Source organism: Monodon monoceros, unplaced genomic scaffold (genome assembly GCF_005190385.1).
Source record: "Monodon monoceros isolate NGI ecotype Baffin Bay Population unplaced genomic scaffold, NGI_Narwhal_1 Super_Scaffold_12, whole genome shotgun sequence".
Taxonomy (NCBI): Eukaryota; Metazoa; Chordata; class Mammalia; order Artiodactyla; family Monodontidae; genus Monodon; species Monodon monoceros.
Genome location: NW_021703768.1, coordinates 59,622,179 through 59,883,966, shown reverse-complemented (window position 1 = coordinate 59,883,966; position 261,788 = coordinate 59,622,179). Strand labels below are relative to the sequence as shown.

Sequence of the window (261,788 nt, the reverse complement as noted above, 5' to 3'; positions counted from 1 at the left end):
TAAAGATCTGAGAACTTGAATGTTAGCATGCCCAAAGGCTCACAGTTAATAAATGGCAAAACCATGATTCAAAACCATGTCTGTCTATTCTTAAAACCCTGGGTTTTTTCATTTACCATAATGTTCCCACCATCATAATTTTTTAAAACATGATATACAAAATCCTAGGTTATTCTATCACTAGATATGTTATCACATGTTGCATCAAATGACAGAAATGGGAAAAATCATATACAACCTGCCTTAAGCAAAACCAAAAAAAATTGACTTTTCAGTGGTTGGAAAGTGTAATACCATTTTTTCATCTGTTAGAGAATCCTGTCACTGCCATCTTCACGGTTGAAAAGAAAATCAATACTACTGCTGGAAGAACTTTACACCATTTGAAGAACTGAATTTAAGAGGGCTGAATACTGAATGGAAAATCATTTAAATACAATTTCTTTAGGCATTTATGAAACTGCACATTTCTTGGGCCTTGAGTCAGTTTCACTTTTAAATTGACCAATCTTTTCTGGAAAAAATGATAAGATTAATAGCTAATATTTATTAAGCACTTGGCTACATGTCAGGCACTATTAATCCCACAACAGCCCTTTGACACAGACACTTTTCTAGTTAAAAACTGAGAATGCCGGCAGAGTGAGTTCTGTACAGAACTTGCTCAAAATCATAGCCCATTATTTGTTGGAGTTCAGCTATAAGCTCACACAGTCTCGCTCCGGAGTACATGCCCTCACCCACTGCAGTGGGCTGCCTCTCAGTCTTCCCTGGGAGTTCTTGTGGACACTCTTTCATAGAAGTGAATAAGTTCAAAATTGAGGGAACAAACCCAGAGCTAGGAGGATAATGTCATGGAAGGTAGGCATAATCCATGCACACTATTCCTCGTACCTACCACTGCTTGAAACTGAATATCGGATCTGTGATGTGATGTGCATTTATGTTCTCAGTTTCAGGTAAAACTGCACCAGCGAAAATAATGGTGATAAGTTTTCGAAGCATCTTCCCTGACAGTATGGTCTTTGGCAGAGTGATTTTTAGCAGTAATCCCAGCTGGCAAAATAATTGCCTGTCTGCTCTTTTCTCTCAGCGTAGAAGTAACTTTTTCAAACGTACTAACTCGCAGAGTTCCCAAGAGGAAGAGGCATGTTGAGCAAGACAATTCTTAGTTGTAGAGCACTGTCCTGTAAGATGGTTCAGCACTCCTTCTGCCCTCCTCCCACCCACACCCCTCCCACACATGCACACACACAAAAGTACTCCTGCACTTTTCAAATGCCCAGCAGGGGAATGACACTGAGAGCCACCAGGCTAACGGGACCAGTGCTGATTAAGTCACCAAAGGAGAAGCTGCATGTTCTGACACCAAGCTGGGACTGCTGTGGCTCAGGGAAGTACTTGTGCCGACCGTCCCCTACCATTTTAAGAGAGCGGGAGTTCCTATCTGTTGAAAACTGTAACTCACGAGCTAGTTCTGAAAACTGCAACTCACCGGCGGGAGTTCCTATCTGTTGAAAACTGTAACTCACCCGCGCACACCAGCTCTTCGTACAGGTGCTTGACCGGCGTGGCCTGTGTCACCAGGGCCCCGTGGCCGCGTTCACGGAAGCTCTCCTCTCCCGTGGCAAGCACGAAGGGCAGATGCTGACAACTCCTTACTGTGAACTCAGTTCTAACACAAGTTCCATATGACTGTGGTTGCATGTTCATTCCTCCTCTGGCAGCTGTGAGATAAGAAGCCCAGTGGATGAAAGCCCTTCCAGTCGCCTCACTGGTACTTCTAGGGGGACCAGAGTTTGGAGTCTCTCAGCACTTGCCACGCACCTCTGTGCTTAACACAGACGAAAGCTGAGGATGAGAGAGGGGAGGGACAATCTTAAAGAGATGTGGAGCTTTTCTTCAACGTTCAGGTGGCACTGCTAGAGGCTAGCACTTCTCAAACTTAAGGTGCACAATTCACCTGAGGGTCTTGTTAGAGTGAAGGTGCTGGTCCAGTCAGTCTGGGGTGAGGATCTGCAGGTGAGTAAGCTCCCAGGTCCTGCTGCTGCTGCCGCCCATGAACCACACCCTAAGCAGCCAGCATGCACCCACCTGCCGGTCCAGCTTCCAGGAAACTCCTCTGGTAGAAGTCTGCAACCCCCGGCCAGGCCAGGGCTCTTCACTGGGCAGATCTCACTAGACGCCTAACCCCTGAGAGGTGTTCGGGGAAGTGCTGGGATACGGAGGTGGGAACCGTGGTCACTCGCGGCTGGAGGTCACAGTTACAAACCCGTGCCAGGTTCCTAGCTCTGCCAGATGCCGAGATGAGGAGGGCCTGAGCTCTGGGGAGGAAATCCGCTGCACAGACTGTTAGAGGGGCAGGCGTTTCAGGGAGAACAAGCTATATGCATGAAGAATGTACTCCTAGGGACTTCCCTCGTGGTCCAGTGGTTAAGACTCTGCGCTCCCAGTGCAGGGGGCCTAGGTTCGACCCCTGGTCAGGGAACTAGATCCCACAAGCTGCGACTAAAGAGCCCACATGCCACAACTAAACAGCCTGCACTTGGACACAGAGATCCCGCATGCAGCAACAAAGACCCGGCGCAGCCGAATATATAAATAAATAAAAATTTAAAAAGTGCTCCTAGGTGAATCCAGTTCCTTTCCTAAATCTTGCCGCTGCCAGACTAATTTTTCTTAAATACCATCATCAACGTGTCATTCCTTTGCTCAAAAGCCCACCAACTCCATTGTGCCAGTAGCATAACCCAGGGTTACAATGTAATTGGATTGTGAATGTTACTATTATCATGCCAACTAGATTATCAATTCCATTAAACATGCACCATGGCTTACAGAGCTGATGTATGCTTCCTCTGGCACAGCTAAACACACTCTAGGCACTCAGTAATGTGTGAATGAAACACATCAAAACTCCCCTTATCCTGATGGCAAGTACTCTGAAAGCACACTACATTTCCAAATCAACTTTTTAGGTCAAGAGAAATTTCCAGAAGGCAACTCCATTTTCCTGAAGACTTCACAGAACACTATGTGCCTAATTAGCAACAAGGAGAAATCTTAACAATACAAAAGAAATCTTCTTAGAAACTGTAGTCAATATTCAACATTTTCAATGCATTATCTTCCATTTTTTTCACGTGAAAATGTATCCTTAGAATTAGCAATAAAAGTGTCATAATTTACTTGTGTGCCCATGTGCCCATGGGCTGTGGTTCTGCTATCCCCAATCCCCAGCAATCAATAATGCGATCACCCCCTGCGCATGGGACTCGTTCACATCTCACGACAGCCATGTAAGGACAGTGCTCTGAATAAAAAGTTTTGCCAAGAAAAGTCTTTGCTTCTTTGTTTTTAAAGCTAATTAGTTGATAATGCAAACAAGTTTTCTGTATTTCCTAGGTTTGGGTCAAATCATAAAAAAGCAAAGCTAAGGACTCCGACCTCACTAATTCTGATATCTGGAGTCTGGCTGAAATGATTCCATGGCTTGGAATCCTCTAACCAAGAGAGCCATGGGTCTCTATCCCACACATCTCTCATGGGACACCTGGTCTCACCAAGGCCATGACCTACAAGAACCCCTTGCCCCAGGCCTGGTTTAAGGGATTCCTTCCTGGTGTGGAAGCCCTAAATAGTTAGCCTGTTGTTAGGGAATGAATCCATTTACCCCAGGATGATCTCAAGGAACTCCAGAAATCAGGTGGCTTTCCAGTGACAAGCCAACTGTTAAATCCTTGCTTCCTTCGTGCCCAATTCAGTTGGGAACCTTAACTTCCTTCTAGGCTAAATGCCACCTTTTCAATATGGCTCGATAAAAGTAATCATCCTTTGCGAACTTCAATCTACTGCAGATTCCCATGAGTACTAGCAGTCTGCAAGATTCCCAATCACCTCTGTGGTCCTCAGCTAACTGTCCCCACTCCTGGGCCCCTGCAGTCTGTTGCTTATCAAGAGCACTGGACACCCACTTGGAAGATGGGCATCAGTAAGGATGGCTCTTCCTAATACCGAATGCCTCCTGCCCACATCTCCTGGGCCATGCTGACCTGACCACTGCTCCTCGGTGGCTCTGATCCGGGCGTCTGTAAAGTTCCACAAACGGGCTAGCCTCTGCCACTCGTTGGTCTTCAGCTGACCGTAAGCCAGGTGCCAGAGGAGTCTGCGAATGTGCCTGGTCTCCTGACTGTGATCTTGCTTGAACGTCAGAGTAAAGCTGGTTGATGGGTCCTTGATGTTCTCACCATGCTCCTAGATTGAAGGTAATTGTATCAGATGAATTCAGACATTTTCTGCTGATTGCCTTATTTCAGAGTACATGCGTATATATTTTTTCAGATGTAACCCATAGAGTGGTAACTGAGACTATGTTTTCAATATTAACCATAACTGGATCATTTTTTTGCCATCCAAGATAGAGACAAATGTCTGAAATAGAAAGCTGGAGTCTGGAGTTCCCTGGTGGTGCAGTGGTTAAGAATCCACCTGCCAATGCAGGGGACACGGGCTCGAGCCCTGGTCTGGGAAGATCCCACACGCCGCGGAACAACTAAGCCCGTGGGCCACAACTACTGAGCCTGTGCTCTAGAGCCCATGAGCCACAACTATTGAGCCCACGTGCCTAGAGCTTGTGCTCCGCAACAAGAGAAGCCACCACAATGAGAAGCCCGTGCACCACAACAAAGAGTAGCCCCCGCTCGCCGCAACTAGAGAAAGCCCCTGCACAGCAATGAAGATCCAATGCAGCCAATAAATAAATTAATTAAAAAAAAAAAAAAGCTGGAGTCTGTCTGACACAGGAAGTGTGAGGGATTTTGCCATGCTGTATCGCATGCCTCTATCCCAGCCTGCTTACCACCCCAAAAGAAAACAGAGGGGGTATGCTGACTACAGAAATGTCACAAAAACAAATGTATCTTTAAAGGCGTTACTTTGAACCATATCCCTTTTTCTTCTTTGGGGTGTTTGATTTTCTCACATCAAAGTTTCAGTGGGGCCCAGATTGGATATATTCTTGATAAGACCCCATAGCTGATCCCTCCATTCATCCTGCTCTCTGGTGACTGGGAGGAAAGCAAATGAGCATCCTAACTCTGGGGGCCGAGGAGTGGAGGACACAAGGCTCCATTATCATTTTGTATTACAGCCCTGCAGCCAGGCTCAGCCCAGTAGCACCGTGCCTGGGTTGATTCTTGCTTTCTGATTTGTCAAAGATTCCTTTTGTCCCTTTTTAAGAATCCACCAAAAAACCCCACAAAAAACAAAAAAGAATCCACCAGAGTCCTATAGAATCCAACCAAAACAACTGGAGAAAATCTCAAAGTGAAAGCAGGGGTCATGGTTTCCTATGGCTGCCCCTGTCATACACATGCCAGCAGGGCTCCAGACAAGCCTTCCTCTGGAGAGTGGGAATAAGGGACACGCAGGACACAGAGCCCACCAAGAGGTTTGGGACTTCCTATCTATTCTCATTTCCTCTTTTACATATAGTGAATTTTGTCTTTATCTTTCATTTAAATAAAAGTGAGTCAGTGAAAGATACTCTGAACAGCCATACAGGAGTCAATGCTGGGGCAGGAAGTGGACTAAAGGGATATGGGGACCTGGTTTTTGAACCCTATGAGAAGAACGTGGTGAGGCTGGTGCCCCAGCCACCAGCATGGACCAGCCTGCACCCTCACAGCATCAGTGACCTCCTCTGGAAGGCCTACAGACTCCTGGGAAACTTGGCCAAGGAGAACAGCAAGACCGTTCTCTGATATCTGGACTTTGTGAACAGAAGTTGGAATAGGAATGGGAGGAGTTAATTTCCCATAATTTTTTCAGGGTCTTTTTTTTTTTTAACACTTTTTTTTAAATTAATTAATTTATTTTTTGGCTGCGTTGGGTCTTCGTTGCTGTGCACGAGCTTACTCTAGTTGCGACGAGCGGGGGCTACTCTTTGTTGCGGAGCACAGGCTGCAGGCACACGGGCTTCAGTAGTTGTGGCACACGGGCTCAGTAGTTGTGGCTCACGGGCTCTAGAGCACAGGCTCAGTAGTTGTGGCACATGGGCTTAGCTGCTCCGCGACATGTGGGATCTTCCCGGACCAGGACTCGAACCCGTGTCCCCTGCACTAGCAGGCAGATTCTTAACCACTGCACCACCAGGGAAGTCCCTTGCAGGGTCTTCTTCACCCCAGCCTTGCTCTACTCCCACAGTGCCTGGCTCCCAGGAGATCCTAAAAGAGGTAAGGCTGAGGGTGGGAGATCCAGAAACTTAGGAGCTGTGGGCACTGCCCTTTTTCCTTTTCTCCTCGTTCCATCTCCAGAAAATGTTAAATCCAAGAAGATCAAAACCCCAAGCACCACCAATTAAAGGGAAGAATACAAAATGCCTCTGCTTTCAACTCCGCATTACTGCATTTTTATTTCTTTGAGAAACATGCCTGCTTTGTGCGTTCCAGGATTGGGCTGGGCAGTCCTTCAGGCTTCCACAGAAAGGGCCAGGGATTTGGAAAGCCCAGGTCTTTTTCAACAGTCAGTGGAAGCATTAATAACTTGTCTGCAAAGCACTGAACTATTTGCAGGAGTAACATAAGCCAGAACTGGAGGAAATTGAAATAGCATAAGCCACGATTTTAGGAAGCCCCCATCTACCTCTGAACCATTGAATTTATTTTTTTAATATAAATTTACTTATTATTTATTTATCTGTTTATTTATTTATTTTGGCTGCCTTGGGTCTTTTGTTGCTGTGCGCCGGCTTTCTCTAGTTGCGTCGAGCAGGGGCTACTCTTCGTTGCGGTGCGTGGGCTTCTCATTGCAGTGGCTTCTCTTGTTGCGGAGCACGGGCTCTAGGCACATGGGTTTCAGTAGTTGTGGCTCGCTGGCTCTAGAGCACAGGCTCAGTAGTTGTGGTGCACGGGCTTAGTTGCTCCGCAGCATGTGGGATCTTCCCGGACCAGGGCTGGAACCCGTGTCCCCTGCATTGGCAGGCGGATTCTTTACCACTGCGCTACCAAGGAAGCAAGCCCTGAACCACTGAATTTAATGATAGATGATTAGGTGGTTAGGTAAATGGGTAAATGGATATGAGAGAGGAAATTCCAATCATCTTTTTAATCTTTTCATTAGGAACCATTTTATATTAGGCCAAGATTTAAACTTGTTTAATAACAAAGGGAATTTTAAATAATAAATAACAATAAATATATTTGGTTAAAAAAAATTTTTAAGGCTCTATATGAAAAAAACAAGTCTTCTTCCCACTCCAGACCTCAGGGTCCCAGTTGTCACCAGGGTTAACAAGTCTTAGCATTTCTGGGGGTCTACTTCAGCTATATGTATGCATTATTTATGATTTTCAAAGTTCATCCAACTCTCACACCTTAAGACTTGTTAGGAAAGAGGGCTTATTCATCTGGTGGAAAAGATAATTTATTCTCATCTAGGAAAAAGAATCTAAAAATGCTAAGAGGAATTAAAAATAGAACCAATGAATATTCCTATTTTTAAAGAAAATGTGGAAACAAAGACGGAACTTGGGAAAGTCATCCTCAATAAAATACAGTGATGATCTAAGAAAATGAGAATGAGGCTAGGACAAAGAGGAAGAGGAAAAAGAAGAGAGACTAGAAATCAGAGGAGGAAGGAGAGCGATTAAACAGAATTCTAATTGTCAAATGTTATTTTGTTTTGTTTTGTCCTACAGGCAAATAAGAAAAGTCAGGGGAGGATAGTGTAGCCTTTAAACTGATCCCCATATACCAGGACTACTGAGCCAATTAGACAGTACTGCGGGGGCTTCCCTGGTGGCGCAGTGGTTGAGAGTCCGCCTGCCAATGCAGGGGACACGGGTTCATGCCCCGGTCCGGGAGGATCCCACATGCCGCGGAGCGGCTGGGCCCGTGAGCCATGGCCGCTGAGCCTGCGCGTCCGGAGCCTGTGCTCCGCAACGGGAGAGGCCACAACAGTGAGAGGCCCGCGTACCGCAAAAAAACAAACAATAAAAACCAAAATAAACAGTACTGCGTTGCGAGCAAGGAGGCAAATCAATGCCCCTTAAGGATTTAAGGGACATTTCTCAGGATTGGCAAATTAGACATCAGTCTGGGCTTAAGGCTCCTCAGGGGTAGACATGTGAGGGACTAGGACCTAAATTCTGGCTCCAGCCTGTGACCAGAGTGGACACTCAGCCTAGGACGGCAGCAGAGGGTGGTGTCTGGTGAGGAAATTCCTGCCCAAGGACATAGACTTGAATCTTGGAGGGGAGGGCCTTCTACTGAGAAGCTGCGTCAGTGGCAGCTATCAGAGGCAGTACTGATGAAAGAAGATGGAAGGAATGTCTTGGAAACAAGCTTTTGTTTTCTGAAGATGAATAAGGTTTTCGTGACCATCAGAGAATACTTGAGTGCTGAGTAGCCGGCACAGCGGTATGTGGAAAACTGCAAAACCCTAAATATGAACTTCCTTACCACTCAGTAGAATGCGAGTGTGGGAGCTTCCAGAAGGGACCATAGCCAGAGACTCCGTGACAGCAGGCACAGCCAGCAGCCAACCACCCGGAGCACGCATGCCAGGCTCCTTAGAGCCAACGTGGACTGGCCTGCTTGGCCCAATGGAGCTCTACACACTTCAGTTCCAACCACTGGTGCTGACAAAGGATGGAGAGGAAGAGAGGCGGCTGTTCATGCCGCAAATTGGACAGCACAGGACAGAAGGGACAGCTATAACACACTAACTAGGGCCCTCCCCACTAGAGCGGAAAAAAGAATTACACAGACCCCAACCTGCCCTGTAAGAAGAGGGGGCTGCAGAAGAGGCCCTCACCGAGCTGAATTTGGCCTTCCTTACCTCTCTCCAGGCGTAGCACCTCTCGGCTTCAATGAGTGTGTCCACGATGAGGCTGCAGTTGCTCCTGGCGGCCACGGCCAGGGCAGTCTTCCCTTGCTAAAATGTCAAAAATCAAAGAGTCAGGCAATGCGGCCTACTGGTTAGGAGCTCTCGCTTTGGAGCAAGGGGGCCTGGATTCAAATCCTGATCCTACTGCTTCCTTGCAGGGCAAATTTGGGCCAGTCCTCAGCTTCCCTAGGTCTCAATAACTACCCCTCTGAGTAGTGGTGAGGGGCAAGTGCGATAACTCGTATAGGGTCCTTAGGACTGTGTGTGGCACAGTCTAGGGCTGTGTGTGGTAATCGTCTAAGAGATGCTAGATATTGATAGTGTCAGGTGCTGTGTCAATGGGGCAGGGGGAAGGATTTGGGCTTAGGGGCCCAACACCAACAGGTAACGTTCTACACTTGCCCTATCAATGAGAACCCAAGCATTTCTCCAAGACCGGCAGTGGTCTCCCTGGCTCACTGCACTGTGAAGTCCTCAGCAAATAACGTAATCATACGTTTTTCTCCTCCAGAGTCTGACTCCGCCTGTGGCAGAGGCTTTAGTCAGTGTCCCATGCCCCACCCACCACAAATAACATTTTTCTTCTAAAAGAGACCTCTTGACTTTAGCTGGGCACTTGGCCACCCCGAACATTTCCTAGTCTCCCTTACCCTTGGGTATGTGAACTAAGTTCTGGCCAATGGTATGTAAATGGAAGCAGCACATGCAACTTCTGGGAAGTTTCTTTAAAAGAGATTTCAAAGTTTCCTCCTCCCCCAGGGGAATGCTGGCATGACGGTAGGAGCCTGAACAGCCACTTTAGATCAGGAAGCGAAAGCCATGTGTTGAGGAGGGCAGAGTAATAAAACAGAAAAGGGATGGATCTCATGCAGAATACAATCAATAATAGTAACACTACATAATACAGAATTCAGCTCACGGGCCTCCTATCCATAATTTTTTCCTATTATATCATACCACCTCTAACCAAAGATGAGGGGTTGGGGTTGGAATCTTAACCAAATGGAATGAGCAATAAAGGCTGTTCTAGACATAATCTGGAGCATGAATGGCCTGGCGCCCATATGGTACCTTATACAAGTTACAAATGACGTAACTTGGTCAAGATGGATATAGTTCAAAGCTACAGCATACAGCTTTGCAAGCAGTGTCCCCCAGATTTTGTGCAGAACACAAGCTATACATCTACACATTTTTCCCAAGCAAAAGATGGTGGTCCCTCATTTGTTTTCCAAATGACCCATGAAAAATCTGCTCAGGGATCCTGAAGATAATTTAAATGAATGGTCAGAAGTAACCTCGGAAGAAGTTCCAACCTCAGAAACCCATGTTTCTATGCTTAGAGATCCAGAAAATTATCCTGATAATTCTCTCACAACACTGAGTATTTGTGAAATGCAACTGCCACCAAGTCAAATGATTTGTCTGCTAGTCCCGGAACTGAGACCCAGGTGAGCCTGAAAATTAGAGCTGAAAGTAATCAGCGTCCAACCAAAAGAGACAGTAATGAAATTAGGAAGAACTGCATTTTGCAGGCATTTAGCAAGCCTCTAATTGTATGCTATACAAATTCTGGCTTCTAAAGCCATCTCAATCACCATAATTAGCCTATTTTGGGAAGGCAGCATTCTGGGAGCCAGAGGTTTCAAGCTCATAGGAAAACCTTCGCAGGGAGTATAGCTGGAGTAGAAATCCAAATACTTGTGCTGCTGAGGGCGGGTGGCCCTCGGAGAGCTTTGTGATGCCACAGGCTGAGAGGACAGGGAAAGTCAACTTTATACCAAAACTTGGCTCCTTTTTTTCCATCCAGAGCAGACCTTAATTCAGTCCTAGAAACAGTCACTTATCTTTGGTAAAAATTGTGGGAACAGGCAGAAAAGATAGTTTTTATTCATTAATTACATATGTCCTGGGTGCCAGAGAGGCACCAGACGCGATGAGAAAAGAGGGAGGAGGAGAAAGGAAATCTGGGAAATCAGACTGTGAGGCCCAGGAAACTGTGGCTTTTGTTCTGAAAACAGAATCAAGCTGTAGCACAGACGTGTTCACTGGAATATCCAGTCCACTTGCAGTGGGGGCCCAACATAAGTTCCCTGCCCAATGCTTTAGATTCTCCACTCACCAGACTGCCCTGGAGGTGTTAAGTGTTATTGACAAAGTAGAATAAAAGAAAGCACAGGAAGCTATTAACATTTAGCTACAAATGCTAAATGTTAATACTAAGGCCAAATGTTAACAGAAGTTAATGAGCCACTACTGGTGGAATTCCACCTAAGTGATGGAGATATGGGTGATGGTGTTTTCCTCCCCTATGCTTTTCTATGTTTTCCAAATTGTATTACTTTCATGATCAGAAAAAGAAAACTGATGGAGACAAGTAAAATAACATATCACTAATTCAGATCCCACAAACATGCAATGTGTGATTCTGAAATAGACTAGGGAGGACACAGGCTTGCCCTGGGAATGAGGGATGCACTGAGCTGATGACTAGTGAGGGCAAAGACCAGGAAGGAAAAACTGCAACTTCTGGAAGTGCTGGGCAGCCAAGTATCCAGTAGCCTTAGCTTTGAAGCTCAGCTCTGCTTCTTACAATGGACCCGATGTCATCAAATCTTCTCTTATAAACTGGGATAATTTCGTCTGCCTCACAAAGGAGATGGGAGGATTAAGCTAAGATGTGAATGAGTACCTAGCCAGGGGGGCCACACAGTGTCTTCTTCTACACCTTTCAGTAAAGCTGGAACCCCAACCCTGCCATGGCTGAGCCTGCGGAACTGCGTCACGTGAAAGAAACAAAGCTGTCTGTCTTTAAAAACACACCTACACAATGGCTTAAGGGTGCAAGCAACCCAAATGTCTATCCATGGATGATCAGATAAACAAAATGTGGCATATACATACAAGGGAGTAGTATTCAGCCTTAAAAAGGAAGAAAATTCTAACACATGCTGCAACTTGGTTGAGCCTTGAGGACACAGTCCCAAAAGGGAAAATACTGTACCATTCCACCTAGATGACATACCCAGAGTAGTCAAATTCATAGAGACAGGAAGTGGAATGGGGCTGAGGGAGGAGGAAATGAACGTTGCTGTTCATAGAGTTTCAGTTTTGCAAGATGAATGAGTTCTGGAGATTGGTTGTATAACAAAGTGAATATTCTTAACACTACAGAAATGGACATTTAAAAATGGTTATGGGAATTCCCTGGCAGTTCAGTGGTTAGGACTCCGAGCTTTCACTGACAAGGGTGCGGGTTCAATCCCTGGTTGGGGAACTAAGATCCCGCAAGCCACGCAGCACAGCCAAAAAAATTTTTTAAAAGTACGAAATGAATAAATTAAAGAAAAAAAATGGTCAAGATGGTACATTTTATATTGTGTGTATTTTACAACAATTAAAATTTTTTAAATAAATTTAAAAAACAAGTTTAGACGCATATAAATTTATTTATTGCAGTTCTGTTTATAATAGCAAAAGCTTAAGGACAACTTATATGCCCATCAGTTGAGAACTAAACAAATTATGATATATCCACACCACAGTCTATTATGTAGCTGTATAAAATAGAAGAAACTTTCCATGTACTTACACGGAATGATCTTTGCTTTATACTGATAAGGGAAAAAAGCTAAATGTAGGACAATATGTATAGGTATCCACAGTTGTGTATAAAGGATGGAGGAGTGGAATAAGAGTATAATATATTTATGTTTGCTGTTATATGCATAAAGAAATTCTGGCAAGAACAGGAGAAACTTACAATAATGGGTATGTATGGCAAGGATAGTATGAGAGCCAGACAAATAGGGACGTGGTAGATGGGAAATTTTTACTGTAAAACCTTTACTAAGTTTTAAATTCTTGAACCATGTAAATCTATCATCTTTTCAAAAAATAAATAATTTGAATTTTTTAAATGTATATTTTACTGTTGAGAGTAAAAATTCTTACCAACTTATCTCAATTAAAATTGGGATGTTACTATCAAGATACAAGGTCTCTCCAATTTGTGTCCATCTCACAATGGATGTGGTAATACTACCCCTCAAGGCTTACAGCCGGCAGGGAGGACTCAGCAAGCAGCTCAGCTAAACAGAGTGAAGCCCATGAACTCACTCTGTCAACAACCTTAGGTCACCGCCCACCTTCCGCAGGGTTTCCACCAGTTCCACACTTCCAAGATCAGCAGCTACATGCAAAGGAGCTTGTGACCTCTGACATGAGAAAGTTCAAAAATGTAATCCAAGCATGTTAAGGAGAGAAAAAACTTGCATAGTAAAAAGATAAAGAGAAAGCAAAGGTGTCCTACACAGGCGTAAGGGAAAATAGATAAGGTCACATATTTTTAAACAGGTACAGCAGACATTCATTGCAGTGTTATTTATAACAATGAAAAATTGAAAGGAAGTTACATGTTTAGTAAGGAAACTCATGAGATAAATTACGGTATATCCACATATTGGAATAGTAGGCAACCATCACAAATGATTTTTTAAAATGATTTCAATATGGGATACCTAGAGTAGTCAAGTTCATAGAGACAAAGTGAAATGGTGGTCTCCAGGAGAAGGGGGAGGAGGGAATGAGGAGTTATTGTTCAATGAGTATGGAGTTTCAGTCTGGGAAGATAAAGTTCTGGAGATCGATGGTGTGAGAGTTATGTACATTGTCAGTGTACTTAATGCCACTGAATTGTACACTTATATGGTTACAATGGTAAATTTTATGTTATGTTTATTTTGCCACAATAAAAAATAATTTCAGAGATTTTTAAAAATGAAAAATGCTTATGATACAACATTAAAAACCTTAGCAAAATAACACTATCTAGCTGAGCTCAATTTATAGAAAAAAATAGAGGGAAAGAAGGAAATGCATTGGTGATGTTAAGAATAATAATGTCTAGACAGAGGGATTAGAGCTTATTTTTATTGGCTTCTCAATGCTTTTCTCTATTTTGTAAGTTTCCTACATTATAGTGTATAAAGGAGTGCAAGACTTCTAATTTCTTTCTTGAATAACCACTTTCCCATGAAGAGGATAAGAATGCTTCAGAGAAATATATGAAATCACAAGAAAATCGCCCATCTTAACCTCCCACTGAAAGGAATGCTGATGTGAAGACAATTCTAAAATTTTAGCACAGAAAGGAACATTGGTTATAATCTAGCCCAACTCCTAAACCAGAGAGAGGAAGCAACTTCCCAAGGGTCACACAGCTGGGCAGTAGCATCTAGCCCAGGACTCTTGCTACTAGAGCATATGGCCAACCTGCTTGGGATGTTAACATAATTAATATCAACAAGCATTTACTGAAGACCCACTTTTAGGTGGCAATGTGCCCCTCTGGGGGCTCGTTATCCATGACATCAAACTTACACTGACAGACCTATCAAAAGTCTACACCAACATGGAACAGAGACACAAGTGTCATACATCAAATACCCATAAAATCTCCCTGTGGCAAAAATGCTAGAAGTCTAGAAGGCAGGAAATGCACCAAAATGTTAACAGAGTTCTCTTTCTTTGGGGGGATTATAAACAAATTGTAAGTTTTTAGCTTATTTATGTTTTCTTACTTTTATACGTTGTGTGTATTCCTGGTCTAACAAAAACCATAAATGATAAAGTCTACTTCTATAATTGGGTGGCAGCCTAGCAAGCCTCCTTCACTGGAGTGGATCTAGCCAATTCTGGTGAAGCCAGAATCACTCAGGTGCTCTGTCCATCTGTAGAGCAAAGACTCTGCCCATGAGGAAAGATGTGGGGCATTAACATAGCTGAATACATATGTATGTTCAATAATAAGAGAGATTTTCTTCCCCCAAACTTTTGGGATAGTAAAAGACCAGGGAGGAGGACGGTCTCTGCGGAAGGAAGGGACAGAAGGGGAGTTAAGTCCCAATTCAGCTCAGGGCACCAGGGACCTCACAGGCTGGAGTTGGAGACGACTGCAAAGATCTGAGTCAGTGCTCTGGTTTCACAGATGAGGAAACCGAGGATGACACAGTGGGTTAGGACACGCATGCCCACCGCACGTGGCTGCTCCCTCACCTGGGAAGGGGCAGCCAGGAAGGAGGGAGCAGTCCAGACGCTCATCTGTCCTCAGGACTCTGGCAAGGGCCCTCTCCCGAGAGTTTTCCTTCCCACTCCTGACCTCTGGAAGAGGGTAGCCCTTCCCAGAGCAGGCCCTGGCTCAGACAGCACCCACCCCCCATCCTTTTAATTCTTCCACCTCAGCATTTCCATTTCCTGCCAGTGATGGATGCCTTTTATGCGGCATTTGATTCTGCTCCAGTGGTCTGAATTCATGGTGATTTTTAAAAAAATTCCAGGAGGTCTCTTTTGCCTTTGGGCAAAAAGAAGATACATTTACTGTCTATAATATAGAAACAAAGCTTCCTTTCTTGTGGAGAAGGGCTCCCTGCCAATTACAACATTTCACACTGGGGGAGTAGCTGTTGATTTAAATTGCCACCGGCAATTTACCTCTGGGCTACTGTTTATCTATCAGAAGTACTGGGCCTGTTAAATGTGAACAGTTTAATAACGCATTGGCTGAATCCCAGTTGTGCGTTTGAAAAAGACAAAATATGTGTGTGCAAGTGGGAGTGGGGGTTTACAGAGGCAAAAGGATAAAAATATGAATGTGCATATTCTTCCCAGGAATCTTTAGAGCACCTTGGACTTGATCAAAACTACCCCTAAACACATGCTGAGTTGAAACAAGAAAATAGATTCTCTAGGTTCTGATTTGCCTGGCTTACCTGATTTAAGATGTCAATATCATGCTGTGCACTTAATAAGCTGTTTACCACTGTGATATGGTTGTTGATTAACAGCTAAATGAAGAGGGGACTCCTTAGGCTGCAGAAAGAAATGACATTTCAAATTCAAAAGATTCTGGCTTCATCAAACAGATCAAAAAGCGACTCATTTCATCAGACATTTCCTGATAATCTCCTGAATACTGGTACTGCCCAACATGGCTGCAGGCCCTTAATAAGTCTTCAGCAATCACTTCCACGCCAAGGCTGTATAGAAATCCCGCTCACCAGCAACCCACTTTCCCACTTCATTCATTCTAGAACTTGACACTGAAAACCTATTATGGGCCAGGCTCTTTTCAGGGTGTTAGGGGTTCAGTGGTGAACATGGCCCATCCTCAGGAATCTTTCATCTAGTAGGGAAAGCAGATACTGATTTTTTTTTAAGTCACAAAATAAATGTACAGCTACACGTTGTGATAATAAGTGCCTTGAAGGAAAAGTGCACAGCGGTAAGAGAGCACATGTGGGTGTGGGCCAAGGGCCAAACTTTCTGGAAGTCAGAAAAGGTTTCCCTGAAGAATTGACATTTGAGCTCAAATATGAAGGCTAAGAAAATATTAAATAGCTTAACTGCAGGACTTTCCAGAGGCTTCAAAGAGCTAAAGTGCAGTGGGAACAGCCACAAGGAAGCAACAGCATTCCCCTTCAGCATTCCCCGAGTTGCTTTGATCTTGGATTCTTTCTCCCTAGAGCATGTTGTGGGACTAATGCCCCACTCACCCAGGGGCACCGTCCGTGCTCAGCCCTCCCACCTATGTAGAGCCCAGCCATCGCATATTCACCAGGCCCTTGCAGCCTGCTCCCCTTTCCTCCTCCTTTGTGGCTAAGCCGCCTGTCTTCCAGCCATGCGCTCAGCCACCTCTACTACGGGCTTCTTACCAGCCCTGTCAGTCTCAGTGCCCACCTCCAGGGTCACACACACAACCTCCTGCTGCCTTTGCTCCCACCCAGCTGCCACTGGCCCAGGAGGCTCGAGAGAAAACACATCTCCGGGGGTAGAAAAGGCAGATGCAAGGAGGAAAAAAGGCGAGGAGAACACAGGTAAGGTGTGAGAGAGTGAGGTGAGGGGCATTTAGTGGGGAGGAGAGGGGCAGGGGTACAGGTGTGAGAGAGCAGGGGCAGAAGATGCAGTGAGACTGTGTGGACAACAGTAGTTGAGCTGAGAGGCAAAATGCGTGGAAAGAGGGAACACAGATGCTACAAGGTGGGTGGTGAGGACAGGGTGCACTGCTGCTCCAGCGGAGCAGATGGTGTTAATCAGCATCGCTGATGCACCTACAACACATTCTCCTAATGGTGCCCACTACTCACTTGCTCCCCCTACAGTTTATACTCGGAAACACCGGGCTAACAGCTTTTCATTCACCACCACCCTAGCAGTTAGGGCTTCTCTTCCCCACTTTATATATGAGGTGAAATCACTTCCGCGAGGCATCGGAGCTAGGAAGGAGCAGAGACAGGATTTGAACCCAGATCTTCCTGACTCCAGCAGCAGCACCAGGCTCCTTCCCAGGAAACAGGGGTAGACGGATGGAAGAGAGATGTAGTGAGTTAGCAAGGGATTCACCAGCACACAGAGGAGAAGGAAAGCAGGGGCAGGTGGAATGCTATGTCTGCGTATGTCAGACTGTCCAAGGGTGAGCAAGGGAAGTGGGAGACAGATGGGGCAGAGGGGCAGCAGGAGGGGAAAGCTTTCTGTGCAGACCTCTTCTGCTCAGGGAGGACCTTCTTTCTAGGGGCGCTAAGGATGAAAAAAGAGAACGTATCCCTCGTCCCAGGGACGTAAGCAGTGCCCTTCCTGCTGGGACCATTGGCCTTGCTGGGGCCCAATTCCTCCTGAGAAACAGGAAGCATCCTTGGATGGACCAGGCAAGGTCAGAACCAGTTCCCCTAATGCCATTCTCCAAAAGCTACCAGTCATGGGTTAAATCACGTCCCTCCTCTCCAGTTAATACAATAAATAGTAATGGCTAAGCAATATTAGAGAAAAGAATATTCTCACAGGAGAAATGAAAGTAGAGTGAAAAATAGGGGAATGTTTCCCCATCTAATTCCAGCGCAGAGGGCCTTTGTTAATTCTACCAAAGCCAATTCGAACTTCAGAAAACCTAAATCAATATAAATGACTGACTTTCAAAAGAAAAACAAGATCGGTCAGTGAAGCAGGAAAAATCATCATTCTCCTTCCTATTAACAGCAGTTTCATTATTTTCCCAGACTGATAAATTTAATACAAGACTGGCATCTCTAGATACATAAAAAAAATTAACTGCAGCAAATGTAAATATTTAAAACACAAAGATTTCATTTTGTTCCGGAACTTCAATGACTTTCTAAAATTCATCCCTTGGATTGTATTTCTTAAGATTAAGACTCCGTCTCCAGAAGAAGCCAGTCGGCCCTCCCAGAAAGAATTCCTCCTTTGTGATCACTCGTCTCCCCGCTCCAGCCCTCCATGCATCTGCAAGGAGCATCTCCCAGCACAGCCAGCCTCACAGAGCTGGGATCAAAGCCCATGTTATCATAACAGACTGACTCACTTCCACCTTCTGGTGCAGATCAACGTTCTCACTGAAAAGAAAGCTGACAAAGGATGCGTGGCTGTTCCGGGTTGCTCTCTGCAAAGCACTGATATCGAGCTGCACGAGACAGGTGGAGAGAGAAGGCACGGAGGGATTCCCATTAGAATCTAGCATGGTTTCTGGTGTTCATTCCATGGTAATCAATTAATACAATAAAATAGTATGCCTAGTTAAAAAAGAAAATTCAACGTGTTTCTGATCATTTGGGGGCGGGGGCTTTTGGTTGCTTCTAGGTATCTCCCATTTAAAAGAGACAAGAATCCTAGACAACACATGCCTCAGGCAAATATGAGCTAAAATCCTTCCCTTCTCCAGGAAGTACGTAGTGGACTAGGGCCAAGCCTTCTCTCTATACAACCTGCAAACCCCCTCCTTGAGCCAAAAGGGCTGAACTTGGTATTGGCCCCAGAAGTGCATCCACCCTCTCCCGCCCTGACCATTTACTAGCAACTCTCCCCTTTACAGGTACCACCTCAGCACTCAGCATGATTGCTGCCTATGTGCAGGTTCCCTCACAGCCCTTTCACTCAACTTCTTTAGCATCTCTCCTTCACTTAGTGCCCGTGCTAGAGGGCAAACTACTTAGGTCAGGGCCTCCTCCAAAAGGCCTTGCAATAAGACAAGGTCAGTGGATAGTTACTGACTGATCACAGTTGGTCCCCCAAATTCACGGGTTCTGCAACTGCAAATTCAACCAACTATGCATCAAAAATATTCAAAACAAAAAACATTCCAGAAAGTTCCAAAAAGCAAAACTTGAATTCGCTCATGTGCTGGCAACTATTTACATAACATTTACATTCTATTTACATAGAATTTACATTGTATTAGGTATTATAAGTAACCTAGAGATATGTAAAGTACATGGGAGGGGACTTCCCTGGTAGCTCAGGGGTTAAGAATCCACCTGCCAGTGCAGGGGCACGGGTTCGAGCCCTGGTCCGGGAAGACCCCACATGCCACGGAGCAACTAAGCTCATGCACCACAACTACTGAGCCTGAGCTCTAGAGCCTGAAAGCCACAACTACTGAGCCCGTGAGCCACAACTACTGAAGCCCGCACACCTAGAGCCCATGCTCCACAACAAGAGAAGCCACTGCAATGAGAGGCCTGCGAACCACAACAAAGAGTAGGCCCCGCTCGCCGCAACTAGAGATAGCCCGCGCCCAGCAATGAAGCCAAAAATAATAAGTAAAAAAAATTTTAAAATAAAGTACATGGGAGGCTGTGCATAGCTTACATGCTAATACTATGCATTTTATTTAAGAGACTTGAGCATCCTCGGATTTTGGTATCCCAGGGAGGGGGTGTCCTGTAATTGCAGGATTGCTGCAAAGTATTTTCAGGTCCTCAGAGTAAAGAGGCTGTAGGTTAGTATGTTTTCCTAAAATGGCGGCATAAGTATGTCCCATCCAATCTGCTCTTCTGCAATGTGACCCTGCCACTCCCCACCAAGGAGTGGGGTTTATTTCTTCACCTCCTTGAATCTGGGTAGACCCTGTCACTGCTTTGGCCAACAGAATATGGCAGAGGTGACAGTGTGCTAGTTCCAGGTGTGACCCTTAACTGGCCTGGCAGCTTCTGCTCCCTACATCATGGAAGCCAGCTGCCATGCTATGAGAAGGCAATACAGATGCCGCACGTTGGTGCTCTTGTCAAGAGGCCCAGCTGATAGCCAACCTCAACTGCCAGGCATGTGAGTGAGCCACTGTGGACATCCTCCTCAGGTAAGTCTGCAAACGACTGAAGCCCTGGCCAAAACTGACTGCAACCACATACCCGACCCAATGTAAGAATCTCCCAGCTGAGCTCAGTCAACCCTCAGAGCCAGGAAAGATAACAGTGCATTGTTCTAAGCCACTGTGCTCTAGGTTGGTTTGTTATGAAGTAATAGATAAGTGGTATAAATACTCACAGGAATGATACACGCTCTGACCAACTGGAGTCTAGCTTGAGCTGATACTAAATGCCTATATGACCTTGAATAAATGGCCTCTCAAGGATGGGCCTCTATGTCTTCCTCTGTAAAAATGACATAACCACCTATATTATTAGTTTTCTATTGCTGCTAATAACAAATTACCACAAACTTAGTGCCTTAAACAATACAAATGTATTATCTTAGAGCTCTGGAGGTCAGAAGTCTAAAATGAGTCTCACTGGGTGAAAATAAAGGCCTTTCTGGAGGCTTTCAGGAGAATCCATTTCTTTACCTTTTTCAGTTTGTAGCAACCACCCACATTCCTTGGCTTGCAGCCCCCTTCCTCCACCTTCAAAGTCAGCAGTGGTGTGCTGAGTCCTTCTCACAGTTGCATCCCTCTGACCTCCCTGCCGGCCTCCTCCTTCCTTTTTAAAGGACCCTGGTGATTACATTAGGCTCACCTGGATAATCTCATTGTAAGGTCAGATGATGAGCAACCTTAATTCCATCTGCAAAGCAACCTTAATTCCCCTTTGTCATGTAACCTCACATACTCACAGGTTCCAAGGGTCATAATGTGGACATCTTTGGGGGCCATTATTCTGCCTGCCACACCATCCTACCTCTTTCTCTCAAACCAAAGCAACACTTGGAAAATAAATGAGCTAGTAAATGTGTACAATAATCACAAGTATCATCTTATTCATTCCACAAAAAATTATTGAGCACTTATTACGTGTCAGCCCCCATGTTAGACCGCAGGGGCTATGACTAAACCGACAAGATCTCTGACGTTATGTTCAGTAGGGGTGGACAGTTGATTGGTAGATCAGTAGATCAGTAGATTTAGAACCCATTTATTAGGTTCTAGACATTATTAGAAGAATAACATCAGCTAGTGACAATGAGAATGCTACAATGAGAAGTAAAACAGCATGAGTGGATGGTTTCTTTCCAGTGAGTGATCAAGAAAAGCTTCTTGGATAGGGTGACGTCTAGACTGAGATCAGAATGGAAAGATCTGATGCAGAAACAGGCTTGTGAAGAGCCCAAAGCCAGGAGCCCCATAGTGGGAAGAGCTATAGGAGTCTGTGGCATTTTATCCATGAGGCACAACAGGCACAGTGTGTAGGGCCTACAGACTTTTTAAGAGCTAAAGAAATATTTGAAATCTTAAAAAAAAAGGTTGGAATTCCCTGCTGGCGCAGTGGGTAAGAATCCGCCTGCCAATGCAGGGGACACGGGTTCGAGCCCTGGTCTGGGAAGATCCCACATGCCAGGGAGCAACTAAGCCCGTGCGCCACTACTACTGAACCTGCTGCGCTCAAGAGCCCGCGAGCCACAACTACTGAGCCCATGCACCACAACTACTGAAGCCCACACGCCTAGAGCCCGTGCTCCGCAACAAGAGAATCCACCGCAATGAGAAGCCCGTGCACCACAATGAAGAGCAGCCCCGGCTCGCGGCAACTAGAGAAAGCCCTCGCGCAGCAACGAAGACCCAACGCGGCCAAAAATAAATAAATAAAGTAAAATAATTTTTTTTTAAAGTCATGCCATTCTTTATTTAAAAAAAAAAAGTTGGTCCCAAGATACCAAAAGAAAAGCACAAAACTGAAGTGAATATTTAATTGACATGTTCATACTTCATTGATTGCTAAATGTAATCTTCATAAGGTATTCATTACACTGTAAACAATTTGTAGGTTAAATTTTTTCACCTCCCTCGAATTCTCAGGTCTGCACAGAGTTCTAAGAAATCAGAGTCAATCATAAATTAAGGCAGTTTATCGTATCCAAATGATTCTAAATGCACAAATAAAAAAGCCTTTAAAAAATAATTTACAGCAAAAGAAAAGATATTTAATGTGGAATGCAGGGGCATTTAAAGTTATTTGATAAGATGTGAGGATAGGGCCTCCAGAAATATGGAATTCTTAGGGTCTACAGAAAGTCTTCACTGGACCCAGGGTAGCTAGGCAGCCTCTCCACCCAGTCCCAATGGAGGCGGTCTCCATAGGCAGCTAAATCCACAATCTCTCCCCACTACCCTCCTCAGAAATGACTCGACCTTTACCCCCTCCCCTTAGCTGGGTGGGTGCAAAGCAAGCTCCTGGAGAACAAGACTAACTAATGTCAGCGGGTGAAGCATTTCCAAGATCAAACACAGTAATCACCTACAGATGTGAAAGCAAAATGAGCCTCACACAATCCTGGTGTGTATCCTTGCTTCTGGCTTCTGGCTTCCTGCTTCCTGCTGCTTGTTTCCCCTGGGGCCTTTACTGGACTGGGCGGAGACAGGTGTGGACAGCAGCGGGGGGGGGGGGGGGGGGGGGGGGGGGCGGGGCGCTGAGGCTATTGATCCAGGAAGTGTGCTAATGAACTCCGGGGAAAACCCAAGATAATGTAAAAGATGTAAAACTGACTTAGGACAATTTCCAGGCTGTCTGGATGAGGCCAAGGCCATAAGGATATGGACAACGTGGAGCCTACAGTCCTGGCAGGGTGGGGAGAATGCGAGCATGTGAAAGCCATTACAAAGCAAAACCTTCAGAGCGCCAAAGAATTAAGTACAGAAGGGAGGGAGGCACAGAGCAGCGAGGCGAGCCAAAAGGAGTGATCCCAGGAGGATCTTGCTAATAAGGGAGGCCTTTCCAGGGAGGCTGCAGACTGGGGGCAGAGGGGCACCTGGGCATGACAGAAAAACAGCACCACTCTCCATATTCTGAATGTTTCCTGGGCCCCGTGAATTCTTAACTCTGGGCTCATTTATCGCATGAAAAACCTTGCAACGTCAGTGGGAATCACCTCACCCTACATATTCCACTCTCCCTTGCAATCTTGTCTATGTATATATAATTTTATATAGTGAGGGACTTCCCTGGCAGTCCAGTGGTTAGGGCTCGGTGCTTTCACTGCCATGGGCCTCGGTTCCATCCCTGGTCAGGGAGCTAAGATCCCACAAGCTGCTCAGTGTGGCCAAAAAAAATTTTAAATAAAAAAAAATTAAAAATAAATGAAGATCAGTGTCAAAGGATCTCAGCACCAAAGTGTTTTGTATTTTGTACCTAGAAGAAGGCATCATCCTGTCTTCTTCAGGCTCCAGAGTGAGCACACGATTTTCTTTTTCAGCACCTACTGTGTATAAGCCAGGTACTACTTGTTTCTATGAAGAAAACAAAGTAGAATAAAAGTGCCTGTTTGAGAAGCAACAACTATGTGCTACTTTTGCCCTGTTTTCAATTATTCTCCAAATAAATTATTCCCCAAATAAACAGGAAGAATGGTATTGTTTTTGAGGAAACGTTAATAGGGGAATGTCAGAGGTAAGTCATTAATTCTTACCACAAAGTAAGCAAAGTATTAATACAATCGGCCTTCCAAATCCCCCTGCCCCCCACAGTTGGATGGATAACCACGGATAAGGACTGTATTATACCATTTTACATAAGGAACTGGAGCATCCATAGATTTTGGTACCCCTAGGCAGGTCTTAGAACCAGTCCCCCGCGGATACGAGGGACAACTGTATTAATTCTACAAAAGCCCAGTGAATGGGTCAGTGCAGGGCCAGATTACCCAAAGAACATTCTGAGTCTCCCTCCCTGTGTGAGTAAGTAGACATGGAGCACATACTTTACTTGGAATGTTGATATCACTTCCTGATGCCAGTAGCACTTTGCTGCATTCTTCATGACCTCCTTCAACAGCTAAGAAGAATGGCGTTTTGCCATTCTAACAAACCGAAAAAAAGTTAAAATGAATTGCCCCTTGGCATGGAATGAAATTACTTGAGAAACAGCATGCTTTCTCTATCTCTTGTGCATTACTCTTAATAGATAGCGTTTATTGAGCATCTATGTGCCAACTTATACTGCCAAGACTATATGCTTTGGCACAGTTCAACTGCACAACGAGGTCAGGGTTATTATCCCCACTTTACACATAAGGAAACTAAGCCTCAGTTGAAAAGTGGCAAAGCTAGGATGCAAGTCTAGCTCTTTGGCTCCAAAGCCTGCATTCTTCACTACTCTGTTATGCTGCCTCCTTTTCTCACCTTCCCTCCATCATTCATACTCTCGATCTTCATTAATCTAACAAACAGTTATTAGACACCTGCTGTTTGTCAGACAGTAGTAGGCACTGGGATTGGGAAGACAACTAGAATCCAGACCCTGTCTACAAGAAGGTAACAGCTTGTTAAGAAAGATAATCATGGAAATGAGGAACTAAAATGCAGTATGAAATACAAAAATAGAAGCACATTTGTACCAAGTACAGTTTTAACCTTTAAAACTGATTTAAAATATTGCATGTCATTTAAAAAAATGTAATACCCTACCTTAGTAATTAAGGTTCCTGAAACTCATTATGATAAACACTAGTAGGACAAAGTGAGTTTAGCTTAGGCCACAACATAGAAAAGAAGGAACTGGTCTCACACAATAGCTACTTGGATACTTCCCCCTCCTCATGCAGATTCTTTCCTAAAAATATTGGGAAGAAATGCAGAATTCCTTCCCCATGTCCTAACCATTCTCCACCTTGGACATTATTCTGCCTAACAGCTAGGATAAGTTCAGACAATTTTACTTGTAGCTAATTAGGTACAAACAATCATGTTAACAGGGACAAAAGAGCATGGAACCAATGTTCCTATCCCACCGAGATGGAAAAACTGTATCCCAGCAGCTTCCCCTGAGAGCCTGGGACAGCCATCTGTTAGAGAGGAATTTCTTTTCATAATCTGCCTTCTCCTTTTCCAGGAAAAGAGATGCCAAAAGGCAAACCCCAGTGGAAAAATATTTGCAAAAATTGTGAAGGAAAGAATTCATGTCTTTAATATATCAAGAGCCTAATAAACATTTATATCTTTGACCCAGGTATCCTACCTCTAAGAATATACCCAAAGGAAATAATGAGGAATACAGACTAAAGTTTGTATACAAAGAGGTTCATGACAGCATTACTTTAATAGTAAAGAAAAACTGAACAAAACCTAAATGTCAGGGGCTTCCCTGGTGGCACAGTGGTTGAGAGTCTGCCTGCCAATGCAGGGGACACGGGTTCGAGCCCTGGTCTGGGAAGATCCCACATGCCACGGAGCAACTGGGCCCGTGAGCCACAACTACTGAGCCTGCGCGTCTGGAGCCTGTGCTCCACAACAAGAGAGGCCGAGGTAGTGAGAGGCCCATGCACCGCGATGAAGAGTGGCCCCCGCTCGCCGCAACTAGAGAAAGCCCTCGCACAGAAACAAAGACCCAACACAGCCAAAATTAAATAAATAAATAAATAAATTTATTAAAAAAAAAAAAAAGATAAAAAAACACCTAAATGTCCAAGAGCTAAAGAACAGTTAAATGAATTTTGGGCAGGCACTAAAAATATACATGCATAGGAACACAAAGAAAACTGGAAGGAAATTACATCAGATATTTACAAGATAATCCTTTCAGTGTAGAGAAAAATATGAAAATTGCTATTTATGTTTATTTTTATCTCAATCTTTAAAATTTATATTTCTGGCATATGTTTTATAATATATTAATTTAATTATAAATGTACATGTGATTAGGTGCATGCTCAAACTTTCTTTACTGGTATGAGTTTGCTACCCAGAATGTTTGGAGACCACTGTTCTAGAGCCTAGTCCCATGAGCCTAGTCCAACTGGTCAGGCAACAGCCTATGTCAGGAAACAGAGGCAGCCCAAGACTGTATGTACCTTATGGGCTTCATCCAAAAGGCTAATATTATCACTAGATACTTCACTTTGTGCAAATAAAACCCATCACAATCTACAATTACAGTTTGTTGGACTTTATGACTTTTCCTCAATGTGCCCCAACGCGAAAATAACTAAAAGGTAGATGAAATCCAAGTGCACACATTCCAGTGGTAAAGTATTAAAGCAAAACAGGGCAAGCACAACTAAGACTTTAAATTAAATCCTATGACTATAGGACTGGATCTCTATATTGACTTGTGAAGGCCAATCATGGCTAAGATGTATCCTAGGTGAATCATGTTCTTTTTGAGTTTCTCACATTCATAACTCTTATTCAAGAAGACCAAATTCCTAGGATCTTCTTTAAGTTAAACTAGTTCAACCTGATCATCACTCCGTCAGATGGCCACACACATAAAAGTAAACAAATCAAGGCTCTACTTTTGTCCATGATCCTCAGCTGAAAGCCTGGCTTACATTCTCCTAGGAACTGGAAGAGAGAAAAAGGAGGATAATAACAATATGTACCACTGATACCGATGATAACCAAGATCCCACTTACTGCACCCAGATAACACCGGTGATGACACCGGATACCACTTGTTGCACACTTACCATGTGCCAGGCACCATTCCTTGAACTAAGTGTGTGACACAGCCTTTCATTTGAAACCTCACTAAGGCCTTATGAGGCTATTTGACAGATGAGGAAGCTAAGGCTGAGAGGGGCCAAGTAACGTGCCCAAAATCATCTAGCTGGGGTGATGGAGCCAGGATCAGACCCAGGCAGTCAGAGCCCTGCTTTTAATCACAGTCCAGGGATGCATGTGACCAGGCTGATTATGCTTCTCTGGTCCAAGGGGAATACTGACTTTTCCCAGGCCTCACACACGTCCACTTTCACAGCCTTCAGTTTTCACTTTGTTGCCCACAGTTGCTATTTTTATGACCATACACCACCAACTCTAAGTCACATCCTGTTTCTCATGTTAACATATCTGAGATCAGGATGCACCTCACAATCTCAGTGAACCGGGCAGCAGACATGATATAGCTGTCATGGCTTGTGATTTGCATTAAATCAGAATGGGTGTCAGTGGCTTAGAAGAAAATCTCAGAATCTATAGCAGGGCACCTTTTGAAGAAACACTGCATCACAAACGTCTTTGAAGGCACAAAAGACAATATTTTGTCTGGAAAAGCAAGGACATCAAGACTCTGAGTGAGAAAGTGATTTAGAAGAATTCGACTCAATGTATGAAGTATAGGAACACTTAACCAAGCTCCCTTGCTTATTTCGTCCTTTGTATGTATATGATTTTTAAAAATCTAAGATAAAAGTCTAAAAACTCAATAATACAAAATATTCTAAATGACAAGAGAGTTTTTTGTGTCACAGTTCAATTGGCAGCATTATTTTTTCTTAATGTTACATGAAATAATGACGTGCCTTACAATCAATGGTGTCTTAAAGTAAATGATTATATCACTTCTTAAAGTAGCTCTCAGGGGAGCTGCCAAGTTAGAATTCGTCAGAATATTAAACTATGAAGTCCAACAGGACTCCACTCACGTGAGTCTCCAAACAGCCAGCCTCAAAGGCATTGAGCCAGAGGTTAAAAAGTGACCACCCAGAGCAGATGACTCACAAGGGGTTTACAAGAACCCCAGGCCCAGTTTCTAACTCCCTGCTGCCCTCCACCTGAATATACCCCCTCCCCACTCCGGTGCCTCAGAGTGAACCCTCCGAAACCCTTACTACTCACCATGCATCACCCCCTCCCCCCCTGTACCCCACAGCTCAGGGATGGGCACCCCACCCTCCTGGAAGTCCAAGCCAGACAGCTAGGGGCCAGAAAGTCTGCCCTCTCCGTATCCCCTGGTAACAAATCCTGTGGCCTCTGTCTCCTCCTACCACCTCGTCCTGCTTGCTGCCAGTGAGAGCCTCGGTGAGAGGCTTTCTGTAGCTCTTGCTTCAGCCACTTCTGCAGTCACCTGACAGGGACTCCCCACCTCCTGCCTCTCCAGGAACCAACACCCCCTTCAAACCACGGTGACGGTTACCCGCCTACACCCAGGATGGATCCCATCCCTTGTCTGCTGCTTAAAACCTTCCAAGGTCTCTGCTGCCAATAGGTCAGAATCACCCCTCCTCCTGTTGAGCACAGCCTTTCATGGTCTCTCTGCCTTGGCCCACTTGGCATCCACCTTTCCCAGCCCACCCATCCTCAATTTCTGCTACCCTGAACTTGTCATTCCCAGGACACACCATGCTCTTTCATGCCTTGGTTCCTTTACAAACGGGCTCTTCCCTCTGTCTGAAATACTCTACCCTTGTGCCCTCCTCCAATCTCCTCGTACCACTGTCCATTCAAATGCTCAGACCCACATAACATACCACCTCCTCTGTGAAGCCTGTGATATTTCTGAAACAGATTTTCCTTTGTGCTCCCACAGCACACTGTATATACATCTATTACCGCATTTAGCCCGATATATTATTTTTTGTATGCTCTTCTTGCCCTGTAGGCTTCTAGAATAAGAAAACATACTCTACCTAGCATAGAGCACATATTAAAATTTTTTTTTTTTTTTTTTTGGTGAATAAGTGAATGGTTTAACAAATGAACCTCCATGAGTTACTTTAGCCTGTTAAAGCTGTGGATAGAGTAGTGGCCATGTTTTCCACAGTTTTAAGTGAAATTCATACTTTCAAAGTGTTAAATGAAAATAAATAGCTGTTTGAACGAGAAGGGAAAAAATCCATCCATGTTCCTTGCTCTACCTTTGCTGCTAATTTGCTAGCAAAAGTGGGACAATAAAAGTAATTTTATATAACCTTGAGAAGGCAAACTGGTGAAAGATTTCTGGGAGGTAGTTTTAAAATGTGCAGAACTGTCTGACCCACAATTTCACATCTAGGAATTTCTCCTAAGGAAAGTATCAAAGATATGCACACAGACATGGATGCCCTCCCAGTGTTTCCCTCCCTGGTCAGGTGGGGCTGAGCCTCCCGCAGACCTCAGTGGAAGAAAAGAGCAACTGGAGTTGACAGTAGAAAATTCCATGTAGTCCATTGATTTCACAGACATTTATGGAGCAAAACTGGCAATCTGGATGGTCCACTGAAAAAGTGGGTTGATTTCACCTGGATATTCGATGATTCTCTCTGACTGTAGTAACAACTGAACAACTCTACTGCTCACCAAAATGCCATCACCAAATCTACACCTCAACTGTCACTCCCCTTTCTCTGGTACTCAGCAAAGAAATAAAAGTCCATCTCACCTTGTCCTTTTCTGAAGTATGCAGATTAAGGAAGATAAGTTTTTCTATCATTTCAATGTGGCCCCGCTCTGCCGCCAAAAGAAATGGTTTTCTTCCTTTCTGAAAGTCAATCATGAACTTCAGTGTTCATCATACACTTACTGAGCCGGCAAGGCAACCAACAAAGTGGGCAGCAGCTTGAGGGGAGGGGATGGCGAGGAGGCCAAGGTGGTGATTCTGGTCACAGCATTCTGGGGCCTTCCTAGGGGAGGGTGATAACAATCCCTCTCACTTCAAACCAGATCCATTTCTGAGTTGTTGCCCCAAACTGTGGGAACTCCGCATTAGCACAGAATCATTTTTATGGGGGTAGAGAAGTACTGTTTGGAAACGGTCTTCCCAAGCACCTGGGGAGATGCCACCCCACAATCAGACAATGAGATTCCCTTTCAAATGTAACAATTTCACCAACTTTCTGCATTTATTGAATAGTTCTTTCACTCGACTATTTATTGAGAAGCTGATTTTGTGCCAGACCCCATCTGAGTCACCTGCGTATTGCTCAGTAAGCCTTGCCTTACTGATAAAAATGTTCCAAGCAGAAATTGTCCAGGGTTTAATATTTACGTGACTCATTCAGACATGACATGTGTCAACTGCTTCTCTTTAGGCTCTCCTTGCTTGCTCATACATTTACCTCTAACGTTCACCAAGAATCAACGGGAAAACTCTTGAGAATAGGTCAATATGAAATGGGATGGAGAAATTAGGAATTATCCAGAGAATATAGCTTAAGAGGGATGTTTAGGTGTGATTTGTTGGGGAGGAAGGTTCAAGTGCAGAATCTTCTGATTATGGCAATTTCTCCAATTTTTCACATTGCAAAGGGAGACTGCATTTTCAACCGCCAAAATGTCATCGAGAACAATGAAATACCCATAAAAAACTCAGTTTTCTAACCTGAGATATTTAAAAGCAGGAAAAGAAGTTGGGGTGGCAAAATAGCAGAAGTATTTTCTTCGACTAAAGAAAACATTCACAGATTGGCTTGATACGTTATTAACTAAAAGCTTAGCAAGATGTTTGAAATGTGAAAAGCAAGATACAAGACTCTTTATCAAAAGGTTCCTGAATCTAGACTGTTATCTGATCTCCTGCTAATGCAAGATAATAAAAAGATAATGGAGTCTGTCATACAGAGTGAAGTAAGTCAGAAAGAGAAAGACAAATACCGTATGCTAACACATATATATGGAATTTAAGAAAAAAAATGGCATGAAGAACCTAGGGGTAAGACAGGAATAAAGACACAAACCTACTGGAGAATGGACTTGAGGATACGGGGAGGGGGAAGGGTAAGCTGTGACAAAGCGCGAGAGAGGCGTGGACATATATACACTACCAAGCGTAAGGTAGATAGCTAGTGGGAAGCAGCCGCATAGCACAGGGAGATCAGCTCAGTGCTTTGTGACCACCTAGAGGCGTGGGATAGGGAGGGTGGGAGGGAGGGAGACACAAGAGGGAAGAGTTATGGGGACATATGTATATGTATAACTGATTCACTTTGTTATAAAGCAGAAACTGACACACCATTGTAAAGCAATTATACTCTAATAAACATGTAAAAAAAAAAAAAAGATAATGGTCACTGTTAACTTGAGATAGCAGCTCATGATTCTCCGACAACTTAAAGAGAAAGGAAGGAAAAGTGCTAAAATAATCAACGGCCAAAAAAAAAGTGTGTATAGATCAGCCCTCCAGGGCTCTGCCCTCATGCATGTAGGGAGGCCGGAGAAACAAACTGGCACCAAAAATTCACCTCATTTACATTCTTGAGCCAGATATGTGGTCAATTAGACCTACATCCTCAGCCCTTCAGAGTTTGAAATCCTGACTCATCATCAATGGTTCTCATCGAATCACTAAGGAAGGGCAAAGGGAAGAGGCAAACTGCTTGGGGCCTCCGTTTGCTGCTTGTGAGATTAAACCCCTAACTGCAGATCAAGATCTAGTCTTGAGCCATGAACAGCTCTTGGGAAATGACAGAGACAAAATTACTGTGTCTGGCTTATACAAATATCTGCTAATACTGACAACAGATAAAGGTCCATATAAACAAATCACAAAAAGGAGGATGGGAAACACTGATGATATACTAGATGAAAACATTCAGTCACACATCCTTATAAATCAGTCACTTGTTTACTGAACAATTATTAAGCACCTATGTATATGTCAGATACTGTGCTAAGCAAGAGTGGCCAAGATAAAAAATATGGCACCCCGACGTTAAGAAGCTCAGAGTCTGTTAGGGAAGACGAACACACATACGAGTGACCATAATGAAATGCAGGACCTGAGCTGGCGATCTGTGGGAGTACAGAACTCAGTGTGAGTGTGTGTTTGTGGCTGGGGAGCAGGTGACATGAAACGGGGGGAGACGGCCTTTAAAGGTTGCTAATGCCCTGGAACGGCAGGAAAGAGCACTGGTGACCTGTTTCCTGTCCCCATCTTTTCCACTGGAGAACAGCCCCTGTGCCCCACCTTTGTGGAGCTGTTCATTATAGCTCCTGCCTCTTCTACCATTTACCCCTTGGTCAGAGTGTTTGGTTCAGGATGGTCACGTGCCAAGCCACAGGCCAATCAGAGTCACCTGTGAGCTTTCATATATAAAACTTGAGGCTGCTAGTAGCCATCTTTCCCACCATGTGGAGAGTAAACCTATCAATAATGCCAACAGAGACAGCCAAGAGTTGGGAGGAAAAAAAAGAGCTGGATCCAGCCATGCCTGAAGCCAGCCAGATACACCCTCAAACTCTTTAGTTAGGAGTTAATAAACTACCTTTAATGTTTATTCTAGATTAAACTGGATTTCTGTCACTCATAACAAAAAGAATTCTAACTAATACATATTTAGCCGTCTGGGGACACACACTACTGGAAGTATCAGGAGTCTGTTCAACTTTAAAATGGCCTTACTCTTTTATCCTTGGTTGCTACAAAGTCTTGCATTTCTGCATGCCTATACAGAGTGACAAAGGACCCATCCACAAAGAAAGCCTAGTCTGGTAAGAAATGGGAGGTTATCAAAAACAAAACATTTTTCCTCACCAAGAAAACAGCTATTACTTTAAACTTTGTATGCCCTTTAAAAAATGTTACCATCAAGAAAAAAAGTGAAAGCCAAATTACACAAAATAAGAACATTTAAAGTAGTCTCTATCTTATAAATATATCAAAAGGTAGCATGAAGAAAGATGAGGTGACAGTAAAATGAGATACAAATCTTTTCTCCCATCTCTAGTATAAGTTATTAGGCAAAATAACAAGAATTTCAAAAATGTGGGTTTTAAAAAAATATATAGTTTCTTATGTCTTATTTCATTTTTTAACCACCCAACCCTTTTAAATTACACTCAAGTGGGCCTCTATCCAGTGCAGCCTCGGAGAACTGAGACTGCCCTCACTTGGAAGGCAGGGAGATTTTCCAGCCTGGAGGACTATGGAGCCTGGTGTCAGGGCCTCAAGCTTCAAGCCCCACACAAACCACAACAACTTCCCAGCTCAGGAAGGGATCCTGAATCCCTTTCTTAATTAACAAAAATAAGGAGGGTCCAGAATTCCTGTTCCTTTTTCCCTTATAACTTAATGTGCATTTAACCTAATACGTCTTAATTCAATGCATTTAAATTGTTTGCACGTGAATAAGCCTGAGGAGTTGCAATTATTCATTAGAAATTATTTTTCATTTTTAAGTTTACTGCCAGGGTTATTTGACAAGGTACCAAGTTCGGTAAATGTTTCACAAACAGCCATTAAATGTGCACCTTAAGTCCAACCTGGCCATCCCTTCCCACAGGGATCCCAGAGAGGGTGCCCTGGAGAGCCTCTGAGGAGAGGAGGCCAGTGGAATCCAGCATGAAGCCCCCCGGTGCCTCCTGGGCATGTCTACACACCCAAGACATTTCCCTTCACCCTGCGATCAGGAATCCACAGCAGAACCCTAGTTGAAGGGGAAAAGCAGCAGGGCCTTGAATAACTAGAGATTTGAGAGAGGACGAGAACATTGCCATGGGTAAAAAGTGCTGAAAGAGCAGTGTGTTGCATATGAAGGCATGGAACTGGTGTGAAGGGGAGCTGCTAGGTCAGTTCTCCCCAGATGGGAGTCAATAGGTTGGATGAAATCCAAGGCTGTTAGATGTGGGCCTCAGGTCCACATAGGAAACTGTCTTCTCAAATCCCTTCATGACTATTATCCCCAGTCCTCCAAAAAAAGGATGCTTCTTTGCATTTGGACCTCTAGAGACTGCATATAGAGGTTCCTTTAAACCAGTGGAAGTTCCCCGATGTATGCAGCTGAAACCAACCTAATGTCGTACCACCAAACTTTATAAACATTCAACAGATACATGAGTGGCCTCTGAGGCCATTCCCTTCTGTGTCCCTTCCTCTCCAAACATTTTAGTCTGAGTATTTATTTTTGATCACTAGGTGGGAGTTTACATGTAGATTCTAAATATCTAGACTGCTTCACCTATGACTTCTCCTGGCTGCTCTAATCTCTCTCCCCTGGAGAGGCCACATGATTTCTAGAGCTACGGAGTTGGGAGAAACTTCAGTATACTCCAGTGTCCTCCATCTCTCCCATCTCACCCAATCTCTTCCAGGCCTAGTTAAATCCATTTTGTTAATAAAGACCTCCTCCCTATAAGGCTTTCCTTGTTAGCTTTTGGAGTTCCCTTTAGGCTAATGAGAAAGATTACTAACACTGGGCAGGTATAAAGGCTCTCCATCACCTTCTGTGGATAAGAAACTAAGGAAGAAGGCCCACTGTGAAGGCGGAGCAGTCTTTTCTATACAGTGCATTTCATGAGCTCCACAGTATCTTTAAGCAAATACAGATGGAAAACCCAACGCTGAATTAATTGACCCTGAGCTCCTGATCCTACTGGCTTTTGCCAGTATCCTTGACCTCACTCACAGATCTCAGAAAAAGGACAGACTTCTGTGTTTTTATTGGATTAATCCAGGTTTCTTTAGGACTAAAATTGGACTCAGAGATTCTTCTCTCCCTAGATGACCCAGTGAACTCATTATTTGCTCATTCCTCATATGTCTCTCCACCAATCTTAATTTTAGGTCCTCTTAGCTTCACATCTACCTGGCTCTGCACAGTCCGCTACCAGGACTCTTCAGCCTTTTCCCCAACAAATAGTCAGAGTTGGAGGAAGAGGAGTGGAAGAGGACAAGCCCAGAGCCTGCTGAAGAGATAATGGCCAGCAGAAGCTCCAGAAGTGGGGAAGGTTCCCCACAAACTGCTTTGGTCTTTGAGCCCCTTCAGCTTGCCTGATCCTCCCCACACACAGCCGTCTCCCGTGAAAGCATCCAGAGCCGAATGAAACAGAAGACAGTCCTGTTCTCACACAAAACAGGCCCTAAGGGACTTCCCTGGTGGCGCAGTGGTTAGGAGTCCGCCTGCCGATGCAGGGGACACGGGTTCGTGCCCCAGTCCAGGAGGATCCCACGTGCCACGGAGCAGCTGGGCCCGTGAGCCACGGCCGCTGAGCCTGCGCCTCCGGAGCCTGTGCTCCGCAACCGGAGAGGCCACAACAGTGAGAGGCCCGCGTACCGCAAAAACAGGTCCTGATAAACAAAAAGGTCCTACTGTATAGCACAGGGAACTATATTCAATATCCTGAGATAAAAGAATATAAAAAAGAATATATATATTATACAAATGTAATATATATAACTGAACCACTTGGCTGTACAGCAGAAATCGACACATTGTAAATCAACTATACTTCAATAAAAAAATAAAAAGAATGTATATATATGTATAACTGAATCACTTTGCTTCAGAAAGCAAACACAACACTGTAAATCAACTGTACTTCAGTTAAAAATACCTTTTATTAAAACAAACAAACAAACGAAAAATCAGGTCCTGAACATATATCTGCTGAATTGAATTGAATGGAATTCACTCATAGGCCACACTCCTAGTTAGCCTGGATCAAGCTGGAATGTCTGACTTCCTCATCCTGACTTAAATGCTGTTTGATTATGGTTATCAGTTTGAGGAAATTAGATAGCATTTTACCCTATAATAATTGTTATAATAACTAACATTTAGTGAGCACTTACCAAGTACCAGGTTCTCTGCTAAGTGCTTTACAGTCATTAACTCATTTAAGCATTCCAACAGTGGCTACTCTGATATATTACTACATAGGAATGGCTTAGGGGTGGCGTCTGATTGGAAAGGGGTGGTAGAATGGCTTGCCATTTTGCTCACTGGCATAGGTATTTGTATATAAGATTGAGGAAGCATCAAAATCATTTCTATCAAAGAATGGAGGTATTGTTGATAAAAAATGACATGGAGGTCAAGACATCCACCCCCCACCCCATCATGCCTTGGTGCTACCATGAAGTAGGTTTTATTATTCCCATTGCACAGAGGGAGATACTGAGGATTTCAGCAGTTGGAGAACTTGCTAAAGCCACATAGTTAATATATGCCCAGGCCTCAGCCCAAGTCTGTCTGCCTCCAATCTGTAAAGGTATAGTTGCTCAGTCATATTCAGAAGAAGTAAAATAAATTTATAGACTTCACTTCAAGAAATGGCTTTTGTTGTTATTATTTTTAAGATTGAGGTCAGAAAAAAATGTGAAGGTTTTTTAAAAGAGGTGAAACAAAGCGAATATTACTGATTAACTTCTAGAGAGACTTTAATGGAGAGTAAAGTTCTAGAGGCACAGTGAAAAGGAGGTTCCATTCAAACTTCAAATGCCAATCCCACAGAAGATATTATCCTATGAAAAAAGGCTAGAAGGAGATATTCCAGGGAAAAGACAGTCCCTAGCACATGGGCAATGCCCACTGTCCTCTGAGAAGGGAGGCGGTGCAGCACGGTGACTAGAGTCAACCAAACCGGAATTCAAACCCTGGCTCTGTCACTTCTCAGTTTGGAGCCCTCAGACCAGGTACCTAGCCTCTCTGGGCCTCGACTTCCTCAAATATCAGTAAAAATAAGACTTCCTTTGAAAATAAGTAAAATATTTTTTCTTTATAGGATTACTGTGGGGATTAACAGTATAATTCGTTCATCCAGCAATGATTTGTTAAGCATCCATACGTGCCAGGCCCTAGACCTCTCGCTGAAATAATGTGTGGACACAGCATTCCTCTGGGCCAAGCACACTAACGAATACTCCATAAGTGGTAGCTGTTACTATATCACTTCTTATGAAAGGAAAAAAATATAGATGGATATGGTAAAATTGCACTATATTCCACGGCTCATTACAGCACAGCCTTGGGTCAAATACATTCCCAAAAGGCCAGGCATAATCGAGTAAAATGCAGGCACCCAAACAGGGTGGATATTGTCCACCCCTGGCCAGGATGAGGGAGTAGAGGCAGCTTCCTCAATACCTCCTGCCCTCCCCACATGCAGGTGCTAGGGCCACCACTGGCACAACAATTTCCATCTGCTCTGTGGTCTGCCAGGCAGAGACAGGATCCAGCTACAGGGTCAGGTCTGTCTGTGCTGGCTGCTTTGGCAGTTTCTGCAAGGGCAGGAAGAAAGCAGAATTTAGTGGGGGTGTATTTGAGACCCGTCCACCCAACAGCAAACACACATCATCAGGCTGGTCCAAGTCCGTCAGGTGCAGATCTTGAATGAGGTACTCCACAATGCCCATGTTGTTGCTCTGAGCCCCAAAGTGGAGGGCATTCATTCCATCCTAAAGAGAGCCAGGGTAGGGGAGACAATTACACCGCAATCTTCTCCTCCTGCACTGTGAGGAGAGGGCTTCTGTCCAGGTGTGATCCACATACCTACCTGATTCTTGGCTCTCTGGTCTGCTCCAGCTCAAACCAGCATGAGCATGATCTCAAGGCTTCCAGACCAGGATGCAAGGCGAATTACTGTCAAGCCATGCTTCCTCCAGAAAAGGAATCTGTCACTTGGGTGAGCCACCACACTGTCTCAGCCAACAAAAGCTAGGTTAATACCTAACTGTTGAAAATTAAGAAATGACAGTTTAATGTACAGCAAAGGTGATGTTTGAATTCTATGGGGACAATGAATATATTTAGTAAGTGGTATAGGCACAAGTAGTTCTTCATCTGGGAAAAGATAAAATTAAATCCTATATCATATCATACATACAAAAAAAGCACACAATAAATATATTAGAAGAAAATCTAGACTATAATGTATAGTGTTTTAATTCAAAAGTTATAAAAGGAACAAGATGATAAACAAAGACAATAAACAAATGATAGATTTTTTTTAAATGTATCTTAATAAAGATAAATGGTTATTTTCTGTAATACATGAAGTACTCTTACAAATCAACAGAGTAAGGCAATTAAACCCATTGAAAAATGGACCCAAAAATGTGCTCTCTTAAGGTATTAGTAGAAATGAAACCATTATAGTTTAAGCAATCTGGCAATATCTATTAAAATTTTAAATACAACCAGCAATCCCACTCCTGGGACTCTATCCCATGAAAATAAGTTTTAGGACCTAATGTCATATAAATAAGGTTATTAATTGCAACCCTTAAAACTGAGTGCAAGGTAAATGTCCATCAGTATTGGAACAATGAACAAATCAGGGAACAGTCATACCACATGATGTAGGCATTAAAAATAATTAATTAGGGCTATAACAATTGACATGGAGAGACTTCCATTAGGTAGTTGTTAAATGTGGAAAATAAGATGCAGAGAAAATATAATACGATCCCATTTTTTATAAAACAAGCTATGACCAAAAACTCATATGTGTATATGTATGTATCTACATCTATTATAAGTGGGTAAGTGGATAGATAGATAACAATGTGGATATGGGGACTTCTTGGTGGTGCAGTGGTTGGGAATCTGCCTGCCAATGCAGGGGACATGGGTTCAGGCCCTGGTCTGGGAAGATCCCACATGCTGTGGAGCACCTAGGCCTGTGTGCCACAACTACTGGGCCTGCGCTCTGGAGCCCGCGAGCCACAACTACTGAAGCCCGTGAGCCATAACTACTGAAGCCCGCGCGCCTGGAGCCTGTGTTCTGCAATGGAAGAAGCCACTGCAATGAGAAGCCCGTGCACTGCAACGAGGGGTGGGCCCCACTCGTTGCAACTGGAGAAAGCCCGCTCACAGCAACAAAGAGCCAACACAGCCATTAATTAATTAATTAATTAATTTTTAAAAAAACCCAAAAAACCCCAATGTGGATATGAGCATGAGGAAAAGTACAGAAATAAACACACAGATCCTACATCGTTAAATGTAGTTACTGGAGAAGAGGAAACTACACAAAAAAGAAGAAACAAGAGACTGAAGTTATAAAAAGAATTCTATTTATGCATAAATTATTTAAAATATACTCTTTCAGTAAAATCACACATGCATAAAGGAGGCTGAAGGAGAGATTTCGCTCAAGACCTAGTGACCTGCAGTGATGCTGGGGGTACTTAGACTTGTACACCAAATGAACAGGAAGAGAAGTGTGAAAGGAAACAGCCAGCAGTTAACACTTGTCTCAGGGAGGAGGGATTGGAGGGCTGTATCCTGAGGAAAATTGAGACCTGCGCCCTAGGTCCCAAGTTAAAGAAGTATATAGAGCAGACATTATGAGCATGATCTGTAGACTCAAACGAAACTGACCTCAAACTCTGGCTCTACCACTTTCAAATGCTATAATCTTGGTCAACTTAGTTAACTCTTAGCCTCAGGATCCTTAATTGTAAGTTCATGTGTCTGCTTTTCTGTTTCCTTTTATCCTTGTCAAAAAATCATCCATTAACTACAAATAAGGTCTGAGGATCTAATGTATCACATGGTGATTATAGTTAATAACACTTTTATATAATTGAAATTTGCTAAGAGAGTAGAAATTAAATGTTCTCATCAAAAAAAGAAATGAGGTGATGAGTGTGTTAATTAACTAGATGGGAGGAATCCTTTCACAACGTATACACACACTGAATCATCACCAGGTACACTTTAAATGTATCACAGTTTTATTTGAACCATACCTCAATAAAGCTGAAAAAATTTTAAATAAATCTCTTTTAAAATGAAAACAAACAACAACAGCAGCAAAACCCACAGGGTTTATAGGGGAAATGGGGCAGGGGCTCAACACTCAAAAACTCTGTCATTGACACCTTTTTAAAAAGATAGGACCCTGCTATGGACTGAATGTCTGTGTCCCTTGATAATTCATATGTTGAAGCCTAATCCCCAATGTGATGGTATTTGAAAGTCATGCCTTTGGAAGATAATTAGGTCAGGAGGGTGGAACCCTCATGAATGGGATTAGTGCTCTTATAAACAGACACAGAGAGCTTGCTTCCTCTTGCCGCTCTCCACTGAGAGTGGATAAAACCAGAAGCAGCTTTCACAAGATGCTGGCAGTGATGTCATCTTAATCTTGGACTCTCCAGTTTCCAGATCTGTGAGAAATAAACATTTGTTGTGGAAGCCACCCAGCCTATGGTATATTTGTTACAGCAGCCCAAGCTAAGACAGACCCTAATAAAAACAATAGTACAATTGTACATGTTAAATGGTTAGGTATTTAATCACCATAAATATGGTACTGGACCTCCAAAAAAAAAATCATCCATAACCTCTGTATAGATGCCTTCCAAAAAGTAAGCCTTCTCAGCACATCTTATTTGCCTCTCATAATCAACTGTATTTGTAATCCTGGAGACCAATTTGCTAAATGTATAGCATATAAATAAATAAACAAGGAATGAGGGTCTGTGGGGGACTTCCATTTTAAAGTGTATAAGCCTTTTGGCAGTTACTTTGGCTGTCCCCAGAAATTGCATTAATGTTTTCTCTTATTGTCAGTAAAGTTTGGGTATGGAGAAGTAAAAAAGCAAGTCCCAGATTGTGGAGATGTAACTCTAAATCTGTGGTTCTTCACTGGGGGCAATTTTGCCCCCAGGGGTCATTTGGAGATTTCTGGAGACACTTTTGGTTGTTGTGACCTAGGGGAGATATTGGCATTTAGCGGGTAGAGACCAGAGATGCTGCAAACATCCTATAACCCCCCCAACCTCCACCACAACAAAAAATCACCTGACCAACAGGTCAATAGTGCCACTGTGGAGAAACCCTTCTCTAAATGTACATACCCTATAATATTTACCTTTCAGCTGTCACGCTACACAGTGAGGCAGTCTATTAAAGTCTAGAGTGAAGAAAACGCTTACCAATTTCTGCACTTTTTCCCAAGGACAATGATGTACAATAACTAGTTGAGGTTTTTCAAGAAATTTTACCCCTTAATTTAGCCTTCCCTATAAATCAATGTTTCACACCCAGTAACCATAAATCTAGTTTCACATATGGTCAGAAAAGAGGCCAGAAATATTTGGGATAGATGATAAATCATATTTTGATAGCTCTATTTTTCCCTAAGAGGTCATTCCTAATTTTAAAGCAGCCAACACTTAAGGATTTCAAACACCCATCATAAAATCCAAAAGCAAGGAATTCAAGAGGCAAACAACTTGAGTCTCTGAAACCATAAATTCCAAATGGAGCCATTGTTCCTCAGAGGCAAAGAATCACTCCTCACAGATGTAAAGTAAGTCTTCTGATAAGAAACTGACATGCCTGAGAAGTTTATGAGCATGAGTCACAGATTACATTCGTAGTCAGTACCTGATGCTCTATAAAGTGTAAAATGCCCACAGACACCGACAACCTGTTCTCATTACCAGTCTGATGACAGGCAAGAAGGTCAATAACTTCCCCGGGGAACACTTGCACTCAGAGTAAGCAGCTCTGAGAGTAGATGCTTGCATTATCCTCTGGGCACCACCTGCACTCCACCTGGGATCCTTTCTTCACATCTGGAGTAAGAGCCTCCATTTACCTCATCTGCCTCTTCCCCAGATTTGTGGATGCTGCCCACTTTGAACCTGGAGTCCTCAGCCTCTGGGCTATGCATTTGATCCTCAGCACGCAACTTACCTATTACAGTCTCAGTCCTTGCTCCCCAAAAGAGTGTAGGTTCCTCAAAGCAGGGACTGTATCTATGCCAGTGCTTCCTGAAACAACCACCTGGGGATCTTGTTAAATTGCAGATTCTGATTCATGAGGTCTGGGGTGGGGCCCAAGATTCTGCATTTCTAACAAGCTCCCTGGTGATACCAGTGCTCCTGGTCCCAGGACCTACTTTGAGTAGCAAGGACTTATATCTAGTTGAATCCCCAGTAGTTGGCATTGATACTCACCCACAACAGACACTGAATAAATATTGACGGTGAAGGGGTGCCATTGTTGGCTCTTTGCAAATAGGTGTTAAAACTCAAAAGACAGAACTGCTAAGTCAAACTGAGGGCTCATCACTCAGATAAAGAAGCTGCCAGGTCTGGCCAAACATGGCATTGCTTGAATTATAAAAAGCATTTTATTAGTTATGCTGTAATGCCACTGTGAATAATCGATTTAGTTACAGAAATACTTAACTTAATGAAACTTTCAAGGCAGAGTACAGAGGTACATCAGGAATGATGCTATTTCCCACCTGACAGCATTTCAGTGCCCCAAGGCAAAGTTACAAGAGCCTGATGCTAGCCAGAGTCATGCTTCAAATACAGGGTAATACAAATATATGTTCGGAAAAACCTCAGAGAGAACAAAGTGGTAAAACCTCTCTCCAACATTTTGGGTACAACTGACTTACACTCTGACATAAACGAGTAGTGTGTTTAATACATTAGACACATGGCAATCCTCAGACATGCTGTTTAAAAGAAAAGATGCTATTGAACCTGGGCAATGGATACACCAGTGTTTACTGTACAATTCTCTCCACTTTCATAGTATGTCCAAGGTTTAGGGTTATGGTCCTGTTTAAGATGGTATAAGTACACTCCACTCTGTCTCTCCCAACAAATGCTACTAAAATCTCTGGACAGACGTTTGGAACAGCTATTTGAGGACTCTGAGGAGTAAATGACAGCAGGTAGATTGGGGAAGAAAACCAGAACTCAAAATACAAACAATCAGGGTTTCCTGATCTTTCTGTTTTCTCTTCCATACCTTCCAGCTGGGACTCAAAGCAGTACAAATCACTGGCCCGGACAGAAACAGCTCCAAGAGGAGCTTCCCATTCTGGTCTAAGAAGTGGAAGGGGGCCCCTACAGGGCAGAGAAGGTGGGGGAAATCCTAAATTTGTTTTGTTTTCTCTTCTGGTTCCGCCCCAGGCAAGCCTCACTCCCAAAGTTGCAACCCCACAGTAGAAGGGGTAGGAGCAGTGACTGGGCAAGCAGTGACAGAGGGAATCCTTCTCTCTGACCTGAGGAACTGTGGTCAGAAGAGGAGGATGCGGGTGGGGGAGGGGGGAAAAGGGTTTTTTTTTCCTCTCTTAGTCCCAGAGGCAGACATAATTGTGGGAAGTACACAGCAGAGCTGGGATACTACACCCTTGGCAAGAAGACCAGGAAAAGGTGGAGAAGGGCCCTGTAGGTGGAGAATGTAGGGGAGATGATCTTGGAGAGGTGGGAGTTCAAGAAAGCAACCCCATAAAGTTGTGTATGTACTACTGGCCTCCCCCCGGACCTGTACATGCTCCTGACCCTAAACAGTGTGACAAAAGCTTGGGGAACTGAACTATCGGGTAGACCACTGCCCAGGTCTCAGACTGGCTCATGGATAGCGCACAGGTCCAAACAGCACTGCAAAAGTGTTAAAAACTGGTGACATTGGTGTCAAATGGTGTTGAAGAAATCGGTCATCCATATACCAGATTCCTTATAACTTTATACTTAAATTAACTCAAAACGGATGATAAATCTAAATGTAAAACACAAGGCTATAAAAGTTTTTGAAGAAAAATATGAGAAATCTTCATAACCTTAAGTTAGGCAAATCATTCTTAGATATAATACCAATAGCTAGATTCATTTTTTAAATACAAGTGAATGAATTGAATTTCATCAAAATTAAAAACTTCTGCTCTATGAAAAACACTAAAAAGATAAGCTGCAGAGGGTGAAAAAATATTTGCAAATCACATATCTAACAAAGGACTTGGATCCAGAATATATAATGAACTCTCAAAACTCAACAATTAAAACAGGGACTTCCCTGGTGGTCTAGTGGTTAAGAATCTGCCTTCCAATGCAGGGGACACGGGTTCGATCCTTGGTGGGGGAACTAAGATCCCACATGCCACGGGGCAACTAAGCCTGCGCGCTGCAACTACTGAGCCTGCGTGCCACAACGAGGGAGTCTGCGTGCTGCAACTACAGAGCCCACATGCTATGGAACCCGTGTGCCACAACTAGAGAGACCTCACACTCTGGATCCCACGTGCCACAACTAGAGAGAAGCCCGCACGCTGCAACAAAGAGCCCGCGCGCTGCAACTGAGACCCGCCACAGCCAAAAATAAATAAATAACTAAATAAATATTTTTTAAAAAATAGTACCAAGCACACAGGGTTGTTGCAAAGATCAAATAAAATTAATGTAAAAAAACCAACATAATCAATTTTTTTTAATGTTCAAAAGATTTGAACAGACATATCACCAAAGAAGATATACAAATGGTAAATAACACAAGAAAATATGATTTAATAACAATTAGCTATTAAAGAAATACAAATGAAACCACAATGAGATGCCAATACAAACCTATTAGAATGGCTAAAATTAAGGGAGAAAAATAACAATACCAAGTGCTGATGAGGATGTGGAACAAATGGAAACCTAGCACATTGCTGGTGGGAATGAAAATGGTGCAGCCCCTCTAAGAAAGTCTAGTGGCTTCTTGTATATAGCTCACTATATGCCCCAGTAATCTCACTTCTCTGGGTATTTACATTAGAGAAATGAAAACTTATGCTTACACAAATACCTGTACATGAATGTTTACAGCAGCTTTACTTGTTATAGTCAAAAACTGGAAGCAACTCTAATGTCCTTCAACTGGTGAATGGATATAATAAACTGTGGTATATCTATATACTGGAATACTATTCAGCAATAAAAAGGGAGGAATTATTGATACATGCAACACATGAACCTCAGAGAAATTTTGCTGAGTGAAAAAAGCCAGTGTCAAAAGGTTACATACTATATGGTATCATTTATATGGCACTCTCAAAAAGGCAAAATTATAGAGATGGAGAAAAGATCAGTGGTTGCCAGGGTAGGGGAGGGTTTGACTACAAAGAGGTTTTGACTACAAAGAGGCAGCATACGGGATTTTTCTGGATGATGCAACTGTTCTGTATTTTGATTGTGATAGTGGTTACATGAATTTATACATGTGTTAAAATTCATAAAGCTGTATGCCAAGAAGAAAGTTAATGAACAGTATGTTAATTTAAAAATTAAAGTAAAATAAAAAGTTATTGTATCTGGGTTTCAATGTTAAAATAAAACTAGACTCTTGGCAATCATGTCTATTACCAAAACATCTTTTGCAGGCTAAATAACATTAAAAAATAATCAAATGATAATTTTCAGACCTAAACAACATGTTCCTTAAGTATTATAACTGTAATACAACTTATTACACTCATTAAGTTGGAGTGCTTGCAGTGCCAATTTTTTTAAAGTTTTTTTTAAAAATTTATTTATTTATTTATTTATATTTTTGGCTGTGTTGGGTCTTCGTTGCTGTGCGCGGGCTTTCTCTAGTTGCAGTGAGCGGGGGCTACTCTTCATTGCGGTGCGCAGCCTTCTCATTATCATGGCTTCTCTTGTTGCAGAGCACAGGCTCTAGATGCACAGGCTTCAGTACTTGTGGCACGTGGGCTCAGTAGTTGTGGCTTGCGGGCTCTAGCTCTAGAGCTCAGGCTCAGTAGTTGTGGTGCATGGCTTAGTTGCTCTGTGGCATGTGGGATCTTCCCGGCCCAGGGCTCGAACCTGTGTCCCTTGCATTGGCAGGCAGATTCTTAACCACTGAGCCACCAGGGAAGCCCTGCAGTGCCAATTTTTTAAAAGGGGTTTTTCTTCATTCTGATTCTGTTGTTTATCAATCCACTTGCCTACCAATACTAGAGCAATAATTAGACAGAGAGGGATGTGTCCCTCTGGTGAAACAAAGAGAAGCTCTCATCATTATGAAGTCTAGGCCATGTCTATGAGTGCCGACAAAACCAATAAGATAACCAATAAGATGACCAATTGGTTTGAACTGATTTCATTTATTCATCTTCCAATGATTTACCAAGCACATACTAAACCTAACCCTGTGAGACATGAAGGTAAAGCAATGCTGAGTCAGTCCAGGGAAAAAATAGAATAGCTCTTTAAGAATTTTTTGAATAGTTTAACTTTAAAAAACATGGCCCATTGGATTAACTAAGAATCAAGAACTATCATCCATTGGATTAACTAAAAGCCAAGGTTATCACCTACTTTTGCAACTGGAGATGATAAACATGATGTTGGGTCTCTCCAGCCTAACTGGTTTCCTTGTTCCATGGTAAAGTATTAAACGAAGTTGGGAAAAGTACATGGAAAATCTTTAGGGTGGATTTTGATGTCTAGGCAGATAAATCATCAAGGTGATATGTGGCTAAGGCCATGGTCTCTGGAATCAGATAAGCCAGGTTCAAATCCTGCCTCCACTCCTTCTTAGATGTAATTTTGGGGGCAAGAGACTTAACCTCTCTTTGTCTCAGGCCCCTCATCTGTAAATTGGACATTACAGCAATACTTTTCTCACAAGGCTGGGGGCACTAAATATCAAAGTCCTGAGACTGGTGCCTGGTACACAGTACGCGTTTAATACGCCTTATTTATTTATCAGAGTTCACAGGGAAAATTCCAGATTTAATGTCCCTGAGTCCAGTTAGCTTCTGTCTTCTATGCCCCCAGTTACACTCTAGGCAACCATTTTATTCTTACAAATGCATGCTACTGGCCATAAGGTCAATATGGGAAAATAAGTAAAAGCGTAAATCCTATACGTAGTGGGTAAACAATTGGTGACTATCAAATACAAAATGCACATAATATGCGTATTCTCTAAATAGATCTTTCCAAAATGAACACTGCCAATGGAAATATTTTGTGTGTAGGTACAGAAAAGATAACCCAAGCGGCCAGATTTTCCCCTTAGGTTGGTTATGCTCCGATCCATTCTCCCCAACGAAGACGAGGTTTCCTCACCAGCAACACCCCCCTGGCCTTGTGATTCAGCAAGAAATCCACTGCAGACAAATGACCTGTCCCCACTGCAAAAGGCAGGGCTGTGTGGTTCATCTGAGGAACACTATTTAGCCTTCTTAAGATTCCTGGTTCTTTTTTTTTTTTTTTTTTTTGCAGTACGCGGGCCTCTCACTGTTTTGGCCTCTCCCGTTGCAGAGCACAGGCTCCGGACACGCAGGCTCAGCGGCCACGGCTCACGGGCCCAGCCTCTCTGCGGCATGTGGGATCTTCCCGGACCGGGGCACGAACCCGTGTCCCCTGCATTGGCAGGCGGACTCTCAACCACTGCGCCACCAGGGAAGCCCAAGATTCCTGGTTCTTGAACGGCCATAATTTTCTATCAGGTGCTTGTGTTTTGATTATTTATCTACTATTTGCCTAGCCTTTGAAAGTAGTGAGAACTGTATCCAGCATAATCTTGCATTTCTCTACTGTTAGATAATAGAGAATTTAGCAATCAACTGGAGGATATGCCTCAAGCTGAAATCCACTGCGTAACCTATGACTGATTGTATGGATTTCAACTAGAGAGTAAAAGCTGTATTTCTCCGGTATGCAATCATTAATAATGGTAGGACATGTTGATAATACATAACAAAAAATCTTCCTAGAAGTTCAATCCATATATGGTTCTTTCCTCTGTAATTTTTGGACTGTAAATTTTACTGAAGCAAACAAATCAAGAAAGAGACGGAAGGAAGGAAGGAAGGAAGGAAGGAAGGAAGGAAGGAAGGAAGGAAGGAAGGAAGGAAGAGAGAGGGAGAGGGAGGTAGGAGGGGGGTGGGGAGGGAAGGAGGAAGGTGGGAGGAAGAAAAGACACACAGAAAGAAAGCTATAAATATCTTCTGCTTCAAAGAAAAGCCAACTTGGTGCTCCCAGGATGTCTAGAGATAGTCTGACATGCTTCAGACAATGGATGTTTTGCTTGTAACTAAAACACATGTCATATTTCCCACATTCTAGATACTGATCTTGCTTCCAAAGAATTTACTATCCTTTGTTTCTCATAAATAATTTATTGCAAAAATTGAGAACTGTTTAATCTGATTTCCTTGGTAGCTAAATCGGTGATAAACTAAATTTGAGTTACCCTTGCTATTTTCTGCAGTCTAGAGCTATGTCCTAGTATGTCAAATTTGGGCTTATAAACTCCCCTTTAACTTTATTCGTGAATAAGGATGCAAATCAAAATACCATCCAAGATAATTCAATAAAACCACTTCGATGTTTTTTCATTTCTGTCATCACAGATTTTAAGGAACTCTACAAGTAACCATGTCAACAATTTGCTGTAAACAGGACTAAAAGAGATGTCATTAGAAAGCATAATATAATTCATCAGGAGTTTACAATAACTTGCTACACTGACTGTAAGTTTAAGTGTACTATCTCTCTAAGTACTTTAATATAAAAATATGGTTTAAAATATCACAAAGTTATATGGAAAAAATTTTCAAATGGTTATAAAAGTACACTGGAGAATCTATTTCCTGCTGCTTGGAAAAATGATTATTGCTTTACTTATTCAACAATTAATCTAGATATTACCTTAAAAGATCCTTGCTTATTTCTTTAATTTTTGCTCCCTTCCTTTCTTGATTCCTTTCCTTTTTTTTTTTTTTGTTCCTAAAATTGTTATGCTGTAAAAATTTGCTATCTTTCTACTCTCTCTAGGATGTCTGTGGACAATGAATATGGTATACACAGGTAACACATCAGACATACACATGTACACATACACAATATACACAGACACATAAACTCCCACATACACATAAACACAGATCCCCTCACACACACACATGCACAACTGTTAAACACCCTTCCACTGCACATGATGCATGACCTCAGTTTCTATGACCTCATTGCCTGGGATAGATCCAGGTTTTGTGGAACGTCAAGTTTACACTCTTTGGGAGCCCTCTTTAAAGCCAGAGTCAAAAAGCTTAACGGATTACAGTTAAAATTTCTTACTTTTTCAGATTTTACAAAATCATATAACAATGGAACACACTGCTAGAGTCCTCCCAGTGCCTTGGAAGGAGTCTGTGCAAGCAGGTGTCTTAAAGTTTATGCTTCATTTGCATTACATCCAACTCTGCCATCCCCACAAATTGTCCTAAACAATTGACACAGCCCCCCTAGTCTGTTCACTTTGATAAACCCTGCCTGGTGGGGCTGTCAGGAAATCCCCACAGAAGCAAGCAGTAGGAAATCCATGTCTGGCAGTGGGACCTCTCCCCTAAACCCAGGCACCTGAAGAACAAGTGAGAGCCAGGTTTCAGAAGAGGCCTCACTGCCCAACATGCAGATGAACTATATTTCAGAAGCAATAAAATGCAAACCCATACTCTCCATTGGATTTTAAATTTGGAAGGCTCCAACCATAAAGGACATCACTGGCGAGAAAACAATGATGAACCGTGTAGCAAAAGATGTTCTGCCTTTCCAGAATGTTTGAGGCCAAAGTGATCCACAGGCTATGATCCAGGACCAAGTCCAGGCCCATAACCTTGACAGTTGGCTTCACTGTCCACCCACAGACTTAGTACAGCTGCACATAAAGACCCTGGACGCTTCCCCTTGGAATAGATCAGTTAAAACACCCAGAGCCTCTTCCACTGCTTGATTCCACCTTTGGCTTAAACATTACGGAATTGCCAGCAACGGAGCTCTCCCTCATCTCATTTAGCAGAATCACTTTTATTTTTATTTCAGTTGGACTGTGTAAACCCACACCACTGTCACTTGTCACATCTGTGATTTCTACTCACATTGTTCACAGCATTCATGTTAACCTTCTTTTCAAACAGCTTCTCCATAAGCTCCAAATTATTGCTTTTAGCAGCATTCTGGAAGCTTCTCTCATTTGGCAGCACTAAAAGCAAGCAAGCAAGCAAGCAAGCATGACAGGGAATTTAAGAGGGCTGAAGAGAAAGCAAACCTCGTGTGGCAAACCTTGGAACTAAAAACTTGAAACAGCAGGCTTGAGCCTTTCGCATTCTGCTATTCTGGACGTGGGAACTTTGCTTCAGTATTTCATAAAGCTGTATTATCAAGATTCCACTTTCTCCTCATGCTGCAAGTGTTTTCACAGCCTTAAAAATCTTCCTGGTCCCAAGCAAAACATTATTCCAAAGGACCACCCTGAAGTCAGCAATGCAGTATCTAGCTCTAGGAGGTCAGAGGGTGGCCATTGACTTCTCAGGGGGTGTTGTTTATAAGATGTTTGTACAAGATTACTCAGGGAGGAGCCCAAATACTCCATGCAAGCTTATAGAGATAAAACTGTTGTCTGCAGAACCCTTTGCAGATGCCAGACCTGCAGAAACAGAACCTTAAAATGCAGCACATCATATAAATATACATGAACGAAGGCTAAAAGGGATGAACCTGTTTTATTCTCATTTATATGAAAGGAGATAAAAGTGGATTCACACTTTTAACTATAAACATTAACATTACTATACACTATGAACATTATATGTCACACACAAATACATATTCAGATGGCAGGTTTTATTAAATAGCCTAGAGGAGATTCCAGGATTTACTGAGTTGTTTGTTTTTTGTTGGTTTGTTGTTGTTCTTTTGTAATGTAAAGAAGCTGGAAAGCTCTCAGCGGACAATCACAACATTGGGGAATAAACTCAGAATTGGGATGATGTGAAATCAGCAACTGACCATCTCCAAAAAGAAAGGACCTAAGAGAGGTTTTATAGTTTTTTTTTTTTTTTTTTTTGGCTGCATTGGGTCTTTGTTGCTGCGTGCAGGCTTTTCTCTAGTTGTGGCGAGAGGGGGCTACTCTTCGTTGCAGTGTGTGGGCTTCTCATTGCGTTGTCTTCTCTTGTTGCAGAGCACGGGCTCTAGGCATGCAGGCTTCAGTAGTTGTGGCTTGCTGGCTCAGTAGTTGTGGCTTGCTGGCTCTAGAGTGTAGGCTCAGTAGCTGTGGTGCACGGGCTTAGTTGCTCCGCAGCATGTGGGATCTTCCCGCACCAGGGCTCGAACCCGTGTACCCTGCATTGGCAGGCGGATTCTTAACCACTGTGCCACCACGGAAGTCCCTATAGATGTGTTGTTGAGTAGTTTCCCTAGCATCTGCCAAGGACTTTTCAGCATGCTTCCAAGTCCAGTCAAAGAGCAGGGAGTATCTTCCTGGGAAGACATACACATTCATTCTATCGCTTGGCTCTTCCCATTGGGTTGGCCAAAAAGTTCATTTGGGTTTTTCCATGCCATTGTATGGAAAAATCCAAACGAACTTTTTGGCCAGCCCCATACTGCTACTCTTGCTACCACTCTAAGCAACTTCAACATCCAGGTCTCTCAGTTCCCTAACCCCTCACCCCCAGTAATCTTCTCCTCCACCTGACCTCAGCCACCCAATTTCAGAGTCATACTCTTGACATGACTATCATCACTACATCATAATGAGACAGGAAGGGGGCAGGGCACAATCTCTAAAAGAATGACATAGCCTGAGGACAAGACATAAACTGATTAGAACCAAATAGGTCCAAGATGGCAGATGAGTTGACTTCCACTAGACCTTGAGCCTCAGTATATGCTCAGCTCATCGTAACACATCAGCACCCCTAAATGAGACACCCACAGGTGACTTGACAGTTCCAAGGCCGACCATAAAGGTCAAAAAGTGGGTGGTGGCCCAATTCCTGGAAATCCCCACCCCTTCCCCAAAATAGCTGGAATACTCCTCCCACTCATTAGCCTATGAAATTACCCATCCCTATAAAAACGGACAAGCCCATACCCTGGTGCCTCTTGCCTTCCAAGATGCCCCACACTCTGTCTATGGAGTGTGCATCTCCCTGAATAAACCTTCTTTCACTTTACTGTGGCTCACTCTTGAATTCTTTCCTGCGCAAAGCCAAGAACCCACACTTGGCAGCCGTCCCAGGGACTCGGACGTGACCTGGGATGTGAACATCCTCCCGTGCCCTACTCTCCTTCCTGCAACAATAACTACACTACCTCTGACATCTTCAAGAATCCCACTCTCTGACCATGGACTCATCCATTCAGCTCACCTGCTCTAGTCTTCCCAGTCCAGAAATTTTGCGACCTCATCAAGTCCTCCATTCCACTCTTCTCACCGTCTTTTTATATTATCCATCCCTTAGGCCCTTACTTCCCTCCTCACCCAGTTTAGATCCTATGGTTCATCTTTGAACCACTTCCGTGCAAACACATTTACCTCCCTCACCACTCACTTCCTTCATCTGACTAGTTGGCAGAATCCAAATTCTGAGATTAAACCCAACTGCTATCTGCTCCATTTCTATACCTGGACAGCTAAAAGTCAACCAATCTACCTAACTTCATTTATACCCACACTCTCTGTTTTTATTACTGTTACAATCAGTGAAGCATCCCTGTGCCTTCCCAAGGCCAACCTCTCCACTTGGGATCTAGATCCCATCCCTTCTCATCTTTTCAATTATTTCATCTATCTCCTGGAAATTATCCTCTTTCTCCTCTGCATCATTTAATGTCTCTCCAGTGGACTGTTCCCTTCAACATATACAGAGGTGCTATAATACCTCTCGTGTAAAAAAAAAAAAAAAATCCCTTAACTTCACATTCCTTTCCAACTGCCATTCCACTTCTCAATTCCCATTACCCTCAAACTTCTTAGAAGTGTTCTATAATGATGTTCTATAATGATGTCTCCATGTACTCATCTCACCATCTCATCTCAACCTATGCTAATCAGACATCATGCCTATTGCTCCACCAAAACTGCTCTTATCAGGGTCACTCCATCTTGCTAAAATCCAGTCATCACTTCTCTGTCATGTGCACTGAACTCCTGGCAGATCTGACACAGAGGACCACATTCTCCTTCTAACACGTTTTCCTCCAGGCTTCTGTTAGACCACTTGTTGCTTTCCAGTCTCTTTCACTGGTTCTTCCTCCTCTGCTCGATCTCCAAATGTTGGAGTACCCTAGGGTTTTTATAAAACTAACAACCTGATGGAACAGACATTATTACCCCCATCTTACAGATGAGGAAACTGAGCCTTAGAAAAGTTAAACCACTTGCTCATGCCTTAAAGATAATAAATGATAGAATTGTCCTAGGCAGCCTGAATTCAAAGCCCAAGCTTCCAGTCACTGCATGTGTCCAGGGTGTCAGTATGGGAGTGTACTGCTGAAGTAGAGGTCCAAACTGCCCACTGGCCACATGCTTTAGCTAACAGATTCCGCTGGTTAGGCCGGACTCCTCTCAGCTCCTTCTCCTGGTTCGTACACAGCCTGGCCACAGCTCCTTGCCCCAGTGTATTAATCCAATGGGAGGGGGGTTCTATTTCCAGGTCCTTATCCCTCTTTGGTATATCCCTGAAATAGCAAGTCAAGACCTTACTGTGCCCGGAAATATGACACATGGATTCTAGTCTGTTCCTGAAGTTGAGTATCTTGCCCCTTTTCTACCATATCGATAAGGAAAATTAAGGGACTTCCCTGGTGGTCCAGTGGTTAAGAAACTGCCTTGCAATGCAGGGGATGTGGGTTCAATCCCTGGTTGGGGACCTAAGATCCCACACGCTGTGCCGCAACTACCGAGCCCCCATGCACTCTGGAGCTTGCATGCCATAACTACAGAGAAGCCTGTACGCCACAACTAAGACCCAATGCAGCCATAAATAAATAAATAAATAAATATTTTAAAAAATTTAATTTTAAGGAAGTTTCTAAGACAATTAAAAAGCACCATAGGGCTTCCCTGGTGACGCAGTGGTTGAGTCCACCTGCCGATGCAGGGGACACGGGTTCGTGCCCTGGTCCGGAAGGATCCCACATGCCGCGGAGCAGATGGGCCCGTGAGCCATGGCCTCTGAGCCTGCGTGTCCGGAGCCTGTGCTCCACAACGGGAGAGGCCACAACAGTGAGAGGCCCGTACAGCAAAAACAAACAAACAAAAAAAAACACCATAAAAAACTCCTGGTCCAAGCCAATTACATCAGAATATCTAGGGACTTAAAATGTTCACTGACTGGCCCACGGCTTACTAATTGTGTAACCCTGTAACAATTCTGAATTTTAATATCCCAACCTATAAAACAGATTATAAAACCTTCCTTCAGTGGTGTGAAGGAGCCAGCTTGTACAGGCTAATAAGAACCAACTGTGTGTAACTCTTCTCAACTCTGTGTTCAGTGACATCACATTGTAGCTTGAAATCACTCACAGTGGAAGCATTACACAAAGGAAATTGGAAAACACTACAAATCAGAACTTTTTCTCCCAGAGAGTTGGTAGTTAGACCCTTACCAACACACCACCATCTACCTTCTGGGTAATAAGTGACAGAGTCGAGAAAATGGCCCAGACAAAATCATAAACATATCAGTTTACTAAATAATATTTAGAAGAGTACTTTAATATATATGCGTTAAAAATGTAATGGATAAAATCAAGTAAAGGTTAAATGTTCATTCAAAAACAACAGGTTAGGGCTTCCCTGGTGGCGCAGTGGTTGAGAATCTGCCTGCGGTGCAGGGGACATGGGTTCGAGCCCTGGTCTGGGAGGATCCCATATGCTGCGGAGCAACTGGGCCCGTGAGCCACAACTACTGAGCCTGCACGTCTGGAGCCTGTGCTCCGCAACAAGAGAGGACGCGACAGTGAGAGGCGCATGCGCCGCGATGAAGAGTGGCCCCCGCTCGCCGCAACTAGAGAAAGCCCTTGCACAGAAACGAAGACCCAACACTGCCAAAATTAATTAAATAAATTAAAAAAAAAAAAAGATGTAGCAGGGTACTGGTAGCAGTAAAGATCTAGGTTAGTGTAGGAGACATACTTTAAAAAAAAAAAACAAAAACAGGTTACACAGAGCTGTATCATTCACTTAAACTTTTAGGGGTACAACACTCCATGCCTTCAGTAGCAGAGCAAGTTTGAGGAAGGAGGGTCAGAACAGGAGGGGGCCATGCTGAGCTAGAAAAACAAGTCCAGACTTCCTCTTTCATGTCATTCAGGTGGTACCTCAAATGGTACCACCTCTGAAAAACCACGCCTGACCACCCAATCCTCTTTCCCCTGTCATTCTCTACCCCTATGCCCTACTCCTTTCTTTCTTCATATCATTTGATATTATTTGACATTTAATACATATATACTTGTTCACTGTCTGCTTCCTTCACCTGAATACACATCCATGGGGAAGCTGAAGTAATCCCAGTGCCTAGTGCTAGTAGATGTTCAATAAATATTTGTTCAATGGTTGGATGGAAGGGTTGGGTAACCACAATCACTTCCAGAAGAATACTGCCAGGAGGGAATATAGGCTCAGTACTATGAGAACTTCCAATTTTTGAAAAAAAAAAAAAAAAAATATCTGGACCATGGATCAAAGAGGAAATCTCAAGAGAAATTAGAAAATATTTTGAACTGAATGAAAATAAAAATAAAATATATCAAAATGTGTGGGATGCAGCTAAAGCTTATAGGATTAAATTATCAGAAAAGAAGAAAGGCTTCAAGTCAATAATCTAAGCTCCTACCTTGAGAAAGTAAAAAATGAAGAGCAAAATAAACCTAAATCAAGCAGACAGAAGAAAAACAATAAAGGTAAAAGCAGTAATCAATGAAACTGAAAACAGAAAAACAATAGAGAAAAATCAATAAAAACAAAAGCTGGTTCTTTGAAGACGTCAATAAAATCAATAAACCTCTAGCAAGACTAAGAAAAACGAGGGAAGACACATGTTACCAATGTAAGGAATGAAAGAGAGCAGAGCACTACAGTCTCCACAGACATTAAAGGATGAAAAAGAGAATACTATGAACAACTCCATGCACATAAATTCAACAACTTAGATGAAATGAAACAACTCCTCAAAAACCACAAACTACCAATATTCGCTCAAGATTACACAGATAACTGGAATAATCCCATAACTATTAAAGAAATGGGCTTTGTAGTTTTAAAAATTCCAAAAAAGAAATCCTCATACCCAGACAGTTTCACTGGTGAATTCTACCAAATATTTAAAGGATAACATCAAGTCTATACCATCTCTTCTAGAAAACAGAAGAGGAGTAAACACTTCCCAACACATCTTACGAGATCAGCATTTCCTTGATTCTAAAACCAAAGACATTACAAGAACAGAAAACTATAAACAAATATCCCTCAACAACATAGATTCAAAACTCCTCAAACATTATCAAGTCAAATCCAGTCATATATAAAAAGTATAATACACCATAACCATGTGGGGTTTATCCTGACAATGCAAAACTGGTTCCATATTTGAAAATCAATCAATGTAATCTACTATATTAGTGGTCTAAAAAAGAAAAACTACATGATCATTTAAATTGATTTAGAAGAAGCATTTAAAAAAATTCAGCATCGGGCTTCCTGCGTGGCACACTGGTTAAGAACCTGCCTGCCAACGCAGGGGACATGGGTTCGAGCCCTGGTCCGGGAAGATCCCACATGCTGCGGAGCAACTAAGCGCGTGCGCCACAGCTGCTGAGCCTGCGCTCTAGAGCCTGCGACCCACAACTACTGAAGCCCGCGCGCCTCGAGCCCGCAACAAGAGAAGCCACCGCAATGAGAAGCCCGCATTCACCGCAGCGAAGAGTAGCCCCCGCTCTCCGCAACTAGAGAAAGCCTGCGTGCAGCAACAAAGACCCAACGCAGCCAAAAATAAATAAATTTATAAGGGCTTCCCTGGTGGTGCAGTGGTTGAGAGTCCGCCTGCCAATGCAGGGTACACGGGTTCGTGCCCCGGTCTGGGAAGATCCCACATGCCGCGGAGCGGCTGGGCCCGTGAGCCATGGCCGCTAAGCCTGCGCGTCCGGAGCCTGTGCTCCGCAAAGGGCGAGGCCACCAACAGTGAGAGGCCCGCGTACCGCAAAAAAACAAAACAAACAAACAAAAAAACCCTCTTATTTGTAAAAGGGCTTAATCATTTCTTGAAAAATTCTTTTCCTTAATTTGAAAGGGTAACACTTTCCTTCCACCCACAGCGCAGGGTTAACCGGAAAAAAACGTCCTGAGAAATCTGAGCCAAAACTTCGGTGGGGGTGGATCCCGAAGCTGAAAACTAGCCCTCAGAGGGCACAGGGATGAGGATGCGCTCGGGTCCCTTCCCGCCGCGGCCTGAGCGCTGCACCCACACTGCTCAACCAGCTCCCCAAGCCCGCGCGGCGCCGCCAGCGCCGGCGTCTCCAGGCCTTGTTCCCAGACTCACGGAACTCGTGCTCGGCCGCCGCCTCCTCGCGCCGCGGACGCTCTTGCTTCGGGATCCGCGCCAGGCCTCTCCAGGGCCGGGCCGCCGCGCCCCTCAGGTCCTCACGCAACCCCTTGGCGGCCGCAGCCTCGCCAAGCAGCAGCCCCCTTGCCGCTTCCCTGCGCCCCGGGGCGCGCCGACCCGGCTCCATGTCCGACCCCGAGGCCCTCAGGCCCCCGAGGCTGCTCACTCCCGGGGCCTCTCACCCCCGGGGCCGCTCTTGGCTGCGGGCGCTTCTAAGGGCGGCTCGCCCCGGGTCTCCAGCCCTGGCCGGGCGGAGCTGCCTTCTGGTGTGGCGTGATTTGGCTGGGTTCACGCGAGGCAAAACGCTCTGAGAAAACTACCGGCGCACACTTAGGCCGTTCTTCGTACAGTTGGGAGAAGTGTCGAGGTTTGCTTGATAACCAACACTATCGGAACTTAAGTATTGAATCATTTTTAAATGGGCTTCCAGAATTTTCTCTAGAATAAAGTAAGACTCAATAGCCTCTCTGAAGATGGAAAACCTTGGTACCCCATTTTAATGCGGCGGTAACCTACTGGACTCCCCATCTTGGGTTTTATTTCTTTCTTAGTGGTTTATAAAGAATTGATGAAATATAGTAAATTATTCTGGGCAATCGTGTGCCTAGCTAAAATTCTAATATGCAAGAAAAGTAAAATATTGAAGGACAACCAGGATATCTCCATTGAATCCCTAGTACATAAGCACTGTTTGATGGATTACAGATAAAACCATGGCACATCTCATGCCTGTGGATGGGTTCAGAAGTTAAATTAGAAGTTGAGCATATTCTATGAGTGAAAAAAAAATTGAGTCCTAATAAAATAGAACTAGATCTGACCCCAGAACTGACCCACCTTTTTGGTACACACAGATGGATATGAGTGATGTTAGGAAAGCCTTGTCTATAAAAATGCACAAAATGGTTTAGAGAAGGGAAGGAAACTGATGAAAGCTGAGAAATAAGTTGGAAGGCCAGAGATTAGGCAACTGTTGGGGATTTGACAAAAGGAATACAAAGAAGTGGATGTTTTCAACAGGCCCTACAAGGGTAGACAGAATTCAGTAACAGATATGGGTTCAGGTGAGGTTGTGGGTATGTGTGTGTAGTATGTATATACACACATATATATATGGTGTATGCACATCTATGCATATGTATATGTAGGTATATATGGGTTTGAAATCATAACAAACTTAAGAGACCGCGATTACAAGGAAGTGTGAAAACTATTTGCCTCTGAATTATCTTCTGTCTCCCTGAGCCTTTTGTAGACAGGAATAATTAGAAAATAAATTACCTCACACTTGTAAGGGGAGCAGTCCAATATACGATTTAATAAATGGAATCATGTTTTCAATACTCACCATAATATCATTTGAGTTTTTCTTAAACAACTGTTAATCCAATTATGTATTACAAAGCAAAAGTGATTATCCCTTAATGATTCAACAAAAATACAGCTTTTGCTTTAGGGGTATAAACACCACCTCTCTGTGATGTTCACTAGAGCCCTACCAGCACCAGGTATGCTCAAATGTATTACTGCTTTTCAAAATGGGACATTACTGGGACTTCCCTGGTGGTCCAGTGGTTAAGACTCCACCCTTCCACTGCAGGGGACACAGGTTCAATCCCTGGTTGGGGAACTAAGATGTCACGTCCCACAAGGCATGGCCAAAAAACAAAGGGGAGATTACTTATGAAAAAAAAAAGAAAGCAGACAGCAGGCACCAGGTGTGATTTTCAAAATGGAATATTTCCTCAAAAATCATTTTTTTTAGCCCTAGATTAATAGCCATATTTTGAGCCTTTTTCCAAATATTTCCAAGCTACCCCAAAAGAACACAGCAATAAAACATTTATAAAGCAAGCAATTACCCAATAAAGGGAAAGAAGTACAATTCTCTCTTTCCAGAATGCCCATCCTTAGGGCCCAGCTTGAGTGCAGCCATCTATGTCGGCCACCCTGTCTTCACAGAGAAAATTAGTATGACAGTAATAGACACCAGTCTTTGGGCAAACATTATTTATTCATTTATGGGTCAACAAATGATAGTTAACACCTACTGAGTGCTGGGCTTTACACTTCACACTTATAATTCAGAGATCATTGAAAGACAGTCCAGCATCTCTAGCAGCCTACAACCTAGAAGGGAGAGACCACAGCAAAGCCACAAAGAATGTTTCAGTGTCTTCATAGAGAAACAGGAGCACAAAGGAGTGACTAATCAGTTTTCCTACGGGACAGAAAGCCTTTCTTGAAGGTGGTCCTTGGGATGAGTTGAAAGATGAATAGCTGTGTATGGTTACTGTGTATGGAGAGGGCAAAGGGGCATTCAGGAAGCACATTCTGGGCAGAGGGAGCAACTGAGCACGACACCAGAAGGGAGAAATAGCTTGGTTAATTCAGGAAACTGCAAGCTATGCAGTGTGACTTGACCGGGCTCGAATGCCAAGCCAGTATTTGGTGTGCACCATGAACACTGATTTTTGGGAACTAGCTTGTGCTGGCACCCAAGAGCCAACTGTTAAATTTTCAGGAACTTTGTGAACTGGTTGACATCGTGTCAATAGCTTGAAATCTGTCATGGTATTTGCACCATAGAAATCATCATACGCTGAAAATCAGTCCCCTTCTCAGCTCCCACTGATCCTGGACAGAGTTGAGAGCTTTGAAATCTTTTTTTGTTTTGTTTCTAATACGAGTGACGTTATGAAAACATTATAGCTAATGTGCAAAAAATGCACAAAATGGTTTAGAGCAGGAGAAGCTGAGAAATCAGTTGGAAGGTCAGAGTTTAGGCACTATTTATTAAATAGTAAATACTTTTTGTACTGAGCTGTCTAAAATGTCCATACCCAGGCCAATACTACTCTATTAGTGTACGGTATTAATTACTACAGCTTTATAATGAATCTTGCTATGTAATAGGGCCTGTCCTTCTACCTTATTTTTCTTGGGCCTTTGCTCTTCCATATAAAATTTACGATCTACTTAACAACTTCCAAGAAAAACCATGAGAAGTTTTGTTTTGAATTCTATTGAACTTATAGAATAATTAGGGGAGAAGAGTTATCTTTAAGATAGTTATTCTTCCTATTCATAAATAGGATTATTCTTTTAATTTACTCAGACTGCTTGTCTTTCAATAATATTTTGTAGTTCCGAAGTACTTGCACTTTTTTTTTTTTTTTTTTTTGCGGTACGCGGGCCTCTCACTGTTGTGGCCTCTCCCATTGCGGAGCACAGGCTCCGGACACGGAGGCTCAGCGGCCATAGCTCACGGGCCCAGCCGCTCCGCGGCATGTGGGATCTTCCCAGACCGGAGCACGAACCTGTGTACCCTGCATCGGCAGGCGGACTCCCAACCACTGCGCCACCAGGGAAGCCCCTTGCACCTATTTTGATAGATACCCCCCCCCGACAACCCGCTGCCCCTTTAGGTCCCTTATAGATTGTTGTCATGAAAGAGATTTTTATATTTTCTAATTGGTTATTACTGTTGTACAGGAATGCTACTGATTTTGTACATTGATTTTGTAGCCATAACCTTATTGAACTTTTTAATTAAATGTAGATTTTTTTTGGCTGCGCTGCACAGCATGTGGGATCTTCCCTGACCAGGGATTGAACCCATGCTCCCTGCAGTGGGAGCATGACTCTTAACCACTGAACCACCAGGGAAGTCCTAAATGTAGATTTTTAAAAATGTAGACAAACACATCATCTGATAATAAAGTTATATAGTTTTTTTAATAGGTGAGGCACAATTTACTAACAGAACCTGATTTTGTTTGGGTGTAGCAACGTAGCCAGCTAAAAACTACATTTCCAGGTTCCCTTTAATATGGGGAAGCCACATGACACTGTTTGGTCAATGAGATGGAAGTGGAAATTGTTATGTGGGGCTTCCAAGAAAGCTCTTTAAAATAGGACAGACTTGCCCTTTTGTCCTTTTTACTTCCTCATCTTCCTACCTGGAACTCATGTGTAAGGCTGGATACAGAAAAGTCCATCCATCTTGCGGCCAGAAGTTGGCCATGTGAGGCCAAGAAAATCAGACTGTGAACCCATCTTTGAACTATTGAGCTAAAGTTAACCAATGAAATTTGTGTTTTGTGGGAACACTAGAACTGATTTTTTTTTTTAAGACACTGATTGGGTCTCTGTAATTCACAGCTGAAGTAAAATTCTGAAGTGACACAGAAAGCAGGGTGCTGAAAATAACAAAATTTAATATACAGAATTGGCTTAGTGTTTGAGGGAGGGGCTTTGAGGAGTGGCGATATATATCACAGGTTGGGAAGCTGGTGACTTGTCTGGAGTTGATAAAATATTTGGTCAAATTGTCAACTTTGGCAATTTGACTTTGGAGAGCAGATCAAATGCTGATTGAGGCTGTAGCATTAGGGGAAACATTAGGAGAAAAACTCAAAGTGTTGTCATGGGATGACTCCTTCTTGCTGTGTTCAGCAAAGTCCTAGCAAAGAGAAATGTACTTTTTCTCTGTTGAAGCTAGTAGCCTGCAGAGATGAAGGAGAACATCATCTTACTAAGGAAAGCGGTTCCTGCCATTTTTTTTGTGTTACTTTTTATCATGATATAGGCCACATATGAACAAGAATCTATAAAATACATACATACAGTTTAAATAATATTTTTAAAATAAACATCCATGCAGTCACCACCCAAGACAATAGAAGACTGTCAGCATCCCAGCAGCTCCATGTGCCATTTCTCAATCACATTCCCTTTCCTCCCCACAGAGGAAGTCATTATTCTAACTCTGGGGACAATAATATACTTGCTTCTCTTAATAATTTGATCTCATATGAATACATCCTTAAAGCAATATACACTGTTTTGAACTATATAAATGGAATCATGCCGATGGCATCCTTCTATGATTTGCTTCTTTTGCTCCACATTATGTTTGTGATATTCATCCACCTTCTGATTAGCTATTTCCTTCATTTTCACCACTGTGTAGAATTCTACTGTTTGAATCTACATGAATATACAATGGTAGAATCTAACCATTCTACCAGTGCTGAATATTTGGTTTATTTCCATTTTTTGGCTATTACAGTGCTGCTATGTGCATTCTTGCACATGCTTTCTAAAAAACATGTTCAGTAGTTTTCCCAAGACATTGTATCAGTTATGGCTCTGCCAGGAAAAAAACTGTATTTTGAGATGACTTTTAAGAAAGGGACAATTTACAAAGGTGTGGGCAGGGTGTGGGGAAACCACAAAAGATAGGGCAGCACCTCAGGGCTAGTAAGGACAAGGCTCTGTTGCCACCCCTAGGATGAGAGGGTGAGGGCAAGGAAAGGATTATCAGAACCTGGAGAGAGAGCAGAAAATGACATATGAAGAAGTTGTGACCTTTCGTCAAGGGACTTAGCCAGCTTGACATGATTCTTCAAAAAGGTATATGAGGGAATAAATAAACAACTTCATCTTCTTTCCTCCCTGAAACCTACTGCAGTGGCTGCCCGCTGCCATGATGCCTCACTGAACTTAAAGCAGGGTGGAGGGCACAGAGTAAAATCAGGAGGGCAAATGGAAGATAACCAGCAAAGGCGTATATTTGGGAGTGCAGTTGCTGGGGTGTTGAGTGTGCACATCTTCAGAGTTACTGAAGAAGGACAAACCGTTTTCCAAAGAGATTGTTTTCAAATAAGAGTTCATATTGCTCCATATCATCACCAAAACTTAATATCATTGGATCCTTTCATTTTTGTGAATCTGGGAAAGGTATTACAATACCCCTTTGTGGTTTGTTTTTTTTCATTTCCCTATTACTAAAATGGCTGAGGATGTTTTCATGTTTCTTGGCCATTTGGATTTCTTTCTATGTAATGTGCCATCTAAAGACTTGTCCAAATTTCTATTGGCTGTCTGTCTTTTTCTTAGTGATTCATAGGAATCATTTAGATATTCTGGATTATATATATACTGGATACTAGTATTTTGCCAATTATATGTGTTGCAAATATGTTCTCCCAGGTGGTTCCCTATATTCTGACTCTCTAAATAGGTAAGATTATAGGTGCTTATTCTTTGTGGTTTTGTTGTGTTTTCTTTTAATGCCCCCAAACAAAATTATAATAAAAAGAAAATGAGTTGGATTATTAGATAAAACAGAAAAGGATGTGGAGAAAATTCTGGGCAAAGAAAATAAGAGTGAAAGCAACAGAGGTGGGAAAAGAGTGGAAAAGTAAGGAAACCATTTCTACTGGCTAAAGATTAAACATTTAAAATTTCATTTTAAATTTTTATTAAATATTACTAAATGATAACATTCAATTAAATGAATCATCTAAGTGAAAATAATTTAGTATTCACTCTAATGTTGAAAACACAATAAAAATGAACTTGAAACAAGATAGAATAGAAAAGAACAAATATGGTTCTATCTACTTTTCAATACATTAAATCAGTGCTTCATTGAACTTAATTTTGTAGAGAATTAATGTAAGCAAATCACACAATCAAGAAGCGTAGCTCTACAACTAGGTATTAACCATAGCGTATAATAATATGAGGCATGAAATTCGTATGTTAATAAACTTAATTAAGCCTAATTTTAATCAATCTAGTAATTTAAAGTCCAATTACCACTTTGGCCAAAGGTTGTGCGAGATCCTAATTTACGCTACTCCTAAAACACTGTCTTTATACATTTAGGTAATGAGCTATAAAATATGAAAAGAAACAAAAATATGAGAACAAAAGATTCAGTTCCTTAAAGCAGTAATAGAAAATGGGTTCCATCTTCATGTTTCAATTAAATAATTGTTTTTTTGATAAAAACTCCTCTATTGATAGCACAAAAATATTTGGAACAACTACTTAAGCTAACTATTGTTAAGCTGTCTTCTTTCGTGAATATTAATGAAAACATGATAGAAATATAACTAAGATAAATGAGGTGTTTTAACACACATTAATCTTTTGAATTGCACATTCTTCTCCAGAAGGTCATAATAAAAATGAAGTGAGTGTACAATTTATCCTTTTTTACAGATTTGTGTAAAGTACAAATATAACTGCCAAGAAATGAAATATTGCTATTTAAAAGTCCTAGATAAGAAAATAATTACCTTGAATCTTAGACTAAATATCCTTTTTAAAGTGAACCAAGTGCTTATTCATTAGATAAAGAAACTTTAAATTAAAAAAAATCAAATGAATAATCATATTTTACAAAAATTCTTTTAACACAGCAAATAATACTGTGACATTATTTTCCTGAAGGTAACAAAACCACTCATGCTAGTTCTGCTAAGCTAATACTCTTCATAGAACTTAAGATGAGTATTAATTATGAATGTTCATGAGGTATCTGAAGATACTAGGAGCTAAAGTATAATTATACAAAGTTGTAGAAGATACTAAGATCAAACATAGCAGTCCAGTGCCAACAAAGTGGTTAAGTGCTGAAAAATTCTTATGCTAAAATAGGTTTATCTGAACTTCTGAGAGCCCTTATAAATGTAAGTTTTTATATTCACTATAAAACATAATAAAGAAGGAAATCACTTCCTGATCCCACTCCTAACTTCTCATTTTAAAATTATCTCTAACAGGACTGATTTCCAATTGAAGTATAACGGAAGTGGAATTCTCATTGTTATCAAAAAAATATACAGAAGTAAATTAGTATATATTCCAAATTCATATAAAGGAAATGTCATTTGGGGAGGGCTTATTGCACTTGCCTTTCACTCAATGAATCTGTAAGCCTGGAATGAGGAAGAATACATTCATTGATTATAAAATAACAAGTTTCAATCAAAAATTAATGATAAAATGTTCAACGTTCATTTAAAAAATATATCAAGGGTGTGTCTGGGAGTGTTTGGTTTTGTTTTCTTTGATGCCGAGTACTTTGTCATCAGTCCTGGCCTGGAATAAAAAAGAACATGCAATTAAAATGCATGAAGAACTACAAAACAAAAAACAAAAAAATATAAAATAATAAAATGCATGAAGAGATTTAAAAAATTGTTCATGCAAATAATTGATTTTAAAACTTTTACTTAATGATTTCTAAAAGCAAATTTTAACATTTCTTAAAAATCAGACCTCAAAATATAACAATTTCATAGCCAGCTTTATTAAAACTCAAATTAGCCATACCTGTTTGCTTTTGTTCCAATCTTCTGTACTTTGCCTGAGTTATCTTTAGAGGGAAGAAATTCCACAATGAATGACATGAAATAATTAAAAAGCTTTCTAAAAATTTAAAGAGTTAAGGTTGACTGATTAAAGATAATAAAAACCTCCTTAGTACTACATTGTTCGAATTTATATATACCAGAAACTAATGTATAGCATAATTTCTTTGTAATTTACTTGTTTCATTAGTATTACAGCTGATTTTGAAGTTGGGTTAGAGTCGGAACTACCAAAAAACAAGTTAAAGAGGCTTTTTGGCTATATAATTATAGTTACCACTGTGCCTTGGCAAGTGTTCTCTGAAGGAATTTCTGTTTTGATTAGATCACTCAGCTCCCTAAACCATTAAGTTCATTCTGTGCTAAATCAAGCCCAAACCAGAGTTTTCCCAAAATTTAGAATCTAATGTCTTCAGCTAATTCTAACCCACCGTTAAGGTAACTAACATTTTCCTAAATGGCAGCGTTCATGAACTATGTAAACTGTAAACTGTAAACTCACCAGTACTTGTGGTGCTTTCTTTGGGTTGGTTAACTGGATTAACCTTATCCTTTCTCAGTTCCTGGATAATGCCTTTATTTAAGCAAACATCTACATGCACATTGAATAGGGTAAGATCTGAAGTCTTTTGTTCTAGGTTACAAACAGGACAAACGAGGACTTGGTCACTGATCACTTCATATAAATAAGGTTGTAGGGGCTCTTTCCTTCCTAATGACGCAACATCTTCATTTTCCAGTGGCACAGTGCAACAATTCTGAGGACAGTGTTCCATATTAAATGATTTGCTTGGAAGACTAGAACATTCCTCTTCACTGTGCTTATTACTTAGCGCATCTACACCTTCTGTATTAGATGGATTACCAGTAGTCTCTGCCAACTCTACAGAATCTACTGATGTGATCACTGTATTCTTCTGATGAGTTTCACAATCCTGCTTCTCACAGACAGAAACAGAATCATGTACATTTTCTTTCTCATTCACTTCTGTAGAGGAAGCATGTGAACGTGAGGACATTTTAGAGTTTCCACTGATGGAAGGTCCATCAAGACATGCATCTACATGTTTATTAAAGGCTTCCAGACTGATGCTTCCTTGCTCCCTGAAGCAAACAGGACAAGTAAATATATGACAGTTATCTGAATTCTCCAATGTTTCTAAATTCTCACTCATCCTCTTCTTTAAAACTTGGAAGAATTGTGATGTCTGTAAACTTTGTTTATCTACAGTTTCACATTTAAATGTGTCCTGGTAGCTCCAATTCCTTTCAGATCGTTTTTTATCAAAGAAACTCTTCTTATGAGACATTTCTAGAGGTTTTAGAAACTGATCTTTGTCAGTTTTCTCTGGTATACACCTGGTGGCTGACAGGGCTTGGTTTCCAGGCTGTAAGAAGCCAATAATGCTCCTTTGTTGGCATTTCTTCTCCTCTTCATTGGGAAAACCAGATAGTCGCACCCCTAAATTAAACCAACCATAATTAATCCACTTCAAATTCAATAGAGACATTTTGCATAATACTATTATAACATATATGAAAAAGGCTGTTTAGCCAGAAATAATAAGCAACACTGTATTTTCTGAATTAAAGGATGCTTTTTCAAAGTGGTATTATGAGTAGAAATTAACTTTCTTCATAAAGCTGGGTATACTAAATAGTAAGTATCTACTGGAGTTAGCATGATTATATAGGTCTTTCAGTTAATACCTGACACATGATACCATTAAATATCGAGTAACTAATTGGAGTCAATTGCATAGATTCTTTAGCTCCCTTTTTTGCAATAGGCACTATTTTTTAGAGCAATTTTAGGTTCTCAGCAAAGTTGAGTAGCAAATACAGAGAGTTCCCATATACTACCTGCCCCACACATGCACTCCTCCTCCACTATCAACATCCTACACCACAGTGGTACATTTGTTACAATCAATGAATCTACACAATCTATCTATACTGACATGACATTATTACTCAAAGTTCATAGTTTACATTAGGGTTCACTCTTGATGTACATTCTATGGGTTTTGACAAATGTACAATGTACATGTATCCACCATTATAGCATCATACAGAATAGTTTCACTGCCCTAAAAATCCTCTGTGCTCTGCCTATTCCTCCCTCCCCCGACCCCTGACAACCACTGATCTTTTTAGTATCTCCATAGTTTTGCCTTTTCCAGAATGTCATATATTGGAATCATACAGGATGTAGCTTTTTCAGATTGGCTTCTTTCAGTTAATAAACTGTAATAAACTGTATATAAGTTTCCTACATGTCTTTTCATGGCTTGACAGCTCATTTCTTTTCTTCTCCCCCACGCTCTACTCCAATAGCTCATTTCTTTTATGTGCTGAATAATATTCTGTTGTCTAGACGTACCACAATTTCCATTCACCTACTACTGGAGGACATCTTGGTTGCTTCCAAGTTTTGGCAATTATAAATAAAGCTGCTATTAACATCCACTCTTTAGCTCTTTTAGTTAACATACTTTATTCAAATTGACTTCAGTGTGTGCTATTTTTCATATGTGAAAGTATGGCTAATGACCCATTCTTAGCAGTAAAGTTGGCATTTGGAGTGCTTATCCGTAAACATTCTCTCACTCGTTCACTTTGGAAACATGGTTTGTTTATCTTTTTTTACCATGTGATGGCTAGAAATGTGGTTTTATAGTGGCACAATCCCTTATCTGTAATTCTGAAATCCAAAAAGCTCTGAAAATTGTAAGCAACAAACGGTAATTGATGACAAGATTGGTGTGAGACTATTTAGAGTCTTTACAACTCAGTGTGAATATTTTTTTGTTTTCCTACAGAAATAATAATGTGTTTGATCATGAAGTGCTGCTTCAGATCCCAAAGGAGTATTATATAATATACTCAACATGCAGTGAATTTGCTTTCTAAAATCTGAAAAGTTTAAAAATTTGAAAGATACCTAACCCCAAGGATTTCAGTAAGTAGTAAGGAAAAGAACGATTTTAACTGGTTCTTACTGGAATTAAACTAATGATCGTGGCTTCACATGCATCAGGTCCTAAGAATCAAGAAAAATGGCAGTAGCATAAGTACAACTTCCTAAACAGGTTTAAGAAATAAAATAGAGGTGAGAATATTTCCCAAGTTGATTCTATGGAAAAGTCTAGCAGATTTAAGGAAAAACAAGTAAAGAAAAGTCATACCCATAAGTCTTAATCTCAAGGGATGTGGAAAATCAGCATCAATTTCTGTTCTTAGCAATTCTTTAGCAATAGCAAATATTTCTTCTGCAGTAGAAACAACAGATGAAACTGTAGATGCACGAGTTTTTACCTCAAAATTCACATTCTTTAGCTTAATGGTAACAGTTCTACCCTGTAACAAACAGAATGCATTATTATATATGGCTCTTTAACTTCCAGAAAAAAGTTATTTTACAGGATAGAAAAATTCAGAAAGGTCTCTTGTGTACACAGAGTACGGAAGTATAATCAATTATTTACAAAAAAACATGGTAATGTGGAGCTTTTGTAGGAGGAGGAGGAGTTGTTGTCCTACCCGCTGTGCCTAAACAAAACAGTAATGAAAGACAGCAAAAACACAGTTTTGGCTTATGTTATAAAATAATGACTCAATCTATAATGGTCTAGGGGCTGATCATAGAGTTTTCGTATCCACGCTCCCTTCCCTGTGTTTGTCAACTGCATCATATAATAGTTTCTATATAAGAGAAATTTCTAAGAAGGAAGAACTCCAATGACACACTAGTTGACAGGTCTTATAACAACAAAACACTAAACTTACAATTTTAATTCTCTGGGGTTGAGATCATTCAATGTTAAAGATCAACATTCATTAAATAAAGACCCTAAAACAGTGCCTGACGTATATTAAACGGCAATAAATATTAACTATTACAATTACAAAAAAAAAAAAACCATGGTAATGAAAATTGTCATAAAGAATAACTGAAATCCATAAGTAATCTAAAAATCCCATTTTAGTCAGTAATTATTACTTCCCTCCGCAACTGACTTTTTATAAAAGACTTTTATATAAAGGGCAAAGTTAACTGATTACTTTTCTTTTTACTGAATCATTTTTTGAGGTTAATTCAGTACCTAAAAAGATAGGAAAAAAAAATCTTTCTGAAGGGACCTCATTGAAAAGATCTTCTGGACGGCTCACACTTATTGTGTGCCTACTATATGCCAGATATTATGTTAAATTTACGTGTTAGAACTCCTTTACAGTTATTGCTTAATGGATACAGTTTCACTTTGGGATAATGAAAAAGTTCTGGAGATCAAAAGTGTTGATGGTTGTACAATCTGAATGTACTTAATGCCACTAAAATGTATACTTAGAAAGTTAAAACAGTAAATTTTGTTTTGTATATTTTGCTACCTCCTGGAGGTTGTGATTGTAGGTTAGGCTTATTGACTCACTTCCAAAGAACAGAGTATGGAAAGGGAAAAGTAGTAATTTCACAGTGGAGAAGCCTAGCAAACACTACTTTAACCAAGTGAGGATGGTTATTCTCACCTGTGATATCATGTGGCTATCATATACCTTGATGGGATGTGATGAGAAGGATACTTCATTTCTGTGGTATTCTTTCTAAAAACCTATAACACTGGTCTAATCATAAGAAAATCATCAGACAAACCCAGACTGGAAGACATTCTGCAGTATACCTGGCCAGTATCCCTCAAGACTGTCAAGGTCATGAAAAACAAGGAAATACGGAGAAACTGTCACAGACTAGAGGAAACTGGGAAGACATGAAAACTAAATGCAATGTGGTTCCCTGGACTGAACCCTGGAACAAAGAGAAGAAGAACATGAATGGAAAAAAACAGGTAAAACAAAAATACTGTCTGGATTTAGTTAACAGAAATGTGTTAGTGTCAGTTTCTTAGTTTTGCAAATGTACTACGATAATATAAGATGTTAATAATGAGGGAAACTGGAAATCTTGATAATACCCTTATACCTATTCTATAAATCTGAAATGATTCTAAAATTAAAAGTTTATTTAAAAAATTTTAAAAAAAGAACTCTCTATATATTTAAGGTATAAAAGAGAAGGATTATAAGAAAATATTCATCAGATATCCCTTTCTTTGTAATAACTTTTTATTGCTTTTGTATTATACTTTGTAATAACCCTACCTCTGTTTTGAGAATGTTGGAAAAATACTAAACATGGATTGTTGTGAGTGAAGATTATACAATACAAAGTTCAAAGCCTTCCAGGTTTTGTTCTCAATGTGTTAAGCAACCTGGATTAAGGCCTTGAAACAAAATGTCTATTCCAGAAGGTCACTGTCTACCTGACAATGACATTAAAGGATAATTGGAAAGGCATTTATAACAAGCACAGTTCTAGGGAAATTCTTCCCTATCCCTTATTCTTTACTGCCAATATAACTCTGATTTTGAACTTACTCAAATGTACTCCCAAGGTAATATAAACTTCTCTGGAATTATACTGGAATCATTCCAACCTCATAAGTTGCTTCTCATAAAATGACCTCATCATAGGCCTCAGATAAGGGTCAGAATTCAATTTGTCTCTATTGAAGACAAGAATTCTCTTTTCTGACACATCCCAATTTGTATTTAAATGCAAAATCTAACTCTTGGTTTAAGGTAGCTTTTTATTATTAAAAATTTAAGGTAGCTTTTTATCATTAAAAATTTAGAAAACTAAGAACACTGCATAAAAATGAAGTACCTTAAGTCCTTCTTTCTGCAGATCTTGAGCAAGTTCACTGCAAAGTTCTTGGCACAAGCTGTACTGTTCTTCTGCTTTACTTATCTCACTGTATGTCCTAGAAAGGCAAGAATGATTTTGGTGCACAAAGTAAACTACAATTCAGTATACTTTAGAAATGATATAGTACAGGTAAATGGCCTAGCATTAAGTTATATTTTCTACAGTACAAAGTTTTCAGATGAACTAAGATATGATTAAGTAAAAACATCTAAGATCTTCTTAAATAATGGGAGATTGTTTATAGCTAAACTGATTAGCAAAGGTGCATTTGCTCTCTACAATATGTTTTAAAAGATGATTAAAGTCACCAACATATAAGGATAATGCCCTCAAAACTTACAAAACATTAGGATACATATGTATACAGACTCTGCTACAGAGGATTATCTTAAGAAAGTACAAATGAGAACAACATTCCAATTACTGCATGTGTATTTTCTGTAAGCGAATTATCTTCAAGTAGATTTAAGGGGTTGGTTCGTGGCACCTACATAAAGTCATCTAATAGGCAACCGGAAATGAAGGGCTGGTAAGATTAAATGTAGAACTTGTGACTTCATCTGCACAAGGGTATTGAAAGGTCATATTAACATAAAGACACTAAAGAGAGAGTGGGGTAACCAGTAAAAAAGCCCGAGCAAACCCTGAATAGTCATTCAGTGAAAAGTCCCGCTTCTAACTATTCCCAGCTACCCAGTTCTCTTCCCTAGTGGCAACCAATATTGCCAGCTTCCTATTCATTATTTATTCCTCTAGAATACTGTATGTATATAAAAGCAAACAAGCAAACATTTCCCCTATATAAACAGTAGAATATTAGATACATTATTTACCACTTTGCTTTTCTCATTCATCCTGGTGAGAGTTCCCTATAAATAAATAATTTCATTTATATATGGCAGCATAAATTCTAATTTAAAGATGTAAGATCATTTAACCAATCCTCTATTTGTAGAAACTTATTTCCAATCTTTTGCTATCACAAAAAAAAATGCAGTGCATAACCATGTATACATGTAAAATGACATGCGATTACACCAGTGGAATGTATGCCTAGAAAAAGAACTGTGGGATCAAAGTACATGTGTATCTGTGATCTTGATAGATACTGCCAAATTGCTTGCCCCCTGTGGTAGGCAAAATAATGGTCCCCGAAGATGTTCAAATCCTTATCTCTCAGAATCTAGTACTTTACATGGTGAAATGAACTTTACGGATGTGGTTAAATTAAGATGAGGTGATTATCCTGAATTATCCAGGTAGGTCCACTGTAATCTCAAGGGTCCTTGTAAGAAGAAGGCAGGAGGGTAAGAGTCAAAGAAAGACAAAATGTGAGAGTTGAAGATAGAGAATGGGGCCGTGAGCCAAAGAATGCAATAAGCCTCTAGAAGCTTTTAGTAAGGAAATGGATTCTCCTCTGGGGCCTCTAGAAGGAATGCAACCCTGATGACACCTTAATTTTAGGACTTCTGACCTTCAGAATTGTAAGAGAATAAATTTGTGGTAATTAGTTATACCACCAATAAGAAACTAGTACACCCTCCTTTAGAGTTTAATAGCTTTTTCACTCCCATAGTCTTGCCAATAGAGTGTGCATCTTTGCCAACTTAATCAGTGAAAAATGCTATCTCAGAGAATTTTCAATCTGAATTTCTTAAATTATACGGAGACTGAGATTATTTTCACATGTTTATAAAGCCATTTGTACCATCTTTTCTGTTAACTAATTAGATCTTTGTTCACTTTTTTCTATTGGTTTGATGGCCCTTTCTTAAGAAATATTAATATTAGTTAATATTAATATTCTTGTACAGCAAGCAATGTTCTCAATAACAAAAGACAAAAGAGAAGAAAAAATCATTAAATAGGACGATACTATCTCACTTTTGGATGCTTTTTTCCCCTATTTTCCTTTGATTGCTTTTATGTAAATCACAGCCTAAAACAACAATTTTTATCAGTCATTTACTGAGTGTGTTGTCTTGTAAAAGTCATTCATCTTTTCTAGGGAACCCCCTTGCACTGTTGGTGGGAATGTAAATGGATACAGCCACTATGGAGAACCGTATGGAGGTTCCTTAAAAAACTAAAAATAGAATTACCATATGACCCAGCAATCCCACTACTGGGCATATACCCAGAGAAAACCATAATTCAAAAAGACAAATGCACCCCAATGTTCATTGCAGCACTATTTACAATAGCCAGGTCATGGAAGCAACTAAATGCCCATCAACAGACAAATGGATAAAGAAGATGTGGTACATATATACAATGGAATATTACTCAGCCATAAAAAGGAATGAAATTGGGTCATTTGTAGAGATGTGGATGGACCTAGAGACTGTCACACAGAGTGAAGTCAGAAAGAGAAAAACAAATATCGTATGTAAACACAAATATGTGGAATCTAGAAAAATGGTACAGATGAACTGGTTTGCAAGGCAGAAATAGAGAACAAATATGGACACCAAGGGGGGAAAGGGGGGGTGGTGGAGGTGGTGGGATGAACTGGGAGATTGGGATTGACATGTATACACTAATATGTATCAAATAGATAACTAATAAGAACCTGCTGTATAAAACATAAATAAAATGAAAAAAAAAGTCATTCAGCTTTTCAGATCATGAATAATATATGTGCAAAATGAACACAACCTTATACTAGGTCCGCGGTTCTTAAATGTCTTAGTGGAACTTTGGTTCTTTGAGGAGATAAGCGAGGGACTTTTCAAACAATGACATATTTCCCAAAACAATAAGGTTCCATCAAGATTTCATTTGACTTCAAACAAGATTGTAAACCACTGAACTAGATCACCTCTAAGCTCTTGTTCATCAGTATCTTACTATTTGATGTCTATGGTTATTCACCAATATTTGAAGAACTTCAGGAAGAATTTCCATCATCATTTCTTAAATTTCCCAAATAACTACTCAGTATAATTTTTCTTATAAATAAGCCTATAAATTAAGATTTAGAATCCTAAAATGCTCGGTTTTCACTGAATAGGAACAAAACCAACATTTAAAAAAATAACTGCAGTTAAATGTTTTCCCATTGAGAGCACAGCAAGCAAAGATAATAAAGCATTGCACTGGAATATTTACTGTAGGAGTATCAACTGATGAAAATTGTTACTTGGTTTGCAAATAGATTTTTAAATTTCAGTGAAAATTTACTAAAAATTAAAAATTAGTTTAAAATAATACAAATTATGAATAATTAGTAACAAAACATTACCTCTCAACACTCATGCTTTTCCTCTCTCCATCCCTTGAAATTAAAAAAAAAAAGCTTTTATTTGCTTTCTCAAAGAAGACTGAGTTTCTTTTAGTCAACCAAGATGATTTTACATCAGTTACCCTTTAGAGATCTCAATGTTTTAGATTAAAAGTTATACATCATGCAACACAGTGAGTTTTTTAATCTAAAAATAAAACTATCACCAAAGAATGTAGAAAGATATGCTAATATAATTACATGTGTGATGGATCAAGTCTATATCTATCAAAGACAACAAATTTGAAAACAGGATGATATTATAATTTGTTTCTATTAACTTACAAAAACCAACAGAAGGTAGTAGCATAATGGCTTGCAGTTATAAGATATAATTAAATTTTAAATAATTTAATATCCATTATCTAGTTTTGGGCCTAGTACATTAATAATAGCCTATTTATTATTCACTTATACCACTCTATAGAAGCTCAGTCAAAATTTGCCATACAGCAATAGGATGATGGTTGGGAATCTGAACCACCTAGTTTGGTTGGATTCTAGCTGCTCTGGTAGGAGCAGTTAAAACCAAAAAGCTGAAATGACATGTAGATTATTCATTTTCCTAATATTTCACAAACCAATTATGAATCAAGCACTGTTCTAGGCCTTGGAGATAACAGTAATGAACAAAACAGACCAAGTGCCTGCCTTTAGGAAACTTATATTTTAGGGACTTCCCTGGTGGCACAGTGGTTAAGACTCCGTGCTCCCAATGCAGGGGGCCTGGGTTCGATCGCTGTCAGGGAACTAGATCCCACATGCGTGCCACAACTAAGAGTTCGCATGTCACAACTAAGGAGCCTGCAAGCCACAACAAAGGAGCCCGCCTGCCACAACTAAGACTCAGTGCAACCAAATAAGTAAATTAAATAAATGTTAAAAAAATAGTTATAAAGAAACTTATATCTTAGTGGAGGGAGACAAATAAACATAGCAGTAAATATGGAACAGGTTAGAAGGGGAGAAGTACTACAGATTAAAAAATAAAGCAAATTAGGGAAACAGAGAATGTTGATAGAAGGGAAAGTAAATTTGCTATTTTATATGGTTAAAAATTACCTATGAATTTCACTTAAAAGCATTACCTGCATCTCTACCACAGGTTAATATGTGCTATATTATATTAAAAACTGTATTGTTTTCAAGCACTATGGAAATAAAAAGAGGATAATTTTTGGATTAAAGAAGAAAGTTTTATGTCTCATCACCTTCATGTGCTGGATTATTTATAGTACTGTGATGTCTTTCTCTTATCTTTCATTATATCCACTCAAGATCAAAGTCAGCTACCTGGACTTGAAAGAATGAGGAGCATGGAGAGATGAGAAAAATAACAGCACATGCCTTGCAATCTCTGTAATATATAGCAGGTCTAATTGGTTAATCAAACTTATTTTACATGCCTCCTCAGTAATCTTCTTGTTTTCCTTTAGTTTAACTATATGAATATAAAAGAGTTATTTTGAGGGCAGGCTAACAAGATGATAACAAAATCGTAAAAATAGTGCCCAGTGTTAATTTTCATTCTTGTTTCTAGTGCCTTCTTTTCACCCACCCTAAACAGTGTACCCTTCTAGCTCTGGGATCCTTCTTTTTAAGACCTGGATGAAAGAGTGGCAGGGAGGAAACACAGGGCCTCTCCTCTAGCCGTTTCCTCTTCTCTTAGATCTTTGCATGGCTGGCCCCTTCAGGTCTCTGCCTCTGGAGAACCGCTGCCAACCCCATCTCTTACCCCCCAAGTCAACATCTATGCGCCCCCACTCTGCCTTACTTTCTCCATTTGTTTATTTGGTTACTTTTTATTTCCCACATTACTCTGCAAACTCCATGAAGGCAGGACTTTGTCTTGTTTACTGCTATTATCCCCAGTGCCTAGAACAGTGCCTAATGCAAAGTACTCAGTACTGAATGAATGAATCATTTACAAATCTGGAAAAGAGAAGAAATACAGGTAGTTCATGAAGGCTTTCAACGAATCGTTAAGTCTACTTGCTTTAAAGGGTGAGTTCTGCAGTATGAGCCATCTTTCTCACCCCCACAATCTGATCACCAATATTCTTACGTTCTGAACAAAGAACAAAGCAGGTACAGAAAAGAAAGCACCCATCATTCCTCTTATCCCTCTATCCAAATGCTGTAGCCAACAACCTAGGAGTGATTTTTTATTCCTCTTTTCCTTTTCTCTCACATCCAATCTTTTGACTCTAATTCAAAAATTATATTCTGAATTGAGCTAGCCTAAAAAAAATTTAAAACATGTTATCCTTGTAGTCTCTATCTCAATGGTGAAAACTGTTATTTCAGCAAATGCTAAAAAAAAGCAGAATAATTATAAATACAGATACCTTGCCAGCTGTGTTGAACCTAGACCCAGGGAAATATGAAGGAAATAATGCCAAGATGTTTCAGAGAAAAGGAGAGAAAGTAATGCCCTCTGTTGGTATAGTTCTGTACAAGTAATAATTCCAAGGGCCTTCAACATTTTCTCTGTAACTTTTCCTATCCCAGAAACCTAGAAAAGAATCAACTTATCATTAATACATTTTGAAATTAAGATAAGAAGTGATATTATAATCTCATCATATATTTTATAACTAATAAAAGGTATAAATAATGTGCCTAGTTTCAAAAGTCACACAAGAGAACGGCTTTAGTTGCTTTTTGGCTATATTTCCTAAACTAGTGTTCCATGAAAATTAAAAATTTTAAATTTCATGGAATTTTTAAAAAGCATTTAAAAAAGAGTTCTGTGGTCATATAAACTTGGGGAATGGTAGGATAAACAACTTTTTATTCCTTTTTAATTTTTTAAAACTGAAGTATAGTTGACGTACATTATATTAGTTTCAGGTGTACAACACAGTGATTCAACATTTATATACGTTATGAGTCAATTACCACAATAAGTCTAGTAGTCATCTGTCACCATACGAAGTTATTATAATATTACTGACTATAGTCTCTATACTGTACATTACATCCCATGACTTTTTTTTTATAACTCCAAGTTTGTACCTCTTAATCTTCTTTACCTATTTTGCCCAACTCCCCACCCCCTCCCCTCTGGAAACCACCAGTTTGTTCTCTGTAACAATCAGTCTGTTTCTAGGATAAACAAACTTTAAATGAACTTTTTTACGGTAAGAATTATGAATCTTCAATAAATTAATATCTCTTGTGACCCACCAAGGGTGGTACATTCCAAAGTTCTTTGACCCCAGAACGTTTTTTAACAGAACACCCATTCATACCTTAAAAATACATTGGAAAACACTGCTTTATAGCTATATCTTATATATACTAAGCTATTCAGTAGTCATTATACATTATATATTTTGATATAGACTTTCTTCTGAGCGTTGAAAATGTTTATTTAGATTCACTAATATACATTATGCTGAGTCAGGAAAGCAAGCCCTAGAACATCAAATAGTGTATAGTACAATTATTATTTTTTAAAAAGCATATATATACAGAATAATCTAGAAGCTGTAAAAAATAATAAAATATACCCTTTCTATAATCCCTGAGGATTCATTTTACCATTTTAAAGATGGTAAAGTATTTGGGTTTTTTTTTTCTGGTCTAAAACAATTAAAATTCTAAATCTTTTCAACAAACTTTTCAACAGACAAGCTTCCTAAACCTCACTTTTAGGATTTCATAGAAAGATTTCTTCAAGTCCTAATTAAATCATCCATTATCATTCTTGCTTGTTAGCTATCATTTTAAAAAGTTTCTGAAAGAATGATTACTCTCATCCTAAATAGTATTTCTTCAGAACACCGAGTATATATATAGATGACAAATTTTGCATAAAATTTCACCTTTCTAATGGGTAAGTCCTTGATGAAGTCCATCACAGCTTGTCTATTAGGGAGAATTTGGTATTGTCCATTTGGTTTATTCTTATCACTGCATACTTTCGCTAACATTGTATTTGGTGCAATGCCTTAAAAGAAGAACACTCTGATGACTCAAAGAACATGATATGTATGATTTTAAAATATGTGATAACAACATAGAAAAAAAATTAAATGCAAAAATCTGAAATGTGGAATGCTACTTTAAAAATAACATTTGATTACTATCTATTTCCCCAGGGCTTGCTATGGTTTTAGGAAAAGGAATTGTATTAGTTATTGTGGCAGCAGAAATGAGGAATATTTAAATCTCCATGGTATTTTAAAGTCTAAGAGTAATTTCTGAGTTTAAGTGATATTATTAGTTTACTTACTATATTTAGTAGGAATATAGGGCTGCCTTACAGAAAAGATGGAGAATATAATTTAGGATGGATGTTTACTCTTTGAAAAGGTCTTCTGTATAGATTATCCACATAAAGAAAAAAAAAATCAAAGATTCTGTTTGCAGTATATTTAAAACAATGATAATGAAATGCGTGTATCCTTTTTATGCTACTCACAAAGCAAATTACCCCTTTTCAGAGAGGTGTTTTATAATTTCTAGGTGTCTTAATGATTAAGATAACTTGAAATAGGTATATTCAACTATGATCATCAAATAGTTCAATTTTTATACACATTTTTCTAAAATTTATTACTTATTCTCATGCTTTGGCACAGGAAGAAAAGACTAACCCAATCATAATATGGCTTTCTTAAGATAATCTAGGGTCCTCCTGAATATCAGTTTCTATGCTAAGACACAGTGATACCCTCATGAGTTATTGGCATATGTAAAGCTCTTTTTCCCTTCACCAGATGATCCTAGATTGCTATGTTGCTAGTTGGTGTTTTTTCCTGTCTCATCCATATTTTATGTGGACATCTGTGGTCTCTCTTGCACTGTAAGTCTTCAAAGGGAAAACAAAGTATTATGTCCAAAACCAATTAAAATATATTTTGTGTTTCAAAAAAGATAGCTACATGAGATTTATGATAAGTTTTTGCTTTGGACACATGGGTTTTTGTGCTTAATTCCAATTTACCTATAGGTTCACAGTATTCTGAATAGGTATATTGTCAGAAGTTAATAAAAAAACAGCTAAGTAAAATGTTATTCTACACTTTATAGTGAGAAACTACTAATATTACACTATGTTAGCTAGTCTGAAAATTATAACTATTGGAACCATCAATATCCTTTTAAGTACCTGCACTGGCTGTCAGTGTAGTTTTTTGCTCGATTCTGAAACGCATTTCCTTTACCACTTCCTCAGCTGATGTTCCAAAAACAATTGAGTTTTGGAGTATTTGAAGATTATTCAGTTCTTCAAAGTTCACTTGGAAAGGATTTCCTGGGGACTGCAAATCAGGAGGACTATCTTCAAAAAGTAGAGGAGAGATGGATCGTTCTTGCTCATGCAGTTTATTAACTTCCTTTCCTGGTTTATCTAAATTATAAACAGCAACAGTAATTCATCTTCATTTTAAAAAGTACATACTTCATAAATTAGGTTTTCCTACAGTCTTTCTAAAGACAAAACAAATCTAGTTTAGTTTGCTTTCTAAGAACCAAGGTCAGAAATGTTAGCATTTATATTTTTAACTGTTTACCAAAGAAAACACTGATTCTAAGTTTTTCTTAAAAGGAATATTATCCGTTTCCATTGTATACATTTTAAAACGAAATATCTTATGTAAATCTCACTAATTTTTGTACTGAAATTAATTGAAAACCAGAATTGGAATTAGATTCACAGTACTTTTTTCTCAAAAAGATGAAAGGTTTTTTTCCTTTACTCATCTCTAGAGGAAAAAAAGAACCTTCTTAAATTAGAATTTAGGAATAAGGTAAAAGGTGTTAAGCAACACAGAGCAATTATGCCTGAAAGATAAATTTTGCTTTTGGAGGGGGAAAAAAGCCTAAAAAATTTTTTCATTCATGGAAGAACTTTTCAAATGTTAAATAATCTGAATTTTCTTCTCTCAAATGCTGATTTTAATTTTGACTTGTTTATAAAGTATCACTTTTACTAAGAGCACATCTGAAATCAATAGAAATTACTTCTGGAAGTTATATTTCTTTAAATATATAAATTCTTAAGGTCTAATCAGATTAACCATGGTGCAAGTTTAAGAGCGAGAAGCCTTCGTTATTATCAAAAGGCAGTAAACTAATATTAAAAAGTAAAGTAAAAAAACTAATCTGGTTATTATCTCATTTTAGTTGCATTTTTCATAAATGAACTGTGAAATACACTTAAATCTATACAGATACTAAAAATGTCCTTATGAACAAATCCATTGAAGACTTTACTTTCCGGGCTTAATGGAGGAGAAATCAGTTGAAGTGTAAAACTGATAAAAACTAAGATTAACAACAGAGCTTTCTCATCCATTTCATAATTTTATTACATATAAATGTTTTCCAAATTAAGGTAAATACAGATGCAAAAATTAAATTTCTAGTTTCAAGACACATATACTTAAAAAATGAAGATGGCCTTTTCAAGAGATTTTGTAAAGATAATATAAATAAAATGACAGACACCTAATTAGTTTCAAATTTTTAAGTATGCAATATGAATTAAGTTACAGACAGCTATTTTCCAAATCTGAATTCCCAGGCCATATACAAAACAAGCCTTATTTTCAAACTTACACTAGCTGTTATTTATGTAATTTAGTTCCTTTCATTTTCCATTATCTGGTTTTAAAATGCAGAGCAATTCAGGGGGATTAAGACTAAGGCACAGCTGAAATGGTATTTACCTGGACCCTCTTGTTCCCAACTAGATGTGTGAAAGTCAAGGTAAAGAGCTACGGAAAACCTGCAGGCCACGTAAGGCACGTTCACAACCTCCTTCTGCAGTTCCTTATGCCATGTTTTGTACCTCATGCTTCTATCACACTGCCCTCAGGGGAGCCACTGATCGCAGGACACTACAGCAGAAAGCAAAGCATGCTGTTTTCAGGCTCATTGTTTAGAGCCGCTGCTGAATGGTGTAGTTATCGTTTCAATCTGTCTACTTCTCTGCGAGGCCTGGCTATGCAGCCAACCGCTGAAGTGGTTTCTTATTTGCTTTCTGAAAGAAATATCTTTATAAGCCTCATAACTGAGGTGATCAGCATATAAAAGTAAGGTTTCTTATAATTTGAAACAGTAGGATTAAGATCCCATCTGGATGGCAAGTGCTAAAAAGTATACAGTACAGTATTTTAGTTTTTTACGTTGCCTGGCACCATCTAGATTTATGAGAGAATAAACATAAAATAATAATAATTATTATTTTATTTCTTTACAGACTGTGCCTTTTAGAAAAGGGGCAAACAGCAGAAAAATCCCTTGGACTTTACAGGAAGGTATATCAACCACCTGCCACGACTCCAACTCACTGTTGACAGCTTCTCTGGGCATAATGTGAAATCAGACATGCCTGAAAGTCCAGCCGACAGGGACTTATATATGAAAAAAAAAAAGTTAAACTATTTAAATTGCTTAAGAATATGAAATACATGAAGAGGAAAGTACATAAATAAATACGTTAAAAGCAACGATATTAAAAATTCACATCCTCATAATAAGTGTGGACATATAGTAAATGAAAAGAACATTAGTAGAGAATGAAAACATTTACCTTAGTCCCAATATAATTTTTTTATAACATACTGTGAAAGTAGTTATTATAGGACACCCTCAGGGGATGCTCTGACATAACTATTTAATGGCTCCCCTCCTTTCTCCTGTGAAAAGTAAGGAACTAACAAAGTAAGATTTTAAGCAAAGTGACATTAGACTTTGTGTGTCACTTCCTCAAACAATAAACTTATACTAAGAGCAAAAAACCTTTTGCTCCAAGCCTCTGTGTCCAGAAATTATGTTTGTTTATTGTTTAATGTTTCTCTTAAAGAGAGAGACCTACCCCATTAGAGCTCTAAGTAAGGTAATAAAATTATGATTCAATGTCCATACTAAATTTGCTCCAAAGATGTGAGCCCCAAACAATGGTAAAGTTAGAATTTTATGGCATTGAGGAACTACCATTTTTGCTTCAGGGAAAGTTACAAAGAGCTTCCCCACCACAGCCTGTCCCCTCTGAAGCAGTTAATGAGTTGTACACATGAAACATGGCTATGGGTTTTGAGCAAACCCTCTATTTCTATCTTTTCATCCCGGTGAACTTTGCTCAGGGGTCCAGGGCAGTGCTGGCATTTGAAGTAATCACACCTCTGACAGAGGACTGAAAGCAGTACATGTATTATCTGCATGATTTTTGGCATTGTTTTGGGTAGGTAATAAGGCGCTCATTTGAAAAAAACCTTGGGGTCATAAACTTGTTTCATTATATATAAAAAGAATCAAAATAAGATCTAAGGCCAAGAAGGGAGTTGGGGAGTCATTAATTTCGGCAAGGTTAAGAACAGCAATCACTGTATAAACAGATTATAGAAAATTTGGGAAATAAAGAAAAAAAAACCATCCAATATTTTGATATGTTCAAGGCTAATTAAAAAAGAATCTATTTTCTATTAACAGCTACATAAAAAGGCCACTATAAACAAAGAACATCCTCAGATTCAAGGCAATCCAACCCCTGGTTAGTTATATCTTATGGAAAAAACTGCTATGAAATTACTTTGTTTAGGGACTCTGCACACTCTTAAAGTCTAGAGATTTAACAATCTCATTTGATTTAAAAGTGGCATTCCACACATTTATCTCAGAAAACCCACTTGGTTGTGCCGTGCAGCTTGTGGGATCTTAGTTCCCCAACCAGGGATCAAATCCGTGCCCCCTGCAGTGGAAAGCGTGGAGTCCTAACCACTGGACCACCAGGGAATTCCCTGATTTTTAATTTTTAATACTTTTTCATAAAAAAGCTATATTTAGTCCTGCACCTATGCATCCTAATGAGTTAACTGGTTAATTCAAAGGATTTTTTGTTTGTTTTTAGTCTGAGCATTCTAATAAATTGCTTACCATTTTCTAGAGAGTTCCCTGTTTTGATGAAATACTTCCTTTTGTCCTCAGGCCAATTTTGTCTTTCCTCTAAATGCTTTGTTATATTCACGTAGGCTTCATCAAGACTCATGGCCATAAAATTGGGATCATAATCAGCAAGTATTTCCTTAACCTTCAAAAGGAACAAAGTGGTTTAATTTTGCTGCCAAAGTAAAACGTGCCACATACAGCTGATAAGAAACATTAATATTCTTACTTTGCAACTATAGTAAGGATTCTATAATCAATAGCTCATGGATTTAGAGAATAAATAATTTACTGCTAGGGCAAGTTTGTCCAAATTCTCTTTTGTATTAAAGTAGATCACAAAGGCAGAAGACCATGAAATAGCTTCATTTGATTCAATCTCTATTTAGCCACCTATATCTATATATAATAAGTGATTCAAATAAACAACAACATCATTCTGATAGGCCCAGAAAAAATGGTTAAGCAACATAATTTTAGGTGGCAAGTCAAAAGCAGAAGTGGGAACAATAGGATCCTGCTCTCCCATACCTTTTACTATTGTTTTTGTTCTTCTTTTTCTTAGGTAAGAAGTGGATTTATTTATTTAGTTAGTTATTTTTAAATTTTATTTACTTATTTATTTTTGGACTGCGTTGGGTCTTCGTTGCTGGGCGCGGGCTTTCTCCAGTCGTGGTGAGCGGGGGCTACTCTTCGTTGTGGTGTGCAGGCTTCTCATTGCGGTGGCTTCTCTTGTTGCAGAGCACGGGCTCTAGGCTTGCAGGCTTCAGTAGCTGTGGCGCATGGGCTCAGTAGTTGTGGCTCGTGGGCTCTAGAGCACAGGCTCAGTAGTTGTGGCTCATGGGCTTAGTTGCTCCGCAGCATGTGGGATCCTCCCAGACCAGGGATTGAACCCATGTCCCCTGCACTGGCAGGCAGATTCTTAACCACTGCGCCACTAGGGAAGTCCCCAAGTCAACTTGTTTAGAGAGAGACACACTCCACAGCCAGAGCGCGGGCCATTTCAGAAGGTGAGAGCGGCCTTGGGAGAAACACACTCCACAGACAGAGTGTGGGTCATTTCAGAAGGTGAGAAAGGCCCGTTTTTGTTCATTTTAAAAAGGAATAATCTTACATGAAAGTATTATGTTGCTTTAGAAAGTAGTTCTACTCCAATTAATTATAAAATGTCCATAAAACTTCACTCAGTACACACACTAATGCATGTATCCATTCAGAAAACAAAAATCAGGATTTAGAATGGAAAAGATGACAAAATCTGTAGTGTAAGTCTGTGTCTATATTAAATGATGGGGAAAAGTCTGGAGTTGCATCTTGGGATAAAAGAAATATGTAAAGAGATCAGAATCTCTGCATGATTCCAGAAATGCCTTTTATATAAGATAGTTTTATTATATGAAAGTTTTTTTAACCACTTAAGTATTAGCTGAAGTTAGAGGAACTGGTTGCCAAAATAATATGTATATTAGAAAAACATACTTGCTGAATTATGTTATGTTTCACCTAGTGTTTAAAAGCTGTCTGCCTTATCATGAGAAAATTTTTTTGATGCTTTATAAAAAGAAAGCATTTTAGCTTAATATAATTATGAACAGCTGAGTCAAAGGTAATTTTAGAAAATGGTGGCATAAAACTTGGCCAAGCTTTACTCAGAGAGTACCTTAATTAGCTTTGTTCTTGTAGAAGAAACCAATTCTACAATGTGCTCAAATGGAATCTTTCTAGTGAAAATGAAACTCTGGAACGTCTGTAGTTGGCAGCCAACTAAGATTATTCTGAATGAGAAGTACTCTCTGGAGACAATGAACACTCACTAACTTCCTTTACACAGGATACTGCTTTAAGAACAAAAATAGACAGACTCCAGTAAAAATCAAGCACTTAGGCTTGGAGAGCAGTTAAAGCTATTCCATTCTTTTTGGATAAAACGAAAATGGCTTTTTCTTACACGTTTAAACCAAGCCATAAATATTAATGCATTTATAATCAGTGAATTTGCACTGTAGTTCATTTACAGATAAGAATCCATTTGTCATCTGCAAATAAACTAGTTAGATCCTGATTGAATTTGAAGAAAGATTTCTCCATCTTATGTAAATAACTAAAGAGAACTAAAAGCAATTTAGTTCTCATTGTCATACTGTCAGAAGTTTTACTGAGTTAAAGTAGAAGTTAAAAAAATTCTTACAAAGTCTTTGGAGGATTTTCAAACTTATTAAAAGCTCATAATATTTATGGTTGGCATTTTATCTCTACTTAAGAATACAGTAAAACAGATAAGCAGTAACCTGTGTGAACTTGCTTCCCCTTCCCCACCACCTCTGCAGATGTAGGCACAAAAGCACTTGCTCTCACAGGCTGTTTTTCAAAGAATTTTTTAAAACTTTAAAAAAACTGGGGGTGGAGTATCATTTTGATTTGGGGGAGGTTTCACTGCTAGGGGAAATGTGGAATACAAACAAGAAGAGCGAATCTAAAGACAATTTACGAGACTAAATGGTAATAAGTGGGAGGCCAGAGTTTTTAAGTGTTTCAATCCAGACAGTAGGCTTTAACGCACTGCATTTTGCCACAGTAGTCTAAAAATGTTTGAGGTCATATACTAAAATTTCAATTTATGACTGAAGTTTTAGCAGTGCCATGATAGTCCAGTTGTTACCACAATTAGAGAAAAGGGCAGTTTTTCATATATGACAGTTTAGGCAATTTTAGTGAATCATCAAATCTTTACTTTTCAGAGAACCTTTTCAAAGCAATAGATTATTCCCCTTTTTCTTTGATTACACCCTCTGGATATTAAATGCTCATAAGCACCTTCCCTAGATTATGGGGCAAGGAGAGAAGCTAATCAAAATAAGTTAATTTTGATACTGTTTAAAAACATTGATAAAAAATTTATTCAGAAAAGAGCTTGGAATTAATGACTTGGAATTAATTCTGTAGGTTATAAATATAAGGTGATTCTAGAAGAAAATGTACATTGCACATTAACAGAAAAATAGCTAAAGTTAATTTAGGTTATAATTAAGGCAATTCAGAGTTTTCTGGGGAGATAAGAGTTTTCTATGCAGACAGAAAAACACATGGAAAAGCAAAGAACTGGGAAATAGAAGAGTGTATTCTGGACACACATGCAGCTCAGTATTTGACATATAAGGTGAGGAAGTGGTAGAAGGGAGACTTAAAGGGATAAGCTAAGGCTAAATTCTGATGTGCTACAGTATTTGGACTTGACTCTGTAGATGATAGGAAATCAGCAGAAGGCTATAAGTAGGGGTGAGACATCAGACTTACCTCTCTACTCACAGCTCGGTATTTGTCAAAGTTTGGGGGCACTATAATAAGTTGTGGGCAGAGCCTTTTTGCAATGAATCCTGGCATGGCTGCACGAACACCAAATCTCCTTGCGTGGTAATTCGAAGTAGACTGAAAGAAAATGGACCACATGGGGAAAAATATTCAAACCTAAATGGACATATTGATCCATGCTTTCAAAAGAAACATTACTGATGTGCATTTTCAATACAAGGACATTTCTTTTAGAGGCCACTGTCTCAAATCAAGCTTTGATTTTATCCTGTTATGGTATAACACCATGACCCTCTCCCACTGCTGTACCATATTTATAACGTGACGTGAGGCAATAAGCAAGACTGCTAATAAAAAGGTTCTCTTACATTTCCAGTAACTAAACTTCATTGGATTTAATGCATACCTGTAATATAGTATGTATAAAAGTTTAGATGATAGTGGGTGATGTTACATTAAAGTAATAATATAGTAGTAGTCAAGTAATAGTTATAAAGCAATATAGTACAAATAGCATAGAAGTTACAAAAAGTAATAGTATGCAAAGTAATGGTATAGTATAATAGTATGGATTTGGAATTTTGTAAATTTTTGATCTAGAAAAAAAACAAAACAAAGTTCTAATATATGGTCAGTTAAATCAAGTCTCAAACATGAAGTGATTAAAGCATAGAAGAACTTTAAAAATTAAGCTTTATTTCTTAATGCTTGAATATCTTTTTTGGTGAAAACATTTTGACTACGAGATGGTACTAAACAATTATGAGAGTGTTGCAGCAAAAATAGAAATGAGACTTTTGTTTTCTGATAAAAAAGGAAAATAAGGAAACAATGAATAGGCTGGGGAAACAACATAAACAGTACTGAAAGAGTTAAGCAATCTTGGTTATTCTTTAGCTGTTACTACTAACAAACACTTGTAGCTAGACTTGTCCTTCACAAAGCTGATTACTCTCTGACTCCATACAAATTACCCTTTGCACCTGGCACTTCTTCTCCCCCTACACTCCCTTGTAGCACTCTTCATTTCAGAAAGAAGGTCACGGGCCGATAATCACTGTCACCAGACCCAGTTGCTGAGCCTCCTGATGCCAGCTTTGGCCATGAATTTGCAGAAGAAAAGAAATGCAAGACCTTCATTACTCTGAGCCGTATCACCTACCCTAGACCACGAGCCCCAGGCTATACAAACTTCCCCTATTACCCAGGGAAGGGGCACAGCTCTTGAGGTGCTACCCTGCTGTTACCCCCTTTGCCTGGCAAAAGTAATAAAGCTACTCTTTTCTACTTCCTCCAAACCCTGTCTCCGCATTTTTTATTCGGCATTGGTGGACAGGGAGCCAAAATTTTGTCATCGGGAGTAAAAAGAACATTACTTATTAAATCCTGTTGATGAAGATACCTGACAACAATCCAGATTAATGTGGCAGGCCATAGTACCATTTAAAAAAAACTAATCACAAATGGAATTTTTGGAATCTCAACTGAAAATTCAAAGAAAGCAAACAAAATCTACCAAATGAAAGCATTATTTCAGAATGATAATATAAATTTGCCATTAATGGTTTTCAAATGGTGTTTAAGAAATCTTGATAGTATTCAAAACTATGCTAATCCTTGGTCAATATTCTGGACTAGAAAGTGCAGACAGCACTTGAAGGACAAACCAATGCTTTAAATATAAATAAATCTAATGGAACTGATATAAAAGCTAGATCTACAGTAGAGTACAAACACAACTTTAGATGTCACTTCCTTTAACTTTTAGGTTTGTGGGGGATTATGAATCACAGCCACAACCTTTTACAGTTCCTCCTGTCAAAAGGTGGGTTCTGGTTCCTCATACCAAGAGACTTGGTTGTGACTTGTTTTGACCAAAAGAATGTGAGGGAGTGATATTATGCGGGTCCTGAAATCTAGGCATTAAAAAGTCTGCAGCTTCTGGAGAGATTGGTTCAAGATGGTGGAGTAGAAGGACGTGTGCTCACTCCTTATTGCAAGAGCACCGGAATCACAACTAACTGCTGAACAACCATCAACAGGAAGACACTGGAACTCACCAAAAAAGGTACCCCACATCCAAAGACAAAGGAGAAGCTGCAATGAGACAGTAGGAGGGGCGCAATTACAATAAAATCAAATCCCATAACCGCTGGGTGGGTGACTCACAAACTGGAGAACAATTATACCACAGAAGTCCACCCACTGGAGCGAAGCTTCTGAGCCCCACATCAGGCTTCCCAACTGCGGGGGGGGGGGCAGCAACAGAAGGAGGAATTCGAAGGCTATCGGGATTTGACTGCAGGACTTCTACAGGACCAGGGGAAACAGAGACTCCACTCTTGGAGGGTACAAACGAAGTAGTGTGTGCATCAGGACGCAGGGGGAAAGAGCAGTGACCCCACAGGAGACTGAACCAGACCTACCTGCTAGTGTTGGAGGGTCTCCTGCAGAGGCAGGGGGTGGCTGTGGCTCACTGTGGGGACAAGGGCACTGGCAGAAGAAGTTCTGGGAAGTACTCCTTGGCGTGAGCCCTCCCAGAGTCCGCCATTAGCCCCACCAAAGAGCCTGTAGGCTCCAGTCCTGGGTCGCCTCAGGCCAAACAAATTACAGAATCATGAGCATAAATGGGTGTCCAGTAAGTACTGAAGGGGTTCATATACATAATTTCACATAAATATATGGTGATATATATTCTTAATAAAATTAAATATATTTTTTTCAAATATTAGTTGATGATTTGTAGGAGAGGAGAGTATCCTTTCCTACAAACACTACTTTGGAACCAGGATTGTTAGTTGCCTGCATACTTGTGGGAGCAGAGATAATGAACAGATTACAGTTTTATAATAAAATAACTCGGGAATAAGGTTAATAGTTATCTAAGGCATTGAAAGGAGTAGAACAGGAAAGAACCTTCCTTATTTCTTTTGTATTTTTAAATAACAAAACCCATATACTCCAGTTGCTGTTTCTAATTCCCAACACATCTTTAGCTACACAGAGCTATCCTGGTCACCTTTACCTTCTACGGTGAGGGTGGCAATAGGAAAAGCAACATAGTCACAGAAGTGCAAAGGTTTCAACTCATGGAAAAAAACACATAATTACAGTACTTACATTAATGAAACATGTCACTCCAAAACTGGTGTTGGCAAACTTTTTCTGTAAAGGTTCAAATACTTTAGGCTTTGCAGATCATATGGCCTCTGTTGCAATTACTCAACTCTGCTCTTTTAATGAAACAATAATAAATGAATGGGTGTGACAGTATTCCAATAAAATTTTTAAAATTTTTATTGGAGTATAGTTGATTTATAATGTTGTGTTCAATAAAATTTTATTTACAAAGTAAGGCAGCAGGCTGGATTTGGCCTGTAGGCCATTGTTTGCAAACCTCTGCTTTAGAATAACATTTCCTTTTCTTTCTTTTTCAGTTCACTTTAACTAGAACAGTTACTTAAGAAAAATATAATTTGCAACAGAAAGATACAATGCCACTCTACCATTTACCAGGTTTGTAACTTTGGGGACATTATTAAACCCCTCTCTGAGTTTGTTTTCTTATCTGTCAAATGGAAATAAAAATTTGTACCTCAAGTGATGTTGAAAGGATTCAGTAATTGAACACATATAAATACTCTGATAGAACTGGTGGAACTTAATAGTCTTTCCCCTTCGTGAACCAGTAAGGATTACTTGAATATGAATATGTCATGAACTTCCTATTTGTCTTTGATCTTTATCTACTTACCAACATACTCACTGATCCTACAGCAATGGGTTTATCCTTCAGTTCTGGATTGTCCCTCATTTCTACAGCTGCATAGAAAGCATCCATGTCAATGTGTACTATGGTATTGTTCAGATCCCGGCTGTGCTCCAATTCCATTGCAAATCTGTCAACCTTAATTTTTAAAAAGTTAACATACTTTAGACAACACAATATTGAAATACCACTAATCATAACACTAATCTTTTTTTTTTTTTTTGGCCAAGTCACTTGTGGGATCTTAGTTCCCCAACCAGGGATCGAACCTGGCCCCATGGCAGTGAAAGAACCAAGTGCTAACCACTGGACCGCCAGGGAATTCCCAACACTAATCTTACTTTTAGTAGGTGTCAATTTGTCTGTCTGTCCATCCATCCATCTGGCTACCCACTCACCCACCCATCCCCACACCTGTCTATGTATATTCGATTATTGTTTATTAAGGCTTTTATTTTCATGAACATAGGCAGTCTGTTCTCAAATATCATTCCCTACTAACTCTTTCATTTTTCAATACCTATAAGTACGTAACAGGTACTTAATAAATATTTACTGAATGAATAAAGCATTCCAACTGTTTATATATCAAATGATTCTACTGCTTTATAAATTTGGAAAACAACTTACTGTAACTAAAAGCTTCAGTTTAGGTAAAATAAACAACAACTCCCACCTGACCCATAATATTAACATCTTAAAATATTAACAAAGGAAATGTACAATAAAAGATTATACTTCTTTGGCATATGATGTTTATGCTGAATACTACTGTACAATCGATCATCCTAAGGCATACTGTAAACATTTCCTCTGTAGAATTGCTTTTATAAGGCTAAAACTTGATAACTGTTAGTCTATTCAAATCAAAATTGAAAATTTAATCTGTAATTTATCCTTTCATGAAATTTCAACATATATAAATATATCAAATATAACAGTGAAGAATCTTTAAGGAATATTTTTTTACAGAAAATTTTACAGAAATTTTTTTTTTTTTGTAAAATTTTTACAGAAATTTTTTTTACAGGAATTTTCTTTACAGAAAAAGAGTTGGATTGATAAGAAAGAAGAAAGAGAAATGAAAGAAATAACCAAAGTAGGGCAGTAAGAAAAGGGTTCATGTAGCAGACATACCCATTCCCAAGTGTTCCTTTTTTGTGGCCTCTACTACACAGGCCGAAAAAGCTAAATACACAGTTTTCTAGCTTCCCCTGCAGCTGGGGGTGGCTGTGTGACCATTTTGATTTAGTAACATATAAGGAAGTCTGTAAGAGCATTAAGTCAAATCATGAAGAGAAGAGAAAAGAAAGCTATTGAATGAAACAGAATACATAGAGAGCATGGAAGAGTGTCTTGGCACATGGTACAAGTTCAATAAATGCAATCTATTACTAAAAGGATCACTGGAGAACTGCATAACAAAGCAGTAAAAAATTAAGGGAAAAGCAGCCAGAAAGAAATAAGCAACTGAGGTGAGCTCTGGAATGAAAGCAATTTCCATCATGTGGAGATCCCTAGAGTAGGTTTCCTAAAAGGTGGAGAGTTTCAGGGGCATAATTTAGCTTTTTCCCCTCGTTGGACTTCACCCTTGTTTTCATTCTGCAGAATTTTTTTTTTCAAGGTCTTCCTTCTTAACATTATAGTGACGCCTGGCCTACTAGCTACAAGTTAAAACCGCAACTCTTTTTTTTTAAAAAAAATATTTATTTATTTATGGCTGCATTGGGTCTTTGTTGCTGCGCGCGGGCTCTCTCTCATTGTGGTGAGCAGTGGCTACTCTTCATCGCGCTGTGCGGGCTTCTTATTGTGGTGGCTTCTCTTGTGGAGCATGGGCTCTAGGTGCACAGACTTCAGTAGTTGTGGCACATGGGCTTCAGTAGTTGTGGCACACGGGCTTAGTTGCTCTGTGGCATGTGGGATCTTCCCGGACCAGGGCTCGAACCCGTGTCTCCTGCATTGGCAGGTGGATTCTTAACCACTGCACCACCAGGGAAACCCTGCAACTCCTCTTTTAGAAACAATCACCCTGATTCATATTTGTCTCCAGTAGCCACAGTGAGACTTTCTAGAGGATCCATTCCTGTTTAGGCTGCAACTCACTGAATAACCTGGGGTACTCTGTGCCTTCTTCAGGCTGTTCCTCTGTGCAGAATGCCCTTCCTAGTTCTGTCACCAACCCTTAAAGGATCAGCTCAGACGTGTCTCTGTAACTTAATTGGATCTCTGTCCTCTATGCCACAGAATTCAATGTTCCCTTACTTGTTTTCCTGCTCTTACTATGGCACTTACTGTAATATTAGACTCTAAATTGTGAGTTCCATCAGGAGAAAGACCTTATCTGCTTTAAAAAGTTTTCCTCAAAGGGAGATAAAGGGTACAAACTTCCAGTTACAAAATAAATGAGTCACAAGGATGAAGTGTAAAGCATGGGGAATAATACTGTAATAACTTTGTAAGATGACAGATGGTAACTATAGACTTACCCTGGTGATCATTTTGTAACATATAGAAATATTTAAACACTATATTGTGCACCTGAAACTAACACAGTGTTATAGGTCAATTGACCTACTTCAGTTAAAAAAAAAAGATGAGTAAGATTTGGGGTCTAAGGTACAGTATGATAACTATAGCTAACAATACTGTACTGATATGTGAAAGTTACTAGAATGTAAATTTTAAAGGTTCTCACAATGAAAATAAATAATGGTAACTATGTAAACAAGCAAACAAACATAAATTCTTTCCTCATAAAAGAGAAAGGGAGGAGAGACTTGTACACCCATTTATACATATCAGTATAAATTTTATTCTTTTATATATATATTTATTCCATATATATAATATATATATTTCTGATTAAAAAAGAGAAAGTAGTATTTGTAGAAAAAGTTTGGAGAAGGCTGATCTCATGCAGTGAGATACCACACCTAATAAATGGAACGTTTTAACATTACTCCAATTTATCATCCAGATTTAGAATAACTATTTCTTCCAGTACTTCAATTTCAAACTAGAGAATAGCATCCTGACATAAAAAAAGATGTAAACAGGGCTTCCCTGGTGGCGCAGTGGTTGAGAGTCCGCCTGCCGATGCAGGGGATGCGGGTTCGTGCCCCAGTCTAGGACGATCCCACGTGCCGTGGAGCGGCTGGGCCCGTGAGCCATGGCTGCTGAGCCTGCGTGTCCGGAGCCTGTGCTCCACAACGGGAGAGGCCACAACAGTGAGAGGCCCGCGTACCGCAAAAAAAAAAAAAAAGATGTAAACACTTCATGGAGACTAATAAAAACAAGGGTAGATTAAAAACGACTCTATATCAATCCAGAAAATGTGCCTTAGATTTGAGTCAACTGAGAATAAGGGAGCAGCATCTGAAATACCTTAACCCAGAAACGCTGAAAAGGAAAAAGATAATAAATAGAAAACAAACCAAATGGGAAAAAATTCTCCTTAGACTCATACATTAATGCTATGACAGTTTCCTCAGCAATCTATTGTCTTTTCTGTGCTTAAAACAAGTGTACAGGTGCCAAAAGGAAACCTCGCCACTGAATGACTCACATTCCACTTTGCTTTACTATCTCTCATTAGTCACCCTTATCTGAACTCTTTTCTTCTACATCTACCAAATGCACACCACCACTGACTGCTTTTTTTCCAGTTTCTTCTATTGAAATTCTCATTCATGTTTTCCTTTCTTCCATTTTTCCTTCCAAATGACTTACAAGTTCTGATCTGAGTCTCTAATATGTACCTAGTCCCTCTTGCTACAGTTCAGAGCCAGTGTGTATCACAGTGGGTTTTTGTTTGGGTCTCAAGCCTGTCACTTACTAGTTACATGATAGTGGGTAAGTTAATCCCTCTCATCCTTTCTTTATTTGTAAAGAGGGACTAAACCAATTTCAAAAGGTTAAAAGAATTAAGAGATACCCATATGACTCACTTATCTAGGGATATGGTAAGGGCTTAGTGATATTAACTATAATTTTTAAAGTAGAAATGACATTTACTGAGTATATTATATGTAATATGAAGAATGCTTCTTATGTTAACTCACCTAATGGTCAAATTAATTGAGAGAATAATTATTATTCCCATTTTATAGATGAAACTAAAGCTCAGTAAGATTATTAAATTTGCCCTAAGTCATAGAGCTGGTAAATGTTAGAATTAGACCTGGAAAACAGGTTACTCTAAAGCCTGTGCTCTTTCCATTATTTTATGATACTTCCCTAAAATGAATTCTTAAAGTGTTTAACACTGAAATAAGCTCAAATCAAGCTCTAGTGGTATATTTTATATCATATTATGTCTTATTTATGTTTTAAAAATCCCCCTTTTGGATTACATTTAGGAGACTACTTCAGAAATATTGTTTTTCATTTTCTTGACTTAATATTACCCTAAAAATTGTTAAGTAAATCTGGGTTCTCCAAATCAAGTGTTAAAGTGGTCAAAATGCACTGATTTGCTGTGTAGTTGCCATTTAATATAGCATGGATGTTTGTCTATTCAATTCAAGAGCCTATGTTACAATAAGCTGTTTTGACAGCTACAAAAATGACTGTGCTTTTAAGAAGTTTAATGAGGATGGGATGGGGTGGGGAATACTTAGGGAGGTTCTCAAGAAACATCAAGGGAGTTTATGCCTACAGAGCTTTCTTATCTTATCACACATAATAAAATCTACTACTTGGAAATTTCATGACTCTAAAATAGAAACACATTTCCCATGAAAACCTCTCTGTTCTTTCAGACCTTCTAGACTCCTTAGGATTTCCTCAATACCCTCCCACTTATACAACTTCTTTTAAAGGAAGCTCAAAAACTGAAACAATTTTACAATCAACATAAAACACATTTCCTGCCATTTCCCTTGCAAAAGATGCCTCAGAGCCTCCCATGGAATATCAACTAAAACCGTAGCAAAACCTGAAGTACTGCTACACAATGTACGGTATTTTCTGTTTCCTCAGATTATTAGCATATTTAAGGAAATGAGCTTTAAAAGTAGTATAAACAGCAAGAAGTTGTTATATTGTACCACTCCAATGTATTACATTTTTAAAACTTTATTAAAGATATTTGTAGACTATAAATCAATAAAAGTTACCAAAAAGGAAAAGCAAACTGCCTAAGGATTAATATCAACTTAAAAACAGTGTTACTGCGGGCAGAATAGAATTTCTTTTTAACTTGATGAAATAATGCTTAAACTTATGTGAAAGAAACAATGCATGAGAAAAAATATTTTTTTCCTAAAGAGTAGTGAGGGGGAATATTAAACTATATTATTATGATTCAATAAATAAAACTGCATGGTACTGATATGGGGAAAGATTCAATTGATTAAAAGACAGTCCAGGGACTTCCCTGGTGGCACAGTGGTTAAGAATCTGCCTGCCAATGCAGGGGACACGGGTTTGAGCGCTGGTCCAGAAGATGTCACGTGCCATGGAGCAACTAAGCCCATGTGCCACAACTACTGAGCCTGCCCTCTAGAGCCCACGAGCCACAGCTACTGAAGCCCACGCACCACAACAAAGAGTAGCCCCCACTTGCCATAGCTAGAGAAAGCCTGCGTGCAGCAACGAAGACCAGACGCAGCCAAAAATAAATAAATAAATTTAATAAAAAAAAGAGGGCTTCCCTGGTGGCGCAGTGGTTGAGAGTCCGCCTGCCGATGCAGGGGACACGGGTTTGTGCCCCGATCTGGGACGATCCCACATGCTGCAGAACGGCTAGGCCCGTGAGCCATGGCTGCTGGGCCTGCGCATCCGGAGCCTGTGCTCCGCAACGGGAGAGGCCACAACAGTGAAAGGCCTGCATACCACAAAAAAAAAAAAAAAGAAGAGAGAGAGAGAGAGAGAGAGACCAGAAACAAATCCAAGCACAATGAAAATTTAGTATATGGAAGTGCCTCATTTCAATTCAGTGGAGAAAGGACTTATGATTAAATAAATGATGTTGGGACAAGCGGATCACCATTTAGGAAAAATAATACCATTTAAGGAAAATATAATACTATTTAAGAAAAATATACTTCATACCTTACATCAAAACAAATTCCAAATGGACTAAAGATTTGAATATAAGAAAACTATAAAAATACTAAAAGAACATACAGGTTTGGTTGTGAGGAATAAGTTTCTATGCACAATACTAAAGCCAAGAAAAAAAATTTTAACACTGCTGGATTTGATTACATAAACATTTAAAAATGTATAGGGAAAAAAATCCCTGCAAAATTAAAAGACAAACAACATATTAGAAAAATCTTTACAAGTGGCAGAGAAAAAAATTTTTTCATGTATAAGGTCTATAAACGAGGAGAAAACAAACTCCTCTAGAAATGTGGGCAGAGTATTGCTTTAGACTGCTAGTTGAACCCTGAAATCTACTCTCTCTTCCTTCCATAGTAATAGATTTTTAGCTGACACATGGCCACCCAGCTAGAGAATATATTTTACAGCTTCTCTTGCACTTAGGTGTGGCTGTGAAACTTCAATGTGAGCTAAAGTAATGTGCGCAAATTCTTTTTCACTTGTTTAATAGTAAATTACTTTCCTTCGATGATATTTTCCTGGTTCTTTCTTCCTTCCCAGAGGCTGGAATATGGATTGAAGGTAATCCATTTCTGTCAGTCCAGGTAAGGATAACACTAGGGGATGATAGAACAAGACAATGTAGAACCTGGGTCTCTAAATTACTATGGTGATCAGAACCACCAGACCAGCTGGGACTACATACCTATTATGTGGGAAAGAAATAAACTTATTTGAAACCATTATATTTTTGAGTCTCTTGCGCTAGCTACTTAGCCTATATCCTAACAAACAGAATAAAGGAGGATATTCCCACAAGAAGGAAATATTGATGGCTAATTCATATGTGAAAAGACATTCCTTCTCTGTCATAGTCAAAGGAAGGCAAATTAAAGCAACCATGAAATAATATTTTAGACACTGTATCAGCAAAAACTAAAAGACTGATAAAATTGATAAAATCTAGTTTTAAACAAGTATGTGAGGAAACCAGCACTTTTATGTTGAAAATGTAAAATGGTACCATCTTTGGTGAAAATAACAGAACGGGAGAGTACAAAGATACATGAATACAAATGATCATCCCAATGTTGTACATAAAGCAAAAAACTGGAACCAAGGTGGGATGAGGTAAATAAATTATGCACCTCCATACAGTGGACTGCTATGAAGCATTAAAACTGATGATTTGACTGACAAATCATCTTTAGTCATGATAGCAGACCACTTAACACAGAAGATAAAAAACTAGCTTGGGGCTTCCCTGGTGGCACAGTGGTTAAGAATCTGCCTGTCAACGCAGGGGACACGGGTTCGAGCCCTGGTCCAGAAAGATACCACATGCCGCAGAGCAACTAAGCCCATGCGCCACAACTACTGAGCCTGTGCTCTAGAGCCCTTGAGCCACAACTACTGAAGCCCGTGCCCCTGGAGCCTGTGCTCCGCAACAAGAGAGGCCACTGCAATGAGAAGCCTGTGCACCGCAGCGAGGAGTGGCCCCCGCTTGCTGCAACTAGAGGGGGCCAGTGCACAGCAATGAAGACCCAACGCAGCCAAAAATAAATAAATAAAAATTAAAAAAAAACCCCAAAACTAGCTTGTGCTCTAGGGAAGCATATATCAAAAAAGAAAATGACACACTGTAGTTTGATAAAGAAAACAAAATTTATAATCTTTGAACTCTTTCATGAAAATAATTTTGCAGCACAGTAGATTAATATAATTTTATTGTTATGTTATAGCTTAAAGTGCTTTGTAAAACTGAATCAGATTTTGATAGAGGGTAAAGCTTTTTTTTTTAAATTAATTTATTTTTGGCTGTGTTGGGTCTTCTTTGCTGTGTGCGGGCTTTCTCTAGTTGCAGCGAGTGGGGGCTACTCTTCGTTGTGGTGCGCGGGCTTCTCATTGCAGTGGCTTCTGTTGTTGCAGAGCACAGGCTCTAGTTGTGCGGCCTTCAGTAGTTGTGACACATGCGCTCAGTAGTTATGGCTCACGGGCTCTAGAGCTCAGGCTCAGTAGTTGTGGCGCACGGGCTTTGTTGCTCTGCGGCATGTGGGATCTTCCTGGACCAGGGCTCGAACCCGTGTCCCCTGCATTAGCAGGCGGATTCTTAACCACTGCGCCACCAGGGAAGTCCCAGAGGGTAAAACTGTCTTTAAAAGTAAACTTTAATGTTACTGCTTCGAGTTCTCAGTCTACCACATGATGCTTTGCAGCTTGGCTCTTCTCAAACTCTTCTATTGAAATAACTTTTAATACCACAGAAACTGAGTATTTACTCCCCAAAGATGCTGAAGAAGCCAAAGGCCCCACATTTTTAGAAGTCTTGTGTTTTATCTTACAAGTTCACATACATTTGGCACTCTACCATTTACATGATTTTTCGTTTTACTGTAACACAATTACGTTTTAAAGTACTTTCAAATTTAATTGGCTAACATGTTCCCCCAAATCTTTTTTGCAAAATTAGTTTTGCAGAAAACATGTCACATTTATCTTGTGGGCTTTTCTAGCTGCAATGTACATACATAATAAAAAGAACAAAAGCTTTGGATTAAATCCTAGCTTTGCCAACTACCTGTCATATGAAGCTGGGCAAGTCACAACCTAACTAAGGCTCCATTTACTCTTCTGTATAATGCAGGTGACGATGTCTAGGTGTGGGTCTTCATGTAAAAGGGTAGAGCAGTATTTAACAAAGTTGTATGCACATTTGTTAAATTTTATGCTTTACAATGTAATGAACATTTACATTTCACCTTGTTTTCAGTTATGACTTGACCATGATGCATTTTAACTATCAATTATTATTCTACCAGCTTCCACTTTATTTAGCAATTGAATTAATACCTGTAATTGTGCTTTCCTTAGCTGCTGGCTGGTAATTTGAGCTTTTTGTTGCATCATATTTTCAATTCGTTGGTTGACTTGCTTTTCTTTCTTGAGCTCATTTCCATAAAATCTGGACCCCTACATAGGAAAACAAAATAAAGTATAAGGAGAATGTTTGAAGGAAGCATCACTGCGAACCTGATGGCTAAGAGCACAGACTCTAGAAACAGAATGACTGAATTCAAAACTTACCTCCATTACTTACTAGCTGGGTTACCCTAAAATTAATCTTATTATGTTTTAGGTTTCCTTATCTGTAAAATGAATTTATAGTTACCTAAATCATAGGAATCTTGTGAGGCAGGATGTAGCACAGTACAAACTCTAGAGATGAGTACAGATCTGCACTCAGAAAATAACAAAATAACAATGTGTCCTAGGTGGGATCCTCCAGGCATATCCAAGGCCTTAGTCAGCTGGGTCATCAGTTATCTCCTTCACTTTCACTTAAAAATTATTGTAAAAAATTAACTAACAGAAACCTCAATTAAATAGAGTCAGAGATCAGAAGGGGGAGCTCTCATGCCCTTTGATGATAGTAGAAAGCAAGACAAAGAAGACTCCTCTTCTTTTCTGGCAAGAACTCAGCCAATAAAAAGTCATGGACTCTGTTTACTATACCCTTGCCAACTTCCTTTTCCCTTATTGGAAAGAGTTTTCCTCTTCAGTTTTGCTGGGGACTTGCATTTGGCTTGTCATGATTGCAGACCTTGAACTGCAATTTTCCGCTGATCTTCAATAAACACATTTTTTTTAGTGGAGAAATAACTGGCAGTCTAGTTGTTTTAGGTAAACAGTACTTTAACAAATTTAATGTTAGCCATTAAATAAAATGTACAAAGTAACTTTTAGAAAATCATCTGTCATTCCATCACTGAACATACTATCTATTTATAAGGTTGATGGACATTTAATTATTTTCACTTTTTGGCTACTACGAAAAACGCTGCAATGAACAATTGTGTACACATTTTGTGTCGACACATGTTTTCATCTTCCTTGGATATGTACCTAGGAGTGGAATCTCTGCGTTATATGGTAACTCCATGCTAAACCTTCTGAGGAACTGCCAGACTGTTTTCCAAAGTGGCAGAACCATTTTACAAACCTACCAGCAACGTATGAGGGTACCAATTTCTCTATATCCTTGCAACATCTGTTACTGTCTATCTTATTTTTTTAATTAATTAATTAACTTATTTATGGCTGCGTTGGGTCTTCATGTGCGGGCTTTCTATAGTCGCGGCGAGCAGGAGCTACTCTTTGTTGCAGTGTGCAGGCTTCTCATCGTGGTGGCTTCTCTTGTTGCGGAGTGTGGGCTTCAGTAGTTGTGGCATGTGGTCTCAGTAGTTGTGGCGCACGGGCTTAGTTGCTCCATGGCATGTGGGATCTTCCCAGACCAGGGATGGAACCTGTGTCCCCTATATTTAGGCGGACTCTTAACCACTGTGTCACCAGGGAAGTCCTGTCTTATTTATTACAGCCATTCTAGGCTATAATACTATGAATGGCATCTCATTGTGGTTTTAATTTGCCTTTTTCTAATGCCTAATGTTGAACATCTTCTCATGTGCTTATGAGCCATTCTTATACCTTCCTTAGTGAAATGTCTATTTATATCTTTTGCACATTTTTTGATTGGGTTGTCTTCTTATTTTGCAAATATTTTACCCTAGCATGTTGCTTATCTTTGTATTTTTTAATGGTATCTTCTGAAGTACATTTTGAAATTTGATGAGGCCCTATTTGTCAACTTTTTCTTTTACTGACTGTGCTTTCAGTGTTGTATCCAAGAAATGTTTGCCTAACCAAAGATCTCAAAGATTTTCTTCTATCTTCTAAAAGGTTTATTGCTTTAGTTCTTACATTTAAATCAATTGTGAGTTAATTTTCAGCATATGGTGTGAGTTAAGGGTCTAATAAGTTCATCTTTTTTGCATGTGGATATCCAGTTGTCCCAGTATCATGTGCTGAACAGACTATCCTTTTGCCTTGGTACAAATATCAATAAACTATAAACATTTATTTCTAGACTCTCAATTCTGCTCCATTGTTCTATATGTCTAGCCTCATGGCAGTAGCACATTGTCTTGATAACTGTAGCTTTATAGTAAGTTTTGAAATAGCAAAGTCAGACCCCCATGCTTGTTCCTTTTTACAACTGTTTTGACTATTTTAGGTGTTTCTCATTTCCATATAAATTTTAAAATCTGTTTGTCAATTTCTGCAGGAAAAAAAAAAGCCACTGGAATTTTGATGAGGGAAGTACACTGAATCTACAGATCAGTTTGGGGAGAATTGCCTTCTTAACCATATGGAATCTTCTCATCCTTGAATAGGCATATGTCTCCATTTTTTAGGTCATTATCTTCCCTCACCAAGTTTTTGTAATTTTCAGGGTACAATTGTTGCACTCCTGAAATTCCTTAAGACTTTCTATGTATTAGATCATGTCATCTGTGAACAGATAGTTTTAGTTCTTTGTTTCCAATCTTGATGCTTTTTATTTCTTTTAGTTGCCTGACAGCACTGGCTAAAATGTTCAGAACTAGGTTGAAAAGAACAGGTGAGATTGGACATCCTTGCCTTGTTCCTGATTTTCGGGCAAAAGTGTTTAGTCTTTCACCATAAAGTATAATGACAACTATAGGGTTATTTTTTTTGATTTTTTTGTTTTTTAATTTTTATTGGGGTGTATATGTTTTTATAGATGTCCTTTTTAGGTTGCAGAAGTTCCTTTCTATTTCAAATTTATTAAGAGTTTTTAGCATGAATGGGTATAGGATTTTGTCAGATATGATTTTTCTGCATCTATTGACATGACCATGTGTTTTTTGCCCTTAATTCTATTAACATGGTATAGTACATTAATTGATTTTTGGAGGCTAAACCAACCTTGCATTCTTAGGATAAATCCCATTTGGTCATGCTACATAATCTTAATATTTTGTTGGATTCAGTTTGCTAATATTTTGTTGAGGACTTCTACATTTATAAAGATCTATAATCTTCTGCTTGTCTGACTTTAGTATTAAGGGGATACAGGCCTCATAGAAAGAGTTGGGAAGTGTTCCATCCTTCTTTATTTTTTGGAAGAACTTGTGGAGTATTGGTATTATTTCCCCTTTAAATGTCAAATAAAATTCACCAGTGAATACCCAGGAAAAAACCATAATTCAAAAAGACACATGCACCCCAATGTTCATTGCAGCACTATTTACAATAGCCAGGTCATGGAAGCCACCTAAATGCCCACTGACAGATGAATGGATAAAGAAGATGTGGTACATATATACAATGGAATATTACTCAGCCATAAAAAGGAACAAAATTGGGTCATTTGTTGAGACGTGGATGGATCTAGAGACTGTCATGCAGAGTGAGGTAAGTCAGAAAGGGAAAAACATATATTGTATATTAATGCATGTATGTGGAACCTAGAAAAATGGTGCAGATGAACTGGTATGCAGGACAGAAATTGAGGCACAGATGTAGAGAACAAACGTATGGACACCAAGCGGGGAAAGTGGCAGGGTGGTGGTGGTGGTGTGATGAATTGGGCGATTGGGATTGACAGGTATACACTGATGTGTACAAAATGGATGACTAATAAGAACCTGCTGTATAAAAAAAAAAACAAACAAGAAATCACCAGTGAAGACATCTTGACCTGATCTCTTTTTTTTCTTTGGTGGGGGGGGAAGATTTTTAATTACTAATTTAATTTCTTTCCTTTTTATAGGTCTATTTAGATTTTCTGTATCTTCTTAAGTCAGTTTTGGAAAATTGTGAATGTCTAGAAATTTGTCCAATTTATTGGGATTTGTTTTAAAATACTCTAATTTCCACCTCCAAAATTCAGCAGGGAGAGGTAAGTGAGAAAGATGAAACAATATTTGTAAAAATGTTGATAACTGTTGATACTGGGTGATGATTACCTGGGATTCACTATACTATTCTAATTTGGGGTATGTTTAAAATTTTCTGATTAAAGTTTTTAAAAAGTAAATTGCTATGGAGCGGCAAGAATTAGAAAATTTCAATTTAAGAAAGATATTTCAGATAAACTCACCCCTCTTCCCTACTAGAGGAATATATATTATATAAAGTATACAAATATATTAATATATAAAATACATAAGTATCTATTCTATGATTGCTACATATTAATATCATACAAATTTATATGGAAGAGCAAAGATTCAAGAATGCCTAAGATACTCTTGTAAAAGAACAAAGGCCAAAAAAAGAGAACTTGTTCCAACAGATATCAAGACTTTAAAGTATTGTATTTAAGATCATGTTGTACAGTGCAAGAACAGACAAATAATCTATTAGAACAGGAGAAAGCACTGCAGATCAGTAGGAAAGGATGGACTATTTAGTAAATGGTACTGAGACACGGGGAAGAAAGAGGGAATATCTGATAGGGTCATCTAAGATAACTTAAATATTCTATTTCTTAACTTGAAAACTAGGATCATAGGTTTTACTCTTTGTCTTTTAAAAAATTGTTATGATGAAAATTTCAAAGAAGTCTGAAACAGAAAAATATAGAGGTTGCTATAATAAATATATAAAACTATCACTGAGATTTAACAACTGTTAACATTTTGCTTAATTTCCTTCAATGATTTTTTTAAGTGAGCTGTTTTAAAGTAAATTATAGATATAATGACATTTAGCTATTCTATGGAGTATTTTAGCATGCATCTTTAAAAATAAGGCCATTTTCCATAATAATATGTAATCATAATAACATTTCATAACTAATAAAATTAACAATAATTCCTTAATATTATCTAGTATCCTCCCTATATTCAAATTCCTCTAAATGTTCCAAATGTATTTGTTCCAACCAGGATCCAATCCATATGTTATACTTCCTTATTTCATCTCTTAATTATCTTTTATTGATACTTTTAAAATTGTATCTACATTTTATATGCTTAAAAAATTATTTTTCCCTCAACTCTTTATTTTAGAATTTTCAAATATTCAAGAGTTGAAAGAATAGTACAAGGAACACCTATATGTCCTCACCTAGATTGACCAATTGTTGATATCCTGCTACATTCGGTTTCTCTCCCAACTCTTATGTGTGCTTGTGCGCGCACACACACACATACACACACACTCACTCTCTCTTTCTCTCTCCACCCTCTTTTTTTGGCTAAATCATTTGAGAGTAAGTTGGTGCAGTTATCAGCATGCATTTGCTAAGAATAAGGATATTCTCTTAAATTTTACACCTTTCTGCATGGATATTTCATAATACATAAATGAAACCCCCCAAATGGTAGAAAAAAAACCATTAAAGAACTCTTTTATGATCTTGGAGAAAGTCATATGTAGTTAACTAATTCAAGTACGTGAAAAGAAGCAAACGAAAAACTACTGCACAGGACTAAACTACCATAAGCAAAGTCAAAAGGTAAACAATAATCCAATGGAAAATTGTGCAAAGGATAAGAAGAGACAGTGTGCAAAAAACACACATATAAGTGGCTTTTAAACATATGAAAAAGATGTACAATCTCACTTTTCATAAGAGAAATATAAATTAATGTGACCCTATGTTACCATAGACTGGCAAATCCAGAAGTATAGTAACACACTACGTTGGTATGGTTGCAGCATGGTAAAACATACTCTCACATATTGGCAGTGGAAATGTAAATTGATACAACTACTATGGAGGGCAATTGCACAACTAATTAAAAACTGCACATGCATATATTCTTTCATGCTACATGTACTTGGTGGAATAATTCCACTTCTGGGGCTCTCTCCTATAGTTATATTTGCACATATGTAAAGTTATGAAATACAAGCTTATTCACTATAGTATTGTTTGTAAAAATGGAAGACTAGAAATGACTTATTATATGTCCATCCATAAAGATTCTGACTAGTTCAATAAAGTATAGTATATCCACATATATGCAGGCATAAAAAAGAATGAAGATCTCTAGTTTCTTATACAGAAAGACTTCAAAGATATATTAACTGAAATAAAAACAAAAAACCCACAATTGTACTATTCTCCTATTGGGGTGAAAAAAAACGGGTGAAAAAAGAAGATATATGTTATTTTGCTTTAACATGCATACTATGTGCATGTGAAATAGAAAACTGGATGGCAAAAGCAACAGAAGAGAAGGGAAATTATTCTATATGCATTGTAGCTTAATAATTTTATATATTAAAATATTTAAAATTATAATTAAAAGGATATTTAAAATACTAATTTTCTTTTAAACAGAAAGTTAAAAAGTTACTAAAGATATTGAAAGAAAAAAGAAACATACCTTTGTGGCTTCCATTATAATTTTGTTAATTTTCTCTTTATCTAATCCTTCCATTCCGGCTTTATTATCATTAAGTCCCACCCTTAGCAGAAGATCATCTTTGTAATTGTCATTCTTCTTTGTGCTGTCATTCTTCTCCTCTGTGCTATCCATGGTGTAAACTTAAAGTAAAAAAAAAAGTTAAGGTTAAAATGGCTTTTTTGGGAGAGGGCTGGACATTTAAAAGTTAAAATGATATAGAAATCAACAAAATAAAAATGACAGTTAAGATTTTTTGGCTATGGAGAAATAATTATTACTCAGATTTTAAAATTATTATTCCAAGATTACCATACTCTTGGAGGGAAGAAAGGAATCAACATTTCCTGCCAACCTATGCTAGCCACTATGCTTGGTGCTTTACACTTGAATTTCACACAGCAGCCCTGAAAGGTAGATATTATTATTATTATTATTATTTTTTTTTGCAGTACGCGGGCCTCTCACTGTTGTGGCCTCTCCCGTTGCGGAGCACAGGCTCCGGAAGCGCAGGCCCAGCGGCCATGGCTCACGGGCCCAGCTGCTCCTCAGTATGTGAGATCTTCCCGGACCGGGGCACAAACCCGGGTCCCCTGCATCGGCAGGCGGACTCTCAGCCACTGCGCCACCAGGGAAGCCCAAAGCTAGATATTATTATTCCCAATATAAAGAGAAAAGAAACCTAAGTTTTAGAACATGCCTAGCGACACAAATTTGATAATAAGTGACAACATCTGTGTCCGACAGTTCATGTTTTTCCCATATTAATACACTGTATAAGAAATAAATACAAAATAACAGTTTCCATGCCTAACATTAAGATCAAAAACATTTATTACCTACTGTTTGCAGAGTTCTATTCTTAAATCAGTGAAAAAATATAGGAAGAAATATCTATCTACTTCCAGGAAATCATTACATTTTACAATGTTATGTCACTTCTAAGATTAATTTCAAATAATAATTCTTTAGTGTCTTTATATAATTCTTTATAATTTACCTTCACATACATTCACTTTTAAAAACAATTATTACAACCATGCAAAGTAGACTTACTCATTCTCATGTTAGGGAGAAAGAAATTTGAATTTCAGGAAGGTTAAATGAATTGCCCATCACAATGGGTAATTATGATAATAACTGATAATAAGCAATTATGATAATTATCTGATAATATGCAAAAGAACTAGGATTTCAATCCAAGTCTTCTTACTCCAAGTCTAAAGCAGCTACCATGACATCACAGCTACCTCCAGTTTGGGGCTCACTTATACTACAAATAAATGGCCAGGTGAATATCTGCCATGAATCTACAACAAATTATGGCAGTGATTTCTCATTTGCATGATTTACAGAGGGTTCACTTATTCTACTCTGCCTTGAGGACCTTCCCTCCCCACCGCTCCCCTCCTCTTCCCTTCCCTTCTTTTCTTTTCTTTCTATTTAACATCCATCACCATATATAGTTTTTTTTTTTTTCGTGTGATGAGAACTTTTAAGATCTACACTCTTAGCAACTTTCAAGTATACAATACAGTATTAACTATAGTCACCATGCTGTACATCTCCATGACTTATTTTATAATTGAAAGTTTATACCTTTTGATTCCCTTTACCTATTTCCCCCATCCCCCTATCCCTCACCCCTCCCATCCACACCCCATCCCTGCCACTGGCAACCACCAATCTGTTCTCTGTGAGTTGTTTTTTGTTTTTGTTTTTAGATTCCACATATAAGTGAGGTCATACGGTATTTGAATTTCTCTGACTTATTTCACTTAGCATAATGACCTCAAGAGGACCTTTTCTTGATAGCTGCTTCCATTTTTGACACCAGCAAAGAATAAAATAAATTATGGAAGGAAATTTGAATACTGTGATTATTAGTGACAGTTCCATTAGAACAAAAAAAGTGAATAACACAGTAGTTCTCAAACTTTGTGACACATTAGAGGGATGTCTGGTGGGATCTTAAAACTCCGGATGGCCAGGTTGTATCCCATACCAAATAAATCAGAAATTCTGGGAGTAGGAGCCAGATACCAGTATTTTTAAGAGATGCCCAGATAATTCCAGTGTGCCCTAAAGTATTGGAACCACTAGTGATGTTGTTTCTAGGTACCTAAGGGAATATAGGTTGATTTTCTGTTCTTATCATTTGAATTTTTTTCTCTTCAGCTTTCACATTCAGCCTAATATTATCCTGTATTTTGCCTTATGCTTTAGTAATCCAATAATTTATCATTTTCTAGTAAAACAGGTGAATGTAATTCATTCATAATTTCCCCAAACCAACACTACTGAAGAGGGAAGAGGCTAAATACAGACATCCTACATTTAAGCTGCCTTGTCCTTTAAATGTTAAAATGTACAAAAGGAAAAGAAACAATTATTGAATGCCTACTACTTCACATATAGTATATTACTTAGCCCCAAAACTCTGAGAATTGGTTTTGGTCCTTAATTGGCGAGAAGAACTGGGCTACCAGCAATACTGGTGCCAGGCAAAGTTGTGAGATACGTAAAGTTAGTTTTCATTACCTTGCTGCCTTTTTTTTTTTTTGGCCGCACTGAGTGGCTTGTGGGGATATTAGTTCCCCGACCAGGGATCAAACCTGGGCCCTTGGCAGTGACAGCCCGGCGCCCTAACCACTGAACCGCCAGGAAATTCCCACCTTGCTGCCTTGTTGATGCCCCATCACCAGGTAACATATATTCAGTTTCATGGGCACAGACTTACTATCATCTACATGCTAATGACTTGCAAGTTTACAGCTCTAGTCCAAATGCCTGCCTGATATCTCAAATTTAGCAAGTCTGAAATTGACCTTCTCATCTGCCTCCATCCCCAAAACCAGCTCTAATTTCAGCCTTCCTCATCTCAGTTGAGGGCAACTCTAATCCCCTCCAATTGCTCATGCAAAAAACCTTGTAGTGATTCTTGACTCTCCTCTTTATCACACCCCACATCCAAACTGTCAGGAAATCCTATGGGCTCTACTTTCAAAATGCACCCTGAATGTAACCTCCTCTCACTATTTTCACTGCTTTCACACTAGTCTGAACCACCATTATTTCTTGCCTGGATTATTGCAATAGCAATAATCTTAAATAGTCTCTGTTCCTACCCTTGCCCTCCTATAGTCAATTATCAACACAGTAGCCCAACTGATTCTTCTAAATCATGAGTTAGGTCATATCACTCCTCTAATAAAAACTGTACAATGGCACCTCATCTCACTCCAGTATAAAACCCCAAATCTTTACAGAATCTGTATCCCTATTACCTGTCTATCCCTATTACCTGTACCCTATTACCTATCTACCCTCATACCTAATACTCTCCCGCTTGCTCACTGCTTTCCAGCTTTGCTGTTCCTCAAATCAGCGAGGCACACTCTGACCTGGAGGCCTTTTGCACTGGCTGTTCCTTCCTCCTTGAGGGTTCTTTGGCCAGATATCCTCTTGTCTAAACCCCCTTATCTCCTTCAAGTCTTGGCTTAAATGTCACCTTCTTAATAAGGGCATATCCTGACTTCCCTATTTAAAACTGTAGCCTGATTATCCCTCCTACACCCTCTTTCCAATGCCCCATTGCTTTTCATAGTTTACTTACTTATTATGTTTATTGTCTACCTCTCCTGTGAAAATGTAAGTTCCATGAGGGCAGGGAACTTTTTCCCCCACTGATGTATACCAAATGCCTCAAACAGTGCTTGGCACAGAGTAGGTGGTCAATAAACATTTGTTAAATGATCAAACTCAGTTTATATCATTTTCTCATTCTTTTATTCACATAGCAAGTTCACATAATCACATTAAAAGATTGGGAGAAAAACTGCTTTTCTGAAGTTAATTTAAAAATACTTTGTTTTCCCTTATTTCAATATTACATATGTAAGGACAAGTATATGAGCTTAACCACTTTTGATTTTATAAGTCTTATTTTCCTATGATATTTCATGGTTAAATTGGTTTATTAAAGCTTTCAGGACTTCTCTTATAAGAATATTTTGAATTTACATATTAGAATGCTTGCTAGGCTCCATTAATATTAAAAAATTCTAGCTGGTACTTCTACTTTGGGAAATTAAGTTACTTTGTTAAATTTAATTTGTTTGATTAATATTTTTCAATTATATCTAAATCTAAGAAAAATCAATGGACAAAGGTAATAAACAACATACTAAGTTTTAGTATACTTGGATCTCTATGAGTTCCTTTTGGTACTATCATTTGTGTTACTACGGTGAGTCTGCTTTTGTTGTTATTGGTTAGTATTTCTGTTATTTTCAAATTTCTAAAATTTCTCATTAGCACTGGTTATCTGTATTCTTCCCATTAGCTCTGAGTTTCTTTATCTAGAAGTCCACAAATTGAAAGGGGGAGCTTCTAGCAGAGATGATCACATAATATAACAAAGTATGATAAATTCCATATTTTTCTGGGAAGTGAGATTTAGTACTACTTCAAATGGCTTTGTATGGACAGCATATAATGGAAGTGCCTAGTATGATGTCTGGTACATGATAAACTCACAATCAATACTTATTATTTATTATTGTTATTAAAGTTAAGCCAAATTTCCAGAGCTGTGAAAATCACTAGTCCTACTTTTCTTACTTCGCTCTTTAAGATAAAGAGACTCTAAAAGGGAACAGGGTACACTGTGAGCATCCTTGAGAAAAAGCTAATGTTCACAGATCATACAGATGAATTTTGTTTTGCTTCCAAAGAAGTATTTGTCCTACGATTACTATGCACTCACATATAGTCACATATATAGTCCCAAGGTCTATGAATGGATATAACTGTGACTTACAAACAAAAAATTTTTTTGAGAAAGAGAATAGTCAAACATTTTTATAGTTCAATATTACAGAATACAGTCTGTTAACTTCAATTCAGAAGCTGCACAAACAGTAATGCACAGCTCAAAGGAAAGAACTCTGGGTTCCTGTGGTTTAGCATATTGGTTTAAAAGCACATTTTCTCTGAAAATATTCAAATTCTTCCAGTCTGATTCTACCACTGACTATTCTGGTTACCAGTTTAAAAATGTAAGGGCAACCTCTGTTTTGGTGATAGTAAGAAAGGAAAATTAGAATTTTTCAGAAGGAATTCTAAGAAAGAAGTTTTCTGTGGTAGGGTTCCTCCTCCGTATAAAAACCACACAAAACTATGTAAACAGTATCAAAAGTGCTTAGCATATTGTCCAAAGTCACCTGGAATTAATCTACCAGGAAACAGGTAAAATATACTAAGGGTAACAGAGAGAGAGAAGGAGAGGATCAAGCAGGAGGGGAAGGACGAGGGGAAAGAGGAGGAGGGAAAACTGAACTATAGTAGGCTCCCAGACAGAGCTTGCTTCCTATTTCTAACATACTGTAAATAACCAAACTCAATAACCACCACCCTCCCCGAAAACCTTTATATGTCTTAAGAACAAATATTATTTTTAAATCCCTCAAATGTTCAAATATTTAATGTCTGAACAGATTAAGCACCCAGTATAAAACTTCAGACTGTGGTTAAATGTTCTTTTTACAATCTACACTTAAATACAGTGAATTAAATGTATCAAATTAAGAATATTACTCTAATTTTAATGTAGTAATTTCCAAATTAATGCCTGACTTAAAGTTTCTTTATCATTTTCATTTCTTTATTATTATTATTGTTATTTTTTTTTGCGGTACGCGGGCATCTTACTGTTGTGGCCTCTCCCGTTGCGGAGCACAGGCTCCGGACGCGCAGGCTCAGCGGCCATGGCTCACGGGCCCAGCCGCTCCGCGGCATGTGGGATCCTCCCGGATCGGGGCACGAATCTGCGTCCCCTGCATCGGCAGGTGGACTCTCAACCACTGCACCACCAGGGAAGACCTCATTTTCATTTCTTATAAAAAAGTTTTTTAAATTTTCAAGAAAATTAAAAAATCACAACCCCAAGACTTTAACAGATTAATTTGTTAACATGTTCCTCTCCAATTATTTTACACACACATATATGAACATATATACTCAAACTGCATGCCTACAATTTTTTTAAGAAATTAACATTTTAAAAATAAATTTATTTATTTAATTTATTTTTGGCTCTGTTGGGTCTTCATTGCTGTGCACGGGCTTTCTCTAGTTGCGGCGAGCGGCGGCTACTCTTCGTTGCATCACACGGGCTTCTCATTGCGGTAGCTTCTCTTGTTGTGGAGCACGGGCTCTAGATGCACAGACTTCAGTAGCCGTGGCACACGGGCTCAGTAGTTGTGGCTCGCGGGCTCTAGAGCCCAGGCTCAGTAGTTGTGGCACACGGGCTTAGTTGGTCCACGTGGGATCTTCCTGGACCAGGGCTTGAACCTGTATCCCCTGCATTGGCAGGCGGATTCTTAGCCACTGTGCCACCAGGGAAGTCTCTACAATTTCTATATGATGGGAATTAAAGCACAGAGGCACCTCTGTATTTTTAGCTTTAGTTTTTTATATCTTTTCAAAATAAGATGTACAAAAATTTCAAAATTACTTGAGATAGGATTATCTGCAATATTTAAAAATTTATGTGTATCACTGAGAGAAATAACAGAAATTATGTAACCCCACAGATCTTAAACCAAGGGGATGTATGCTGAAAGAAAACCTAAGTTGGGAGTTCTCTGGCGGTCCAGTGGTTAGGACTTGGTGCTTTCACTGCTGTCCCCTGGGTTCAATCCCTGGTTCAGGAACTAAGATCCCATAAGCCACATGGCTTGGCCAAAAAAACCCTCAACCTTTTACCAAGGATTTAAGGTCTATTCTTTACGAGAGAACCATGCATATATTCTCTTCAATTGTCTTTTTCCTTCCTGAGTTGCCTATTAATTTATTTCAAAGATGAATGAGACAAAAGGCAGTCAAAAACCCTACACTCTACATAATCCTACAGATGTATAACATTCGCACTTAGAGAATAATAAATTGAAATTATCTGCTTCTTAGTACAGAATGAAATATATCCTGATACAAAACACATTAACTAAACATCAGTTCAGGGACTTCCTTGGCAGTCCAGTGGTTAAGGCTCCACACTTCCAATGCAGGGGGCACAGGTTTGACCCCTGGTTGGGATACTAAGAGCCCACATGCTGCGTGGTGTGGCCAAAAAAAAAAAAAAAAAATCAGTTCAAAGGTAAATTCCCAAAGCTCAGTTTATACATTCCTATTCTGATGATGAGTTGCATATTTTGTAAAAAGTCTTCCACGTTCTTTAACAAGGAAAACTTTGTTTATACTCACACAAAGGAGGTAGGCCAAGAGGTTCTTTCGTTGGGTATTAGATCAAGTCAGCAAAAATATTTACTTTTGTAGACGTGATACCAAACAGATTAATTGTTTTAGTTGAGGTATACAGTAAAGCACACAAACCTTAAGGGATAGTTGAATACATATGGTCTTAGAAAAGGAGGAAAAGGTTCTCTTGTGGTACCATTTGGGTACTGTAATAATTTTTAAAATTCTACAATCTTAAATGTTACCATTTTAATATAGAATTGCATAAGAAGCCAGGATAATAAGGGAAGGTTACACCACTAGTAGGATATTTCAACTATTATATTATCACTATACTATCTCCTATATTATTGGAAGGAAAATATTTAATAAAGTCAGAAAGAGTTGTACAGGATATTATTTTATTTTCCTATCCTGGGAAAATGATCACTTCAATTACCCCCTCTGCCAAATGGCTCCAATTTTTTCTGAGCCCTAATCTTGATCCACTGCTGATTTCTTAAATTTCTCATAGCTCTAACAGTCTACGGCAGGAGTTTAAAATATTTTTAGCAACGTAACCCTTTCACATGAAATCTCAAACTTTTCCTTAAATCTTTGTTCTACAAATGCTGTACAGCTTTCTTATAATTTCTTCATATATATTCTATCACTAAAGTAAAAGAATAGGTAGCCTAAAGAAAAGGAAAAGTTAATAATAACCTTCATTTCTTTGGTTCTCCTGATTCCTTAGAAATACCTGTGTGAACACTGATATATACTGAAATTGTTACCAACTCCAAGACTGAACTAACAGTTTTCAGCTGACAATTGTTTACTACTGATGAATTTTAAAAGATGGTTTCCATAAGAAGTCAGGCTCTAAAAATCATTATTATTATGTTTTCTTCCTGGTCTCATACATGCCTGAAAACCAGAAACAAAAACTTAAATTAAACATCCAGAAAATCTGCCAATCATAGGAAAAGAAAATTAGTAAGAAGTTGTGATTTTGTAGTAGTTAACCCAAAATGATTTAAAATATATCCACATGCCTCCCCCCCACCCTAATAAATAAAAAACTCCATAAGTATCTGACTTTTGTTCAGATTATACTCTGTTAAAAGAACTTTGGTTTTAAAAATTAACAACCTATTTGTAAATTATTACTAACATAGTTATGAAAATACATTTAAATAGACATGACATAGAAGAGCATCTGATAACAATGGATCTGGAATTTATATTAAATTAGCAAAAATAATTATTCTTGATGAGATGATCTCTTTCAGGGTTATATGCTATAAATGGGGGGGTAATAATGATTTGGTTTTAGGGATACTAAATTTGTTCTGAAGCATCAAATAACATTAAAGGAAGGTTTGTGAAAGGAGCATAAATTTAAAAACCCTTGCAAAACACTGAGCTAGAATAATTTATTAAACTATCATCTCTTATACAATAAAAGTCATTTATGTTAACTAATGTTATTAACCCATAAAAGCAAAAGTAGTCCAGACTTACTGATACCTATTTTTTTCATAACTAGATCTAAATATGCTAACTGCTTATTTTAATATTCAGAACACTTAATAAAAAGAGTTCAGTTCTAAGAGGAATTTTGACACAGTGCAAAAAGTATGTGCTTTGGGGACTTCCCTGGTGGCACAGTGGTTAAGAATCTGCCTGCCAGTACAGGGGACGTGGGTTCGAGCCCTGGTCTGGGAAGATCCCACATGCTGTGGAGCAACTAAGCCCGTGTGCCACAACTACTGAGCTTGCGCTCTAGAGCCCATGAGCCACAACTACTGAGCCCATGTGCAACAACTATTGCTGAAGCCCACGTGCCTAGAGCCCATGCTCCGCAACAAGAGAAGCCACTGCAATGAGAAGCCTGCGCACTGCAATGAGTAGCCCCCACTGGCCGCAACTAAAGAAAGCCCGAGCGCAGCAACAAAGACCCAACACAGCCAAATATGAATAAATAAATAAATTTATTTTAAAAAAAAGAGTATGTGCCTTGAAGCCAGAAAGACCTGGACTGAAACTTAAACTGTGAAACTTAACTAAATTGTGTCTTCTTAGGCAATTTATGTGATTTCAAGGTGTATGAATCTTGGTATTCTGCTCTGCAAAACTTACTTTTCAGGGTTTCTGAGGATTAAATGTGTTATATATAAGAGCCCACAGCGCAGTAAACATATAGTATGCATGCAACAAATGTGGAGTCTCTCCTCTCACTTTCATTCTTACTTATTTCTCTAAAATATGATGAAGCCTACAGGCCTGGCTGTACATATGAGCCTGTAATCGATTGAGAAATGATAGAAAAATAAGAAAAATCTTCATTACTCAATAAATGACAGTGAAAAAAATCACACACACACTCTCCCTCATCTCCATACACAAAAATGCCACCTAACTTTAGGGAAGTTGGAAAGAACAAATGGCACCCACCCTTTGGATCCTGTGGAACTCAGTGAACCAAAAGGGAATAGTCTTCATGGCATTTAAGACATGATCCTAAAATTCAAGTCAAGATACCAAGCAATTATATTTTAGTTTACCTTAAGTGTATGAATATAATATTAAGGTAATCAAGTCTAGACATATTTGAAATTTCAATATTAATACCTAATGTTGAATTCAATCTCATAATGATTAACTTGTATGAATGCACTGTCATGTTTGGCATGGCTGATTTAAAAATCATGTATATTACTGTCTAGAATATGTACAGAAATACTTTATATTAATGAAGGTTGACAAATAAATGCATTTTTAATATTAAAAAAATCACATTAATATACTTGTAAGAATAAATCAAGTTTTCAGAGTAAGGTTTTTAATTAAATTCCAGAATATTCCCAAGACAATCTCTGGAACTCTAGTTTAGAACATGTATATTCTAAAAATGTAAATATCTGCTAAATGCTCACATTAACAAATAACTTTCATCCCTTAATCTAAAAATGCACTTGTATTATATAACCTTCACAGGTAAGCAAGATGTATCTCTGCCTCTGTAGGACACCATAATTTTCTTTAAAAAAGGAAAATGAATCCCTTGCTTTGGTTTCCTTATGGAATTTTTCTTTTTGATTTCCAATCTAATAATCATTGGAAATGTTTCTACCTTCCTTACCAGCCTGAAAGTTTGGGAGTCAAGCAGACTCTGAAAACAGCATCCATTTATTTCAACAGAGATTAGAAGCATATAACTTGTTACCTCCTTTACTCAAAGGTTTAGAGCTAAGACTAATAGCAACCTTGTTTTGGGACTTAAAATCTGGCTTCTTGCTATGCGATTATAATTATAAACTGTTAAAATAAAGTATTGGTTTTTACTAAAGGGAGAACTTCAATTTATCAGATTTCAGAATTTTAAACCATAATGGTATTAGCATATTTGTAAAACCTACTAAGTTAATATTTTTGCCAAAAAGCCCCTGCCCAATGCCAGTAAATTATGGTTAACTAACCCTGCTATTAAATCTGCACATGATATAAAATTATGAAAATTGATCAAGTGTTGACAGTAGCTTCCAGCATGTGAAGCACTCATTTCTATACTGCCAAGTACAACAAGAAACAAAATTTCATTTATAAATGAAATACCCATTTCCTAATACTACTAAAATAATTATCTTTAATAATATTTCACAGATGCTAGGAAAAACAAGAAAAAGGCACAACAAAAAAATACTATGTGCTATTCAATGACCCATTTCTTAAAGACAGAATACAGCAGAAGTGATAAGATGTCACGTCCAAGAATGGGTTATAAAACAATGTGACGTCTATCTCGAATATTCTCATTCTCACTTGGATTACTCACTCTGGGGAAGCCAGCTGCCATGTGAAGCAGCCCTGTGAGGAGCTCCATCTGTGTGAGCTTAGAAGTAGATCCTCCTCCAATCAAGTCTTCAGATAAGACTTCAGCCCTGCATAAGAGCTTGACTGCAACCTTATGAGCCACAGGCACTCAGTTAAGCCCCACCAGGATTCTTGATGCATAGAAACGGTGAGATAGTTAACATATATACTTTTAAATATATATATATATTTACAGCTTACTATCAAATTTTGTAATTATCTCAGCATGGAACACCACCAGTCTACAGACCACATTTTGAGTAGCAGTGCTTTAAAACAGCTGTTTTCTTTCTTCCTTCCTTCCTTCTACCCTTCCCTCCTTCCTTCCTTCCTTTCCTTCTTTCTTTCTTCCTTTCTTTCCTTCCTTTTTTTGCTGCCCCATGCAGCTTGTAGCATCTTAGTTCCCAGAGTCCTAACCACTGGACCACCAAGGAACTCCCCAACTGTTTTCATTTGAATAAAGGTGAAAACTGAAAACATACTAATAAACTGATCAACTAAGTAACTTTTATGCCAAATAACTTTTTGTCCTAGAATCTGTGCAAAAAAAATTAGGCAATATTTTTTATACTTAGTACAACTAGAATATAAACTTCCAAGAGGGCAAAAACTGGTACAGTGCTAGGTCACTGAGCCTGTTATTTAATACATGTATGCTGAATGAGTGGCTGATGGGCAGATTAATATACAGGAAGCAATAAAATTAATGGTAACACCTCAGTTAAGTCTTTTTAAATGCAATCAAAAGTTAGTATTTGGATCTTACAGTGTTTTACATGCATTATCCTATTTAATTTTCTGGAGAGATGAGGAAACAGAAGTGCAGATTTAATAAATGTCTTAGATAAGGTCATAGAGATTTGCAACTATTTCAGATCTGGCTTCAAAGCCATCACACTTAACCACCACACTATAAATACAAAGATGAAACAGAAAATTAGTAAAATTAAAAAAAAAAAGAAGAGTAGTTGTTTTGTAGACTGATATGGAAGTAACATCAAAGTGGTGTGAATGATAATAGATAAAATATCATACATTCACTGTAACAGAAAGCACAAGTTAGGGTCTAAATTTATTTTTAAATGACGTCACGGTCTTGAAAACTCTCTAAAAGCCTAGGAAGTCTTCAGATGAAGAATATGAAATAATAACAAGAAAACTAAAATAAAATTATGAAAATATGATGTTCATTCAGACTTTTCTAAAAACCAGGAACTTTTAAAAAAGTATCCTGAAATGTGAGAAACACTATACAAAGAAAAATGCATTTGGGGATCAAATGCAGATCTTCCTAGTGATCCAAAGGGCAATTTCTTCAATAATCACAGCAACTAAAATAAACAGTTCGTTTTTACCAGGCATTGTCTTACCTAATAACTTAAATAAAAATCAATTATCAAAATAAAAGGCCCTAGGGACTTCCCTGGTGGCACAGTGGATAAGACTCTGCACTCCCCAATGCAGGGGGCCCTGGTTCGATCCCTGGTCAGGGAACTAGATCCCACTTGCATGGCACAACTAAGAGTTCACATGTCACAACTAAGGAGGCCTGGAGCTGCAACTAAGGAGCCCGCCTGCCACAACTAAGACCCATTGCAAACAAATAAATATTTTTTTTAAAAAATAAAGTTAATTGTACTTTAATGACACTGAAAACAAAATGGGCACTGATTGTATCTTGAGACCAGAACCATGTCCCCCCACAAATATAAATAAATAAATAAAAGGTCCTATATTTCTCCCTAAAGTGACACATGAAATAAAGGGAAAGCATTATTCATAAAAAGAAAGACTTCCTCTGAAAATGAGAGCTTCTTAGGTATGGTCTTGGTACAAGTCAAAGTAGCAGCAAAAATGATTTCTCTTTTACAGTACTGTCAGCCAAACTCTCTAAAGTCGGGGGAAAAAATAAAACAGATGAAAATAGAAAATATGAAATTCTAGAAGGTTAGCTACATTTGCTGAAAATATGAATAAATGATAACTAACATTTTCTAACAACTTACCATATGCTAGGCAGGTACTAACTGCTTGAGAAGCATTCTCTAATTTATTCTTCATGATTATTCACTAATTTAGATATTATCCCAACAGAGTAAATATTAGTAAAATATATAAGGAAATTGAGGCTTAGAGAATTTATGTAATTCACCCATGATCACAGGAGGTGTCCAGGCTGGAATTCAAATCCAGATTCTGTCTCCAGAGCCCACATTTTAAATCTGTACACTAAATATATAAATACTGCCTAAGATGCCAGTAGGTTTATTTTACCTTCATTCTTTTTTTTGGGGGGGGGGCTGCATTGGGTCTTCGTTGCTGCATGTGGGCTTTCTCTAGTTGTGGTGAGCGGGGGCCACTCTTCATTGCGGTGCGCAGGCTCCTCATTGCAGTGGCTTCTCTTGCTGTGGAGCATGGGCTCTAGGTGTGTGGGCTTCAGTAGTTGTGGCATATGGGCTCTAGGACATGCGGACTTCAGTAGTTGCAGCATGTGGGCTTAGTTGCTCCGCAGCACGTGGGATTTTCACGGACCAGGGACTGAACCTGTGTCCTCCGCATTGGCAAGTGGATTCTCAACCACTGCGCCGCGAGGGAAGTCCCTTACCTTCATTCTTGAAAGATATTTTCATCAGACATAGAATTGAGTTGACAGATTTTTCTTTCAGTAATTTTCAGACGTCTCTTCACTGTTTTCTAGTCTCCATTGTATCTGTTAAGACCACAATCATTCAAACTGTTGTTCCTTATATTTGATGTGTCATTTCTTTCTGACTGCTTTCAAGTTTTTCCTCTTAATCTCTGGTTTCAACAGTTTGGTCATGACGTGCCTAGACACACACCTTCCTTCAAAGGACAGATCTAGACCAGGTTCCTATATTCTCCGTGAACAGTTCCTTCTACTCCTGCTTCCTCTTCATCTGCCCTTTTAAAGATCTGAAGGTTTTCTCTGTCTCTGATATGCAGCAGGGCTGCCTTCCTCATCCCCTCCTACCCTCATATTGCATATATTTAATTTTTTTCTCTTTTTCTAAAATTTCCCCTAATGAGAAAGAGAAAAAATGCTTTCCAAGGCTTCAAAAATTCCCAACATTTCTTTTCCAAGACTATGACCTACAAAATTTATTTGAATTATGTACCTGAAATATCAAGCATTATACTAATCTTACTCACAATATAGTTTGGGTTCTCATTCCATAAAAAACTAGCAATAATCCCTAGAAAGAAGCAAAGGGCTTTGTGGAGAAGGGCTTTGTCTCTGGAATTTACCAGCGTTTCTTTACTTCATACACCTTTTAATATGTCTGCTTGAGGCTAAAGTAAATAATATCCCATGTTAGTCATTGATTCCCTTGAATTCCAGTTGGTTTTTGATAATCCTCTTAGATCATGATGTATAAAGTATGGTTCCACTGTGAAATGCTTGCTACAATGGGATATACATGATAGCCATGCATTTTTTATGTGAAAAAACCGAAAAATTCTGTTAATATTTTAGATATTTCTAACAAAAATGACCTATTGAGATGTCCCTAAGGTCAGATATTTATTATATACTTTATACTTTTTTTTAAATTACTCTAACTAGTTCAGATTTGGTTATGAAATAAGATTAGAAATGTGGTCGTATTAACCCTTGGTATACCACAAAGATCTATTAGGCTCAATTTTAGTTTTCGAGTTTTTTTCTTTGAGCAAGTTTATTGTAAGCATTGATATTTCAAATCTTATTCCTTCTTAGGAATCTTCCAAAGAACAAAAAAAATTTATTCTTTTTTTATCAGAATAAAATTCACCTTATCTTGCAATTTCTGTATGGATCTATTTGAATCCTTTGTAAACTGAAGATACATTATGGTGATCTCTATAAACTGAAGATATTTTATGGTATCTTAGGGGTTTTATTCTTCCTATATCTTGTTATTTTATCATCCTAGGAATTATTTAATCATTACTAATCAATTATTTTTTCAAATAATAAGAAAATGGAATGGAACCATCTAGAAAGATGATCTAGTAGTAAAATAAATCATCACTATTACATTGTTCTTCAGTTTTCTTATTGTGTTGCCCATAGTATCATATCTTTGAAAGAAAGTATAAGAGAAGCATAAAGACACTATTTTTTTTTTTTTTTTTTTTTTTTGTGGTACGCGGGCCTCTCACTGTTGTGGCCTCTTCCGTTGTGGAGCACAGGCTCCAGACGCGCAGGCTCAGTGGCCATGGCTCACGGGCCCAGTCGCTCCACGGCATGTGGGATCCTCCCGGACTGGGGCACGAACCCGCGTCCCCTGCATCGGCAGGCGGACTCCCAAGCACTGCGCTACCAGGGAAGCCCCAAGACACTATTTTTGCAGGGTTTTTTTTGTTTGTTTGTTTTGGGGGGCTTGTTTTTTGGTAGTTTTCATTAAACGTAGTTGAGAGTTCTAAATTTTTCATTTTCTGCCCATACTGGCAAAAAGAGGAAATTTGACAGAAGAGTTTCACAATTATCAGACAAATCAGAAGATAAATGTAAAGAGATTAATAGCATTCTAAACTATAATGATGGTGAAATTAATTTTATAAGCAAAATCTCAGACTGAAATTTCAGATGATTCAAATAGATATATTTTCTGAAACTCAAAAATCAATGAGTAAACAATTCACTTTTAAGAATAAAAAGCAAATATGGCATTCCCACCCAGTTTGTCATTCAACAGGAAGGACTTCATCACAGCATATTTTGCAACAAGAATTTGGAATATCCCATTTTGCTAACAGGATGTATGACAACTGTTCTTTCAGCCTTTATGATGTTTGTGCACTGTTACTTACTATAGTTTGTAAGTGCACAAATGCTTAATGCAGATATTATACAAAAGGGATAGGAAAGAAATAGATGGTGAAGAAGTGAAAACTTTACTGGCCTTCATTCTAACTAGTGTTTATAAATATAAAAATGAAAATGTTTTACAATTATGAAGGAAAGAAAATGTTTTTTTTCTTTAACAAGATTATGAGAGGTCAAAGTTTTTAATGTCATTGTATTTGGATGATCTAAGTGCAAGATAAAGAGCCAGAAGTAATGATAAGCTAGAATCTATTAAAGATGCATATGAAATCTGGGATATTTATTTATTTATTTATGGCTGCGTTGGGTCTTCGTTGCTGCGCGCGGGCTTCCTCTAGTTGCAGCGAGTGGGGGCTACTCTTTGTTGTGGTGCGTGGGCTTCTCATTGCGGTGGCTTCTCTTGTTGCGGAGCATGGCTCTAGGCGTGCGGGCTTCAGTAGTCGTGGCACACAGGCTCAGTAGTTGTGGCTCGTGGGCTCCAGAGCACAGCCTTCAGTAGTTGTGGCGCATGGGCTTAGCTGCTCCGCAGCATGTGGGATCTTCCCAGACCAGGGCTCGAACCTGTCTCCCATGCATTGGCAGGCGGACTCTTAAGCACTGCGCCACCAGGCACAGTGGCATGTGGGATCTTCCCGGACCAGGGCTCGAACCTGTCTCCCCTGCATTGGCAGGCGGACTCTTAACCACTGCACCACCAGGAAAGCCCTGGGATCTTTATTTTTTAAATGGGTAGTTCCAGGATCATGCATAAACGTCGATGAGCAGCTAGAGTTACTTTCAAAGGACATTACCTATTTCAGGAAAATATGAAATAAAAACCTATGTTTACTAAGTTTTGATTTTTATTACAATTTCTAATAACAATGTTGTTCACTATCCCTTTATTGTTACTTTTCAAGATTATTCATAAATTACTCCAAAACATAAAAAATAAAATGATAATAAATGCGAATTACTACTTTTCATTATACAAAAGAGTTAAATCAATACATAACTCCTTTATCAACATTGGACAAAAGGATGATTGCAACAGGCTCTAGAGATCACTTAAATTATTTATGGGTAGGGACTTCCCTGGTAGTGCAGTGGTTAAGAATTCGCCTGACAATGCAGGGGACGTGGGTTGGAGCCCTGGTCCGGGAAGATCTCACGGGAAGATCCCACATGCTGCAGAGCAACTAAGCCCACGAGTCACAACTACTGAAGCCCGTGAGCCGAGCTCTGCAACAAGAGAAGCCACCGCAGTGAGAAGCCCACGCACCGCAATGAAGAGTAGTCTCCACTCGCCACAACTAGAGAAAGCCTGTGTGCAGCAATGAAGCCCAAGGCAGCCAAAAATTTAATTAATTTTAAAAATTATTTATGGGTAATTAGAACATAGTCTTGCTAGCAAACACACTCCTTTAGTTATCAGTCATAGAAAAAAACTGTAGACTGGCTACATAATATGTTATTGCAGCTTGAAAATGTGTGTGGATGAATTTTCTTTTAAGAAAATTGTCAAACTAAATAAAAAGTATGCAACATACCTAGAAAGTAACAGATGCTTAAATGTTTAATAATACGAATCATAGTTGTTGTTTGTCTAAATAAAGTTGGCCCTCCGGTATCTGCAGTTTCCACCTCCGGGGATTCAACCAACCAATGCATCTGCAGTTGGCTGAATCCGCAGATGTGGAACGCAGATATGGCAGGCCAGCTATACTATGCTGCTATTATACGAGGGACTTGAGCATCCTCGGGGTCCTGGAAACAAACCCAACCCCCAGAGGATACTGAGAAAACTGTATATATATTAAAAGTACATAGTATAGGGCTTCCCTGGTGGCGCAGTGGTTGAGAGTTCGCCTGCCGATGCAGGGGACACAGGTTCGTGCCCTGGTCCGGGAAGATCCCACATGCCGCGGAGCGACTGGGCCCGTGAGCCATGGCCGCTGAGCCTGCGCGTCCGGAGCCTGTGCTCCGCAACGGGAGAGGCCAAAACAGTGAGAAGCCCGCGTACCGCAAAAAAAAAAGTACATAGTATAAGTCTCTGAAGTTCAAAAGTCCAGGCTAGACTATTTACTAGCTAGGACCTTGGACAACTTATTTAACTTCTTTGAACTTTAGTTTCTTTACATGTAAAATAAGGATAATGTCTATCTTGCAGAATTTTTGTGAAAAAATGAATACTAAATGTAATAAACCTAAAACAATGTCTGACATTGAGTAGGTCCTTAACAAATGATACTTCTTCCTTAAAAAAACTGTGATAGAATTTGGTTCTTTAGTTTCTCATGAATTTTAACGGTGCTTAGTGATTTTTCTCCTGGGCCTTGTTAATTGCAATTCCTACAACTTCCCTTCAATCATCAACCAACTAAACTTATTCCATTAATCCATATATACTGAACACTCACTATGTGACAGGTAATTTTAAAGCTTTACTTGCTCTTTAATAATAATGTAACTGTTAAAAACATATCAATAGTTTTATTACTTATTTTTGTCTATATTTTGAAACAGTCTAGCATTATTGTCTACATTCTTAGACATACATTTCTGTATGCTAGAAAATAATGAATCTATGAAAGATGTCGTATATATCTCATTTTTACAGCACCTTAATCAGGATAATCATATAGCAAGTTCTTTAATAAATACTTTAAATGAAGATGAAGATAACTGTATATTAATAAACTATATCACCATAACAGCATGCATATTCCATAATAATATTTTTCACCTTACTTGACTAAGAAGAAGAGGACCTGAAATTACAGTAAAAGTGAAACAATGAAAGGGGTGGGGAGAAAAACAGAAAGCAAACACATTTACAAAATAACTATCATGAGGATTCTACCAATACTTAAGAATACCACAATGCTCTATATAGTATGGCTTTAACATATTAACAAAATAATTTTTCAATGTAATTTCTCAATGTAATGAAAAGAGGTTAAAAGTTAGAGACTCAAAACCTTGGGGAGAAAAACAGAAAGAAAATGTATACATGCAGAGAGTGGACACTAATATCCCTGTTCATCTATTACATATGTACACTATGTACTCTTTAGACTAAAGTATTTTTTACTGTTATAGTGAAACCTATTAAATGACAACTACCCCTGACAAGTTTTTAACCCACGAAACCAAATAGATACAAATAAAAGATAATGAAATACAATTTCAATTTTATTCAACAGTAAGAAAGAATAATTCTGCTTAGAACATGCCTGACTTGGCTTTCCTCTGAACAACAGGAAACAGGACAGAAGGATAGCCTACATGCTCTTCGAAATTCTGTTTCTGAAATCAGTCTTAATGCTGAATGTTAGAACTGTCCATGAAATGTGACTTATTCCTAAGTAGCTGTATGCAGTGTATTAAGGTATCAATGAGAACCTCCCCCTCCCCCCTCAAATAAAGTTGTCCTTGGAGAGTTAAATGGTAAAAATCAACACACAAGGAAGTCTAAGATATATATGCAAACTCACCTTAAGGATCAGAGTAACAGGCAAGTCCTAGCAGTATGAACATAATATAATAATAATAATTGATGTCAATAAAACAAAGTCTTCCAATCCAAATGGAGTGTGGGTAGTTAGAAACAGAACAAAGAAAAAGAAAGTAAGCAAGGTAAATATTGGCAATGCCTAGTTAAATATCCATCATCACAACAGGGATAACCTAACTTAGTGCTACTAATCATTTAGAATCATAATTGAGGAAAAAAATATGAGACTGGGATATAGTAAAAGGACATCAAGCCTATATTTGAAACCAAGATATGAGGAGCAGTCACAGGGCTGGGGAAAATGGTGAGAATTTTCGGGGCTCTTGAGCTAGTGAGGTGGGAAAAAGGATCGAAGTAAGAATTAAGAATGGGCATAACATAATTTTCACTATTCCTATAAGTCAATTACAACAGGATGGAAAGCATGTTATGAAGGTTCTATTACAGCTTTTACTTCTTCCAGCTTCTCACTATTTCTCACCTACTCCCTCCTCTGCTTTTCCCATCACTACTGCCAATGACTGCTACAGTAGAGGAAGAACAGAAAAGGAAGAAAAATAGTAACAGACAATAGTAATGCACAACACATATAAACAACAGTAATGCAGGGGAAGGGGAGGAATGAGGGAAAAAAAACAGTACCAGCATATATAGGAAGGAGAGAAATTCTGCAGCTGTCTGGCTGTGGGGACCATTCATACATAAAGAATGCACATAAACTGGTCAGATTAACTACAAGGCTCCTTTTACTCAACTAGATTGTATGATCGGCTTTTGGTATTTTTCTCAGCAACCAGAAAATCTGTTCAACTATTTAAAAAACTTGACAGATCCTTTAATTAAGTTAATTCATAGACTGGTACACTTGGGTTACTTACACTGGATATGAATATACCTGTAAAGATCTAAGTCTAAGAGAAAATCACTAATTTGGGAGATAGGCAGGCCAGATGTTGACTATTGACAGGTAAAATGCAATCATTTTTTTGCACCAACTCAAAAGTTTAAGACACATAGGGGAGCAATGCCCTCAATATTCCTACATTCACTTTACAGGTCTGTATACGACCTCCTTATTTGAATACACTCACAAAGATATCACAAAAGAATTCTGTATAATGTCATAAAAGATGAATACATGCAAGTTTCTTGTAGCCCCTAATATTTCTGAAGCTGGTGCTTACATCATCAGAAATGGACATAGACGCATTCACATTTTACATAAATGAATATCCACTTTGATATACTTATGTAAATATCATTTTACAAATGCATATAACACCACAACAATTGGGATATACATAGTAATAAAAAGACTGGTTATACTAATGCCATTTATTAACTTAGCATTTATTTAATACACAACCAAAGCCATATGGTTATTAAGGATGAAGCCCTAGGATTCACCCAGGGACTGTCTGCTTGCTCACTCTGAACTGAGGGAGAATCACCATAGTGGCAGAAACTACACGATTCTTTAATAGGCCTGACAGGAACACTAAGCCTAACAGGCTAATATGATTGATTAATAGTCAAAACAGGAAAAGGAAAAAAAAAAGCATTCAAAAGGGCAAGTAGTACAGGCTAAACTGGAAAAAGGCTTGCAGAGGAGCTCTTAAATCTTTTAAACTTCTGAACTTCATTTAGGGGACATGCTGAATGTCACACACAGAGTTATAAGCCATAAAAAGATCTACCAATTTATAATATTTCTAATGTGACAAGGCTCATTAAACAGTTTACATGATAACTTGGTGGAAAGAGATCAGCAAATGAGGACAATCCCTTTTTCTTTAAAATTCCAAATAACCATTGTCTTCACTAAAAAGACCTGGAGCAGGTGGCCTACAGAGATCCAGTAGAAGTAGGATTAGATAACACGATTAGAGAACAGGATTTATCACTGTCAGGTGGTAGGAGTAAAAGTTACCTGCTTTTAACTTACAAAATACTATAGTTACATGTATACCTTTCTTATCTTGTTTTCTGTTCTAATCTCCTTGAATGCAGACCCCCACAACCCTCGTTCTTTTTTTTATCTGTCACTATTTTAAAACTACCCACAGGGCTTCCCTGGTGGCACAGTGGTTAAGAATCCACCTGCCAATGCAGGGGACACGCGTTAGAGCCCTGGTCCAGGAAGATCCCACATGCCGCGGAGCAACTAAGCCCGTGCGCCACAGCTACTGAGCCTGCGCTCTAGATCCCGCGAGCCACAACCACTGAAGCCCACGCACCTAGAGCGCGTGCTCCGCAACAAAAGAAGCCACCGCAATGAGAAGCCTGTGCACCGCAACGAAGAGTAGCCCCTGCTCGACGCAACTAGAGAAAGCCCACGTGCAGCAACAAAGACCCAACGCAGCCAAAAATAAATAAAATAAATAAATTTATAACAACAACAACAAAAACTACCCACAGTAGTCAGCATAATATCCTGCATATTAGATGCCTGTTGAATTAAACTATTAACTGAAAGATAAGGTAAAATATATTAATTATATTGACTGCCTTCTATGTGCTGAGCACTACTCTGGGGACTAAAATTAGAAAAAAAGTGGATAAAAAATTTTAAACTCATGTTTTAGTGGAACAAAATAATATATGCAGTCTAATACTGCACATATTAACCATTTATCATGTGCTAGTATGTGCTTATGCCTTTGAAAAGAATTAATATCTGTGTGGTGCTTGACAATGAGATTTTCACATATGTTAAATAATTCTTTCTCCTCAGAATGCCCCTTTTCTTACCACTACAGTTAGAATATAATGCCGATTATATATACTAGATATGCCTATTGTTTCCAGTTGGCCTCCCACTCCCAACAAACCACAGAAGAAGTAGACTTGCATTCCACACTTTTGGGAAGAGCTGAGTAGAGCACTGGCTGGCCAACTGCCTATTTCTTTTAAGAGTCTGAACTAAGAGGCATTGAGAGAGCCCTGAAACTGACAGGTGGTTAAAACAAGTTGGACAACATGCAAGATGAAATTTGAAGAGACAAATAAACTGAGATTGAGAACACAAGAACACAGAGATGAAAGATATCATGAAGCCCCAGAGATGAATAGAAAAACACCAAATCCTCGTTTTCCAAGTATTGAAATACGTGTACGAGGCCCAGCTGAGGATTCAGAGATCTCTACAATAACATTCTCTTATTTGAGCTACCCCAAACATATTTCTGATTCCTTTAGTCAAAGAGCCTTGGTAAGATCAATAATAGTATAATATCCAACTGGTCAACCAAAATAAACACCGATAAAAGTATTCCAATGTGGTTTATTCTGAAATTGTAACCTCCTACCATTATCTCCTTCCAATAACTTGCTCAAATGCTATCCTACCACCATCCTTTGTCTTCAAGTATTGGGGCAGGGCGGGGTGGTGGGAGGGCGGGGAGGAAGGACTCAGACACACTACTGGGCAGCGTAAACTAATGCAAACTTTTTCGAGGACAATTTGATAGTCTCCCACTGTAAAATATTCTCTGTTTGAGCAGCCCACTATTGGGAATTTACCCCCCAAAAAGAGCTAGACAAGTGCACAAAAATAAAGTTAAACTAGTGTTTCTTTATAGCGTTTTTGTAATAGCAAAACATGAAAAATGTTGATTGCCCATCAAAAAAGGAATTCTATGCAGTCATTAAAACAAATGCTACGGGGCTTCCCTGGTGGCGCAGTGGTTGAGAGTCCGCCTGCCGATGCAGGGGACACGGGTTCGTGCCCCGGGTCCGGGAAGATCCCACATGCCGCGGAGCGGCTGGGCCCGTGAGCCATGGCCGCTGAGCCTGCGCGTCCGGAGCCTGTGCTCCGCGACGGGAGAGGCCACAACAGTGAGAGGCCCGCGTACCGCAACAACAACGACAAAAAAAAAAACGCTACGAAATAGATGTTCACAATATACTGTTAAATTAAAAATGCAATTTGTACAATGGTAGAGTGTCCCCCCCATCACACACACACAGACCTTCCTTGACTTATGATGGGGTTATGTCCCAATAAACCCATCATAAGCTGAAAATACCTTTAGGTAGGAAAAGTATTTAATACATCTACTGAACATCATAGCTTAGCCTAGCCCACCTTAAATGTACTCAGAACACTTAAAATAGCCTATAGTTGGGCAAAATTATCCAATACAAACCCTATTTTATAATAAAATGTTAAATAGCTCATGCAATTTACTGAGTACTGTACTGAAAGCGAAAAGCAGAACATGTAATTTACTGAGTACTGTACTGAAAGCGAAAAGTGTATGGGTACAGAATGGTTGTTAAGCCCTCATGATCATGTGGCTTGCTTCCACTGCCCAGCATCACAAGAGACTATCATGTCACATGTTGCTAGCCTGAGAAAAGATCAAATTTCAAAATTCAAAGTATGGTTTCTACTGAATGTGTGTTGCTTTTGCACCATCATAAAGTCGAAAAATACTAAATTGAATCATTTTAAGTAGGGGACTGTCTCTATATGTTTATATTCTAAAAATTACAAATAGTGCTCTTAGGGGGGAAAAAAGAAGGGGGAATGCTTAAAAAACCAAGTACAGTCCTCCCTCAGTATCCACAAGGGATTGGTTACAGGACCCCCTGCGGATACCAAAATCCATGAATACTCAGGACCTCTATGTAAAATAGTGCAGTATTTGCCTATAACTTATGCATAGCCTCCTGTATACTTTAAATCATCTCTAGGCTACTTATAACACCTAATACAATGTAAATGCTGTGTAAATAGTTGCTGGTGGGCAGGAAATTCAACTTTTGCTTTTTGGAGCTTTCTAGAATTTTTTTTTTTTCTGGATATTTTTGACCTAAGGTTGGTTGAATCCGAGTATGTGGAACCCATAGATAGGGAAGGCCGACTGTACCATATTTCACTGCTTCAAGAACACACATTTTTTCATTTAAAAAATCGGGATGCTTCATATAATCCTTGTCAGTGAGACAGCAGTTGTGACATAACTGTCATTACGTATGTATCAAAATGTGAAGGATAGGGGTCAGCAGCTTGGGGAAAATAACTCTGAAGACAATGATGGGGCCTTTTTAAGAAATCCTGTAATCATCAATTCTCTTGATGGTAAAGAGGAAAATGTATGGAAAAACAGGGACATTAACAACTCTAAGTTGAAAATTAATTTAGAACACTGTGTGTAAAGAGATTAATCTTTAATTTATATCATTTATAATTACCATTTCTTCTCACAAAAGTGATACATATACACATGCACAAACATACTCACATGATATATTTTTTTCATACAAAATGGTACAAAGAGAAAAATTCAAGTGGTCCATAATTTCACCACCCAGATTATTATTCAAGACATTAAAATAGGGCAAAAAAAATCAGTTGTTTTATTCATATGCTGTATTTTGTTCACTTGTACTTTAGTTTTTAGACTGTTGCTACTCATAGATCATTACCTCTATTTCATAGATTAGTATCTCTAAGTTTTCAAAATCAAGTTTCTTATGTAAATCCCCAGTTTTTAACTAGTTATGTTTCAGTTGGAAACAGTATTATAAAGATTACAAAGAACAGTTAAATTCCCAGGTTAGCTAAAAAGGACTATTTAACTCCAAATGCATCTTTACCATAATAAATACTGTGAGAATACAGAACCTATAAGCTCTGTTATGGACTAAATTGTGTTCCCCTCAAATTCATATTTTGAGGACCTAACTCCCAATGGGACTATATATGGAGACAGGGCCTATAAGGAGATATTTAAGGTTAAGTGTGGCCATAATGGTAGGGCCCTAATCCAATAGGGCTAGTGTTCTTATTAGAAGAGGAAGAGGGACCACAGCCACCCAGACTGTGGTATTTTGTTATGGCAGGCTAAGATACTAACGAAGGCTTTTTATAGCATCATTTAAAAACATTAGACAATGTCTTCAATTTCAACTTGGGACATCCTCTCCTACTACAGTTCTAGCATCAAGAAGAAATATTCCCGGGAATTCCCTGGTGGTCCAGTGGTTAGGACTCCACGCTTTCACTGCTAAGGACCCAGATTCCATCTCTGGTCAGGGAACTAGGATCCGACAATCCGTGCATCGCAGCCGGGGTGGGAGTGGGGGGAGGCACGACTGGATATTCCCTTCCATGCCTCTACCTGTTGATCAGTAAAATTGCAAGATTCTCACTTCCAGCACCTCTGGGTTTTTGGCTTCTGTGTCATTGCAGTGAGAGAGTGAGGTAGGGATGAAGGCTTTGGGATTGGTGTTTTGTGGAGAAAAAAGGTGGGAGAATGAGGTGAAGTGGAAGATGGGGAGAAAGAAGAGGAACTGAAGAACTCTAGTGGGATGAGAATGAACGCTGCAATCAGGATAGTTGGGCTCAAACCGCAACTATGCTCTTTACTGCTGTATGACCTTTGGAAAGTTACTTAACTTCTCTGGGTTCAGTTTCTTCATGTGAAATATTAGAAATAGAAATAATAATAGAAATAGGATAGCAATAATAAATTCTTCATTGGGGTTAAATAAGACAGCATAGATGTAAGCAGTGGGTAAATGAAATGTGCAAAATCATTAGCTGAATTAAGAGCATAGTTGCTCTGATATACTCATCTACAGGATATGCTATTTATTTACACAATTCTTCCCACTTTTAGAGGTATTCCGAAGCAAAGAAAAGAATATGATCTTTAAAATCAGATCTGTGTTCAAATCCTAAGTCCAACACTTAGTACCTATTTGACACTGGATAAGTTACTTAGCAGCACTGAGCTTCAGTTTCATTATCCTTGAAATGAGCCCAACAATGCTCACCTTATGTGGTTTATAGGGAATAAGTTAGATCAGATATGTAAAGTGCCTGACGGAGGCTAAGAGTTAATACTGTAAAGATGTCATTTTCTTCATAAAATAAGTGCATTCTTAATCCAAATTCCAACAGAGTGTTTCATGTAATTTGACAAGGTGTTCTAAAATTCATCTGGAAGAGAAGATATACAAAAATATCCAAATGAAAAAGAACATCAGGAGAGTTTTGGTATTATATACGAAAATAGTATAAAGTTAAATAATTAAAACAGTATGGTATTAACACAGGTATAGACAAGTAGATCAATGAAAAAGAATGGAGTCCAGAAACAGACCTAGATATATGTAGATTTTGTGATATAAATATAAGCATAAGAATAGGCTGTTAAATAAAATGTTGGGCCAAGTGGCTGTCCTTAAAAAACAATTCCTACCTTATTCCATACGCAAAAATAAATCCCAGGTGGATTCAAGTTTTAAGAGTTAAAAAAAAACTACTAAAAGAGAAAATATGGAATATTTACAGGAAGGTTGGGGAAGGTTCTAAGTTAGCGAGAAAACTGAGAAGCTGTCACTCTCACCATAAAGAGAAAGCTCATGTATTTTACTACTGTATTGCAATTTCTTGCCATTAGCAAAAATGAAGTGAATCCCAACCTCTAATGTGGTATTCTGAACAATATACAAAAATCCTTCTGTACTTAAAAACATTTTTAAATAGTCTTGTAAGTATAGAGAGACAATGTGGCAATAGCTTTTATTTATTTATTTAGGCCATGCCATGGGGCATGCAGGATCTTAGTTCCCCCCCACCCCAGGGATCGAAACCATGCCCCCTTCAGTGGAAGCGCGGAGTCTTAACCGCTGGACTGCCAGGGAAGTCCCACAAAAACATTTTTTAAAAGACAATTTCTCTCATATTAATTTTAAATACAATGAAACAATTTCCTACTGATTAAGTGGGTACTGTAGTCATATTAGTGTTGGTGGTTACAGCCACACAACTTAGAAATGCATAAGGGATTTCCCTGGTGGTCCAGTGGTTAAGAATCCACCTTCCAATGCAGGGGATGTGGGTTCGATCCCTGGTCAGGGAACTAAGATCCCACATGCCACAGGGCAACTAACCCCTTGTGCCGCAACTATTGAGTCCGTGCGCCACAATGAAGAGCCTGTGTGGCGCAACTAAGACCGGATGCAGCCAAAAAATTAAATAAATAAAAAAAGTTTTTTTAAAAAAAGAAATGCATAAAATAGAATAGAAAGTTCCATTTAAAAATAAATATAGGGACTTCCCTGGTGGCTCAGCGGTTAAGAATCCACCTGCCAGTGCAGTAGACACGGGTTCGATCCCTGGTCCGGGAAGATCCCACATGCCGCGGAGCAACTAACCCTGTGCCCCACAACTACTGAAGCCCGCACGCTCGAGGGCCCATGTTCCGCAACAAGAGAAGCCACCACAATAAGCCCGCGCACCATAACGAAGAGTAGCCCCCGCTCACTGCAACTAGAGAAAGCCTGCTCACAGAAACGAAGACCCAACGCAGCCAAAACACTTTTTAAAATAAAACAAAAATAAATATATACTATGCTTCCATGATTCTAAATTGCATTATGAAGTGGAGTTCTCAACAATTCACAATAATTTCCTTGAGATTAATGACATTTTAAAACCTAGAGCTCAAAAGAATCAGAAAAAGGATGTCAACTATATTAGGTAATCGGAAGGCAAAGCAAAATTTAATTGCTACAATATTTGATATTCTAAAGGTATAATTTACTAATTCAATAAAGAGGAAAAATATGCTAAGAGGGTTTTTTTAATGACAAAATTTGGATTATGTTTTAATTAACATGTTGACAAAGTATTTTCAAAAGCTTTATCTCAAGGTTTTATTCATCTGAATGGCTTTCAACTATGCATTGTCACTTGATTTCATAATGGAAAAATGATTTGTAACTGATTTACCACAGATCCAGCATTTTTAAGTGTAAATCTAGGAAAATGAAAGATTCATAGGTACTTCTCAGAGACACTTTCCATCATTCTGTTTTTTTCCTGAAGATCCCAGTTAAGTTGACCTCTTTGGCTACCAGAGCTATTTCCGGCCACTGTGCCTTTTCCCCTAGACTCAAAATTTCACTTCTATTCTCCTGTCACCTGCAGTAAGCAGGTATTCTTTCTAAGGTTTAATAAGTAATTTTACTGTTGGCAATTATTAGGAAATTGACGAGATGGAGAAGTAGCAAACAGGATGAAAGAACTGAAGCTACAAAGTTATAGCTCTCCCCATAAAAGTTATCCTTATAATGTATGCAAAGAGACTAAACAAGATTTGTTAGATCTTCTATTGGTCTTTCCACTAATTCAATTCTAGTCTTAAAGAAAAGCCAGCCTCCTATTGCCTAATCCCTTATTACTTAATAAGATCAGTGCACTTTGGTTTTTGTTATACATGACAGTTTCTATTCCAACTCCTCCTATGTTTCAGAGGTAGGCAGGTCAGTAGAGATTGTTGTTAACTTGGGTGTCAGGAAAACACTCATTTACAACTAAGAGAAAACTCCAGGCTCTCATCTCACATTCTTATTTTACTTTAACAACTCTTCAAAGTCATTTATTCTCTGACATCTTTAAAATTACTTTCCACATAAAAACTCTGTAAATCTAACAACGAAAAGCTCTTGCTCTGGTGAGAAGGGACTAAATGCTTCCTTCTAAACAGGGAAACGTCGTGTGAAGTCTAACTTCTAAAGAGCGAGATGGAAGACCTTCGAAATTCGCAGAGGTGGTTTGACGGAAAGAAACGCCCTTGTTATTAGAGAGGTCGCAAACCCCTGGCCCCCGGTTGAAGCGGAAGCGCCCGGTACACTTCTGTCCGGGCAAGCGGCAAGATGCTCCCGGGCTTTCGGGAAGCCGCCATGGAGGGCAAGCCCGGGCATCCTCAGCAGAGTTATCTCACGTCCGGGCCCACAAGCCCGGCATAAGTTCGTCATAAACACATTAGGCTGAGATAGAAGCGCGGCCGAGGGGACGGGTCACGCAACTGTCAAACGAAGCCCACCCGCCCCTTGCTCGTCCCCAAGGCGACAAAACTTACCAACACGACTGTCTCTCCAGTTGCCTCAGGACCGCGACTACAACTCCCAGGAGGCTGCGCGGCGTACGGAGCAGCGTCCTTCCCAGAATGCAGCACAGTGGCGTCCCCATCCCTCCTTCTCCTTTCTCCGCTCCTCCTACTTTTCTACACGGCGTCACCCGGGAGGGCAGGAGGTAGGTTGCGGGAGGGCACTCCGAGCCTCGGCGTGTCGCGTCAGACGTTGGGAGGAGGACGGGGCGGGGAGCTGGGGGAGAATGGGAGGACGAAGGGGAGGGGAGAGGGGAGGGGAGGGGAGGGTAAATAGTGGGCCAGGCAGGAAGATGGCGGCGGTAGCGGAGGTGTGAGTGGACCTGGGTCTCTGCAGCTAGATTTTCTTTTCCCCTCTTCCTCCCCTTTCCGTTTACCCCGAGGTTGGCATCGAGGGGGCTGAGTTCGGGTCGCAGCGCCGGGCAGAGCGCAGGGGTCACGGCGACGGCGACGACGGCGGCGGCGGCTGACGGCTGGAAGGGCAGGCTTCCTTCGCCACTCGTCCTCCTTCCCCGGTCCGCTCGGTGTCAGGCGCGGCGGCGGCGCGGCGGGCGCACTTCGTCCCGCCTCCACCTCCCTTCTGCTCCCGAGCGGGCACTCCTTCCTTCGCCATCCTCCGACGCTTCACCCCGGGGACTGGGCGCCTCCGCCGGCGCAGCTCAGGGAGCGGGGGCCGGTCTCCTGCTCGGCTGTCGCGTCTCCATGTCGGATAACCAGAGCTGGAACTCGTCGGGCTCGGAGGAGGATCCAGAGACGGAGTCCGGGCCGCCTGTGGAGCGCTGCGGGGTCCTCAGCAAGGTGAGCAACCCGCGGGGCCGAGGACCCCTTGCCCAGACTCACCTGCGGCGAGGCGAGCCGCTGAGGGCATGGGGTGGGGCTGGGCGCGAGGCACAGACTCTGCCGGGGCGGGGGCTGCGGAATGTGCCGGGGTGTGGGCCCGAGTACTGCGGCACGAGTGCCCGGGCCAGGGTTGGGTGGGGGTGGGGGCAGAAGGGGACTGTCTTCCTCGCCTGCTCTGGGGCTCGGCGGCCTGGGACCGGGAAAGACCTGTCTCAACCCCGGATCCTTTTTGGGAGCGGGATGCGCACCGTGACTTGGGACCCCGAGCGGCAGCTGTTCGGGTATAGCAATTTGGGTTGGGCAACAGCGGTACCCGAAGAACTGGGCATGGGAACCGTGCACCTCAGACCTCTCAAACGAGATTAGTCTGGAGATGCCAAGCAGAATAGGGTTGAGGGATTTCTGCAGACCCTGCTTTTGAGACAGAAGCCGGAGCAACTCGGCTTGGTGCTGAAATCTGAGGTGATAAACTATGCCAGGCTAGATGTAGTGAAAGATCTCAATGAGAGGAGGAGTTTTGTACTTTTCCCCTTACTCTTTACCCCAGTTCAGAGAAGAGCTATTGAATAGTCAGGTGATAGGTACAAGAAATATTCACTGTAACTTGAAACCTGTCAGAATGGAGACAGACCTTTAGTCCAGGAAGAAGAGCATTATTTAATAGTAAAATATTCTTACAGTCAGTGGGCCAGAGTAAGGAAAAGACATCTTACTTTTACTAAATTTTTTAAAACCACTTTTCCAAAATTTTTGCAAAGCAGATAGTCATTTGTAGAGTTTGAAAGCTAATTAATTGAAATGGATGAAGCCCTTTTTAAGAGAGAAGGTGGGTGATCTTTTCTTTTGGTAGTACATAGTTTGGGGTTTGTTGGGGTTTTTTTTCTTTTTCTTTTTTTTTTTTTTAACGTTTTTGCTATGAGAAGATCCACATTATCTTTTTTACTTCCTTCTCTCTTCCTGTTAAACTTTTAGAAATGGCTGGAGCTAGCAGTTAACTTGGAGAGGGGGAGCAAGGTCCAGTCTCTCAACAGGCTGGTCATAAGATCCTAGATCATGTGCAGCCACTGGCTATTAAGAAATCACCCCGCTTCCAGTATACATACTTTGGCTAAGCATTGGGACGTTGTTTGTGGAATTGTTTCATACTAGCTTTTATATTGTCTTTAGAAGGCTGAGAAAGGACCTAAGAAAGGCATAAGTATGTCAGAACTAAGGCTTGCGAGTGTTAACTTTAATTTGCATACGGAAAAATTATGGTGTGTGTTGATACTGTGATCATTATTGGAATTTCAGTGAAAAGTTTTCAGTAAAGTGAAGCTCCCTAGGGTTTCTTTGGATTAAATGTATTGTGTAACTTAAGAATCTATATTGAACACGTGCAATAAGTATACATTTCTCTTTGGAACTGTTATGAAATGGGCTCTTTGCTTCTCAGTGATTCAGGTAATTTCACCCCTTTTTTCTCATTAAATGAGAAGCAGACTTCCAAATTAGTATTGTGGAGTGTTAGGTATTTTACAAAACAAGCCGTACTTTTGAACTATTGATCATCACTTTTTGGGGGATAGGAGGATCGTAGTGATTGGTGGAGTCACCAGGGCTCTGAGTATGTACTATATATGAGTATCTGAGTATCACTTACGCAGAGCAGTGTAGTAAGTGTATACTTTATGACAAAAAAATGGAAGACTATCTTCTTGATATCTAAGTGTATAGAAATGTAGTATTTGACCACTTCTTTGGTTCGTAAATAACTTCATTGTTGCTGCATACATAGAATCAAGGTAGTTTTGGTGTTCTTGTTAACAGCTATGAAGGAAATTTCCCTGAAATTTAACAATTTATGGTTACATATGTTTTCTTGGAAGCTTTTTAATCAATAACATTTTTTATTGAATGAATGCTTTTAAATTTAAAGTACATATATATTTTCAGCCTTTGTATTCACCTGGTAATTTTAAACAAAATTAGAACTCAGCCTCTGTTCTTTTCCTTCTGCTTAGTAATGTAGTTAAGTCCAAATACTAATTTGTTTTGTCCCCCCACTCCTCCCCCCACCAAATGGAATGGTGGTGGTGGAGTAAACTTGTACACCAGCCCAAAGGTTTTTTTTTATATAAATATATTTTCTACAGACTTGCTTCTTAGGCACATAAGTTCCAAAAATACTGGATAGACAATAATTCTAGGTGGTTATAACAAATATCAAGATAGATTGTGGATGGGGAAAGATTCATGCCTTAGTAGGACTTGAGAGCAACTAAGCCTTGGTCAGTCTCATCCAATTCCTTCTGAATTCTCTCCATCCTTTTTATCTTATCTTTACCTTAACGTCCTTTCCACATACCTAACTGTTGGCTGAAATTCTGTCCATGTGTAGAGTCCATCTCAACTATTCTTTTCATAAAGACTTTTCTTATTTCACCAACCATCCCAGAGCTCCTTCCCTTGAATTCCTATAGCATTTTATTAGTAACTTGCTTCTAACTCTTATTCTAAATGTATTTTTTTTCCTCTTGAATTTATGCTTGCTGAACTATTGGAGGCAGGAATGTTTGCTTCTCCTGCAGTGTCTGCATATTGCCTTGTCTCTGTTAAATGGGGAAGAGCCAGGGAATGTTATGAGGGTAGAGAAAAGGCAAAAATCTGCCTTTAGCTGTGAATAGGAGTTAACATTTTCTGCGTAAATCCTGAAGCTTATGTAATTACTGGGTCCTCAGTAAGAAAAAAATATGAAAATATGGACACATGATTTCTGGGGCCCCTTCTGTCACTTTGGAAGGTGTCTGTTCTTGTGAGCTTCCCTGAAGGTTTCTAAGCTTCATTAGCTATGCATAGCTCTGCCTCCAACTGAGAAAATACTGTGTGCTTGGCAGTGTTCTAAGTCTATTCTTGCTTAATGTTAAACAACTTTAAGAGGTAGAGTTTGAGAAGCAAACAAACAAACAAACAGGTAAGTAACTTGGCCACAATCACAGTTAGTAGCTTTCTGACGGGCAGTAATTGGAAGCGAGGTAGGATTAAGGTATGCCAGTCTAAACGATTTGTATTACAGGCAGTTGGGAGTTGTTCATATAAGTTTTGGAGCTGGAGGCTCAATGAGGTTAATATGTAAGATAAGTAAGCAAAATATGCCTAATAAATAAGATTATGTAAGTTATGAAATAAAAAGAAGATATCAGAGGTAAGGTTATTAAGCCTTCTCAGGAATCCAGGAACCTGATAATTTGATTGGATTACTTGAAGATAAAGGAGTCAGATTTAAGGGTTTAATAGGAAGGAAAGATGAATAGGAGTTGATAATGGGCTATAAAGATTAAGAAGGAACAGTCAGGTATTGAGTATCTCCTAGGAATATAGTAGGTGTATTCATGATTTTATTCACCCATTCAAATGACTGAGGAAAGAAACTGAAGTTCAGAAAAGTTAAATAATTTGTCAGAACTTTTCACACAGCTAGTAAAAGTAGTTGAGTCTCTCTGATGTTGTATCCACTGCTCTGTCCATACAGTACAGGAACGCTGAGCCAGGTTTGAGTCTGAAGGACTGTGGCAGTAGCAGTATAGCCAAGGAAATAGGAACAGAGGGGGATGTGCATCCTATGGGTGGAGGTAAATTTAGTTTTGTATGTAACCATCATTATTTCAAGTCGCTGTCTTAAGTGGTAGTAAATCGCAAGGAGTTAAAATGAGGAAATAGTGATTAGAGAGCCCTCAGGAAAGAATGAGTTAACTTGACAGCATGGGTCAGCTCTCAGGGAGGGGCTGTAATGATGGAGTTTAGAAGATATAAGAGCTGAACCATCTCAAACCTGTGGAATTAGGAAATAGTAAAGAAAAGATTCCTCTGAGCCAATGCAGTATATTTTTAACAATCCATTTAGAGTTAGTTTTTGGCAGATAGTTTTTGAGTTAGCAGATAGTTTTCGGAATTGTCTGTGCTTAAAACCCCGGAGCATAAAAATATGCAATATCAACAATTCCCATAGAGGTTACATTTCTGCCTTTGCAAGTTTATTGATTGTGATCTTCACTGTGCAGCAGCGAAACTTTAGCAACACAGAAACCATTTGTAGGTACTGGAAACAGATAATCCAAGTATGTTTTTGAAAACCAGTTTTATGTTTGTATTTTACTCTTGAGTTTGAAAAATAGATCTTCAGAGAAACTTAGAAAATGAATTAACTATTCTATAATATTGAGTTCTGTGGAAGTAAAAATAAAGTTGATGTAGACTTTCTAAAGATTAATCTATTTTTACTTTAATGTCGTAAACATCATACATTTTCATGTAGGAATAACTTACAACAAAAATAGAGTTTGGGCCATGATTGACTTCTACTTCTGTTGATTTAGAAGGCTTCATGCAGTACTTGGTGTAGGAGAATGACAGACTGTATAGCCAAACTTACTTTTCTATTGAATGTGTCAATTATGACAGGGACCAAAACAATTTAAGAGTTTTGAAGGTGGTGAGGAGGGGAGGATGAAAGCACACAAAGAGTAAAGCAGAATTTTTAACTGAAATGTGCTTCAGTTTTATTCCTCAAATATTAGAAGAAAATGTTATATTTTATTTATAATTTTGTAGAAATTACTGAAAATTATATACAATCTGGAAAATTTTAACTTTTCACTTTTTTTTTTTTTTACTGTTTATAATTAAGTTAGGACTTCTCACATTTTGGTTTTAAACTTAGATTGACTGCTGTTTCAGAAAGTTTGGATTTCTAAAAATGTAATTTTTTGTCTTTTTCTCCTCCAGTGGACAAACTACATTCATGGGTGGCAGGACCGTTGGGTAGTTTTGAAAAATAATACTCTGAGTTACTACAAATCTGAAGATGAGACAGAGTATGGCTGTAGAGGATCCATCTGTCTTAGCAAGGCTGTCATCACGGTAAGCTCCTATTCTCCTTCATTCAACAAATACTTATTGAGCATAAGTTATACACCACGAACCTATTCTAGGGGCTTGGGATATGTCTATGAACAAAACAGATTAAGATCCTTGCTCTTGTGGAGTGTGCAGTCTAATATTTTTTTCCATAAAATTATTTTAGAGTGTATTACTACATACTGTTATTTTATATAGACATGTAGTATTTATCTAGTTGGTTACAGCAAGCCATTAAACAAGGGCTTCAGAAAAAAAGATGTTAGATGGCTTCATATCTGATAGATGGGGACAGTTACTTGGTGAGTTATTGAAAAAGTTAAAGCAGGAAAATAAAAAGATACATATCTTAACATTTAAAATTTTTGACTTAAAATATATAAATCTAAATTCACTTGCCAACTTTTTGATGTAGAGCTAACAGTATGTCTTTGAATATGGAGTTGAGAGAAGTTGTTCTTATGTAAAGTATTATATCCATAATGCCTGATTTGCAATTTCCAGTTTTCATTCTCTAAAGTGGAATAAAAACTTAAAGATACTTTTGAAAAACCATAAATATAGGTTCCTCTTTTTGACTTTTAATGTTTTTCCCTAATATTTTACAGATGTCTCACCTTTATTTAATTTAATACCTTTTAAAAGAATGACTGACCTTTGTTGAGTCATTCTACTTAGCTTGCATTCGATGTAGTTTACATAGAAACAGCTCTCTTTGCTCTTGTATTCCATAGATTTACATGATGTTTTAAGTTATGTAAGAACTACAGCAAGTAAACTGGCATAAACAGGTTTAGGAACAACCAACTGACTTGTTAAACATGTAACTCAACTAGTGGGCCAGAAGTACCTGAATATACTAAAAATAGCGTACTAGTTGAGAGTGGTCAGCATGTCGAGGCATATTTAATAAAGGGCAAAAAAAAAGGTATTGTCTAAGGCAGGTCAGTTAAATGGAGGTCAGTTAAGGAAGCTATTGTAGTTAAAATCTAAAAATGGATGTGTTAAAACAATCATAGATTTTACTGATACATTCAAAGAGAATTCATGTTACGTTAGAGTTTATATTGCTTATAAAGATAAATGATGTACTTTGGATATGTGTTGATATGTAAATATGACTTACATATGTTTATGTTACACATTTAAGTAAAACCATGTAGTATTTTTCCATCACTTTTTATACATTCTGCCCCTCTTATATATTCAGAGTTTGAAAATAAAAGCTTAGTTGGATATTGAGTTGGAAAAACTTATAGAGGGGTTGTTTGGAAATGTTCAGAATGAAACTACTACTCTCCATTCTTATGGACAATTTTAAAGAAGTAGTTTGAACATAAAGGCTCACTATTTATTTGGACTGGTATGTGGTACGTTATAATGTACTTTTGAAATTGTATCTATTGATAGTTAATATTTTGGGGTTTTATTTCTCTTGAGATAGATCACTATTCATGCTAGAGGAAAGAATCATGGATAGTAGTGTACTTTACAATTTTGAAATGTCTTCCCTTGGTTCTTCCCCTTCTTCCTCCTTTTGCATATTGTTGGATGCTTGTTAGTTACAGTGCTTGTTTGACTCTTTGAAAATAGTTTATATCTTTATTGTTTCCTAACTAGTAGTATTCCTAGAGTACCATGCTAGTTTAAATTTAGTTATCCTGTCTTGAACTATGGACTGTGGTAATAGTGCATGGCTTATTTGGGGAAAAGAAAAACTTTTAATAAATATTTACATTGCATCTGCTCAGGAAAAAACAATGTGTTAGTTCTTCGTAGATTTTTTGTTGTTGTTATTTTGGTATTTTTGTTATCTGTATTTGCTTATAGAACTTTTCATTGTGGTTCATAATCAAAGAAATGAGTAGGAAAGCAAGACAATTTGAAAACATTGAAGGGACCTAGTGGAAGTACTCACTGGGCTAAGTGGTAGTAGAGAAGGTAAAAAAAAAAAAAATGAATGAAGCAGCAGAATCTGAGTGGTAGTCTTCGCTGTAGTTAACCAGGTGGTATGGAGAAACACAAGTATTTATATTCCTGAACTTCTTCAACTCTGTTCCTATTCTGTCGATTCATAAGTTCACTGTTACATATTTCAAGGAAATTACAAAATATAACTGAATCCAGTGAACTCAGAATGAAGTTTACAAATAGAGTATGTATTTGAGTTAAATTTTTAAAATGTAATACTAACCTCTGTTAAATAGGTATATTTTGCTTTTCTTAAATATGGGCTATTATATGTATCAATTCATCTCTGAAGGCAAAGAATAAATATGGTTGAATTTGTGCATGTGACATCCTTATGAAATTGATAGTATTCATATATGAGGAAATCTGGACTTGAAGAGTTGTGACTTTACTGTAACCATTCATTAGCATATTTATTATTTGTTGGTGAACCTAATGTTTGAGCCCACCTTTTCTGATAGAACCTAATTCATTGTTAAATTCACTATTATTTTAGCTTAACAAGTCATTCCTTATTCAAATCATGTTCTTTAGTAATGTGATAATAAATTGAGTGAAATACTTTTAAGGAGCAAAGTATTTCCTGGGAGAATTTGTTACCTGGAAATAATTCTTAACATGAAGGGATTGGGAATAAGTTAATAAGAGGAAAAATAGTACTCTGTCACTTTTTGGGAAGTCACCTATTTGTATGTTTAATAAATGTTTGTAGAAAGTTGAATTTCTCAATTATTACAGTTTAATAGTTATTTGCTTAAGACCCAGTCCCTGCTACAAAACTTGCCATGTAGTAGATGTTCAATATATGTTAGTTGATCAACCAAAAGCAATGTTTATGGAGTATTTAAACTGTTATTTATTTTTTAAGTTCTGTTTTTTTTGTTTTTTTTTTTTTTTGGGCTACGCGGGGCTCTCACTGTAGTGGCCTCTCCCATTGCGGAGCACAGGCTCCGGACGCACAGGCTCAGCGGCCATGGCTCCCGGGCCCAGCTGCTCCGCGGCATGTGGGATCTTCCCAGACCGGGGCACGAACCCGTGTCCCCTGCATTGGCAGGCGGACTCTCAACCACTGCGCCACCAGGGAAGCCCCCTAAGTTCTGTTTTTAAATAAAGTACACGTGGTAAAAAAATATAATCCATGGCATGAAGAGGTTTAAAAAGTAAATGCTTCTCTTTACTCTTAGTCCTGCACTCAAGACATAACGAAAGTCAAATTTTTGGTCTGTCCTTCCAGATACTATGTATGCCTATATAAGCATTTATTTGTTTATATCCTTCATTTTCATTTACACGGACAGCATCATACTAAATCTATCATTCTGCATCTTGTTTTCTTTTAATATGTCTTGGACATTTACTACATTTTGTTGAATATTGTGGATGTACCATGTCTTATTTATTTGCCTCTTCCCTGTTCTTGGAAATTTAGATCATGTTTAAATTTGTTTTACTACAAACACTCTTGAAACAAGCATATGTAGTATTTAAAATTTTTTTTTATAGTTACTGTCAAATGCCCTTTCAGAAGTACCACTTTTCATTCCTACAGATAGTACATGAGTGTCCCTATTTCCCCATACCCTCAAATATATATATTTTTAATTTGGTTGCACTGGGTCTTAGTTGCGGCAGGCGGGCTCCTTAGTTGTGGCTCCAGGGCTTCTTAGTTGCTGCATGCGAACTCTTAGTTGCAGCATGCATGTGGGATCTAGTTCCCTGACCAGGGATCAAACCCAGGCCCACTGCATTGGGAGTGTGGAATCTTATACACTGTGCCACCCGGGAAGTCCCTCCATACTCTCAAGTATTGAGGAAGTCAGGTTTTGGCAAATGTTAAAATATTTGGCAAAGTGCTAGGTAAAAATGGTGTCTCATTATTTTAAGTTGCACTTTTTTATTCAAGAGGGTAACTTCATATGTTTATAATTCTTTTTTTCCTCTTATCGCTTGTTCGTCTCTTTCTTAGTTATTGATTTGTAGCTCTTTATATCATGATATTTGGCAATTTGTCATATTTATTGCAAATGTTTCCCCCCAGGTTGTCATTGTCTATTTTTTCTTTCCTTATTTTATATTCTTTTTAAGCCTTAACAGAAATTTAAAATTTTTATGTGCTCTTATTGACCTTTTCCTTTATGGCTTCTGTATTTAGTTATGTTTAACTAAAACATAACTCAAAGACTATAACTCTATATAAATGTAGTTACATTTTCATCTACAATTTTACATTTGAATTTGATTCCTGTGGGAGTTATTTTAGTATAAGAAGTGATGTGGGGGCTTCCCTGGTAGCGCAGTGGTTGAGAGTCCGCCTGTCGATGCAGGGGACACCAGTTCGTGCCCCGGTCCGGGAAGATCCCATGTGCCGCGGAGCGGCTAGGCCCGTGAGCCATGGCCGCTGAGCCTGCGCGTCCGGAGCCTGTGCTCCGCAACGGGAGAGGCCACAACAGTGAGAGGCCCGCATACCGCAAAAAAAAAAAAAAAAAAAAGTGATGTGGGAATTAAGCTTTTTAATTTTTTCCCAAATGGCTAACCATGTAGTCTAATACCATTAATTGAAAAATTCACCTTCTCCTCACTGATTTTGAAATGTTACCTTTATTGTATATTACATTACCATGTGTATTTGAGGTCGTTTCTGGACTCTCTTCTCTTCAGTTGGTTTGTCTATTCCTTTTTGTACCATACATAAAATTATATTGCTAATACTTCATTAATCAGTTCTTTAAACTGCTAATGATCCTTTTGTGAAAATAAAAGAAGTGGTTTGTTTGTAGCTACTGAGATTAGAAGACATTTCAGGAATTAGGTAGGTAGAGATTTTTGGTAAAATGGAAATAGTAATGTCTTTAGAATCGGTTTGCCTAAGCTCTATCTATAGTCCCAAGTCTTACCTTAGATATCTGACTTTGTATACCTACTATCTTATAAAACTTCTTTAATTACCAAATGAATGGGATTCGTATTATTCTTATTATAGGTTGGATATAGTAAAATTTATTCATCAATTTAGTGTTTCAGTATTCTCAGATGGAAAACTGAAAGGTAATGAAAATGTTTACTGCTACATTGAAAAAAATTTTAAGCCAAGTAGGTCTTAAGTAGGTAGGGGTTAGAAGGGAGGAAATTTAAAGATCCTGGCACAATTAAAGAAGCCAACAGAGATGTAAAAGAAAGGGAAGGGGGTTCCCCTGGTGGCGCAATGGATAAGAGTCTGCCTGCCAATGCAGGGGACACGGGTTTGATCCCTGGTCTGGAAAGATCCCACATGCCGCGGAGCAACTAAGCCCTGTGCACCACAACTACTGAGCCTGTGCTCTAGAGCCCACGAGCCACAACTACTGAAGCCCGCGTGCCTAGAGCCCTTGCTCCGCAACAAGAGAAGCCCGCGCTGAAACGAAGAGTAGACCCCGCTCGCTGCAACTAGAGAAAGCCCACGTGCAGCAACGGAGACCCAACGCAGCCAAAAATAAATAAATAAAATTTAAATTAAAATTAAAAAAGAAAGGGAAGGAAATGTTCAAAATTGAAAAGGATCATTAAACAAAAAATTTTTTAAGTGCCAAATAAAGAGTAGTCAGATCTAAACAGTTTTATTTTTTATTTGCGGTATGCGGGCCTGTCACTGTAGTGGCCTCTCCCATTGCGGAGCACAGGCTCCGGACACGCAGGCTCAGCGGCCATGGCTCACGGGCCTAGCCGCTCCGCGGCACGTGGGATCTTCCCGGACTGGGGCATGAACCCGTGTCCCCTGCATCGGCAGACGGACTCTCAACCACAGCGCCACCAGGGAAGCCCTAAACAGTTTTTGAGTAAACTATTTGTCAGTAAAACTGGAAGAAAAAATTTTTTTAATTTTTAAAGTTTTCAAATGTGGGATTTTAAAGTAAAAAATTGTGATTTAAATTGATGTTCAGCAAATTGGATCTCACCAAAGATGAGTAGGGCCATAACTAATCATCATACGAGGAACTCCAGATTAGTAAGAAGTCCAAGAAGTTCACTTTTTATCAAACGTGCAATTTTGCTCTATTGAACTGTGTTAGTAGGAACCAAAGGAAAGACAGGAAGGTATATCGACCAGTAAAAGCATTAGATACTAGTTGATAATTCTCTTCATTTGAGGAGCATTTGCCAGTGAATTTCTAAAGAAATTAGAACCTTATACTACTAAGATTTATGCCTTTAGAAACTAATATTATCTGTTCAGCAGTTCATTTGGAAATAATTATCTTCCATCTTTAGGTAACTGGAATGTAACTCGAATAATGTAACTCAAATAATTAGATATAGTGGGAAATATTTAAAATATTTGGTGAGAGGTTTTGGAAGAGGAAAAATATAAAGAAAGATACCAGTTGAAATGTAGAGCCAAGAATGTTGAAATATCTTATCCAAAATTATGTAATTACAAAATGTGTTAGTTTGTTAGGGTTGCCATAACAAAGGACCGCAAACTGGCTGTCTTTTTTTTTTTTTAATTGAAGTATAGTTGACTTACAGTGTTTCAGGTGTATGGCAAAGTGATTCAGATATATGTGTGTATGTATATAATATATATATTATATGTATATACGTATAATATATATACGGATTCTTTTCCATTGTAGGTTATTATAAGATACTGAATCTAGTTCCCTGATTTATACAGCAGGTGCTTGTTGTTTATTTTATATACAGTAGTTTGTATCTGCTAATCCCAAACTCCTAATTTATCCCTCCCCCACCCCCTTTCCCGTTTAGTAACCATAAGTTTGCTTTCTGTGTCTGTGAGTTTATTTCTGTTCCGTAAATAAGCTCATTTGTATCATTTTTTAAGATTCCACATATAAGTGGTATCATATATTTGTCTTTATCTGTCTGATTTACTTCACTTAATAATCTCTAGGTCCATCCATGTTGCTGCAAATGGCAGTATTTCATTCTTTTTTATTATGGCTGAGTAATATTCATATTTTATACACACACACACCCCACATCTTCATTATCCATTCATCTGTCAGTGGATATTTAGGTTGCTTCCATGTCTTGGCTGTTGTAGATAGTGCTGCAGTGAACACTGAGGTGCATGTATCTTTTCAAATTATCATTTTCTCTGGATATATGCCCAGGAGTGGGATTGCTGGATCATGTGGCAACTCTATTTTTAATTTTTTAAGGAACCTGCATCCATCCTGTTTTCCATGGTGCCTACAGCAATTTACATTCCCACCAACAGTGTAGGAGGGTTCCCTTTTCTCCATACCCTCTCCAGCATTTGTTATTTGTGGACTTTTTAATGATGGCCATTTTGACTGGTATGAGGTGATATCTCATTGTAGTTTTGATTTGCATTTCTCTAATAATTAACGATGTTGACCATCATTTCATATGCCTCTTGGCCATGTGTATGTCTTCTTTGGAAAAATGTCTATTTAGGTCTTCTGCCCATTTTTAATTGGTTTGTTTGTTTTTTTGATATTGAGCTGTATAAGTTGTTTGCATATTTTGGAAATCAAGCCCTTGTTGGTCGCATCATTTGCAAATATTTTCTCCTGTTCCGTAGGTTGTCTTTTTCTTTTATGATTTCCTCTGCTGTGTAAATGCTTTTAAGTTTAATTAGGGCCCATTTGTTTATTTTAGCTTTTGTTTCCATTACTTTAGGAGAGAGATCCAAAAAGATATTGCTGTGATTTATGTCAAAGAGTGTTCTGCCTATGTTTTCCTCTAGGAGTTTTATAGTATCTGGTCTTACCTTTAGGTCTTTAATCCATTTTGAGTTTATTTTTGTATATGGTGTAGAAAATGTTCTAATTTCATTGTTTTTACATGTAGCTGTCCAGTTTTCCCTGCACCACTTATTGAAGAGACTGTCTTTTCTCCATTGTATATCCGTGCCTCCTTTGTCGTAGGTTAATTGACCATAAGTGCACGGGTTTATTTCTGGACTTTCTGTCCTGTTCCATTGATCTATATGTCTGTTTTTGTGCCAGTACCATGCTGTTTTGATGACTGTGGCTTTGTAGTATAGTCTGAAGTTAGGGAGTCTCGTTCCTCCAGCTCCGTTCTTCTTTTTCAAGATTGTTTTGGCTATTCAGGGTCTCGTGTTTCCATACAAATTTTAAGTTTTTTGTTCTAGTTCTGTGAAAAATGCCATTGGTAATTTGATAGGGGTTGCATCGAATCTGTAGGTTGCCTTGGGTAGTATGGTCATTTTAACAATATTGATTCTTCCAATCCAAGAACATGGTATATCTTTCCATCTGTTTGTGTCATCTTCAGTTTCTTCATCAGTATCTTATAGTTTTTCAGAGTACAGGTCTTTTGCCTCCTTAGGTAAGTTTATTCCTAGGTATTTTATTCTTTTTGACATGATGGTAAATGGGATTATTCCCTTAATTTCTCTTTCTGATAGTTCGTTGTTAGTGTGTAGAAATGCAACAGATTTCTCTGTTAATTTTGTATCCCCCAACTTTACTGAATTAAATAACAGAAATTTATTGTCTCACAGTTCTGGAGGCTGGAAGTCTGGATAAAGATGTTGTCAGGGTTGGTTCCTTCTGTTGCTTTTGATGGTGTGCTGACAATCTTTGGCATTCCTTGGCTTATATATGCGTCATCCCAATCTCTTCATTCATGTTTACATGGCATCCTCCCTGTGCACGTAACTGTGTCCAGATTTCCCCTTTTTATAAGAACACCAAGTTAGATTAGGGGCCTATTCCACTCCAGTGTGACCTCATCCTAACTCATTACATCTCCAGTTCCCCTATTTTCAAATAAATTCACATTCTGACATACTTCAGATTAGGGCTTCAACATACAGATTTAGGGGTATGCAATGTAACCCATAACCCATGAAAGTATCAGCGTTAAGACTAGAACTCAAGTCTCCCAATTCCCACCTGGTGTTATTTTATTTTATTTTTTGTGGTACGCGGGCCTCTCACTGCCGTGGCCTCTCCCGTTGCGGAGCACAGGCTCCAGACGCGCTCATGGGCCCAGCCGCTCCACGGCATGTGGGATCCTCCCGGAACGGGGCACGAACCCGCGTCCCCTGCATCGGCAGGCGGAGTCCCAACCACTGCGCCACCTGGGAAGCCCACCTGGTGTTATTTTATTGTATGTCAATGAGCATAGGAAAAATGCATATACAATGCATTTTATGTTGTGTAAGACTTGCAGGAACATGACTGTTACATATTTATAAAGCAACTCTTTAAAATTTGTTTTGAACAAAGCATCTTATTAAGATAAAAAGGGGTTTTTTTTCCTTTTAATCCTAAGAAGCTCTGTTCGAGATATATGCTTCTTACTTACATGTAAATTTTATCAATTTTTTTCTAAATAAAAAAAGTGAAAAGAAATTTGTGATTTATTATTACTGCCTTCTGTTAAATCTCTAATAAATATAGTTTGCATTTTAGCATTCAAGTTTCCTTAAAGCAAGGAATACACAAAATTTTCTACATTTGCCTGCTTGAAGTAGTTAGCAAGAAGCTTGTTTTCTTAGTTTCTCTGAAGGTCTTTTAAGCTTCACATATACCAGTTTTTACTTAGTATTTTTTTAATTAAAGTACAGTTGATTTACAATATTATATTACTTGCAGGTATACAGCATAGTGATTCAGTAGTTTTACAGTTTATACTCCATTAAAAGTTATTATAAGATAATGGCTATAATTCCTGTGCTATACATATTTAGTATTTTTTATTTAGCATTTTATCTTAATTTCCAAAGTGCTTAAAATATCGTTCATGGGCTCTGAAGTTAAACCTGGATTTAGATCTTGGCTCTGCTTCTTATGGCTAAAGGTACCTTTGAACAGATAACTAAAGTGGTTAAAGATGGGTGCATAAGATCTAAGGGTGGAATGATTATGTGCATTAAACAAAATAACAAAAGCACTTGTACTTTTGTTCTTGGCAACATAAGAGGCACTCAGATTTCTTTAAGTTTATTTTGTGATATGTTTGTATTAGAAATAGAGCCTACAGTTTTAAAAGAACAAAGGAGAAGCTGGCAAAGCTTTTTATTAAAGGGAGAAAAAGATGCAAGTGACTTACTAAAGCCGGAATATGTGACATGTCATATTTGAACAGGTTTTCATGCATTTCCTGTAAGCAATTTCCTTCAGTGGAACCAAGTGGTTCTGTTTCACAACTTAAAAGAAATTATATGTATGTGTGTATAAAATATATAATATATAAATGGTTAACTGTTTATATGCTGTCTGCATGTTCCTGACAGATTGTTTTTTTCCCTTGTTCTACTATTTATTGTGTGTGGGTTTTTTTTTAAGGCATATTGTACCTTTTAAAAAACCAGATTTATTTAGGCATAATTTACACTCAGTAAAATTCACCCTTTTTAAGTGTACAGTTATAGTTTTCACAAATGTATATAGTCATGTGATCACTACCACCATCAGATTATAGACAGTTTTCATCACCCCAGAAAATTCTCGCCTGCCCCTTTGTAATCGGTTACCTCCCTATCCCCAATCTCTGGCAACCACTGTTTTGATAGTTTTATCTTTTCCAGAATGTTATATAAATGGAATCATACAGTATGCAGCTCTTTGTGTCTGGCTTTTCATTTAGTGTAATGCTTTTGAGAGTCATCTGTGTTACATGTATCCTGAACTTACTCCTTTTTATTACCGAGTACTGTTCCACCATATATATGTACCAAAGTTCGTTTATCCATTCACCACCTGATAGATTTATGTTTCCAGTTTTGGGCTACCATAAGTAAGGCTGCTAAACATTCAAGTACAGGTCTTTGTGTAAATGTTTTATTTCTCTTGGGCAGATACCTAGGAATGGGATTGCTGGGTCCTATGGTAGGTGTATGTTTAACTTTATAAGAAACTGCCAGGGACTTCCCTGGTGGTCTAGTGGTTAAGACTTCGCCTTCCAATGCAGGGGGTGTGGGTTTGATCCCTGGTCGGGAAACTAGATCCCACATGCCTTGAGGCCAAAAAACAAAACATAAAACAGAAGCAATATTGTAACAAATTCAATAAAGACTTTAAAAATTGTCCACATCAAAAAAAAAAAAGAAATCTTTTTTTTTAAATTGGGGTATAATTGTTTTACAATGTTGTGTTAGTTTCTACTGTACAGTGAAGTAGAGTTCCCTGTGCTATGCAGCAGGTTCTTTTTTTTTTTAATAACAACTATTTATTTATTTAATTTTTGGCTGCGTTGGGTCTTGGTTGCTGTGTGTGGGTTTTCTCCAGTTGCAGTGAGCGGGGGCTACTCGTCGTTGCAGTGTGTGGGCTTCAGTAGTTGTGGCACGTGGGCTCAGTAGTTGTAGCTTGTGGACTCTAGAGCGCAGGCTCAGTAGTTATGGCACACGGGCTTAGTTGCTCCGTGGCATGTGGGATCTTCCCGGACCAGGGCTCGAACCTGCCCCCCCTGCATTGGCAAATGGATTCTTAACCACTGCACCACGAGGGAAGTCCCTGTGTAGCAGGTTCTTCTTAGTTATCTTTTTTATACATATTAGTGTATACATGTCAATCCCAATCTCCCAATTTATCGCACCCCCCGCCCCCCGCTTTCCCACCTTGGTGTCCATACATTTGTTCTCTACATCTGTGTCTCTATTTCCTTTTTTTTAAAAAAAAAAAAAAGAAAGAAACTGCTAAACGGTTTTCCGAAGTGGCAGTACCATTTTGTACAGTGTATGAGAATTCCAGTTGCTCAACATTTTTGTCAGTACCTGTTTTTGGGGTTTTTTGTTTGTTTGTTTTGTTTTTTATCTTAACTATTCTAGTAGGTGTGTAGTGATATCTCATTGTGGTTTCAATTTGCATTTTTGTAATGATGTTGTACATCTTTTCATCTGCTTTTTATTTATATCTCTTTGATGGTATGTCTGTTCAAATCTTTTGTTTCTTTTCATCTTCTTAATATTGAGTTATGAAAGTTCTTTATATATTCCAGATACCATAATTTCAGACATGTATTTGGCAAATATTTTCTGCCAACCTAACAGACTGATTTTTGTCACTGTAATTAGAAAATAAATTACATTTGAATATATATTTTGCTGAATTTTTGGGAACCTTTGAAGCTTATTTATTTCCCAGAGTAGTTTCCAAAGATACCAGCACTATTATTAGTTCTTTTCTTAGGTTATTTGTATGGAGGCAACATTTCTCACAATTTTTTTAATTTTAATTTTTTAGTTTGGGTCTACAGTGGCACACTGCCATTTAATTAAAGTGACAAAGCTTTAGATTTAAAGTTACAAGCTGACAACTCATCAGGGAGTGATTTCACCAGGGAAGCTGGTATTACTGTTGAGTTTCTTCCTTGGAGTGAGTGCTGTGTAGGCTTGATCTCTGTCCTTTCTTCATCTAAGGAAGGAAACCATAGCTGATAAAAAGAATGAGATACGCTCTTAGTCCCCAAGTAGAGATATATGTTATGCAACAATTACTTCTTTTAAAAATATATGTTCTCACTAGTGAGGATTTATCACTTAAAAAAGAAAAAGATCATTTATAAATTGATTATAAGGAATCAAGAGACCAAGAAGTCATGACCAGTTGAAGCTCATCCAGAAATTAAGGTGGTCTCTAAAGTGATAATGTCTTGAGGGTGGGAGATCGGGTTGGGTAATAATTTTTGAAAACTTATGTATAAACCGAGTTTCATAAAGTGAGGTTTCCTCCTGTTATGAAGGACTTCAAGTGGTTTCATTTGGCTTTTAAAAAATTAGGAAGTTCATCCAGGTAAAGATTCATCTACTCTATCTCCTTGCCCATAAAAAGAATAGTAAGTGGTAGAAAGTTTTTTAATCTGGGTTTCCCTGGTGGCGCAGTGGTTGAGAGTCCGCCTGCCGATGCAGGGGACACGGGTTCGTGCCCCGGTCCGGGAAGATCCCACATGCCATGGAGTGGCTGGGCCCGTGAGCCATGGCCGCTGAGCCTGCGCGTCCGGAGCCTGTGCTCCGCAACGGGAGAGGCCACAACAGTGAGAGGCCCGCGTACCGCCAAAAAAAAAAAAAAAAAAATTTTTTTAATCCCAGAAGGGAGAAAAGTGAGGAAACAATAGAAGACAGAATTTTAGAAGCTGGAAAACAGGGGCCAGTACTAAGTGAGTTTGTAGGTCTGAGAAATCCAACTCCTAAGCTATGAGCTGGGTATGCTGTGAACTAGATTTCCATCACAACTGTATAATACTTCAGCAGTACCAGATACCTCTTGAAATAAGAATTGGGAGTGGAAGTTGTAAATAAGGAAGATGAGTCAAATATCAGTTTAAGAAACAATCACATCCCCAGATTTTTCTCCCCCAACTGTGGGCAGTTGGGTGATTGACCCATCCCTAACCTGACAAAAGATGGTGTATTGTTCTTTTAGGGTGGGTAAAATAGTGATCTCTGGGCTGGAAAGTGGGGAAATAGGCACTAGAAAAAAATTGAAAGCAAGGAATAGAGGGTGATTAAGTATGCTGACTGAATACTGAAACCTCCCTCCATCCCATCCCACTCCTCTTCCCCACTTGGTTCCCAAAACACTAGCTAACAAACTTTCACTCTCAGGGCAGGAGGTTGCTGGAGTCTTTTCTAGAGAATCCAACCAGCTCAAGAGGAAAGACCTAATAATAGCATTAGAGCTTCCCCAACAAAGTAGACCAACTACATTATCCCACAGTGAAGCCCATCTTTGACTAAACTATCCATGGCCTTACAGCTTCCCATCAGTTTTTAGATCCCCCACTTTTAAAAATGAATAGTCAACAACTACCAGGCATGTGAGGAAAGTTTTCAGTATGAAAGAGATCAAGAGAGTAAATGCAATACTAGGCAACAAATTACTCAAATATTCCACAAAAATAAGAAAATTTGTTAGTATTCCCAAAGAGCTAAGAGTATTTGGAATCATTAAATCAAAAAGTATACTATTGGGACTTCCCTGGTGGTGCAGTAGTTAAGAATCTGCCTGCCAATGCAGGGGACATGGGTTCGATCCCTTGTCCAGGAAGATCCCACATGCCGCAGAGCAGCTAAGCCGTGTGCCACAACTACTGAGCCTGCGCTTTAGAGCCCGCGAGCCACAACTACTGAGCCCATGTCCCACAACTACTGAGGCCCACGCACCTAAAGCTCGAGCTCCGCAACAAGAGAAACCACTGCAGTGAGAAGCCCACGCACCGCAACGAAGAGTAGCTCCTGCTCGACGCAACTAGAGAAAGCCCATGTGCAGCAACAAAGACCCAATGCAACCAAAAAAAAAATTTAAAAAGTATACTATAAAAAAGGAAGAAGAGTATATGCATCCTTTTGAATTATGGTTGCACCCTGATATTCATTGCAGCACTATTTACAATAGCCAGGACATGGAAGCAGCCTAAATGTCCTTCACTAGAGGAATGGATAAAGAAGATGTGGTACATATATACAGTGGAATATTACTCAGCCATAAAAAGGAACAAAATAGTGACATTTACAGAGATGTGGATGGACCTAGAGACTGTCATACACAGTGAAGTAAGTCAGAAAGAGAAAAACAAATATCGTATGATATCACCTGTATGTGGAATCTAGAAAAATGGTAGAGATGAGTTTATTTGCAAAGTAGAAATAGAGTCACAGATGTAGAGAACAAACTTATCTTACCGAATGGAAAAGGGGGGATGGGATGAATTGGGAGATTGGGATTGACATATATACACTACTATGTATAAAATAGATAACTAGTGAGAACCTAGTGTATATATCACAGGGAACTCTACTCAATGCTGTGTGGTGACCTAAATGCAAAGGAAATCTAAAAAAGAGTGGATATATGTATACGTATGACTGATTTACTTTGCTGTACAGAAAGAAACTAACACGACGCTGTAAAGCAACTATACTCCAATAAAAATTAATAATTAAAAAAAAAGAGTTAAGGTGTTCTCACAGATGTAGAGAACAGACTTGTGCTTGCCTCCAAGGAGGCGGGTGGTGGAGGCATGGATTGAGAGTTTGGGATTAGCAGATGCAAACTATTATATAGAATGGATTAACAACCAGGTCCTACCATATAGCATTGGTAACTATATTCAGTATCCTGTAATAAACCATAATGGAAAAGAATATGAAAAAGAATATGTATACACACACACACACACCACACACACATACATACATGTATAACTGAATCACTGCTGTACAGCAGGAATTAACAGATTGTAAATCAACTATACTTCAATAGAATAAATTTTTTAAAAGAGAAAGTATAAAAAAGAACTGTTAGAAATTATAAATATGGTCGCAGTGATGGAAAAAAATTGGAAGGGTCAGAAGTTAGAATTATAGACATTTCCCAAAAAAGTAGAAAAAAGAAAAAAAGATAGTGAATAGGAGAAAATACAAAATTAAAGGAATCATCCAAGAGTTTTGAGATTTGAACAATGGGAGCTTCAGGAAGAGAGAACAGAGAAGAAAAGAATCATCAATGCAAGAATGCAGGAAAAATTTATGGAAATAGAGGACATGAGTTTTCATACTGATAGGGCCAAGGAGGGGCCAACATAACAGATGGAAAAAAAAAAACCATAAAAGAAACATTTTGAGGTGAGTCAGACCACTGAGAAGAAAGAAGGTCCTGAATGCTTCAGAGGGAAAAAAAACAGATCACAGCAAAGGATAAGGATTCAAAGTAACTGTGGACTTCTCAAGAACAACCCTGGAAGCTAAAATGCAATAGGCCATGCCTTCCTTCTTCTGAAGAAATATTTTCGACCCTGAATTCTGTATCCAGCCAAACCACTAAGGAAGTATAAGGGCAGATAACAGCATTTTAAAATATGAAGGTCTTAAAAAATTTACTTCTTGTGGTTTTTTTAAAATGTTTTATTTTAGAGATACATAATTAGATCTCTAAAGATGGAGCGATATGTTTTGAATTTGCTTCAGAATAATGCATTTAGTGAAGTGTGAATTTGTGAGGGTATAGTGGAAACAAGAATGACTACGAGTTAATAACTGTTGAAGCTGAATAGTGGTATGTGGGGGTCGTTCTTTATTTTTGCGTATGTTTGAAAATTTTCATAATAAGTAAGAAACACACATTTTACATTCTTCTGGAAAATGTGCCATTTCAAAACAAGGAAGTATTAAATAAGAGGAACACAGGCAGAGGATGTTGTCCTCAAAGTGTGATATCCAGGCCAGTAGCATCAGTATCAGCTGTGGACTTGTTAGAAATACAAATTCTCAGGCCCCACCTCAGACCTAATGAATAAGCTCTGGTTATGAGGTCCAGCATTCTGTCGTAACAGACCCTCCAGATGATTCTGATGCGTGCTAAAGTTTAGAACCACTCTCCTAAAGCAAGAAGACTAGCTGTGCTCAAGAAGAGAATGGACATGACTGGTGGTTTATTCCATCTAATTTTCTTAAGTGCTTCTTCACTGGACTTTGATAGTTGATGTTACATTTAGATCAATCAAGTGTTTATATATAAGGGCAGAGAAATTGCTATTAGTTGTGCTATTATTGCTAGCAATCTGAATGTGTGTAAAAGGTTCAGACTTTGGGAAACTGTTAAGGTTAGCGATTGTCTCAGAAATGGAATAGTTAGTTATAAGGAGAAGAGATGAACATCCTCTACACCAACCTGGCTGTTTGTCTGACTGGCACCTTGACATTCTCTGCTAACATTGCCCATTGAATCCTGTGTTTACCTAGAATAAAATGTCTTTTTCCTCCTCCATTATCAAACACTTGTCTTTCCTCTGGGCTCAGTCTAAACCACAACTTTTCAAAGAACCGCTCCTTGTCTTTTTGTCTTAACTATAAGATTTTTAGAAAAGTAACATAGACTGAGTGGCAGTTATGTGGTAAGCATTGTGCTAGGTATTTTGCACGTCAACTCCTTTGGTAGTCATAATACTCTCCTTATACATAACCAAATAAATATTACCTTATATTGTATATTTAACCTTTTCATATATGTGCTTTTATCTTGTTTTGTGCCTTTGATTCTTATAGGAGAAATAGTAATTGCCCACTCCTGTTTCAAGGTGGACGGATTTCCATTAGCCCAGTGGTTCCCAAACATTAAGTGTTCATCTAGAATCATCTAGAAGGCTTGTTAAAAACAGATTCCTGGGCTTCCCTGGTGGCGCAGTGGTTGAGAGTCTGCCTGCTGATGCAGGGGACACGGGTTCGTGCCCCGGTCCGGGAAGATCCCACAGGCCGCGGAGCGGCTGGGCCCGTGAGCCATGGCCAGTGAGCCTGCGCATCCGGAGCCTGTACTCCGCAACGGGAGAGGCCACAACAGTGAGAGGCCCATGTACCGCAAAAAAACCCAAAAAACCAAAAAAACAGATTCCTGTTGTATTTGCAAGTTCTATGAAAAAGTAAATTTGTTTTGAAGAGACATGAATATTTTCAAGTTATTAAGTTGTTATTACTATTCAGAAGACTTGGAAAGAATCAGTTTTCAGAGCTAAGTTAAGGTCATTAAAATGTACTTTGATCGTGAAGCAGTCACAATCAAATAAATTGTGGTAAAGTTTTGTAACATACCAGTAGTGTTATCATTACAAACATATAGTGTATTTGGGACTCTGCCATCACATTATTTTGAGCAGAAGTTCCTTTACGGGATTATGATTTCTAGTGTCTAGCATAATGCCTTTATAAAAAGCCTGTCAGTTGAATAAGAGCAAATCTTTGTATTTCTGTTATGGATTTGATTTTCATAAACTGTTAGATGTTATTCAGAATTATTGAAGAAGATGACTGGAGCTAAATAAAGTTATTTTTGGCCAAGATATATTTTAGGTAGAGTGCAACATATCAAAAGATGTTTGTTTATATTAATTTACTTACTATGAAATAGTATAGTTTTATCATAATAGGAAATGTGCATGGATGCAAAAGTTTGCTTTTTATGATCCTTGGGACAGGTTCTTTTTTTAGTTGTAGACCATTACCAATAAAATTCCATTACAAGTCCACAAGGGATTTGCAAACATGGTGGGAAAGGATTACAACTTTATTTTCACTAACTTTTAAGTGAAATTTAGCATTTTCTTTAATTATTAATGTAGACAAAAATCACAGTAATATTGCCAGTATCTGTGACTTTTTTACCAACAGAAATTACAGATAGTGTCACATGGCATTACCTGTATTGCAGATATCTCAAAATATCACTATCACTACCTATCACTAGATATTAATTTAAATATAATGTGAGTCACAAGTGCAAGCCACATGTGTAATTAAAAACTTTCTAGTAGCCACATTAAGAATGATTAATTTATTATATTTTATTTAACTTTATATATCCAAAATACTATCATCCTAATTTATAGTCATAAAAATTATTACTGAGATGTTTTGTTTTATGCCAAGTCTTCAAAATCCAGTGTGTATTCTCACTTACAGCACATCTCAGTTCAAATTCGTCACACATGGCTAATGACTACTGTATTGGACAGCACACATGTTAAAGCGTATTAAAAATGAAGAAATTGGGGGCTGCCTGGTTCATGGTGTAGCCTTTATTTGAGGGTAAAAATTGAGAGGGTTTTGTTTATTCAGAAATTCTCAAAATTGTGGTAAAAATAAGAGACAAACTACCCAGAGGGTATATCAAGTCAATATGTTAAATGAAAAAAGTTGAAATGAATACTTATAATTCGCTCTCCTATATATTTTCCTGAAGGTTTACAAATTAGAAATAAAAACAGAAGAAATCTTGGGGAAGATAATATGCAGTTGGGGGCCATGAAGTTAATCAGAGTGACTTTGCCTGGGAATCTTATCAGGGTCTGCTCTTTTAAACTAACATATATTTGTTAAGAAGGTTTTGTTATTTTAGCATCTTTTATTGTAGGGTAATCTGGGAAGGTTTCTCTGGCAAAGTATTACTGTATTTTAGTGAGTTTGATGCCACTAAATTTATGATGCACCATTATTTTATATGCCACGTTGCCAATTCTAGTTGTATCAAGTAAGATTTGTCCTTATTTCAGAGATTTTAAAAGGGGGTAGTTTTTATAATGGGTGAAATGGGGTATTTGAATAGAAGATTCAAGGAGGAAAAGGAATCAGGGGATAGGTAACTGGGAAAGGAGCAGCAGTTGTAAAGGCCCTCCTGGGCCACTTGAAGGAATTCTAAGGAGGCCTGTATGGCTGGAGTGGAGTAGACAAGGGGGAAAGTAGTAGGAAAAGAAGGCAGAGAGGTTGTGGGACCTGACCATGTAGAGCCTTGTAGGTTATTATAAGTACTTTGGCTTTCATGCTGAGTGACATGGGAAGTTATTGGAGGCTTGAGCCAGAGGAGTGATTTGATCCTTGTAACAGGATCACTTTTGGCTGCTGTGTTAAGAATAAATTGTAGGAGGCAGGAATGGAAGCAGGAAAATAAAATCAGGCAGCTGTAGGAGGCTATTGCAAGTAATCCAGTTGAGAGACAATGGTGGCTTGGACCAGAGTAGCATTGGTGAAGATTATGAGAAATGGTTGGATTCCAGATTTATTCTGAAGGTAGAGCAGACAAGATTTGCAGATTTGCTGATGAATTCCTTATGAGGTGTGAGGAAAATGAGGAGTCAGATGACTTCAGGTCTAAGCAACTAGTAGTTACCATTTACAGAAATGTGGAAGGAAGCCTGCAAGAGGAGAAGTTTAGGGAAGCGAATCAGCTGATCAGTTTTGGATATGTTGAGCTGCCTCTTAGGCACTGAAGAGAAGATGGAGGAGGCAATTAACTAAAAGTCAAGATATCAGGGAAGAGGGCCTGTTTGGAATTATAAGTTGTATATGTTTGTGTGTGCATGGATGTGCATGTATGATGTGTGTGTGTGTGTGTAAATTTATCTTTTGGTCCTCACATCATTGATTTCTTCAGAATTCCTTTTTTTCCCCCCTGCCGTGTTTAGTCTTTGATTTTAATGTTAGAAGTTTTCTCAAATATTTGATGACATTGGTTCCCCTTAACAATGAGATGTAAGGAGAGATTAAGCAGCTGGCTGTCCGCATAGGACAGGGAGATCAGCTCAGTGCTATGAGACCACCTAGAGGGGTGGGATAGGGAGGGTGGGAGGGAGACGCAAGAGGGAGGGGATATGGGGATATATGTATATGTATAGCTGATTCACTTTGTTGTAAAGCAGAAACTAACACACCATTGTAAAACAATTAGACTCCAATAAAGATGTTAAAAAAAAAAAAGCAGCTGGCTGTCAGAGGGGACTGTTGTGAGTAGAGAAAGGGTAGAGTTGACTACTGGTATCTTTTTATGTAACCTTTATTTTGAAATAATTTCATACGGAAAGGTTGTAAGAGTAATGTAGATAACTCCCATAAATACCTAGATTCACCAGTATTTTAACATTACAACATTTCTTTCATCATTCTTTCCCTCTACACATATACACATGCACACACACTTTTTTCTGGGTCATTTGAGAATACATTGCATACATCATACTTCTTTTCCCCTTAATACTTTAGTGTGTAATTTCCAAAAGAAAAGATATGCTCTTACTAAGTATGTAATTTGGCTATCAAATTCAGGAAGTTTTATATAATACCTTTTTCTAATTTACAGTATACATTTATCGCTTGTTCCAACAGTTTCCTTTATAGCATATTTTTTCCTTTCAGTACAGAATCCAGTCCAGAGTATATATTGTATTTAGTTGTCATGTCTCTTGGTTTATTTTAATCTGGAGCAGTTCCTTAGCCTTTCTTAGTCTGGCATGACACTCATATTTTTGAAAAATACAGGCCAATTATTTCATAGAATGTTATTCATTTGGGGTTTATCTTATAGTTTTTCATGGTTAGATTCAGGTTGTGCATCCCTGGCAAAATAGTACTAAAATGATGTGATGTCCTTCTCAGGGTATCACATCAGAGGCACATGTTTCTGTTTGCCTCTCATATGTGATGTTAATTTCAATCATCCAGTCAAGGGATTGTCCAGTTTTTCTGTTTATAGTGACTGTTTTTCTCCTTGAAATTAGAATGTAAGCTCCCTGGGAGGACATTTTAAGACCATGTTAAAAATCCTGTTCTTCATCAGAATTTTCCCTTTTTGCTTAGTGACCGTTTATGATGCCTGCCCTACCCAATCGTTTCTATGATTGCAAAATGGAGATCTTCCAGCTCTATAAACCCCTTCCACATTTATCAGTCAGCATTCTACTGTTTCGTTTTTTAAAAACCCTCTCTTTTTGTCCTATTTGTTAATAGAATGGACTCATATATTCCTGAATTATTCAGTGAGCTACTTAATTATTCAATCCACTGCTGTACTTATGTATTTTGATGATCAAATTGCCCTTGATTTGGCTAATTGAAGTCCCTTAGAGTTGGTTCTTTGGTCCTTTCGACATTCCCCCCATGACCACCTCCCCATCTCCAAAAGCACTTCCTTACCTTTAGGCTCAAGATTTTCCAAGTTCATTGTGTACCTTACCTGTTCCAGTCCTGGAATCAGCCATCTCTGGAAGCCTTGATTGCTTTGGGTAGGCAATGGTATCAGATTGGGGTGGCAGTGGGGGTCTTATTATTCAGTATAGACTTTGCCTTAATCTTCCTTCCTGTTTTAAATATTGCACCCTTTTTTTCAGCTTTCCTTGATCGCCGTTAGTTTAAGGGTTCCTTTAGTTCAACATACCCAAATAGAAAACCTCTAATCTTCTGCTAGAGGGATAATTGGGCTATTTTTAGAGATGGTATCTAGGCAGACTAATTGTTTCTTTCTTATAATCAGTCTTTCTGTTTGTAGCTTCAGAGGAACCTGGAGCTCCAAATTACTGATTCTCATTCTTTTATTCTTTCTGTGCTTCTGTGGCACAAATAAGCTTGCTACTTAGCCTGTCCTCCCCCACCGCTGTACACTTAGATGAGGCTGGTTCAGGGAGTTCTAAAAGAATATGGAGACTGGAACTGACTGCCACTGCCAGAGCTAAGGACCTTTGGTGGGCAGATGTTGAGGGGAAGCAGTAGACAAAGAAAAGCACACGTTTTTTCTACCTTCTTCCTGGCTGCCAGACTCCATCTAGCATATTGCCCATATTGGGAGAACCTAACAAAGGAGGCTAGCAGGGGAGAAATGTAGTTTGTAGCATCCCAGTCCAGTAGCACAAAACAGTATAGAAGGGTGGATTTAAAAAAACAATAAGCTAGGGCTTCCCTGGTGGCGCAGTGGTTGAGAGTCTGCCTGCTGATGCAGGGGACACGGGTTCTTGCCCCGGTCCGGGAAGATCCCACATGCCGCGGAGCAGCTGGGCGCGTGAGCCATGGCCGCTGAGCCTGCGCATCTGGAGCCTGTGCTCCGCAGCGGGAGAGGCCACAACAGTGAGAGGCCCACAACAGTGAGAGGCCTGTGTACCGCAAAACAAAAACAAAAAAAACCCAATAGGCTAGTAAGTGGCATGCTCTTTCAAAATCTCCTCTCTGCTTTTGAAGAATGCCCTACCATGAGTCAGAGTAGGTTTCCCACATGAATCTGCAAAAGCCTGATACTCAGTTTTCCCTCCCACCCCAGTATCCCTCCACCCACTGAACTCCCCTTAGTTAATATGAACATATGAATTAGGCTGAACCAATCAGACTGCTGTTACACTACCTTCCCTTACACCTACCCCTCCTTGTCTCCCTTAGCTCTACCTTGATTGTGGAGCAGAATCATATGGAGAAGCAGAGACAAGTTTTTCTTCTGATGATGCTGGCAGCTGCAGCATCCAGTCTGTGGTGGCAGCAGTGCCAGTAGTGGCTCACAAGGTCCTGAAGAGGAAGCAGCCCTGTCTATATAGCTGGCACCCACAGTGCAGTCTCAGCTGGGGTTCTCTTGCCTAATCTCCCCTGGTTCCTTTCCATTTCTGATCTCATTTATTCATATTTCGTAACAATGTAAGTTGCCTGATACCTTCTAAATAAATTCCTTTGCTTCTTGAGTAAGAATCATTTTCTGTTGCTTATAATTTAGAGTACTGATTGATTTATTTTGTTTGAATCTGATAGGATTTGACTATTTCCTTGTTAAAGAAGATTTAACATTTAGTCATTTAGTATTTATTTGTAAAAAAGAGTTAGATGCTCTGCTTGGATAATTTAAAGTCTTTGACTTTAATCTCAGTGTTGGACAGATTATTTGGCAATGAGTAGAATAAGTGTCATCTTCATTATAGTGGTGGCCCTGGGTTGCTAAAACTTCAACAGAAAAACCAGGCAGCGTCTTTCACCAGCAGAACCTGGGAAAGGTACCTGGTACAACCAGGGCTGCTGGAGAATGAGGGAACCCCACAAAAGAGAAGCCAAGAAGGGGAACTCAGAATTGTGTGTATAACCTCTACCCAAGTCTCTGGCTGACTCCTGAACCATGCATGCATGAGGCAGTTGGAAAGCAGTCTGAAGTGTTACCTGAGTCACTGCTACCATGGCAGAGACTCGGGGGAGCTAAAACTCCTTTAAAGAAAACTGCCATTTTTTTAGCTGTAAGGACGAAAAGGGGCCCAGTTAATAAAATAATCTGGAAAAATAGAGCCAAAGAAGGGGAACCCCAGATTCTGAGTATAACACTCTGCCCAAATTTGTACCTGACCCCTCAGCAATGTGTATGCAGGCAGGACTGAAAGCTTTCTGAAATGAGGTCCTAGATGCTGCCCATTAAACATACAACAGAATTGGCCATTTGAGTCTAAGCAAAAAGTTGCCTGCTAAAGCAAAAACATTATTTTTCAGAGTAATATAACAGAATCCAGAATTCACAACCTAACATTCACAATGTCCAAGATCAACTCAAAATTACTCAACATACAAAGAGCCAGGAAATTGCAGCATGTTCTCAAGGGAAAAGACGTGAATGAATGCGAAGTTCAAGATGAATTAGATGTTGGAATTATCTGACAGAGATTTTAAAGTAGCTTTTATATAATTATTTGAGGTAAAAGAAAATATGCTTATAATGAATGAAAAGGTAGGCAGTTTCAGCAGAGACAAAGAAAATATATAAAAGAACTAATGGGACTTTTAGAACTGAAAAGAATGATATCTGAAATGAAAAACATTCACTGTATAGGATTTATAGTACATAAAGATGACAGAAAATCAGGATTTTGAATTTAGAGCAAAAGAAGTCATTCTTATTAGTAGAGGTTTTGAGGTTTTTGTGTTTGTTTTTAAATGAACAGAACCTTAGGGATCTCTAGGGCAATTTCTAATTAAATGGGTTTTATAAGTCTCAAGAGGGAGAAAAGAGGGTAAAAAATTTTTTGAAGAAATTATAGTAAAAAGCTTACCAAATTAGGTGAAAAATATAAATTTACAGATTCAAGAAGCTTAACAAACATGAAACAGGATAATCTTAGTAATCATAGTCAAACTGTAAAAACCAAAGTTAAAAAATTTTGCAAGTAGCCGGAGAGAAATAACACATATATTGGGGGAGAGTGATTCAAATTACCATACACTTCTCATTAGAAACCATAGAGGCTAGAAGATACAACATGTTCAAAGAAAAAACTTTCCACTCACAATTCTGTATTCAATGAAAATATCCTTTAAAAATGAAATGAAATAAAGATGTTTTCAGATAAAGGAAAATTAAGAGAACCTGTTGTGGACGGACCTGCATTACAAGAAATGCTGAAGGAAGTTTTTCATACTGAAGGGAAATACACCAAAGGCAAACTCAGATCTTTAGGAACTAATGAAGGGCATCAGAAAAAATAAATATATGGGTAAATATAGGATTATATTTTTCCCTCTTAATGCTTTTAAGATTCAAAAAATGTGAATAAACCAATGTCTAAAAAATCTGAATTTGTTGATTCCCCCCCACCAAGAAAACACATCCATATAATTTCACCAGTATATTCTTTTCATATATTCAAAGAAATAATCCCAATCTTTACAAACTCTTTACAACATACATTATGTGGGCAGCATAACCATGACACCTAGGCTTGTCAAAGACATCGCAAGAATATAGAATTACAGCTCTGTATCTCTGGTAGACATAAATACTGTATTCCTTTACAAAATATTAGCAAATCAAATCCAATAGTATATAAAAAGGACCAAGTGGGGTTTATTTCAGACATGCAAGGTTAATATAATTATATTAAATCAGTCATTTTAACTCACTGTATTAACAAACTAAAGACAAAAATTCATAACAAATTTCGGTAGAGGGAGACAGACAAGAAAAGAGAACTGTTTGACAAAATTCAATACTCCTTTAGATTGAAAATAAAAATTCTTAGGGAACTAGAAATAGAAATAACATCAACCTAATGAAGGGCATCCACAAAAACCCACAGCTGACATCATGCTTAATGGTGATATATTATGTCTTTCCCCTAAGATTAGAGATAGGGCAAGGATGTCTGCCCTTACCACTTCTGTTTAACATTGTACTGGACATCCTGGTCATTTCAGTAAGGGAAGGAAAAAGATATAAAAGGGCATAAAGGTCAGAAAGGCTGAAGTAAAACTATTTGCAGATGACATCATTGTTCTATAGATCAATGGTCCCCAACCTTTTTTGCACCAGGGACAGGTTTCGTGGGGGACAATTTTTCCATGGATGGGAGGGAGGGGAGGTTTCGAGATGATTCAAGCCTAATACATTTATTATGCACTTTATTTCTGTTGTTATTACATTGTAATATATAATGAAATAATTATACAACTCACCATAATGCAGAATCAGTGTGAGCCCTGAGCTTGTTTTCACTTGCCACTCACTGATGGGGTTTTGATAAGAGTCTGCAAGCAATTGATTTATTATGGTCTCTGTGCAGTCAGACCTCTCTCTGCTAATGATAATCTGTATTTGCAGCCACTTCCCTGTGCCAGCATCACTGCCTCAGCTCCCCCTCAGATCATCAGGCATTAGATTCTCATAAGGAGCGCGCAGCCTAGATCCCTCGCATGTGCAGTTCACGGTAGGGTTTGCTATCCTATGAGAATCTAAGGCCACCACTGATCTGACAGGAGGCGGAGCTCAGGTGGTAATGCAAGTGATGTAGAGTGGCTGTAAATACAGATGAAGCTTTGCTCACTTGCCCGGCCCTCGTCTCCTGCTGTGCAGCCCAGTTTCTAACAGGCCAAGGACCGGTACCATTCCGTGGCCCAGGGGTTGGGGACTCCTGCTGTAGATTCCTTCAGATTTATTAGGTAAACAGCTTTTAGAACTACTATGTGAATTTTGCAAGTTTGTAGAACATAAGGTTAATATACAATTATGAAATGTGTTATCATATGCTGTAAGCAAACTGAATTTTTAAAGCAATTTCACATACAGTAGCATAAAAAAATACTTTAGGAATCAGTCTAACATTGTATACTGTACTTTGTACACTGTAAACTGCAAACTATGTGAGCTTGTCAAGATAAAGAAGACCTAAATAATTGGAGAGATATTATGTCCATAGATTAGAAGGCTCAGCATTAAGATATCACATCTTACCATATTAATCTATAGAAAATCTAAGATATTAATGCAATTGGTACTAAAATTTTTCTGGAAATATATATTATGCAATGCAAACTGCCTAGGCTAGCCAAAGCAATTTTTAAAGAGCATAGTTTGAGGACTTAACACCACATGATTTCAAGACTTGCTATTAAGCAACAATAATCAAAACAGTGTTATTGGAGTAAGAATAGTCATTTAGATCAATGAAACAGAATAGAGAGTCCATAATTAAGCCAAGCAAGGATGTGGAGTAACTAGACTTTGATAGACTGCTGGTGAGAATGTAAAATGGTGCAGCTACTTTTGGCATTTCCTTAAAGTTAACTGTATACCTATTTTATGAGTCAGCCAGCCCATTCCTAGGTCAAAAGAGGAGAAAATTTATGCCCAAATACATGAATTTTCACAAAAAATTTATTCACAATTCCAAAACCTGTAAATAGTTGTCCAAAAACAGGTGTGAATGAATAAGTAGAATATGTTACACCAGCATAATTTACTCAGCAATAAAAAGAATGAGCTATAAGACAACAGCAATATGAATGAATCTCAAAATTGTTATACTGAGTAAAAACAGTATATACTATCTGATTCAATTTATATAAATTTAGAAAAAATGAAAACAAATATACAGTGAAAGAAAGCAGATCTTTGGTTTCTGGAAGCTGGTGACAGAGGAAGAAATGTTCTGCAGACAAGCATGAGCAATCCTTGGGGGGTTATGGAAATGAAAACATTTCCATCTTGACTGTGGCAGTGATTTCATGGTTATATACAAGTGAAAAAAACATTGAATTGTACTATTTTTTAATTAATTAATTTATTTTCTGGCCATGCCGCGCGGCATGTAGCATCTTAGTTCCCCAACCAGGGGTCAGACCCGCGCCCCCTGCATTGGGATCGTGGAGTCTTAACCACCCGACTACCAGGGAAGTCCTGAATTGTACACTTTAAATGGAAAAGTTTATTGTACATTAATTATATACCAACAAAGTTTATTAAAAATTTGGTTGACTTTCTTTGAATTTCTAGCTAAATCTTCCTACACTCTCTCCACTGAGTTTAACTTTTTAGATAATCTTTTCATTCTACTTTTCTCCCACTAGAGAAATCCTTTCTAAAGCATCCTGTTATACTTTTCTAATCTAGACTTTTCTGTCTTCTGCATAATTCTGCTGCTGGCATTTTCCTTAATGTCCTCCTGGGAAGTCCCTTTGCTGCTTCTTTTCCTGGATCTCAATTGCCTCTTACTTCTCTTGGTTACTCCTTCATTTTGGTGAAGCATATCTTCCAGTTCTGAAAGGTAATTATTTCTTCATCTTCACGGTTTAGAATTTTCATACTGATTAAGGGCCTGAGTAGGAAACCCTTAAATATTATTACTATATTATTACTATTTTTTTTATTATTATTACTATTTTCTCTTGGATTACTTAGTTTTCCTATAGAAGGAAATATAGGAATCTTCCTTATAGGCAGAAGGAGGTAGAATGAGCAAGCATGGGTGCAAGCCTTCTGGGAGTCAAGTAAGGGGAGGAATCCTTTAACATGAATACTTTTCCTTAACTGCTTTTTTTCCTTTCCTCCTGCTGTGGAGGAATGTCCCTTCATCTTACACCCAATATCATCTCCCTGAGAGGTGGGGCCTCTAATGTTACTGCACAGAGGGATGGGCAAATGGGGTTCCAGGGGTCTAGTTGCACCTTTTAATGACTTTTGATCAGTTCTGTTTTCAGCTCTCCCCATGCCTTTATCTTTAGGACTACTTGATGCCTCCAATACAAATTGGCTTGTTTTGTCTTCTTTTCCCTTGTAGATGTTTACTTTTCAGCATTTTCAGGCCTGCTAATTCATTTATCACATTCCAACTTTAAATTTTGTTGGTAACTTTTTTTCTTCTTCTTCTTTGTGGATTTATGCCTCTTTTGTTCCTATAAGATTCTTTTGATAGTGGATGTTGTGACATATATTAAAGCCTTAATTCTCACTGTGATGGTAATTTGGAGATGAGGCCTTTGGGACATAATTGGGTTTAGATGAGGTAATGAGAGTAAAGCCCCCATGGTGAAACTGGTGCCTTTATGAGGGAATGAAGAGACCAGAGAGCTCTCTCTCCTCCATATGAGGACACATGTAGAAGGCAGCCATCTGTAAACCAGGAAGAGGGCCCTCACTGAGTGCCCTCCCACGCTGACACCCTGATCTTGGACCAACCTCCAGAACTGTGAGAAATTTCTGTTAAAGCTACCCAGTCTATGGTATTTTTGTTATAGTGGCCCTAAGAACTAACAAGACAGGCAAAGAGTGGATATAAATGCCATTTCACCTTTTGGTTTATTTTTCGTCCTTAACAGTGAATGTTGTCATGATAAAGAATGAGGCCCACCTACATTTTCCTTTATGTAGTTGGCTTTCTTCCATAGCATGCATTCTCATTCTCAGTGGGGGCTGATACTTGGTTCTTGGGAAAGTGAAATAATCTTAGATATTACAATATCTAAGTGGCCCTCCAGGAAGAACCTACTGGACAAAATCTTAATTCTTACTGTTTACTTTCACTAAAGAGAATTTATTTTTCTCAGGGTGCGGGGTGATAATGCAAAAAGCTTGAGAAACATTGCTCCTATAGCATTTTCTTTATTCTTAAATAAACTAATTTCACAGAATAAGTCCTCAGATTGATTTTTCCTGGGCATAGTATGTCTGATCTGTAACTTGAATATTTTATTTAAAGAAAAGATAGTATCCTTGAATTTTTTGTTACACTTGTTAAATTTTCCCCTTTCAAAACACCAGTTAAATCATTTGCTTGACCTCCTTCTTCACTCATTAGTATATTTCTTTCACTTTGTATTTTTCTCAGGTCTGTTCACCATGCCCCTTTTAGCTTTGTTTGCTTTTTATTGCTGCTTCTGATGTGGTTTCAACTCATTTCTTTTTTCTTAGCTCTATTAGCTTATTTCTCATTGCCTGCTGCTTTATCTCTTCCTTAAAGTTTATGGCTTGTTTTTTTTCCTGAAGATAGCTCATGTCATCTCTTACAGTCTACCACCTCTTGTAGTTTTCATCTACTTTTGGCCTTTATACCTTATTTGTTTCCTTCTAATAATCGTCTGTCAGGGCTAGGACTAGGATGAGACCAATGAGGGGCTAACCTCAGTTGTAAAATGTAAGAGAGCATCAAAAAACTCAGTAATCAAGATAAATATTATTTTAATGCATATTTTTGGAGTAATGCGTAATGAACAAAACAATGAAATTCTAAATAAAGACAAGATCAGTTGTGTTTGAATGAAGCAGTCTATCTATAGTAGTTCCCCCACCCCACCCTTTATCAGCAGTTTTGATTTCTGCAGTTTTAGTTACCTTCAAGGTCTGAAAGTATTAAATGGAAGATTCCAGAAATAAACAATTCATAAGTTTTAAATTGTATGTTATTTTAAGTAGCATAATGAAAACTCTTGTGTGCTGCTCTGTCCCTACCAGGGCGTGGCGCATTCCTTTGTCCAGTATATCCATGCTGTATATACTTCCTGCTCATTAATACCTGTATAGGAAAATACATAGTACAGTTGACCCTTGAACAACGAAGGTTTGAACTGCGCAGGTCCACTTATACTCGGAATTTTTTCAGTAGTAAATACTACTTACAGTACTACCCAATCCGAGAGTAGTTGAATCCAAGGTTGGTGAGCCCCAGATGCAGAGGACTGACTGTAAGACACTTGGGCTTTCTACTGTGCAGAGGGTCCATGTCCCTAATCGCAGTATCGTTTATGGGTAAGCTGTATCTATAGGGTTTGGTACTATCTGTGGTTTCAGGTATCCACTGAGGGTCTTGGAATGTATTCCTCTTAGGTAAAGGGAGACTGTTGTATTATGTGTTTAAGGGGGTTGTGTGTGTGTGTTGAGATATGATGTAAGCTTTATTGTCTAGGCTTTGATTTATCCCCCTAAACACACCTCAACAAATCTGTCATTTCTTTTGCCTTGTAGACTTAGCTTCCTACACTTATTCACTTTTTAGGGATTCAAGCCTTCTGTGTTATTCACAAACTCCCTATCACCTGAAAATTGGTACATCTCTTTTCTCTGCCACCTATCTCTCAGATTGTTGATGGTGGAAATGGCTACTTTGTGTACACTTTCTGCCAACTCTGTCTCTTTGAGCAGATATTGAGATATTGCATCTCATAAATGTATGACATTCAAATGAAATTTTCAAATTCTTTAATTCTAGATTTGTAGACTGTCATTTTATTCCATTCCTATGTATAACTTTATCTATTAAAAGCTTAAAGTTCTCCATATATCGAAACTTTGAAACATAGAGAGAAGAAATCATAATTGATATACTTAACAGATTTAGTAATGGCAAAGTTTACTTATGTTGATTTCAGGTTTTATTAAGTCACTCACACCCAGAGAAGGCTTAATAGCAGGTTCCTGTTTTTAGGAATATTTAAAATGTGGCATTGGACTCTCTGGAAGATTGTGAGGAAATTTTGAAGGTATAAAAGCTGGAAAAAGTATTTGCTGGAGAAACTAGTAAATTTCTAACTATAGGCGGCCCTCCATACCCACTGGCTCAGCATCTGCAGATAAGGAGGGCTGACTGTACTGAGCCATTTTATATAAGGGACTTAGGCATCTGAAATTTTGGTATCCGAGGGGAGCCCTTGAAACAGTCCCCTGCAAAAAACAGTCCCCTGCAAAAAACAAAAAAAAATATTACTTCTTTTTATTTTCTAAAGCTTTAATGAGAATATTGAACATAATATAAAATATAAAACGTTTTCAGGAATAGTCACTAGAAATATAATAATCATTATGAAGTAAAAATTTAAAAACCTCTCTGCTTTTTAGAACAGTAGACTGATTAGATAAATTGTTTACTTAGTTCTTCAGATAGTATATATGCTTCCCTTCCTCCAAGAAGCTTTTCTCAATAACTGGATTCCATTCTTAAGATTTACGAATATTTGGCTTTCAGTTAAATTTATAGTCATTATATTTATGAGTGTTAAATGTTGTATTTTATGTATTTCTGTGTTCATAATTATTGAAGCGGGGTATGCATTGTCTTGTTTTTTCCTTTTTTCTCTGTAGCACACTCTATCTCTCACTGTAGTCCTAACTATGATGCCCATCACATAGTGATTCAGAAAGTTTAACTTGTATCCTTCAGCCAGTCAGAATCATGAATTGTTGTCTTAATCTTAAAAGAGAAATTGTTTCATAGGCTAAAGACATTGTGGAATTATCTCATATTGTTTTTGTTAAACTGATAAGGAGATAAAAGATTGATGCTGTCAAAGGGGGAAAGAGTAAACACAGTATGTAGATTGTGTTCAGCAAATAAGTTTATTGTTACATTGACCAGAGAGGATTCTCTGTCCTCTAAGGCTAAGATTGTTCACAGGAGAGGAAATTGACTGTGCTTTATCCAGTAGAAGAAGAGGTGGTATTTGTGAAATAGATCCTGTCATATTTGAACTTATTCATTGGTGGAAAAACAAGTATATAAAATATTTATTTTATATATTCTTATGAAGAATGTGAAACGCTGAACCAAATAGTTGACATTTTTACTAATGTTTACATTTTGATGGAAGCAGTTTCCTCTAGCTATCTAACATAGGTCTGATGTAAAGTTCATTTTATTTTTGCTTTTCACTGGAAGCTCTCCTGGCTGTTGCGATCCAAGATGTGTAAAAACCTAGAAGTTAATTTGAAATACTTGGGAGGAACTGTTAATGTTATAAAAATATCTTGTTTATCAAATGTAATGAAATAAAACTATTGATGATGAGAATTTACTTTTGAATAATGGAGGCAGGAAAAAAATTAGTAAACGTCTTTCATAAAACTTACTTTGGCCCTTTTTAAAATTGTGCTTTCAGTAGTATTCTCACTAGTTAAACTAACTCAAAGTATTTGATGAAAAATATCTTTTTTTTTTTAATATGTTTGTAGTTTATGTGTCAACTCATTTGTGGGAATAGTGAATGAAACTTAGTTTTTGGTAACTATGCCCTTGTTGTGCTCTTTATTTGAAATATCTTCAAAAAAATTATTTGAGTAGAAAAATAAAAGAATAACAAGAATCTCCCACCAGCTAGAATGGTTAAGTTCATGTTTTTGCTGTAGGGTGTAGCACTTCTAAGAATATAATTAACTTTGCTTTTTTTCTCCTTTTTGTCCACAGCCTCATGATTTTGATGAATGTCGCTTTGATATTAGTGTAAATGATAGTGTTTGGTATCTTCGTGCTCAGGATCCAGATCACAGACAGCAGTGGATAGATGCCATTGAACAGCACAAGGTGGGTCTCCAATGTTTACCTGTCCGTAGAGACCTAGGCAAGAGACTGGTGGTAACTCCTTTAAAATAACTTTGAGATGTATATATGTTCCTGAAAAGTTGAACATGATTTGGGTGGTAAAGATTAAAGTGGTACAGATGTAAATTTTTGAAATAATTTTATTTCTAACACTTGAGTTACACTAAGGGAATTTTCTGTGATAAGTATTTTTAATTGTTATTAAAACAAAATATGCCCTTTTATATAAAACAAATTTGGTTTGTATATTTAGGGTTTGCTTCATAGTGATTGCCTTTTATATGATCTGGATAAAAGGATTCTTAAAATAATATCAAATTTTAAAATCCTAATATTTGAAAGCTTCAGTGTTAATTTTTGTTGTCGTTTGTAACCATTTGGGTATATTCTTAGTATAAACATTTGTAAATTGTTAAATTTTTGTAAATATGAAATTTTCTAGTAAACCTTGAGAAAGTCTTCCTTACCTAAATGTATAAGCCATATTCTTGTAATTTAAAGCTAGTTTTTGACTTCTGCTATGAATAATTGGTAAGTAGACTAAAGAAATACATGATATTAATAAGTATGCATTATTAGCTAATTCAGTATATCATGGTAAAACAAGGAATAGGGAGAGTTATAAATTCACCATGCCACTCCTGATTGTGGCTTAAGAAAACTTTGGATTTGTTCATATACTTGTCTGTACTTGTTCATTTGGGTTTCACAGAGTTTAGTTGAAACACCTGTTTTGGTTATTTAACAGGCACAAAACATCACACACAGAAACACAACAAGAAAAACCAGTCTGACCTGGGATACTACAGGCACATTCTTCTTGATATTGATCATGCATTGGCTTTTATTTCTTGATTATGAATTTTTCCCAGCCTAAAGAAATCTGACTGTGTAATGCTTTCTTTTTCTCCTTGTTTTAGCTTTAGAGTTATATTGCTTTAAAACATTTTGTGAATCTTAGTTATCTTGATATTATTACCTCAGAAAACAGTCTAAAAATGAGAAACAGTTTTCTTTTATTTAAAAGTGATGAGCCGATAGCTAAGACATGGAAGCAACATAAATGTCCATCAACAGATGAGTGGATAAAGAAGATGTGGTATATATATACAATGGAATATTACTCAGCCATAAAAAGAATGAAATATTGCCATTCGCAGCAATATGGATGGACCTAGAGATAATCATACTAAGTGAAGGAAGTCAGATAGAGGAAGACAAATATTATATGATATCACTTATATGTGAAATCTAAAAAGAAGATACAAATGAACTTACTTATGAAACACAGACTCACAGACATAGAAAACAACTTATGATGACCAGTGGGGAAAGGAGAGGGGGAGGGATAAATTAGGAGTATGGGATTAACAGATATACACCACTATATATAAAATAAACAACAGAGATTTACTGTATAGCACTGGGAACTATATTCAGTATCTCATAATAACCTATAATGGAAAAGAATCTGAAGCTGTATAGCTGAATTAATACAATATTGTAAATCAACTGTAGTTAAATAAAAATTTAAAATAAAAATAAATAAATAAAAGAGAGATGAGCTAGAATTCCAGAATCTCAGTGCTTTGGAGCTGGGCTTACCTGGATACAAGACACTGCAGCCTCTGCCATGTACGACATATGTGACCTTGCCTGACAATTCACTTCTTCTAAATGTGTTTAAGAACACATGAAATAATATATGTAAGGTTACTTACCAGAGTGGCTGATACATTTTCCCATTTATGACACAGTGGAAAAAGAAAGGGTTTTGGGAGTCACAACTAAATTCACTAAAATTATACCATGTTTTTTATGGATGAAGAGTTCTACATTCAATGAGAGTTGCTAAATGTGCATATAAGGAGAGTGGCCTATTTTGTGTAGTTAATCAGGGCCAGCCCTCTTCCTACTGATTAAAGACATTATTAAGTAGAACTAATTTATATGTTTATATCTGAGATGACCTTTAAAGGCTTAATGCTAGCTTTCTCTGTTTTAATTAAGCATATTTTATTTTGCTCATTCTTCTTAGTAAAGCTGATTCAGGAATCTTTGCAGGTTCTCGTTTTATTTTTTCTCCTTGGATGTAGAATGATGCATAAAGCATATATTTCTTCCATATCATTGATTTCTTTGCACCCTTGAATAATGGATAGAATATAATCTTTGGGTCTCCCTCAGAGTATTGTGACTTAATGCTCGATAACAGATTTTTGGTGAATTTACGTTTAGACAATAGGTTCAACAACAGCGTTCCAGATACATTGTATAAGCTTTCTGATTTCTAAATATGGTTTATTCATAGACAAGGAGAAATCATTGTTAATTGTTATTCTTATTAGTACTTATTTAATTTTAATGTAAAACATGTGATATGTACCAATTAAACAACATATCAGTGAAAATTTTAATTGAATGTGAATTCTAAAAATAAATTGAGTTCTTAAACTAACATAGGAGGGAGAAAATTCAAGAGCTATCACCAAACATAACCAGCAAAGTTTTCTTTTTTTTTTTCTGCCCATAGACCAGGAACAGGGAGGTAGTGAGGAGATGCATCCTGATTCATTCTTCAAAATCACTTAAGACTATTAATGTGGAACCTAAGTTTAGTAATTTTACTATTTAAGCAAGCATTCTTATATTGATATTCAAAATTAAAATCAAATTGTTAAGGCATGATGATGATGGTGATAGGAGCTGCTGTTTATTGAGGGTCACCAAGTACTAATTATTGTATTATGTACTTCATGTGCTTTATTTTCTGTCTACTATCCTGAGAGATGAGGGAAATATTGTTTTACAGACAAGGAAACAGGCTTAGATTAAACTTAAGTAACTTGCCAGAGATTATACTACTTTTTGGCTAGTGGCTACTTAGGATTCAATTTTATGTTGATTCTGCTTTCTATCAGTTACCATTGGCAGAATGTTTGAAAATAATTCCCATAGGCTCACCTCCTGCAGGTTAGAGTGTGTCATCTGAGTTCTGCTACCATATATATACAAGATAAATATGAACACATCTTTCTGCCCATGGATTGCCGTAACAACGTTTTATTGTAGTGTTTAAGCACTGGATACTGGTGCCTGACACATGGGGTTAAATCCTGGCACTATTACATAATAGTTGTGTGACCTTGGTAGATTACTTAAAGGAGAAGAGATGACATAATGCAGTATATACCCCCCCCCCACATCTCCCCACAAAAAACAAACAAGCAAGCAAAATAACCAAATTGTGATAAATCAAGAATATTGTATAATATTGTGTAATATTCCCATCATTCCACCTCACTCACTTCAATTCAGAGTTACTTCCATGGCACCACCTGTCCTTATGATGGCCAGACATTGTAAAACAGGTTTTATGAGGGAAATGTGTAATTTTTGGAGGTTTTTTTTTCACCCTTTTATCTTCATGGTTGGTGTTAGAATGATCACTGACAGAAATGCACTAGGGTTCTATGTTCTTTGTCTAGCTCTGTTGTTTTGTCCTCCTTGGTATTCATTCCAGCATAACTTGCTCAGTACAAGCGAAGTTTTAAAAAGATGATTCTATGATTTAAATTTTCTCAATATATTAGAAATTGTATAGTTCACTGTGACATTAGACAAGTAGCCCCTGTGGAAGAAAGGTATTTCTGAAGTCATTGTTAAATTCAAAGATTCTGTTTTAATTTAAAATACGGAAAAGGGCATATGTATACCAGACCAGTAATTTTATTTACAATAGTGTGCTGGCTTTATTATGTGGAATCCATTCATATTCTGCATTTCTCCTTAGGATTTGAGACAACACTAAATAAATCTTTAAAGACAGGGTGTGCGTTTTTTTTTAATCTCTTAGCCATCTGCCGTGTTGTCTTTGAAGTTGAACGAGATTTTGTTTGTGAAAATTATTTGAAAACAAAGAGCTGTATGAATGTGAAGTTAAGATGGTTATTTTTTATTTGGATAAGTTAATATATTTCTAGTAAAGATGTATCTATGTATTATCTAAGGGCTTCTGTGAGCGTTTTCTGCGTAATTAGTTAATAAAGGAAATATGATAAACCATCTGTTGATGCTACTATTTAAAAGAATTATAGGATTACCCTGGAATCTTCTACAGTTGCAATGTGTGCGATTTTGAGTAAACACGGTTTCTTCTTACCGTGAAAGAAATAGGCTCCTCTACTTCACCACCCCATCCCTCAAAAAAAAAAAAAAAAAAAACTAGCAGGAAGGCTCTCCTTGCACTAGCAGATATAAGAATCTTGTTGGAAAGTTAAGTTTTTTGGCTCTGACAGAGTTTGTGGTAATCATGACATTCCCTTATTTCCATAAGGGAGCAACCTTAGTAGATCCTGAAATTTTGGTGGTCATGGACCACCCATATTCCCCATATTTTGGAAATTATCTGATATAAAAGGAGTCATAGGAAAATACACAATTTAGGGAGGAAGAATCCAGGTAATTTTTACAGATGTTGATTTTCTTTGGTGAGAATCTACAGGCAGTTGTTTTGCAATTTAATGTGTATGCATTTGTTCCTTTGTGAAGGCCCACTAATTCATATGTGAAGCTCCATTTTATTACTTTCAGAAGAAAGGTTTATTCTCAGCCTGAGAAGTTAAGGGATTTCTGTCCAGGAAATTATGTGGAAAAAGATTGGCACAGTTGAGCAACCTAAACAATGCCCAAGACTCACTTTAAAGATCTTTTTAAAATTGTCTTGCTATTTGCCATAATGAGTTTTCTTTTTCCTGTGGTGTGTCAGGGTCAGCTTGATCTTGGTGCTTTTTCTTTACTTTTAGGAGCAGTTTCTGCTTATTTGACACCTTACTTGTTTTTGTCTTAAATTTGACATAAACTTATTAGAAAAGTATTTTTAAATAGGTAGGTGGCAGAATATACCTGTTTCTTCTTAGCGCTTTTTAAATATCAAAGTCATATAAAGTCATCCTATCTCTGTTTGCCTTTTTTTTTTTTTTTGACCGCACGATGTGTGGCATGCAGGATCTTAGTTCCCAACCAGGAATCAAACCTGCACCCTCTGCAGTGGAAGCTTGGAGTCTTAACCACTGGACCACCAGCGAGGTCCCCCGTTTGCCATTTTTAACCAACTATAATACTGGAAAAATTTCTTAACAGATTCTAGAGGTTCTTTCTATACTTGTCTGCTTTATAAATGATTATCATGTAAACTTAGCTTTGCAATTTTGAATCTGATTAATTGGCAAAGGCTTAAAACTACTATTTTTTAGTGTACACTTTATATAAGTAATTTCATGGGGTCAGTGGACTAGAACCAATTTTTCTTTTAAATTATTTTCATCATTACCGCAGTGATGAAGGGATGAAGATGGAATCAAATTTTACTTCTCCTTTACATTCAAGAATTTTAATTTTTGAGGGAAGTGAAAATCCAGTAACTAGCTGCCGGAGTAGTCAGGCCTTTGCCATTTTCTCAAATAAGTTGTAGAAAAACCCAAGTAGGTGGTATCACAACTGAACTTTATTAGCCAGCAAAAAACCTTCATTATGTCTCCGGATGTTTCTCTCAAGATAAGAAATTTGGTTAGTTTCTAACAGTGGGAGTTAATTGCTAAATTGCTTGCAGTAATCCATACATGGTTAGTAAATTTTTTTTAACACCTAAATGTAGATAGTGTCATACTACCATGATTTTAAAGGTTGGTGAAATCAAGAAAGAAAACATGGTATTAACTTATATTCTTAGCGTTCTGGGAATAAAAATAATTCTACTGTCAAGGGCTTTTAAAATAACTTTTTTAGTTTCTGTTGCCTACAATTTTGTTGCATGCAAAAGCTGAATTCACCTGAGCCAACATTTGCATTTGTCCTTCCATACGTCGCCTAAATACTTAATGAAGTATATCATCTTAAAAAGAGGGAATAAATGTCACTAATTTGTAGTTTTCAGCCAGGTTCTTTTATCTGAGGAAGGTGTTTATCTTTTACCAAGATAGTAAAGGAAGAATCAGGATTTTACATGGAACAGTGAATAAAGATATTTAGGTAGCTAATCATGTTAACTGTGTGGTTAGTTGAGGAGAAATAATTTGACAACATTTGATGTCAGAAAGGTAGGGAGAGTCTTACCAGTCAACAAGAAAAGTTTACACAGCACAATTAAAAAAATAAAAGGCCAAAAGTCTTGATCTGGCACTTCATAAAGCGGATATCCAAATGGGTAATGAACATATGAAACGGTAGTCAGTGTCATTAGTCATCACTGCAGATTTAAAGCAGTGATACCAGCATATGCCCATCTGAGCGGCTTAAAAAATAAAAAGATGTAACACCAAGGGTTGGTGAGGCTGTAGTACAACAGGTGTAAACTGGTGAAACAATTTCGTAGAATCTACTAAAGCTGAGCATAGTTGTCTGTCTAGATCAAGTGAGTATTGAAAATTTGAAAACATCTCACAAGTATTGATGTCATAGGTTCATCCATTTTTAGTTAAGCTTTTTAGGGTACAGGGGGTACAGACCAACCCATGTTACCTTGAAAAATGGGAATATTGCCAGGAACCAAGAAAATTTATAATGCCTTACCTGCAAAGAAAGCTGGAACTGTACACTTGTTTCTGAGTGCTTTTATTGTTAACAAAACTCAGTTACTCAATCACCTGCCCGCACCTACAGTTAATGTAGCTTAGTTTCATTCTGTTATTTCTTCTCTCTTTCATGGCTCCTGTTTATCTGTGTTTTGCTCTCCCGTCCTACTTAGTTTGTTTTTCCTTGCTTTGTCATGACCTTTTCCTACTTTCGGCTTCTTTTCGGCTTCAACTCCTGCCACTATCTGCCCTGATCTCTTGGCATTTCCTAAAGTAAATGTCTTGAGAAAACCCGATTGCCTTTTTACTCCAGGTTACTATTGCCCTAGGTCCAATTATAATGAATTGTATATTTACTTGTACTAAAAGGATAGAGTGGGATTGGCAATTACACAAATAAAATGTTCTGAAAAGGTATTCTATAATTTTGTATAGAGTTTACCAAACTTGCAAGTTTTTGTAATGCTTACCACATATTTGCTACTAACAATTTAGGTAAATATTACTAGATGTTCAGCTGATTTCTCTTTTATTAGTCTGTAATTTACTTGCAGAATGTTTCTTTAGATAAGAAATTTAAAAAAAGACAGTTAATCTAGAGTTGAATAACTGTTCCATATTGTTACTATAGAAAATATTAAAGAAAATGAGGCTGTGTGCTATAGAAGTCCTTTTTTTTATTTTTAAACGGTGTTTCAGTATTGTATTTGAATTTTTATTTAATCAGGAGGGAAGATTTCTGACAGTCACCAGGACAGATGGGATTCTGCTTTTTCTATATCTGATGTGGAAAAGTAATGGTGGGTGGCATGGCTTACGCATATTGACAGCAGTGGAAACTATTTTCTAATTTTACTTGCTGAGTATATTGGACATTAGCTGGGAGAAAATGTTTCTTAAAAGTATCAAGGAACACAAAACTGCTCTTTTTCACCAAACACATCTTTTTAGCTAATAGCTTAAAAATGATTTTGCTTCTGTTTTTATTGCCTGGTAAATATTCTGGGCTGGTTTGGTTTTGAGGTATGAAAGACAGCATTGGGTTAAGAATCATAAGAATAGGTAGCAAAGTAAATGAATGTTCTACAGGTTAAAATGTTATACTGAAAAAAATTCTGTCATTTTTTAGTCAAATAGCAAGTTCACATTCTTGACAGACAAGACAGGATCATTGGCAAGAATGCTTGTATCACTGTTCATACCCTAGCCTAGTTCTCTTCAGTAGCACCCCTTTGAACTGTACAGGGATAGATGAGTAATTAGGCACTGTTATCATTTAATTCTCCTGGAAGTCTTTCACTGCAAGTGTTATTCCCATTTTGCATAAAAATGAAATTGAATGGATTATGAGAACATTGATCAGTGAGTGGTAACATTCCAAGAACAGCAACCTCAATTTTTTGTAATACACCCCCCCCTTTCTAGTTAATTTCAGCTTTTTCTCATGGATGCATAGTTGAATACTAAAAAATAAATCATCAGCCTGCCTCCTTAAAAGAAGACTCTTCCCCATACAGTTAGATCTAAAAATTCTTAGCAAGTCTTTTAAAACCATTCCTGCAAGTAGTTTTATTGATTAGATTTCATTGGTTTTTGCACTGGTTTTTAAAAGTAATTTTTTTAATTATAAGGAAAAAAATACAAAACTACCATCAGTCTTATAACCAAGACAATTGTTCTTCATTTTGGTGTATTTCCTTCTTATTCTCTGTACATTTTACCCCTAAAATATTATGGAAATAACAAGTTTATATCCTGTTTTTTAAAAAATCTAACATCATTTTGTCCATATAACACAGCTTTATTAATATTTCATTGTATTATCATTTTGGTACTCATTTGCTTATTATAAGACCCTTAGATTGTTTCAATTTTTTTTTTTTTTGCATTTAGTATTTAATGCCTTCCTACATATTTTCCTGTAGTTTAACTGTGTCCTCATAATAGATTATCAGAAGTAGAATTGCTAGGCTTAAGGATACAAGCATTTTTGATATATGTTGCCAGATTATTTTCTAGAAAGATTGTGCTGATCTACATTCCATCTGCAGAATGTGCAGATCTTCCTTTCACTGCATCTTTACCGGCATTATTAATTTTTTAGCCCTTTCTAAGTGAGATAGATTAAACATGTATTCTGTGACTTTATTTTTTTGTTTTTATTTTTGTAGAGGTGATATATGATTACTGTAATAAAATTCAAACAATATAGACAATACTGAAAACTATAAAAAAGAAAGTGAAAATTTAGGTCACATAGAAATGACCACTGTTCATCCTTGGTAAAGATTCCTTCCAAATATTTCTTTACATGTATGCCTTAGAGTTTTACATAAAAGATACCATACTGCTTTGTAGCTTTTCCTTCACTCAACAGTAAGTTATGGGTATCTTTTCATGTTTGAAATAGATCTCCATTCCTCCCTTACCCCCTAAGAAAGGAATTATAGAAAATTTAAGTTTGGGACCAAAGCCCCAGAATAATTAAGAATGTTCATTTACTGACCATTGTTTTATGTGCATCTCTTTCTTTTAGGATCCTTGCAGGAAAGAATTAATGGTTCAAGTCCCCTAGCCAAATACCATCTTAACGTTTCAGCAGTCCTGCGAGTACCACTTATACATATTAAACCTGTTTTTTCTCTTATTGGGACATTTAAGGGAGCCTCAAAAAGTAATATTAATTGTTTTGCCACTGTCGTCTCTTTGCAATTAGATAAAAAGAATGGGATTATGACCTTTTTATTTTGTGCCTATGAAACTTCCTTCTAAAAAAAAATATATTTACATTGGCCCTTTTCTCTAGGACAAATCATAAATTAAGAAAGTTAATGAGCAGTGTTGGTATTTTGTTACATCTGCTGCTAGCTTCTTTTTACATTTATTTTCCTCTATATAAGTGTTTCTGGAGTAGAGATATAAAGGAATATCCTGCCTTTGTGGGAAGGTGAAGAAGGAATGGTAGCTAACACTTATTAAGCACTTATGATGTACTATAAATATTACAAAATATTATTAAAGATTTCTTCACTATAAAGCACATTTCTTATAACTTTGTCTGTTTCTTCAAGTTCTACTATTTCAAGACAGATATTTCCTTACAACAAACAGATGCTAGAACAAAAGACTTCATTACAACAGCACTGATACAACACATTTTAAATAATGGATAATAAGTGAATATGGAGGCTGATAGTAGTTTAGTTTAATTGTACTTCTACCTCTAACAGGGACCTATAAGCAGTGTATGGACTTGATCCAAGGAGAAATATGGAGCCAAATAGGATTTAAAACAGAAAGTGAAGAATCAGATGTCTGTTTTTAAAGGACCACCCTGGCTACACTAGAAAGGATTTCAAGAGGAACAAGACTAAAAGTAGTTAGAAATCTGGAGGATTTATCCAAATGAGACACTAGGTGACCATAACTAGAAAATGGCAGTGGGAAAATAGAGAAAGGGACAGATTTGAGAGAAGTATAAGCAAAGTCTCTGGATGTTGAAGCAACATAGTAATGATTAACATCATGGGCCCTTGAATCTGGAATTAAATCCTGGCTCCCTTACTTATCATTTGCATGACTCATTATGTAAAATCACCTATAAATGGGTATAGTATTAGTGCCCATTTTACTTAGACTATTGAAAGGATTAAGTGAGATAATGCACTTAAAGCACTAGCATCATGCCTGGCACAAAGTAAGTATCCTAAGTATTAGCTTTTACTATTGGTATTGGTGTTATAATTTATCCAGGGTGGCTCTCTGAAATTTATATATAAAATATCCATGTAAAATTGCTCAACTCTTTCATCAGCCCTCCTCTCAAAGCAAAACAAGAAAGATCTCCCTTATCCTTTAGTTTCACCTTCTAAAGCTAGGGTGGAAAAATTGCTTAGCAGTCTTCCTTTATACAGCCTCATTTGATTTATCTAGTTATTTCTTACCTCCATTTTGTTTTTGTTTGTTTGGTTGGTTGGTTGGTTTTTTTGCGGTACGCAGGGCTCTCACTGCTGTGGCCTCTCCTGTTGCGGAGCACAGGCTCCGGACACGCAGGCTCAGCGGCCATGGCTCACGGGCCCAGCCGCTCCGCGGCATGTGGGATCCTCCCGGACCGGGGCACGAACCTGCGTCCCCTGCATCGGCAGGCGGACTCTCAACCACTGTGCCACCAGGGAAGCCCATTACCTCCATTTTAATGTCATTAAGAAACGACAATTGGACTTACGGGGGAAGGATTAAAAAAAAAGATAAGACTGAGTTTCAGAGTGTCAAAGTTAGTTTATATAACTAACTTTGTATCTTTTGTATCACGGATTGGATTCTTAAAAAGCTTTTGGTGCAGAGGCTGTACTCGTAGCTTCCTGATAAGTCTACTTTAATTTCTCCTATAGATAAAACAATGTGTCATGGAGTTCAAAACCCTAAATTAAAACTGTAAGAAAGAGGAAGCTCTGAAATCAAGGAGAGTAGAGGCAGCTATTGTTAACTCTCTACTTCTACAGTATCATCTTGTATTTGGGCATTTTTTTAGTACTTTGGATTTCCATAGGCAGTGTCTTATTTTCTTTTACCCCCCTAGCATTCTTTTAACACTTAACTAGGGTGTGCAATAAGGCCTTGGTTAACCCTTCCAGCCTCATATCACTACAACACTGCTTATTTAGATATTTCTGTAAAGGAAAGCTTATCTCATGCTTATTAGAAGAAAATGCAAAATGAATAACCAACTAAGGTCCGCAACTAAGGTCCATAAATGACCTTCAAAGGAAGTATTTTATTTGTTACTGGTTTTTAAATTATGATACAAGAATGACTAGGAAACATTCCAGTATGATTTGAGAAAAGTATCTTGAGGGTAAGCAAATGTTCTACTCAGTGAAGTTAACTGTATTGCTGCTGGGTTCTAAGCAGTTAGAAATGGATAAAATCTTTTATAATACCATTTTCTTAAATATATTTAAAAAATTTTTTGATTCATGAGGTACTGCAATTTCTGGAAAACATTTTAGGTTGAACCTTTCCTCATCTGATACATTATTAGTGTTGCTCTTCTGAATAAATAGTGTTTTTTTAAAATAAAAATCTATTTATTTATTTATTTATTTTTTGGCTGCATTGGGTCTTCATTGCTGTGCAGGCTCTTCTCTAGTTGCAGCGAGCAGGGGCTACTCTTCGTTGCAGTGCACGGGCTTCTCGTTGCGGTGGCTTCTCTTGTTGCAGAGCACGGGCTCTAGGCACACGAGCTTTTGTAGTTATGGCACGTGGGCTCAGTAGTTGTGGCTCGCAGGCTCTAGAGTGCAGGCACAGTAGTTGTGGCGCGTGGGCTTAGTTGCTCCGTGGCATGTGGGATCTTCCTGGACTAGGGCTCGAACCTGTGTCCCTTGCATTGGCAGACAGATTCTTAACCACTGTGCCACCAGGGAAGTCCAATTGTGTTACGTTTTAATCTTCCCAGCTGGTTCAACAAATGGCTTTCTTATATTTGGCCTCCACTGGATGTATACATTTTTAGCCTAAGTTTTGGTATTTAGGTTTAGTATAGAGAATTATAATTCTAGACTAGCCATATCATTTTAAAGATAAGAAAATTAAGTCCAGGGGACTTCCCCGGTGGTCCAGTGGTTAAGACTCTGTGCTCCCAATGCAGGGGGCCCGGGTTCGATCCCTGGTCGGGGAACTAAGATCCCACATACCTCAACTAAGCCTGCACACCAGAACTAGAGAAGCCCGGGTGCCGCAACAAAGACCCAGCGTAGCCAAAATAAATTAATTAATTAAAAAAAAATTAAGTCCAGGAAAGTAATGACTGACTTGTCTAGTTGTATAGTGGTGACAGTGACAGTCGAGCAGGTCTTCTCTCTGTTATCATTGTGTTCTTTATATTTCAGAGGCTACCGGGGGATCCATACGTATTTGAAAGGCTAAATAGATGAGATTTTAATATTTATAAGCGTGAAATTGTCATGCCAAATTTTATTATAGCAAATAATATATGTTTACCTACAATCATAAATAAAATTGTTGCCATTGTAACTTATTATGATACTGTAAACCATAATTTTATTGATTAAATTGTTCTCCTGGCTGTAGTGTCTTCTCATGTGGTTTGCTTTACAATATTAATATTGAAAGTAGATGTGTGGGTGCTGGCAACATAGCAAGCGCATTTGGTTTTATTATGGGTTTCAGAGTTTCAGTTTCTGGAAAATGCTCCATTGTTCTAATGTTAAAACGCATATGGTTTTATTATGGGTTTCAGAATTTCAGTTTCTGGAAAATGCTCCATTGTTCTAACGTTAACATTTAATCTTCTATTTTCTCTCTTCCCATAATTAAAATGGGAAGAAACAATAGGGAGACTATGCCACAAAATAGGTAATTTTTGACACCATGAGGAAGTTAATTTCTTTCTCAGTTATTTTGCTGTGCTTCTTGCTGGAGAGTGGTATTAGGAAAATGAATAAGTTTTTCAAAAGGCAGGTGCTATGAAAAAAAAATAATAAGCCAACCTATTTCCTTTATTTTATACCACTGTTTTTTGGAGTATAGATAGGCTGATGAACAGACTGTGCAAAATGAAAATATATGTTTATCTCCTACATGAATAAGCCAAACTATAAAATTTAGCTGTGACTTTCAGGGAGTTTTCTTTTCAAATCAGTTCTTAGGCATTTCTGGTCCTTTATTAAATTCATAACTTTGAACTATATGACTTAATTTATCAAGATTTTAGGTGTTCTCAGAAAATCAAGATACAGAAAGTACAGGTACATACATGCAAGGGATTTAGTCTGAAGGTTACTATTGTACTTTGACCAATAGTAACCTTTGTGTCAGCTTTCCAAGTATACTGCTTGGAAAGTGCTACTGACCCCCTCTAGTGGCCAAAAGATTACACTCCCCACCCCCAAAATAAGGAGGAATGTTATAACAAAGGTGTGGTCTCATTACTGTAATATTTAAAAGAACCCAGCCTTGTTCTATACGGGACATGTTCAGTAAGTGTTTCATTGAACCAAAATGTCATTGTATGTTCATGCAAAACATGTTGAGGAATACTGCTTACAAACACACAAATTTGGGAAAGGGGTTTTTTTTGCAAAGCAATTTATGTGAGGGATCTTAAAGCGTATATGTTGAAAGGAAATATTCCTATAGTAACTGTATTTGAATTCCACATTATTAATTTTAGATGGAAATCGGTATTTTCAAAAATACTGTATTGGTGATTAGAGCTTGTAAGTAAGCTCTACTTTTTTCTTATGGAAGAATAGGGTTAAGAAAAAGCCAGCATGCCTTTAAAGTATTATCCCTAAAATCATACCAATGAGATTTTAAAGGCATGTCAAGACTTTTAGGAACATTTAACAGTGTATATCAGTTGTGACCATAAAGTAATTTCTTCCCATTTCCATCCTTGGAAATTTCCCTCACCCCCACCTTCGAAAAGCAGACCTTGTTAAATTCAGAATGAGTATTGTTGCCTTAAAGTGGACATCTTGGAAAGCCAAATAGATGTCAACAACATTGCTGCTTTTCAGAATAGTTTTATAACTTATCTTTTAGAATCATTTTAGCCCCTGTGACGAAGTGTTTCTAAAATACTGATATCTTAATGATAGATTAGATTTTTGAGAGAAATCCAGTACTAAATCAGAGCCATGTCATATGACTAAGAAAGGCAGTCAAGCTTAATTATACAGTTTATAGCTATTTCTTTGAAGTAGTGAAACAGTTTTAAAAGTTTTATTCTGCAACTCCCTGAAATGATTTTAGATAGCTCCATTTTGTGGCTGTATCATAAAATTACTCTAAATATTGTGGTAGTACCATCAGGAATCTTTTATGCAATGATAGCATCATTGGCACAATTATAGACATTTCCAGAATGACCGGTTTTTAAACAGTGAGGATTCATTTGTATGTGCATGTGTGTATTTGTTAAACACTTAAATTATTTATTTTAAAAGTTATCCCAGTGCAGATACTGACATAGAGTGACAAATGAATCCCCATTGTTTAAACTGAATAAAATGGAATTGGTCTTCATGAGTATACTTTATTTTCTTTTTCCTTGGAATGATGTATATAATTTTTAACGCAGTTTATTTAAGTGAAACTTTATTAAAGGTAGAAATACAATTACTCTAAACTCTTAGCCTCAACATTCATTTACTATCCATTACTTAAAATGTACAGCAACAGTATTGCTATAGTAGAGTGTTTTGTTCTATCATGTCTTTGTTGTAAGGAAATATTACTGTTTTGAAATCGTGGAACCTGAAAAAACAGGCAAGGATGTAAGAAGTATGTTTCATAGTCAAAAAACATTTATTAAAGCTTTGTAGTGTTTATATTTCGTTTCAAGATTTTAAAGTTTTGACTTACTCCGTTTAGGACTCATTGATATAAAGCAAGTAAATGGAGAGGGTAGATTCATTTGGATTTGGATTTGAAATTGTTTGGTTTTAAATATTTTTCAAATAAATATCCAAAATTTGTTTTTAAATAAAATTTTGATTGTAAATTATGGGGTAGTTTTGTACTTAAATGGACGGTTCAGATTAATTTATGCTGAGAAATGAATGACATATAGGTGTCTGAGATAAGTGATTGCTGAAGTACGTACCTTATATTTTTGGTCCATCACAGATAGATTTTTCTTATTTTTATTTATTTATTTTTGCGGTACGCGGGCCTCTCACTGTTGTGGCCTCTCCCACTGCGGAGCACAGGCTCTGGACGCGCAGGCTCAGCGGCCATGGCTCACGGGCCCAGCCGCTCCGCGGCATGTGAGATCTTCCCAGACCGGGGCACGAACCCGTGTCCCCTGCATCGGCAGGCGGACTCTCAACCACTGTGCCACCAGGGAAGCCCAGATTTTTCTTATTTTTAATTCCAATCTTCTATATTTAAATCTAACGAAAAACTTTACCAAACCAGTACAACAATTAAAATGTAGAAACATTATACTTAGAAAGTTAGCATTATTGTCAAACGAGAAAGAGAAACTAGAGCCATTTTAGTTAAGGAACCTAGCTCAGTAACTTTGTTCCAGGACATTATTTGATAAAAAGTCTTATTTTTTTATGAATTGCATGATTTCTGTAATTAGAATTTTCTTTTTGTGGGATTCTGTGATACTGAAACAAGCTTACCTTTTTTTCTTTAGCTAATTTATTGAGGTCCAATTTATTGTACCTTTGATTCCATCTAGTCATGAATTTATATGTAATTTGTTAGTAAATTCAGAGTTAGGAATATATTGCAGCACCGTTTATAGGTAGAGTGTTTTATGAACAGGCATTATTAAAGTATGACAATCTTACTTTGACTCTTTAGCGACCGGTATGTACTGGAAGCTTGAATTTTTAAGAAGCTGCACTAGGTGTGATGCCAAAAATGATTAGATATTATTTTACCTCTTAAGTTTAGTGTCTAGGATTAAAATTATGCACAGTACTTGTAAAAGAATAACAGTAGGAAGAAATCAGAGATCCCAAAATACTTGAGCAGGTTTTAGGTATTTGGAAGTTGTTTTTTTCAAATGTTTAATTCTTTTGTCCATGTTTTTAGTACTGCATTTTCCTAAGGAGGATGGGATGCAAAATTGATACTTTAAAGAGTGCCAACTCCATCAAAATTAGATCACAGTTCTGAGTCTAACTAAACCCCAAAAAGAGTTCAGTTATCTTCTATGATGTGATTACAGAATAGACTGGCAAAATTGGGGATTTTCTTTGTGCCATGAACTGTCAAGGTAGCTACAAAAATGGAAGAAATACAGTCTTCTTACAGAAGGTACAAGTCCACTAGTAGTTACAAAATGTAAACTATTAAAATTGAGTGGCAAATGCCATAATCATGATATGTTAAGAATGGTTGAGAATACAGAGACAGACTATCTGGAATAATAGGAAAGGCTTCATTGAGACAGTGATGTTTGAGCTGTGTCAGGGTAAATAATTCATCTATAAAGAAGTTTTCCTTGTTTTTCTTTTTTTTTTTGGTCCTGTTCTACCAAAATTTTTTATTGTGGTAAAATATGCATGACGATCTGTCATTTCAGATATTTTAAATTGTACAATTCTGTGACATTAAGTATATTCACATTGTTGCTCAACCATCACCACCATCACCATCCATCTCCAGAACTTTTTCATCTTCTCCAACTCCAGCTCTGTACCTAGTAAATTCTAACTCCTCATTCTCCCCTCTTCCTAGCCCCCTGATAACCACTGTTCCACTTTCTGTCTCTATGAATTTACCTTCTCTAGGTAGTTTTCCTATTATTAAACTCTTTTAGCCAACTAGCCCAGCATGTAGTTGGTATTCAGTAAATTTCTAAATGAAGTGGCAGTTAGGAATTGAAAGCATTGCTTATGCCAGCGGATTGCCTATATTTCTTGAGTGAACTCAAACTACTAATTATTGTTACGGTAACCTTAACAAAAAATTTTTTTGCAATAACCTTATTACTTTTTAGGGAAACTTTTGTTTTCTCTTAAGTATTTTTCCAGTTTTATTGAGATATAATTGATATATAACATTGTATTAGTTTAAGGTTTACAACATAATTATTGGATATATGTATATATTGTGAAAGGATTACCATAGTAAGTTTAGTTAACATCCATAACCTCACGTAGTTAAAAAGTTTTTTTCTTGTGATGATTAAGTATTTTTTATTTAATTTTTTTCATGTAGTTTACTTTCCTTTTTAGACTGAGTCTGGATATGGATCTGAATCCAGCTTGCGTCGACATGGCTCCATGGTGTCACTGGTGTCTGGAGCAAGTGGCTATTCTGCAACATCCACGTCTTCATTCAAGGTTTGTGGTTATGAATGCTTTAGTACTGAATGTTGTGAACAGAACTTATTTGATAGAATAAGTTTTTTGAAAGAATTTTCCTACAATGTAAATTATTTGAAGTTGTTACAGAATAGTTTTTTAAGAGGTAAAATCATGACTCATAAAAATAAAATGAACACATGTCAGAGATTTTGTTTCATTCATTAATGAAATAAGATGTTAAAGAAAAAACGTAGTTCAAATAAGAATGTGAAGAATGCTGAAATGATTTTGCTAATATATGCAAAACTAATCAATAGTCATACATTAGTAACCAGTGTACTCCACTGGACAAAGTTCATTTGCTTTTCTATGGACAAGGATCATTTACATTACTCTCAGTTTTCTATGACTTAAAGAGTTGTAAAATAGCTCAAATGCAATGAAATCAAAGACTTCTATATGATCGGACACCCTCTCCATGGATGATACTTACTATTCCTTTCAAAGGACACCCAGTAATATTTTTGCCCATTTTAAAGTCTTTCACAATTTATCATCACAGTGTTTAATTTGAAAATATTAAATGTTGTGGTGGCAAGTTGTCAGGCTTGCTCTCATTTCCTTCAGGCTTATCACTGTCAAGCCATTAATTACTGAGTTTCAAGTCCGTCCCTGGAAATAATACATTGAACTTGACAACTCTCCCTACTCCATGCCCTCAATAGTAAGATACAGACCTTAAAAGGTGGTGAAATACCATGGGACTAAGTATAAACAAATTCTAGTTTTGTTAACTTGGATTACATCCCCCCGTTTTGTGTTTTGCAGAAGGGCCACAGTTTACGTGAGAAATTGGCTGAAATGGAAACCTTTAGAGATATCCTATGCAGACAAGTCGATACTCTACAGAAGTACTTTGATGCCTGTGCTGATGCTGTCTCCAAGGATGAACTTCAAAGGGATAAAGGTTAATTAGGCTATTACCACTATTTAAAGCCTCTTGATCTTAAGGGTAATGTCTTTAAGTGATGAAGGTAATTATAGTCACTTTTGCTGTACACCTCTAATGTAACAGATTTCAGTGTCCACATAACTTGTCTACTTTAATAACATCCTAATTAATCTGATCACCCATACCAGATATCACTGAAGATTTTAAAATGGTTTTTGAGCTCTTTATTCCGTTAAAAAATATAATATCATCTTGATAATATGGGGCATTTCACATGATTATGCCTAATAAATGTACCCTGTGACAAGTCTTCGAGACAAGCACATGTTTATGTTACATCCTCCAGATCTGGAATCAGTCGATCTTTTCATCCCTTGCTCTTCCCTTTCCTCTCCCTCTTTACCTCTCTTTCTCTCCTTCCCTCTGTCACCCTCCCTTCCTCTGGCCTTTTTCTCATAGAAGAAGTCAATAATGGAATTACATACACATGTAAAAGTAATTTTAGTGAGTTTTTTTTTTAAGAGAGATGATCTTTAGTTATAATGTGAATTTTGAAGTTACTTTTCATTCGTTACTGCTAAATATTACTGGTGTTGTCAATATCTGTTCTTTAGTTTTTCTCTTAGTTTGTTACAATGGGCAAAAATGAACTACTCATAACAGTATTACTAAATCATTCTGAGTTCATACCCAGTATAACTAAGTTGCCTAACATGGCTTCGTTTCTTGGTCTTATTAAATGTCTTTGATCTGAATTCATATTCTTTTTGTTGACTCACTGGCAAGATGGTGGAGTAGAAGGACGTGAGCTCACCCCTTCTTACATATTCTTTTTGTCTTCTCTGTTCTTTGTTCCCTTTTTCTGCCTTCTTTTGGATTGAGTATTTTTTATAATTCCGTTTTCTATCTCCTTTGTTGGCTTTTTAGTTATACTCTTTGTTATTATATGGCTACTTTAGGGTTTATAGTATGCACATTTAAGTTATTACAGTCTCCCTTCAAGTAATATACCCACCTCTTGTATTGTTTAAGAACCTTAGAATAATGTATTTCCATTTCTCCCTGAGACTGTGCCAAGGCAGTTTCGCATTCTCTAGCCAATTCCCTGTGAATTATTCCAGGTCTGTGTTATAGGAACAGGTGCTTTTCCCTGCCCCACATAGGCTTTGGGTACTCTTCCCTGGTGGAATCCTCTCAGATGGTTCTTTCTATGACCTCTATAGTTCCTCAACTTGTATGTGCTGTCAGTACTCTGCTAAATACTCAGGGGGACCTTCTGCCCATCTCCAGAGTTCTCTCTCTGTACAGTTCTCTCCTCCCAAGTACTCTGCCTTGTGAACTCTACTGTCCTTTGTCTCTCTGGATTCTCAGCTCCATTTCTTCACCTCAGAGAGTCTACCAGGCTCCTCCTGGGTTCCTCATTACTCTACAGCTTGGAAACTCTCCCATGGCAGTAAGCTGGAGCATTCACAGCGCTCACATCATTTGCTCCCCAGCCCTTAGGGATCATTGTCCTTTGTTGCCTAATATCCAGTATCTTGAAAACCATTGTTTCATATATTTTGTCTGATTTTTTAGTTTCATGCTAGAGTATAAATTCTCTCCCTGTTATTCCATCTTTGCCTGAAGCGGAAGCCCATATTCCTCTTAAAGCACTTAATTTTACCTGAAGTATCCTTGAAGTTCTTTATATTTGATGCACTTTTAAGTTTTTGGTTCTTTAACATTTAATATTTATTTCTCTAAAAATAAAGACAGTTGAACTTCTATTTCTCATTAATTTAAAAAAGTATGTATACTTTTTTTTTTGTCAAATTAGACATTACACATCAGCTTTCATTTGCTTGCAAATAGCCCTTTAAAACAGGATGTATACAGATTTGGATTCCTTGTTTATTTTTAAATGATTCACGTCAATAATATATAGCATTTTGAAGACAAGTGATAGTGGAAGGAGTGGAAGTTGGGATGTAATAATAACCATGTTGTGTAGAAGATTTGAAAAATATTTTTAAACATTATTCATGTTTTATTATATAGCAACAGTCATAGACTAATGTATTAGTTGTTAGGGATGCCATCGCCAAAGTACTCTATAGACTCTGTGGCTTAAACAACGGAAGTGTATTTCCTCACAGTTCTGGAGGCTAAAAATGTGAGATCAGGGTTTTGGCAAGTTTGGTTTCTTCTGAGGGCCATGAGGGAAGGATCTGTTCTAAGCCTCTCCTTGGTTTGTAGATGATCATCTTCTCCCTGTGTCTTCACATCATCTGCCTTCTGTAAGTGTCTGTGTCCAAATTTCCTCCTCTTATAAGGACACTGGTCATATTGAAGTAGGGCCCATCCTCATGACCTCATTTTAATTTGATTACCTCTGTAAAGACCTGTCTCCAAGTCCAGTCACATTTTGGAGTACAGGAAGGTTAGGACTTCAACATATGAATTTGGTTGTGGCACAATTCAGCATATAACAACTGATTTCCCTATAAATGGCTATTTTAAGAAATGTTTTTAAGAGTACATGCTGGGTAAAGGTGAAATAAGAACATGGACCATAGTTTCCTACTTCGACTATAGACTGGAATTGCTGACCTAAGGATCTCTATAGATGTACTTTCACTAAATTATCAAGACTAAATTATCTGTGACTTAAAAATTTTTTAAGAAGAATCACTGTTCTTCATTAAGTGTGTCATTGAAATGATAATAGCAAGCTCTCATTTTAGGTGTTCAGTGTTTTCATTTAAAAAGTTTTATCGTAATTGCTAGTAAGGAGACTTAACCACACACATACACACACACACCCCCCACACTTCAGTAAGATTTAATTAACCATTTAGGTCCAGATACTCTAGGATTACAGAAGTAAAAGACATTATCTCTGACCTAAACATATATTTTAAAACAACACATATATACCATATTAAACATAAAGGTTCTAATCTTGCTTTTCTATTCATTATTAGTTTGATGACTTGAAGTAGATTACTTAACATTTCTGCACATCTCTTTCCTCTGTAACATGGATGTTGTATCCAGCACATATGATTGTGAGATTTAAATCAGAATATGTATATTAGCCCTGTGCTTAATAGCAAAAAATCAATAATAGTTGCTATTATTAATGTGGTTGATTTGGATTATTGCAGGGATAATGAAAGCAGAAATGTGCAAGATCCAGAGATGGAATTTAGCATAATAGATTTGAGGGCTGGTAAGGGAGACCAGTCTGATTGGGATGGGAGATTTGTATTAGGACAGTGGTTTTAAATCATGTCAGGCATCCCTTAAAGGTGCCTCAATGATGGACAAGGAGTGCTTGGTTGGGAAGGAAAGGGGGAGGGCCACTCTTTTAGCCAGAGCAGCTCTTGTTTTCATCAGTCTTATATTTTGAGTATTTACTAGAAAAAGAAGGCTGAAAATCCCTGTTTGGTAGTACTAGGCTATTGGATGGTTAGAGATATGAAAGTGAATCTTTAGGAACCCAAGGTAGATACTGAGGAGACAAGTGAAATGCAGACATTTCAGTATTTAAGAGCAGTTAATCAGATTAGTAATGAGTCAAGGTCAGGATGTTGTCTGATGATTTAAAATCAGTAATGATTTAAAATCAGAGCAGCACTGTAGTAGTTAATTTCTTAGAATTGACCATATTTGCAAATTATTGATGAAAAGACAGAGATCCACAGGATCTGGGAATTTGATTAATCTTGGAACTAAGGTGTTTGCAGAGGCTTCAATATGGATACTGAAGTCTGTAGGAATGATGGATGTGGAAAAGAAAAATGTCAGTTGGATACTGTTAGCAGTTAGCTGGTTATAAAATAGTAGGTGTTAGTAGATAATAGCAGCTTATGATTTGAAAAAGTTGTTATAGATGAGTGCAAAATTTTCAGGTGATGAAAAAAATGAAATAGCCCAGTAATTAGAAAATTGTAGTACAGAATAAAGGTATTTTCCAGGGTAATTACTACCATTTAGTCACGGGAGGGAGTAAGGAATAGTAGTGGGCTTTGCATCCATTGGAGAGAGAGTTAAAAATAGATGAAATGTTCCTCATAGAGCCAAATTACTCCTGATGTAAAGAGAGATAGGCAAGGAGTAAGACATTAGTTTAAAGTGAAGATTTATTCTGTAGAAAGGGAGTTCCTCAAACGATAATAAACTAAAGAAGCCATTCAGAAACAGAGAATAAGGTTGGGGGCTCAGGTTTAGAAATTTGCACTAAGAAGTGGAATACATAGTGCAGAGGATTAAGTATGTTAGGCAGTAGAAGAAGGGATAGTACGTAGAAGAAAGAGGTATGTGGAAGAACACAGGGGATTCTGTATTTTCTGGAATTAGGTAGGTTAAAACGGATGTCCAGGCACAGACACATTGGGATGAATTAAAATTGATATCACATCTATAAGTCATTATATTTTCCCTGCATATCCTAGAGGCAAGATAAAGTATCTTCTGCATGTACCATTACTGTCCTCTTCAGTCTTTGTAGGCCTCTGGTAGAATTATGAAATCTCCCCAAGGTCAGGAGGAAGAGATAGGAAGACTTAAAGGACAGAATAAATCGTATCTCAGTATCATCCCTTACACAAATGAGAATGGGTACAGTTTTTATAAGAGTGTATTTAAAGACATTCCACAGCATATTTATTGGGCATACATTGATAAGCACTGAAAATACAAAGATGAATAAAACCATGTACTCACAGAATCCAGAGTATATTTACTCTGTTGAACATAAGAATAAACTGGTTAATTTCTATATGCTTTCGTCCTGATATCTTTAAATATATTTTACTTAGTGGTAGAAGATGATGAAGATGACTTTCCTACAACACGTTCTGATGGAGACTTCTTGCATAATACCAATGGCAACAAAGAAAAGGGTAAGTAGTAAAATTTTCCCCCTCAATTGGGTAAAATACACTTTCTAAAGTTACATAATAACTAACTATATAACAAGAATAATTAATGGAATAGTTAAGAAAATTTTTTTAAGCTGGAAAGCGAAATTTTTCTTCTAAGAAAAGACATGTAGGTAAAATATACATTCTGACATTAAATAATGTGACAGCTCATCTGACAAAGACTTATTCTAAATTTTAGACATTGGCCTCTTATTTCAGCAGTATTTGGTAGAATCAGTTTCTAGTACTGAAAAAGTATTTCTTGGGGAGGAAACATTGTAATGGAACTTGAATGTTTCTTTAGAGTGTATTTCTCTCTGTTAATGTTCTTTTCTCTCTCCACTTGATAAACTGGTGTTGCAAATTATATAATCAGTGTTATTAAAGGAAAATTACTGAAATCACTGATTTCACAGCACAGTTGTTTATAGACTCAGGAGCAAGGTGGTTTATTACATATATCAGTTTATTTCATATATCAGTTAATTGTTGCTCTGTTTATAAGGGCTCACTCATTAGATGGAATTCTTAATTGTTCATTGGGAACCTGTGTTTTACAACAACATGGGTGAACCTGGAGGGCATTATGCTAAGAGAAATAAACCAAAGACAAATACTGCATGGTATCACTTATGTGTGGAATCTATGTATGGGGCAGGGGTGGGCAGGGAGGTTGTGACAGAAACTTGTGATTCATGGTCAGTGCTTTCTTTTAACATATCCTAAGAAAAAGCTGGCATGGATTCCTAAAACTTTTTTTAAGTTGCAAATAAGCAACTTTCTTTCTTCAGAATCACCGACAGAGAATAGACTGGTGGTTGCCAAGGGCGAGGTGGGGTGGGAGAGGGATGGATTGGGAGTTTGAGATTAGCAGATGCAAACTGGTATATATAGAATGGATAAACAAGGTCCTACTGTATAGCACAGGGAACCATATTCAGTATCCTGTGATTAAACCATAATGGAAAAGAATATGAAAAAGAATGTTGTATATGTATGTATAACTGAATCACTTTGCTGTACAGCAGTAATTAACACAACATTGTAAATCAACTATATTTCAATTAAAGAACAGAATTCCTTTCTTAATGTTGACGGAAATTAACTCTTGAAAATCATCATAGGTGGAAAGTTTCTTTTTATGGCTAAGCTCTAGACATAAGTTAGTCAAAAGCATTGAGTATAATCCGGTAAAGTGAACAGAGCATATAGTCTTTAAATCTGGAACTACTTGATTGTAGTCTGGGATTAGGGTATTTTAGTCATCTCTCAAAAACAGGGTCTTAGTCCTAGATTGATCAACTGTTGGAAGAGGGAAAAATAATACTCTGTTCTTGGGAGTGGTCATTGTAATGTTCTTACCATTAGGGCCATTATTAAAGATTAGGTCTAGATCAAATATTGTGATGTAACTATACTGAAGTTTTTTTAAAATTTAGAACTAGTTTACCAACCTACTAGTAAATATGCCAGGAATAGGAATGGGGGGTATGGAGCGAAAACTAAAACAGGAGTAAAACTTCCAGATATTCTAAGATGAGAAGAAAGGCAATTAAAGTAATTTGAAGATTAGAGCAGAGGAGAAATTTTTGAATTAGAAAACATCTTCCTTAAAGAGTTTTAAGAGTTCTAGATCACAGTGAAAGGAATGTTTCCTCAATCTTTTGTGAACAAACTTCTCATCTACCTCTATATAAGTTTTCTTCTGTTAAATTCTATACCATCTTTTAAAAATTATATTTCTAGAGACAAAAGGAGATATTTTATGACAATAAAATACGTATTTGCATGTAACAACAGAGCCCCAAAATACATGAAGCAAAAACTGACCAAAGAGACAAGTCAATAGTAATAGTTTGAGACTTCAATAACCAACTTTCAATAATGAATAGAACAAGTAGGATAAAGATCAACAAGACAATAAAATATTCGAATAGTCTAAATAAACAGACCTAGTAGACATTCACAGAACACTCCACCTAACAATAGAAAAATGTATATTCTTCTCAATTGTTCATGGAATATTCTTTATTATAGACCTTATGCTTGGCCACAAAACAGGCTTTAATTAGTTTAAAAGGACTGAAATCAAGCAAAGTATGTCCTCCAACCACAGTGGAATGAAATTGGCAATTAATAACAGAAATTTGGGAAATTCAGAAATATGTAGAAATTAACACACTCATAAATAACCAGTGGATCAAAGACAAAAATCACCAAGGACATTAGAAAATACTGTGAGGTGAATGAAAGCAGAAACACAAGATGCCACAACTTACGGGCTGCCACAGTACTTAGAGGGAAATTTGTAGGTGAAACACATTTATAAACAAGAAAGAGAATTGAAAAACAATATAGAGAATCAATGAAACTTTAAGTTGATTCTTTGAAAAACAAAGTTGACAAACTGTTAACTAAACTGATCAAGAAAAAAGGGGAGAAGACTCAACTTACTAAAATCAGGAATGAAAGGGAGGACATTACTGCTGCCCTTACAGGAATAAAAAAGATTATAGGGGGATGCTATGAACAGCTGTATGCCAACAAATTAGATAACTTAGATGAAATGGACAAAAGTCCTACAAAGACACCAACTATTGAAACTATGTCGAGAAGACCTACAAAATCCAAATAGACCAATAATAAGTAAAGAGACACAATTAGTAAAAAAAACTTCCCACAAAGAAAAGCCCAGGCTCCAGTGACTTCACTGGTAAATTTTACCAAATATTTAAAGAAAAATTAATACCAGTTCTTCACAAATTCTTCCAAAAAGTAGATTGGGGGAGCACTTCCTAACTAATCATTCTCTGAGGCCAGTTTTGCCTTGATAACCGGTATCTCTTAATGAAACCCACAGTTAACATCACTTTTAATGGTGGAAGACTGAATGCTTTCCCCCTAAGATCAGGAACAAGATAACCTTGTTCCTAACTATTGTTCAACCTTGCCACTTCCATTCAACAATGTATTAGAGATTCTACCTGGACAGCTGGGCAGGAAAAATAAATAAAAAGCATCCAGATTCAAAAGGGAGAATTAAAACTTTCTCTGTTTGAAGATGCCGTTATCTTACATAGAGAAAATCATAAGGAATCCACTAGAAACCTATTAGGACTAATAAATTAAGACTGCAGGATATAAGATCAGTATACAAAAAGTCAATTGTATTGTATTGTCCAAAAGGTTCATTCAGTTTTTTCTGTAAGATGGCTCTAGTAGCACTTAGTCGGCTTTAACGTCATTCAAAACAATTTTGTTAGATTGTATGTGACAGCTGGCATATCAGCGTGCATTTTAAAAAAGATTTATCAAAATTGGTGAAATTTTGTGTAGTCATTTTAATATTAAAGATGGAAGAAAAACAATGTTTTCAGCATTTTATGCTGTATGTCAAGAAAGGTAAAAATGCAACTGAAACCCAAAAAGTGATTTGTGCAGTGTATGGAGAAGGTGCTGTGACTGATCGAACACATCAGAAGTGGTTTGTGAAGTTTTGTGCTGGAGATTTCTCGCTGGACAATGCTCCATGGTAGGGTAGACCAGTTGAAGTTGATAGCGATCAAACTGAGACATTAATTGAGAACAGTCAACGTTATACCACATGGGTAATAGCCGACATACTGAAAATATCCAAATCAAGTGTTGAAAATCATTTGCACCAGCTTGGTTATGTGAATCGCTTTGATGTTTGGGTTCCACATAAGTTAAGAAAAAAAAGACTTCTTGAACGTATTTCCACATGTGATTCTCTACTTAAATGCAATGAAAACAGTCCGTTTTTAAAACAAATTGTGATGGTGATGAAAAGTGGATACTGTACAATAATATGGAACGGAAGAGATTGTGGGGCAAGTGAAATGAACCACCACCAACCACACCGTGGGGCAAGTGAAATGAACCACCACCAACCACACCAAAGGCTGGTCTTCATCCAAAGAATGTGATGTTGTGTATATGGTGGGATTGGAAGGGAGTCCTCTATTATGATCTCCTTTTGGACAACCAAATGATTAATTCCAACAAGTACTGCTCCCAATTAGACCAGCTGAAAGCAGCACTCGATGAAAAGCATCCGGAATTAGTCAACAGAAAACGCATACTCTTCCATTGGGATAACCCCAAGACTGCACATTTCTTTGATGACCAGGCAACAACTGTTACGGCTTGGGTGAGAAGTTCTGATTCATCCGCCATATTCACCAGACATTGCACCTTCGGATTTCCATTTATTTTGGTCTTTACAAAATTCTCTTAATGGAAAAAATTTCAGTCCCCTGGAAGCTATAAAAGGCACCTGGAACAATTCTTTGCTCGAAAAGATAAAAAGTTTTGGGAAGATGGACTTAAGAAGTTGCTTGAAAAATGGCAGAAGGTAGTGGAACAAAAGGGTGCATATGTTGTTCAGTAAAGTTCATGGTAAAAGTGAAAAATGTGTCTTTTATTTTTACTTAAAAACTGAAGGCACTTTTTGGCCAACCCAGTAGTTTTTATACACTAGAAATGAAGAATATGAAGATAAAGTTAAGGAAACAGTTTTGTTTATAACAGCATCAAAAAGGATTAAATACTAGGAATAAATTTAACAAAAGCACAAACCTTATATTATGAAGACCACAAAACATTATTGAAAAAATTAAAGAAGACCTAAATAGATGGAAAGATTTGCCCTGTTCATGGATCAGATGACTTAATATTGTTAAAAATTCAGTATTCCCCAAATTGACCTGTAGATTCAATCCAGTCTTTACCAAAATCCTAGGTAGGATTTTCGCACAAGTGGACAAGCTAATCCTAAAGTTCATATGGAAATACAAATGACCCAGAGTAGCTTCAACAGTCTTGAAAAAACAAAGTAGGAGGACTCACACTTTCAATTTCATAACTTACTACAAAAGCAACAGTAAAGTATAGTTCTGGCATAAGGAAAGATATATAGAACAGTGGAATAGAATTGAGAGTCTAGAAATAAACCCTCACATTTATAGTAAGATAAATATGACTTTTCACAGGAGTGCCAAGACAACTCAGGAAAAAAGTCTTTTCAACAAATGGTGTTAGGCAGCTGGATATCCATATTTAAGGAATGAAGTTGAACCCCTACTTCACACAAACACAAAAATTAACTCAAAATGGATCAAAAACCTAATTAAAAGAGCTAGCACCATAAAACCTTAGAAGAAATATAGGAGTTAATCACCTTGAGCAAGGCAAAGTTTTCTTGATCTTCAGCAAAATTTTAAACTTTTGTGCTTTAAGGAAACTATCAAAAAGTGAAAAGATAACCTACAAAATGGGAGAAAACATTTGCCAATCATTTATCTGGTAAGGGATTTGTATTTAAAATACATAAAGAACTCTTACAAATCTATAATAGACAAATATCTCAGTTCAAAAATGGGCAAAGCATCTCAATAGACATTTTTCCAAAGAAGATATACAAATGGCCAGTGAGCACCTGAAAAGTTCCTCAACTTATTAGCCGTCAGGAAAATGCAAATCAAAACCACAGTGAGACACCACTTCATACCTATTAGGCTGGCTGTAATCGGAAAGAAATACCATAACAAGGTGTAGCTGCTTTGGAAAACAGTCTGGCAATTCCTCAACATATTATACATGGTGTCACCATTGGACCTAGCAGTTCTACTCCTACGTATATATTCAGGAGAAATGAAAACATACATCCATATAAAAACTTGTACATGGATGTTCATTGCAGTATTATTCATAACAGTCAAAAAGTGGAAATAACCCAAACATCCATCCACTAACGAATAGATAAACAAAATGGAACATTTTTTAGCCATATGAAGGAATAACATACTTGACATGTGCTGTAACATGGATGAACCTTGAAAATATTATGCTAAGTGAAAGAAGCCAGTCACAGAAGACCACTCATTGTTACTTTATATGAAATATTCAGAGGCAAATCGTAGAGCAGAAACTGTATTAGTGGTTTCCTAGGACTGGGCAGTAGGGTTGGGGGAAATGGGAAGTGACTACTAATGTATGTGGGATTTGAGGGGATGGTTCATAAAAATGTCCTAAAGTTTGATTGTGATGATGCTTGTACACTCTGTGAATATACTGAGAATCATTTAATTGTATGTGTTAAATGAGTGAATTTTATGCTGTGAAAATTATATCTCAGTAAAGCTGGTATTTATAAAAAGACTAGGGAATTCCCTGGCAGACCAGTGGTTAGGACTCTTGCTTTCACTGCCAAGGGCCTGGGTTCAATCCCTGGTCAGGGAACTAAGATCCCATAAGCTGTGTGGTGCAGCTAAATAAATAAATAATAAATAAATAAATAAAATGTACACTTTAAATTTTTTAAAAAGTGTAAATAAATTCACTGACTTAGTGCTGTTCAATTTTTTGGCCTCTACTTTTTCTTGGGGGGAGGGGGGCGCACCATGCAGCTTGTAGAATCTTAGTTCCATGACAAGGCATTGAACCTGGGCCCTCAGCAATGGAAGCACAGAGTCCTAACCACTGGACTGCCAGGGAACTCCCTGGCCTCTACTTCAGATTAAATCAGTCTAAAGTCAGAAATTTCCTACCCCTAAACCCTTATTTCTAATGATTAATTGTATTAATTACATGTCAAAGATGGCTACTTGCATGGATTTTTTTATATCTATTATATTTTCCAGTTGTTCCCATTTAACTATATTTTTAACCATATTTTCTAACCAATTTTTTAACTTGTATTCCTGTTTTGTAAATAATATACAAGAGCATATTGTCATCTACTATATAAAATAATGACAGTAAATATTAACTAATCTGTCAAATCAAGGTATACTCTTGATGAAACTCATTGAGAGGCAATTTAGTGTTAATGGAACATGCATTACTCTATGAAACATGATTATCATCTTGTCCTTTTCTCCCACATAGTCTGTGTACAGATGCTCATACATTAATTGTCTAAATGAAGAAGTTGGACCAGCCACAGATCACTTTTCATTGTCTTTCAGCTCACAGATTTTTCATGTGAGAATATTTTAAATTTAGTTTTTTAGCCAACTGTATCTTACTTTGTTAGAATAATCATATCTATAATAGACCAGTAGTCCCAAATCAGTTGATTGTTGACCTTAGTACGATTAATAGCATGGTCATAGTCTTAAGCCATGTTTCTTCTTTATCATAGTAGACAGGTGAGAGATTTAAACAAAGCTGCCATCCTGTATGTCCAGAAGGACACAGTCATTTGGAATATTTCAGGTGGGGAAATGAAAAAATCCTCACCACAGAAACTCAGGATTCCCCCTTAGGTTGCCTACTATTTAAATTAGTGTTTGGGAGTCGTAATGAAATGAAAGGATTACAAATCTCTTGGCTTCTGTCAGTATTTGTTTTTATTTTTGACATGTTGATGTTAGCTTCTGGGTTCCTTGATTTTCTGAATGTTACCACCTTTAAAAGAGTTTTGAACTGTATAATGTCAGTTCAACTAAAAGAACTATAGATTTGAATGATAATTTTAAGAGCTTAAGTACTTAAAAATCTAGATTTATAGATTATTTTATAATATCTTTCATCTCTGCCCTTCATAAGCATGGTTACATTCACATACTTTCAACTTCCTTTTGCTACAGTGTATCATTTTCCCAGAAGAAACTAAGGCATGCCACCTTGTCTCTTTAAGATCTTCTTTCCCTTGTGATCAGCTGAGACATTTAGATGAGTATACTCATCTAAAATTATTGAGTACTTTGGGGTTTTGCTTAAGTTTTTGCATCAAGATTAATGTAGTTCTACAAGATAATGTATAAGAGACTTAGAGCAAAAATCAAAGTAACCAGTACTTAGAGGAGCCCAGTGGATGACAAGATGAGGTTTTGTCTTCATGACCTTCATTTCCTAACAGATGTAACATGAGAGAAATTTATTTCAGAGACCTTACTATGTTTGAGACTCTTACTTTCAACTGTTTGAAAGTTTAAAAATCTGTTACATAACCCTGTATCATTCTGAAAAGGATTTGAGGGTGACAGCTTCTGAAAGTAGTTAAGTGCAGCTGAAGAGGTACATTTCTAAAAGTTTTTTCAAAGACATTTTATGTTGGTCTTTCATCTTGTACTGACTGTATATAAATTAGCAAACAGCATAGAGGACCCATTATTACAATGGCACACATCCTCATATATAGGACACAGATGACTTTAAGTTTCTAAGTTGATTATTTTAAAAAATCATAGTTTGTAATAAAACATCAGTCTTGGTAAGAATGGTAGAAAATAGTGATAGGAAAGATCTTCAGAAAATACCAGAAAAAGAAAATAGGTTTTAAAACAACTTTACTGAGATATAATTAACACGCCATAAACTACATATATTTAAAGTGTACAGTTTGGTAAGTTTTGATATTATCATGAAGCTGTCACCACAATCAAGACCATTATTATGTCCATTGCCCTCAAAAGTTTCTTCCATCCCTTTTGTCTTCCCTTCCTCCCTCCATTCTCAAACAACCACTGATTTTTCTGTCACTATAGATTAGTTTGCATTTTCTAGAATTTAATGTAAATGAACTCAGTGTTTTTGTCTGATCTCTTTCTTAGTTTGAGATTTCTCGTTGTTGTACGTATCAGTATTTAATTTCTTTTCATTGTTGAGTAGTGTTCCCTTGTATAGATAACAACCACAGTTTCTTCAACCCATTTGTCTATTGGTGGACATTTGGGTTGTTTACAGTTTGGGGCTGTTATAAATAATGTTGCTGTGAACATTCACATACAAGTTTTTTTTATGTACATATACTTTATTTCTTTGGGCTAAATACCCAGAGGTGGAATGGTTGAATCATATGGTAGGTATGTATTTAACCTTTTAAAAATCTTCCAAGCTGCATTTCACCAGTCATATTTATGAGAGTTCAAGTTCATCCAAACCCCCACTAACACTTGACGTGGTCAGTCTTTTAAAATTTTAGTCTTCTAATAGATGTGTAGTGGTACTCACTGTAGTTTTAATTTGCTTTTCCCTAGTAACTAATAGTATTGAGCATCTTTTCATCTGCTTATTTGCCATCCTGATCTCTTCTTTAGTGAAATGTGTGTTCAATTCTTTGGTTCAGTTTTTAATTGGGTTATATGTTTCCTTATTGTTGAGTTTGAGATTACTATATTTTGCATATTATAATACAGAATATGCCTATATTAATATATAGATAGATAAAGGATATGTCCTTTATCATACATATTCTGTGCAAAGGTTTTCTCCCAGTCTGTGGCTTGTCTCTTCATTCTTTTTTAAAAAAATTTTAAAATAGATATTACATGTATTTAAGGTGTCCAATATGATGATTTGGTGTACATGATGAAATGATTACTGCAGTCAAGCTAATTAATGTATCTCTTCACAGTTACCATTATTTTATTAACTGTAGGTTAGCTCTCTAGACTGACTTATCCTACATAACTGTAACTCTCCTTTTAACAATGCCTTCAAGAGCAGAAATTTTAAATTTTGATGAAGTTTAGTTTGTCAGCTTTTATGGATTGTGCCTTTGCTGTCATATCTACATATGAGTTTTTAAAGTTTAAAGTATCATTATTTCATTTAAAGAGTTCTATTGAAAAGGTTTCTTATTAACTATAGTATAAGATATTATGCTCTCTTATTTGCATCTTATGAGTTTTAAGATTTTTCATTTAATTCAAAGACTTACTTTGAATTAAAATTATAATATGTAAACACAAGAACTGTTTAATGTGTGCATTGGTCCCCAAATTATATTTGGACATTTATTTAAATTTTAACATATTACTTTATTCATTTTCGCAGTTTCTTTTCAGATATTTTTTAAATTCAGGATTTCTCAAAATGTAAGGTAGTTCTTGCCATAATTAGGTCTCACTCTAGGCTGTCTTGAGTGTTATTATTAAAGTATTATTCCACCTACCAGTTTCTTCACTGGATGCAGCATAGCAAATAGATTTCAGGAAACAGAATGCAGAAAAAAGGACTTGAGAGTACATATGCTGTCACAGGCCTCTTTGCTCATAGAGATGGATGCAAATTTTAAAATGTTGGCCAACAGGAAGGAAATTACAGTTTGAAAGTCTGCTCTGATGTGATAGTTTTCTAAAAATTTTCTAATTTTAAGTTGTGCTGAGGAATGATTTCTTTGTTAAAAAGATTTTTAGTGAATAATTTTTTTTTTCAGTATTTCCACATGTAACACCAAAAGGAATTAATGGTATAGACTTCAAAGGGGAGGCGATAACTTTTAAAGCAACTACTGCTGGAATCCTTGCTACACTTTCTCATTGTATTGAACTAATGGTAAAACGTGAGGACAGCTGGCAAAAGAGACTGGATAAGGTAAGATTTGTTTTTCTTCTTCGTAAAAAATAGTCAGATTTTGTTTGTTTATATACTGATCGAACATTTAAACCAAACTAACTTCTTAGGGAAAAATCTATTGGATTGAGAGAAGTAGCAGGTGGTACTATTCCTCTGAAACTCTGTGAGCATCTTAAACTCATTTTTCTAATGAGATTCACCAGTTATGTATTTAGTTACTGTACAATATGCATTCTTCATTGGATTTTAACATAAAAGTTTTTGTAATGGTAATAGTAATGCTTTGGAATAGAAGTAATGAACCATTTGACATTTCCTAGCTTTATTGTGTAATACATGAAACTGTACTTAAGTTATATGAACTACTAAAACACCAATTTATAAAGTTAAATATTAACTTATTGCATTCATGGCCATGTATGTTTTCCAGGGTCATTGTGATATCCTTTAACACACATTTTGTTATTCCTTGAACATTTGCCTTATGTTCACCTTTCCCACCTTTGTTTAAACTGCAGCACTGATAGTAATTATATGAATCTTTAGTTGCGAGTGTGAAGTAGAATTTGGCTCAGTGAATTTGTTTAGTAGGAAAACGTTTGTTTATAGTTTAACATCAATAAAATCTTAGAACCAAAGCATACCTTAGAGAATTTAGTTCTAGTCCAGTGCCATCATTTTATAGAAGCAGCAGCTGAGGCCCAGAGACTTGTCTAGAGGTGTTAAGTAGCAGAATAAGAAGAATTTTACTCTTCTATATTTCAGCTCTGGATATCAGGGCAGACATCAATCAGAATCTTATCATTCATTAGTGAGTCATATTGCTTGTGGTATTTGGAGGTCTTATCAATGTGAACAGAACACTAAGGAAAGCAATGTCATCATTGATGTAATAGCAGAATGGCTACAGGATTTAAACAGCACGGTATGTTTAAGAAGGTCCCCATGTTTAAAGAAAAGAGAATTGGTCAGAATTCTTACGTGCATGTGAGAGTAAGCCAGGTTGACTAGCAATATGTATTCTTTTAAAACAAGCAATGAAAATGTCCATTTAAGGTACACGCAGATACTTCATTATTATTTTGGAGTAGAACTGTTACATTGTCATAGATTTCAATTTTGGATCAAATTCAATTTTTAGAAGATTCTCTGTTCACACAAAAAAATAACACTGAGAAAACAGGACAATCCCTTAAATCCATTAGACTAATGGTTCAGGAGAATCATTCAACTTATCCAGATTAGCTTATTCAAAACTTTTTGGCAACTTTCTCTTAAGCTCCCCTCTCTTCAGTCTGCTTATCCTTCACTAAAGGATCATCATCTCTAGTCATATGCTCTAACCACACTGCCTTAACAAATTCATTAAAAACAAGACATGGCTTCCCCATCTTTTTGTCAATCAAATTTCTTATTTGAAAGGGATGTGCACTTGCAGTTGTCTTCAATGTTGGTAATCTTATCCATTCTCTTTCTTTATTGGGTAGCAACAAGTAGACTATACCAAAGGATCTGTGAAAAAACAGTTTTGTTAGACCACATTTAACCAAATAACACTCAGAAAAGATGGTAGTATTAATTGAAATCTGCAAATGGCTGTAATTTGTAATCCTTTTACAGGTCTATCTGATGTCAAATCTTATTCACCTTTTCCACCATAATTTTTTTCTCAAGGTTGATATAGGCTTCTAGTTACATTTTACAGGAAATGTAAGTCCGTGTGTGCATACACAGTATATACATATATATTCAATGTGTGTGTATATATACATATGTGTATGTGCATACATACATGTATATATATACACACACTGTAAAGATTAGGAAGTTCTTGAATAGAGAGAGTTGTTTATCAACAAACATGTCTTTTAGGTAATTCACATAATTGAGGAGGAAAATACAGTGTTAACAACATGGTTTACTTGAAATTGTTGTTTTATTCAAGAAGTATTTATATGCTTGTTGTGTGCTAGACTCTAAGCTAGAAATGAGAAAACAGTAGTGTACAGGAAATCATTTTTCAAGGAGCTAAAAATCTAATGAGAGTGATTAAGTAGGTGATAGGTGATATAATAATAGCTATTTAATAGCTGTTTGTGTACCTTTTATGTAGATTTCTAATATATGTTTATGTATACAATAGATATACACATACAATAGATGTGTATAATATACATACAAATCTCTAATAGTTCTCTGATTTTATGTTTAATAGCTCTTATGTACATTTCTAATGTCATTTCCATTGTTCTTACAGCTAAATGATTGAATATTCTTAGTTACCTATAAAAATAATTCCTTCTTTTCTAGAAGAAGTGTACTTAATTTTTAGCCAGTCGTGTCCAGGAAGACCAAAAATTCTAAGATTAAACAAATTTTAGTTGTTAATAATGTTAATAAGAAAAAAATTATTCATTGAAGATGTTTGCTTATATTAGTGGATTTACAAGTGTGTAATTTCACGTTTTTTCGCTTTCCTTGAAATCATTTTAATATTATTGCTGTGTTGTGTGTTTTTGTTTTGTTCATTTTTTTAAATTAAGGTTTAACATATATACAGTGAAGTATACCAATCTTAAGTGTACTGCTTGACGAGTGTTATACACATGTATACTCCCCTGTAACCACCACTCAAATCAAGATGTAGAACTTTTATAGCACCTCAGAAGGTTTCTTCATGCCCCTTCCTAGTCCATGCTGTACGAATACCTCAAGAAGTGACCACAGTTTTAACTTATACAGTCATAGATTAGTTTTGCCTGTTCTTGAACAGCATGTAAATGGAATCATACAAAATATACTCGTGTGTCTGGCTCGCTCCTCCACCCCCTCAACACTGACTGTGAAGTTCATTCATCTTGTAACTTTTAGTGGTAGTTTATTATTTTTTATTGTTGTATAGTATTATTGCTGTATGCTGTTCATTGTGTGATGAGTTTTCATTGTATGACTTCAATTTGTTTTTTCCTTTTTCCTGCTGATGGACATTTAACTTTTTATATTTTGGCTGTTGTGAATAAAGCTGCTGTGAGCATTCTTGTACGTATCTTTTGGTGGATATATGCACTCTTTTCTCTTGGGCACATACCAAGCAGTAAAATTATCGATTCACGAGGTATATGCTTAGCTTTAGTGGGTAGAGGCAAACAATTTTCCAAAGTGGTTATATCAGTTTATATTCCCACCAGCAGTAGATGAGAATTCCAGTTGCTCTTCACCCTTGACAACACTTGGTATTGTCATTTTTTTTGTGGGTGATTTTTTGTGTTTTTAAATTTTAGCCATTCTGATGGGTCTGTATTCCTGTTTTCTCTTCAGTACACAAAAATCAGTTAGTCTTTGGGCCTACTGAACTAATTCATTGATTTGCACTAGCTTAATTCAGGTAGGGTTTTTAGAAGTAGTTAAGCTCTGGGTGAGTTCGGTGTGGACTTTAATTTAGCCCTTTAAATATTTGAGGTGAGGGAATAAAGGCATTAGGTTCTTTATAAGCTTGTAGGGCTTTAATATCACATTTGACTCATTGTAGTCCATTGTTGTAAAAAAAAAGTTTGAGGTTAGTGTCAAGGCCAACCTTTTTACATTTTGTCCTTGGATCTTTGTGCAAACTCTTAGAGCCATAGAACCTGTCTATAAAAGGAGAAGGTTAAAGTAGAAATCTAAGCTCTTTTTCAGCTCTAAAATAATTTTAACCAGCAGTTGGAAAGTATAAGAAAGGTATCTTTCTTTAGAATATCTTTTTGCATTTATTGATTCTACCAATAATTGAGTTATTTTCTTCCTGGCATCCATTACTTGACTTTTTGTCTGTTACAAAATTAATTTAGCTCCTACTGGGGGAAACAAACACGTGAATATATATTGTAGGCATTTCTCTGGTGCTAATTCTTTTTTTTTTTTTTTGAAGTGTAGATACTTTGGTAGTTACTTAATCCATTTAAATATATAACCTACCTATAAGGTGATCTTAGTGGTATTTTAAATGGTAGCTTGTATGTGATATATGGCCCAGAAAAAAGTGTTTTCTTGGGCAGAAGAATACTCATTTTTCACAGAAGTGGAGTTATTTTGGGGCCAAGTTATAAAATTTTGATGAAATGTAGAGAAAATCCCACTTGACATGATAAATTTTTCACTTGCTTTTTTTTTTAAATAGGAAAGTGAGAAGAGAAGAAGAATAGAGGAAGCATACAAAAATGCCATGACAGAACTTAAGAAAAAATCTCACTTTGGAGGACCAGATTATGAGGTATGAAGTTATGTTTTGGGTCTTAGAGAAACACGTAGCAGATATATATATATATATATATATATATATATATATCACAAAAGTGATTAATTTTTACATAATACTTTACTTTTAAATGTTTTGAATATTTCATAATGTATATATGCTAGGCTTACCCTGAAACAGAATTTTTTCTTTTTCACCTACAAAGCTTTAAAGGGCTTTAAAAGACTTATTACTAGGCCTGTCTACTTTATAGGACAAGTTTTTGTCTCCCCTGTTAGGGTGATACTTACTGATATTACATTCTAATTCTTTTTTTCTTTAATTTTATTATTTGAAATCTATAGATGGTTTATTTTATTTTATTCTTTGGCCACTCTATGAGGCATGCGGGATCTTAGTTCCCTGACCAGGCATCGAACCTGTTACCCCTGCATTGGGAATGCGGAGTCTTAACCACTAGACCACCAGGAAAGTCCCTCTTTTTTTTTTTTTTTTAAAAAAAAAGCAACCTACAGAGCAACAACCTGAGAACTTTACAGGTGAAAGATTTTAGGCTGTGCTGTATACTGTGAGGTCTTCTCCATAGCAAGCATGAACTGTTCAAATTGCCGTGCCTTTATGTTTGGAAAATGTCTGAAACCAGCTTCTTTTCCCTGTTGGTTATTTGTTAAGCAGTTAGTAAAATCTGCCTCTCCATATACAAACACATACAGGAGTGGCAAGGGGTATCGTTGACATAGAAGAAGAATGGTAAAAAAGTTAGACTGTATTTAAGAAAGCAGAAGAAAAATTTCCTGCCATTTTTATTCCAGAAGGGAAAAAATAAGACCTGCTATTGACAATATTTTTTTTTTTTTTTTTGCTGTACACGGGCCTCTCACTGTTGTGGCCTCTCCCGTTGCGGAGCACAGGCTCTGGACGCACAGGCTCAGCGGCCATGGCTCACGGGCCCAGCCGCTCTGTGGCATGTGGGATCTTCCCGGACCGGGGCACGAACCCGTGTCCCCTGCATCGGCAGGCGGACTCTCAACCACTGCGCCACCAGGGAAGCCCTATTGACAATATTTTTTACGTTGGAATTGATTTCCAACTGTGAAAATCCATAGTATGAGACTTGAGCGGTAATTTTATTTTATTTATTTTTAAAATGTATTTATTTTTAATAGATCTTTATTGGAGTATAATCGCATCACAATACTGTGTTAGTTTCTGTTGTACAACAAAGTGAATCAGCCATATGCATACATATGTCCCCATATCGCCTCCCTCCCATCCTCCCTATTGCACCCCTCTAGGTCATCGCAAAGCACCGAGCTGATCTCCCTGTGCTATGCTGCTGGTTCCCGCTAGCTAACTATTTTACATTCGGTAGTGTATATATGTCGATGCTACTCTCACTTCTCCCCATCTTCCCCCTCCCACCCCATGTCCTCAAGTCCATTCTCTATGTATACATCTTTATTCCTGCCCTGAAACTAGGTTCATCAGTACCCTTTTTTTTTTTTTACATTCCATATATGTGCGTTAGAATACGGTATTTGTTTTTCTCTTTCTGACTTACTTCACTCTGTATGACAGACTCTAGGTCCATCCACCTAACTACAAATAACTCAATTTCGTTCCTTTTTATGGCTGAGTAATATTCCATTGTATATATGTGCCACATCTTCTTTATCCATTCACCTGTCAGTGGACATTTAGGTTGGTTCCATGTCCTGGCTATTGTAAATAGTGCTGCAGTGAATATTGTGGCACATGTCTCTTTTGGAATTATGGTTTTCTCAGGGTATATGCCCAGTAGTGGGATTGCGGAGTCATATGGTAGTTCTATTTTTAGTTTTTTAAGGAACCTCCATACTGTTTTCAATAGTTGTATCAATTTACATTCCCACCAACAGCGCAGGAGGGTTCCCTTTTCACCACACCCTTTCCAGCATTCTTTGTTTCTAGATTTTTTGATATTAGCCATTCTGACTGGTGTGAGGTGATACCTCATTGTAGTTTTGATTTGCATTTCTCTAATAATTAGTGATGTTGAGCATCTTTTCATATGCCCCTTGGCCATCTGTATGTCTTCCTTGGTGAAATGTCTATTTAGGTCTTCCGCCCAGTTGTTAATTGGGTTGTTTGTTTATTTTCATATTGAGCTCCATGAACTGTTTGTATGTTTTGGAGATTAATCCTTTGTTGTTTCATTTGCAAATATTTTCTCCCATTCTGAGGGTTGTCTTTTTGTCTTGTTTATGGTTTCCTTTGCTGGGCAAAACTTTGACGTTTAATTAAGTCCCATTTGTTTATTTTTATTTTATTTACTCTAGGAGGTGGGTCAAGAAAGATCTTGCTGTGGTTTATGTTAAAGCGTGTTTTTCCTGTGTTTTCCTCTAAGAGTTTTATAGTGTCTGGTTTTACATTTAGGTCTTTAATCCATTTGGAGTTTATTTTTATGTATGGTGTTAGGTAGTGTTTTAATTTCATTCTTTTACATGTAGCTGTCCAGTTTTCCCAGCACCACGTATTGAAGAGGCTATCCTTTCTCCATTGTATGTTCTTACCTCCCTGGTCATAAATTAGGTGACCATATGTGCATGGGTTTATCTCTGGGCATTCTATCCTGTACCATTGATCTATATTTCTGTTTCTGTGCCAGTACCATGCTGTCTTGATTACTGTAGCTTTGTGGTATAGTTTGATGTAGGGGTGCCTGATTCCTCCAGCTCCGTTTTTCTTTCTCAAGATTGCTTTGGATATTTGGGGTCTTTAGTGTTTCCATACGAATTGTAAAATTTTTTGTTCTAATTTTGTGAAGAATGCCATTGGTAGTTTGATAGGGATTGCATTGAATCTGTAGATTGCTTTGGGTCATATAGTCATTTTCACAGTATTGATTCTTCCAATCCAAGAACATGATATATTTCTCTCTGTTTATGTCATCTTTGATTTCTTTCATCAGTGTTTTATAGTTTTCTGAGTACAAGTCTTTCACCTCCTTAGGCAGGTTTATTCCTAGGTATTTTATTCTTTTTGGGGGGATGGTAAATGGGATTCTTTCCCTAATTTCTCTTTCTGATTTTTCATTGTTGGTATATAGGAATGCCAGGAATTTCTGTGCATTAATTTTGTATCCTGCAACGTTACCAAATTCATTGATTAGTTCTAGTAGTTTTCTGGTGGCATCTTTAGGATTATCTATGTATAGTATCATGTCATCCGCAAACAGTGGCAGGTTTACCTCTTCTTTTCCAATTTGTATTCCTTTTCTTTCTTTTTCTTCTCTGATTGCCGTGGTAGGACTTCCAAAACTATGTTGAATAAGAGTGGCGAGAATGGACATCCTTGTCTTATTCCTGATCTTAGAGGAAATGCTTTCAGTTTTTCACCACTGAGTATGATGCTTGCTGTGTGTTTGTCATATATGGCCTTTATTATGTTGAGGTAGGTTCCCTCTGTGCCCATTTTCTGGAGAGTTTTTATCCTAAATGGGTGTTGAATTTTGTCAAAAGCTTTTTCTGCATCTACTGAGATGATCATATGGTTTTTATTCCTTAATTTGTTAATATGGTGTATCACACTGATTGATTTGCATATATTGAAGAATCCTTGCATCCTTGGGATAAATCCCACTTGATCATGGTATATGATCCTTTTAATGTGTTGTTGGATTCTGTTTGCTAGTATTTTGTTGAGGATTTCTGCATCTGTGTTCATCCGTGATATTGGTCTATAATTTTCTTTTTTTGTGATATCTTTTTCTGTTTTTGGTATCATTGTGATGGTGGCTTCGTATATTGGATTTGGGAGTGTTTCTCCCTCTGCAATTTTGGGGAAGAGTTTGAGAAGGTTCAGTCTTAGCTATTCTCTAAATGTTTGATAGAATTCACCTGTGAAGCCATCTGGTCCTGGGCTTTTGTTTGTTGGAAGATTTTTAATTATGGTTTAAATTTCATTACTTGTGATAGGTCTGTTTATATTTTCTGCTTCCTCCTGGTTTAGTCTTGGAAAATTGTACTTTTCCACGAATTTGTCCATTTCTTCGTGGTTGTCTATTTTATTGACATATACTTGTTTATAGTAGTCTCTTATAATCCTCTGTATTTCTGTGGTGTCAGTTGTGATTTCTTCTTTTTAATTTCTAATTTTATTGATTTGTGTCCTCTCCCTTTTTTTCTTGATGAGTCTGGCTAAGGATATGTCAATTTTGTTTATCTTCTCGAAGAACCAGCTTTTAGTTTTATTGATCTTTGCTATTGTTTTCTTCATTTCTATTTCATTTATTTCTGCTCTGATTTTTATGATTTCTTTCCTTCTACTGACTTTGAGTTTTCTTTGTTCTTCTTTCTCTGGTTGTCTTAAGTGTAGGGTTAGATTGTTTATTTGAGATTGTTCTTGTTTCTTGAGGCAAGATTGAATTGCTGTAAACTTCCCTCTTAGAACTGATTTTGCTGCATCCCATAGTTTTTGGGTTGTCGTGTTTTCGTTGTCATTTGTTTCTATGTATTTTTTTATTTCTTCTTTGATTTCTTCAGTTATCTCTTGGTTGTGCAGTAGCACACTGTTTAGCTTCCATGTATTTGTGTTTTTTGCAGGTTTTTTTCCCTGTAATTGATTTCCAGTCTCATAGCGTTGTGGTCAGAAAAGATGCTTGATATGATTTTGGTTTTCTTACATTTTCTGAGGCTTGATTTGTGACCCAAGATGTGTTCTGTCCTGGAAAATGTTCTGTGTGCACTTAAGAAGAAAGTGTATTCTGCCACTTTTGGGTGGAATATTCTATAAATATCAATTAAATCTATCTAGTCTATTGTGTCATTTAAAGCTTGTGCTTCCTTATTTATTTTCTGTTTGGATGATCTGTCCATTGGTGTAAGTGATGTGTTAAAGTCCCCCACTATGATTGTGTTACTGTCGATTTCTCCTTTCATGGTTGTTAGCGTTTGCCTTATGTATTGAGGTGCTCCTATGTTGGGTGCATAAACATTTATAATTGTTATATCTTCTTCTTGGATTGATCCCTTGATCATTATGTAGTGTCCTTCTTTGTCTCTTGTAGTAGTCTTTATTTTAAAGTCTATTTTATTGGATACGAGTATTGCTACTCCATCTTTTTATTTCCATTTTCATGGAATATCATTTTCCATCCCCTCACTTTCAGTCTGTATGTGTCCCTAGGTCTGAAAATGGGTCTCTTGTAGACAGCATATATATGGGGCTTGTTTTTGTATCCATTCAGCAAGTTTGTGTCTTTTGGTTGAGGCATTTAATCTGTTTACATTCAGGGTTGTTACTGATATATATGTTCCTGTTAGCATTTTCTCAATTGTTTTGGGTTTGTTTTTGTGTATCTTTTTCTTCTCTTGTGTTTCCTGCCTAGAGAAGTTTCTTTAGCATTTGTTGTAAAGCCGGTTTGGTGGTGCTGAATTCTCTTAGCTTTTGCTTGTCTGAAAAGCTCTTGATTTCTCCCTTGAATCTGAATGAGATCCTTGCCGGGTAGAGTAATTTTGGCTGTAGGTTTTTCTCTTTCATCACTGTATGTGTATCCTGCCAGTCCCCTCTGGCCTGTGGAGTTTCTGCTGAAAAATCAGCTGTGTTATTTTTTGTTTTCCCCTTTTTGCTTTTAATATTTTTTCTTTGAATTTAATTTTTGTTAGTTTGATTAATATGTGTCCTGGTGTGTTTTTCCTAGAGTTTATCCTGTATGGGACTCTCTGTGCTTCTTGGACTTGGGTGACTATTTCCTTTCCCATATTAGGGACATTTTCGACTATAATCTCTTCAAATGTTTTCTCAGCCTCTTTCTTTTTCTCTTCTTCTTCTGCGACCCCTATAATTTGAATGTTGGTACGTTTAGTGTTATCCCAGAGGTCTCTGAGATTGTCTTCAATTCTTTTCATTCCTGTTTTCTTTATTCTGCTCCTTGGCAGTTATTTCCACCATTTTGTCTTCCAGCTCACTTATTCGTTTCTCTGCCTCCGTTATTCTGTTACTGATGCCTTCTAGTATATTATTCATTTCAGTTATTGTGTTGTTCATCTCTGTTTGTTTGTTTTTTAGTTTTTCTAGTTCTTTGTTAAACATTTTTTGTTTTCTCAATCTGTACCTCCTTTCTATTTCTGAGATTCTATATCATCTTTACTATCATTACCCTGAATTCTTTTCCAGATAGATTGCCTATTTCCTCTTCATTTATTTGGTCTTGTAGTTTTTTACCTTGCTCCTTCACATGTGACATATTTTTTTTGCCGTCTCTTTTTTTGTGTGTGTGTGAGTGGGATTGTGCTCCTGTCTTACTGGTTGTTTGGCCTGAGGCTTCCAACACTGGAGTTTGTAAGCTGTTGGGTGGAGCTGGGTCTTTGTGCTGAGATGAGTACCTCCGTGAGACCTCACTCTGATGAATATTCCCTGTGGTCTGAAGTTCTCTGTTAGTCCAGTGGTTCCAACTCGGAGCTCCCGCCCTAGGACCTTTGGCCTGACCCCCAGCTCGTGAACCAAGATCCCGCAAGGCATGTTGGATGGCAAAAAAATAAGAGAGAGAGAACAATAACAAAGTAAAAAATAAAATTAGGAAACTAACAGATACATTAGAAAGGATATGAAAATAAAAATATAGGGCTTCCCTGGTGGCGCAGTGGTTGAGATGCCTGCCGATGCAGGGGACACGGGTTTGTGCCCCAGTCCGGGAAGATCCCACATGCTGCGGAGCGGCTGGGCCCATGAGCCATGGCCGCTGAGCCTGCGCATCCGGAGCCTGTGCTCCACAACAGGAGAGGCCACAACAGTGAGAGGCCCGCATACTGCAAAAAAAAATAAAAATAAAAATATAGATGAATCAACAACCAGAAGGTACCATAGTACCACAGTAGTAAAAAAAAGGGGGAGGGAAAAGAGAAAACAAAAAAAGAGAAAAAAAAACGGGGAAAAGGCCTTGGCTGTGGAGGGCGGGGCCTAAGCAAGGGTGAGGTTTGGGTGGTGGGCAGGGCCTATGCTCAGGACCCACAGAGTTGGAAAAGGCCCTGGGGGCTGTGGGGGAGGGTGTGTGTGGCTTAGGCTTAAGGAACAGAAGGGACCCAGGCGTGCCCCCCACCCCTGGTCTCAGAGGGCAGGGGACCTCACCTGGGAGTCCAGCAGACTTCCTGGGCTCAAGTCAGCAGGGAAAACACCCTCCTTCTCTCCTGCTCCTCCTGTCCTGGAGGGCCCCTTCCACCTGCCTCTCCTGTTCTACCCTCAGCCTCCTTCCTATGACCCCAGGACCAATGCGGACAGGGGAAGGGGGTGTCCTTGGAGGGCAGGGGACCAGCCTGGGATCTCAGCAGACTCCCCAGGCCCAGGTGGGTGGGACAAACACCCTCTGATGAGCAGTAGTATTTTTAAATTGCTAAGCTGTTATCTCATTCCTTCTGGAATGTACAAAAATTACATAATTAGCTATCGTCTGGGATTTTAGAAGTCTAGATTACTGAAATATTAGCTGTTACAATTTTAACTTTTATTCTGAAGCTGAGCAAAGTCTTTTGCTATTTTAGGTTTATTTTGGGGAGGACTATCAGCTTTTAAAAATTACCCTATTTTTTTCATATTATAAATAAAATAGATGTACATTATAGGAAGATTATAGAAAATACAAATAAGCCTATCTTTTTAATTTAACAATATGTGGTACCCATTTATCTCCTACGAGCAATATGTAAGCACTGTATAATTTTATATTTGTTTATCCCCACTTTGGTCAACACAGATTATATTTCAGGGGAGAGAGCAGGGTGGAGAAAGGAGGGTCCTTGTGCTAGGTTTATGTGTTTATTAGTTTTTTAAAAAATTGCTTGATCGATGTGATTTAGGCTCTCTTTTAAAAATGTTTATTGGTCATTTGTATTTCTTCTTTAATGACTCTCGTACACATCCCTTCACGTTTTTATTATTAGAATTTGGGTGTTTTCCCCCTATTGATTTAGAAGATGGGCAGGATTGACTTTATTTCTCAATTATTTTCTTCTTTTTATAGTTTAAAAAAATCTTTTTAATTGTTCATTTTGTCATATAAAAGTTTTATACTTTCTTGTAATTAACTCACAGTCTTTTGGTACACTTATCTCTACATTTTTTTTCATGTTTTAAAAAGCATTCTCTTGTCAACCTAAAGAGGTAAACTGAGACATGCTCAAATTACCAGAAATTGAGTTTATTTCAGAACAGCAGAGGAATTACAATTCGGGGAATGCATGCAGTACCAAGTTACAGGCAGTTTTGTTGAGGGTTTGGGGCAGGTTGTATTTATGGGCAAGGAGTACAGACAAGGAGAGTCTAGCCAGAGTCCAAGCAGTAAGTTCTTTGGCTTGAAGATGGGGAGAGATACTTGGTAGATGGTCATTGGTCAGGAGATAAGGCTCAGTCTTCTGATTATCTGGCATTTATGGGAAATCCTTCTCTCAGTTCTTAAATTCTGTTCTTCAGAGGGTGCATGCATAAAATTCTCCATTTCAATCTTTTGGCCACACTGTGAAGCATGTGGGATCTTAATTCTCCAACCAGGGATTGAACCCGTGCCCCTTGCATTGGTAGCAATGTGTCTTAACCACTGGACTGACAGGGAAGTCCCATCTGGTTCCATTTTAGATCAAAATCCTTTCACACTCTACTTCAAATAATCTTCTGTATTTTCTGTTCTTTTTTTTTAAATGGTCTCTCCTAAATATATTAATATATCTGAATTTTTAAAAATTATGGTGTAGGGCTTCCCTGGTGGCGCAGTGGTTGAGAGTCTGCCTGCCGATGCAGGGGACACGGGTTCATGCCCTGGTCCAGGAGGATCCCACATGCCGCGGAGTGGCTGGGCCCGTGAGCCATGGCCGCTGAGCCTGTGCGTCCGGAGCCTGTGCTCCGCAATGGGAGAGGCCACAACAGTGAGTGCCACTGCAAAAAAAAAAAAAAAAATTATGGTGTAATGGAGGAATCTATATTTTATTCCAGTGGCATTTGTTGAATAAACCATCTTTTTTCCAGCCATTTGAAATGCATCTCCCTCTTTCTCTTTTAATGAAGAAAATAGTTAAGGGCACTTCAGTTCTTTTTTCACCATCTTCCTGTTGATGAAAAATTAACAAAGAAATGGAAAATATATTCTAGTCTTATTGAGAATTACAAGCTAGGAACAGCATCTCAGAAAGCTCTGAGAACTGTTGCATCCATTAGAAGTGTTTTTTAGACAGGATGTACATCATATCAAATGACGTAATAGTGACAGTTTACACAGTTCACTTCTGTAGGTACAAAGTGGTAGGTAACCTGACTCTTTACAAGATTAACAAAGAAGGTTATCTTTTAAGAAGTTGTCTTTTTTTTTTTTTTTTTTTTGTGGTACGCGGGCCTCTCACTGTTGTGGCCTCTCCCGTTGCGGAGCACAGGCTAAACGGCCATGGCTCATGGGCCTGGCCGCTCTGTGGCACGTGGGATCTTCCTGGACCGGGGCACGAACCCGTGTCCCCTGCATCGGCAGGTGACCTCTCAACCACTGTGCCACCAGGGAAGCCCCAGGAGTTGTCTTAATGCTAGAAGAATGTTGCAGTTTAGGATTGGGCAGGTATTTTTGCCGATGGGGAAAATTTGGTCATGATGCATAATGCAGATATACAGTACACTGTAGAGGGGAAAGAGGGGGCCAAAAGGCAGAGAAAATTTTTATGTTAAAATTTTTCTTTTCTTGCCATAAAATATGAATTTTATTTCACAATTTCCTCTTTCTGATCATTAACGTTTCGATGGAACGCATTAGGTGATCAAATATTTGGTCCCTTGATGCCAGGGTGGTTGCTTGCCTGCCATTGGTCCATCGTGTCCCTCAATATTGGGTCCTAATAGCCCTGTTCTCTTTTTTGGGGGGATGCGGGGTGGGGTGGGGAATTATACTAGCAGAATGTTTAGCAAGGACTGAGAGCCAATTCTAGGCTGTCCAGTAAGACAAGACAATTCCCCTCACATGTGCATTATGTATGCCTATTATTTTATAGAGCACTGTAGACATGATCCAAAGTTTTAAGTTGTTTAGACATCATTATTTTACTACGAATAGGTGATACACAGCATGAAAGGCAAGAAGCTATCACCTTGTAAGTTCCACAAACTAGTTTAAGTTGCCAGTAGAACCAACAACATCATTAACAAAGATTTAAGCCAAGATCCTCCTGAACCAAACCCTTTTCCTAGTATTTCCCCTAAACTGGGAAGAGGATTTTTCAGAGTGGAAATTTGACTCTTTTTTTTTTTTTTTTTTTTTTTTTTTTGTGGTACGTGGGCCTCTCACTGTTGTGGCCTCTCCCGTTGCGGAGCACAGGCTCCGGACGCGCAGGCTCAGCAGCCATGGCTCATGGGCCCAGCCGCTCTGCGGCATGTGGGATCTTCCCAGTCCGGGGCACGAACCCGTGTCCCCTGCATCAGCAGGTGGACTCTCAACCACTGAGCCACCAGGGAAGCCCTTGACTCTTTGTATGTTATAAGATGAGTTAACAAATATCGTGGCCAAATGGTCATACCATTGGAAACCTGATAGAAACCAGTGTGCTCACATTACAGATTGACATCAGAGATTGACAGGAGCTACCCATCAGTGACCTTGAGCCCAAGGGAAACGAATAGCATATCTTCCTAACCAACCTGAGGAAAGCCAAGGTCATAAACTTGTTCCATAAAACCATTGGGTCCTCTTAGGGGCTACCCAGTATTCACCATCTAATGAAAAGTATTGTTTATGACCAGGTTCAGAACAGGTATCATTAATTGGCCAGGTAAGACTTGAAGCTCCTTGATGGGCAAAGCCCAGGCCTTCTACCCCTCAGGTACCTGAGGCCGGGGGTCTACCCCAGTCCTCCCCCCACCCCCTGGCTCCTAGAACAGCCTCCCTGGCCCCAGGGCAACGTACCAGGCTGGCACTGCCCTCTCCACCACCCCCCAGCTGCCCTCAGCAGTCTTCCCTTGTGCACAGCCCTCTGTGCTGTCCACCCCTCCCTCTGGCAGGTAGCAGGGCAATAGGTGGGGAGGAGCTGCGGTCTGTGAGGACCAAGGTGGGGCTCAGGCCCTGTCCTCCTCCCCAGGAGGGGCTCCGTATGCATTCCTTGGTGCTCTCTGAGTGCAGCTGACGTCCTGCCCGTTTGGAGCAGATGCCTGTGTGCATGTGTTTGCGTGCCTGTCCAATGTATACTGTATCTTAGCTTCCATTTTTAAAATTGTTCTGTACAGAGAGATGCAGCAGGGGGGTGGGAGGGCAGAGTGGACAGAGGGAAGCCACCCTGCACCCGCACTGGGTGTCTGGGGTGGGAGCAAGAAGGCTACAAAGGGTCTGGCCTGGCCCAGGCCCCACCTTGGGCTCAGCACGAAAGGGCTTTCAATGAATTAAGTGAAAACTTTTTTACAAAAACGCAAAATAAAAGCTCCAAACGTATTAGAAATAAAATATGAACTTGCAAAAAAAAAAATTAATTGGCCAGGTAATAGCATCTCACTTAGTGATATTGGCAGTGATACTAGCTTGCACAGTGCTAGAGTTTCTTTCTTTTAAAATAAAATTTCTAAGGGCTGTCCAGTTAGAGCCTTGGAGAGGAGAAATCTACCAAGGCAACCTGGGAGTACTGGACATAGGTAATTGGCCACAAACCCAGTAATTAGATTGATTTTTGAAACTTGCAAATGATTGAGCTCAAGCAAAAGTGTGAGGAGAAAAAAAAGTGTGAGCAGTTGTCAAAGTAATCAGTATACAGACCTAGTACAGCATCTTGGATCAGCTGTCTTCTTCAGATGTCTTCTGTTGCTGGTCTGGTAGTGCTGTTCTTAGTCAAAGTCAAGTGTCAGAAACAGGAGTTGCAGTTTATTCAGGAGAGGAGGCCTGATATGCAGTTTATTCAGGAGAGGAGGACTCCTCCAATATGGCTATAAAGAGTCCTTTATCTGATACCTGTTCCAGTATGAATAATCTCTTGGTTGCAGGTCATGGCACATCTGATCTTCATCCAAAGTTAGATTACTGTGATAAGCTTCAGAAACAAACTTGGAGTGTCCTTTTAATAACTAAACTTTATAATAATATAACAACAAGGAAACTATCTGGGAAATGAGTCTTAGGCAGTAGTAAATAAAGACCTCATTTAATAAAACTAAAATTTAATATCCACTGAAACATAATCTATTTCTCTCTAAAATTACCCTAATTTCTACCAAATGTAGCCACATTAAGACTAATTGGTTTGCAAAATGTCTGGTTAATTGACAACCTAGGCTCTTTAAATTGGCTGTGCTGGAACTTTTCACAAGGAATCTCAGGTTGAACTTTAAAAAAAAAAATTCTCAGGGCCAGGAAAGCCACACTAAAGGCATGTCATAGATTCCACCTGTGACAGCTGTAGATTTGGGTGCTAGGTTTGGGTGAATTTCTCTCTTCTCATAGTCTCCTGAATACCTTGAGATTCCTGTACCTGTTAGGAGGTGACCTTCCTTATTACCTGAGACAGTTGCTAGGAACCTAAGAGTTTACAGATTCTGAAGGGATCAGGTAGAGAGAAAAGATAAATGTTTCAGTTCTACATACAGAGTTGTGATTTAAAGGTTTCTTTATATCTGGAAAACAGATTAAAAACAAATAATATTTCAGACAAAAAACAAAAATTATATAACCATACTCATAATTTCACTCAGTCTTATGTGACTAATCCTTGATCTTAATCTTCAGTTAATGGTTTTATGAAGCCATCAGGTTTTCCATCAGAAGTCTTTAATTTCTTACCCAGTTCAGTGGTATGATCTGAAAGTTATCAGAAACCTATACTTGTCCAAAAGTCCTTTCTGTGAATCTTCTTCAAGATGAAGCATTTTTGCAAAAACTTCAGAGTAAAATAATAACTGTCCATAAATGATAAAAGATTCAAAAAGTCAAGGCTAAAGACCTGATTACAATGCCAGTTGACAAATAAACTTGGTTACTGTTGTGACATACAATTTAAGATAATTACTAGAATTATGACTGATAACATTTTACTAGGACATACCAGATTTTTAGGAGTTCTATATAATTTCTAGAATTTCTATATTAATAACATTTACCCATATGATATAACCTGAGAAGTTTTATCACCACTCAAATTTGACAATGCTTCCCATGTAATTTAACATACCAAATAAGACTAATTAGTTTAATATTCCTCTCTCTGGGAGGGAGAGAAAACAAATATTTTGAGGCATACCAGGGACCCTTTGGAAAACCTCAAAGTTAACTAGATGTCCAGTGAACTTCATTTAGAATTTGATCTTTGGGACATTTGTCAAAAATATCAAAAAGTTTCAAAATACCTAGTTAAATAGGATCATAGGTCACTGTGAAACAATACCCATTCATTTAAGCAAAGTGACAATAAAAGATCTCAAAGGTAATAAATCACTTAAAGGTAAAGAAAGTCACACAATCTCTTACCAAAAGCAGCTCAATATTTTAAGAAAACTTTGTGCTCTTAGAAAACTAAATTCTGGTTTTATACACTTTACCTTTAAAAATCATTTTCTTAACTAAACTCAATCTTAGCCAATCCTGACCACGTACAAAACTCTTTTCTCTGTTCCTTTTCCTCGACCCTTTTACAACTTTCTGTATCCATATTATTTTGTCCCTTATTTTCTTTTCCATTCAGAAACAACCAGCTCTAAGACAAAACTACCCTTTTTTTCCTTTAAGAAAATGCATTTCCATTCCTTATACCCTCTTTTAGTGAAAACATACTTCCCATTTTCCTTGGATACTGAAATGTTTCCCTTATTATTTTAGTAGCTTTAGTTACACATATTATAATTCTTAACCTTAAAACATAGTTTCTAGCAAAAACTAAGTAAGCAATTATGAACTGTCTTTTCCATTAGTATTCTTCAGATTGGCAAGCTTATAAATAATATTTATGGTTCTAGAAAACATTCTCTTTCTTACAGAAAATGTCTTAATGTGACATCAAACATATTAATAGTCCTAACTAACCTTAGTTTCTTTGAAAAAGGAAACCTATGCTCAGTAATTAATGTCCCAGTATCTTAGCTGGAAATGACCTGGGTATTCGATGGATTCCCATTATTTAAGTTAATTTAGCACAACTCTAAAGTTTCAAGTTACCAAAATCTGGAAAGAGTATTTTAGATAGACATACCCAAAACACAGTTATTCCTAAAGAGTTAAAAGTTTCATCGTATTGTTATTTTTTCTTGCTGAACAACTTTCTAACAAGAATAATAAGGTTTTATTTGATTTCTAGTATACCTAGGTACAATAAAAATATTATACTTAATGTTGATGACTCTAAAGACATGTCTGTATTAATTAAACCAACAAGCTTAAGCTAACTTTAATACCAGATATTAATTCAGTATTGAATATTTCCTAGATCACATAAGCCTGAAATTCATTCTAGCCAGGTTCTTTTGTATTTCTCAATATTTATATAAGTGTTTAATTTCCTTTAAGCCAATTAAACAGATCTCTTTTACAAATTAATTTTTGCAGTACCACACATCTACAACACACCTATGTAAATATGAAGAAACACACAAACAGACACAGAGACCTCATAGTGCCCATTCCAGAATTTCAGCCAGGAATCAGGTGTAACAATATAAAACCCTCAGTTATAAAAGAGATTGAATTCAAATTGGGTTTCTGGCAGATGGAACAAATCAAGATCACCTATCTAGATTGCTAAAACCTTTTTACTAGTATTTATGAGAAGACACTTAAGATTTCTATTTGTGATTAACAAGTCAAGTATCAAGTTATTTACCCTCCCTCAAGGCCAGAAAAAATTTCTTTTTCTCTGTTTACAAGCCTCTTAAGATAAATAAGGGGACATTTTGGGAGTGGTAAAAAGATTGGTGGGCTTTGGATTATTTCTGGAGCCATACCTCTGGTCCTATAAAGACTAGATTTGTAAAATAAGGACAGTTTTTTGTTTTTGTTTTTTTCTCAAAGAATTGGGTGGCCACCTCAGTGATTTCAAAGGACTGACATACCCCTTCACCTTTGTTGGAATGTCTTACTTTCCCTCATGTAGCTTAGGGAAGAAGCAGCACCACCCCCCTCCAAAAAAAAATTACTATCAGGTTCCAATTACCAGCTATGGTCAATTTAGTCAAACTATTGGCTTCCCACCTCCCAACTTGGTAATTAATTTATTTATTATTTTAATTTTAATTATTTAGTTAGTTGCACCGGGTCTTAGTTGCGGCAGGTGGGCTTCTTAGTTGTGGCAGGTGGGCTCCTTAGCTGCAGCTCAAGGGCTCCTTAGTTGCAGCTCAAGGGCTCCTTAGTTGTGGCTCACCGGCTCCTTTAGTTGTGGCATGCAAACTCTTAGTTGCAGCATGCATGTGGGATCTAGTTCCCTGACCGGGGATTGAACCTGGGCCCCCTGCATTGGGAGTATGGAGTCTTAACCACTGCGCCACCAGGGAAGTCCTGGTAATCTGTTTATAAACACTTTTAAGGATTCTTCCTGGGTTTAAGAAATTATTTAACTGTGGCCCTCAGTTCAGCCTTTGATCTGAAGAGGCTTGCCTACAAGCCTCATGTAGTCCCATTTCTAAAGGTAACCATTTAATAGGATCTTCTGAGTAGAAAGGCAATTCAGACAGGAGATTATTAGTAGATGGGAACAGTAGTTAAAGTTTTAGTTACCTTTTATATCATTAATCTTTTATTAGCTTTTTACAACAAATCTTTCAATGAGGCTATTTTGAAATTTTGAAGCCTTTTGGGGCTTCTGTATACCAATTAAAATAGGTACAATATTTAAGATGAGAGCTCTCTAAAATTTTAACAATTTAGTAGACTTTCCCATTCAAAGGATCTAAGAAGCTAGCCTGACAAATATTTTTCCCTGCTAATATAATTTTAGAAAAGAGAAAAACTCTTACTGCTGTTGAAAAAAATCAGTTTGGGAGTGCCAGAAGAACCTATCTCACCATTTCAGGGCCCAACATCCTTTAGTTCCGATTAAGAACTTGCAAGCATACATAAACCCAGCTGGTATTCCCATAGGTGACTGTCCATCTGGGAGCTGTTTGGCCTTTGAGGCACGATTTCCTATTATTTCGTAGCCTAATTCAGATATGGGATATGAGATATGATCTGCACAGCTTTCTGAGGAGTGTGGTAGATCAAATATGTGCTGCTTCTGAGTCTAGCCCCAAGGAGTTAACCTTGGGTTGGTTTGACTCTTGTACATGGCTCAGTTTCTCCCTGTGACAGTCTAAAACCGCCATGGGGTGCTGAGGGCACTAGGTTATCAGCCTCTGTTGTGCCCCGTTGGATGAGCAGTATTTACCTAATGGTTGTAGTGGATCTCCCTTATTCTTCAGAGCTGAGTAATTCAGTCTCTCATTTCACTAGCAAAAGCTTTGTTCAGAACATATATCAACTCATTTTTTTCAACGTAAGCCAAAGTTAACAAAAACCCAGCCACCTATGTTTCCCTGGGCCCCTTGTCCAGATCCCTGAAGTCCTGCCCAAGAACTGCACCAGTGCCCCTTAAGACTCCAAGCCTTAAGTGAAACAGCTCAAATATAATTTCAGGATCGTTACTCAAACAATGAGATCCAGATATTAGGAGAGCTCACCAGAACACCTGAGGAGTACTGAGAAGTTGGTGGGGCTCAGTGGACCCATGCTTGGTACTGAGCACTAGCTCTGGGTCGACTCCAGGTGTTCACTAGTGGGTATCTCTGATATCCTGCCAGCTAAACCATGCATGTCAACAAAAATGAATCAGTCAATCTGAGAAAGAAATGGAAATTTTATTTGAGCCAAATTGAGCACTGTTCTGCCCATTAGAAGTCAAAGCACAGTAATATAAGTTTTTTGAGACAGAGGGCGGTACATCAAATGATGTAATATTGACAGTTTACACAATCCAGTTTTACAGGAACAAGGTTGTAAGTCATGTGACCCCTTACAAGATCAAGAAAGAAGGTTATCTTTTAAGGAGTTGTCTTGTTGATGCTAGGAAAATGTTGCACCTTAGGATTGGGCTAGTGTTCTTGGGGAAGATTTGGTCAGGATGCATAATGCAGATATACAGTACAGAGTAGGGGGGAAAGAGGAGGCCAAAGGGCAGAGAAAATATTTTTACGTTTAAATTTTCCTTGTCTTGCCATAAAGTATGAATTTTATTTCAAATCCCTGTAGTATCAAGTTATGTAATTCTTAAATAAGCTAGGGCCTGTTTTTACACTTTTTTCCCCTTTTGGAGTTTTGAACCATCTGTATTTACTTGTGTTCATACTACATTTGCATGGATTTTAGACACTAATTCAAAATATGACTTTGTTTTGGTCCTTATCAAACATTCATGATGTTCTAGTTATTGAACAAAGTTTAAATGTTTCTGTCATCTGTGGCCTCAGAAATTATAATCTTAAATCCGTGCCTTAAGATTTTACTAATGTAAGACACTGCTAGGCATGGGTGATATTGCAAGGAACAAGGTAAACAAGGGTCCTGCCTGAGGGCCTTAGCTGCGTACATAATGGGAACACAGAGTAGTTAACAGGCAATTAGAATAATGTATGTTATGGAACACTTTAACACTGTGAACACAGATATTGAGTCAGGGATGGCTTCCAGATGCAACGAAGTCTGAGCTAAAACCTTAAGAATGAGTCAGCTGAGTATTTGTTCACCAGGTGAATAGCCTGTAAAGTGTTTGCTTATAGGGGCTGAGAAGAAAGAAGACACTTGGAGACCAGAAGAAAAAGAGCATTTTGCCGCAGGGTAACGCAAAGCACTTATCTGTGGAGGGTAGAGCCAATCAAAAGTAGGGAGTGGCAAGACTGGCTAGAACCAGTATCCTCAGGCAATGGGTTTAAGTCATTCTTACTTCCTGCAGTGAGGAGAGTGGACTGAAGTTGACTGTTGTGACTAAGGGCTTGGAGACTTTTTCAGTATTACAGGTGAGAATTGAAGATAGCCTACATGGACAAATCAGATATTTGGAAGGTAGAACTGAAGGGTGCGGTGACTGAATGAGGGAAAAAAGAGGGATTCAAGAACAGGCCCAGGTTTCTGCCTTAGATAGATTGGTATGGAGATGAGGGAAGAACAGGTTTTAGACATGGTGCATCTGAGTTGAAACATTCACTTGAACACTCCATCTTATATATTATTAGATGTAAAGATCTAACACTTAGGACAGAGATGGACAGGCTATGAATTTGGGAATCATCAGAAGATGACTGAAGTCACAGAAATGAGTAAGAATGCTGTGGGGAGAGCAAGTGTGGAACCCTAAGGAGCACTCATGTTTAAGGGGTAGACAGAGGAGGCGCCTGCCCTGGAACCCAAAGAACAGTGCTTACTTAGAGAGGAACTGGGAAATTAAGACTCCCAGGGGAAAGATGGCTCCAAAGAGAGTCATTAACATAAGAAATGTTGCTAATAATTAGGGCAAGTAGATAAAGACTATGAAGTGTCCCATAGATTCAGCAATAAATAGCTCTTTTCTTTGGTAAGCGTGACGAGATAAAAGTGTCTCTTTAAGTTTTTTAATAAAGGAAAATCTATTCCAATTACTTTAGTTCTCCCTCAGATTTTTAACGCTGTAGTTCCCAATTGGTAAACTCCTGAGACTCTGATGTAATTGAATAGATTGAATGAGTATTACAATTTTTTAAAGAGTAGATGTGGTTATGATCAATAGAATTTTTAAATCATTAGAAAATATGTTTGAGTTCAGAAGAGATTTGGGGTATTTTATATTTTTCTCATATCAGCAGAGACCAAAGTGATACTGCTGTCATTTAAGTGTCTGAAATGTTTTGGCTTTATAAAGGGAGTCCTTCAGGACTCTTTCATGATCCAGCTGGTCATTAGATGGTTATGTCAGGGAGGAATAAATTTTCCTCTACCCTTCTATGTTCTTCTGGCTCATCTAAGAATTAAATTGACGTGAGGCAGATTAACAGAAAATCAAAGTTTAATAATATGTATATGTGGGAGAGATCCAGGAAAACTGAGTAACTCAATAAAATGACTGAAACCCTCACTTTAAATACCATCTTCAGCTAAAGACAAAAGAAAATATGGGCGTAGTGGTTTGGAACTTAAAAGAGGTGTAAGACAATTCACAGGAAGATGGGAATGCAAATGTTTGGTAAACAAATGTTTGCTGGGCCATGCAGAAACAGTGGGACACACAGTAGGCTCTGGTCTCTAGACCCTGCTGAGTTTTCCCCATAACACCTAGCCAATATTCTTCGCACGTATCTCTAGTGATAGCTCTATTCCAGGAACAGACCCTCTATCTAAAATTTTTTTAGGCAGTGAGAGGGGAAGGTCAAAGTTTCTTCCTGAGTCTTTTGGGCCTTAATTGTTTTTAGCTCAAAATAATCCACATGCCAAAGAGACATTTTGGGGTGGTACGTTTTGCTCCCCTGCAGTTATATTCACTTAATGGTAATTCATCAAGATGTGTACTGTTCTGTATGTGTGTTGTAGTTAAATTAAAAGTTTTGGGGGGGGTGTGGTTTGAAGTGACTTTTGAGGGATCCCCATAACTCTACAAGAACTACTACATTGAATCAAGATTTCTGATATGCCTGTGCGAAATGACAGGAGCATTACAGCATAGTTCTTCCCTCTCTTCTTGTGTGGCCCCAGGTTGTGGCAGCGCAGGGATGATGTTGCTTCATACTTTTTAATGGAGTAGTGACGACTTGGGATTTATTCCAGACAGACCCACAATTGTCCACGTGTCTTATTTTGTATATTTAAAAATTGGGGGAACTTAAACCCAAGCCTGCCTTTTCAGCCTTCAGTTTGATCTCAGGTGGCCTCAGCTTGCAGACGCTTGAAGCAGGGTTTCGGTTCCCAGCCAGAGATTAAGGTCGGGTTACGGTGGTGAGAGCACCAAATCCTAGCCACTAGACCAGTGGTCAGTGACAAGGCCCTGGCCCTTCAGCTTTGCATAAAAGAATTCCCACAAAGACGGAAAGTAGTGAAACAAGTAAAGTGTTTATTAGGAGGAAGAAAAGAGTATACAGTACGTGTGGATAGACACACGGGCAGACTCAGAGAGTCACGCCCTCGTGGTAGTTTGAATCACTTATATGGGGCGTTTCTTCCCGGTTTCCTTTGGCCAATCATTTTGATTTGCCTGGTTCAGAGTCCGTATTTGGTATGTCTCAGGATCCTCCCATGTGTGCATGCACATCTCTTAGCCGAGATAGATTCTACTGAAGAGGCCTATGGGTAGTTAGCATCATTTACTATGGGGTGGCGCCCCCTCCCTTTTTGACCTCCAAGGAGCCTTTCTGTGCATGTGTAGTCAGGGAGGTCTCCTGACTTCAAGAATGAGAAATATGTGTTCTCTTATCTTCTATCTGGGCAGGTCCCAGCCTCCTCCTCCTATTTTCATCATAGAGTATCCACAGAGAACAAACTCCAGCTGTTTGCCCCAGGGGCCCATCTATCTCCTGCCTCAAGTTTAATAGTAATATGAAGCTGCTGTAGAGAGGGATATTTCCCCCTCTGCCCCTCTTGAGTTCTTGTGACTGGACTAATAATAAAATGGACACAAGATAGATTAATAGGAGAAAAACAAATTTTAATTCATGTGTGTGTGGGTCCCACAGAAATGGGACCAAAACAGTGGCCAAAGCAGGCAGGTTTTTTACTCTCAACAAAGAAACAACAAAGTTGTGAGGGCAAAGAAACTTAGGTTTGGGGTGCCCAATTAGTGAAGAATCTAAACAGAGTTTGGACTTGGAGTAGTAAATTTAAAATGTAACAAGATTTGTTTATATAGGTTTCGTGCTTCTCAGACCAGATTCCTTATCTTTGACAATAATGTTGTCCTACCTCCAGATGCAGGGAATACACATTTCACATGAGATTTGTTTCCTGCTTTCAGGGAGACAGGAGTGTCAGAGTGTCCCTCTTGCACTGGCCATTTCTTGAGTAACCTTAATTCAAAATAATCAATGTGCCACTGAGGCACATTTTGGGGTAGTCTACTCTGGGCCCCAACAAAGCTATTGTTCCACTTATAGTCCACTTAAATTTGTTTTAACACAGCAAGATACACACATAGCTTGCTTGTTTCCATTTTGCTATTATTCTTTATATTTTTATCTTCTGATACAGCTGAGGTTCTACTTGCATTAGAACTACTTGGAGGACTTATTAAACACGCATATTCCTGGTTCCACCCAAGACCTACTGAAAAGTAATTTCTGGGAATGGGGGCCTGGGAATTTTCATTTTAACAGGTTCCCCAGGCAGTTCCCCAAGTGATTGAGAACCACTGCTCTACCATTCTAAGCAGGCTTTCAAGCATCAGTTCAACTTTTTTTTCTCTGTGATATTATTGTCTTTGCTTATAGGAAGGTTCCCCTCAGAAGCCCTGTCTGTACTTCTCATTGGCTATAGATCTGCAACTTTGTACTTAAAACCTTCCTGCAATTTTATATGGTTTCCGTCGATAAGTCCTCAAGTCACAGGTACTCAGCTCTGTCACTGTACCATGAAAACAGATATAAACAATACATGAATGAACATGATTATATTCCAATAAAGCTTTATTTAAAATTCATATAATTCCCACATGTCATGAATTTTTTTTTTTTTTTTTACTTTTTCCTTTTGGCCATGCCACTCAGCTTGTGGGATCTTAGTTCCCTGACCAGGGATTGAACCCGGGCCCTCAGCAGTGAAAGCGCAGAGTCCTAACCACTGGACTACCAGGGAATTCCCCATGAAATGTTGTTATTGTTTCCCAGCCATTTAAAAATGAAATTCTGAGCTTAAAGCCCATTCTGAAAGTAGGCAGTAGACTAGAATTGACCCACAGGCCATAGTTCACCAACCCCCTGCTCTAGATTATTGCCCTAACACAGTGTCGGTCAATATACAGTAAGTATTTGAGTACTGAGTGAGTGAATTAATTGTAACACTCTGTGCACTGATTTTGCACAGAGCAATATGTTGTTCATCTTTGTGATAATATTACCTAGTGTACTAACTGATTCAGAAATGTTTGTCAGCTCACTTTTCAACTTTCTCCTAGAGTTAATGCCAGGGTTATCAGTGTTTTCTATTTTCTTGAATCAACAGCTTTTTTTTCCCCTGTATGTCTGAATAGGAAGGCCCAAACAGTTTGATTAATGAGGAAGAGTTCTTTGATGCTGTTGAAGCTGCTCTTGACAGACAAGATAAAATAGAAGAACAGGTATGTATATTATTAAAAATCCTTGATGTATGTTATTCATATAAATAGAATTTGAAATCATGATCCTAATAACCTAAAAATGAACTCTCGTCTACAGTGAGTCACAAACGTAGAAGAATCTTTATAAGTCACTTTATTGACCAATTTCCGAGCAATAGAAAGAAGACTAATGATTGTTTAAAGCAAGCATGCATAATTAACATGAAATTAAATGGAAATATTCTGCCTGTTCCCCTTGAAGTATCCAACCTATTATCATTCTGTTAATACAAAGTATATATTGGCTCTGAGTAAAACAGTCTCTTTGAATTTCTCTTCACCACCAAGTGCCATATGAATTCAAAAGGAAGATGACCAAGAATTTATTTTTCTTCTATGTTAGTACCATTCAGTTTTTATTATTAACTCATTTATTGCTTTCACTACCTTCACCTTAATTACTTCCTCACTTTTAACTTTGCTCAATGTTTTTTCATCATTAAATTCACAGCAGTTATACCCAGCTCCTTCTGTGGAAATTGAAGGAAGGCATTTCTAAAATCCTTTAACTCTAGTTTCAAGATTAATTTGATCCTTTACCTTTAATTCTGCAACAATGCAGTTACCATATATTACCACTAGATGGTACTTAAAGATGAATTTAAGCATCTTGCAAGTAAATCATATGTGTATCAGTTTTATACTACAAATTAACTTGCATAGAAGAATTGGCTTGTTTATTCCCTCTGATTGCTAGGGCAGTCATGGCTATTATGCCCATTTACTGATCTATCTATCTGAGGGTAAGTCATCTGCAATAGTGGCTGTTTGCTTTTCATGCTTATTTTTCCCCTGTTTTTTATCAGTGATGAAAAGTTTGTCACATTAATTTATAAAAGCTTATTGCCCATTTTTTATACCCAAAAGATGCTACACAGCACTCAATAGAACTTTCAGTTCCTAAATAAGGTCTAGTTTTGGATGCCAAAAATATCTGAAATAGCATCATTGTATTTGGTTTTTTAGGGTGTTTTGGGTGGGTTTTTTTTTCCCCCCTTCACTGTGTTTTCGCTTTTGTTTTAATCTAAGATGTGTTATTTCGTGAAGAATAGCAAACTGTGAGGTCAAGACAAGTTAGTCTTAGTTTTGCCAGTAACTGTGTAGCTCTAAACATATCACTTAAATCCTCTGGGCCTTGGTTTTCTAATCTGTGAAACAAGGAGTTGGACAAGATGATTCAGGTCATCCCTTCTGGCTCTAAAATGCTCCCCCACTGAGTATCAATATGGTGGTTGAGTTGGAGTTGAAGAGAATCAATAAAAACTTCTGTATGCTTTAGAAAAAAGAAATATTCACAGGGCGATCAACTTATAAATATCAGTCTATTCCTGACACTCTAGTAGATAAAAACAAGTCATTAAATAGACCATGATTTTCTTTGCCTAAGAGCCAGGCACGTTGATATGACAAAGATAATCACACACACAATACAGCATAGTTTCTGGTACAGTATATTTAGTAAATATTTATTGAACAAGTGAGAAGAAACTAGGCAAGCTGAGAAGGAGGCAAGAGGTTAAGTGGCAGCTTAACAAGAGTGAGGTGATGGGATGAAGGCAGAATACCTTCATGGAAAGGAGACAAAGATATACATGATATGTTCTTTTGAACATAACTGAAGCAAACAATGATTATTGGTTCAAATAATACAGCCCTCCAAGGCCCTGATGATGTGGAATGATTGGAATAATTTGGCCAGAGTTTGGATAAGAAAATTATTTTGGTAGCAGTGTTAAGGTTGATTCATGCATGGTAAATGGTGCGTGCTGGTATTGGAAATTCTGACCGGGAGCAAAAATAAAAGAACTAATCCTTGGTAGTGTCTACGGAATCCAAAAGAAGAAAATTGGGATACATGAAGTGTCAAGATTTGGCAAGGCTTGTATCTTTGTATCTTTAGAGTAACTTCATAATTCAAATATTTATAAGAACTAAAGTGTTCAGTAATTAAATGTTATATTATCCATTCTGAAGCTGCAACATACACTTCGAAACCTTCCCATTTAACATTATATGTTTTCTTAGTCACAGAGTGAAAAGGTCAGGTTACATTGGCCTACTTCAATGCCATCTGGAGATGCCTTTTCTTCTGTGGGGACTCATAGATTTGTCCAAAAGGTAAGCTAATGTCACAGTTTACTAAAAGTGTATGCTATATTTTTCTTCACTGTTGATGAAACTATCCTGTTATATAAAGTCTTTTTCCTTTTCTTGAATTTAAGTAATGAGATTTTTTGGTATTACATGTTTTCTTCCATATGCATCCTCCAGAACTGTTAGAAATCTTCTGAACATAATGTTCTTTCTTTTTTATTTAAGGGGGAAAGAAGGGTGGGGGAATAGGGAGTGGCTTGTCCAAAATAGTTAACCAGAAGCATAGCCAGTGATATTAGATCTCTTTTTCTTTTGGGGTTAAGTGGTATTATTTTGTATTATTGGAAGCACTGCATTCGATTTTGGAGCATAACACATAATAGGTGCATGAAGTCAGCACTTGCTGCTGAGCTTGTTTCATATAGTGCTTTGTTCTCTCTTTCTTTATCTTGTGTTTGGAAGTTGGTACTGAATGCTCTGTTGTGCCTTTGTTCTGATTACTTGGTTTTTTCTTTGTCTGTCTCTGGTAGCCCTATAGTCGCTCTTCCTCCATGTCTTCCATTGATCTAGTCAGTGCCTCTGACGATGTTCACAGATTCAGCTCCCAGGTACTGTATGAATGTATAGAGTGGACTTGAGACTTTCTGTGCTATATTTCAGCCTGCTTTCCCAGTTCCTAGAAATCTTTTGGTTAGGCCACTTGTTTTGGTTTTGAATTTTAAATAGTAACATCAAGCATTAAAGAAAGCCTTCCTTATCTGCTAAATAGTTCCTCTGTCAGGCTTGCATGTGCCCTTTGTATCCTCTATTGTGAATAGCTTGGAATTTCGCCATATAGGAGATACTCCTGAAAGATTTCAAATTGAATTGAAACGAATAGAAGGTACCTGGTTTTTAACTATCCTGTGATATCTGTTTCTTCAGACAGGATTCAGCAACTTTTGTGGACATGGTCTATAGGATATGTTATAGCATTAAAGCAGGTTTCAAGCCTTACTTCTAACCTAATTTAAAATATCTCATAATATTTTCAACAGGGAAATAATTTTTTAAGTAAAATTTGTCTCATTACCATTATACTAAGCTTCATGGAACAGGTTGCGTTTTGCTTTGGCAAATTATCCCTGGAAATGAGTATTCCAGTCCATATGATAAATCTATGGAAATTGATTTTAAATTATTTAGTATCAGCACGGGTTAGGAATGTAGGACAGGAAGCTGGATGCTTGCAGTCTCTGCCCTCATAATAAAATCAAAGTATCAATGGAGGAATATTTTTTTAGCATCAGCATTAGGTTAAAAAATTTTTTTTAATCTTCACATATTTGCCATTCAACTTTGTATTTTTATGGTGTTTGCATTTTCTTGGATTGCAATATGTCATAGTATGTTAAGAACCTGAGCTGTGTAGTCAAAATGACCAAGTTTAAATCCGGTTTCCTGCATGATGTTTGACAACTTTTCTAACTCCTCTGTGCTTTGCTTCTGTCATCTAGCTAGGAATGTGATAGAGCTAGAACCTAGCATGTAGTAAGTGCTCAGTAAGTGAGCTTTTATCATTATAATATTATTTCTTTGAGCTAATCAAAATTATCTACATTATTTTTTCTCTATCAGAGTGTTCCAATAAAAAAATTTTTAAGTCAGTTTAAAACAGGCATACAAATAAAATTTACATTAGTTTTCAACTATGTAATAAATAAGAAAATTAAGTTTAAGACTTAAATTTTTTTCTGACTTTTGTAGTTTTTTTTTCCTTGAACATTTTTGGGAAAGAGATGCATCAGTTCCTCATCAGAAATTACCCTTAGCCAGATTTATTACAGTATTTCTTACCTATTGCTCATTCATTTACGTATGCTTTTAACATAGTGACTTATACTCACAATAAATCATTGACCAAACTAGATTATATTGGGAGACTTTGGTTTATTCTTAATTAAGCTCCACCTTGCATTAAAATAATAAATTAACAGACTAAAAGACATCAGTACTGGTCACCATTTTCCCTTAAAATATAGAAATATACAGGCTATAAATTTTTTAAAATGTAATGAGAGCAAGAAAAGAATTTGAGCCGCTGATAGGTGCCTAAGAATTAGGGCTTCAGAACCCAGACCTGGGCCTTAGCTATAGAGATATATAAAACAGCCAAAAGCCTTTGAATACAGGTGAACTATCACTGAGAAGCAGGTGTCCACATTTTTATAAGACTGTCAAATTGTAGCTTCTTTACCTAATTTTTTGTGTAACTTTTGTGTATAAGTTGAGAAAAATCTTTCTAGTATTTTTTTTCTAATGTATGATGTTTGTTATTGATCCGATTCTGTTTTTAAACTTTTGATTATTCTACTGTTTTATATTCCAGAAGAGGAAATGAAGGAAAACAGCATTGAGGTCTTCAAGTATTTATTTTCCTTGCTAAAGTATTTGTTGTCATTAGCAGACTTGGGCTCTGGCAGTTAACTGTTGATTAATTTGGCTTTGCTATCTACTTATAAGTCTTGGCTCATGATTGTTTTGTTCTTGTTGAAATAATGGTCATAGTCCTGCTTGAGTAAGATACTTAAATGTAGAACTGAGAGATTCCCTGAAAATAACTTCAAATAAAATATGTGACTCTACTAGGAAATTACTAGCAACACGTGAATCTGTATCTGTCTGATGGACAGATGTTGGAAATGAAGTAGCTCTCAATGAAAGTGTATAGAAAGTAGGAAGGACTTAGATTTATAAATGGATCTTCTTGGCCACATTTATTTCTATAACAGTTACCACCTAAAGATGTCATGTCAAAAATCAAAGGGAAATAAAAAGCATCCTTAGTTGGGGGAAAGAAAAAAAGAAAATCAAAGGGTGGGTAGTACATCTGTGGGTTAATATATGATGAGCATCACCATTGCAAAAACAATTCTGCGTAAAGCTTTTTCCCACTTTTGTGCATAGTAACATCATTGTTGTGGTAATTATTTATTTTACCCCTCCCTTTTTTATTGTATCAGTATAAGTAATAGAATGCTAATTTAGCTGAACTAGAAAGTAAATAAAATTACTAGATCACTATTAATATTCTTATGCATATCCTTTTTCCACATATATGTAAATTAAATAAAATCAGTCACATATTGATTACACACACCTTAGTAATTGTTTCTTTCTACCAAAGTAGGTAATTCTATATATACTGTTTTGTAACTAGCTGTTTTGTTTTTTTAAAGCACACATGTAATTAGGCCCATGTTCCCATCAGTAAATATAGGTCTAGATCTCCTTGTATGGATATGAATACTAGATTTACCTACTCACCTAATATTGAACATTTAGTTTATTTTCAGTTAGTCTCTGTTATTTAATAAATAGTGCTACATGGGCGTCCTTGTAAATACAGCATCCTTGTATGTACATCTTTGTACACTTATCCAATTATTTCCTTAGAATATATTTCTAGAAGTAGAATTTTTAGGACAAAGGCCATGCACACACCCAAGTTTTTTATTCTTATTGCCAAACTGTTCATTAGAAAAGTTGAACCAGCTACACTCCCAGGTCAGTTTTCTTTTGCTATACTGACACTGAATATTATTATTCAGTTAATATTTGCCAATCTGATAGAATAAAAGTGTTATTTTTCTTCTCGGCTAATTGCATTTTTCAGTGAATTGGCTATTCATGTCCTTGACCATTTTTCTTTTGGGTTAACAGTACACTGTTAATTTGTTATTAATAAATTATTGTATCCAACAGATCCCTTTATGACCCTGTAACAATAAGCATAGTTGTATTCCTTTCACATGGGTAAGAAAAAGAGATCCAAGCTCTGTTTGAGCCCTTCTGAGACTTTTGTTCAATACAATTTTGTTGTACCATCAAAGGACACTTTTCTATTAAAGTTTCTATATTAATAATATTAGAAAGATCCAATTAGATCTAGCCTCCTAAAATGGCATACTGAGTGATTCAAATGTGAAGTGAAAGAAAAGGTAAGAATTGGAGTGCCATCACCTTCTATTTCAAATCTGTTTTGTCTTCAGTTTTTTCATAGTTCATTTGGTATGAAGATGCTGTATGTAAGGTGCAAAAAAATCAAGGGCATGATTCCTGAAATTATGCTTAGTGTAAAATTCAGCCTTTTTTTTTTAAGTGATAGATGTTTCTAGTAACATTTTCTAGTAATCAAATTTTGAACCTGATAAGGTAGAAAATTTGGCATATGTTTATTCTTGTCATCCAATTAATGGTCCCTAGTTTCCCACTTATTTTTGATGTAGAGTCGTAACTGAAAACAGTAAATGGAGCATCTTTAGGTTTATATCTGAAATGTGAGTGTGGTCACATGTGCCCAGGTCATTGCCCCTATAGAAACATTGGCTACTGCATATTTTAACATAAAATTCATAATAGTGAAATTTTACCAGTATCATCTTTCTTTTTAACCTTAATGTTATTACCTCAGGGAATATACCATAATGGATAAAGATTCCTTGATGAAGGCTTTGCAGACTGGGTTAGTACAGTAATTGGGTACTTCGATAGTTTCATTAATTTCCTAGGAGCACAGTACTGAATACATCTTGTTTGTTTCTCTGTTGGACTTTTTCAAGCCCTCTTAAGGAAATAAATGAGGACAAAAGACTGAAAACTTTTCCATAGATGCAGTGGTAACTATTCTTTCATCTATCTAGAAAGACAATGTTGAATGCATTTACTGTACATTGTTTCAAACTTAAGTTACCTTCTATCAATTTATATTTGTGGAATCTGGTTTCTATTTGCGCTGAAGCATAAATCAAAAACACCTTGTTTTTCAAACACTTGAAATAACTAATTTAGGAATAATCTCCTAAACAGAAACACAATTACCTGCAATATTTTTCAACAAAAGAGCTAAATGGCACTAAAGGTTTTTTATACAGAACTCTCTTTGTTTTTTAGCAGAATAAAATCCTTAACATTCTTCTTTCACAAGTAATCCATTTAAAGTAGGGCCTATTAGGGGGAAACATTTCTTTCTGCCTCTAATCTCATAATAAATATGGGTGTTCTTAACTCCAGTGTCCTACCTAAAAGTACATACGTATTCAGATCTGAAGATTTTTTAAGATCTTGGGATCTAAAAATCATAAAAAACTTTTCCCAATCATGATGTGACACAGACAAATGAATCAAGCCAGCGCTACTGTTGAGGCTTTATTTATGCATACTAACTGGGACTTCCTTTGTTCTTCGTCTTTTGGTAATAAAATACGTTTTGTATGTATTATTTGTAACTTGGAGTCCTACATTAGTCATCCTTACCCTCTCAAAGCAGATTTCAAAATTTTAGATGCACAAAGGTTTTTTCCAGTCAGCCTCTGAAGTTATGTTTTCTAATTAAGCCTTTATAAAATTATAGAGGTACTAGTAGTCATGTTTTAAAATTTTTTTCAAGTCTCTAACCCAGCACCATTCACATTAAAGGTTATGAATAAAGAAATAATATATTATGTAATGTTTATTTAGTACGAAACTAGATTGTAGAATTTCCTCATAATCATTTTATCAAAAACTTCTCTGGTGATCATTGCCAATTAAAGAGATACTTAAAGCCATAACTACTTTCAGTAACCAAAATTGCATTCTGAAATCCAGAAAACTTGGTTTACACATCACAATAACATATTGATAACATCCTTTTGTGTAGAAAAATTATATCCCCAGGGTGAATAATTTTCAGATCTCTGCTCCCAAAGCATTCATGTATTTATTTTAAAACACATGTAAACCTGGTTCTTATGTTTCCCTGACAAATGCAATAGACTTTATGTAAAATAAGTAATTAAACTTAGGAATAAATCTTAAAATTGAAGTATATAATATGCATATTTTTCAACTCTTTTCTGCCTTCTCTTAATAATATTACTAGGTAAAACAAAATTATGAGTAAAAGTTTAGAAAATAGAACTTAGAAACTAAGTGTCTATGTGTAGATGGTAAAGGTGCCAGGTCCTTCAGAGATGATCTTTCTGTCACTTCAGTTCTGTTTAAAAATATGTTTCATAATAGGAAGGTTTCCAAAGAACACTTAAATGAAATCTTACCAATAAATCTGATTGAGGATTGTGGGAGTGTGAACTGTTTGACCTTATTTGCTTATAAAAAATGGGTAGGGGTAATTTGATAGTTAAAAGCAGAGGTTGCAATTTAAATTTAGTAAAAGAAATTTAGTAAGAAATTTAGTTAGAAATTTAGAAAGAATGAACTATTAATAAAAGGTGATAATTTGCAAATCTTTGTGTGTATGATTATTAGCATTGTCCCTAAAAGAGTTTAGACCAATGAAATTGGAATCAAATATGTAGAGGGATTGGTTATTTTTTAAGTTGGCTTATATTCATGATAAAAGAGGAGCTTATCAGTGAAATAACAAAAATCTTCTTACCTTTTTGTAGAGAAGTCTTGACAAATAACGAGCTTTCTAATATCTCTATATAGTCTTAATATAGGAACATTGGACTAGGTCATCTCTTTGTGCCCCTTTTACCCTTAATGTTCCATGATTTTATGCTTTAAGACATTATCTCTGTAAGGATGCATTTTATGATGAAGGAATAATTATTTTTTTGGTCACTTGATGCGCATTAGGCCAATATGTTATTAGAGTGAAGCACCTTCCTTCCCCGCATTTCTCCTTCCTGTCATTAACCTGGATATGATATCTGGAATGTGGACTAAAACTCTTCAACACTATATAAAACCTACTAACCTTTGTGCATTTGGTTGCTTAGCTTTCTAAGAACATCATTTCTGAACTGAAGTAAACTGAATACCATTCTGTTTTAGAGATTATGACATAGCTGTTAATTGGAGGAGGATTCTTATGGCTCTATTTTTCTTTTTAAGGTTGAAGAGATGGTGCAGAACCATATGACTTACTCATTACAGGATGTAGGTGGAGATGCCAATTGGCAGTTGGTTGTAGAAGAAGGAGAAATGAAGGTAATTCCCAGTGTATTGTTGTAGGTTGCTAATTGCAGCCCTGTTGCAATCATACTATATTATTACTATTGATATAAGTAAGATAGCATTTAAAATTTTCTTTTAAATAAATTATTACATGTGATCAAAGAAGCACTAAATATTGAGAAATAAAATGTCCTTTTGCTTCCCTGGTTTAGCTTTTACATAATTTCTTTATGATCATAATATAAATCTGTGCACAGATCATTCTGTTTTACCTAGGCCATGGAGAAAATAGTTTGGGGGTTTCAGTATGAACAGGTCATAATTAGCTGATGTCTCTCTCTTTGGATATTTGTCTCTTTTAATATACTAAATGTTGTGCCCAGGTGTCACTTTTTTCCCTCTTTGGTCTGTACCTCACTTCTTGGTCTTTCTCTCACTGCATCTTTTTTTGATATTTGGACATTGGTTAGCTAATCTTGCTCACATCCCTAAACACAGAAGACAGTAAGCGCAAGGAACAAGAGATTGAGAGCTGGGTTGAAAAGCAGCAGCAGCAGCATTGAACTTTGGATTACTTCATGCCCGAGGTGCTATGCTAACAATAAAGAGATGTTTAATAAGACTCCCTGCAAGCTGAAACTTTGGTTGGAGAAAGAGGACATTGACATTTAAAAGATTACTTAGGGCTTCCCTGGTGGCGTAGTGGTTGAGAGTCTGCCTGCCGATGCAGGGGACACGGGTTTGTGCCCCGGTCTGGGAAGATGAGTCCGCCTGCCGATGCAGGGGACACGGGTTTGTGCCCCGGTCCGGGAAGATCCCACATGCCGCGGAGCAGCTGGGCCTGTGAGCCATGGCCGCTGAGCCTGCGTGTCTGAGCCTGTGCTCCGCAACGGGAGAGGCCACAACAGTGAGAGGCCGCGTACCGCAAAAAAAAAAAAAAAATAGCTCCGTTGGATAACAGTGAGTGAAAAATACAGGTGAATAGTGGAGAAAAATTGGAAAAGAAAGAGATCTCTGATTTGAGACAGATTGTTTTACACTGAGGAGCATTTGAACTATGTCTAGAAATGGAAAGAAGGTTATGACAAAGATGAGGTGAGGGCATTTTAGAAAAGAAATATAACATGAGCTAAAACTTCAAAGCAAATTTTGTATTCAGTTTTGTATAGACTTTTGACCAGAATTATTCTAGCAAATGAGATACAATATTAGATGTTGGGATTTCCTCTCCTCCTGAATATGGAAGAAATTAAGAAATAAGATAGAGGAGATAGGCAAATGAGATACCAAAATGTTAGTTATAATTCTAATAAGCTGATTGGAGAGCATGAAGACCAGCTGCCATGAGGTCTTGCTAATATGTTACCCCAGAATTAAACATAGTACTTCTAAAAACTATTTTATTTATTTTTGTCTGTGTCGGGTCTTAGTTGCGGCATATGGGATCTTTGTTGCAGCACGCGGGATCTTTCATTGCAGTGCGTGGGCTTCTCTCTAGTTGTGGCACACAGGCTCCAGAGCACGTGGGCTCTGTAGTTGTGGCACATGGGCTCTCTGGTTGAAGCTTGGGGGCTCAGTAGTTACAGTGCACGGCATGTGGGATCTTAGTTCCCCACCAGGGATCGAACCTATGTCCCCTGCATTGAAAGGTGGATTCTTAACCACTGGACCACCAGGGAAGTCCCCTAAACATAATATTTCTGACATAGCTGGATAGTCCCAGGCCTTCCCCCACAAGAGCAAGCCCCAAAAGCAGACCAGCATACATCCTGTCCACAGGAGGAGGGGTTGAGCCAGGCCTGCCTAGTCTTCCTTCTGTGCTCACCATTCAGATGTCCCCATTTCCCCCCAAGGAGGAGGAAGTGAAAGGGTGAAGAGAAACCAGGAGTGATAGTCTAGATGATGGTCTTCCACGTGGAATGAGTGGTAGAGAAAAAGTTCTCCTACAACTTTAGAGAGAGAGAAATTGGGGCTGGATTATGGGGAGTATAAAATAACCTACTAAACAGAATTTTCTGTTGTCTGTAGCAGTAGGCTAGCCATTGTACACAAAGTAACATTTTTGGAGGACTAGGCTGATAGGGATGAAACTAAAGACCAAGAAAACCACTTCAGAGAGTCAGGTATGAGGTCATTAAAGCTTACCTAAAAAAAGTATCCAGGGCTTCCTTGGTGGCACAGTGTTTAAGAATCCGCCTGCCAGTGCAGGAGACACATGTTCGAGCTCTGGTCCAGGAAGATCCCACATGCCCCAGAGCAACTAAGCCCATGCACCACAACTGCTGAGCCCACACTCCACAACAAGAGAAGCCACGACAATGAGAAGTCCACACACTGCAACAAAGAGTAGCCCCGTTCGCTGCAGCTAGAGAAAGCCCGCACACAGCAACAAAGACCCAACGCAGCCAAAAATAAAATAAATAAAATAAAAATTTAAAAAAAAAGTATCCAATAGTAGAAAAGTCTACTTTTCTACATCCATCTACTATGGATGTCTTATAGAAGATTAGTAATGAGCTTAATAGCTACATGAAATGTGAGGGAAGGAATCAAAAGTCTAGAGTTCCCAGTTTCCATGACTGGGAAAATATCAGTCCCAATAGCATGAATAAGTATGTAAGGAAAGGTACTTTGGAGAGAGAGATTGTAAAAGAAAAATAATGTGAAATGCCTCACAGTGTTTGGCACCATAGGCACTCCATAAATTGAGAGCTGGTTTATTCATTTTTCAAAAGAACTTACTACAGAGCTGTCTAAAGTAGCAAACCCTCTATAATTTTGAAGTAATTAATTTTGTTCAGCAGTTTATGTATACAGTCTCAATATTTAAAGCAAGATAGACCTTTAGGTTTGCAGCCTCAGTATTTAAAAGCAAGATATGATTGATCTTTAAGCGATTTTAGCTTTCCATCATTGGTTCAACAAATTATTGAGTGCCTACTGTGTTTCAGATACTGTTCTAGATGGTGGGGATACAACATTGATCAGAGCTGCCTTAAGTCATTGTCCCTAAGGAGATTATGTTCCAACTAGCTTTATTTGGCCTTCTTAGCCATGTTGAATGGTCTTTGAGAATGTTCAGTAAATAATGCCTAATTTAAATTGATATATTTACTCCTTCAACGACTCACAGTAATTTAGTCATTCATCATATATGCATTATGTTTCATAGTTGGTGTTTACCTTGGATTTGTAGGGGTTTTTTTGTGCTTTTTTTTTTTGCAGTACGCTGGCCTCTCACTGCTGTGGCCTCTCCCACAACAGAGCACAGGCTCCGGACGCGCAGGCCCAGCGGCCATGGCTCACGGGCCCAGCCGCTCCGCGGCATGCGGGACCCTCCCGGACTGGGGCACGAACCCGTGTCCCCTGCATCGGCAGGCGGACTCCCAACCACTGTGCCACCAGGGAGGCCCGGATTTGTAGTTTTAAATATTTTTATGTGGTAATAATTTGAAATTTTAAACTTTTCGGCAGAATATTTATGTTCCATAAGTATATTTTCATACATAAAATTCTAAAAAGCTGCTAAATGATAAAACATGACTTCAAGTTTGTAGTTTTGGGGTTGGATTTTTTTTTTTAACATGTTTGGGGTTTTTTTTATTGTTTTTTTAACATCTTTATTGAAGTATAATTGCTTTACAATGGTGTGTTAGTTTCTGCTTTATAACAAAGTGAAGCAGCTATACATATACATATATGCCCATATCTCCTCCCTCTTGCATCTCCCTCCCACCCTCCCTATTCCACCCCTCTAGGCGGTCACAGAGGACCAAGCTGATCTCCCTGTGCTATGTGGCTGCTTCCCACTAGCTATCTATTTTACATTTGGTAGTATTTATAAGTCCATGACACTCTCTCACTTCGTCGCAGCTTACCCTTCCCCCTCCCCATGTCCTCAAGTCCATTCTCTATGTCTGCGTCTTTATTCCTGTTCTGCCCCTAGGTTCTTCAGAACCTTTTTTTTTTTTTAGATTCCATATGTATGTGTTAACATATGGTATTTGTTTTTCTCTTTCTGACTTACTTCACTCTGTATGACAGACTCTAGGTCCATCCACCTCGCTACAAATAACTCAATTTCGTTTCTTTTTATGGCTGAGTAATATTCCATTATATGTATATGTGCCACATCTTCTTTATCCATTCATCCGTCAGTGAACAATTAGGTTGCTTCCATGTCCTGGCTATTGTAAATAGAGCTGCAATGAACATTGTGGTACATGACTCTGAATTATGGTTTTCTCGGGGTATATACCCAGTATTGGGATTGCTGGGTCATATGGTAGTTCTATTTGTAGTTTTTTAAGGAACCTCCATACTGTTCTCCATAGTGGCTGTATCAATTTACATTCCCACCAACAGTGTAAGTGGGTTCCCTTCCCTCCACAACCTCTCCAGAATTTATTCTTTGTAGATTTTTTTGATGATGGCCATTCTGACTGGTGTGAGGTGATACCTCATTGTGGTATTGATTTGAATTTCTCTAATGACTAGTGATGTTGAGCATTCTTTCATGTGTTTGTTGGCAATTTGTATATCTTATTTGGAGAAATGTCTATTTAGCTCTGCCCATTTTTGGATTGTGTTGTTTGTTTTTTTGATGTTGAGTTGCATGAGCTGCTTGTAAATTTTGGAGGTTAATCCTTTGTCAGTTGCTTCATTTGCAAATATTTTCTCCCATTGTGAGGGTTGTCTTTTCGTCTTCTTTATGGTTTCCTTTGCTGTGCAAAAGCTTTTAAGTTTCATAAGATCCCATTTGTTTATTTTTGTTTTTATTCCATGTCTCTAGAAGGTGGGTCAAAAAGGATCTTGCTATGATTTATGTCAGAGAGTGTTCTGCCTATGTTTTCCTCTAAGAGTTTGATAGTGTCTGGCCTTACATTTAGGTCTTTAATCGTTTTTGAGTTTATTTTTGTGTATGGTGTTAGGGAGTGTTCTAATTTCATTCTTCCACATGTAGCTGTCCAGTTTTCCCAGCACCACTTATTGAAGAGGCTGTCTCTCTTTTCTCCATTGTGTATTCTTGCCTCCTTTATCAAAAATAAGGTGACCATATGTGCATGGGTTTATCTCTGGGCTTTCTATGCTGTTCCATTGATCTATATTTCTGTTTTTGTGCCAGTACCATACTGTCTTGATTACTGTAGCTAGGTAGTATAGTCTGAAGTCTGGGAGCCTGATTCCAACAGCTCCATTTTTCTTTCTCAAGATTGCTTTGGCTATTTGGGGTCTTTTGTGTTTCCATGCAAATTGTGAAATTTTTTGTTCTAGTTTTGTGAAAAATGCCATTGGTAGCTTGATAGGAATTGCATTGAATCTGTAGTCTTTGGGTAGTAGAGTCATTTTCACAATGTTGATTCTTCCAATCCAAGAACATGGTATATCTCTCCATCTGTTTGTATCATCTTTAATTTCTTTCATCAGTGTCTTATAGTTTTCTGCATACAGGTCTTTTGTCTCCTTCAGTAGGTTTATTCCTAGGTATTTTATTCTTTTTGTTGCAGTGGTAAATGGGAGTGTTTCCGTAATTTCTCTTTCAGATTTTTCATCATTAGTGGATAGGAATGCAAGAGATTTCTGTGCATTAATTTTGTATCCTGCTACTCTACCAAATTCATTGATTAGCTCAAGTAGTTTTCTGGTAGCATCTTCAGGATTCCTCTATGGATAGTATCATGTCATCTGCAAACAGTGACAGCTTTACTTCTTCTTTTCCAATTTGGATTCCTTTTATTTCTTTTTCTTCTCTGATTGCTGTGGCTAAAACTTCCAAAACTATGTTGAATAATAGTGGTGAGAGTGGGCAACCTTGTCTTGTTCCTGATCTTAGTGGAAATGGTTTCGGTTTTTCACCATTGAGAATGATGTTGGCTGTGTGTTTATCATATCTGGCCTTTATTATGTTGAGGTAAGTTCCCTCTATGCCTACTTTCTGGAGGATTTTTATTATAAATGGGTGTTGAATTTTGTCAAAAGCCTTTTCTGCATCTATTGAGATGATCATATGGTTTTTCTTCTTCAATTTGTTAATATGGTGTATCACATTGATTGATTTGTGTTTATTGCAGAATCCTTGCATTCCTGGGATAAACCCCACTTGATCGTCATGGTGTATGATCCTTTTAATGTGCTGTTGGATTCTGTTTGCTTGTATTTTGTTGAGGATTTTTGCATCTGTATTCATAAGTCGTATTGGCCTGTAGTTCTCTTTCTTTGTGACATCTTTGTCTGGTTTTGGTATCAGGGTGATGGTGGCCTCGTAGAATGAGTTTGGGAGTGTCCCTCCCTGTGCTGTATTTTGGAAGAGTTTGAGAAGGATAGGTGTTAGCTCTCCTCCAAATGTTTGATAGAATTCGCCTGTGAGCCTTCTGGTCCTGGACTTTTGTTTGTTGGAAGATTTTTAATCACAGTTTCCATTTCAGTGCTTGTGATTGGTCTGTTTATATTTTCTATTTCTTCCTGGTTCAGTCTCTGAAGGTTGTGCTTTTCAAAGAATTTGTCCATTTCTTCCAGATTGTCCATTTTATTGGCATATAGTTGCTTGTAGTAATCTCTCACGATCCTTTGTATTTCTGCAGTGTCAGTTGTTACTTCTCCTTTTTCATTTCTAATTCTATTGATTTGAGTCTTCTCCCTTTTTTTCTTGATGAGTCTGGCTAATGGATTATCAATTTTGTTTATCTTCTCAAAGAGCCAGCTTTTAGTTTTATTGATTTTTGCTATTGTTTCCTTCATTTCTTTTTCTTTTATTTCTGAGCTGATCTTTATGATTTCTTTCCTTCTGCTAACTTTGGGGGTTTTTTTTTTGTTCTTCTTTCTCTAATTGCTTTAGGTTTAAGGTTAGGTTGTTTATTTGAGATGTTTCTTGTTTCTTCAGGTAGGATTGTATTGCTATAAACTTCCCTCTTAGAACTGCTTTTGCTGCATCCCATAGGTTTTGGGTTGTCATGTTTTCATTGTCCTATGTTTCTAGGTATTTTTGATTTCCTCTTTGATTTCTTCAGTGATCTCTTGGTTATTAAGTAGTGTATTGTGTAGCCTCCATGTGTTTGTATTTTTTACAGATTTTTTCCTGTAATTGGTATCTAGTCTCATAGCATTGTGGTCAGAAAAGGTACTTGATACGATTTCAATTTTCTTAAATTTACCGGGGCTTGATTTGTGACCCAAGATATGATCTGTCCTAGAGAGTGTTCCATGAGCATTTGAGAAGAATGTGTATTCTGTTGTTTTTGGTTGGAATGTCCTATAAATATCAATTAAGTCCATCTTGTTTAATGTATCATTTAAAGCTTGTGTGTCCTTATTTATTTTCATTTTGGATGATCTGTCCATTGGTGAAAGTGGGGTGTTAAAGTCCCCTACTATGATTGTGTTACTGTCAATTTCCCCTTTTATGGCTGTTAGCATTTGCCTTATGTGTTGAGGTGCTCCTATGTTGGGTACATAAATATTTACAATTGTTATATCTTCTTGGATTGATCCCTTGATCATTATGTAGTGTCCTTCTTTGTCTCTTGTAATAGTCTTTATTTTAAAGTCTATTTTATCTGATATGAGAATTGCTACTCCAGCTTTCTTTTGATTTCCATTTACATGGAATATCTTTTCCCATCCCCTCACTTTCAGTCTGTACGTGTCCCTAGGTCTGAAGTGGGTCTCTTGTAGACAGCATATATACAGGTCTTGTTTTTCGTATCCATTCAGCCAGTCTGTGTCTTTTGGTTGAAGCATTTAATCCATTTACATTTAAGGTAATTATCAATATGTATTAACATGTTTTAAAATATATCCTCTAGGTATACAGAAGAGAAGTAGAAGAAAACGGGATTGTTTTGGATCCTTTGAAAGCTACCCACGCAGTTAAAGGTGTTACAGGACATGAGGTCTGCAATTACTTCTGGAATGTTGATGTTCGCAATGATTGGGAAAGTAAGCTGCCATTATTAGTATATTTTGATAAAATTATTAGTTTGAATTTAATACCAAATCTAACCTGGCTTTCTACATCTGATCTATGGTTTACAAAGTCAATATAGAAAATATCTGGAGAATCGTATAGGGAACTGATAATACCTTACATTTAAATAGAGCTTTTCACTGTACAGAATGCTTCTCAGTAAGGTATAGCATTTGATCTGCTACCTCAATGATCCTGTGTGATAGGTAGGTAATAAAGTAAAATTCAGATAGCTCAAGTGACTTGTCATAGATCACAGAACTAATTATTGGAAAAGCCAGGACTAAAATAAAAGGTTTCTGTTTTATCATCTTCTCTTTTCCTAGACTGTTTTGTTTCCATCATAAATTGTAGATGAATCCTGCTGTGGTTTGTTTAGAGTTATTTGATCCCCTCAGGCATCAAATTTCATAAATATGGGTACTTCTGAACAACATGTTTATCAATGGCAGTTTGACACTCTCACAAACATAGTCACCTAAACCTAAATAGAACAGCTTATTCAGCTTCAATAAATTAAGGATTATAGGGAGGGGAGGGGTCATAGTGTTAGGGAATAATTTGTGCCCTAGTGATGAAATGGTGATTAGAATTGCTTTCTTGCGATGGAAGCTAATGAGATTTCCTGGTGATTAGGTCTCACAGCCACCACCTGTAGCCCTAATACTAAACCGCTTTCCATTTGGACTTAGCCTATGTAGGGCAGGATCCTGTTCATTTTACTATAATGTCCATTCGTAATTGACTTTCTCAATAATCACATTCTGGGAAAAGGTAATATATCTTTTTTGACTACTAACATTTTTTCTTCATTGCAGCAACTATAGAAAACTTTCATGTGGTGGAAACATTAGCTGATAATGCAATCATCATTTATCAAACGCACAAGGTAAATATTTTTTCATCCCAAAAGGATTCCAGCGTAGTTCAAACAGAAACATATAAATTCTCTAAAGTAAAATTTGCGAGGAAATTAAGTGCCACAAAAGATTTAAAGACTTTATTAATAATTCATGAATTTCATGTATTTGAAAGGTAATTTCAGTTTATTTAAAGCAGAAATGGGTGAAAATAAGAACCTTAGAAATATCCAGAAACAGTGTGTTTGACAAAGATGTACAGTTAGTTCTGCAAACTTTTAAGTCTGAACAAGAAAGTACGAAAATCCACTTAAATGTTTTTCTAGCATCTAGTCTCTAGAGGAGATAGATGAATTACCAAATATGAAAGTGAATCAGTTTCCTGTGAGAATAATAAGGAAATGCAAAGTATGTTATTAGTCTATGTTAAGACTCAGAAGTAAAGGTGATCTAAGTGGATTATCTGACATCAAGGGAAAATTGCTGAGCATCAGCTATTGAGAGGATGGTCATACACCAGAGCACAAAGAAACATTGTCATTTAAATTGGTTGCCTTTCACTTCATTTCTTCCTCTGTTAATGTAGATATTTAAATTATAGAATATTTATCTTATTCTGCTCTGTTTCCTTTCTGAAAATTGCCAAATATTATATTGAATAAACAATAATAAAATAAATTAAAAATTTGTAGAGATCTGCCAAAAACAATATTGTATGTTATATAAGAAACATGATAATTCAGTAAGTACTTCATTTTTCTTTTTTAAAATAATTTTTAACTGAGCTGAATATTTGAAAATATTTTAGGTTTGCTGTGTATATCTTGAGCTCAGTCTTGTCATCTGAGGCATCTTATATTTAACGACTATGACCTAGGCTTCCTTTTACATAACAGCTACTCAAGAAATGTATAACAATGAAGATTCTGTTTCAACCTACTGATTGAGGGGGGTCAAAAGTGAAGTCTAAAATTTAGTAGACTTTAAAATATTAGTTGTCCTGTAATTTGCAATGAAAATAAATGACCAGTCATTTAGAATCAGAAGACTCTTATTCTGTGAAGATAATTGATCCTGGAAAATGGTCTGCTGAAAGTACTTCACTTGGTAAATAGTAGATGGAGGGGAGGAATATATAGATTATATTAGGATTATTTCTGGAAAAATAAAACTAAAAATTATTAAAATAATGTACTTTATATGTAACAAAATTTAAGTTACAGTTGTAATTATTTGAATAAATGACTTGTCCTGGCATAATTTTTTCAACAAAATCCAATAACTATTCAACATCTTTCTCTTTAAATTTGGCTTCTTTTATAATATGGTCTTAAAAAGGGCTTCTCATCTCTTGATATTTGTCATTCTCACTCTTTAAATTTCTGTCTTATCATCATCCTTGTGGATTTGTATCCATTAGTTCTAATATGGCCACATTTTCATTTATTACTGGTTCACATACATTTGCCCAGCACTGCTTTCATCAACTTAATGAAACTTTGTATCTTTAAAAGATGAACCGTTTCACTTTGCAAATGCTTTGTGTTGTATTGACACTGAGTTGTTGGCGATTTATTAAATTCAGCAGTCGGGAAAGACCCTGTGCATATTTTCTCTCATTTAAAAGTACATAGTCCCAGTTTACAGAGACCTAGGTTCCATGTCATTCCAACAGGATGAAGTTGGAAGATTAAATTACTGGTTTGGAATTCTTTAAATATGATTATGATATCAAAGGAGCATGCTCTTTCCCTAATATACTTGCTTTTAAAATCTTCGCTCTGAACAGTTGAAACAGAGGTTTAATACTATACTTAAAAGTGGGGCTTCCCTGGTGGCACAGTGGTTGAGAATCTGCCAGCTAATGCAGGGGACACGGGTTCGAGCCCTGGTCTGGGAGGATCCCACGTGCCGCGGAGCAGCTAGGTCCGTGAGCCACAACTACTGAGCCTGCGCGTCTGGAGCCTGTGCTCCGCAACAAGAGAGGCCGTGATAGTGAGAGGCCCGCGCACCGCGATGAAGAGTGGCCCCCGCTTGCCACAACTAGAGAAAGCCCTCGCACAGAAACAATGACCCAACACAGCAAAAATAAATAAATTACTAAACTCCTACCCCAGACATCTTCTTTTTTTTAAAAAAAAAAAAAAAAAAAGTGGACTAATGGGGCTTCCCTGGTGGCACAATGGTTAAGAATCCGCCTGCCAATATAGGGGACACAGGTTTGAGCCCTGGTCTGGGAAGATCCCACATGCTGCGGAGCAACTAAGCTCATGGGCCACAACTACTGAGCCTGCGCTCTAGAGCCTGCATGCCACAACTACTGAAGCCTGTGTGCCTAGAGCCCGTGCTCTGCAACAAGAGAAGCCACAACAATGAGAAGCCTGATCACTGCTACAAAGAGTAGCCCCCGCTCACCGCAACTAGAGAAAGCCCACGCACAGCAACGAAGACCCAACATAGCCAAAAATGAAAACTATAAAAAAAAAAAAAGTGGACTAATGGCTGTGGGAGGGGCTAATGCGGAGTGATTGCTTAATGGGTACAGAGTTTCTGTTGGGAGTGATGACACATTTAGAACTAGATAGTGGTGGTATTTACATAACATTGTGAATATAGTTAAGGCCACTGAATTGTACACTTAAAAATTATTTATATCGGGCTTCCCTGGTGGCACAGTGGTTGAGAGTCCGCCTGCCGAGGCAGGGGACACGGGTTCGCGCCCCGGTCCGGGAAGATCCCACATGCCACGGAGCGGCTGGGCCCGTGAGCCATGGCCGCTGAGCCTGCGTGTCCAGAGCCTGTGCTCCGCAACGGGAGAGGCCACAACAGTGAGAGGCCCGCATACAGCAAAAAAAAAAAAAATTATTTATATCATTTTGTGTTACATATATATTACCAAATTTAAAAAGAAGGAAGAATAGGGTCTTCCCTGGTGGTCCAGTTGTTAAGACTCCTCACTGCCAATGCAGGGAGGCTGGGGTTGGATCCCTGGTTGTGGAACTAGATCCCACATGCCTGCGTGCCACAACTAAGACCCGGAGCAGCCAAATAAATAAATAAACATTTTAAAAAGAAAAAAAAAAAAGAAATAGAACATTATTCCTTTGGTATGTTCTTCAAAGCCTTTAACTCAGTGTTCATAATCAATCCTTTGGTGGGTGCTTTCCATTTAAAATTTGACAGATGTTACCTTAAAGGCATTTATTAGTTTTACACTTGTTTCTTTGTTAGTTCCATATTATATATGAATAAAAAGTAGTTCAAATTTTGGGGACTTCCCTGGCGGTCCAGTGGTTTAAGACTCTGAGCTTCCGCTGCAGGGGGTGCGGGTTCAATTGCTGGTCAGGGAACTAAGATCCTGCATGCCACGTGGTGCGGCCAAAAAAAAAAAAAAAAGTAGTTCAAATTTTCAAAAGATTTGTACTTCTTCCACAGAGAGTGTGGCCTGCTTCTCAGCGGGATGTATTATATCTTTCTGCCATTCGAAAGATACCAGCCTTGACTGAAAATGACCCGGAAACTTGGATAGTTTGTAATTTTTCTGTGGATCACAGCAGTGCTCCTGTAAGTACATTGTATAAATGTGTATAATTGTACAATACAAAGCTAAATATACAACACAGGGCAAAAATGATAAACACATACCACACATACAGAGATAATTGATTTGAAAATGCTTCTTAAATTTTTGTTTATTAAAGTTGGCTTCTTGGAAGAGTATAGCCACTGTGTTATCTGAGGGCAACAGTCATGGCCATGAGCATCCCAGCAGGGTTGTTTTCCTTTCCTCCTGAGGTTAGATGAGACAGCTGAATGGGTAGTATAGGTAGGCTATTTCTCACAGTTGTCTCTCAAGCCATGATCAACTACTGGCAAAACCTCTGTGGTTTCTACCTCGGTTTAGCTCCTTTTACTACATAAGGGGGGAAAACCATTCCTGGTGTCGTATCAGCTTGGCATGTATTCTTTATTAGTGCTTAGGAGATTTTGTGGGAGATGTAGATGAGTTACGGTTTTGGTTAATCTAATGTAGAATTAGACCAGAAGAGGTTACAAAATACTGGGTATCTTCTACACTGGTGTTTTGTTTTTACTTTTTGTTTTGGCAGCTAAACAATCGATGTGTCCGTGCCAAAATAAATATTGCTATGATTTGTCAAACCTTGGTAAGCCCGCCAGAGGGAAACCAGGAGATTAGCAGGGACAACATTCTATGCAAGATTACATATGTAGCTAATGGTATGTATTTTGGTTTTGTTTTTGCTACTTGGGAATATGGATGTTTTTATTGTGATCTACATGATAACTGACAGTTTGGAAAAATACCATTTATAAATGTCTTTTTAGTTTTTATCCTTTAGATTTAGTAATTTTTAATTTGGAGAGATGTATATCAAAATTATCGGGAATCTTTCAAAATATACATGTCTGAATAACTGCTGTATCTGAATTTCTGAAGCTGGGGCTGGATAGGTAAATTTTTAAACTTCATCTTTAGATCACTATTACATATTATGGTTTTAAGAACTGTTTTACTAGATATTTGCCTAATAGAATATGTGTAATTAGGAAAATAAGCAACAGTGAGAAAGAAAATTAATACTTCTTTTTTTTCCCAAATTTTCAAAGACTATTTAGTGATTTAGAAAAATGTTTACAAAATAATGTTACGTGGGGTGAGAAAAAGCATATAAAATACCATTTCAATAATTTTTAAAAGAAGAAAAGAATATATATGTGAAAAGTTGGAAAGAAATACAACAAAATGTTAATATTGAATTGTTGCTTGGTTGTTGGATTACTGGAAATAGTTTTCTTCTTTTTTACTTTATAATTTTGGTTTTTTGTGTGTGTTTTTGTTTTTAATTGAAATAATAGTTGATATAAAATATGTTTCAGGTGAACAGTTCTTTTTCTTGTTGTCAGGCTTTTTAGTTTTCTGAATCTTTGCTCCCTGCTTCTTTCTTAATTGCTAGTGACTTATTTCACATCGGCCTACTGCTGGACAGCCCTGTTTATCACTTGTTATGGTTCCTTGCTACACCTATTTCCTACCTGCAGTAGTTACTGGAGTCCCTCTAATAAAACCTTCAAGCCTTCTTTATTACAGGGCCATCACAGCTAGTATGTTTAAAGAGACAACTATGCCTGAGCAAGTTACTATTTGATTATAGTAGAGTTCATTGAATAAATCTGCCTTAAGTAACCTAAAGTGTTGCTATACTAATATTTACTTATAATTTAGGGAACCAAGAACATTTTAGAACATTTTAGAACAGTAATAAATGCTTTCTTATTTGTTATCTGTTCTCATCTGGTGGTTAGTACAGTACTAAGTACTGAGTGGTGAAGACTTTTAAGAGATGCTTTTTCAATGTGAGGAATTTTTAAAAAACAAAGGAACAAAATGAGTGCTTTACGTGTATTTGGAGAATTATCTTAACAGTTTTCATTTTCCTTTGTCTCACAGTAAACCCTGGAGGATGGGCACCAGCCTCAGTGTTAAGGGCAGTGGCAAAGCGAGAGTATCCAAAGTTTCTAAAACGTTTTACTTCTTATGTACAAGAAAAAACTGCAGGAAAACCTATTTTGTTCTAGTATTAACAGGTACTGGAAAATATATGTTATTCTTTTTTTTAAACTTTATAGACTAATATGGCTCTGCAGACATTACAAGTTAGTTTTTGAAAGTAGTTTCTTTTACATGATGTTTCCAGATGTGAAGAGTTGTAGTTTTTGTAGCCTTTAAAACTTAATTTTTCATTGTTTTTTCTGTTTATGTTAGATAATGTCTGCTTAATTGAAGGAAATTTTAATATTATAGAACTATAAAATTTCAGAAGTACAAATCCCCTATTAGTGTTACGTTTGTTGTATTTTCTTCCAGATTTGTACATATGTATTGACATATATCTAAAAATTTTTTTTTCAAAGCATTATCTTGCAGCTTGCTTTTTCTACTTAACATATCTTGACTGTTAGTCCATATAAAGATATGAGACATACAAAACCATCTCATTCTTTTAACATCTGTTGTATAAATGTTGCAGAATTTATTAACCACTGTCCCATGTTAATGTCTGGTTGGTTCCATATTTCTACTGTCAAATAATGCTGCACTGACTGTCTTTGTGCAAGGAGCTGAACTCTTTAATTTTTCTTAAATGAGTGACATGTTAACATGGTTCAGAAGTCAAAAGTATGAAAAGATACACAGTAAAATTCATCCCCAGTCCCCTGCTCACCCAGTTCTGCACCACCACACTTGCCCCCCCCCCACACGCACACAAGTGTATAGCTGCTGTGAATATGTTCTTGTGTCTTTCCAGAGATGTTTCATTTTCACCTGAATAAGCAAATACAAGTGTATTCCTCCCACACATACACTTATTGTTATTGAAAGAAATTGCGTACTCTACTCAGGGTTCTGCATCTTGCTTCTGCATATGCTTTATCTCGAAGGTCTTTCCATATTGGTGCAGAGCTGCTTTATTCTTTGTTTATGGCTATGTAGAATCCCATTTGTATGGATGTACACAATTTATCTAACCAATTCTCCATTTGTAGATGTTAAAGTTGTTTCTAATTTTTGCTAGAGCACACAGTATTGCAGTCATATCCATATGTCATTTTGTATGTGGGTAAATTACTAGATGTGACACTGCTGGCACTTCTGGGGGGCTTGTGCATCTGTAATTTAGATATTGGCCTCTGTAGAGGTTGTATTAATTTACCATCTCACCAGCAATAACATGTTGGAATGCCTGTTTCTCTGACCCTCTCACACAATGTATGAAATGAAACTTTCTGATTTTTTTCCAACTTGATAGGTGAAAAATACTCTCCCAGTGTAGTTTAAATTGTGGTCCTCTTGGGAGTTCCCTGGTGGCCTAGTGGTTAGGATTCCAGAATCCCTGGTCGGGGAACTGAGGTTCCACAAGCCACGTGGCATGGCCAAAAAATAACTGTCATAGTCCTCTTATTACAAATGAATTTGAGCATCTTTTCATGCATTTGAGAACCATTTGTATAATTCAATTTCTGTGAAACTCTCTGAGTGTTAACATTTAAATTTGTAATAGATATTACCAAAGTATAATTCACAAGCAGTAAGTACTTATGACCGTCCTCTCATGCTCACCTACATTGACTGTTAAATCATTTGCTGAGAAATTTATATTCTTGAGTCAATTTCTTTAGATAAAAATAATATAGTTAATAACCATATACAGTTGATGCATGAATGTCGTGGGGGTCAGGAGCGCTGGCCCCCTGCACAGATGAAAATCGAGTATGACTTACAGTCCGCCCTCCATGTCCTAGGTGCCTCTGCATCGAGGATTCAACCAACCCCAGATCGTGTAGTACTGAAAGACATTTGCATGTAGTTGGATGTGCGCAGTTCAAAGCCATGTTGTTCAAGGGTCAACTGTAGTGATTATACTTTTAATTAAGTCTGGTTTCTGATAATGTTTATAGTGTGCTATTTCTTAAAAAAACAAAAAACAAAAACTCAAAGCCTAAATTTATTTTCAGACACAAACACAAGGGTTAGTGCATTGATGTCCCAGATATGTAGCTTTTCCCAGGAAAACAGGTTACATGAAAATGTTAAACAGGTTCTAGTCTTACTTCTCTGAATGGTTAGTGTTTGGGACAAAGCCTGACCTTTGAGGGATTCTCTTAAAGCATAAATGCACTGTTTTTAGGATATCTTGTACTTCAGAATTGTTGTGGCTCGATCTGGACACATAGCTTCTTATTGATTCTGTCACTGCACTGTATTTATCAAATACACTGAAAACGTGATGCCACATGATGGCATCAGGCTTGTCACCTTACTTAGCTGTGTGTCTCTCCCCACAGCCTTAAGATTTCTAGAGTTGCTGTTTGCTTGAACCAAGACCAAGCTTGCAGCTGTATCTGTTTTCCCTGTTCACCTTTACCTTCAGCCTTGCAGAGAAGGGTAGAAAATATAACTGGGTATTAAGCAAAAGAAATCAGAATGCAGTTATATAATAAAACATGCTCTCAACTATGTTTGAGAAGAATAATTTTGAAAATATTTGCAAAATACATGCTAACATGTCCACAGCATTTGCCTCTAAACTGTTGGATTTGGGGCATTGTTTTATTGACTGACTGTGTGTGTGCCCACGAGTGTACACATTCTTCTTTTGTGGACCTAGAGGGAAGGGCTCAAAATCCTTGGAAAAGAATTCATATTAGGGGAAGGAGATGGTACCATTGTTTGTGGACATGTGTGTGTGTGTGTAAAGATAGAACTGGAAAGACTCACTGGCCAAAACTTAGCTCTGGCCTTTGAGTCCAGATTGAGCTTCTTTCTGGCAGAGAACCAAATTTTCATTTACCTAAAATAAATCTTCATTTACCTAAAGTAATAATTGTTTCATAATAATTTTGGAAGATGTATGTATGAAGTGGATCCTAGCATTGAAACCTTAGGAAAGCTAACATTCTTAATTTTGGTGATGGAGAAATAGTAACTTTCAATAGTGTGTATCATCTTTAGAGAAATTCCATAAAGAGTTAATGAGGCCCAAAGATATTTAAAACTTAGTCAAAACTCTTAAACTCATTTGACACAGTATTTCTTAAGATAAGGCAGACCTCTTTCCCATAGCCTAAATAAATTTTTTTAATTCTTGATAAATGATATTGTATAGCATAGTTTTTATTGAACACTAAGAAGAAGGAAATTCCAGTTTATGGGGTACGGATCCAGAAACCTCTACTTGATTCCCTCTTTGCTTCTTGTAGCACATTGCCCTTTTTAATTTTTTCTAACTTTCAGAACATTTCTTATACCTTCTGTTCCTTTCTGATGATAAATTTCAAATATGTAAAGTTAATAATTTTATATTCTTAAAGGTGAAAAATCCTTAAAATATAAACTTTGATAAAGATTCTGTGCATTACATGAGTGCAGAAGGTAGGAGGAGTCTGTTCTGTTAGTCCTGCAGCTGTTAGTAAATAATACAGTGCTGAGTGTTTTACTTGTCATTTTCTTTCCTACAGTGACTGAAACAAGGCTGTGTGACATTCCATGTTGGAGGAAAAAAATTAAAAAACAAAATTGAATGCTCTAAGCTGGAACATAGGATCTATAGCCTTGTCTATGGCCCAACACCTTGGCCTTGTGTACAAAAATGAAGAAATACTGCAATAGCAAAGCTGAACATCTTAACACTAGCTGTCTTCTGCTAGATCTCCTCGCTCAGCATATAACTATAAATACATGTAAAATTACATGTATATGGCTATATTTTTATTTGCTTGCTCCTAGAAGAGAAAAAAAAATCAACTTTGAATCACAACTAGGAATCGATGCTTTAATTTTTGGAAACTTTTTCAGAATTTTTAATTTACTATGGTTTGGCCTAAGATCCTCAGTTGTACCAGGCTTTGTGCACAAGAGAAAAGCACAAAAGTTGGACGCACATGGGGCATGTGCTTTCTGTGCACCAAATTTCTGGATGGGGTTCTTTTTATAGGCCTACAGTCAAATCTGTGTCCAGAATTTTTTGACATTTTTGCTTTGTATAATCATAGAATTCATTGCTGCTGATTTCTATAATAATTCATGTTGTCATGTAAAGTGTCTCTTAATAACTGAGGGCTGTCAATAACCTGTGATTTCGCCTTTTCTATAGTCTTACTCCCATGAAGAACTTTGGTTCTGATGGAGAAAGAGTGAAAAGCTTTATTTTTTTCTCCAGATATCTTTATATTTCTATTGTATTTTTAGTTGTGTACTGTGTGCTACAGATTTTTTTCAGTTTGTTACAAACACAATTTGGTAATTTCTAAATTGGTTCTGCCTGCCTCCAAACAGAAACATCTGTACAACCTTATAGGCATAAACTACTTTCTGGTAAAACGGTCAGAATAAAATGAGCTCATGTTTTCCTGAAATTGGTGAGAGGGTATATGGTATTACATGTTCCAGCAAATCTCACTGTTTGAGTTTGGCATTTGATTCAATATTTCTAGTATTCAGTAACATGTGGTTGTTCTTCTAATTTGGGTCAGTTTAAAAGATACGTTGCGAGATATGCGTAGAAAATGTGGGCACCGCTCCTGTTTGCCTCTTGATCAGAAACTTCAGCAGGGCAGTAAAGAAGACCATGTGATTCAAACTGAAATTCTTTCTTTAGTTGCTGTAAGAAGTTAAACGTAAAATACTTTTTTTAGTTTTAGGCCCCTTTGAAAAACCCTGAAACATGGAGCAGAGGCAGGGAATGGTACTCATTGAAGTAGAAATGACCGCCCACTTCAGAATCTTCACTGTGTTTATACACAAATGTGTTTACGTAAATCAGAGGCATTTTGTAGATGCTTTGCTGACTTGTTCGTCTCTATAGAAACACAAAAACCAGACCCATTTTGTAAAGCAGGAAATCATGTCACGTGGAACATGTCCTGTATATATTTCCTACATGGTAATGGAGTCTTAATGATAAATGCAAGGTGATAATTTAATGATGGGATTAGTCTGATCACTTAATATACACAATCCTGGAAGTGAATTACTTGCATCAGATAAAGTGGTATTTATTAGTCTGTACAGAGAGGAAAATACATATAAAACATATGCTTACATTACATGCACGCAGATCTCATGCTCCATAAATCTTTTCTATTTTTTAATTTACCTTTCTCTAAATGATGTGCATGGAATATGCCTTATTACAGAAAAATACTATTCATAATTTGACTACAAGGAAAAAGTGCCTATATGGTGGTAATGCTAGTTAAGGCAAATAAGACAAATTATCTTATCAGTTTACTACATCACCAGTTAACATTTTATATTGTGATGTTTAAAAAAGAAAAGTTT

The 261,788-nt window shown here is 37.9% G+C and overlaps 2 protein-coding genes across 6 annotated transcripts; one reads left to right on the top strand and one right to left on the bottom strand.

Annotated features, from left to right (window-relative positions):
• Window positions 1-62,961: 62,961 nt before the first annotated feature.
• POLK (DNA polymerase kappa) lies at window positions 62,962-134,644 on the bottom strand. 4 transcript variants are annotated; one of them, XM_029216336.1, is made up of 17 exons: window positions 116,254-117,085; window positions 114,873-114,938; window positions 105,159-105,319; window positions 98,806-98,925; window positions 89,893-90,045; window positions 89,259-89,303; window positions 86,124-86,255; window positions 82,821-82,974; window positions 79,051-79,290; window positions 77,762-77,886; window positions 76,280-76,446; window positions 73,893-73,925; window positions 70,607-70,703; window positions 68,070-68,241; window positions 65,384-66,343; window positions 64,844-64,886; window positions 63,048-64,609 (listed from the first exon to the last, which is right to left on the bottom strand). In XM_029216336.1, the coding sequence occupies exons 3-17, from the start codon at window positions 105,309-105,311 to the stop codon at window positions 64,525-64,527; spliced, it is 2,679 nt and encodes an 892-aa protein (XP_029072169.1). In that variant the 5' UTR covers window positions 105,312-105,319; window positions 114,873-114,938; window positions 116,254-117,085; the 3' UTR covers window positions 63,048-64,524. The 4 variants fall into 4 exon arrangements, with proteins under 4 accessions (XP_029072171.1, XP_029072169.1, XP_029072168.1 ...); XM_029216335.1 differs by lacking the exons at window positions 114,873-114,938; window positions 116,254-117,085 and adding an exon at window positions 134,500-134,644; XM_029216337.1 differs by lacking the exons at window positions 114,873-114,938; window positions 116,254-117,085 and adding an exon at window positions 118,566-118,615.
• Window positions 134,587-261,389, top strand: COL4A3BP (collagen type IV alpha 3 binding protein). 2 transcript variants are annotated; one of them, XM_029216340.1, is made up of 19 exons: window positions 134,587-134,672; window positions 134,922-135,324; window positions 140,131-140,265; window positions 172,879-172,995; window positions 190,310-190,417; window positions 191,210-191,348; window positions 196,139-196,222; window positions 206,430-206,587; window positions 210,726-210,818; window positions 232,943-233,029; window positions 235,094-235,186; window positions 235,693-235,770; window positions 242,042-242,137; window positions 249,907-250,039; window positions 250,886-250,956; window positions 254,363-254,491; window positions 255,037-255,166; window positions 256,398-256,534; window positions 259,967-261,389. In XM_029216340.1, exons 1-18 carry the CDS (start codon window positions 134,587-134,589, stop codon window positions 256,523-256,525), a joined length of 2,268 nt encoding a protein of 755 aa, XP_029072173.1. In that variant the 3' UTR covers window positions 256,526-256,534; window positions 259,967-261,389. The 2 variants fall into 2 exon arrangements, with proteins under 2 accessions (XP_029072173.1, XP_029072172.1); XM_029216339.1 differs by lacking the exons at window positions 134,587-134,672; window positions 235,693-235,770 and having other exon boundaries at window positions 134,798-135,324.
• The last annotated feature ends 399 nt before the right edge of the window (window positions 261,390-261,788 follow it).

Excerpts from the sequence above, each read along its gene's own strand:
- POLK (XM_029216335.1), bottom strand. The coding sequence starts at position 105,311 with ATGGATAGCACAGAGGAGAAGAATGACAGCACAAAGAAGAATGACAAT. Across the intron at positions 90,046-98,805 it reads TAAGGAAAGCACAATTACAG|GTTGACAGATTTGCAATGGA; the intron begins GTATTAATTCAA and ends TTAAAAATTAAG. Across the intron at positions 68,242-70,606 it reads TGCAGAAAGAAGGACTTAAG|GGTAGAACTGTTACCATTAA; the intron begins GTACTTCATTTT and ends TGTTTGTTACAG.
- COL4A3BP (XM_029216340.1), top strand. The coding sequence starts at position 134,587 with ATGCAGCACAGTGGCGTCCCCATCCCTCCTTCTCCTTTCTCCGCTCCT. Across the intron at positions 235,187-235,692 it reads CTCATAGATTTGTCCAAAAG|CCCTATAGTCGCTCTTCCTC; the intron begins GTAAGCTAATGT and ends TGTCTCTGGTAG. Across the intron at positions 250,040-250,885 it reads TGTTCGCAATGATTGGGAAA|CAACTATAGAAAACTTTCAT; the intron begins GTAAGCTGCCAT and ends TCTTCATTGCAG.